The sequence below is a fragment of the Dipteris shenzhenensis genome, chromosome 4 (genome assembly GCF_047967505.1).
Source record: "Dipteris shenzhenensis isolate YYH24624 ecotype China chromosome 4, Dip_SZ_1.0, whole genome shotgun sequence".
Classification (NCBI taxonomy): domain Eukaryota; kingdom Viridiplantae; phylum Streptophyta; class Polypodiopsida; order Gleicheniales; family Dipteridaceae; genus Dipteris; species Dipteris shenzhenensis.
Genome location: NC_141599.1, coordinates 57,743,505 through 58,030,668, shown reverse-complemented (window position 1 = coordinate 58,030,668; position 287,164 = coordinate 57,743,505). Strand labels below are relative to the sequence as shown.

General features: G+C 43.2%; 2 protein-coding genes across 5 annotated transcripts; one reads left to right on the top strand and one right to left on the bottom strand.

Annotated features, from left to right (window-relative positions):
• Nucleotides 1-32,650: 32,650 nt before the first annotated feature.
• On the bottom strand, nt 32,651-36,619 carry LOC147903106 (uncharacterized). The gene is made up of 8 exons (XM_087373361.1): nt 36,290-36,619; nt 35,569-35,796; nt 34,423-35,296; nt 34,091-34,240; nt 33,902-33,970; nt 33,723-33,788; nt 33,542-33,592; nt 32,651-33,431 (listed from the first exon to the last, which is right to left on the bottom strand). The coding sequence occupies exons 1-8, from the start codon at nt 36,373-36,375 to the stop codon at nt 33,246-33,248; spliced, it is 1,710 nt and encodes a 569-aa protein (XP_087229487.1). The 5' UTR covers nt 36,376-36,619; the 3' UTR covers nt 32,651-33,245.
• A 99,376-nt stretch (nt 36,620-135,995) lies between these two features.
• LOC147903105 (S-adenosyl-L-methionine-dependent methyltransferases superfamily protein) lies at nt 135,996-282,407 on the top strand. 4 transcript variants are annotated; one of them, XM_087374189.1, is made up of 13 exons: nt 135,996-136,447; nt 175,194-175,252; nt 205,516-205,566; nt 205,699-205,798; nt 222,412-222,488; nt 246,334-246,435; nt 246,565-246,618; nt 265,038-265,182; nt 265,283-265,344; nt 280,322-280,409; nt 280,594-280,677; nt 281,225-281,386; nt 281,527-282,407. In XM_087374189.1, exons 1-13 carry the CDS (start codon nt 136,111-136,113, stop codon nt 281,754-281,756), a joined length of 1,551 nt encoding a protein of 516 aa, XP_087230315.1. In that variant the 5' UTR covers nt 135,996-136,110; the 3' UTR covers nt 281,757-282,407. The 4 variants fall into 4 exon arrangements, with proteins under 4 accessions (XP_087230315.1, XP_087230316.1, XP_087230312.1 ...); XM_087374190.1 differs by having other exon boundaries at nt 135,998-136,447; nt 246,337-246,435; nt 281,527-282,406; XM_087374186.1 differs by having other exon boundaries at nt 135,998-136,447; nt 205,699-205,834; nt 281,527-282,406.
• Nucleotides 282,408-287,164: the final 4,757 nt, after the last annotated feature.

Here is a 287,164-nt window from a genome sequence, read left to right as displayed (position 1 = left end):
TGAAATAAATCATGCTTCTTGCATGATAATGCCAAAGCTACTAGGCCCATTGACACTTTCAAGGAGATTCAACGAAGTCACTAACTATTGTTCCCTATGATTTTTATCACATTTTGGAATAGAAAAAAATGCAAGTTGTTGGTCTAAACATCAAGTCAAAGGTGTTTTCACCAAACATTGGTATTGAGCACCGTATGATGCCTCAAAAAAGCATGTTTAAGCCATTTATTGTATATGCATAATGAAACCATATTGACTCATGACAAGCCCATGGATGATGATAACCCAAAAAACACTAAGATCTAGCTCTAAAGCCTTCTGAGTAGTCCAAGGATAGTATCAAGTCTAACAAGTGTTGAGAGTTCACACTCAACATCATGTGATCACCTGTGCATAGCACCATCATGTGATCATATGTGCATAGCACTAACCTTATAGAGTGCTATAAAGGAAAGGGTTAGATCCCCTAACCCTAACCCTAAATGGGTTTGTATATATTCTTTTTTTTCAACTAAATCTAGTGTACAGTTAGTCATTTGTGGTGTGCTCTCTAGTTGTGCCCTCTCTCCTCATCTCCACTCTTCTCCTCTCCCCTCTTCATATTTTGTCATGGTATCAGAGCTCCCTTGCCTCCCATCAAGGCATTGCAATTCTTGAGAGTGCGAGAGAGATTGTGAGATTGAGAGTTCTCTCGAGTGTTCTTCATGAGAGTCCACTTCCAGTGAGAGATCTTCATCCATCCTTTGATAAAAAATTTCCATTCATTCCAAGAGAAATTTCCGTTTATGTGTGAGAGAGAGAGAGAGAGAGAGAGAGAGAGAGAGAGAGAGACAGAGAGAGAGAGACAGAGAGAGATTGAAATCCATCTTCTTTCCTTCGAGAGAGTTCTATGTGTGAGAGAGATTGATAGGGAGATCAATCTCTAGGTAGAGAGCCCAATTTAAGTGCGAGTTCATTTCTATTTTTTTGAGAGAGTTTTTTACACTCTCTGAGAGCCTATCTGAAAGAGATGGGTGAGGATGCAGCAAAGGTAACTCCTTTGCTCTTTGCATCAAACCTCTCCAATGGTGATAGCAACAACCTTCATAGGCCTCTTCAACTAGCAACTGTAGACACTCAGCAAAGCAGCTGTGACTCAGAGAAGCCCTGACATCCAAAATAGTAGCCTGGCTGCTACACAAGACATTGAACACCACAGCAATCAAGGCTCCAAAATGCATAGAGCTCATGGCTCCCTCAACACACTTCAGTAGATGGCTACACAGTGAGGTCCAAGCGTGCATACAAGAGAGGCCACCGGGGTTGACAAGCAACTATCACAGCCTACAACAATATCCATACACTATTCGCTCCACAGCAATGGTTTCTCGCAGAGCCTAGCTTCTGCTCACGCCAATGCTCCAATAGCCATGCCTCACCAACAAAGGGCCACCTCCATACGCATCTAAGCCCATAATCTTCAAACGGCACTACGACAACCTATCTATAGCTTGCCTCAATGAGCACACAGGCTCACAACAAGCATGACTACAATAATGGCTCATATCACGATAGCCTCTAGCACACAGTGCTCCTGTAGCAACTGACTCCTCGTTGCCCATGCTCCAATAGTTCCTCTGAACGAAGCTCCTGCTGCACACCTTAGACAGTCGCCATAGTCGTCCATAGTGCCAAGGCCTTCAACCGCCTTCTCTACTGGCTCCATTGGCCAACGATCTACCTTCGACTCCAAAAGCTCTAGTAGCACATATGCTAAGCGCATGCAGCTACAGCCCAGCACCTCCACGAATAGAGCCCTGACACTCCTTGCCTTCATGCAAAGGCCACACTGCTCACGAACACGATCTCCTACCATGATCTCTATGCAACGCCAGCTGCACACAGAGCTCCAAAAGAAGACAAAATCTATAAGATTCCATCAAAATCTTCTTTAGATTTTGGATTCCCAGTAATCGACACATGGCACATCCTATCTACATGCCACATCAGCAGCCTCATGAGGCTGCCACGTCAGCATCAGGCTGGTCATATGCTAAGTCATCTTATTTGCCATGTGGCAGATAAGCCTCTCGATCCTTGACACGTGGCACGATTGCCACATCAGCTTATCCACAAGCCACGTCACCATTGACTGCCATGTCAACAGTCCAATCAATAAGTGCCATGTCATCACCTCATCCCCAATGCCATGTCACCTATGCCACCTTAACCGCCACATCATCATTGCCAGATCAAGTGCCACATCATTAGTACCACATCAGCATTGCCATGTCACCTTTTGTTGACATCATCATCTGCCACATCATTAGTGCCACGTGGCACATTGGACCTCTATAGGCACACAGAGTGCTCCACAGTCACTGCATGTGATCACTCCTACCACCTTAGCATAGGGCTCCACTGGCACACCTCTTGCTAGGCACAATGCCACATCATCACTGCATGTGACCCACAATAACACATCATCATTGAGCACCATTTGCACTCCTTTTGCCCCTCCACCTAGATCAAGCCGTATCTCTTGATCCAAGAAGAATTTGAGGGTGCTCCAAAAAGGAAATTCACTCGATTTTTTGTGCTCTACACGCTCATTATATCATGCACACATTTCAATGCAAGTTACACTCACATTTGAGCCTCATCGACAAAACCACTTTGTTCACGCACATTCACTTTTACATCGATGCATCTGACCCAGCACTTAAAAAGAACAAAAGAAAAGGAATTATTTGCTGTTCTTTCATCGATTGATGGTTGGTATAGATCTAGATCACAGTAGACTAGATCGCCATAGAGGGGACGCTTTGAAGTTCCCCAATCTAAGCCATTCCCAAAATTCTCGACTAGTACCTACTTGGAGTCAGTCCATACGCTCACATAGGGTTTCACATCAGTTCATTACCTGAAACCTTACGTTCATCAGTTCAGTGAGTAGACTTCAGAGAGTAGAGAGGCATTGTAGATTGTTTCAGTGGGCAGATAGCATTTGATTTCACACACACATGCCACCATTGTAAAGCCTATTCGGCTATCTCACGGCATCGTGCACATCATTTTAGCCTTGTAAAGCCTCTTGGCTATTCTCGGCATCATTGCCACAAGCCTTGTAATAGAGATCGGATTTTATATATGGCAGTTCTATCTTCACCGACGGTTCTGCAAGAGAGAAAACAAGATAGTATGGAGAATCAAAAAATTTGATTACTGTAGAACTGATACAATAGATGGCACTGCCTCCCAACCATGTGCTCCTATGAAAGAAGCTTCGATGGCGTGCTGAAAACAGTAGAAGACGGAGGTTGGATGCTAAGGAATCAGGGTTGCTATATCCAGTGATGAAATGGGCTTCACGGGCTTGCTCTTATATAGCCACCAGTCGTAGTCGATCAGGTTCAATTGGGTGACCGACCCAGTCCGCCCAAAATGGTCGACTGGGAGTTGATCCCGAAATAGGCCACCGACCATACGATAGAACCGGTGCGCAAAATAGAGCAATTGACCTATGGTTGCCGTTCGGCCTAGAGCCATTTGGGATTGTCTGAGGCTCCAAACGGGCCCCACAACCCAAGAGTGGGCTGCCCCAGGAAATGCTCTGTCTACCCTCAGTGCAGTCAGTCAAGGGATGCCTTCCTGCACTTGCATGTAGCCTAGTTGGCGGTGTGCCAACTCTATCTGAAGCCGCGTCCAGCCATCAGGCCACACATGGCCCCCATCTAGTGTCCAAACCAGGACCTGCCGGATAACCGAGCTACTCAAATGCCTTCTCCTCATATAGGGGGCTTACAAGTAGAGTTAGCTGGTTCTCGTGTAGTTACACAAGAGTGGAGCATTGATATCTAACACCCCCCCTCAATGTCCACCCACAAGTGAACTTACTTTTTCGGCCCGATGAAGATGCCTCTCCAACAAGTCTCTTCCAAGAGCCTTTGTGAAGATGTCCGCAACATTCTCTATAGTCGAATAGTACACCAAGTTGACCTCTCCATCCATGATGAGCTGGCGTACAAAGTGATATTGAATCTTAATGTGTTTTGTGCGAGCGTGGAACACCGGGTTCTTTGCAATCGCCATGCAACTCTGATTGTCACATGATAACTGTGTAGACTTGCTCTGCACTGCACCCATGTCCCCCAAATCCTCCTCAACCACACTGCCTTGCAAGAAGCAAAGCATGCAGATTTGTACTCGGCCTCGATAGAAGAAAGAGAAACTGCGGGTTGCTTCTTGCTAACCCATGACACAACTCCAGATCCAAGTGAGAAACAGGACCCTGTCACTGATCTCCTGCTGTCCACATCTCTTGCCCCCAATCCGAGTCACAGAATCTGGTCAATATGTTGCCCTTGGTATAGGTGATGCCATAATCAAGTGTGCCTTTGATGTATTTCAACACCCGCATCCCTGCCCTCCAATGGTTCTCCCGGGGCTGATTGGAAAACCTGCTTAGTACACGAGTCGCAAAACTGATGTCTAGCAGTGTGTTGCACAGGTAAATCAAGCTGCCCACAAGCCTTCTATACTTCGCTTCATCCACCAGTGGTGATGAATCCTCGTTTGAGAGCTTCGCGTCAACCTCCATAGGGGTACACCAACTGTCTTGCACTCAGCCATGCCAAATGCCTTCAGTATCTCTCTAGCATACTTCAGCTGTGAAATGAAGATCTGTTTCAGCTCCTGCCAAAATTCAATCCCCAAACAGAAATGCATCAGTCCGAGGTCTGTCATTTCAAACTCTCTTCCTAGCAAATGCTTCGTCTGCAAGATCTTCTCTTCATGGTTTCCTATTATGACAAGGTCATCCACATAAAGGACCATGATCATACACCTACCTCCTTCTCTGAAGATATACAAATTTGCATCAGATGGGCTCCTCCTGAACTCGTTTTCAGAAAGTAGGCATCAATTCGCTTGTACCACGGGTTCAGGAGGAGCCCATCTGATGCAAATTTGTATATCTTCTTTCTGCAAAACGGGTTCACGAGGAGGATTTCACGAGGAGGATCTCCATTTAGAAAGGCGAATTTCACATCCATCTGAAACACGGGCCAACTTCCTTGGGCTGCTAAAGCCAAAACACTACGAATTGTGGTTAGTCGAGCTGTGGGAGCAAAAGTATCTTGATAATCAAAACCATGTACCTGTGCAAATCCTTTTGCCATGAGCCGAGCCTTGTACTTATCCAACGTGTAGTCAGACTTGTACTTGGTCTTGTACACCCACTTGGTTCCGATTACCTTGCGTTTTGGTGGTCGATCCACAAGGTCCCAAGTGTTGTTCTTCATTATGGAGCCATACTCTGACTGCATAGCCTCCATCCAGCTATCATCACCTGTGCCTCTTCAAGACACTTGGGTTCATCAGCACGGATCACTTCTGTCATCAAAGCATAGTTGACCAAGTGTTCCTGCGCCCTTCTTTACTCCTCTAATCTCTCGGACCGACGGTGTTCGGATGGTTCCTCCTCAATGGCTGGAGGTTCTCTGCCATCCAAAAGCTGCTTTACCCACTTTGGGAATGGCCGTTGCCATTGTGGTTCTGTAGGCTCTTCTTCATCTTCTTTGTCTTGAATCCTCCCAAGCACCGTTGGGGGAGTGGCGATACTGGATGGATATCTTGGTCCTGGTTGTCTGGGAAGGAAGCATCCTCCTCCAATTGCTGCGGCTATTCTGAGAAGACCACATCGCGACTTACAATTACCTTCTTGGTAACAGGGTTATAGAGATGGTAACCCTTTGCCTCTTCACTGTAGCCCAAGAAAATACACTTCTGGCTCTTTGGTTCCCATTTGGTCCTAGTAGCATTAGGGACATGCACAAAACAGTCACATCCAAAGACTCTGAAATGTGCAGCTGAAGGTTTCTTACCAAAAAAGGCTTGCAGTGGAGTCATCCTGTTCATAGCCTTCGTGTAGCTACGATTCAGGATGTAAACTGCAGTGTTACATGCTTCAGCCCAAAAAGTCTTTGGCAAATCTTTCCCTTTCATCATCCTCTGGCCCATTTCACAGATGATGCGCATCTTTCATTCTGCTACTCCATTTTGCTATGATGTATGTGGCGGGGGTTTCTGCCTCTTGATTCCCTAACTTTTGCAGTAACTTTCGAATTCAGTTGATGTGAACTCTCCACCTCTGTCTGATCTCAACTTCTTTACCTTCCTTCCCATTTCTTTCTCGATCATTACATGCCATTCCTTGAACCTACTAAAAGCCTCGTCTTTAGTCTTCAGGAAGTATATCCATATCCTTCTATTGTAGTTGTCGATCAGCATCATGAAGTAGTAGGAACCACCTAAAGCTTCTGTCTCCATCTTTTCACAGAGGTCCGTGTGAACAAGCTCTAGAGGAGCCTTTGCCCTGCTGGCCTCTTTAGAGAAGGGCTGCCGATGCTGTTTGCCCATCATGCAAGCTTCACATACATCGGGCAGATCTGAAATTTCTCGTAGGTCTGCAATCATTCCACTTTTATGCATCTCCTTCAAAGAACTAAGGTTTAGATGACCAAACCTCTCATGCCACAGCTTAGTGCTCTTCATATCCACTCGAGCACTGAAGGCTGAGAGTTCGTAAATGTTGTTGCGTTGTGTACCTTTACCAATGACCTTCCCTTGAAGATCCAGAATCTGTGCACCATTCTTATCGAATTGAACTTTGAGGTCCGATCCGTGATCGCGAAAATGGACAACAAGTTCCTCTTGATATCTGGCACATAAAGAACATCGGACAACTGTTTTACAACTCCATCTAACTTGAGAGCAATCGTACCTTTTCCTTTTGCTAGACATTTTGCATCATTGCCGACTACTACCAGGATGTCATTCCCTACTGGCTGTAGAGAGGTATACCAATCCTTCCGACTGGTCATGTGGCGCGATGCACCACTGTTAATGATCCAAGGTTCATCTGCAGGTACATGAACTGCCTCCGTGCAAATCTCCTCAATTGCTACAAATAGCTCTACTGGTACTATCTGCACACTATTGCTGGACTCTTTCTTTACTCCGTTCTTCTCATCTGCAATCTTCTTTCGGCACTCATTCTGCTTGTGCCCTGCCTTGTTGCAATAGAAGCACTTGATCTCCTTCTTTCTCTTTTTATCATTAGAAGAAGATGGGTTACTAGAGTCCTTACCCTTACCTTTCTTTGATCTGGTCCAGAAAGCCGAATCTTCTCCAGTCCTCGTCTTTTGATGCATCTCCTCCTCCAGAAGCATCGTGCTGAAATCCTCAAAGTTAGGCGGATTTCTGTTCTATGTATTCAGCACTGTAACAAGACTGTCGTACTTTGGTGGGAGAATCCGTATGCACATTTGTGCTAGATTCTCGCTGGTGATGGTGATGCCAATCGCAGTCATCTGATCGCGCAGATTCTTCACCCTGGTGATGAACTTCTCTACCGCTTCAGACTCAGACAACTTCTCGTTTGCGAGTTGAGTCTCCAGATTCTGAATCCGCGTCTGATTTGTGGTCTCGTACTGACTTTTCAAGACCATCCATGCCTCCTCCGCTGTAGTGACATGTTGAATTAATGCCATGACGAAATCACTAACACTGCAGACAATAGAACATAGCGCATCTGCATTTCTTCTTGTCCACGCAAGAATCTCATCCGCAGTTGGTACTATCTATTGTCCTGCATTGGCTGGATCCGGTCTCGCAACCAGCCTCACGTCCACCCCAGTAGTAGTGTCCCAAAGCTCGTATGTGCTTAGGATGGTCTTCATCTTAAACTCCCAGAGTGGATAGTTAGAGCCGTCCAACTTTTCGCTTTCGCCGAATGGTGGGATTTGTAGTCTTGTGGGCTAGGCCATCTCTCACAATCTACTCGCAAACAGAAACACACTACTAAATCTTCTTGCTAGAGTCCAAGCTCTGATACCACGTAAGAAAATAATACAACGTCTGTGCTCAACAGATAACAAGATCTCGTATGCAAGAGAGAAAACAACATAGTATGGAGAATCAAAAAATTTGATTACTGTGAAACTGATACAATAGATGGTGCTGCCTCCCAATCGTGTGCTCTTGTGAAAGAAGCTTCGATGGCATGCTAGAAACAGTAGAGGATGGAGGCTGGATGTTAAGGAATCAGGGTTGCTGTAGCCAGTGATGAAATGGGCTTCACGGGCTTGCTCTTATATAGCCACCAGTCATAGTCGGTTAGGCTCAATTGGGTGACCGACCTAGTCTGCCCAAAATAGTCGACTGGGAGTCGGTCCCGAAATAGGCCACTAACCATACGATAGAACTGGTGCGCAAAACAAAGCAACTAACCTACAGTCTCGATTCGGTCCAGAGCCATCCAGGATCATTTGAGGCTCCAAACGGGCCCCACAACTTGAGAGTGGGCTGCCTCGAGAAATGCTCCATGTACCCTCAATGCTGTCAGTCAAGGGATGCCTTCCCGCACTTGCATGTAGCCTAGTTGGCGGTGTGCCAACTCTATCTAAGGCCGTCTAGCCATCAGGCCACACATGGCCCCTATCTAGTGTCCAAACCAGGACCTACCGGATAACCGAGCTACTCAAATGCCTTCTCCTCATATGGGGGGCTTACAAGTAGAGTTAGCTGGTTCCCGCGTAGTTACACAAGAGTGGAGCATTGATATCTAACAATTTTTGAGTATATTTCTTACACCATGTCTACAACTAGCAACCTCAATCTGGAGCCATTTGCTAAGTTAGACAACTCCAATTACGATACATGGAAATAACAAATGGAGACCATTCTTGTACTTTAGGACAAATGGGAGTATGTCGATGGGTCTACACTAGACCATTGGATGATCCAACCACTAGTAGCTCTACTCCACCTATTATCACATCACCAGCAATGGGATCTACAACTACACAAATAGTTTTTGCACATGTAGCAAATCCTGCCATTACCCGAGCCCAGGCAGAATGGGATAAGAAAGACAAGTATGCCTATCATCTGATCAAGCAAAATGTGCAAGATGTCATGCTAGGACAGCTCAACACAGTCAAGACATCGAAAGAAGCATGGGAGTATGGTCGTAGCTCTCTACGAGTCTAAGAACACATCCAAGATTCTCACCCTGAGAAACCAAATCAACCAAAGTTTTCACAATAGCAGTGTAATCGGTCATGCTTATGTACTCCACATAAAAGACTACAATAATTAACTTGCAGCAGCAGGAGAGACTATGAACCCCTCAAAAATGGTTCAAGTCATCCTAAATAGACTAGGAGAGGGATACGAAAATCTAGTCTATACTATTGCCATTCAATGGCAAATTCCGACACTGGAAGGACTTCAGTCAGTCATACTTGGTGGAGAACTCAAGACGCAAGCCATCCAAGCACGTAAAGGTCATTCTAATGATCAGGCATTCACAGCTTTAGACAGAAGCAGAGGTAGAGGTAGAGGTAGAGGTAGAGGTAGAGGTAGAGGTAGATCATACTAGAAAAGTGGTCATCATCAGCAACAACATCATTAACAAAATCAACATTAGCATCAACATCATCCTCAGTAGCATTAGAATCAGCAAAGAGGAAATCATTCCAAGTGAGGAAGATTTCGAGGATGAGGGAATGCATCCACCAACATGTCAAACATCTAGTGCAACTATTGTCACAAGTTTGGACACTATGAAAGAGATTGCCACAAGAAGAGGCGATCAATCCAACAATAATCGAGGGAATTTTCGAGGCAGAGAAAATCATCATGGTGGACATTCTAGTCACTGTCATTTTGCAAATGAACATGGAAATATGTTTCTTGCAAGCGAGGAAATGCATCAGACTGATATAGTGTACCTAGACACTTATTTCGATCCTAAAGAGGATTTTAGCTATCAAGTCGACCAAGTGGAATAGGATCCTTGGTATATTGACAGGAGTGCATCATCTCACATGACAAATCATTAGGAATGGTTCACAGAAATGAAGCCATTAGAAGGACAAAAGAATGTCATCTACACAGTAGACAATACACCGAATCCAGTTCAAGGGACAAGTGTTATCCCTATGAACAATTTCACTAGTACAAAAGGATTGGTGAAAGATGTGCTCTATGTTTTGAAGCTTAGCAATAACCTCTTGTCAGTAGGTCAAATGACGGAACACAATTATTGAGTCATCTTCGATGAAGATGAATGCACTATAAGATACAAATCCAAAAGATGTCAGCTAGTAGCAAAAGGTGTCAAGGAAGGATGCTTATACAGAATGCTAACTACAATACCAGATAAGCATGCCATGTCGTGTTAATTTCAAGTACATGTTAGATCTCAGGAATCAGAATATGGCAATTGGGATTCCAAAGCTACAGTTTCTTGGAAAAGTTTGCAAAGCATGCTGCTTGAGCAAACAAAAGCAAACCAACTTTGTTAAAAGTACCTCTCGTGCATGAGGTATTCTTGATTTAATTCATACAGATGTATGGGGTTATGCCCAGACCCTCAGCATCAATGGTTCACTTTACTACTTGACTTTCATCGATGACTACAGTAGATATTGTTGGGTCTACTTCCCAAAGAGAAATCTGAAGTGTTTTCCAGATTTCAAGAATTCAAAGCCATGGTAGAAAACCAGACATGTAGAAAGATCAAGGTCATGGGATCAGATAGAGGAGATGAATACATCTTTAGCATTCATGAACTTTTGCAGAAGTCACGGCATATGAAGACAATTCACATGTGCAGATACTCCTTACGAGAATGCAAGAGCTAAAAGAAAGAATGGGACTTTAGTAGGCAATGCTAGAGCAATGCTTAGTGAAAAGCATCTTCCGAATCAGTATTGGGTAGAAGCAATAGCTACAGCAAACTACCTGCTTAATCAACTTCCTACCAAACCGATTCAAGGTATGACTCCCTATGAAACATTCACTGGACATAAGCCACACATTGGGCATCTCCGCATATTTGGTTGCATAGCATATGCCCACATACATGATGATCATCACAAGAAATTAGATGCGAAGTCATGCAAATGCATCATGGTTGGCTATAGTGAAGAAAGCAAAGCATACAAATTGTATGATCCCATCAACCACAAGGTCATTATCTCCAGAGATGTAATCTTTGATGAGGAATCAGAATGGAAAACCTCACCTACATAGGAGATAGAAGCATCGACTTCACAATCATCTACAGAACAAGTTGATGAACAAGAGCAAGAATTACCAGCAACACCCCAAGCAGAGCCATAGCAGCTCAGATGGTCTACTAGGGAAAGCAGACCACCAGCCAAATTGACATATGCTCAAAAAGCAAAGCAATTCAGGTGGAAACCACCAACTATGCTCTTATGACTACCATCATGGCTACAAAAGAGCCAGTGTACTTCGAAGACACAGTAGACAAACTAGAATGATAAATTGCTATGAATGAAGAAATGGATGCTTTGTATAAGAATAATACTTGGAAAGAAGGCCATAGCAAACAAATGGGTATACAAAGTTAAGTACAATCCAGATGGAAGTATTCAAAGATACAAAGCCAGACTAGTTGCAAAAGGATTTGCACAGTAATATGGTTAGGACTATGATGAGACTTATGCTCTAGTAGCAAAGATGGATTCCATATGGTTCTTGATATCACTAGTGACTTAGTAGATGGAATGTGTATCAGCTCGATGTCAAGAATGCATTTCTCAATGGTTACCTGGACGAGGAAGTCTACATGCAACAACCAGCAAGTTATGTTGAACCAAAAAAGGAGAATAAGGTTTGCCATCTCAAGAAAAGTCTCTATAGCTTAAAGCAAGCACCCAGAAGTTGGTACAGTAGAATTGATAAGTATTTTGCTAATCTGGGATACATGAAATCCAATGCAGGTCATACTCTCTACTACAAAGTTCAAGGGGAAGACATTACTATTGCACTTTTGTACGTAGATGATTTGATTGTGACAGGAAGCAAGGATAGCTTCATCAAAAATTTGAAACAAGACTTATCTGCAGAGTTTGACATGAAGGATCTTAGACTTATGCACTATTGTCTTGGAATTGAGTTCTAGAGAGATTCAGATAGCACATTCATGAGTCAACTCAAGTATGTTGATAGTCTCCTAAAGAAGTTTCATATGGAAGATTGCAAGATTGTAGCTACTCCCATGGAACAGAGCTTGAAACTTACTAAAGATTCAGAAAAGCCTACAGTCAATGACAGGTACTATAGGCAACTCATCGGATCTCTTATATATTTAACAATCACATGACCAGATATTTGTTATGCAGTAAGCTCACTAGCACAATTTATGGCAAATCCAAAACACTCTCACTAGAATGCAGCCAAAAGAGTCAAGATAATATGGGCCATAGTAGTGCTATCCATTTCCTTACAATATAATCCATCCACATGCTATATAAAGTTCCCTCTAAGTGTGAGTTTATTTGACAAGTATTGTGCATGTGTACATGTTTAGAATGCTCAACATCGAAGACTGCAAAGAACAAGTGTATGGTCATAATGGTTCATTACAGTCACATTTCACAAAGATGTGGTGGTGTGCCAAGTCCAAAGAACCTTTTACTGATTATGGTTTGATACCTCAATAATACATTGCCTATTATGCGCAATTGTTCCTAGTTACCCTTGATTTAGGTGCTATTTTTCTTGATAGGAAAGGACTCTATAGAAAATTGAAAATTTCATACAAGAATAGATGAAAACATAGCTTAAGCATGTCCACTATTATATGGTGAACCTTGATGTAGCCTAGTGTTATGGCAAGTATCAAGAATAATGGTGCATTCATGCACATGCCATATAGAATATATACAACATTAGTCCCTATCCACATATGGTATCCATAGAGAATGGATATAGAATTATCCCCTATGCACGTATGGTATTGCCTTGACAATAAGCTCTAATACCAAGTCCAATTGAAAGCTCCCACCCAACTTCAATCACCCTTGCCTTGCAACAAGTCTCCTAAGCTTCTTGAATTATAGTCTCAAGGCAAGCTAGGCCAATAGCCTCAATGTCTCCCCTAGAAACCGAGAGCTTGCAAAGCCAATTGTTTTGTGGATTGCAAAGACACTTCTCAAATTACTATTTGGGTGACATTTGGAGTGCTAACAAGATGACACTGACACATAAAGTCTCCAATGGCTATGAGATGCCATGTAACCCAAATTTTAGGATACCTACCATGCAAATAATTGATCAATTTGGTAATATGAAGATTGTGTTCTTGTGTCCAAAAAGCGTGAGTGCTTGATAATATAAGATTTATATATCAACGCATCGCCTTTCCTAGAGAAGGGATAGATGTCTGATGGATGTTGTGAACATCATGCATAGAGTTTCATAGAGCTATGAATTCACAAATAGATTTTATAATAGAGTAGAATAGAGTTAAAGTATTGGAGACCAATTCGTGACAACTTTAGAAGTGTAAAATAGTGTATTGTATGAACTTACAATGCAATGAATTCAAAATATCATTGAAGAAAGAATAAAGAATGCCAGGTTATGCATGAGTTTGTATGAGGATTATGTTTGGATGGTGTCTTCCATAGAAATGGTTTTCACCATCAATTCTTGTAATAAAGGCTGTGTTGCTATAAAAGGAAAAGTCGCATTGAAGAATCATTGAAAAAATCAAGAAGAACTTTTTGGTGGCAAAAGAGGGAAAATAAATTCAACCTCTCATATATGCACACTTGCTATTTGCAAGTACAACTTTCAGATTTGTTGCTCATGGATACTTCCTCTTATGTTTACGTAAATGGGGGGGGGGAGAGAGAGAGAGAGAGAGAGAGAGAGAGAGAGAGAGAGAGAGAGAGAGAGAGTGCTGGAGCATCGTGCAAGTTCCCTACTATCTAATATGTGTACATGTACAAAGGGGACTCTAAAATTCACATGCATACATACAAAAGAGGGGTAAATAAACATGTAAAACATGTAAATTATATTAATCTGTTTTAATGGAAGGGGATTTTTAAATTAGGGAAATATAAACATGCAATTTCTTGACAAAGGGGGCTTTTTAACATACTAATTATGTTTTTCTCTCTTAAGGAGAGCTTTGGGTGGGCCCTTAGATTTAATTTAATGAAAATGAGGCATTGGATTGTTGGATTTGACCATCACATCGTTTCATTCCTCCCTCTTCGTGTTGATTCTTCCCCTCCTCTATGCGTTGATTCTTCCACAAATAACTGTCTCTCTTCTTCTCCCCTTTCATCGTGCACCCTCTCTCGTCTAGAACCTTTCCATTCACCTTGACAAAATGTACAAAATGTCTTCCCATCCCTTTCGGTTCTTCTAGCTTAAGCTCCCAAAATGCTCCTATCAAGGGCCTAGAACTATCTTTCCCCTACTCCTCTAGACTAGGAGACGAGATTCAGCATGGTGTATTCGCATGAAGAATGTGAGGAAATTAATTTTCGTCTAGACATAACGAGCATGGGCAGTTTCAAGCCTATCAAAGCATTCGTGGATGCCTACCCAGACCCTATGGCCTTGGCATCTCTGCAGATTTGCTACAATTGTAGCATAGTTCCCTCAACCTCCCCACACTCAACCCCACACCACGAAGTTGCTATGCATTTGAGGATCAAATCAAGCAGCGTTGTCATAAAGTTTGGCCAATGTTTTGAGGTTGAAGAAATTCATACTATCATAGATTCATCGCTCAAAAATAGGTCCCTCACAGATTCATGGGATCACAAATTTGCATATTCTCCTTGAGCATATGAAAGGAATGAACATTGGACCTACTCATATATGCACACTTGCTATTTGCAAGTACAACTTTCAGATTTGTTGCTCATGGATACTTCCTCTTATGTTTACGTAAATGGGGGGGGAGAGAGAGAGAGAGAGAGAGAGAGAGAGAGAGAGAGAGAGAGAGAGAGAGAGAGAGAGAGTGTGTGTGTGCTAGAGCATCGTGCGAGTTCCCTACTATCTAATATATGTACATGTACAGAGGGGACTCTAAAATTCACATGCATACATACAAAAGAGGGGTAATACTATCAAAGCAATGTGGAAATGGTCAATGCCATTTGTGGTCTTTTTCAATAGTTAATAATAATTTCATCTCATTCAAGTCTTCATATGTTGCTTAACCATCGTTGAGGAATATCCCAAGGGATACTAGGTAATGATGTCATACTTCTATGGACGTGGTAGCTAATTGGTGCATAAGTAAGATGTGGCGGAGTGTTGAATCATCAATGGTTGCAAAGCCTTGATTGGTAGCTTGGCTCATATCAAATAGACCCTAAACCCTAAACTATAGACCAAGCACATCTATAGTTGCTTTGTGTTGTTGTCTGTGAATTCAAATATCAAAATAGTGTTTGTGATGAAAGCCCAAACTACAATAGGAGATTTAGAAGAAAAGAGAAAATTTGAGAAGTGAGTTTTTATTTTCCAAAATATTACTAGCTTAATGTAAAATCTCATATTTTCCCATCGGCCTTTCAAAAATCTTACACATGTGCATTGTAATATTGATACATCTTAAACATCTGTTTTTTACCCCAAAAAGTACATTTAAGATTTACTATTTTGCATATGTCTAGTTTGAAATGCAAAGAATTTAGGGACAATATTTTCTCTCTAGAGTCAAATAATTTGCATCTTGCAAAGCCGTGTCCTTGTAGGCCTCAATTCACATGAACTTTAAATGGAAGAAATAATTCAAGCTTTACATAGGCTCATTAATTTAAGAGGGACTTAAATTTACTAGATCCAAATCTAATAACTCCATGAAAAGCCAAGTTGAAGCTTGATGACATATATAATTTACAAGCACATGTAAATTCATATTACATGTTCATAATTTGCAAGTCCATATTACAATGTGCTTGTAGGTTTATTTTAATGGAAGGGGATTTTTAAATTAGGGAAATATAAACATGCAATTTCTTGACAAAGGGGGCTTTTTAACATACTAATTATATTTTTCTCATGATCCATCATCTACCCTTGATTGTGTACCTATGGGAGTACTTGGTGGTACCATTTCTTGCACACTTGGTGCATGGACAGCTTGCTGTCTATCAACATGTGTAGGTGGATTCACATCCTGGAAAGTTATTTTTCTCATTTCCACATCCCTCATGGGTGCCTTATGCATCTTTTTCTCATTGAAGACCACATCATGGCTGCGTATGATCTTCTTTGCTTCTGGATCCTAGAGACGATAGCCCCTCTCTCCACTTTCACCATAACCCAGAAAGATGCATTTCCTAGACTTAGGATCTAGCTTCTTTCGAAGCTCTTTTGGCACATGTGCATATGCCTCACACCCAAATATACGCAAATGAGAGTAAGAGGGCTTCTTGCCGCTCCATGCCTCTTCACGAATACCACCATCCAAACTCTTACTAGGTGATCTATTGATCACATGCACTGCAGTCTTCATTGCCTCAGCCCAAAAACCACCAGAAAGACTTGCATTGGAAAGCATGCATTGTAACCTTTCTTGAATGATACGGTTCATCTTTTCTTCAACTGGATTTTGCTCTGGAGTACGAGGGGATGTAAGCTCCCTCTTAATCCCACGAGTATCACAGAAATGCTGAAAGTCATGAGAGAGATACTCTCCACCATTGTCAGTCCGTAGGCATTTAAGCGTTCTACCTGACTGATTCTCAACCAAGGCCAGCCATTTCTGAAATACCTAGAACACATCACTCTTCCGAGCTATAGCATAAGCCCACACTTTCCTAGTTGCATCATCAATGAATGTCACATAGTATTCAGCCCTGCCTAATGACCGTGTAGGCATGGGACCACATATGTTTGAATGCACCAAATCAAGCATTTCAAACTCTTTCTTTCCCCTTCTTTTATGGGCTGATTTAGTCTGGTTCCCATAGAGACAGTGCTCACAAAATTCAAAATCAGAGAAACTCAAATGTGGTACATAATCCAAATAGCATAAGAGTTTCATTCCATTCTGGCTCATGTGCCCCAACCTGCAATGCCACAAAGAAGTGCTTGGCTACTCGGTTATTGCAACAACATGATCAAATACCCCTAATATATGTAAGGGATACAAAGTCCCACGCTTGGCACCCCTAGCCAAAAGCATAGAGCCCTTTTGAATTTTCCAACTTTGAAAGCCAAAAGTGGTGTGAAAACCAGCATCATCTAGCTGACCCACTGAAATAAGACTCTTGGTCAACTTAGGCACATGTCTCACATGTTTCAAAACAAATGCAGACCCATTTGCAAAAGAAAACTTTATGTCACTTGCTCCCACTATGTCACATGCATAGTCATTTCCAAGATGCACACAACCTATCTTTCCACTATCATAAATGTTTAGGCTTCTCAATGCCATTTTCTGGGGCCTAATAAGAGATTGGCACCAGTGCCATTCTCTACAACATGGAATGAAGCACCAGAATCCAAAATCCAATCCTGGGAATATGCATCATCTGAAGTGGTAAGCAACTCTGCAGATAAACTAGACATGAAGAGAACATCATTGTCACTATCATGTGTGACTGCATTGATCTCCTCGATCTTCACTTTTCCTTTGTCCTCCCTTGGACTCTCTTCCTTTTGATTTGCACCCCAATTTGCATTCTTTTTCTTATCCTTTTACTCTCTTTTCAGCTTGTAGCAATCCTTTTTCATATGGCCCTTCTTGCCACAATGGTAACACTCAATGTTCCGTGCCTTGGATTGGCTACGAGACTTCCCTCTTTCTTGGGACTTCCCCCTGAACTGTGATCCGCCCCTTTGCACATTTAAGGCTGCATCCTGCTTGTTGCCATCCATAGACTTCCGTCTAATCTCCTCGGCCAACAAGCTACCCACAACATCATCAAATTTCAGTACTCCACCAGGTGCAGAGTTACTGACAGCTGTACGGAAGGTATCCCATGAGGATGGCAATGAACATAAGAGAAATATTGCCTTAGTCTCTGCATCAAAATTCATCTTCTGAGCCTGAAGCTGGCTGAAAATAATATTGAATTCATTCAAGTGAGAAGCAATGGAGACCCCTTCCTTCATCTGCAGCTCAAACAACCTCTTCATGAGGTAAACTTTATTAGAGACAGTTTCCTTCTCATAAGTGGCACACAGTTTCTTCCACAAATCTTCCGTAGTCTGCTCATTTACTACTGTGAAATAAACTGACTCTGCAAGATGAAATCTAATAGTAGACTTTGCTAATGCATCTAACTCATTCCAATCATCCTCAGACTATTTGCAGGCTTAGCTTCAATCCCTGCCAAGGGTTTAATCTGCTTCTTTTGAATAAGCACATCCCTTATTTCTTCTTTCCACAAAGAAAAGTTTGTCCCATCAAACTTTTTAATGCTGAAAAACTCCTTTTCAGGCATGGAAGAGGATGCCATGATGCAAATGAAACAAAAATCCCAAATGCTAGTCCCTGCAAGAGAGAATCACACCAAATACCAGGTGCACCCAAATGTGTATGCCACAATAGACTGAAATATCACAAAAGACTCAAAGCTCAAAGCATCAAAAGATGCATCTGACTCATGTGCATATACTATGCATCCATATGAGCAAATCTGGCCCAAAAGAAAATGCCAATAAGTGCCAAATGACTCAAGCATAAACACCGTCCACTGTCATATGCATCAATTATATCTCATCCAAGAGAGCATAGCACTATCAGTGCATCACCAACAATGTGTCAAAGCTATCCCTCAGCATAAAATAGCATCCATATGCAAAGCGTCCATAAAAAATAGCATCCCACAAGACAATTTGAGCCTATCAACGCATCCAACAAGGACCGCAATGCATCCAAATGGCCTATAAATCATCCACTGCAACCCAATGCATACCACGAATGGGCGCACACTGCTCAAACTGCAACCAGAGTGACCTGCATAAGGTATGCTCAAGAAATCATAGTCCCACGGTAATGAGCGCTACTGAAAATAGAACCTGAGATGCCTCAAAACATGGGCACCATTGCATAATCGGACTCAGTAAGAAAATTTGCAAATATCTCTCTTCTGCCAGAACTCCAAAATCCCAACCAATGAGTGAGAAATGAGAGTCAACACTTATCCACTACCATGTGGCATAAATCTAAGGTTTCAAAACCTTAGTATGAAAAATGCATAACAGAGAGACGAAATCGAATACACAGAGATTTATAACTCTGAAAATCCTCCACTGAATCATGCAAGAACTGATAGGTAGGGGTTTTTGGGCGTCCGAAATGCAATGGGACAGACGGTTTTGGAAACCGTGGTCTCAATCACTGGATCCAACACACGGACTGATAAACGTTTTTGGAAACAGAGCTGTTTGTAAACTCCACCGGAGTGCGAATGATGAGCAACATAGAAGTTTTAGGATCCTGAGTCCACCGGAACTGACAGATCTGCAAATGGTCGCTCCAAACTTGAGTTCCAACACCTGGGTAAAAAATGCAGGAACTGACACAGTGAGTCAGAAATCCAATGAAATGATCCCAGATTCAAGAATGAAGGTGTTTCCAAGCTCCTGAAGTGAAGTGGACACTAAAAGCAAGCAATAGTTGCCTCTACAAGTCAATATGGAGTCTCTGTCGTCGAACGGAACAGGGAAAAGCTCAAAAAAAGACTTTTTCTTTGAAACCACTTAACAGGCTCTCAAAACCACTTCGCAAAGCCAAAGTGACTTTTCCAAAGGTTTCTCCAAGGTCTCTGCACACTCGGATGCAAGTGAAGTCACCCATAAAGCTTCCCACAGAGCTTCTCCTTCCTCCCACAGAGCTGCTAAGCTTCCAGCATTCACGCATGCTCAGCTAGATCACTCAGGCTCTGATACCAGTTGAGAGTGCTCTCAACGGAAGCAAGAACGGAAGAAGGAGAGAGAGAGACAGAGAGCCACACAAGTTTGGTGGGTGCAGAACCACCCTAATCTTCTTTTTCATTCATTTATATATGTGTTTGAGTATTGTACATAACTGGGTAAAGGCACAGTGACCTTTAACCCCCACAAACTTATGTAGGTATTTTATGTACATCTAAACTCTTGTTAGGTATTTCCAACCTAGGTAGGTGTAAGATTAAATTTGTGGCATACTATACCATGCATTTATGTGTAGATTATAATACTTTCATTTTAAAACAATTAGTTGAACTTATGTAGGTATGTTATGTACATCTAAACTCATGTTAGGTATTTCCAGCCTAGGTAGGTGTCCTTTACTCTGAAGATTTGAACAAATAGTAATGATAAGTGCACATGTAGGATATTGCTTGCTACTGCACTAGTGTGTGTGAAATACCGACATTCATGTACACAACATGATGTCGTGAACAATGATAGTGTAGATCGATGCTTACTTGAGAAAGAGCAGGACGTGGGAAAAGGCAACTTGCCATCTATGCCTATTTCCAATTATGTTCGGAGGGGGCAAGATGATTGGATGGTTGCTATGTCTTGAGCTCTTAAGTTCCTTTATGAATTCTATTTGAGTCCGGATATTTAAGACTGCTTGTTGTAACATGAAGAAATGTTTCTAAATCTTCCAAATAGTTGTGTCATATGTTTGGGATTGGAAAGTAGTGGGTGTGAGAGAAATAACTCTCATGTACATGTAAGCAGCGCTAGCTACTGCATTAGCGTGTGTGAAATATTGACTTTTGCATATGGAGTATGATGTCGTGAAAGATCATAGTGCAAATAGATGCTTACTCAAGAAAGAGCGGGATGTGGAAAAGGCAATTTGCCATCCAATTCCTAGGTCCATAGACAGATTACTACGTCTATAATCATCCAATTATGTCGAGAGGGGGAAGACGATTGGATGGTTGCTCTGTCTCGGGGTCTAGTACACTTACTAAGTGTTGGCAGAATGAAACTGAGTAAAATGATTGTTTCCATGCAAGACGTGTTGTCAAATAAATTTGATCAAGGCAGGACAAATATTTTTGAGACATATTGAGATAGAAAATTGTGCTTGTGAAACTTTTGCACATTATTGATCCATTAGTATGTGCATACAAACATGAACATGGCTCCAAAGAAAATGTGCAATATATAGACATGAACATGGCTCCAAAGAAACAAGGCCAAAACCCTACAAAAGCACGTGATTATGTTACGTTGGTAACTTCCATAAAGTGGAGATAGAACATTTGCCATGAAGAGTGTACAAGTTCAGGTACTCAGATGCACAAACATTTCCTAGGTGATCCTCAAATAGAGATCATAAAGTCCAAGGGTCCGGGAGTGGAAAAGGTGGTATCCATTTGGGTGGTGAAACATCCGTAAGTGCAGACACGATTGTGGATGACATAATTGCATGCCACCAGTCTCAACTTGTAGTTGAAGAAAGAACCGGCATGCATTAGGGGAGGAATGGGGTCCCTCTAATTAGTGTTTCCTAATTTCAAGGAATTAGAGAGTGATTTGAGGTGTACCAATGAGAGTGCTAGAATGTGTGGGGCAATGGTATGTTGAGGTGGAGGGTGGACAGGCCTACAGAGAGCCCTTGGCTACTCCCCTTACACTAGAGACCAGCCAAACCGACATTCACGTACACAGCATGATGTCATGAACAATGATAGTGTAGATCGATGCTTACTTGAGAAAGAGCAGGACGTGGGAAAAGGCAACTTGCCATCCTACGCCTCTTTCCAATTATGTCCAGAGGGGGCAAGACGATTGTATGGTTGCTTTGTCTTGAGCTCTTGAGTTCCTTTACGAATTCTATTTGAGTCTGGATATTTAAGACTGCTTATTGTAACATGAACAAATGTTTCTAAATCTTCCAAATAGTTGTGTCATATGTTTGGGATTGGAAAGTAGTGGGTGTGAGAGAAATAACTGTCATGTACATGTAAGCAGTGCTAGCTACTGCATTAGCATATGTGAAATACTGACTTTTGCATATAGAGCACGATGTTGTGAAAGATCATAGTGCAAATAGATGCTTACTCGAGAAAGAGCGGGATGTGGAAAAGGCAATTTGCCATCCAATTCCTAAGTCCATAGACATATTACAACGTCTATAATCATCCAATTATGTCGAGAGGGGGAAGACGATTGGATGGTTGCTCTGTCTCTAGGTCTAGCACACTCACTAAGCGTGGGCAGAATGAAACTGAGTAAAATGATTGTTTCCATGCAAGACGTGTTGTCAAATAAATTTGATCAAGGCAGGACAAATTTTTATGAGACATATTGAGATAGAAAATTATGCTTCTGAAACTTTTGCACATTATTGATCCATTAGTATGTGCATACAGACGTGAACATGGCTCCAAAGAAAATGTGCAATATATAGACATGAACATGGCTCCAAAGAAACAAGGCCAAAACCCTACAAAAGCATGTGATTATGTTATGTTGGTAACTTCCATAAAGTGGAGATAGAACATTTGCCATGAAGAGTACACAAGTTCAGGTACTCAGATGCACAAACATTTCCTAGGTGATCCTCAAATAGAGATCAGAAAGTCCAAGGGTCCAGGAGTGGAAAGGGTGGTATCCATTTGGGTGGTGAAACATCTGTAAGTGCAAACACAATTGTGGATGACATAATCACACGCCACCAGTCTCAACTTGTAGTTGAAGAAAGAACCGGCATGCATTAGGGGAGGAATGGGGTCCCTCTAATTAGTGTTTCCTAATTTCAAGGGATTAGAGAGTGATTTGAGGTGTACCAATGAGAGTGCTAAAATGTGTGGGGCAATGGTATGTTGAGGTGGAGGGTGGACAGGCCTACAGAGAGCCCTTGGTTGCTCCCCTTACACTAGGGACCACCCAAACTGGCATTCACGTACATAGCATGATGTCATGAACAATGATAGTGTAGATCGATGCTTACTTGAGAAAGAGCAGGACGTGGGAAAAGGCAACTTGCCATCCTACGCCTCTTTCCAATTATGTCCGGAGGGGGCTAGACGATTGGATGGTTGCTTTGTCTTGAGCTCTTATGTTCCTTTACGAATTCAATTTGAGTCCGGATATTTAAGACTGCTTGTTGTAACATGAACAAATGTTTCTAAATCTTCCAAATAGTTGTGTCATATGTTTGGGATTGGAAAGTAGTGGGTGTGAGAGAAATAACTGTCATGTACATGTAAGCAGTGCTAGCTACCGCATTAGCGTGTGTGAAATACTGACTTTTGCATATAGAGCATGATGTCGTGAAAGATCATAGTGCAAATAGATGCTTACTCAAGAAAGAGTGGGATGTGGAAAAGGCAATTGGCCATCCAATTCCTAGGTCCATAGACATATTACTACGTCTATAATCATCCAATTATGTCGAGAGGGGGAAGACGATTGGATGGTTGCTCTGTCTCAAGGTCTAGCACACTTACTAAGCGACGACATAATGAAACTGAGTAAAATGATTGTTTCCATGCAAGACGTGTTGTCAAATAAATTTGATCAAGGTAGGACACATATTTTTGAGACATATTGAGATAGAAAATTGTGCTTCTGAAACTTTTGCACATCATTGATCCATTAATATGTGCATACAAATGTGAACATGGCTCCAAAGAAAATGTGCAATATATAGACGTGAACATGGCTCCAAAGAAACAAGACTGAAACCCTACAAAAGCACGTGATTATGTTTCGTTGGTAACTTCCACAAAGTGGAGATAGAACATTTGCCATGAAGAGTATACATGTTCAGGTACTCAAATGCACAAACATTTCCTAGGTGATCCTCAAATAGAGATCAGAAAGTCCAAGGGTCCGGGAGTGGAAAGGGTGGTATCCATTTGGGTGGTGAAACATCTGTAAGTGTAGACACGATTGTGGATGACAATCGCATGCCATCAATCTCAACTTGTAGTTGAAGAAAGAACCGGCATGCATTAGGGGAGGAATGGGGCCCCTCTAATTAGTGTTTCCTAATTTCAAGGGATTAGAGTGATTTGAGGTGTACCAATGAGAGTGCTAGAATGTGTGGGGCAATGGTATGCTGAGGTGGAGGGTGGATAGGCCTACAGAAAGCCCTTGGTTGCTCCCCTTACACTAAGGACCACCCAAACCATCCCCCCCTCTTAACCCATGTTTGACCCTCCTACTAGGTGCACCTCCCTCACATGAGCCCCAAAATGCCTTCAATGGGATGGTAGGGCCCTTCTGGTGAATTTTCCTTCTCCCCTTCCTCTTTCTAGGGCCTCTGCCCCCACTGTTTTGGTCCAGCCTGCAAATCACTCCATTTGAACCAAATCCCACACATTTTCCCTCTTCCCCCTCTTTCTCTGCTCCCTCCTGCTCTAGCCTACTTGTTGTAGCTCCTCTCTCTCTCTCTCTCTCTCTCTCTCTCTCTCTCTCTCTCTCTCTCTCTCTCTCTCTCTCTCTCTCTCTCTCTATCTCTCTATCTCTCTCCCACCTCTCCCTCTCTTGTGTCACTGTTAGTGCTACTCTGTCCCTCTCCTTCTCCCTCTCTTGTGCCTCTGTTGCTACTGCTCTGTCCCTCTCCTCCCTCTTTTGTGCCTCTGTCGGAGCTGCACTATCCCTCTCCTTCTCCCTCTCCTTGAGAGTGCTCTCAACGGAAGTAAGAACGGAAGAAGGAGAGAGAGAGACAGAGAGCCACAAGTTTTGGTGGGTGCAGAACCACCCTAATCTTCTTTTTCATTCATTTATATATGTGTTTGAGTATTGTACATAACCGGGGTAAAGGCACAGTGACCTTTAACCCCCACAACCTCCCACTTAAAGGACAATGTGCCTTTAAGGGAGAACAACCAGTGAGCATACTATCCAATGCCCATCAATACATGACAATACTCAAACCGCTGACTAGGTAGACTCTTCGTCAGCATACATGCAGGGTTATCATCTGTATGAACCTTGACAAGCTCTATGCGCTTGTCTTCAAGTACCTCCCTGATGAAATGGTACCTGACCTCAATGTGTTTGGTCTTTGCATGAAAGACCGGATTCCGTGCTAGTTGAATAGCACTCATGGAATCACTCTGCAATGTCGGTACACCTGTATGAATCCCCAAATCTCCCACTAGCCGATCAAGCCATATAGCCTCTTTGCAACCCTCTGTGGCTGCAACATACTCAGCCTCTGTGGTAGACAAAGCAATGCACTTTTGTGCGAGAGACATCCATGACACTGCACCACCTGCAAAGGTGAACACATAACCAGAAGTGGATCTCCTACTATCCACATGCCCTATCCACATGCCCTGCATAGTCTGAATCTGTGTACCCAAGTAGAGGTAGAGGTAGAGGTAGATCATACCAGAAAAGTGGTCATCATCAACAACAACATCATTAACAATATCAACATTAGCATCAACATCATCCTCAGTAGCATTAGAATCAGCAAAGAGGAAATCATTCCAACTGAGGAAGATTTCGAGGATGAGGGAACGCATCCACCAACATGTGAAACATCTAGTGCAACTATTGTCACAAGTTTGGACACTATGAAAGAGATTGTCGCAAGAAGCACTACGACCAAGGCGATCAATCCAGCAATAATCGAGGGAATTTTCGAGGCAGAGAAAATCATCGTGGTGGACATTCTAGTCACTGTCATTTTGCAAATGAACATGGAAATATGTTTCTTGCAAGCGAGGAAATGCATCAGACTGATATAGTGTACCTAGACACTTATTTCGATCCTAAAGAGGATTTTAGCTATCAAGTCGACCAAGTGGAATAGGATCCTTGGTATATCGGCAGGAGTGCATCATCTCACATGACAAATCATCAGGAATGGTTCACAGAAATGGAGCCATTAGAAGGACAAAAGAATGTCATCTACACAGTAGACAATACACCGAATCCAGTTCAAGGGACAAGTGTTATCCCTATGAACAATTTCACTAGTACAAAAGGATTGGTGAAAGATGTGCTTTATGTTTTGTAGCTTAGCAATAACCTCTTGTCAGTAGGTCAAATGACGGAACACAATTATTGAGTCATCTTCGACGAAGATGAATGCACTATCAGAGACAAATCCAAAAGATGTCAGCTAGTAGCAAAAGGTGTCAAGGAAGGATGCTTATAGAAAATGCTAACTACAATACCAGATAAGCATGCCATGTCGTGTTAATTTCAAGTACATGTTAGATCTCAGGAATCAGAATATGGCAATTGGGATTCCAAAGCTACAGTTTCTTGGAAAAGTTTGCAAAGCATGCTGCTTCAGCAAACAAAAGCGAACCAACTTTGTTAGAAGTACCTCTCGTGCATGAGGTATTCTTGATTTAATTCATACAGATGTATGGGGTTATGCCCAGACCCTCAACATCAATGGTTCACTTTACTACTTGACTTTCATCGATGACTACAGTAGATATTGTTGGGTCTACTTCCCAAAAGAGAAATCTGAAGTGTTTTCCAGATTTTAAGAATTCAAAGCCATGGTAGAAAACCAGACGCGTAGAAAGATCAAGGTCATGAGATTAGATAGAGGAGATGAATACATATAGGAGATGAATACATGTCTTTAGCATTCATGAACTTTTGCAGAAGTCACGGCATATGAAGACAATTCACATGTGCAAATACTCCTTACGAGAATGCAAGAGCTAAAAGAAAGAATGGGACTTTAGTAGACAATGCTAGAGCAATGCTTAGTGAAAAGCATCTTCCAAATCAGTATTGGGTAGAAGCAATAGCTACAGCAAACTACCTACTTAATCAACTTCCTATCGAACCGATTCAGGGTATGACTCCCTATGAAACATTCACTGGACATAAGCCACACATTGGGCATCTCCGCATATTTGGTTGCATAGCATATGCCCACATACATGATGATCATCACAAGAAATTGGATGCGAAGTCATGCAAATGCATCATGGTTGGCTATAGTGAAGAAAGCAAAGCATACAAATTGTATGATCCCATCAACCACAAGGTCATTATCTCCAGAGATGTAATCTTTGATGAGGAATCAGAATGGAAAACCTCACCTACACAGGAGATAGAAGCATCGACTTCACAGTCATCTACAGAACAAGTTGATGAACAAGAGCACCAGCAACACCCCAAGCAGAGCCACAGCAGCTCAGACGGTCTACTAGGGAAAGTAGACCACCAGCCAAATTGACATATGCTCAAAAAGCAAAGCAATTTAGGTGGAAACCACCAACTATGCTCTTATCACTACCATCATGGCTACAGAAGAGCCAGTGTACGTCGAAGACATAATAGACAAACTAGAATGATAAATTGCTATGAATAAAGAAATGGATGCTTTGTATAAGAATAATACTTGGAAAGAAGGCCATAGCAAACAAATGGGTATACAAAGTGAAGTACAATCCAGATGGAAGTATTCAAAGATACAAAGCCAGACTAGTTGCAAAAGGATTTGCACAGCAATATGGTCAGGACTATGATGAGACTTATGCTCTAGTAGCAAAGATGGATTCCATATGGTTCTTGATATCACTAGTGACACTTAGTATATGGAATGTGTATTAGCTCGATGTCAAAAATGCATTGCTCAATGGTTACCTGGACGAGGAAGTCTACATGCAACAACCAGCAAGTTATGTTGAACCAAAAAAGGAGAATAAGGTTTGCCATCTCAAGAAAAGTCTCTACAGCTTAAAGCAAGCACCCAAAAGTTGGTACAGTAGAATTGATAAGTATTTTGCTAATCTGGGATACATGAAATCCAATGCAGGTCATACTCTCTACTACAAAGTTCAAGGGGAAGACATTACTATTGCACTTTTGTACGTAGATGATCTGATTGTGCTAGGAAGCAAGGATAGCTTCATCAAAAAATTGAAACAAGACTTATCTGCAGAGTTCGACATGAAACATCTTAGACTTATGTACTATTGTCTTGGAATTGAGTTCTGGAGAGATTCAAATAGCACATTCATGAGTCAACTCAAGTATGTTGATAGTCTCCTAAAGAAGTTTCATATGGAAGATTGCAAGATTGCAGCCACTCCCATGGAGCAGAGTTTGAAACTTACTAAAGATTCAGAAAAGCCTACACTCAATGACAGGTACTACAGGCAACTCATCGAATCTCTTATTTATCTAACAATCACATGACCAGATATTTGTTATGCAGTAAGCTCACTAGCATAATTTATGGCAAATCCAAAATAGTCTCACTGGAATGCGGCCAAAAGAGTCGAGATAATATGGGCCATAAGAGTGCTATCCATTTCCTTACAATATAATCCATCCACATGCTATATAAAGTTCCCTCTAAGTGTGAGTTTATTGGACAAGTATTGTGCATGTGTACATGTTTAGAATGCTCAACATCGAAGATTGCAAAGAACAAGTGTATGGTCATAATGGTTCATTACAGTCACATTTCACAAAGATGTGGTGGTGTGCCAAGTCCAAAGAACCTTTTATTGATTATGGTTTGATACCTCAATAACACACACCTCTACCTCCTTGCTCTTGCCACATTCATCCTCCTCCTCCCTCATACCACAAGCCTCCTCCTCCTCCTCCTTCATCCTTTAACCTATGTTCTCCTTCCTCCTCTCTCAGATGTGTTGCCTCTAGCCTTGACCTCTTGATTGCCTCCTTTCATGACTTTTAAATAAAAATATTTTAATCAAAAGTTAGTTTTAAATCAATTTAAAATTGATTTAATTGATTAAAATCTTCAAAAATACCTACTTTTACTCACAAAACATTGTAATTGGTTGACCAAGAATATACCACTTATATCTCATTTTAGCGCATGATATACCATGACGTATAAGTAATATATATCACATTTTAGGAAGAAAACATGTTTTGATGGGCATTAATAAATTCACCAATCATTAAAGTAAAAAATATTTGATTGACCATTTTCTAAAGATGCTTTTATTTTCAAAAATTGATTAAATAATTTAAATCACCATTTTATATTAAATGATTCAAATCCCTTGGGAAATCCTTGCAAGTATCTTTAACTTACTTGTGAATTGGCTCTTCCAATAGAGATTAGAGTCATATTGAGGGACTAGGATCTTGGAATCAAGGCCATAAAGAATTTGTGGGGATGAGGGGTCCCCACTCCCTCTTCTTCTTGTTGACCTCGTTGGAGAACGAAAATGAAGGTCACTTCTGAGTCCTTATGTTCCCTATATTCCCCAAGCCTATAAGTACATCGATATTAGCCTCTATATAAAAACTCATCTGCAAGATCATTAACAAAACAATCTAGATGAGACTAATCATTGTACAAGAAGCGGAGATCATCTAACAAGACCCATTGCTTTGCACGTTCATTAAGATGCTATGCAAAATCCTTAATAAAATGTTGCATGTACTTGATGAGTTCAACTTCTGAGTTCTTATGTTCCCTACATTCCCCAAGCCTATAAGTACATCGATATTAGCCTCTATATAAAAACTCATCTGCAAGATCATTAACAAAACAATCTAGATGAGACTAATCATTGTACAAGAAGCGGAGATAATCTAACAAGACCCATTGCTTTGAATGTTCATTAAAATGCTATGCAAAATCCTTAATAAAATGTTGCGTGTACTTGATGAGGTCACTGGAAGTCCTTTTTTGCTCCCTGGTACATCTAGGATCTTGCAAATAAACAAAAAATTCTCATTCTTCTTATCAACAAATGAGATCAACTCACAAATATTGCTCATGCAATTCCATTGATAATGTGATGAAGTTAGCAAGGGCACTAACATCAAAGGAGGGACTAGCATGATTAGTGGAATTCCAGCCGAAGAAGAGTGAAAGTGAATAAAAAGTTTCTCTTACACCCTCAAGAGATTTAAACAATTAAGACTTGAACCACACATAAAGATGTTTTAATCAAATACACCCACGTTTTATAGCATTTCAACCTCGTAAGCAAATACAGAAAACCTTTGTCCTTGGGTTGACACTTGAACTACTGTCTTCCATTTTGTAGGAAAGACAAAATTGACATTGGGCATGAACATTTGGTATTTTTGTGTAGCCTTCGGCAATTCAAGTTGGAGTTAAAAGACTTTGACATACCATTCTCCATGACCGACAAGTACTCTCAAACATCCTTTAGAGTGCATTGTGATATGATAGTCACATTCTTGACATCTCCCCCATCAAGCTCCATAGGTAAATATATCATTGTGTTGTCATAGTTGTTTGAGCCAAGGGGAAGCCAATGGAAACCTTGTTTCTTTCACCTCTATTAAAAGGAAAACTAGAATGTCTATCATGAGATGTGGTATCCAATAAGTGCATTTTCCTTACTTGGATGATATTCAAGCACATCACCTTTTTTTCATCCTGCCTACTCCCCAATTTCCCACAAGCAAAGCTTCAAGGGCACTTTCATCTATGTGCTTGCATGACTACATAATCTTTGTTCTATACATTTGGATTTCTTGAAAACAAGGAAAAAAATGAAGTGGCAAGGCCTTTCCCATTTGGAGCCAAATGTGAACTTCATGGCCATGCCCATATCCTTTGAAATCTTATCCTTAGATGATTGTATTGTTCTAGTGTCCACCATGTTAGAGTCCATGTCTTGCCATGGAATATGTAGAAGACAACCATAGTCTCTTCTCCCCCTTGGAACAATGTGGGTTCCTTATACCAATACACATTCTCTTTCATAAAGAGGAAGACTTCTCTCCTGCACCATGCATTTTTTACCCATTCATGAATGCTAGTGAACTTCCATATGAAAGACTCCATTGGCTCCCACTACTCAAAGTCTGAAGGAGATGCATCTGCAATGAAAAAGCACTCTAGCATACCGAAGATAGAATTTTCAAATAGATTCATCGCAATCATGTTGTGAAGATTGTATAGATAGTAGAGGAGCTTACAATGTGATGGTATTGTAGCTTGGTTGATTTATGGAGTGAGTAGATGTCCTTTTCCATATGGACGTGTTTGACCTTTGCAACCTACCCTTTCTTTCTTAAGCCTGGACTTCAAGGTGCTGCCTTCCTCACCATGCTTGAACAACAATGAATTAGCAAATAAGTTAGAGGCCAACGGAGTACTACATCTTGGGGGAGATAGAACAATCAGAATCAAGCTACAACCCAAGAGGAGAGAGTCCAAACAATAGAAATGAATCTCCAACACTTAAAGGAGATTCAGAATGTGTACTGAGGAGAGAGGGGGCAATAGAGTGAGAAGTGGGGCAGATATAGATTGTATTACTAGAGGCAAGGTGTTAGCAAAGAAGAGCACGGCACTACTATAGGTAGAGATCTACCAAGGCATTGATGTAGATTTGGGGCAAGGGCAAGTTATAGGCATGGATTAAGAGTAGGGGGGAAGGGGTGGGGGGGATGGGTTGGGTGGTCCCTATATAGGAGGAGCAATGATGGGAGATTTCCTCAAGAATGCCTATGTGCCACCTCAACCTTGCATTGCCCCATAAAAAGGTGCACTCCCATTGGTCCACCTCAAATCCCTCTCTATCTCATTCCTAAAGATTAGGAAACTCTAATTGGGGCCCTTTGGAGACCCAAATCTCCTCTAATGGTCTTTCATCGGGATTGTTCTCATCTAAGATGGTGATATGCGACCCAACTTGTTACCCAAAGTAAATTGGCTTTTGATGATAGAGATGTGCATAGAGAGTGGAGATCACTACTCATTATCTTCTAGGGAACAATAAATAGAACATCTTCTAGTGCTTCTACAAAATTAGGATGAAGATGTAGGAGAGTTGGGGATAGAGCTACAAATAAGCTTATTCAAAATGATGGACTTGGTTGAAGATGCATTCATCCTTTAAACTCCCTTTAAGTTGTACTTGCAATACATTTCTTAATTCTCTCATGAATATATGAAGGATATGATCAACCTAAACTTATAAAATCTAGAGTCACATTTTTCTCAAAGCCTACAATCAAGCCTCTCCCATGCATTGGAGGACCTATATCACTAACGCCTTGTCTAGATCTTTGTGAATGGCTCCATGTGTACCTTCCCCTTTTGAATTCCAATTTACTTAGCTCCGAAAGTCCTTTGAGGCCCTTATAATATCATGGAGCTACACCTTATTTTAAGTTCGACTTTTCCATGGGTAACCAATTTTTAGGCATTTATTTGCAATGGATTGCTCCATATAATGTTTTCCTTCCATGGTGACACTTCCACACTACAGTGGATGCATGGCAATATTCAATATCCTAGCATATTAATGATGTCTATAGAGAGTCTCACCTATGTGCTTGCAAACCTTTTGCACAAAGCATGTATACATTTACCTTAATGCATCATGCGTGTAACATAATACTCATCCTTACAAATGCATCTGAATGTACTTAGACCATGTCATATGTAAGTGAGTAGAGAGTGAGTAAATGTACATGTTTATTGCATCATGCGTGTAACATCATACTCATCCTTACAAATGAATCTGAATGTACTTAGCCCATGTAGTAAATGTACATGTTTATTACATGAAAACTCTATTGGAGGTCATAGGTAAATAATTGAATTGATGTTTTAAGTGTACAAAAATTATAAATGCATGCATTTCCACAGAGCATACAAGTATACTATGGTTTTGCTATTTATAGGGGCACTTCAATACCAATTTGTCATAAACAAAAGGAGAACAAAAGATACTTTTGGTCATCTGTTTCCACCAAAATCCATGTATAAGAACCTACTATACATTAAAGTGGTATGGCAAATTATTGTGACTTATCAGAAGCATGCATTTGCCTTAAAAAAGACAAATTGATGATAAGAAGCTCTCCATTTGACCACCCATATGATCTACTCCACCAATCACATATAATGAGTCATTACAAACAAAGCATGGGAGACTCTTGACTGAGAGCAATTCCAGCTTTTTTCTTGTAACCCCCACATGCTGAAAAATGAAAGGGGAGCACTCTTCTTCAATCCAAATTATTTTACCAAGGCCTAAGAATAGATGTTACCTTGGAAAACGCTGCATGAACTTACATAGACAGACAACAAAAAATGAACGAATGAAGTGGAAGTTACTTTTCTGATTTGGCAAATTCCCAAGGACTTTAGTGTATTTGGTATATGGTGTTTCGAGTTTTCGGTGCATTTCACAGGCCTATAGTTTGCAGATTATATCCCCATATATATCATATCCGAGAGCCTAGGAAGTCTGTTTCATAGAAACGGTCTATTCTGGTGGACGACAACAATCCAACTCTTCCTGTACGACAGGGGAGAGAAATCAACTCGCACGTTGGTTTGGCTGCCGTGCTGTGGAAGCAATAGAATGGATTGTTGTCGTCCTCCTGCGGCACAGAGTGGTGTTGACTAGCGAGTTTTTGCTTTTTTTGTGTGAAGGCTAGCTGCTTTTTGAAAATAGGGTGGATCTTGAACTGCAGATAATACAATCAATCAATCAGAAGCGAAGAGAACAAGCCTTGCGCTACCAGGGAGTGTTTTATCATCCATAGCCGCTGCCTCCCAGCGACGGATTCCAATAATCCGCGCAGTTGTCATTGACAACCTGTAACGTGCAGGATACAGGAACTAGACACAGCCCACGACTCCTAAGATCTTTTCTAGGCTGATCGCCGGTATCTATTTGAGGGCTTCTATTTGGATTCTTCCAGTTCTGAATTTCTGAATCCTGCAAAACGAAGACGATCGTGTCACTTTGAGCAATCTCAAAAGCAGAGTTCGAATTTCGACAAAGTATTTTTGCTGAGCAATGAGCATGAGAAGCTGTAAATGCCATACGTTGTGGATGGTGGTCGTACTTGTACTTTTCATGTATGGCGCGCTAAGCACCTGCGTTTGGGAATCATGAGAATGTGGCTTAAGGATTAACATGCATTTGCGTTCCAGAATCGTGATTGGCGTTCTAGCATGATGGTCATTTATTCAATCTGCTTCTCAAAGGCAAGAGTCGTACGTATACCTGAACCTGCTCCTGAAGGAACTTGATACATCCGATAGCTTCCAGTAGTACCGACGCTGTATCTGTCTGCAAGCGGGCAGTGAGCATGAGATTTCGTTTCTCACCTTGCAATGGAAACGAAACTGCAAGAAAATCGTAGACCGCCATTCAAACATTTGCAGCCATATTAAGCATTCAACCTTGCCAAAGGGTGAAACCAATTGCTGTAGTGTTGTGATTCGATCTCCAAGCTTCTCCTTTCGAACTTGCTGGCCGAATTGGCAACCAACGAACCATGAGTTTTTATCGGTGGTACAAATCATTCAGAAATTGAAGTTGCTGCTAGTAAAAGAAGATACACTCCTCAGTTGTAAATGCGCTCTAGCAACCTTCAAAGGGACGGTCAGATTCGCGTGCTCAACGCGCGGCCTTTTCAAGTATACATCGGACGAACTCTCCGAAGCGTTCGAGGTGCCAACGATATTCCTCTTCAGCTCTGATCCGATCGGAGGTAAGTCCCTGCCTTCCTCGGGATGCCCCTTTTCAAAAGACAGAAAATGGTACAGTTTTAATGTTTTGTTAAGCCTGCCGTCGCCTGAGAGGGACGACAAGACAAGCCATACCTTCGATTCCGCACGCGGGTACTACGCTGACCTAAATATCTACAGCCTAGATTCTTTCACGGACATGAGCACCACGACACGGGCTGCATGCCACTTACAAAATTCCGTAACTCCAGATGCTGGTTGACGGGACCCGCAGCGGGCTGGTACATATACTGCGGCTGCATCGAGCGATCAACGGCCATCCCCTGCCTCGTCGCATCAGCCCTAAAAGAGGTGCGTCGATGATCCAAGCCAGCCGGCGTACAATTCCCATCGCTGATCAAGGCATCAAACAGTTGAGGCTGAGGTTTGGACAGTAAAGGGAATGAGCTTCCGCCTGAGCTCTGCGCTGGAAACCCCACAGGACTAAATCTGGAAGGGTTAGAAGCAGCCCATCTTCGGACGGGGAACTCATCCTCATCGAAATCTTCCCCAAAACCGCGACGTAGACCAGTTAGTGCCTTTACTTCGATAAGTGACCCGTCCAGCCCTTGAGGCGAAATAGGAATGACATCGCCAAGCTTGTATCCATCGGTACCGGAGCTTTGCTGCTGCCACAAAGGCATGGAGCTTGGGACCGCAGTACCACCGTAAGGATACTCTTGCTTAGTGCGCCACAGGTCAAACCGTTCACTTTGTGCTGATTCCAATGACAATAGACGCATGGTGTTCACAGTCGGAGACAGGATGGGGCCTTGATCTTGGGACGGAGACCAAGCCTCGATTGCAGAAATTTGCGGGCATGTGTTGATGCTTAGTAACCGGTCCTCTAAAATTTGCGGATATTGGAAACCCGAGACCCGGATTGTCTTATCGTCACCTTCGGACGTGAAATCCCTGAGAGTGGAATCCCACGCGGCCATATCGTCAATCCTTTGCAGGTGCTCGGAACGAAAAATTTCTCCCGCTTGTCTTAGCGATCTGCAGTAGTGAAGATCCTGCAAATCTTCCGTAGAGCGAATGCCCAAATTTTCATTGCTCGCACCATCTCTGAGGCGGGGAATCGAGGACCATCAACAATTAAATTCGTAATTGTTATGCTTTGCAAAACCTAGACTAGCACGTCAAAAGTCGTGAGTGTAGAACATGACAATGTTGCCCAACATGCCGAAGAAAACGTGCTAGTTCTAAAGGCATCTTGAAACACAGAATGACCACGGATCAAAGGTAGCCAGCCCAACACACACGAGGGAGTTCTGGTACACACAGATCATAATATGAGTAAAACAATCCTACAGGTTGAAGGCCAGAATTAGGCTTACAGTAAAAGTTGACTCCAAAGGGAGCCGTCTTGAAGAACATCGCCTTGGAAGGAAATTAGATCAGCGACGAATGTTGTGCTGGAGCTGCATGCAGGATCGTGCTGAGTTGAATCCGTTAGTACTGCTGGTGAAGAAGTGGGTGGAGAAGCCGCTGTGTAAATATTGGCCATGAAAGTCGAGAGCCGATCCACCGAGTCGGACGACCAATACTTCAATCGTTCAGGGTCCCTGAAAGCAGCCAACAGCATAGGTTGAGAATGGCGTATGCCCTACCCGCGAGCAATCCAGTTGCTGGCGGCTGATGCTGGAGGAGAACTCCTAGACGGTAGCTCATCGCTAGCGTGGGGCTGATCTTGAATCTCCGGAACATGTTGCTCATTTTGTGGAAAGACCTCATCAGGGTTAATGTAGACAGACATCAGGCGAGATCATGCTCTTTTTAATCTGGAGCGAGGGTTTTGCCTAATTAAGCAAACCTCGGATCCCTCGTCGACGGATGTGAGATCCATTAACAACCTTAAACAGTATCGTTCGGAAATTGCAAAGGTCCCAGAGATGGTCCACTTTGCTCGCAGCGGACGGCAAATTGGATGCGCTGCATGTTGTGTGCAACTTCATTCAGCGTTAGTCAGACTCCTAGACAAATCCTGTTCCCCACAGTTTCAATAAGCGGCTGGAGACTTGCTCTTTTATGATTCAGGCTGCTTTGGCGCCAGCGTACCTGGAAGTACTAGCTCGTGCCCATCGTTCAAGTAGGTCTTTGCCGCGTAAAACCGACGCAAGCAGTGGAGAAAGTACATGGAGCATGTCAATTCGTAGCGGGTTGGGAGAGAGAGAAAGAGTAGAGAATTCGTGACATGCGAGCTGCGAAAGGAGGAAATTTCGGGCTTCAGCCCATATGGAGCGGCGAAAGGGCAGATATCTGATAGATAGATAAGATCGTGAGTGGAGAGTTTCCGTCGTCTCAGATCTGGCGGATTTGAGATCATACTGTGCAGTTCTGGAAATTGATCACATGCCGATAGCAATCCCTAATTCCTGTTCGTTGTACAGCAAAGCTTGAAGAACTAGGAAGATCTTACTCCTTATGATTCGTGCTCGGCGACTGTTTGCAATCACCTCGTCTTGCAGCGTCAAGCAAAAGCAGGCGGTGACCAAGAGCGACAGAAGCGAAAGAGAGCGATAATGATTGTCGTCAGCACGCCCGGGAGGGAGCGACCAGGAGATGAGATGGAATTTTGGAAGCTGCCGATGGGATGGGATGGGATGGGATGGTGGAGGGGGATGGATTTCAGGTGGGCCCTGCTTTGGGCCGGGGGCAACACTTTTTATTATCGTGCCATGCCTTTGTCCAATATCCGGTTTGGCGGAGAGGCCAGGAATGGACGCACGGCGCTGTTGGTAGGCTAGCGACTACGGTATCAAGATTAGTCAACAGCTGCGACTACGACTGTGTGTGACCTGTGTGTGTGCCCAAATTTGGCTAGAAGAAGAAGAATATATTGATTGTCTACTCAGCACATACCCAGGCGCTCCCGTCAGAAAATCTCAACAAGCTCAAGTTTCAACTGCATCCGCCAAAACTTTGCGTTTGGTCGGAGCGTGCATCATCCATTCTAGAATCCATATTGCGCACATACTTTCTCATCAATGACAATGGCAATGACTTTTCCCACATCTGCTCTTGGCCTACCCTCACAGGCGGGAAAAGAAAGGTGTATTTTGCAAAGGCTGATTAGTTGGGAAAGAAGTTCCACAAGCCAGAACTAATTGAGATTCTGCGGAGCGCATATCTGTCGCCTTCTACACTATGATTCGTGCGGTAACCCTACACTCTACAAGCAAAACTCAGTCACGCTCCCCAGTCCCACCAAATTCGGTGTGCCGCCGAGGCTAATCTTACCTAGTCGTTCCGCTCGTATAGTAGTTGCGTGGGTACAGTGAAATCCTGGCATATGTAGGTGCCCACCCTCTCGCCTCGACGTCAAGTTCAGAGCGGCTGAGATTCCTTCACCTACAAGCACCAAGTAGGGTTTGAACTTTGAGGCTGGTTCTCTCACATACCACCTCCAAGTTCCAACCTCACTCCCTGTGGCCAGAACAGATGTACATGTGAATCGCGGTTGCCACAGAAGGTTGACTTGAAACATGCCGTAAATTCGATCTCCTTTTGTTTCAGTTTTGCGCTCTGATGGTGATGATGAAGGTGTTCTGGCTGCTACCCTGGATCTCTCCAGACTCCACTCCCGTGCATCCTCCGCTCCACAGACCACCGATTTGTCTCGGGCCGCACGCACGCGGCATCATAGCAGATATGCCCCTGACTCAAAAGTAAACGTCGGCGACAAGATTCCGTAGCCCGTTCGTTCCCCGAGCCCTCCCAGCTGTTTTAGCCGTGCTTCAGCTACGTCTCTCACGGCCCTGTTGCTCAATGCTCATCATCCGCATCTTCGCGAGTTTCTCGTACAGACTGCGCAGACAGCGCAGCTGCGTGATGAGCCTGGGAACCTCATATAAAGCAATTAACAATGTCCAAAAGTTCAAGCCACCACCGGAATCCGGACCCCGGGTGCTGTGACCATCAATCTCACTGCAGGCAATTCTACCGTATCTCATCATCTCAGTGTGGTGCGGAAAGAAAATAGTGTCTATGTCTAAAATCCGTGAATCTACTTTCTTCCTTTTTATCATTTCATGGGCCTTCGATCCATCATACCTGCCCTTAACGCTTTATGTAACCAAATTAGTCCTTACATGACAGTGGGCATTATTTCTCTCTGCTACCCGTTACTTAACCGAACACGCACAAGACGAGAGAGAGAGAGAGAGAGTAAGGGACCTAATTACGAAAAGGATAAGAACCATCTCATAAATTGGAAAAATAACTTTTATACGACCATTATTTTGAGAGAGACAGAGCCGGAGTCTCTTTCTCTCTCTCTCTCTCTCTCTCTCTCTAACCTTTCAAAACATTGGATTTAACCTCGAGAAACCTGATAGTAATATTGCAAGCAACAGGTAATTAATCATAATTTCATCTCATTCAAGTTGCTCAAACATAGTTGAGGGATATGCCAAGGGATACTATAAGCAATGATGTCATACATCTAGGGACATGGTAGATATTTTAGGTAAGATGTAGCGTAGTGTTGAATTGTTAACTATACTACTCTCAAATATTTGGAAGGATAATTGATATCATGTGTAGTGATGTGTGTAAATTCAAATATCAACACAGTGCATGGTAGATATTTTAGGTAAGATGTAGCGTAGTGTTGAATTGTTAACTTTACTACTCTCAAATATTTGGAAGGATGATTGATATCATGTGTAGTGATGTGTGTGAATTCAAATATCAACACAGTGCATGGTAGATATTTTACGTAAGATGTAGTGTAGTGTTGAATTGTTAACTATACTACTCTCAAATATTTGGAAGGATGATTGATATCATGTGTAGTGATGTGTGTGAATTCAAATATCAACACAGGGCATGGTAGATATTTTACGTAAGATGTAGCATAGTGTTAAATTGTTAACTATACTACTCTCAAATATTTGGAAGGATGATTGATATCATGTGTAGTGATGTGTGTGAATTCAAATATCAACATAGTGTTTGTGATGAAAGCCCAAACTACAATAGGAGATTTAGAAGAAAAGAGAAAATTTGAGGAGTGAGTTTTTATTTCCCAAAATATTACTAGCTTAATGTAAAATCTCATATTTTCCCATCGACCTTTCAAAAATCTTACACATGCATTGTAATATTGCTATATTTCAAACATCTATTTTTTACCCCAAAAAGTACATTTAAGATTTACTATTTTGCATATGTCTAGTTTGAAATGCAAACAATTTAGGGACAACATTTTCTCTCTAGAGTCAAATTTGCATCTTTCACAGCCATGTCCTTGTAGGCCTCAATTCACATGAACTTTAAATGGAAGAAATAATTCAAGCTTTACATAGGCTCATTAATTTAAGAGGGACTTAAATTTACTAGATCCAAATCTAAGAACTCCACGAAAAACCAAGTTGAAGCTTGATGACATATATAATTTACAAGCACATGTAATATGAACTTGCATGTCAACAAGACCATTAGTACATATCACCTAGGGACATAGTAGGTTTGTTTTAATGGAAGGGGATTTTTAAATTAGGGAAATATAAACATGCAATTTCTTGACAAAGGGGGCTTTTTAACATACTAATTATATTTTTCTCTCTTAAGGAGAGCTTTGGGTGGGCCCTTCGATTTAATTTAATGAAAATGAGGCATTTGATCGTTGGATTTGACCATCACATCATTTCATTCCTCCCTCTTCGTGTTGATTCTTCCCCTCCTCTAGTACAGGTTGATTCTTCCACAAATAACTGTCTCTCTTCTTCTCCCCTTTCGTCGTGCACCCTCTCTTCATTTCGTCTAGAACCTTTCCATTCGCCTTGATAAAATGTACAAAATGTCTTCCCATCCCCTTCGGTTCTTCTAGCTTAAGCTCCCAAAATGCTCCTATCAAGGGCCTGGAACTATCTTTCCCCTCCTTCTCTGGACTAGGAGACGAGATTCAACATAGTGTATTCGCATGAAGAATGCGAGGAAATTATTTTTCGTCTAGACATAAAGAGCATGCACAACAAGACAAAGCACCCATAGACACGCACACAGACGCATTTACTGAACTAAATAAAAAACTTATGGGTGCGTCTATTTTCACGTCTGGAGACCCGCGTCTAACAACGCGTCTATATAGCAGACACGCGTGCATATAGATGCACATTTAGATGCTTAAATAGACACTCTTATAAACGTGTTTATAGATGCAAAAATAGATGCTTGTTGAACAGACAAACACGTATATAGATGCACTGATAGACGCGCTTTATAATATATTTTTTTTTAATTTACAGAATGTTGTGTATGTTGTGTATGCTATATAGTTACAAGAATCCCATTTCCACATTGTGTAATTCAATTCTTACAGCCAACCGCATTTTAATTACAATTCCAAATAACACATTATAACTCCAAAATGCAATAAAATTGAAAGCTCAAAAAGTGCTTGTACATATAGCACGAAGCTAAGCCACATCATGTGGCTTCAAGTACAAAAAATAAGGAAGCTAAGCCATGTCATGTGGCTTCAAGTACAAAAAATAAGAGGAGTGTATATACAAGAGGCACGAAGCCAAGCCAGTGGCTTTAAGTATAAAAAAGAGTAGCTAGCACTACTTCTACAACTAATCCTCGCTCCCTTCTGCGCTCCCTTCTGTGCCTCCTTCCTCGTCTTCTTCCTCGTCGTCTTGTACACGGGCCTATAAACAAGAGACAACATATATCAATGTATGAAAAATCAAATCTTTACTTATAATATTGACATTATTTAATTACTTTCAAATACCTTGGGGGCCGCTCCAGTAGCCCAGATATACTGCTCCTCAGTAATCAACCCGTCCTCATAGAAATGCCTCCATGTATCTCCTCTGCGATGGTGGCGGTGGTAGGCTGTCTTGACAAGAGTAGGGTATCTGCCCACGATCTCAAGCTACAAGACGACACAATTTGCAGAGGGATTAGTACAAAGAAACAACCTCCTAATAAACTACATAAGCAATATAATTTGAGATCGATACTTAAAATTGGGCCTCCCATGATTCAACACCCCTTGCTCCAAAATGCACGCTTCCATATTGCTCCATCTAGATCCTTTGTGCCTCCATGTGCTGCAGATTAGGGTCCTCCCTCGCTGACTTCATTGCTTTCTTTCACTCACGCTTGTGAGCGGTGTGGGGTGGGTCCCTTGGTGGTTGACCTCCCTCGAGCGTGGCAAGCTCCGCTAGTGCCTGCCTCTTAAGCGAACACAATAAGACAAAGCACCCATAGACGCGCGCACAGACGCATTTCATGAACTAAATAAAAAACTTACGGGCGCGTCTATTTGCGCATCAGGAGACCCGCGTCTAATTGCGCGTCTATATATCAGAGTTACGCGCATATAGACACACACAGACACGTGTAAATAGACGCGCTTATAAACGCATTTATAGACGCACGTATAGACGCAAGTCGAACAGACAGACGCAAATATAAGTGCATTTTTAAACGCACTGATAGACGCGCCTTTTTTTTTAAAAAAAAATTACAGAATACTGTGTATGTTGTGTATGCTATATAGTTATAAGAATCCCATATCCACATTCTGTAATTCAATTCTTACAGCCAACCGCATTTTAATTACAATTCCAAATAAAATATTACAACTCCAAAACGCAATAAAATTGAAAGCTCAAAAAGTGCTTGTATATACATATAGCACGAAGCTAAGCCACGTCATGTGGCTCCAAGTACAAAAAATAAGGAAGCTAAGCCATGTCATGTGGCTTCAAGTACAAAAAATAAGAGGAGTCTATATACAAGAGGCACGAAGCCAAGCCAATGGCTTTAAGTACAAAAAAGAATAGTAGCACTACTTCTACGACTAATCCTCGCTGCCTTCCACGCTCCCTTCTGCGCTGCCTTCTGTGCTCCCTTCTGCACCTCCTTCCTCGTCTTCCTCGTCGTCTTGTGCAGGGGCGGCCTGTAAACAAGGGACAACATATATCAATGTATGAAAAATCAAATCTTTACTTATAATTTTGGCATTATTTAATTACTTTCAAATACCTGGGGGGCCTGTCCAGTAGCTCGGGTATATTGCTCCTCAGTAATCAACCCGTCATCATAGAAGTGCCTCCATGTATCTCCTATGCGATGGTGGCGGTGGTAGGCTATCTCCACTGGAGTAGGGTATCTGCCCATGATCTCAAGTTGCATGACCGCGATACACTTTGTGAAGGGATTAGTACAAAGAAACAACCAACCTCCTAATAAACTACATAAGCAATATAATTTGAGATCAATACTTACAAATTGGGCCTCCCATGATTCAACACCCCCTGCTCCAAAATGCGCGCTCCCATATTCCTCCATCTGGATCCTCCGTGCCTCCACGTGCTGCAGACTGGGCTCCTCCCTCGCTGACTTCATTGCCTTCTTCCACTCACGCTTCTGAGCGGTGTGGGGCGGCCCCTTGGAGGTTGACCTGCCTCAGGTCTGGCAAGCTCCACTAGTGCCTGCCTCTTAAGGGAAGATCTTTTATTGCTAAGTATCGTAACAATCTTTGACTTCCCCCATTTATCTGTGAACTGGCGATTGGGGGGGTTAGGATACCTAGAGCGAACAGTAGTGAGGGTCTCATTAGCCAACCTCTTTGGGTGGTCTTTATAGTGGATAAAGCAATCTCTGTAATTGTTAGCAATTACAGAGCGCATGAAGGCCATGATGTCCTTCCCCCGCGCATCCATCAAGATGCCTCCTGTCTGAGTGATGTCATAATAAATCGTACCATCACCCAGAGGCACATCTAAATCATCTGAATCATCATCCTCCTCACCGCCACATGGCCCAAAGCACTGTGCCATGCATCCGCCACCGCTCTCCCTGCTACTACGCCTGCCACCCTATCGTGTCGAGCTCGTACGCTGGCCACTCGTAGCTGGGGACTGCACGGGACTACGCTGACCACTCGTAGCTGGAGAACCGAGTCTCGATGGCCGGGGAGTACGTCGACGGCTCACCGAGGCAGAAGGACCTCCTGACGGCATGGGGGAAGGGGCATAAGACGGGATGGCAGAAGGGACATAAGACGGCATGGGGGAAGAGGCATAAGACGGTACAGGGGAAGGGGCATAAGACGGGGCATAAGACGGCTGTGCGGACTCCGCTGGGGTGATCTCAGGCAGTGTGGGGTGGCTCGGAGTCTATAGTGCTGACTCCTGGGGAGTGTTAAGGGTACCGGTCATGTACTCGTATAACTCCGTAGGACTAGGAGGGTGCCCTAAAATGTTATATAAATCCTTCCATATCGATTCCCGCGGATCAGGTGAGCTAGAAGCACTTCCTCCCCACATGTTAAACTGGAAAAAAATAAACAAATCTATTACTTTGGGAGCTGAGAAGAAAGGGGAAAAAAAAAGGGGGGGAAAAAAAAGAGGCTCTATCAGAGCGCATCTATAGACCCGTCTAATTTTCACGTCTATAAACGCATCTAACAGAGCATTTAACAATTCAAGTAAAAGCGCATCTAACAGTACGTTCATCAATCCATCTAACAGTGCATTAAAAAGCACGTCTACCAGCGCATCTAACAGTCCGTCCAAACATCCGTCTAAAAGCGCGTCTAACAATTCGTTTAAAACTCCGTTTAACAGAGCGTCTGTGTGAGCGTCTACATACGCATCTGTGTGTGTCTGTAACAAGCCAGACGTGCATATAGACGCGCCTGTAGATGCGCATTTAGACGTGCCCTCAGACGCTTCTATACACGCGCTTTGACAGTCGAGAATACTAAAAAGTCGAAAAGGACGTTTCGCCCGACAAAAGAACGTGTCGCTCATACCTAGATGCTGCGTTTCGTGGATGCGAGAAAGTACAAAACTGGAAAGAGCAAGCAAGAACAACTTCAAAAGGACTTACTTGGAAAAAGGTATGGAAGGATCTTTCTTTTCCAAACTTGTTTCTTCTCCTTGTTCGTACTCCTCCTCTTCTTTAGGCTTGGAAGCAAGCTGTGTAGGTACGGTCCCTTTGTCTTGAGTGAAAGCTTGGAATTGTGTATGGGAGGCTCTCTCTTAAGCTTCGAATCTATAGAACTGCTAATAAAGAAGGAAGAAAACCGCTCGCGAAGTTTAAATAGTCAAAAGAAAAGCAAAGCGAGCGGCGCGCCGAAAAGCAGGTTTAAAAGTCGCGTCTATAGTCGCGTCTATTAGCATGTCTATAGTCGCATCTGAATACACAGAGTAGATGCGTCTATAGTCGCGTCTATTAGCACGTCTACAGGCGCATTTAAATACACAGAGTAGACGCGCATTTAGATGCGCAATTAGACGCGACATTAGACGCGATGATAGACGCGGCGATAGATGCAACACAGAGTTTTTAAGTTAAGCATTTGAAGAAGAGCAAATTTGGTGGGTTGTTTGTTTGTAGGATGTCTCCATCTTCAACAAGCAGCTCCAGTGAGGATGAATCCCTCCGTATCCACCATCGCGAAATGTGGTTGGAGCAAAAATTCAAATGTCTGTGTGATCGATGTCGAGGAAACATGTATCGTGCACACAGGATTACGCTCAATCATATCTCAAAGTATGGAGAATGGGATGTGACCGTAAACAGGGTAAGGGTTTATAAGTTAAGGTTGATTGAGATACCTATGGGTGTTCATATGTTTGAGTTATAATGATCCCGTTTTAATTTGATACAGGATGCAGTGCCACACCCGCACATGTTACCCTATGCCCGTCGTGAGGAGGCGAAGCGTCAGTGATATGAGGTGGGATCTTCAGGAGGGACCGTTACGGATGCATGGAGTGATGGTGATAGTAGCCCTCCACCATTACCTCATGAAGACGTGGAGGAGGAGGTGTTTGATGATATGGTGCGGGATTTATATGTCCATCAAGGGAGGGATAATAGCATGGAGCAGGATGATCTTTTTACCGCAGCATCGACTCCACTGTTTGAGGGGTGCACATTCTCTGTTCTACGTGCCTCCCTTGAGTTACTAAACTTGCAAACCATCTATGGATGGAGCAATGCAAGTTTGAATGCATTACTCAAGTAAGCTTTAAAGTCGATTTTGCAAACATGGTGAATTATGCTAGTGGGTCAATTACTCGAATGCTTTTCCTCATTTATGGTCTTCACGTGCAAGCTATTGTGTAAAATGCTTCCAAGGGAGAATAAATTACCGATCTCAAGAGATATGGCAAGGCAACATGTGACCTCTCTTGGAGGATTAGATTACAAGCGCATCCATGCATGTGTCAACGATTGCGTTTTGTTTCGTGGACTACATAAGGATGCAAGAGAGTGTCCTACTTGTGGAGAGGCAAGATATAGAGCAGATCTCAAAACCTTGGACGTGCCTCGTAAGGTATTGCGACATTTTCCCATAATCCCTCGCATCCAACATATGTTCAAGTGCAAATCTATTGCAGAGCTCATGTCATGGCATTCCTCCCATCGATCAACCGATGGCAAGTGGAGAACTCCCGCGGACTCTCCTACGTGGAAGCATATTGAAGACACATGGCCAAGCTTCAAGGAAGAACCTAGGAGCTTGAGACTTGGATTGGGTATGGACGGTGTGAACCCATTTGGTCTCAAAAGCACGTCTTACAGTGTATGGCCAGTGGTATTGGTGAATTACAATCTTGCACCCTCTATGGCTATTAAGAAAGGACATGTCATGCTGTCCCTTCTAATTCGAGGGAAACATAAAGTCAAAAACCCTGATGTTTATTCGGAGCCTTTGATTGATGAGCTAGAGATACTTTGGAGAGGTATCGAGGTGCATGATGTGAGCAGGCCTCCCTCGTCACGAGACTTCAACTGCAAAGCAGTCTTGATGTGGATGATGCATGACTTCCCAGGCTATGGCGAGTGTTCAGGTAAGCATTGCATTTTTTAATTATGAATAGGCAAGGACGTGGCACCCTAAACCCACCTTCCACTCTTAATTGCATCTATTGTTTCAGGTCTCACTACATCGGGTTACCATGCATGTCTTGTTTGTGGTCCTTCGCTAGTTGCCTCACGGGCAGACGCATTGAATAAGGTCATCTATGAGAATCACCATCGATTTCTCCCACCTGATCATCCTAGATATGTTGCCCCTTGGAATGAAGTCCTCCCACAATCACTCACCGCGGGAGATTGGATGAGAATTTGGGACAGTTCCACGACTCCTCCACCACTTGGCATGAGCCGGTAAGGATTTGTAACTATTGGCTGGAAGTAAAGATTGGCTATATTGGTTGAAAGTGAAGATTGCACGCTAACACTTTATTTTGTTTAGATACTCCATCTTTTATCGTTTACCATATTGGTCCCACCTCAAGATCAATCACCTGCTCGATCCCATGCATATCTTCAAGAATGTGGCATCTACCCTTTGGGAGCATTTGAATGGGACACGAGATTCGGCAGGCATAAGGGAGGATCTATGTACCACAGGGAGGATGCGTGAAGCTTGGCCTCAAGAGAGACCAAATGGGCGTGTTTTTTTACCTCGTGCACCGTGGATGTTATCAAAGCTAGAGATGGCGACGGTGAAGCGCGCTATTACTACAATTCGTACTCCCACTGGATGCATGAGGTGTTTGAAGGGAGCCTTTACAAAGAGCAAGAAAAGAGGTGTAGAGCAATTATATGGCTTGAAATCTCATGATTGGCACAAGATGCTCCAAGTAAGTATTTTATATGCATAATATCTTTTTCCTTTCAAATTTGTGAGTGAATAGCTATAAGCAACTAATCAACCACCTCCTCGCGGGTTCAGTTCATACTACCTACTAGCATTTCACGTAGTACATCAAAGGACGTGAAAGATTGTATTTACAAGATGGACGAGCTTGTGAGGTATGTGAGCTCAAAGGAAATAGATCCCACCACGCTTGAGAATGCTCGAGTTATGTCAGTGGAGGTGGTTCGTTTAGTGGAGGAGACATTTCCATGTTCTATTCTCACAAGCCAACTACATCTCATAGTACATTTGGTGGATGAGATTGCTATATGCGGTGATATACATGCACGATGGTTGTTCTTCCTCGAGCGCTTCATGAAGACGTTGAAGGGCTTCGTGAGACAAAATGCAAGACCCGAAGGTAGCATGGCTGAGGGTTGGTTGGTACAAGAGTCACTTGTATATATTTCTGAGTTTCTTGTTGATGTGGATAGCTCTCTCCCACGACTATGGAGAGATGATGAAGACCTAAGGATGACCTCTATTGTGCCTCAAGGAAAAGGACGCAACAAAGTAATAGACACGGAGTTGCGTAATAGTATCAACCTCTTTTGCGTGCTTAATAGTGATGTGATGAAAAGATGGGTGACAAGATACGAGGATGCAAAGGCAAGAAGACAAGAAGAAAGGGCCCTCTTTCGTATACACCACGGATCTTGTGTGCCATACCCTTAGCGTCTAAGAGCACTTCCAAAGGATATTCATGTGGATTGGCTACTTGATGAAATGGAGAAAGCAGAGAAAGACGAGGGGATGCATATCACAATGGAAGAATGGGAGTATGCTAGGGGATGCATGAGCAAGGTCAGTATATAGAATGTTATGCATAAGTTAGGAGGTTTTTATAATTTAGATTGCTTATTTAATTGATTTTTTCTTGGTGTAGTGCACTATGTTCAATGCTATATGGTGTGAGGGCAAGCATTTTCGAACACAACGGATTGATGATAAGAGAAACACACAAGACGGTCATCATCACGTCCATGGCCATGATCATCCTCCATACGCTCCATATTAGTAAATGTACTATACATCACTTTGGAACGTGTCATAATAGGTATGACATGCCACCACCTATTATTATCCACCATTGGTTGATAGACAACCTAATTCAAACACAAATACAATCATGTTACTTTTCTTGCATCAAATATTTAAAAGCGAGTATTTTTATGTGTGTGCATAGTATTGTTGCGGTAGTATTAGTGTGTCCTTACTACTTTGCCAAAACTTTGTGGAGTCAATAGTTACAAAGCCACTTGCATGGCGTTTGATTGTTGCATTAGGGCCTCTTTCCACCATGTCCTTAAACCACTTTACATCCAAAACATACACAAAGAAGCGTCGAAAGTCAAGCATAATGATATCTTGGATTATGCCACAATAATCATCCATGGCTCCATTGGCTCCCTCAAAGCTAGCAATGACGCTGATACAAGAGAGGAGGATGATCATGAGATAGGAGATATAGATATTGAGGCCGGCATTACCCGTGAGGACGAGCCTACCATTGGAGATCTTGATTTCGATGAGCACATGAGTGGCACAAGTAGTAGTGGGTTGAATGTATTTGTAGATCTAAACACTTGTTTGGATTTTGAAGTAGATAGTTTGGCAAGGGTTGATCTCATTGAGGATGAGATTGAACCGTAGCCCCACAATTGATATTAGCAAAACTATTTTACATATTGTCTCATTCTCCTCATTTCCCTTAATTCTTGTATATGTGGGCTTGCAAAAAATTATGTGCTTTGGTAATCATGGGCAATGTTTGGAAAGCAATGATGTACACCAAAATCTCACTTTCTGTATTCTCTGGAGCGCGTCTATTTACGCGTCTAAATGCATGTCTGATTCTTAGTGTAAATGCGCAAATAAACGCACAAATACATGCGCAAATAGATGCGCTAATAAACGGGATGTTAGACGGGTCCGTATTTTCTCGAGTCTAATGCGCAAATAAACGCGGTGATTCACACGCAAATAGACGAGCGTTTAGCCGCGCCTATAGACGCGCCCGTAATTCTCTACTAGAGCAACGCCTATAGAGCGCCTGCTATTTTGCGCGTCTACCAAGCGCGTCTATAGTTGCTTTGTGTTGTTGTGGAAGATCTTTTATTGCCAAGTATCGTAACAATCTTTGACGGCCCATTTATCTGTGAACTGGTGATTGGGGGGGTTAGGATACCTAAAGCGAACAACAGCGAGCGTCTCATCAGCCAACCTCTTTGGCTGGTCTTTGAAGTGGATAAAGCAATCTCTGTAATTGTTAGCAATTACAGAGCGCATGAAGGCCATGATGTCCTTCCCCCACGCATCCATCAAGATGCCCTATCTGAGTGATGTCATAGAATATCGTACCATCACCTGCAGGCACGTCTAAATCATCTGAATTATCATCGTCCCCACTGCCACTCCTCCTAAAGCACTATGCCATGCATCCCCCACTACTCTCCCTACTACTACGCCTGCTACCGTGTCGTGTCGAGCTAGTATTTGGCCACTCGTAGCTGGAGACTGCACGGGACTACACTGACCACTCGTAGCTGGAGAACCAAGTCGCGATTACATAGGAGTACGTCGACGGCTCTGCGAGATAGAAGGACCTCCTGACGGCATGGGGGAAGGGGCATAAGATGGCATGGCAGAAGGGGCATAAGACGACATGGGGGAAGGGGCATAAGACGACATGGGAGATGGGCCTACACTGAGCCTACGCTGTGTAGCCGACTGAGCTGTGCTGACTCCGCTGGGGTGATCTCAACTAGTGTGGGGTGGTTTAGAGTCTGTAGTGCCGACTCCTGGGGGGTGTTTAGAGTACCCGTCATATACCCGTATAACTCCGCAGGACTAGGAGGGTGCCCTAAAAGGTTATACAAGTCCCTAAAAATAGAATCTCGGGGATCAGGTGAGCTCGAAGCGCTTCCTGGCCACATGATGAACTAGACAAAAGAAAAAGAACTATTACTAATGAGCTGAGAAGAAAGGGGAAGGAAAAAGAGGATTATTGTCGAAGCGCATCTATTTTCACGTATAACAGCACGTCTATAGACGCGGCTGTCTGTGTCTGCAAATAGGCTAGACGCGCGTTTAGACGTGCCTATAGAAGCGGTTTTAGATGCACTCTGAGACGCACCTATAGACGTGCTCTGACAGACGGACTTTTCTAAAAAGTAGAAAAGGACATTGCGCCCGACACACAAATGTGACACTGATACCCAGATCATGCGTTTTTTGGATACGAGAAAGCTCGCGAGAAAGTACAAATCCAAAGAGAGCAAACTTCCAAAAAAGATCAACTGCAAAAAGACTTACCTTGGATGGAGGTATGAAAGGCTCTTCTCCTTTTTCAAAGTTGCTTCTCCTCCTTATTCGCCCTCCTCTCCTTTAAGCTTGGAAGTAAGTGTGGGTGCCTTCCTCTTAAGTGTAAGCTTGGAAGTAAGAGTGGGTGCCTTCCTCTTAAGCATCGAAACTATGGATCTGCTAATAACGAAGCAAGCAAGCCACATGAAGTATAAGTAATGTGAAGAAAAGTGAAGCGAGTGCGCTAAAAGTAGGTTTAAAAGCTGCATCTATAGGCACATCTAATAGCGTGTCTATAGGTGCGTCTAAATACACAGGGTAGACACGCACCACAGAACAGACAGACGTGCTTTTAGATGTGCACCATAGAACAAATAGACACGCTTTTAGACGCATCTTTAGATGCGCCACAGAGTTTAAAATTAAATATTTGAAGAAGAGCAAATTTTTTTGGGTTGTTTGTTTGTAGGATGTCTTCATCTTCAACAAGTAGCTCCAATGAGGATGAATCCCTCCATATCCACCATTGCGAAATGTGGTTGGAGCAAAAAATCAAATGTATGTGTGATCGATGTCGAGGAAGCATGTATTGTGCATGCAGGATTAGACTCAATCACATCTCAAAATATGGAGGATGGGATGCGACCGTAAACATGGTAAGGGTTTGTAAGTTAAGGTTGATTGAGATACCTATGGCTGTTCATATGTTTGAGTTATGATCCTGTTTTAATTTGATACAGGATGCAGTGCCACACCCGCATATGTTGCCCTATGCTCGCCGTGAGGAGGCGAAGCGTTGGCAATATGAGGTGGGATTTTCAGGAGGGGCCGTTACGGGTGCATGGAGTGATGGTGATAGTAGCCCTCTACCATTACCTCATGAAGCCATGGAGGAGGAGGTGTTTGATGATATGGTGCAGGATTTATATGTCCATCAAGGGAGGGATGATAGCATGGAGCAGGATGATCTTTTTACTACAGCATCGACTCCACTGTTTGAGGGGTGCACATTCTCTGTTCTACATGCCTCTCTTGAGTTACTAAACTTGCAAACCATCTATGGATGGAGCAATGCAAGTTTGAATGCATTACTCAAGTAAGCTTTAAAGTCTATTTTGCAAACATGGTGAATTATGCTAGTGGGTCAATTACTTGACTGCTTTTCCTCATTTATGGTCTTCACGTGCAGGCTATTGTGTAAAATGCTTCCAAGGGAGAATAAATTACCGACCTCAAGAGATATGGCAAGGCAACATGTGACCTCTCTTAGAGGATTAGATTACAAGCACATCCATGCATGTGTCAATGATTGTGTTTTGTTTCGTGGACTACATAAGGATGCAAGAGAGTGCCCTACTTGTGGAGAGGCAAGATATAGAGCAGATCTCAAAACTTTAGACATGCCTCATAAAGTTCTGCGACATTTTCCCATAATCCCTTGCATCCAACATATGTTCAAGTGCAAATCTATTGTAGAGCTCATGTCATGGCATTCCTCCCATCGATCAATCGATGGCAAGTGGAGAACTCCCGTGGACTCTCCTGCGTGGAAGCATATTGAAGACACATGGCCAAGCTTCAAGGAAGAACCTAAGAGCTTGAGACTTGGATTGGGTATGGACGGTGTGAACCCATTTGGTCTCAAAAGCACGTCTTATAGTGTATGGCCAGTGATATTGGTGAATTGTAATCTTCCACCCTCTATGGCTATTAAGAAAGGACATGTTATGCTGTCCCTTCTAATTCTAGGGAAACATAAAGTCAAAAACCCTAATGTTTACTTGGAGCCTTTGATTGACGAGCTACAGATACTTTGGAGAGGTATCGAGGTGCATGATGTGAGCAGGCCTCCCTCGTCACGAGACTTCAACTGCAAAGTAGTCTTGATGTGGACGATGCATGACTTCCCAGGCTATGGCGATTGTTCAGGTAAGCATTGCACTTCTAATTATGAATAGGCAAAGGATGTGGCACCCTAAACCCACCTTCAACTCTTAATTGCATCTATTGTTTAGGTCTCACTACATCGGGTTACCATGCATGTTCTATTTGTGGTCCTTCGCTAGTTGCCTCACGGGTAGATGCATTGAATAAGGTCATCTATGAGAATCACCATCGATTTCTCCCACCTAATCATCCTAGATATGTTGCCCCTTGGAATGAAGTCCTCCCACAATCACTCACTGCGGGAGATTGGATGAGAATTTGGGACAGTTCCATGACTCCTCCACCACTTGGCATGAGCCGGTAAGGGTTTGTAACTATTGTGTGCTATATTGGCTAGAAATAAAGATTGCTCGCTAACACCAACTTTTGTTTAGATTCTCCATGTTTTATCATTTACCATATTGGTCCCACCTCAAGATCAATCACCTGCTGGATCCCATGCATATCTTCAAGAATGTGGCATCTACCATTTGACCAAATGGGCGTGTTTTTTTAGAGGTGTAGAGCAATTATATGGCTTGAAATCTCATGATTAGCACAAGATGCTCCAAGTAAGTATTTTATGTGCATAATATCTTTTTCCTTTCAAATTTGTGAGTGAATAATTATAAGCAACTAATCAACCACCTCCTCGTGGGTTCAGTTCATACTACCTACTAGCATTTCACGTAGTGCATCGAAGGACGTGAAAGATTGTATTTACAAGATGGGCGAGCTTGTGGGGTACTTTATATGATACAAAATATGATGCGTATCAATGCTCCATGCAAGTTTCAATGCATATTGCTAATATGCTATACTTTTTCATTTCTAGGTATGTGAGCTCAAAGGAAATAGATCCCACCACGCTTGACAATGTTCGAGTTACGTCAGTGGAGGTGGTTTGTTTAGTGGAGGAGACATTTCCACGTTCTATTCTCACAAGCCAACTATATCTTATAGTGCATTTGGTGGATGAGATTGCTATATGCGGTACTATACATGCACGATGGTTGTTCTTCCTCGAGCGCTTCATGAAGACCTTGAAGGGCTTCATGAGAGAAAATGCAAGACTCGAAGGTAGCATGGCCGAGGGTTGGTTGGTACAAGAGTCACTTGTATACATTTCTAAGTTTCTTGTTGATGTGGATAGCTCTCTCCCACAACTATGGAGAGATGATAAAGACCTAAGGATGACCTCTATTGTGCCTCAAGGGAAAGGACGCAACAAAGTAATAGACACAGAGTTGCATAATAGTATCAACTTCTATTGCATGCTTAATAGTGATGTGATGAAAAGATGGGAAGATACGAGGATGCAAAGGCAAGAAGACAAGAAGAAAGGGCCCTCTTTCGTACACACCACGGATCTCGTGTGCCATACCCTCAGTATCTAAGAGCACTTCCAAAGGATATTCATGTGGATTGGCTACTTGATGAAATGGAGAAAGCAGAGAAAGATAAGGGGATGCATATCACAATAGAGGAATGGGAGTATGCTAGGGGATGCATGAGCAAGGTTGGTATATAGAATGTTATGCATAAGTTAGGAGCTTTCAATAATTTAGATTGCTTATTTTATTGATTTTTTCTTGGTGTAGTGCACTATGTTCAATGCTATATGGTGTGAGGGCAAGCATTTTTGAACACAACGGATTGATGATAAGAGAAACACACAAGATTGCGGCATCATTGCTAGCTTTGAGGGAGCCAATGGAGCCATGGATGATTATTATGGCATAATCCAAGATATTATCAAGCTTGACTTTCGACGCTTCTTTGTGTATGTTTTGGATGTAAAGTGGTTTAAGGATGTGGTGGAAAGATGCCCTAACACTACTACACACGGATCCTATTGCAACGTTTACATACTGACATTTAGCACCCGCTTAGCGTTAATCGTCGGTATGAAAAGTGGGTTTCCTAAATCGTCGCTATATAGCGACTGTTGCTAATTATAAAAGTCACTATATAGCGACTTTTAAGTGTCGCTATATAGCGACACTGATATACAAATTTATAGCGACGCTTTTCCAGAGAGGTTTTTTTTTTTTTATAGGCCTTAAAAGTTAGTTTTTTTCAATGATAAATTTTTTTTCATTTTCATACATGTTTGAGCTCATAGAGAATAAAAAAATGAGAGCATGTACATCAAGCCTTTGAAGCTCATATATTCATGTCCAAGTTTGAGATGAGAAAAATCAAATAAGAGCATTTACATCAACTGTTTCATCTTGAGCTAAGTCTAAGGCACCAAACAAGTCTATCTCCAACTCTATACCGAGTTGATCTCCTATATCATCATCGTACTCTAGCATCGTACGTTCACCTAAAAGTATTTGATCATCTTCTTCAATAAAGCTTAAGTTTGGTGATTCTTTATGATTGTTATCTTCTTCCTCAATATCGTGATCTCCATCCTCCTCTCGTGCGATGTCATTATGCGCATCTTCCTCTTGGCTCATATGGTGATCTACATCTTCTTCGCTAGATTCATCAATTGGATCCGGCATTGGTAGTGGCATCTCCATATCCACATCTCGATCTTTAAAAATTTTCTTACTTCATGGTGCAACTTGGATCACGTACCACCATCTTGGATCAGAACGATTCGGATGAAAAACCACCTATATTGAAGATGGGTGCCAAATGTCGTCAATTATATATATGAAATTATGCTCAAGTACATGTATCAATGGACTTTAAAAACGAAAGCTTCGACTAATTAAATCATTAGTATGCACCTGCTCACAGTGCTCGGGAAGAACAAAAGTATCACTTTCATCGGTCCAATGTTTGGTGGAGTCTATTGCAAAGAGACTACTACTATCTTTTCTCACTATCACATGGGGACCGTTGTAAGTAGTTCTAAACCATTTTACATCAAGAATGAAAATAGTAAATCGTATGAAATCAATTTCATAGATGTCGCATATGGTTCCACAATAATCCAACTGTGAGGAGAGAAGATTGGTATCTGAAGCACTTGCTCGGCTATCTTGTGTGAAGTTAGCCTGCATGACTCCACAATCATACGTGACTCTCTTTGAATCGATGCGTTCCATGCAAAAATGTCATCCATATGACCATAATGCACTGTACTTTTTGTATGTAAAAGAGCATCATTAAAACAATGAAGATGAATCTATTTTATAGCATATATTGCCACAAATAATTAATTACGTCAAGAGGTAAGAAACTTACATGCACCATACATCCAGATGATAACTCTCGCTCGCGCTCGTTTATTGTCTCTCCATCACGTTCGGCTTTACGTAGAGCCAGTTGTAGCCAATCAAGTGACATGTGAGTAGGGAGAAGAGCCAGATCCCGTGGATATGGTTGTGATTGCCTGTACATTACTCTGAATCTCGTCCTTGCATTTATTCTTTCTGCTTTGGCCACTTCATATCTCTCAATCCACTTCTGCATCTCAGGGCTATTGAGGATACAAAACTTATTGAATTTCTCCATTTGCTCTTCGCTCATCTTTCTTTCAATCCCTTTTCCTTGGGGAACCTCGCCAATGATGCGATCATCATCCTTGTTGTGCCAAGCTTGTGGCATATCAGGATCCGTGGATGCAAGAAACTCTATGATATATACTAATGACTCTTGCACAAGCCATCCCTCTACCAAGCTTGCTTCCGGTCTTGCTCTTTGTCTTACAAACCCCTTTAAAGTTTTCATAAACTGCTTGAGAAAAAACATCCATCGACTATGAATGGTACCTGCTATAGCCACCTCATCAACTATGTGCACAAGCAAGTGGACTTGAGTTGTCATAATGCTCGAGGGAAAGTGCTTCTCAAGCAAGCATACGGCTTCAATGGATTCCACCCTAGCCTTCTCGATGCTCGATATAGAGATCTCTTTTTGAGATATCCACCTATTTCACATGTCCATGCATATGTAAGATATTTGAGATATCCACCTATTTCACATGTCCATGAAGAAAATATATAATGCGATTTGATAGTAAGCATACCTCACAATACCACAGATCTTGAATATAGCATTTCTAACATCTTCTTGTAAGCACCCTTTTATTGTAATTGGGAGGATGAACTATCAAAGCAACAATGAAGTCATGTCAACAATATAACATAATAATAACTACGCTAATGCATCATGATTATCAGTACACTAATTCTACTTAGAATACCTGTAAGACCTTGTGCCAATCATGGGACTTGAGCCCACTAAGCTTATTGTCCTTTGAAAATGCTTCTTTCAAGCAACGCATGTACCCTATCAGTGTTTGAAAAGAGGCAATGTCTGCCTTGACCGCTGCCTCCTCCCTCGTAGAGAGGATCCACATTGCTTTCGAGAGGACAACTTTTCCAGAAGCATGCACTTGGGGCCATAAACGAGACATCCTATTCATAGCACGCAAGTCTTCTCGCACTCCTCTCGAGTCCTTGGAACCAACCAAGTGTGTTCAAATAGTAGCCCCCACATTCTTGAAGATATGCAAGGGATCCAAGAGATGATTGATTTGTAACTGACCCCAATAAGGAAGCTCGTGAGAGATCGATAGCCTCTTCATACTAGGAGGAGGTTCCTCTCCATTCGCCCTCCAAGCTTGAACTTGCCTTCAAATATGATGGTGGTGGATCAAGCTAACCTCCACGTGCGAGATGGTCGAGCGGAAGGTATCGAGCATGACCTTCATAAACATTTTTCCTCATATGTTTGGAGTAGCGTGCAAGCGATTTCAGAGCCGGTCCACAAACAGGTTAAGCATGGTACCCACTTGTAACAAGTCCTGCACACGTGTATGAATGTGTTAGTACAAGACATGCGTGCAAAAGAGAGTCAAAAAAGGCATAATCCCTCATTGTACATGTAAAGACACAACCACGTACCTGTACACTCTTCATATCCTGGGTAGTCATGCATGGTCCACATCAAGATACCCCTGACCAAAATATCATTGGTATGTTTAGGAGCTCTGGAAATATCAAAGACCTGCACTCCTCTCCATAATATCTGTAACTCCTCTATCAAAGGTGCCATGTACACGTCCATGTTTTTTGCCTTGTACTTTCCTGGCACAAGTAGTGCAAGCATGAGGTGTCTCTTTTTTATTGTTAGCCATAGTGGGATATTGTAATTCACCACGACTATGGGCCATGTCGACCAAGATGTCGAGCGTAACCCGAAAGGATTCACGCCGTCCATGGCTAGTCCAAGATGTAAGTTGCGTGGCTCCCTTGCAAAGTCCGGCCACTGATTATCTATGTGCTTCCAAGTTGCACAATCTATGGGAATCCTCAATGTGTCATTAGTGGACCGATGAGATGCATGCCATGTCATCAACTCCGCTATGGATTTGCATCGGAACATGTGTTGTATTCTTGCAATGATGGGAAAGTGTCTCAAGACCTTTACCGGTATCCGCTCACCCTACAAGTCATCTCTATATCGTTGTTCCCCACACTTTAGACAACTAGCCAAATCTCCATGCTCACGACAAAATAGAATACAATCATTACGGTAAGCATGGATGGTATCATAATCCATACCCACCATTGTTAGCATCTTTTTCGCTTCATCTCTTGATGCGGGCATGGTATTTGGTGCAGGCAACATCTTCTGGAGCAACCTATGACAAAGACACTATCCAAATGATGATTCTCAAAACAAACAATATCCAAATAATGAGTCAAATTAATGCAAGAGCTAACCTCATTAAGGCCGAGACACTTGTATTCGACCACCCATACTGTACTTGTAGATTCAAGATTGAGAGACAAGCACGTAGTTTAGACATCCTAGCACCCTCGTACAATTGTGTTGATTGCAACTCTCGCATTTTGACCTCAGACTTTGACATCACGTGTACGTGGGATGTAGTGCCCCTAAAAATGGAATCCATCATGTCGACCATACCCTCGTCATCATCCGGGAGACTATAGTCTTGCTGAAAGTGAGAGGGTATATGTGTACCCTTGTCACCCTCCTCATCCTGTTTTGAGATTTCGTCTAAATATAAGATCTTCTATTTCCTGGTATACAATAAGATTGCGAACTTAAATAGCTTTGACTTACCAATGGTCCATCAACATGTGCAACACCAATGGGGGGTACTGGTTCCGGCTCCTCCCCATACATCTGCAAGTGGCGCATGATAATATGACGTTGATGTCGTACTTCTCGCTTGCAATGAGTGCAATGATAGTATAACCTCTCCGTAAGCCACTTCATGCTCCCGGGCATTGGCGCATCATCGGATGAGCTTCCACTCATCCCTTCCATCTACACTTATAAAATCACAACATAAGCATGAAGAAGAGATATTAACAGTTATAAAATAGCATGTTTGAGCTTCTTTTGATGTTACAACAAAAAGTGACTGTAAGTGTCACTATATAGCGACCTTTTTGCTCTGTTCCATCGCTAATTAAAAACGTCGCTATATAGCAATGGATAAGTGTCGCTATATAGTGACGCTGTGGGTTAAAACCCGAAACTCTAATCGTGCAGCGTTTTCTTCATCCTATTCTCTAATCTCTCAAGTAAGCAAGCCAATATCTCCTCCCATCTATTTTCGACAATCTACCACCTATTTCAAGCAACCTCCCACTCTATTTTCCACTCCTCACCCTTCTCCTAGCTCTTGTACTCCCTCTCTACCATTTTTCCTCTTTGGTTTCTTGAAAGGAAGTTCTTCAAGAGGTGAGTTTGTTTCAACAATGTAGGTTGTTTGTTTGTTAGCTTTAGTTTTGTGAGTGTTTCTTCTTGTATTGCTAAACCTGTAAACTAGTTTTCATGCTTGTTTTGAAAGGATTGAAACAAAAAACGAGATTTCAAGAAAGAAAGAAGACTCACCTCTTTTTTATGTATTTCTCTTCCTTCTCTTTCTCCTTGTCTCCTCAATCTCCTTCTTTCCTTGTCTCCTCAATCTCCTCCCTTCAAGAAGTTGCTTTTGTAATCTCCTCCTTCCACTAACATCTTATTTGAAAAAATGGGTTGTTTTCTCTCTTTTGTAGGGCCAGTCCACTACACCGAGCGGGACATACTATTTCAGGTAAGTGCTTCCTCTTTTTTCCATTTATTATTTTTGTTATTTGCATTGGCCTGCTAGCACCGCTAGCTGCAGTGATGGGTGTAGGAACCCTCTCTTCACCCTCAAACTCTTTCCTTCTTCCCCCTTCTCTTATTCTCTTTTTTCCCCCTTCTCTTTTTTCCCTCTTCTCTTATTCTCTCTTTCCCCCTTCTCTCTTTCCCCCTTCTCTCTTTTCCCTTCTCTCTTTCCTTTGCCTCTTATTCTCTATTTCCGCATAGCATGAGAGCATGAGCATATGCGGAAATAGAGAATGAGAGAAGCTTCTCTCTTTCTCTATTTCCGCATAATCTCATGCATAAGCTTATGAGTATTCTCTATTTCTGCACATATGCAGAAATAGAGAATACTCATAAGCTTATGCATGAGATTATGCGAAAATAGAGAAAGAGAGAAGCTTCTCTCATTCTCTATTTCATGCGGAAATAGAGAATACTCATAAGCTTATGCATGAGATTATGCGGAAATAGAGAAAGAGAGAAGCTTCTCTCATTCTCTATTTCCACATATGCTCATGCTCTCATGCTATGCGGAAATAGAGAATAAGAGGGAAAGGAAAGAGAGAAGAGCTTATGCTCATGCTTATGCTTCTCTCTTTCCCCCTTCTCTATTTCCCCCTTCTCTCATTCTCTATTTTCGCATAAGCTCATGCTTATGCTCATTAAGAATAAGCATAAGCTCATGCTTCTGCTCATGCATGATTAAGCATAAGCATAAGCATAAGCTCATGCTTATGCTCATGCATGAGCATGAGCTTATGCTTAAGTTTCCCCCTTCTCTCATTCTCTATTTCTGCATAAGCATGAGCTTATGCTTATGCATATGCTTAAGAAGAGGGAAAGAGAGAAGCATAAGCATGAGCTTATGCAGAAATAGAGAATGAGAGAAGGGGGAAATAGAGAAGGGGGAAAGAGAGAAGTATAAGCATCTCGGGGGGGTCACTTGTCATATGTAACCCTATCACGTGAGTTCAACAGATGGGTTTTTATTAATTCAATTACTTACATATTTATATATACATAAGGAAGTAATTTAATACCCAAAGGTTAATATACAGAAGGGTGTTTTATATTGAAAATTTTCTAGAAGCTTGCAACATGTGACATGGATATTTACGTAGAGTGGCTTATGTCATGGGACATTTTGAAATGCTATTACTGGCATTTTCCTTTTGAAATGAGTAAGCGCTCCTATTGCATTTTCTTAAGTTCTAGAGAATTCTAAAAACCTTTTCTCTTTATTGCTCTTTTTGGCCTTTGCATTAGGATGAGGTTAGGATACTATGCTTTCTTGAATTCTAGAGAATTCTAAAAACCTTTTCTCTCTTTATTGCTCTTTTTGGCCTTTGCATTAGGATGAGATTATGATGCTATGATTTTCTCTCTTTATTACTCTTTTTTGGCCTTTTCATTAGGATGAGATTAGGATGCTATGAGGATGCTATGCTTTCTTGCATACATTGATCTCTAATCTTGATGAACACCATTAATGTTGAATTTATTTTTTGAAATTTTTTTATCCCGTCACTCTCTTTTTTTTTCTTTCTATCCACAGAGGGATTGCATTGAATCAATGGTGGAGGACTATTTTTGAAGTTGATGCCTCTTATACTTGATTTTCTTTGGTTCTACTCAGTCTATTTAGCACTGCCTTTGTAAAGATCCTTCAGGCTCTCAAACAATTGATCTATTATTTAAAAAAGAATAAATAGTGGAGAGCCACTTCTATAATTAAATCCATCGGATAAAACCTGTGAGAGTAAAGAAGTAAGGTATTTATTTTGAGATAGCCCTATTCAAAAGGATTCTCCCACTTGGGAAAATATAGTATCCATATAGCAACAAGGGATCAAAGCAAAAGGAAAAATTTTCATTGAGTGAGAATCCCATTATGCTTGAGGGTTTCTCACGCACTTGTGCCTAGAGTTGTAGATTAGCAAGTACCATGAGCATCACTACCAGTGACAGTTTGAACTAGAATATGGTAAACATGATCAATTCAAAGTAAATGAAAGAATAAAACTATTTCTAGGTTAGGAGAACATAAGCCCTTGTGTCTGATACATTGAGAGCTAAAGAAGGCTCTTATATATGGTATCTTCAAAGATTAAAGAAGACCCTTTCTAGCTTCTTAGACCATATCTTTTCTCGAGGTATTATATACGCTACACAATGCCTAGAAATGGCATCTTGTTGTTTGCGGCATATGCTACACTCATGCTACACAATGCCTAAAAATGCCTAGAAATGGCATCTTGTTGTTTGCGGCATCTAGTGGTGGATTAGTTATTAGAAGGACAATGCTAAAATCTCCCTGAGTTGTCATGGATGTGGTTGTACATAGGTGTTAGCATGGCGTTGGAGCATAGGTCCCAAATGCACTTATATTGTAGTCATACATGCAGTGATGAAGCAATAATCTATGTGCATATATAATTTATATTATTGTCATGTATTAGATGCTAATTTTGTGATGAAGGGATGTAGAAGACCGGAAGATGTGGCTACTCGATTAATTTCTTTGTTGCAATCTATTATGAGTTGCATTCTTCTTGGCAACTTATTTTTCATTACTTTCGGTCTACATCTTCTTGACATAGGTGGAGTGTATCACAGTGTGGTATGACATTAAGGCTGTTTTTTTTTGTGACTAATATCTTTCCAAGAGCGTCTCATGGTACAACTTATAGAACATATAGATGACTAGAATTCATAACATGCCATGAAGAGAAATCTTTGTTTCCGGATTGCAAAGTTCTAGAAATTTGTTTAATGGGCCTAATTGTAGTTTTGCACTGTTTTGCATAGTGTATCTCGAACATAATGAGTACCGTTTTGTGAGCATTTTGTTGAGAATTTGTAACTCTTGTAATCTAGATGATATGAGAGTGATTCAAGCACCTATATTTTTCATTTTCTAAGTAAAAAATTCACATGCATAAAACCAATTCACATTAAATTTCACAAATTGGCATTAAGGTATTGGCACTTTTGCTTAACAGAAGATGACATAAGCTATTTTGATTAACATAATGTACAGTTTTAATGAAACCTAGCATAATCTAACAAGAAGTAGCTAATCTAATGTACACAGGGTTGAGGGGGGCACAAGGAAACCTATTGAACCACCTCCCTTTCACCATAGCTAGGAATCTTGGCTCAACCTTGGTGGACGGCAGGGCAATCACATGGCTAGGCAAGTTGAAGCAATGGAGGTGTAGGGGGGAGAGCAAATGCTCGCCAAGAGGGCTATTACTACCATGAGGCAAGGGGAGACACAAGGCGTTGCTAGCAGGACTGGAAGAGAGTGGGACAAAGAAGGCCAAGGGGCATCCACCATGGTTATATGCCTATGAAAGGGAAAAATAATTTTCACAAATATTTGGTGTGCGTGGAAACTATGGAAAATATGCATTGGTCCACATGTACGAGACATGTACTTTTGGCCATTAATCAGCTATTGCCTTGTCAAGATTTTTAATTCTTGACATTGATTCCACCCATTACAAGCTATGGATCTTATGGGGTGGAATCTACATTTGCTAAATGCCTATATCTCCATCCTCTTCCGTCTATCATCTATACACCAATGATAATGCGACTCTTGTGTTCATAACCTATCTGCCATCATCGATCACAAAGTTTCATTTCTTTGGCTAGGGCCCTGTCTCACCCTGCCCTACTCCTCCCCCTCCTCCTCTTTTGTAGTGTGCCTCTAGCGTAGAGCAATGATAGGAAACTTGATCTGCTCTTGGCCTAGAGGGGTAGCCATTGTTGCAAGGCTCAATGTCGCCTCATATTGGAGCCTTGGTGCCTCCATGATGAGCATCAGAGCTCTGTCTGCTAGCTCCAATCATTAGTCGTGCCTTCTAATAGAACACCATTGTAACACATAAAATTAAGCATACTAACCAAAACATCCTAAATGACATGCCAAAATCCCTTGTAAAATTCAACAATGAAGCCATCTTGTTTTAGAACATTCTCACAAGTCCTCTCCCATTCACTGTCAACCATAGGGGAAGAATTGTCGATGATGCAATCGCAAAATCAATCCAACCATGATGTCTAGGTTGTGCAATATTGTGAGAATATTCTTGAATATGGAGTAAAATGGTATATGAATAACACGGTTGCAAGCTCTCTACAAGCTATGAAGGTGCAATCTTATCTTGATCTTATCTTGATCTTGCCAAATCTTGCTAAATCTTGCTGCCAAAATTTAATGGCCCTTAATGGGCCGCCGCTTTTGAAATCCCCTCCTAATCTTGTTCCATCTTCCTCGCCATCTCCTTCTCCCCCATCCTCCACGATCCTCTCTTGCTAAAGCAAGACTCTCTCCCCCATTCCGGCGGACCTTGGCAACGCCCTCCGCCACGGAACTCTCAATCTAGCAGACAACCAGCTTACCGGAGCTTTCCCTTCCTCTCTCTCGGAGCTCACTGCAGTCTCCCTCTCTCGCAATCGTTTGACTGCGCTACCACGGTTTAGCACGAACGTGAACAAGCGATCAGAGCTAGCAAGCAGACCGGCAAGCCATTCATTGAGGTACTCGCTCTCTTAGATACGCTGCAGCTCGTGCTTATGATTTCGCACTTGTCTGCCTTCGAGGCCCCGATGTGCATCTAAATTTTCCGAATTCGCCTCCTCAAGTGCCCGCAAATTGTTCTTTCTCCACCAAAGAGATTCAAATTCTTGCAGCTCGAGCAGCCGCTTCTTCACCTACGATTCCTCCTCACTTTGGTAACTTCACTACCCTGCACGCTCTGGATCTCTGCTGTGTGAAGTTTTGCGTGAGTTCATGCTTGTTTTCTGTCATCACTATAGGCAATAACAACACTTTCTTATTAGTGAAGGAAGCTTTCTTATTAGTGAAGCTGTAAAGAACGGTGAAGCCCACATGGCTTCTTATTTCTCACGATCGAATATGCAAGCAGATACAGTACAAACACTCCACCTTATGAATCCCGGGTATGCTAGGTATACAGACGCTTCAAATGTTGAAAACCTGGTGTCTGTCAGTCCTGCAGGTGTCGGATAGAATAATTCAGCTGGAAACAACAATCCACAACAGCAGCAATATATTGGATTTCCTTCGCCTCCTGCGGCAGCACCGAGTCCTTTGGGACAACCGTCCACATTAACGACCATGTACAGCACAGCTTTGGGCCGACAGAGTACTTCAAGTCTCTTCACAAATCGAGCTAACAATCATCCATACAACTGGACTACAGTGAATGAGCTTTCATTCCTACCACAAAATGATGTGGCACAAATTAATCAGTCATTGGCTGCCAGGCTCCTTTCCATGAACTCAGGTCAGCATTCAACCTCTGATATGCTCCAGTCTAACGTGAGACATCAGCCCCTCCATGACGAGCAGGCTTCAATGCTGAATAGAAATGCTGTTTCACAAGCCTCTACTGGGCCTAGCCAGGGTCTCTCTCTTTCTCTTTCACCACAGCAGCACCCAGTGCAATTGCAATACCATAGCATTCAACCTGATGATTCAAGCATGAGTAGCACCCCTGGCTTAAATCATATTACTGCTGAAAGCAACAGTGATAGGGGAGAAAGAGCCCAAAACAAATGGGTAGGGAACTTGAGCCATTTCCGAGCGTCTTCACGAGATGGACTGCTAGGAACGAGTTTTCAGCATTCTATGAATGATGTAAGTAGCAGGAACATGCAGGTAGAATTAAATGTCCCAACGGTGGTCAGATCTGGAGGTTCCCTCACTGGTTCGAAGTACTTAAAACCAGCACAGCAACTCCTCGATGAAGTAGTGAGCGTTGGACGTGGAATCAGAAACAGTCCATCAAAATACAGAAAATCTCAGTCTTGGATGGCACCTAGCTCGCATATGGGTGTGTCAATTGTCCCAAAAAAGAGCTTTTCATTCCCCTTGTCACGTAGGCACATCACTTGCCTGGCTTTTCATAGGAAGTTCTAAGTTATTACAAAGTTTGCTATGAAGAACTCTAGGTTGCCGAGACACTAGCATGGCAACCTTTCTCTAGGTCATTCTTGCTTTGCGCTTGCTACATAACATCAAAATATGGTAGCATTTGAGAAGAGCTGTAGGATAACGTGGTTACAACCATCCCTTTACGGTTTATTGGAGACTTGATATTAGACCACTCTGCTCACGATGTAATTTTTGTGGGCACCCTTCCCTTTAGAAGGTTCTGTTCTTCATGCTCCCAGCTTGGCTTCGCGGTTCTCTCTTTGCTTGCCTGACTCCTGCTGACTCCTTGTCTGGTTGAGCATGCAACTTGGGTTGCTCATCCATAGCTTAGGATTCCTCATTTACCTTACTCCTTTCCCTTTACCTTACATAAGCTCTCTAATAAGTTTGTTCATAAAGCACTGCATCTCGAAAAGGCAGTTTTGGGAATGACTATAATTGAAATAAAGGTATGATAGCTTTTCTTTCTCTGCTCAATAACCCATTCGTTGGCAAATTTTCGATAAGTTGATAAGCTTTTTTTGGGGGGGGGTTTCTTCTTCACGTATGTTCGATGTAGTGTCGTCTTTTCATATAGTATGTCAATGTCATAACTTCTTTATTCTTGATATTACATGACTATTAGATATCGACGTAGTGTCGTATATAGCCTTTCGACATAATACGTCGATCATCTGATTTGTAATGTAATATTTGAGTCAATTACTTGGGCCATGCATTTGCATGGTGCTTATCTTTCCGCATTGGATCGTATTACTCGATTATATGTGCGGTTAAGTAAGTAAGTCTGCATTTCGACATTTGGTTGTAATATTCAACCTTTGATGTCGTTACAAGGACTCCTTCTCATTGTTTTGAAACTAGCTCGACACTTGGTCGTATCATTCGACTGTATGTGTCGTCTCTCAACCTTAGAAGAGTAATAGAATTCAACACTTTGTCGTTTATTCGACTTTTGGTGTTGTTTCTTAGATATATAATTTATAAAATAAGTAGGCTTCAACACTAGGTCGTTTATTCGGCTTTCAGTGTTGTCGTAGCTTATTTCATAAAACAAATGTTTAAACTTCGACACATGGTCATTTATTTGGCTTTCAGTGTCGTTGTAGGTTATCAGTGTTGTATGATAGTTTCGGCTTCAACACTTGGTCGTTTATTCGACTTTTGATGTTGTTGTCCTCTTTGGAAATATTTTGTGTAGAATATAGGGGACCATCGCATAAATGCTAGTGTGTAGAGGTTGTAAACTTTCCAATAAATATACATCTGAGATTCATGCTCATACATCTAAGGTAATAATACTAGAGCCAATGATATTTGTGTCTTTCATTAATGCCTATCCATGGGGTCTTTGAAAGCTGCTTATGTATAAGGATTCTAAGTTGAATCTTATCTTTAATCAATTGTGGGTCATCAACCATTGGATATTATTTGAAATACTCTTCCAATGTTGATTATCTAGTGTCTAACACACACTTCTCCACACACTCAAATGGTAGGCCCATGTAAGCATGATGCAAATTTCATAAGAATGGAGTTCGTTGTGTTCTTTATTGTAATTAACTTTGTGTTCATTGATTATTTAAAATATGAATATATTTTAGATTCTCTCTCAATACTTGGTTTTTTCATGCATGTTTTGCCAGAAATCCTTTTGTGAAAAGATGCAAGCAGAGGAAAGGAAAAATTGGCTCAAAGTCATTAGGCGGCATCTTTGTATAGGGATAAGTAAGATGAGCAAGGAGCAAATAACAGACATAACTAGCAATGCAATACGGATAGAGTGTTTCTACAATGAGGTCATAGCCAACACAATGGGAGAGACGTTGCCCAAGAGTGAAATGAATGAAGGTGGAGTACGTCACATGATCAATAGCATCATAGGAAATATGAAGAAATGTGCAGAAGACTTGCGAGATGATGTGCCTCCTAATATTGACATGGAAAAATTAGGTTTTTGGGATTTGAAGTGGAAAGAGGAGAAGGGTAGAAGCAAGAGGGCAAAAGACATAGATTCACATTTCACTATTTCGAAGAGAGTGCGATATGAGCAATCAAAACATTCATGTGATCCAACTTCTGAGGCATGGTTAGCTATTGACGGTAGTCGCGGGGATGCTTCTCACAAAGCACATTCATTTAGGAATGGTGATTGTTCAATTGTGTTAGGTATCCCCCATGAGGCTATAGAGGAGGGTGAGAATCTTGGTGCTGGCTCATTTGGAGTATGCTTTAAAGTCACTTTTAATGGCATCTCTTTCTTTCCTCGAAGTATTACTTATGCGGCAAAGCGCTACAAAGGGAACATGTCTCACACCTTAAAGTCATTTGACAAAGAATATGGAATGCAAATCTTACATCCAGGTATTGTCAGATGCATAGGATTTACTAGAAGCTTGCCTTGGATCAACATTTTTCCATACTTCAATGGAGGGAGTATTGGAGACATGATGATGCAGCTACCCTTTGAGAAAGGGACTTTCAGAAAGCAAGTGTTATGCTTGAAAGGCAATGGAGTCACTAGGAGAGAACCAGATCCAATACTAAGTGATGTACAGCTTACGAGATTAAAGGCATTTGTGGAAGCTACCCCAGACATCATACACGCATTGGTTGATGCATTAGCAGCTGTACACCAAGAAGGCATTATACATTGTGATCTACACCCTTTCAATGTCATGCTAGATTTTACCAAGAATCATAGTCCACGGGTTGGCATCATTGATTGGGGATTGCTGCTTCGATACAGTGAATCAAGAGAAGCTATTAATTTTGTGAAGCGTACTCCAGATATGGATGATTTGACTTATAAGATCAAGAAGAGTACAGCAATAAGACAAAATCGACTCCGGCCTTGGCAAGCTCCAGAAATAATCGACCCTGAGAACACCAATGCTTACAGTAAAGAATCAGATGTGTTTGCCATGGGATACATGATTAAAGAGGTTATTAATTTTTATAAGGAGTGTAAGGAATACTACTTCAAAGAGGATTACACAAAACAGTCAGCATGGAGTGGCAAGTTGCGGCAGATTTATTTCAATGCAACTAACTATATGTTTGTGGAAAAACAAAATAGAATGACACTGGCCGAGATGAATAATCGACTAGCAAGATTTAACACTCAACCCCATGCATGTTTGCGGCCTGCAGTTGAGATGATGCCTCAGTTTTATTAATCCGATTTTATTATAAAGCTACTCTTGGACAATTATGTTTATAAACTATAATGTTACTCTTTCAATGCATTTTCAAAACTAGTATATGCATCTATACTATTTGAATTCAATAAAGAACTATAATCTATATATTTTTTAAATTCTCAAATTTTTATCTTCGTGCTGTAACTTCTTGCATTTTGAATACTAGTATATGTGTTTATAGTATTTGAATTTAATAAAGTGTAAAGTGTCTTAGAATGTATTTTTATTTTTTTTCAAAATTTTATATTTTTGTATTAGAATTGTGTATTAATTTGGGAAGAGTTTGTGTTTATTATGGTTAAACTCAAACCCATGAGTCATGCATACAAATTTTTATTATAATGATCAAATTTAAACTCACCAGTTATGCACAAATTGGCAATCTAAATTTTGCAGGTCATGCACACACAGGTGGAGGGGGGTTATAATTAAGGTTCTCATTTTATTTTGAAGTACATCGGTCTCCTATCATGGCATCTTTTTTCAAGATTCAAGTGATTGACTATGATAATAAGGAGGAATTAGGTGTTGTTAGGGTGACAAGAGACACAGGTCATCCCACATTCTCTCATGTTCGTGAACAAATTGAAGGTGATGAGCTTCTATTGGAACCCTTTGAGTTTGTTGAGGACGAATATATAATAACCAAACGGCAAGAGGAACGATGGACAATCAATGATCAACTCTTAGTGCACATCAAGAGAAGTCTATGTCGCATAGAGGAAACTCCTTATCCATGTAAAAGACATTGCACTCAACTAGCTGATGACATAAATGTTGATGCCCAAGTGCACATGTCTTCAAAGCTTTCTAGTAGATTACTAAGCCCAACTATTCTTGAATGTTGGCAACGTGAATCTGATAGAGTTAGATCAAAGCTAAAGGAAATGGTAGTGTCAAGGGATGATAAGTTTGAGTTGCATTCTGAGGACTTCAATGGGGTGCCCCATGTGCGAATTTGGTGTCATGAGTGTAATGAACTTTATGGTAAAGGATTGATAGAAGGCAAGCATGCAGCATACAATTGCTTCTCTAACTTCATGAGATTTCACATATTGGAAAGTAAAAAGCATGAGCTCAAGTATATGGTTGCTCGAGGACTACGAAAAGAAGATATGCCCAAAGTAGTGCATCAACCAACAAAGGATGACAAAAGAGAGATAGAAGATGCGATAGAGAAGATGAAATCTTTTATGTCCACAAATGAAGGTATTATTTGTTCCTTTATTCCTCAATCAATATTTGCCATCTTCTTACATTAAGTCTCTTACTCATCTCCTATCGTTTCAATAGGTTGGGATTTTGAGGTTGTTGAAGCTACAATACATGATTTTAAGGACAAAAGCTTGGTGAAGGTGCGATGCAAATATGATGATGCATGGTTGCGTTTATGTCCTCCAAGATCAGATTTGTACACGGTTCTCAATGAACACACAAAGTCAAACTCTCATATCAAGTCGCTCATGAGAAAAGATGAAAATCCAAAGGTAGCACTCACTGGCTTGCGAGGGCGTCCTCGAAAGGATAAGGAGCATGATCCAAAGCAAAGATCTCTTAGCAACTTTTTGGTTTCAACAAAAACTAGAAGCCCAAGTACGAGTGCTTTCTCTGTTGATTCAAGTTTTAATAGAGAAAATGAATCTTCTTTTGTAAATTTTGACTTGCTATGTTGGGGCCTTTGGAGCCATGAGGTCAAAGTAGGTAACAAGTATGTCAAGGTAAAGCCTTTCTTAGATGATCAATGTGGCGGGAAGTATTGGTTTATAGAGCGTCATGTTAAGGCGACATTAAATAATGGATGTACTGATATTCATGTGGATGGATGCTTTCGTCACATAAGTTGCATACGCATTTCACAAGATGGGCAACCGTTTAAAGACTTTACATGCCACCATTGCAAGGGGATAGTTAAACTTGCTGACTTTAGAATGAGATTGTATAGAGAAGAGAAGGTTGAGAATAAGAGAGGAGATAGGGGTACCGGTTGTGGAAGAAGGCTAGATTATCTTACAAAGAGTGAGCTTAGAAATGCAACTCTTTTTGCTAAAAGACGAGTAAGAGACCTTTCTAAGCAACTATGGTGGGCAAAGTCTCAGGTTGCCATTCTTTCAGTAAGAGTCCGCACTTTAAGAGAAGCTAGCATAGAGTCTCTCAATCGAAAGGATGTAAAACGATTTTGCAACAACATAATCGAAGCCCATAGATTGGAAAAGTTTGGTGGTAAAGTTGCCTTATGGGACTTTCTACAAGATGTTGCCACAAACATAATCAAGTCAAGTGCTGGACAAAGATATAGTGAGAACACAAAGGCAATATTTGAGGTTGCAAGGATGTGGGGAGGTCCAAGGTTACATGACTTCTTGAGTTCCAACCTCAATGGACCTTCTTTATCAACGACAAAGCGAGGGCAAAGACTTGCTACTCAGTTTGTACCTGGTATACATGGATATCTTTTTGATGCAATCACTGAAATTTATGAAAAAGAAAAAGAAAAGCATGGAATCATGTCAAGGATTCCCTTCATCATAGTGGAAGATGAAACTGCAATAAAGAAGCGGATAAGGTAACCTCCTTTTTCTCTAAATTATTTTCATAATTTAAATCTTGTTTTTGAATGCAAGAGGATTGCATATGATCTTACAGACTTGTGCTTATTATTGCTTGTAGGTGGAATCCAAAGGATGACATGCTTGTGGGTTTTGATGGATATAAAGTAGATGATCATGAGTGCATGACCACATGCATGATCAAAGTGGGAGAAGGACAAAAAGGATATGATCAGATTATTGATGCATTTCAAAATTGTGTCATTGGTGGACGTGCAAGAGTTTTTCTTGCCAATCCATTGCATGATGCACTCCCACGCTTGGTTCTTGCACTTCATTGCACTTGCGGCCGATTTGATGCAAGTTTTGTCCGCAAGCAATGGGATGCTATTTTAAACTTATGGAATGAGAAGCTAAAGACCACGGTTGGTCCAATTATTGGACATGCATCTGATGGTGATAGTCGACGAAGAACATTGATGATCTCCGATTATCTAGATAAAAGAGGTAGTAGATTTGGGATAAAATGGGATGGATGGCCTCTCTCAGCAAAAGTTTTAGAAAATCAAGTTTTTGGGCTGCATGATCAAGATTTTGTACATAATGGAAAAAAGTTAGTTAATGTTCTTGACAAGCCTAAGCGTCAATTGGCTATTGGCAATGTTTGGATCACCTTAAATCATGTCATTATTGTGTATGATGCTTTTTCTATCGACAAGCATATGCTAAGGGAGGGAGACATTAGGCGAGATGACCGCCAAAATTGGGCTGGAGCTCAAAGAATATGCAGTAGACAAGTGCAATGGTGCTTGGGAGAATTGGCAAACAATGGAATTCATAGAAAAGAGAGGAGCATGCTAGGAACACAAGCTTATCTTGAAATTGCTGGGGACTACATCGACATCTTCTTATCTCCACATTTGAATCTTGTGGATCGAGTCTATCTTGCGGGCAAAGTCTCTTTTTTCTTTCAAATTTGGAGGTCTTGGATTGTTCATCATGCTAACTATACGTTGAATAGAAACTTCATAACTAAGGAAGCTTTCTTAGATGTGCAACTCTCATGCCATTTTGTGGTCCTACTGATCAAGTACTTTAGAGAATTTTGTCCAGGCCTAAGGTGTCCTTTACATCTTACAGGTTCAGATGCAGTTGAAATCTTCTTCAGTAAGATTGGAAGCATGGTGGGACAAGAACGCGCTTATGACTTGATGGATATGCTACATAGTGCAGGTAGTATGAATAGGCTTGCACACTTTGAATGCAAAGAGGATAGTCCTCTATTTACAAGGGCACATAAGAAGCAAGAACATGTATGGAGAGAATTGAATCTCAAAGAGAACATGCGAGAAGCTAATCTAGGGGACTATGAGTGTGTGTCAACTGATGATAAAATCATCGAAGCATTGAAGAAGGGACTAAAAAGTGCTCAAGAAAGGTGTGAAAGTTTGCATATGAAGCCAAAGGGTGAGAATATGAAGTGGTGGATGGAACCTTGGTCAAATGGATTTGCAGATGCATATTCACAAGAATCTGATTCTGAAGAAGAAGATCAATGTCAAGCAGATCATGTGTCAGAAATAGATGATAATGACAACGATGCCTCCATAAGTGAAATCAGACATGTGGTGGATTCTCTCCTAGATGAACAAGAAGCAGTGAGCCCAGTTGTTGCCATTGATGGTAAAACTCTCTTCAAGTCCACATTGGTAAGCCAACTTAATGGAAATCCCACACTCTCTAAAGATAGACTCACAAGGGTTCGCCAAGGAGTATACTACTCTAAGGAAGATATACCTCTTGCTACATCAAATGAGAACCTATTTGGAATAGGTTCCGATTGTGCCGTATTCTTTCATGAAGAACACAAAACAAGGAAAAGCAAAAGGAAATGCAATCCAAGATCTTTGCAAAAAAAGAAAACACAAGCTATATGGTACCTTGGACGAGTTCAAAAAATGAGGAGAAAGGTTGGTGGGGGGTATGTGGAATATAAAAGAGGGTTCAACCTTTCAGATAGACCTTTTGGAGTAGAAGTCCAGCTTGGGTGGTATCAAAAGGCAAAAGGTTCAAGATGCTTCACATATGACCTTACAGACCTTGACATGATAAATATTGAGAGCGTAATTGCATTGGCAAACCTCACCTATGAGTGTAATAGCAATAAGTATACTTTAGATGAGAATGATTGGAATGTATTCAATGACTTTGTAAAGGGGCATTAAACGCACTTGGTAGGGGCTTCTTTGTTATCTTTCTAATATGATAAAAGCTTTATTACGATTATTACTATGCGCTGAGTTTAGTTTGATTTCTCTTGATGGATTTTTTAAATTATTTTTTTGCAGGACCTTGAATCACACAAGTGGATGATTTGCAACCGCCTGGGTACTTTTGTTTATATGAATGCCATTAAGCAAGTTTAAAAATGCTATTTTGGCATCGGGTACAACAAGATGTTGTATGAATGTAGCCTCTATGGTTTTAATACCATGGCTTCATGGTTTGATATGACTTAGTGGATGTTTGTATTTGGCAAGAAATAAATATTATATATCGTCATTGAATGCTTTGTAAAATTGGCTAATCTATCATCCCTTCTCTTAGCTAAAACATCCATACATATGGTTTTGTAAAAAATTGAAAGATATAAAGCATTTATAAAAGCTCCCAATCTTTCATGTAGTATTTTTATAAAGGTTGTTTCTTGAGCTCTTTACGTGTTTCAAGTGGCTTTGCACAATTCTTTGCTCTTGGTGTACGGCACACATGATTTGTCTTGTTTGATATTTGTTCCTCTTAATTTTTACACATATGTCTTTATTCTTTGTTTCTCTTGCCTTATGGCATCATCAGGACACAAACCCATCTTAAACTTATGCATTGCCCATTATTGCAGTCGGTACCTCAATTTTTTGTGTGTAGATTCAAATAATGCAGGTGATGTAGAGATCTTGCAGTTTAAATATCTCATCCTACCTAAAGGGACTCCAAAAGTAGTAGTGTATGACTCACATAAGGACTTTTAAAATTCCTCTAGGAAAATAAATATACTTACAGAAGGGGATTTATAAAATTTCCCAAAATTTACAGAGGGGATACCAGGAAATACTACAAATAGGTTACATAGGGATTTAGAAAAGAACCCTTGCACGCACGTGATATAGACATATTACACTAAGTGACCCCCCCGAGATAAGCATGAGCTTATGCGGAAATAGAGAATGAGCTTATGTGGAAATAGAGCATGAGCATAAGCTCATGCTCTATTTCCACATAAGCTCATTCTCTATTTCCGCATAAGCTCATGCTTATACTTCTCTCTTTCCCCCTTCTCTATTTCCCCCTTCTCTCATTCTCTATTTCTGCATAAGCTCATGCTTATGCTTCTCTCTTTCCCTCTTCTCTATTTCCCCCTTCTCTCATTCTCTATTTCCCCCTTCTCTCATTCTCTATTTCCACATAAGCTCATGCTTATGCTTCTCTCTTTCCCCCTTCTCTATTTCCCCCTTCTCTCATTCTCTATTTTCACATAAGCTTATGCTTATGCATGAACTTATGCAGAAATAGAGAATGAGAGAAGCATAAGGTCATGCTTATGCTTCTCTCATTCTCTATTTCTGCATAAGCTCATTTCTCTATTTCTGCATAAGCTCATGCTTATGCTTCTCTCTTTCCCCTTTCTCTATTTCCCCCTTCTCTCATTCTCTATTTCCGCATAAGTTCATGCTTATGCTTCTCTCTTTCCCTCTTCTCTATTTCCCCCTTCTCTCATTCTCTATTTCCGCACAAGCTTATGCTTATGCTTCTCTTGTTTCCCCCTTCTCTCATTCTCTATTTCTGCATAAGCTCATGCTTATGCTTCTCTCTCTCCCCCTTCTCATTCTCTATTTCCGCATAAGCTCTCATAAGCATAAGCTCATGCTTATGCTTATGCATGAGCTTATGCGGAAATAGAGAATGAGAGAAGCATAAGCATAAGCATAAGCTCATGCTTATGCTCATGCTTATGCTTCTCTCTTTCCCCCTTCTCTATTTCCCCCTTCTCTCATTCTCTATTTCTGCATAAGCTCATGCTTATGCTTCTCTGTTTCCCTCTTCTATATTTCCCTCTTCTCATGCTTATGCTTCTCTCTTTCCCCCTTCTCATTCTCTATTTCCACATAAGCTCTCATAAGCATAAGCATGAGCTTATGCTTATGCTTATGCTTAAGCATAAGCATAAGCATACGCTCATGCTTATGCTTATGCATGAGCTTATGTGGAAATAGAGAATGAGAGAAGCATAAGCATAAGCATAAGCTCATGCTTATGCTCATGCATGAGCATGAGCTTATGCTTCTCTCTTTCCCCCTTTTCTATTTCCCCCTTCTCTCATTCTCTATTTCCGCATAAGCTTATGCTTGTGCATGAGCTTATGCGGAAATAGAGAATGAGAGAAGCATAAGCTCATGCTTATGCTCTCTCATCCTCTATTTCCGCATAAGCTCATTCTCTATTTCCGCATAAGCTCATGCTTATGCTTCTCTCTTTCCCCCTTCTCTATTTCCCCCTTCTCTCATTCTCTATTTCCGCATAAGCTCATGCTTATGCTTCTCTCTTTCCCTCTTCTCTATTTCCCCCTTCTCTCATTCTCTATTTCACCCTTCTTTCATTCTCTATTTCCACATAAGCTTATGCTTATGCATGAGCTTATGCAGAAATAGAGAATGAGAGAAGCATAAGCTCTCATTCTCTATTTCTGCATAAGCTCATGCTTATGCTTCTCTCTTTCCCCCTTCTCTATTTCCCCCTTCTCTCATTCTCTATTTCTGCATAAGCTTATGCTTATGCATGAGCTTATGCGGAAATAGAGAATGAGAGAAGCATAAGCTCATGCTTATGCTTCTCTCATTCTCTATTTCCACATAAGCTCATTCTCTATTTCTGCATAAGCTCATGCTTATGCTTCTCTCATTCTCTATTTCCGCATAAGCTCATTCTCTATTTCTGCATAAGCTCATGCTTATGCTTCTCTCTTTCCCCCTTCTCTATTTCCCCCTTCTCTCATTCTCTATTTCGGCATAAGCTTATGCTTATGCATGAGCTTATGCGGAAATAGAGAATGAGAGAAGCATAATCTCATGCTTATGCTTCTCTCATTCTCTATATCCGCATAAGCTCATTCTCTATTTCCACATAAGCTCATGCTTATGCTTCTCTCTTTCCCCTTTCTCTATTTTCCCCTTCTCTCATTCTCTATTTCTGCATAAGCTTATGCTTATGCATGAGCTTATGTGGAAATAGAGAATGAGAGAAGCATAAGCTCATGCTTATGCTTCTCTCATTCTCTATTTCCGCATAACCTCATTCTCTATTTTCGCGTAAGCTCATGCTTATGCTTCTCTCATTCTCTATTTCCGCATAAGCTCATGCTTATGCTTCTCTCTTTCCCTCTTCTCTATTTCCCCCTTCTCTCATTCTCTATTTCCGCATAAGCTCATGCTTATGCTTCTCTCTTTCCCCCTTCTCTATTTCCCCCTTCTCTCATTCTCTATTTCCGCATAAGCATAAGCATGAGCTTATTCTCTCTTACTCTTATTCTCTATTTCCCTCTTCTTCCTCTTCTCTTTCCTTTCCCTTTTCTTTCCCTCTTTCCTTTCCCTCTTCTTTCCTTTCCCTCTTCTTTCTTCTTGCCTATGCCTATGCTTATGTTTGTTTTTTTGTTTTTTGTTTTCGTGTTTGTGTCTATGTTAGACATGGGATCACATCGCTCATCCGATGAGTACAGACAGCCTCACAGGAGAAGAGCTCATGATCTTTATGCTCTAGAGGACTTTGATTCCTCTCAGGCGACTACCCCGAGGACTACCTCTGGTCCGACTCCTCTCGGACCTAGCACTATGACTACCCCTGGTCTGACTCCTCTTCCACATAGCACTGTGACTACCCCTCAGGGAACTCCTTTGCTACCCGTGCATGGCTTTGTCAGGAGTCCCGACGAGTTTGTAGCACAGATGAGCGATGAGGAGGCAGCGAGACTCTTCTCTCTGCTATCTCAGAGGACCTCAGCAATTCCCTCCCCTACACCAACGGATGGACGTACTGCCCAACCGTCCCCTCGTGCCCCTTCGACTGCAGGGTCATCACCTGTGCATGCCTCTCGCAAGGGAAGGAAGAGTAGGATGGGCGGCTCATGTTGTGCTGACTCGGGAGATGTAGACGAGTCAGTACACTCACACTCCTTTAGGTCTCCACTTGGTCTAGAGACACAGTATCAGTCAGGTCCCTTTCCCTCTCCTACTCCCACTGCTACTCCTCGCTCTGGAAGCACTCGCACAGCTTCCACTTCTTCTGACTCTGCTACCATCAGTCCTCCTTACTCATCAAGGGATCTCTCCTATTAAATCACAGCTGCCAGAGAGATAATAGAAGATAGAAAGGGCAAAGCAGTGATGGCCGCTATGAGGAGGTTGATGAGTCATCACTTCAAGAGCGGCATAAATATCGATTGGCGGTATCAAGATGCCCAAAAGAAGCAGGCGGTCATCGATGAGTTAAAACAAAGATACCCTAATCCGCCAAATGTGGAGTTTAATGACGATTATATGTGAGAGCACATGTGTTTGGTCTTGAAGCATCCTAAATCAACCTTGCGTACTTCCATCACAAAGGGGTTGGCTAAACCTAGCTAGGCAGACAAAGCTGATTGGAAGTACTTCAAGAAACAACATGAGGACCATCCTGATTTGTCGGAGGGTCAGAGGAGGGCTGCAAAGAGACGGCTGGATGTCATAGGTACTTCGCACTTTGGTGCAGGCAGACGGTATGTGTTCGAGGCAACCGTGGTAAGTCTACTTCTTCTCATTTAATGTATTGTTCTATTTGTTTTACTACATATTACATGCACTTTAGCTAACTCTAACTCTCGTAAATTGGATCTACAGCAAGCTGCGATGGGTCGTCTTCCTATAGATGCAGAGATGCGACGCGCATTTCGGATAGGAACAAAGCCGTGGTTCATTGAGCAAGAGGCAATGGGAGCGATGGTCAATTGGGCTGAGGTGGCTGCTCACACGGTATAAGTTTACTCCTACTTGTAATCTCACTTTTTAATTTAAGTTCCAATCTAATTTTTGATTTATATGGTTTACTTTTAGGGTCAAAGCTCAAGCGTCCCATCATCGAAGGCGAGTGATTAACAGGGCCAAGGATCTGACATAGCTGATGAGGACGAGGGAGAAGATGCAGGTGACAAGGACCAAGGAACAGGCCAACAAGACGAGGATGATTCAGATTCGGATGAGTAGTAGTGGTAGTAGTATTTTGTATATCCACTCGTTTGAGAAATTTTGTATCGCTCTTTCGAAAGGGTAATTTTGTTACAAACAATGTTGTATATGTCCGACATATATATGCTTTTGTTGCTCATCATTTCACAAGAGCGATTTTGTATCACCCTTTTCGCAAGGGAAATTTTGTTATAAAAAAACTTTGTTTTGTAATTACCCAAAAAAAAAAGGATTAGTGGGGCTAAACAGGGCCAAAAGGAAGCCCTCTTTAGCCCCATTAAGCCTTTTTTTTAAGTTCTGTTAATCGTCGCTATATAGCGACATTTTTAGTGTCGCTATATAGCGATGATTAATAGTGTCGCTATATAGTGACGTTTGCCAGTGTCGCTATATAGCGACATTTGCCAGTGTCGCTATATAGCGATGCTTTATAGCGACGGTCCTTTTTCGATGCTTTTAGCGACACTTATAGCGACGTTTGCGCCCGTGAAAAAAAAATTAATGTAAAAAGCGTCGGTATTTTCGTCAGAAAATGGCCTATGCCTTGTAGTGTAATGCAACAATCAAACGCCATGCAAGTGGCTTTGTAACTATTGACTCCACAAAGTTTTGGCAAAGTAGGAAGGACACACTAGTACTACCGCAATAATGTGAACAGGTACTGTGCACACATATAAAAATACTTGCTTTTAAATATTTGATGCAAGAAAAATAACATGATTGTATTTGTGTTTGAATTAGGTTGTCTATCAACCAATGGTGGATAATAATAGATGGTGGTATGTCATACCTATTATGCCACGTTCCAAAGTGATGTATAGTACATTTACTAATATGGAGCATATGGAGGATGATCATGGCCATGGACGTGATGATGACCGTGATACGAGAGAGGAGGATGATCATGAGATAGGAGATACAAATATTGAGGCCATTACCTATGAGGACGAGCCTACCATTGGTGATGCTGATTTGGATGAGCACATGAGTAGCACAAGTAGTAGTGGGTTGAATGTATTTGTAGATCTAAACACTTGTTTGGATTTTGAAGTAGATAGTTTGGCAAGGGTTGATCTCATTGAGATTGAGATTGAACCATAGCCCCATCATTGATATTGGCAAAACTATTTTACAGATTGTCTCATTTTCCTCACCTCACTTAATTCTTGTATATGTGGGCTTGCAAAAAAGCATTGATGTTTTTGTTAAAATTATGTGCTTTGGTAATCATGGGCAACGTTTGGAAAGCAATGATGTACACCAAATCTCACTTTCTGTATTCTCTGGTTTGCATCTATCTATGCATCTAAATGCGCATCTAATTCTCAGTGTAAACGCACAAATAAACGCGCTAATACACGCGCAAATAGACACGCTGATAAATGCCATGTTAGATGGGCCACTATTTTCTCAGTTTAGATGCACAAATAGACGTGTTAATACATGCGCAAATAGACGTGCTGATAAATGCAATGTTAGACAGGCCCGTATTTTCTCAGTTTAAACACGCAAATAAACGTGCTGATACATGCGTAAATAGACGAGTTGTTAGATGCACTTTTAGATGCACCCATAATTCCTCTACTCAAGCAACGTGTATAGACGCGCCCGCTATTTTGCATGTCTATCAAGCGTGTCTATAGTTGCTTTGTGTTGTTGTGATGGGTAGTTTCAAGCCTATCAAAGCATTCGTGGATGCCTTCCCAGACCTCAATGGCCTTAGCATCTCTGCAGATTTGCTGCAATTCCAGCATAGTTCCCTCAACATCCCCACACTCAACCCCATGCCACGAAGTTGCTATGCGTTTGACGATCAAATCAAGGAGCGTTGTCATAAAGTTTGGCCAATGTTTTGAAGTTGAAGAAATTCATACTATTACAGATTCATCGCTCAGAAATAGGTCCCTCACAGATTCACGGGATCACAAATTTGCGTATTCTCCTTAAGCATAGGAAAGGAATGAACGTTGGACCTACTCATATATGCACACTTGCTATTTGCAAGTACAACTTTCAGATTTGTTGCTCATTGATACTTCCTCTTATGTTTACATAAATGGGGGGGGAGAGAGAGAAAGAGAGAGAGAGAGAGAGAGAGAGAGAGTGCTGGAGCATCATGCGAGTTCCCTACTATCTAATTTATGTACATGTATAGAGGGGACTCTAAAATTCACATGCATACATACAAAAGAGGGGTAAATAAACATGTAAAACAATAAAAAATTCAAATGCATAAATACAAAAGAGGGGTAAACAAATATGTTCAAAATATATAAAATGTTTAAATATTATAGCAGTATTTCTCTCTCTCTCTCTCTCTCTCTCTCTCTCTCTAAACCTAATAGTAATATTCAAAGCAATGTGGAAATGGTCAATACCATTTGTGGTCTTTTTCAATAGTTAATTATAATTTCATCTCATTCAAGTCTTCATATGTTGCTTAACCATCGTTGATGAATATCCCAAGGGATACTAGGTAATGATGTCATACTTCTATGGACATGGTAGCTAATTGGTGCATAAGTAAGATGTGGTGGAGCGTTGAATCATCAATGGTTGCAAAGCCTTAATTGGTAGCTTGGCTCATATCAAATATTTGAAAGGGTAATTGATATCATCTCTCTATCATCTATTGTGATGTGTATAATTAATATCATCTCCACATAGTGTTTGTGACAAAATCCCAAAGTGTAGGACATGTAAAAGAATAGAGAAACTTTGAGCAATGAGTTTTATCTCTCAAAATATTACTAGCATAATGTAAAATCTCATATTTTCCCATTGACCTTTCATAAAATCTGATGCATGCGCATTATAATATTATTCCATCTTTTTTGCCCAAATTTTACAGCCATAGATTTAAGATTTACTAGTTTTCTTATGTCTAGTTTGAAATGGAAAAATTTTAGGTGAGCCAATTCCTCTCTACTGTCAAGTTTGCATCTTGCATAATCAAGCCCTTGGAGGCCGCCTCGCTTTTCCAATGAAGGTTCAATAAAAGAAACAATTTAAGCTTACATAGCATCAATTTAAGACATCCTTAAGTTTATTAGATCCAAATCTAGTGGTTGCATGAAAAAGCAGGTTGAAGCTTGATGACAGATATCATTTACAAGCACCTAAACTTACACTTCAAAAACAACACTAGCGCGTAGTCCATAAGTAAATTTTGTGCATAGTGTATCACCTTGAGGCACTTACTCTATACCTCCTCTGTACAACCTATTAATTGGAGTGGATTTATAAAATTAGGGGATTTATGGACATTTATGGTCACAAGGGGTCCTTAAAAATACTTATCTAATATTATTTTGATATGTGCATGTATGGAGGAGATCAAAATTATGACATGTATATGGGTCATTGCTTGCTTGGGTGTAGCCATTTTTTGTGAGGTTCACAAAATTTTCTATATATAGGGAGTATATAGGTATCTTGCATGACCTTATACATTGCTCAATGGAATTCAACAAACTTTGTCTTCAAGTTGTAGTACACATTCCAAAATTGAACATGAGACCAAAAAAATATGGAATAACAATGTGTACGAGACTGCTAACGTATTACAAGTGCTATTTTGCATGTGAAGCATGCATCTTGAAGAGTATAGGATATAGCAATTTATACAAAAACATCAAAAATTTTTCTTGTACATACATGCAACCAAGTAATCATTCAAAAGCACACTATGTGAGCTTCTCCTCAACCCAAGGGCACACCTAAATGAGAACATTAGGTATGGGTGAATGGGCCTCCAATGTTGTGCTAAAGTTATGCACAGCCATTTGAGGGCACGCTCCATAGCTTTTTTTTAATTTGTTGAAACCAAAACGGTTTGAAAATTTGGAATCCAAACAAGTGGGACTACTGCATGGTGGTCTTAAAACATTGATAGTCATCGATATTGGTATCTAGAATCTAGATTCACCCTAGAATGGAAGAAGTTGAAAATGTGTAATTTGTGCATGTGCAAAGATCTTTTAATAAATCCAACGCTATTTACAATTTTGAATTGTTTTTTTCCCATCACATCAAACCCGATACCGTGCCCTTTGGTTGTGTTTTGAAGCATTTTTAGGCCACATTACACTTGTTTGGGATATCCAATTCTACTGACATGTATTGCCAGAGGGGGAAAACTGGCGGCTAAATATTTTTCTACTCCCACAAATTTTGAATTTTCACACCAACTCCCATCTTGGAATATTAAGTACCTATAACCAGCCCCCGTCCTACAACCCACATGCACCTTGACATGACCTTGTGTAGGCTTTGGTTTGGCATTGTCGTTTTTTGGATAATTTGTCTTCTATTCTTTGCTCACTGCATAGCTAGCTTCTCTCTGTTTTGGAGGATCTATTCTAGCGGTTCATTGATCATCACCATGGCATCAATGGCAACATGCAGCTCGCCATGGCTTGCAAGAGAAGCTGACAAAGGCTACAAGATAGGAAAGCTGAAAAGCTCGATCAAGGCACAACGAGCACATTGCGAGTCAACGAAAGCTATGGCATGGTATCGAAACGACAACCATAGACAGGTTTACAATGTTTGCGAAGGGAGAAACAACAAGAAGAAAGAAGACTCCTTGTAAAGCAGTAAAGCAGGAAGTGGTTGTAGACAAGGATTTGGGAGGGAATTAAAATGGGTGTTTTAAAGTGGCAAATTAAAACGTTTTAAACATTTTTTAACTCCCTTGGAGCGATTTAAACCAGCCTCATCATGTTTTTTTATCGGGACCGACTATAACCCAACTGTTACTGCATGGTAAAACTGCATGGTAAAACTACATACAATGTGGTAAGAAGATAGATATACCACTCGTTATTTAACTATACCGAGCAGTGATAGATATGCAGCACAGTATAGTTCAAATACCGCACAGGGTTCTTGTACATACCACATGGTACCACAAATATACTGCACAGTACAATATCTTATATTGCATTCTCGAGAATTTAGCTCTGCTTGGAGTCTCAAAAAAAACAAAGAAGAACAAGAAAAAAGGGATAAAGAAAGATTCCAATCTAATTTGAAAGTTTTGAATCCTTTTAAAAAGTGTCCAGTGTTGGTGGTGGGCTCGCTCAAGCTAGCTGATATCTACCCACATTAGTATGCAAAATGGATAAATGCAAAACTCTTAGTTTATGGTTTATTGTTTGTGATTTGAAAGGATTATTTTCGTAAAGAAGAGTACTTTTTTTAAAAAATTGAAGTTACTTTCATGAAAAAATAAAAAAGGAAGTTATTTTTGTAGGCATTAGCTAATTAGCTTTTAAAAATTAGTGAAACCATATAGTTTTTAGTATTTATAAACTTGTAAAGAAAATTACATGTTTAGTAGTCATTAGCTATATAGTTTACAAAAAAATAATAAAAAAGATAGATGATTTTGAAAGCAAGTATCTACGTGCTAGTGGGGAGTCCACGTATGCCGACTTGTAACTACTCACATATGGATACATAATATCATTGAACCATGTGCTAGTGGGTGGTCTGCATATGCCGACCAGTAACTACTCACACATAGATGTGAAATAATAAATGATATATTATAGTTTATATGTACTTATTATGAAAATATAAATACTTGGCTTTTGCTGGTTGTGGCTCGCATTCGCCATCTGATGCAACCTACTAAAAGTCTAGCCAGTTTTGTAGCTTGCAATTGCCAACTTGTATCAATCCACAAATTACATGCTAGAGAATGTTACAGACCATACTTGTCTACTTACATGTAAGATTAAATTTGTGGCATACTATACCATGCATTTATGTGTAGATTGTAATACTTTCATTTCAAAACAATTAGTTGAACTTATGTAGGTATGTTATGTACATCTAAACTCATGTTAGGTATTTCCAACCTAGGTAGGTGTCCTTTACTCTGAAGATTCGAACAAATAGTAATGATAAGTGCACATGTAGGATATTGCTTGCTACTGCACTAGTGTGTGTGAAATACTGACATTCACGTACATAGCATGATGTCGTGAACAATGATAGTGTAGATCGATGCTTACTTGAGAAAGAGCAGGACGTGGGAAAAGGCAACTTGCCATCCTACACCTATTTCCAATTATGTCTGGAGGGGACAAGACAATTGGATGGTTGCTTTGTCTTGAGCTCTAGAGTTCCTTTACGAATTCTATTTGAGTTCGGATATTTAAGACTGCTTGTTGTAACATGAACAAATGCTTCTAAATCTTCCAAATAGTTATGTCATATGTTTGGGATTGGAAAGTAGTGGGTGTGAGAGAAATAATTGTGATGTACATGTAAGCAATGCTAGCTACTGCACTAGCGTGTCTGAAATACTGTCTTTTGCATATAGAGCATGATGTCATGAAAGATCATAGTGCAAATAGATGCTTACTCAAGAAAGAGCGGGATGTGGAAAAGGCAATTTGCCATCCAATTCCTAGGTCCATAGATAGATTACTACGTCTATAATCATCCAATTATGTTGAGAGGGGGAAGACGATTGGATGGTTGCTCTGTCTCGGGGTCTAGCGCACTTACTAAGCATTGGCAGAATGAAATTGAGTAAAATGATTGTTTCCATGCAAGATGTGTTGTCAAATAAATTTGATCAAGGCAGGACAAATATTTTTGAGACATATTGGGATAGAAAATTGTGCTTCTGAAACTTTTGCACATTATTGATCCATTAGTATGTGCATACAGACGTGAACATGGCTCCAAAGAAAATGTGCAATATATAGACATGAACATGGCTCCAAAGAAACAAGGCCAAAACCCTACAAAAGCATGTGATTATGTTATGTTGGTAACTTCCACAAAGTGGAGATAGAACATTTGCAATGAAGAGTATACAAGTTCAGGTACTCAGATGCGCAAACATTTCCTAGGTGATCCTCAAATAGAGATCATAAAGTCCAAGGGTCTGGGAGTGGATTAAAGGGTGGTATCCATTTGGGTGGTGAAACATCTGTAAGTGCAGACACAATTGTGGATGACATAATCGCACACCACCAGTCTCAACTTGTAGTTGAAGAAAGAACCGGCATGCATTAGGGGAGGAATGGGGTCCCTCTAATTAGTGTTTCCTAATTTCAAGGGATTAGAGAGTGATTTAAGGTGTACTAATGAGAGTGCTAGAATGTGTGGGGCAATGGTATGTTGAGGTGGAGGGTGGGCAGGCCTACAGAGAGCCCTTGGTTGCTCCCCTTACACTAGGGACCACCCAAACCATCCCCCCCCTCTTAACCCATGTTTGACCCTCCTACCAGGTGCATCTCCCTCACATGAGCCCAAAAATTCCTTCAATGGGATGGTAGGGCCCTTTTGGCGAATTTTCCTTCTCCCCTTCCTCTTTCTAGGGCCTTTGCCCCCCACTATTTTGGTCTAGCCTGCCAAATCACTCCATTTGAACCAAATCCCACACATTTTCCCTCTTCCCCCTCTTTCTCTGCTCCCTCCTGCTCTGCTGGCTTGCTTGCTATAGCTCCTCTCTCTCTCTCTCTCTCTCTCTCTCTCTCTCTCTCTCTCTCTCTCTTTCTCTCTCTCTCTCTCTCTCTCTCTCTCTCTCTCTCTCTCTCTCTCTCTCTCTCTCCCCCTCTCCCTCTCCTTTGCTGTTGTTGGACCCTCTCCTTCTCCCTTTCTTGTGCCTCTGTTGTTGTTGCTCTGTCCCTCTCCTTCTCCCTCTTTTGTGCCTCTGTTGGAGCTGCTCTATCCCTTTCCTTCTCCCTCTCTTGTGCCTCTATTGCTGCTGCTCTATCCCTCTCCTTCTCCCTCTTTTGTGCCTCTGTAGGAGCTGCATTGCTCTGTGTAGGAGTCCCATTCTTGTTGTTGCAACCTCTGCAAGCATGGTGAGGAGCAAGGCTACAAGACCATGCAATGCTATGACCTCTTATGTCTTCCACAACACCAGAAATGCATTGGATGAGTGGATCCCTTGCACCTACAGCTTAAATGACTGGATAGTGATGAAAGGATTGGCCAAAGGTCCACATAAGCTTCCCAAGAGCAAGAGAGGTGACAACTTGCATGAGTGGAAGGGGCGCATCTTGAAGTTCAAGTTTGGGAAGAAAGGATGGCTCGCAAAAGTGCAACATGTTTACATGGGAAAAGATATGTGGCTTCCTCCATCATTCAATCAATCTAGGATACCATCACACTATGAGCCTTTCTATCTATGTACCTTTTTCACCAGCAAGTGTAATGAGTCCATTTGGAAATTTTGTGTTTGGTTTCTAAGAGGTCTTATTCATGGTGGCAGATGGTTTCCCTTCGGACTTCGAGGAGTGGGAACCACTTGAATCATTCATAGGCAAGTTCACTGTGTATCATGAGGATTTGGGTAAGCAAATGCATGTCGGAGGAAGAAATTGGCCTCCTTGTGAATGAAGAATGTATATTGGTATAATCCAACATACATCACTCCAACGAGATCATCAAGCAATGCCCGTCTGCAAACCATTGCACCACCACAACTTCAAGACATGGATTGTAGCAATGTGGACTTGAGGACATTGAAATCTTACAAGGACCCAAAGGATGTGGGCATGGCCATGAGGTTTACATTTGGATCCAAATGGGCAAGGTTATCTTGATTTATGCCTCTGCACATTTTTGCTTCTTTATTTTAGAATATACATATGCATAGAACAAAAAACTATGTGGTCCTGCAAGCATATAGATAACAATGCTCTTGAAGATTTACTTGGGATGAATTGGGAAACTAGGTCAAGCGACCAAAAGGGTAATGTGTTCAATGTCATGCATGTAAAGACAATGTGGTTATTAGATACCATTTGTCATGCCAAATGTTGTATTTAGCTTTTTAGTATAGGTGCTAGAAACCTACATTGCATGTGAGATGGGAGATGTGACATACGAAGCTCCTTCAATTCTCATAGAAAAACAAATGGCCGGTGGCTTCCCCTAGACTCTAATGATGAAGACAATACGAGGGTAAGTTTGTCTATTGATGTTGAGGAGGTAGATGTCAAGAATGTGAATGTCACATCACAATGGACTCTAAGGGATGTGTGAGAACACCTATTGGTCATGGAGGATGGCATGTCAGAGTCCTTCTACTTTATCTTAAATGGTGGTGAGATTAGCTGCCATGTGTAGAAGTGCATGCATACTGCCAATTTCATTCCTCCTACAACTTTGAAGATTGCTAACAATGTGTTTGACTAGTGCAGCATTTAATTTTTTGTCTATCAAATCCTAATTATTGCTTTAAAAGATGATGGACAATTAAATTAAAATGTTATTTCTTTTAATCTTTTCTCCTTTCAGTTCATGGTAAATGTTTTTCAAAAAATTTGGGGATTTTATGATATATTTTACTTTTTAGAGTTTTGATATATATTAAGGGATAAGAGCCCTTTTTACATCACATTCTCACTTTCATGTTTAGAGAGCCATAGAAACTCGCATCCTCAAAAGTTACTCCCTCCATCAATTGCTATTTGCCATGGATTCAACTAACTGTGTTCCATGAATTCATCTCATGAACTACATTTGTAGATTTCATGAGGAAGAGCTATTTTTAGAGTTTGATAGGACTTTAGATGTCCTAGGCACATATATGCGAGCCAAGGATGACTTCTCAGATCTCATCCTTTACATGCAAGATAATTTCTCAAATTTTGCTTATACACTTGACCACTTTTCAAAGACATGGTTTCCCATAGATTACATAAAGTATCTGTTCATAGAGGAACCCAAGTTTGTAAAGCGCTTGGCCTGCTTTTGTGACAACCTTACAAACAAAGGGTTTAGGACAATTGAAGTTCAAGACATCCTAGACGCAGGGATCACAGGAAATACAGGCACCAAATTCCTTTCATGCGAGATGATATTCATCTTCCTTCTCCACGAAGGAAATTTAGAGGAAGAAGCTTCATCATCTAGCACCCCCTCTAGTAGAACTACTGATCTAGTCGTCCCTAGACTAGACTTGGACATGTGCATGGAAGAGAGTCTTGATGATGCAATAGAGGAGATGGAAGCAGCTCAAGATTGAGCCTACTTCAAGAGCCCCCAGTAGAGCAAAGACTGCTGACCTAGAATCAGAACTATGGTCCTTGTCCCCCCTCATCATCAATGGAGAAGAGTACGTATTCCTCCATGATGTAGAGGTTCTTTTTAGACTATGAGAGGATGAGGCACTCGAAGTCCTATTGGGGTTCGATGTTGACACGTGTCAAAGATCCCAGGGTTTTAGGTTTTGAAGACAAGACAATGGAAGACTTTCTCTTGATGAGGATGCTAGTTTCAATGAGGGATGTAGACATGTTTGTATACGATGCACAACCCTCTCATGCAGAAGCTTCCACCTCCAACACAGGTAAGGAGAAAGCACCCACCTCCCAAATGGAAAATCACACAACACCTGGTCCCATCAACATTGCAAATGAGGAAGGGATAGAAGCCGATGACGCTGTAGTGGTGAGTTTGAACAATATTTTTTATTTTGATGTTCTTTCAGTATAATTTGTGTTGTTGGTCTTCTAATGTTTGTTGAATTGTTGCAGGACGCATTTGAGCTTGATGAATTCTCATCTCGATGGTGTAATGTTTGCAGCACATTTGGGCGAGATCATTCTTTGGCCCAAAACCTTGGCAAAGTCACAAAGCATATCGTGGTCTTTCATAGCAAATTTTCTCCTCGAGGTCCTTCGGAGCTACTGAAGTGTAAGGCATTGTCACTCGCTATCGGATACTCCAACATTACTTAAAATGCCGCCAAAGTTATTTTGGTACACCACGTGGCTGCTATCAATGCCTTTGGATCGAACATTCATGGCAAGGCATTGATGGCATGGGGTAGAATAGGGAGAGCGTTAACACGCTCCCTATTTTGGCCCAAAAGATGACATTTTCACATCCCTGTATCTTTGTAAGTTGTCCAAATGTGGTTGTTTTGGCCCAAAAAATGAGTTTTTGACATCCCTGCATATTTTGATTGTCAAATCAAAATGGCATAATGTTACATATCAAATCAAATGACAAGGCATGATTTACGTGAATATCATGCCTTTTTGCACCATCTAAAAAAGTAACTTGCATTAGAATATGAATTTTATGAATTTTCAGCCAATTTATTGCACCAAATTTGAAGCAAGGTTTCCCATAATAGGGAGCGAGAGACACTATCTAGTATCTAGTTTGGCAAAAAAAAACGTGAAATGTTAACATCATCTACCTTTAAATTGCACTAAGGGGGTCACTCTTTATAAACCCATAAAGCATGTGCGTGCATCTAAAAATTGTGAAAGCCCTTCATAGACCTACATATATAAATTATGTAACTTGCTATTTTATAAATCCCCTCATGCACATAAACAACATGTAAGTCCCCCATTAAAGAAATACCCCTTAGTATGATTAAAGTGCTATGTTACATGTTTATGAGTATCCCCCTAGGTAATTTCCAAACCCAAATGGGGTCACATTAAAATAGTCCTTAACTTTGGACTACTCAATTTCAAGGAATGTGAAACATAATCCCCCTTTTGAATACTTTCTATTTCAAGCACTTATTTTTTGGGACACTTAGATTCTTTCTTTTCTTGCATGATTTTGCTACCCCTTCAACAAATTCTTGCTCACTTTTTTGGGATCCCTTGCTTTTTTCTGCTCACTCTATTAACTGCCTTGGATGGATGTGTTCAAGTGGAGAGGATGAGACACAAATGTCTCAGCCTTGATGAGGTTAGTGCAAATCATGTCTAGATCTGAATTGTTTTAAAGTTTCTCTTTCCTAATTATTTTAATTAGTATCTCATTCTTAAGATTTATCGAATATGCACATTGCAATAGGTGCTTCATAAGATGTTGCTTGCCTCAAATAGCATTCCCAATTCCAAAGACGAAGTGAAGAAGATGTTGAGAATGGTTGGGATGGTTTATGACACCTTCCACACTTGCTCTAATTATTATATTTTGCTTCATCTCATGAGTATGGAGATTTGGTTAATTTTTTGGAGTGTGGGGCACAATGCTATAAACAAGACTTGCTGGGCGAGAAGGTCCTAGCAAAGGTCTTGAGACATTTTCCCATCATCCCTAGAATACAACACAAGTTCAGATGCAAGTCCATTGCACAACTAATGGTGTGGCATGGACACACACCACTTGTATGCTCTTTATGATAGTGTAATGTTTAGCTAGCTCTTATGGCCACACACACACACACACACACACACACACAAAGAAAGCCATCAAGTATAGCATTACAAACACATAAGTGATTGTCTTGATCCATATAGATTAATTTAAATTACTTGCAAGGGTTTCACCCCTAGCAAACTAGAATTGATGTGAAATCGAGTGACTTTTAACAATGAGCAATGCTCAGTCTTTGGCACATCTTTGGGTACAATCACCATTTAAAGAATAGAAATCATACTAGTAGTAAAAGATTAGCTCCATCAGAGTTGAGTTAGCACCCTGAGTCAGCAAATGCAAGACTCAAAATATGCCCCCCCCAACAAGACGAGAGAACTTTGCTGTGAAAATCCTTAGGCCTTCATCAATGTCTCAAGGGAAGCCATAGAGCACATCCATATAGAGGCTAAAAGTGTGCATGCCTTTTTAAGGTGTGATGAGATACAAAGTGCTCACCAGTATAACAAGCAGATAACACTTGTTGTGCATATCACGTACAATCATTTGCTTGATTCTTCTATGACTGATGCCAATCTGCTTGCTAAATCACATGAGTCCAAGCTAGTCTAGGAGTCCAAGTCATCCCAATGTACATACTATTTCTACATTTTGGATGATAGGGAACATGACACCTTATTTGTGTAGCATGCTTTGCTGTTGCATTGGGAATGGAATCCCCATACAAAAGATATAAAACAACATTAGGTGTGGTCAAATGGTGCTATCTCTCAATTTAAATCAGCCTGGGGATTCCACTTTATCTCAAGGTTCAAATCCTTGACCAGTCTAGACATGATGTGGAATTTCTTTAGGTCTAGACATGGCAAGGATGAACATGATGGATGTGGTGCTGTTATTAAGAGAGGTTTGTTTAAACATCAATTAACATGCCCTCAAGAAAAGCTAGATGATGATAACCAACCTCTCCACAGGCATGCATTCAGCACACAATAAACAAAGCCTTAAGAATAGTGTAGCATGCAGAGTGTTCCATGAGTCAAAGTGAATGAAGTGCAAAGGAGAAGCCGGCATGATTGCAGAGTTCATAGTTTGCACAATAAAACAAGAAAACTTTCTTATTTTTGCAGTGTGTGCATCATAGGGAATCATGACAATTGTGAGAATATTACTATTGTGAAGATATGGGAGCGAGTTCAAGTTTTCCCTTTATGTTTAGATGGAGTGACAAACAATGACTCACCATAGTTTGGGGAGAGTTTTGATGACCTCATTACCTATTTGGAAGAGGGGGATAACTTTGGAGTTGTTGCTATCTCTGGGGAGAATGAGGAAGATGACCCTTCCTCCCTCATCCTAAGGTTGCAGATGTTCTCCTTGAGCTCCTCCACTCTTTGCTCACTCCGTGGAACAGCCTCATTTGATTCCCTTATCATCTCTTGAAGTTGTTTAAATTGATCAATAGCATCAAGATGGTCCGTTTCTAAGACTTTGGTTGTAGTTTGGAAATCTCTCATGATCATGGACTACTTTTTAAAACTTTTGAAAGCCACTACAAGCTCGTGCATAACTTTATCATAATCTTCTTGCAGGGTCTTCTGCCTAAGTTTCCAAAATTACAAAAGTGGCTCTACATAACCAGTTCCACTGTGCCTACTACAACGTACTCCACTGTGGTCGCTCTCTGCATCCTTCCTTGCCTGGAGAGCTGCCTCATTGTCTTCTCCATCATGGCTACTCTCTATCCCATCCTTCCTAACGTTGAATCTCTCTTGCAGCTCCTGCATCACTACTTTGGTTTTTGCATCCTCCCTTTATAGCTCCTCTATCATTTGGTCTTTTTCAATGTTCAATGTGCTTTGCATGTTTTGGTGTGAGAGTCCATCCCATGAGAGGGAGAATAGAAAAGAAGCTTCCTGCTTAGGAGCCATCAAGAAATTTGAAAAGAGGGCTAGAGAAAAGAAAAATTCAAAATGCTGCTTTGAAATGAGGGGGAAGGAAGAGGAATGAGAGAGAATGAAAGGAATATGGTAGTTGGATGGGAAGATTTGGTTTCAGGTCAAATGGTACAAGTTTGGTTAAGGAACTAGGTTTCTCAGTTTGGTTACAATTAAAAAACGTGATGGAGAGTTGAGGTAGCAAGTGGGTGCTCCAGATTATTGTTTGGGGGCCATTGAATAAAGAAATAGAGAAGCCATGCCACTTCCAATATTCTATTGCCCTCCACCAACCAATATTCTATTGGGTTTTATTCACCTTATTCTTCCATGCCACCAGCCCAAGGGCTCCCTTACAGGGCCCTTTTTTAGTCTAAATTTTTTGTAATGGACGTGATGTCTCTTTCTAAAGGGCAATGTTCAAGAGATGGTAACCAACTTGAAGAATTTCATGGATGACAAATTCAAATTATCAGCTCAGTCCATTGGAGTTGCAATGCACCTAATGATATCTACCCTCAAAGGGACTTTTAAGCAATACGATAAGAGGATGTCTCAGAAGATGACTTTTCTACAAGAGAAAGCCATCGATGCAGATAAGGCTACTCTACATGAGAAAATGCTCAGGGAGGGTGCATAAGCCAAGGTAGAGGAGGCAAAAGTGAGGGCCTTGTAGGCACAAGAGTAAGCTGAGGCCGCTGAAAAAACTTGTCGACATGGAAAGACATAGAAGAGAAGAAGCGGAGAATCGCATCAAGGGGGTCCGAGATAGGCTTGATGACATCAGAATGAATGGGGACATTGTGAAGTAGGAGCTAGCAAAGATGCAAAAGTATCTTGAAGAAAAGAGAGCAAAAGAGGAGGCTCTTTATTTCCCTCCCATTTCACCCTCATTCTTTCAAAACTTTCAAGATTTTTGAATGAGATTCAACCTACCTTCTCCTTTCTCTATTTTGGGTGCTTCACCTTTAAATCTTGCCACTTCCTCTCTCATCTGAGATCCCCCCACGATCTGAAATCATTTCACTCAGGAAGACAAGGCAATCAATGCTCTGAGTGAACCATGAATAATGCAGGGTGTTTGGAGCTTAGAAGGAGCTATTGGATGAGATTCTTTGAGAAAGGATCAAAGAAGATTGACTTTCAGGCATTGCAGTTGTTGATGCATGAAAATCAATCTTTCTTTTGCCCATCTCTCAATACTAGTCGCTTTCCCTACTGCAATCTCTAAGGGTGCATGATTTTGAATCATTTGTAAAGATTTGGGGTCCATCCAAATAGCTTGTATGGAGGTTCACGTGAGATAATCTTTGGAACAATGCAACACAGTGATTATGATGAGATTCATTTGTTAATAATGTAACTTTGACGAAATAGTTAGTTTGAACAATGCAACACAATGATTATGACGAGATTTCTTTGTTAATAATGTAACCTTGATGAAACAGTTAGTTCGTAGTTCATTTTGTATAGTTGTGTTGTTTTGTTTTATTACATGGTTTGAAAATGTTGAAAGATTTGTTTGTTTTGTAAGAAGTTTCATGAGAAATGAGTCTTTTCTTTTCTACAGAATATTGCTTGAAATAGATTTCGAGATGTTTGGAAGCATATAATTTGTTTTGAAGCAAGAACCAATAACTTCATCATTCTTGAAACACATTTGGGACAACTGGGAGGGACAAGTTTGATCACATTTTTCTTTCAAATAACCTTGCTCCAAGAATCAGGTACTGTTCATTTATGTAGTTTTAGAATGCTTTTAGTTTTCAACTCAAATCAGGGTCTATTAGGGCAACTTGCATGGAGATTCAAGTGAGAAAACCTTTAGAACAATGCAAGACAATGAAAATAACGAGATTTTATGATGCAACTTTGAAGCAGCAGTTAATTTGTGGTTTGTTTTGGTAATTCTATTGTTTTCTTTTAATACATGATTTGAAGAGGAAGAAAGATTTGTTTGTTTTAAAAGATACACTCTTACTATTGAGTTTTTTTATAGAATATGGTTTGAAATAGATTTAAATAAGTATATAATTAGTTTTGGAGAAAAATCCATCAACTTTAGCATCCTAGATTACAAGAGGGACCATTGAGGAGAACAAGTTTAATCGTGTTTTTCCTTCAAAGATCCCTGTGAGCTATTGTTCATTCACATAATTTAATAGTGTTTGATGATAAGTACATGTTTTTTTGAATTTGTAGATTTCAACAATTAGATTTCAAAGTTGTGGAGCATTTCAATGCAACTAGTGCACAGGGAGTTTATGATACTGCAAGGATAAGTACATTGGCTCATATTTAAGAGCTTAAAAATAGCATGTCTTTTTGTGGGAGCAAAAGTTAAAGCCCCGATTCCTAAACTGACTGATGTTGATAAGGCCAGGCATGCACTCAATTTGGGCATACTTGATTTAGTCAGTGAGCCCCAGCATGTATGTAGTACACTAACTTTGAAAACAAAGTCCGGAGAGTCTAAAGAATTGGAATTGACAATCAACAACAGCTTTGTGATGGATGTTCAAAGAATTCTACAAGCCATGGTGAAGTTTTATGATATGCCTATGGAGGAATGCAATGGTACTCTGAAGATTGTACTAAAGCTTGATGAAATTGAGGTGGTCAAAGGTCAAAAATTAGAAAGAGTTAGTTTGACAATGATGAATGGAATACTGGACCTTGAAGTTGAGCTTGATGATGCAAGACAATTCAGTGTGCAATCAAAACAGGAGATCTGGTGGTTGGTTGCCTTTGAGGTATGATGGAAACTTGAATAATAATGCAGTAATGTAAAAAGACTTATAATATTTTAAAATAACATGTGAGTTCTTTTTGCAGGTACTGAAAGAGTCACATTCAATTTTGAAGTGGCTTACCAAACCGATCTCCCAAGTGTGATCAAATGTCATAACAATGGTGAGCTACTTCAAGTTGAGGGCTATGGATCCTACCATGTAGAATGGCATCTAGCTACTAACCTCAAGATTATTAAATATATGTTTAACTTGAGGTTAAATGTATGTTTAATGTGGTACATGGAGAAAATACAAGCCATCCTTCTTTATTGTGCATGCAAACGAGAGTACCTGCAAAGGGTGGTAAAAAGAATCAAAAGCAATGGGCCCCTGAACTTGTAGAGATAGATCAAACTAAGGCACCGAATAGGGATGCTCCAGGGAAAGATCCATCATGGAGCCCAATTCTTAAAATTCCTCTTGAGAGAGTACACATTTGTGCACTTCATGCTATTGTGAGAATAATTAAAAAGTTGGTGCATGTGTACATCACTTATGTATATAACTTGAAGCCCCAACAAGAGAGTCAAAACAATTTTAAACACCACGCTATTTAGGACAAAAACAATTTTAACCCCCGGGATGGTTTAGGACAATCACAATTTCAACCACCTAGCTAGTTTAGGATACAATGGCACTTTGAAACCTTGGGCTGGTTTAGGATAGTCACAATTTCAACTACCGAGCTGGTTTAGCTTGATGGTCACAACTTCACATATTAGACAATAACAAGTATATTGCTTTTCATTTCTAATTTTTACAATTAGAAAATAACAATATATTGGACAATACCAATATAATGCTTTTTATTTCTTTATTTCTATTTAACCACAATTTCAATTAGTAACTACTGTTTTGACTTGAACCAGCATCGAGGTGGTTTAGGACAATCACATTAAGTCCAAGCTATCCCAGTCTAGAAATTAAGTGGTATATGACTCAAATAGTAAAAAATCATATTTAACTAATTTAAGTACTAAGAAACACAATAATTTCAACCACCGGGATGGTTAATACAACTAATGTCTCTTCAACCACGCTGGTTCAGGAAAATCACATAACTGGTGTTTGAGTTGAACCAGCCATGATTGTATGATGTTCCAACCACCAGGCTAGTTTCGTAAAATAACAATATATTACTATTCTATTGCAAAATATATTGCTGTTAATTTCTGTTCAACCACGCTGGTTCAAAACAATCACATAACTGGTGTTTGGGCTGAACCAGCTACTATCGCATGATGTCCCAACCACCGGGCTGGTTTGGTATAATAATAATATATTGTTGTTCTGTTGTAAAATATATTGTTGTTATTTTTTGTTCAAACACATTGGTTCAGGACAATCACATAATTGAAGTTTAAGTAGCTGAACTATCCACAGCTGCATGATGTTCTAACCACCGGGCTGGTTCACCACAATCACATTAAGTCCAACAAGCTAGCCTGGTTTAGAAATGAAACAAGTAAACTATCCCAAAGCTCAATTACAAACAACCACTGGGCTGGTTTAGGTGACCATTGACTTGCATTGTATCAAGCATGTGTATGATGTGCTCATCAAACACCTTGCGTCCCATCCACTTTTTACAAATGTTCTTCCTATTTGGAGAAACTCTCATATTTTCGTGCCAAAACATCATCACTCTAGCAATGATTTATGCACTTAGGCTCTCTCTCCTTTTCTTGTGTTCTATTGGAGCCCATAGACTTCTTGAATTGGGATGATCGTGCATTGATTCTACTCCGCGTTCAACCACCAGTGGAGCCACATTGGTCCTTCTAATTGACAACATCTTCGACATTGTGCACCCAAGTCATTTCTCCTTGTTTCAAGAGACACCAACATAGCTAATGTCACCCTCTTTACAACTAGTTGATCTAAGCCGTGCACCCCTTTCACTTTTTGTAGGCCATTTCTCAAGTTAGAGAGCATCGTCTCTTTAGTGTGCATCTCCTAAGATGTTGGTAGGGTTGTCACTCTACAAAATTTAGGGTGCAGGCTCAAGCTTGTGAAGACTCGAGACTGGTATTCACGTGAATGGCCTGATGTTGTTGCCCTATTGCTACCTCAAAAGCTTCCACCAATCATGACACCACAACTCATGTTCTTCGATCCGATGACTGAATGCGTGCATCTACAACCAAGGTTTTAAAAAGTACATTAAAAATATATATATAATACGTACTTTTTGTTTAGAAAATGTGGCCTAACGCCAAGAAATGTGTTTCTTTACACCGACTGTTGACTGGGGGCATACCGCACGGTTTGTCCTCATACCATGTGGTATGCTCCTACAGACACTGTGCAGTATAGAACCATACCAAGCAGTATGAGAGACCCCGTACGGTCCCACACCAATATCACACAATTTTTTTAGGGTGCCAGGAGACACCGATTGGTGATGCACCCATACCGCATGGTGTTTGTCATATCAACATGTGCATCATCATGGATCGTCCGATTTGAAATGATATGCAATTGTGGCCATTAACACACCATGTGGTCAGGGCAGCTATTGTGTGGTGTCACTGTGAAACCTTATAAAAAGACCCTGCTCTCACCACTACTACACTGTGCATACCTATCACTTTCTCTCGCGTTTCCTCTTTGGGTGAGTTCTTCTTTAGTCTTTAGTGTCGGTCAATTGGGCCAACTTGTTGACCCACCTCAGTTGATCGAATTCACCTTGCCCTAGGTGACTGTAGGCTATTAGAGAGGGAAATAGAGAGACAGAGACACAGAGAGAGAGAGAGAGAGAGAGAGAGAGGGCAAGAGAGAGAGAGAGAGAGAGAGGGAGAGTTTAAAATAGAGAGAGGGAAAGATAGAGAGGGAGAGTAAAGAGAGAGGGGAAGAGAGAGAGGGAGAGATGCTTGTTTATGTATCAGTCAGAGGCCAAGAGATGATCCACTTCAGCTGGTCGGATTTGCCTCACCTCGACTGATGTTTGTAATAGTATAGTAAAGATTGAAGCCGAGTGATGGCTTGCATCTGTGAGTCGGTTTCCCCCCGCTTCGATCTTCTTATATATCATATCTATCTATGTACATAGGTGTTAGTAGAGCTGGGTTTTATCCAAATGATGGCCTGCTTTTGTTGGTCGATTCATCCTGATAAAACCCTTCCCAACCAGATGTGTGATTGGCAAAGCTAATCTAGATCATCTTGGTTATGTGATGTTATATGTTTCCTATTCTAGCCTCCACCAAGTGATAGATTGACACTCGATAGTGGCTTTACAAAATTTGCTCTAAATAGCAAATCATGTAGTGAGCTGCTATAATAGTGGATTATGTCGTGAGCTACGAATTACTTGATGTAATATACCATTGCCTTGGAAAGCAAAATGTATTTAGTAGTGTATTATTCTAAGGATCGAAAGTCGTGTGAAAGTTATTTAGAAACATAAATGATGTTGCATGTTATTTGTGAGGTTTACTTTACACTAGCATTGAAAATTTTCATGTGTATTTCAGGTGTTCTTTATTTTGAAGAAGTTTGAGTGCTTACAAAATGATTGTTGCATGCACTAGATCACTACACACCCATCCTTGATGGCAATACAAGAGTAGTTAAAGACTAAGGTTCAGATGCTTGTCCATAAGACAATGATCGAACACTTGATAGGATTGAATGATGAAGAAATCCGTGCCCATGCGACCTCAAAATTTTTATGCGATCAAATGCTATCCTGAGTATTTGACTTTATGTACATGAGTTGGCCCCAGGCGTGGATGAATGGCACGGTTGGATGTTAAAGTGATAGTTGATCAATTTTTCCCTCAAGTGTTGGGAAATGGGTAGTGCAGCCTTTCTTGTCAATGGAGAGGAGAAGCTTGCACTTTGGATGTCTGAATGGAAGGCGTCACAGATTTCTAATCATAGAAAAAACTCGAAGGAGAAAGGGTCTATCGAAAAGGCAATAGCCAATGCCCTGGTCCATATGACCAAGATGGCTAGTGGGTTACAAGACCATACCAAGCAGAAGGGAGAGAAGGGAGACATTGTAGTCAAGCTCTTGGTTGATTGTGGAAACTTGCTATGTAGGATTGATCCAAGGGAGAGACCTACCATGAGCAATTTTGACAAAAATTCATAGTTTTAATGTAAACGAGGATGTGGCAATGCAAGCCATTGAGGAAATGAAGACATGTTGAACATAAGCTGCATTTTTTTTAGCTTGACCCATATGACCACAATTTTGATTGCCAACTTGCATTGAGGAAATGAAGACATGTTGAACATAAGCTGCATTTTTTTTAGCTTGACCCATATGACCGCAATTTTGATTGCCAAATTTGTAATGTCCTTGTATTGTACACATGGATTTAAAAATTACTATGACATGTATCTTTAGTTTGAATGTAACAATTTGCAAGAGTTTGCCAAACTACAAGAGTATTTGTGCAAATTACAAGATGATCAACACTGTGGTCTCAACCGATGACGTAGCAGCTGTGTGGGATTACGGTGATGGCTCACATGGATGGTGGTCCATAAAAAACTATCGCCACCTGGCTATGACCGAGAATGCATATTGCATGATCAAATCAGATAAGCCTCATAGCAGAGCCATGCCACTCTACTTTGCAAAGATGTTTTATGTGCATGTAGACTTTGCCTCCTCTCCTTGAACACATAGCAAAAACTCATCACAACCAAGGACACTCGTCGCCACCGCTATCCCTATTGTTGCATCACCACTTGCTAACATGGGAAGCTCGGCTTTAGGTGAGTGAAGTACATGCCAATTTGTTCCATCTATGCTCATAGTTGTTATATCATACATAATGTACTCATTAGCCATGTTTTACGACTGTGTAGTTTCTATGACAAGCTCTAAACTATTTATAAATGTGCATGAAACTGTAGGAGATGAAGGTGTAGAGGGAGGTGACGGTGCAAAGGTTTCACAGCCAGTAGCACCGCAAAGTGCAGCAAGGGAAGATCTCATGTTTTCCAAGCATCATAGTGTGTGATGCTATGTCTAAATATCAAAGGGTGATAAGTGAGAACGTGTGGCTCCTTACTGAATTGAATCACTTGAATGCAATGCTCCAACAGTTTGGATAGAGCCTACAAGACCTTGAAAATGCCTACAAGGAGCAATGCCGCATCTCCGTTGCATATTCTCAAAAAGCGCGAGATGCACAAGCCGCACTCCAACATATTGAAGATGGAGGCCATGTTTGTAACTTGGATCCTAATTTTATGGGCCTGGCTATCAGAAAACCCTCCACCTTTCCAATGCGTATTACCTTTGTGGATGATGGGCCTTTATGTCCAATATGCCAAGACTGCTTTAATACAATGACCGGTTACTATGCGCTCTCATCCCACCATCAATTTCGCCTAGTATGCTTGGAAAATACATTTAGGAGAACATGTCCAACCTATAATGCTCCTTAGGCCAAGCAATTGTATGACATTCTTGGCATTGGAGCAACCTTTTCAGTAGATCTTCAGTTGCAAAGACTGTAGTTCCTATATAAGTTAGATGCCGTATATTGTAGTGACATACTTTTTGGTACTTGGCCACATACTATGTAATTATAATTTTTGGAAAATGGGCACCCCTTGTATTTTTTTGACCACGTTAAATGTGACTATAAATTTTGCAAAATGAGTACTCCCTGTACTTTGCTCACATTGAAAGTGGTAGAAAATTGCCCATATTCTATGTGGCTAACAGTTATATACTTTGAACTTATATATTATGGTGACAAGCTAATGTCATGTTGATCCATATTGGCATGGTTACTTAATCTATACTCTAAAAATACAGTCTGTTTATTCTACAATTTTTTTTGTGAAGCTACAAGTTTACCTTTGAAAGGTGCTTTGTGATACATCTTGCATTTTATTCTTATGCTTGGGTGTATGTTGACTACATAGTGGAGCAAAAGTCGTCCCATTTTGCCCCACCAAAAAACATAAATTGTGACCACAACATTGATAGTCAACTGGACTACTAACAAAAAATTTGTTACATAGCATGCACTCAATTACCAACTTTGATGGAAATAGCAACATCAATAGATATGAGTAGTCTTACAAATAGGAAAAGATATCAAATCTTATCAAATTGTGTTGAGTTAGAAATAGTCCAATATCTTATAGTGTTGAGAACATAATATGCATTTGTTAGAGTTTAGAGAGAGAATATTTCATAGAATTACTTTTAAAGAAAGATTTGTCCTTGTATTTGTATTCTTGGATGTTTCTATTAAAAAATCCTTATTGCTCTTTGTGTAAGGTATCTCTGTGTTCCCACTTTGGCATATCATTATCACTGCACACCCCTTTCACTTGTGAACAACTTTCCATAGTCGTCGATTGCTCACCCAAGGATCCAAGACCCATTAGGGGAGAATTGGGGTCTCAAAAGGGCCTCATAAGGAATGGATTAAGAAATGGATTAGTCCTAATGAAAGGGCCAAGGTAGGTCCCAAAAATTCCTAACCCCCCCTCACCTAGGTGGGTTAAGCCCAAAAGTGACCCCACATCTTACACCTCTTACACGACTCTTACTCCTATGTGGGAGCCAAAAATTCAAAATTCAAAATTCAAATTTTGAATTCCCTCACTCCTCTCTCCTCCCTCCCTCCCTCTCCATCCTCACTTCCCCTCCCTCACTCCCCCTCCTCAATCCCTCCTCCCCCTCCCTCCTCGTCCCCCTCCCTCCCTCCCTCCCTCCTCCCCCTCCCCCTCCCCCCTCCTCCCTCCCTCCTACCCCTTCCTCCTCCTCCCCCTCCCTCCCTCCCTCCTCCATGCCTACTCCTCCTTCCCTCCCCCTCCCTCCTCCTCCAATGTTGCTCCTACTCCCCCCTCCCTCCTACTCCTCCCCCTCCCTCCCTCCTCCATGCCTGCTCCTCCTCCCCTCCCCCTCCCTCCTCCTCCACCACTGCTCCTCCTCCCCTCTCTCTCTTGCTCCTCCTTCCTCCTCCCTGCCTACTCCTCCTCACCCTCCACACCTATTGGTCTGCCCCCCTTTCCTCCTCTTCAACTACTTGTCCTCCCTTCCCCATCCCTCCTCCTCGCCCTCCCTCTTCCTGTGTGTTGCTCCTTCAAGCTTGCATCTCCACACCTTCTCCTTCTCTAGACTCCTTTACTCATGGCACCATTCGAGGACGTCTCCAACAAGTACCAGGTTCACTTAGAGTTGGAGGATGAATATGCAAGCACATATAGTTTGGGATTGAGGGGAGCTTCCAAAATCCACAGTCTTCGTTCGCAAGGTAAGAAGCATCTCAACATTTGGGTAGAAGGATCCTTGTATCCTTTAAATCCAACCAACCAAAAGAGCCCTCCTTTCCATACAATGCATGAGCTAGTTTGGTTTGTTGGAAATGGACGTGCGGGGTTGCTTGGTTATTGCAATCGATTAAACAATGCTTAGTCAATGGCTATGCAAGCAAGCGAGATGCACAAAGCCCAAGTAGAGATGCTAGCACATTTAGGAAATAGCACCATTGTTGCAATGCATAAGTCTATGTAGGATCTTCAAAGGAAGAACAAGGATCTTCGTGATAAATCCAAAGCATTGGACTTGGAGCAAAATGCATTGGACTTGGAGCGACATAAATTAGAAGAGTCACTTTGTAAGCTAGCTGAGTCCAAAAAAGGCTTGGAAAGATCTATACACAATCAAGTTTGATGAGCCGTAGAGAAGGAATGAGAGAAGGCAGAAGAATGAGTGCAAAAGATGAAAGAAACACCTTTTTGATTGAAGGAGAGGAAAAGAAGGTACTTACATAACATGGATGCATTGGCACCCACTAGTGGTGGTAGAAAGAGGAGAGTCCAGGCTACAAGGTTGGTTATCAAATGTTCCAATGAAATTACACTCTTTTGTGGGCGTGTCTTCTGCGCCTTGCTTTCTTGCTTACAATCCTTCATCTCTTTGAGACTTTTAAAATGAGAGTTAAGGACGTGAGATGAGATTTAATCTTGTTGGCTGCAAGTTTAATTTAGGGCACTATATCATATGAATTAGCATGTGAACGACAGTTAAAAGAGAGTGTCAATGATAGGATCCATCATCCACAGCACAGAATGCGAGGCAAGGTGCAAGGTGCAATTATATAAGGTTAATAACACACGGCAATTGAGGTGATGCGAGGCCAACCGCTAACCAAAGTGGGGCATCTCCTGGCTTGACTAACACACAAACATGCATCTCTCTCTCTCTCTCTCTCTCTCTCTCTCTCTCTCTCTCTCTCTCTCTCTCTCTCTCTCTCTCTCTCTCTCTCTCTCTCTATTATTCTACAGTCAGCCAGGACAGGGTGCTTCTGACCGACCGAGGCTGACCCAATTGAATGACACCAAAGGAAGGCAATTCACTGATAGATGGACGAATGGAAACTCTATACTTTGCAAAAGTGACAATCACAGGCCATTCATTTGGAAAGAATGTAGGGGCATCACTCTTTTATAGCCTATGGCAAATGATATGGCGCAGTACCTCAATCGACCATAGGGTATCTCAATGGCCATGATTGGAAACCCTAGAAAATCGGATGGTCCTTGATGTGACATGTGGCACCCTAAAAAAAACCACACACCATGCATATGAAGAAAGATACCATAGCAACCGATCAAACCGCGCAGTATTTTATCAATCAACAGGTCACTTGACAATGGAAAAAATGCATTTTTTAATAGAAAAGTATGTATTTTATTTGTGAAAAATGTACTTTCTAAATCCCTGGTTAATTGAACAAGATGAGTAGCTTGAATTTTCAGTTGTTGCAGAGTGCGCATACTAAATTTTCCATTATGAAGGGAGATGCTTGTGCAAGTTGAAGGACTTAAATAAAAAAGACAAACTCTTGCAAATTGTTACAATTGAGCATGCATCAGCTATCTCAATCTGGCAATACTTCCAAGAGTTAAAGATACATGTTATAGGAACTTTAATAATCCATATGTATAATCCAAAGACACTACAAATTTGGCAATCAAAATTGTGGTCTTATGGGTCAAGCTCAAAAAAGATGCAGCCTATGTTCAACAACACGTCTTCATTTCTTAAATGGATTGCATTGCCACGTCCTTGTTTACATTGAAACTATGCATTTTTGTCAAAACTACTTCCATGGTAGCTTGCTCCTTTGGATCAGTCATGCATAGCGAGTTCCTGCAATCTACTAAGAGTTTGATTACAATGTCTCCCTTCACTGAGTTGTCGCCGAGAGCTCGTGCAACATCTATGTAAAAGTTGGCAATTTCTCTAAATAGCCAACCAACAGCAAAGCAATCTGACCCTAGTGCCCACATACCCTTGGGATTTGGATGTGTATTCAAATTGGCATACAATTCTAGCTCAAACCATGGAAATGCCTTTGGAGAAGCATGAGTTGGGTCTTGTGGATACCTACTTTCAGTCTAGTGGAGGCTTCTTCCCCAATCAATAATCCCTACTTGCATGGACTCATCATCCCTTGTGAAATCCAACATGTAGTTGGTTGCCTGTAGATCAGTGTGAGCATATCTGTGTTCATGGGCTACTCTCAAAGAACTAGCAATAGTAGTAGCAGTAGCAATCGACAAAACATGCTAACAAACCATGGAAATGCCTTGGAGGAGCATGAGCTGGATCTTGTGGATACATACTTTCAGTCCAATGGAGGCATCTTCCCTAATCAATAATCCCTACTTGCACGAACTCATCATCCCTTATGAAATCCAACATGTAGTTGGTTGCCTATAGATCGGTGTGAGCATATCTATGTAGTTGCCTATGAAATCCAACATGTAGTTGGTTGCCTATAGATCGGTGTGAGCATATCTATGTTCATGGACTGCTCTCAAAGAGCTAGCAATAGCAGTAGCAGTAGCAATAGACAAAGCATGCTGACAAAACAACCTTGCTTGCAACTTGGTGAGTAGGGAGTTCAAGTCAAAGCAAGGCTTTTCTCTTGGATGTGAGTACTTAAGCCATCTCACATATGTTCCATAGCGCTATGGAAGACACATCAGCATATTATGCACACGTCCTCCATTGAAAAATGGAGTGACAACCCCCAAAGCTCTTAGGTGTGTGAGTACCCTAACCCCGACAAATTGCTCTATGGAACACTGTCATCACTAGCTCATTCTTTAGTGATGCATGGGCATGGGCATTGTCTCTATTACTCCTCTTGCCAATGTAGTACCATGATGTTGGTCTAAGACCTGGGACACCCACAACTTGTATCCAAAAAATCTTTCCTTCTCCTCCCTTGCCCACTGGTTCATGCATGGTTAGCACTTGCAATGGAAAGTGCACTGTTTGAGAGCACATGTCAAAAAATGTTATACATAGTTGTCAAAACTATGAGCTTACCTTCTGATCTTGAATTTTCAAGCTAAGTATGGTTGGTTAGACACAAGTGTGTCAGCCTTAATGAAGTTAGATGATAATTTATATTGATTGATTTTTTTATCTCAATTGTTTTAACAGTTGTTAGTATCTCATTCTTAAAGTTTCCTACATAGGTTAATTGTAATAGGTTGCTCCTGAAGATGTTGTCTGGCCCAAATACCATGCATGCATCAAGAGACGAAGTGAAAAAGATGTCAATGGTTGAGATGGATTATGACACCATCCACACTTATCCTAATGATTGTATTATCTTTCGTTCATAAGTATGGGAATTTGGTTAGTTGTCCAAAGTGTGGGGCACAACATTATAGATAGGATTGCAGGGCAAAAAGATCCCAGTAAAGGTCCTGATACATTTTCTTATCATCATCAAAATACAACACATATCATATGCAAGTCCATAATGGAGTTGATGACATGGCATGCTACACACCGATCCACTGATGTCACTTTAAATTTTCCTCTAGATTGTGCTACTTGGAAGCACTACTTGGAAGCACTCATGTTGCATGTTGTTTGTGAGTGGCTTAATTTACATTAGCATTGCATGTGCAATTTGTGTGCTTTATTTTAAAGTAGTTTTAGTGCTTACTAAATGATTGTCACACCCATCCTTGATGACAACACAAGAGAGTGAGGCAGCTAGTTGAAGGCCGAGGTTTTGATGCTTGTCCATCAGTTAACAATTGAACACTTCCCAATGTCCATACCCTGACACCAACCTCGGTCCCTACAGTTCCAGTACTACTTTAGGAATAGAAACCTTTGACTACGTGTCAGTTCAATTCTACAACAACCCACCTTGCGAGGGGTTCTCAAAATCATCCTCGCCCTCCAAAAGGGCCCTTGTGTGGGTCACCCCCCCGCACCTTCTAGTCCAGCTCGTGCATGTGAAGTTGTGCCTCTAAAAATAGAATCCATCATGTCCACCATACCCTCATCATAATATGGCACAATGAGGAGCCTATCCTCAGTCTCCAAGTGTGCAAGTGCACATGCTATCTCATTGCCTTCCTCATCTTGTATAATTATTTTGTGCAAATACAAGGTTAGTGTGTGTGCAATATGCATGCAACATTGATCACAAACTCAAATACCATTGATTTACCAATGATCCACTAGCACCACCAACAACCGGCAATACTTCTAGTGACTCCCCATATGGTTGCTCGTGGCATATGACAATATGGCCACTGATGTCGAACTTCTTGCTTGCAACATGTGCAAGGACAAGGCAACCTCTCCTTAAGCCACTCCAACCTTCCAGGCATTGTCCACTCATCCAAAGAGCTTCCATTCACCCTTGTCATTTGCACACCTCCAAAGAGCTTCCCTCATCCAAAGAGCTTCCACTCACCCTCGCCATCTACACACCTCCAAAACCACAGCACAAAAACAATTCAAGACCCCAAACCCAAGCATCCATCAATTTTAGGAAAGTGCCTTGTTCCATCAGTATATACCAACTTCAGATTCTATTTCCATTGGTATGTTGCCAAACACCCTATTCATTGGTATATAGCAACATTAAATCACATTTCTATTGGTATATACCATCGGATGAGTGTCAGTATATATTAAGGGTTGCCTGGGAATAATAGCCAAAACTGCTTGCGCTTCTCTCTCATGATGCCTCACACTCTATTTCACTTGTTTTATCCTCCATTTGATGTTTTTTTGCATCCCTATAAACAAAGCTTCCTCCCCACCTTCCACTTCTCCATCCTCTTCACCAATCTCCCTCTCAACCTCTAGGCCTTGTAGCAAACCTCTTGCTCCCTTTCTTTTAAGGTATGTGGTTCTCTCTTCTTTCTTGCTTTTCAAAGTTCATGCTTTCTAGGTATTCTTTTGCTATGTTTTTCTCTACTTTCCACCAAGTTATTCTCTACTTTCCCTCTAGTTTCCCTTTCTTTTTTGTCTGAGAAGAGCCATAAGAGATAGCAAGATGCAGTAAAGAACCATAAGTCTTGCTTTGTTTTTGCTCTAGTTGCTTGCTTGTAGTAGAGCTTTCCCTCAAGGGGTTCACCTCATAGAATTCAAATGTACCACATGCATTCCAAAGGATGGGTATTTTAATTCAATTTTCTAAAAAAAATTAACAGGATTACAATAATAGGATGGGTTTTTTAATTCATCTTTAGAAAAAAATCACTTAGTTTATAAGAAGGGAGGTTTTATTATAGGGGAAATTTTAGTTGAGGGGTTTCTTAGTAGTGTACCCCTTGAGAGCTTGCCTTTGCAAAGTTACTCCATTCCTTGCTTTGTTGCTCCTAGTAATTTTTGCTTTACCCACTGCTAGTTTTTAAAAATTTGTTTGCTTTGTTTTATCTTCTACTTTTCTTTGTTTTTTTTAATTCTTTTATTGCAATCGCTCCAACGTCTTCTTTTATTCTTCTAGTCTATGTACAAAACTTCTACTTTTCTATCTTTTTGTTTTATTTTTATGTTGTGATGGCCAATTGGTAGCACCGTAAGTGTAGGATCCTTATCTTCCTTGACTCTCACTCCCTCTCTTTCACTCTTTCTCTTGCTCTTTCTCTCTTCCTCTCTTTCCTCTTTTTCTCTTTCTCGTTCACTCTTCCTCTCTTTCTCTCACTCGTCATATCTTTTCTCTCTTCCTGTCTCTCTTTCTCTCTTCCTCTGTATTCCTCTCTTTCTTTCTTTGTCTCTTTTCCTCTTTCTCTCTCTTTCTCTTTCTCTCTTTCTCTTTTCCTCTTTCTCTCTCTTCCTCTTTTCCTCTCTTTCTCTCTTTTCCTCTCTTGTTCTTTCTTATATTTCTCTTTCTTTTTCTTTGTCTCTTTTCTCTCTTCCTCTTTCTCTCTTTTCTCTCTTCATTTTTCTCTCTTTCTCTCTTCATCTGTTTTCCTCTCTTTGTTGCTTTCTCCTACTTTCTTTCTTCTTAATTTGTTCCTCTCTCTCTCTCTCTCTCTCTCTCTCTCTCTCTCTCTCTTTTCCTCTCTTCTTCTTTCTTCTATTTCTCTTCTTTCTATCTCTTTCTAACGTTTTCTCTCTTCTCCCCTTTTTCTCTTCCTCTCTTCCTCTCTTTCCTCTTCCTCTCTTTCTCTTTTCCTCTCTTTTCCTCTTTTCCTCTTTTTCTTTTTTCCTCTCTTTTCCTCTTTTTCTCTTTTGCTCTTTTCCTCTCTTTTCCTCTTTTTCTCTTTCTCTCTTTTTCTTCCTTCTTCTTTCTCCTATTTCTCTTCTTTCCATCTTTTCCTCTCTTTTCCTCTCTTTCTCTTTCTCCCTTTTCTCTCTTCATTTTTCTCTCTTTCTCTCTTCCACTCTTTCTTACTTTCTCCTATTTTCTTTCTTCTTAATTTCTTCTTTTCTCTCTCTCACTTTCTATCGTTCTCTTTCCGTCTTTTCCTATTTTTCTTTTTTCTTCTATTTCTCTTCTTTCTGTCTCTTTCTATCTTGTCCTCTGTTTTCCTCTTCCTATCTTTCCCCCTTTTTCTCTTTCTCTCTCTTCCTCTTTTCTTCTTTCTTCTATTTCTCTTCTTTCCATATATTTCTCTCTTTTGTTGTCTTTTCCTCTACAAAAGACGTCATAAGAGGATCTTGTCCCATCAGAGGATTTCACACACAAGAAGACATATGTGGCATGTCCTCCACTTATGTGTATAGGATCCTCTTGTGATGTCTTTTGATAGCCCCTAAAGACAGGGAGACAATTCTTGAAAAACATGATACTCAAGAGCAAAACCCCAGTTCTAAACCTCCCCTAAACCCTCGCCACATTAATGCTATCTCTCCCTTTGCCTGTTGCACTCTTGATAGCTACACCCTCTACATCTTCCCTCCCCATATTAGCACCTTCTTCTCCCAAACCTATACCAAGTGATTGAATGCATTGATCAGATGTCTCAAAGGTTGAAAAACTATCAACAGTTGTGGATTACAAGTGATGCAATTACTGAATATCCTCCTAGTAATTTCTTCTTTCTTCCTTTCTTCCTCTCTTTCTTCTTTCTGCATTCTTTCGCATTCTTCTCTGTATTTCCACACTCTACATTTTCACATTCTTTTCCGCATTTTCGCTTTGTTTTCATACATCTGCATTCTCGCCCTTTATTTAATATATTTGCATTCTTTTTGCATTTTCGCATTCTTTTCCACATTTTTACATTGTTTTTGGTATTTTAGCATTGTTCTACATTTCCACACTCTTTTTTGTATTTTTACATTCTTTTCGCATTTCCAAAATCTTTTCACATTTTTGTCTCTTTTTGTGTTCTTTATCGCATTCTTGCATTGTTTTTTTGCATTTTCGCATTCTTTACCATTCTTTTTTGCATTTTTGCATTCTTTTTCTCTCTTTCTTTCTTGTTCTCTTCTCCTCTCCTCTTTTCTCATCTTTCCTCTCTTCTCTCTTCCTCTCTTCTTATTTTCACATTAATTAGCCTTTTTGCATTTCCACGATTTAATTTATTCAGCTTTTTTTTTTTTGGGTTTGTGTTTTATTTATTCAACATAGATTCACAACATATGTCTCCCAATTTAGTGTAGTCCAGCCATTCTAGTGGAGGCCATGGACTCATGAGCCCCAAGGACTGTAGTGTAGATGAGTCTAACATTCTTGGAAAGATATCAACATCTTATCTAGTTTTAGATGACCTCATCTTGCACCTCTCTTATTGTATTGGGTCTCCTTAGTGCTGAAGGATCAACATTACCTACCTGATAGGCATCGCCTGTCACATTTAGTCAAGCATCATTGCCTGGGGGCTAGTGTCCTACCTCTAGGAAGAGTAAGAAGGGTAGTTATTGGGGTGGAGCTACAGTTGCTGCCGTAGATGTGGATGAGATGGTGCACCTTGCCATTGGCCCCTTGTCCACCCCAAACTTCACCACCCCTTGCTCCACCACCCCTAGCTATACCCCTCACCTTAGTAAGACTAGAGGGGTTCTGGTTGCGGTGGGAGTGTAGATATAGATGAGTCTACATATTCCCGCCTCCCCCACCATCATGAGACATAGCTTGGTACTAGCCCTATGCCTTCTCAGTCTACCACCCCTACCTCCACCCTGATCTGCCACCGTAGGCTCCACTACCACTCCCAACTCATGTGTTCCTTTCATATCAAAGCATATCAACCTTGAGGTCCTTTCATACACTCTCAATAAGGTGGGAGAGATTCTTGAGGATAAGAAGGAAAAAAAGTCATAGCTCATATGAGGCACCTGATGATTTTATAATTTTCTCGGGGTATCTTTGTAGATTGGCACATACAAAATAATGCAACAAAGGATGCTCTAATAGTGGCGCTCAAGGACAAATTTCCAAACCTCCTGAGATACAAGTTTATTGATGATTATATGAAATCTCACATGGGCTTTGTACTCTAATATCATAGGTTAGAGATAAGAGATAGTTTAAAGGCTAGACAGAGTAGGCCTTTGTGGGCACACAAAGAAGATTGGAAACTTGCCAAGAAAGAGCTTGGAGAAACATTGAAGAAGGTTGAGAATCAAGGAGTATGGCAAGGATATGGATGTACACCATAAGTACTTTGCACCTCGAGAGTGGTGGAAGGGCAGGCTATGAGGCATGGATGGTAAGTCTATTTCTCTTATAATTTATGCTCTATTTGTTTAATTACACATATATGGCATTTCATCTAAGACTCTCTTAATTTGGGTCCATAGGAATCTATGATTCATTGCTCTCCTATAGATGTGGAATACAGATATGCATGGAGAGTACGAGTGGGACCATTTTTCTAGGAGCGTGAGCATCAAGGATATAAACATCAATTGCACTGTGGTGGCCACTTAGCATGTAAGTCTACTTCAATCATCATTGTTATCAAGAATGTTTGATCATACCATTGATTTTACAACTAAGATGTAATCTCATTTTTTAAGTTGTTTCATTCTTAGGGTGACCATATGGAAACCCAATGCAACATAGAGGAGGAGGAGCTCATAGCTTGATATGTGTGAGAGAGGGGAGGGTGAGGGATCAGACAGAGGCAAGAATGAGTCCAATAGTTTAGAGGAGGATTAGTAGTAGTTTTTTCATTTTGTAGTTAGAATACCATCGGCAATTTTGCCATTTTGTATCTCATCTTCAAATTTTGTATTACCCTCCTTGAAAGGATAATTTTGTAATAAGACATAAGTCCAACAATTTAGAGGAGGATTAGTAGTAGTTTTTTCATTTTGTAGTTAGAATACCATCGGCAATTTTGCCATTTTGTATCTCATCTTCAAATTTTGTATTACCCTCCTTGAAAGGATAATTTTGTAATAAGACATGATGATTTAAGAGTTCTAGGTAGTTTTTCATGTTCCTACCTTGGATGGCATGTTGTAACTCTTACCTTCTAATAAAACACATGCAAGAGTGAGGCAGAATGGGGCTAAAACAATCCCTATTCTACCCCAGCCCAAAAAAAATAAAAATTGTATTGTGTCAATATATTTCGATGCTTCTTAGTGTCAGTATATACCAACACTAACATTGACACACATTTACTGATCTTACATCAATGATTTACCAATACTTTGCACCTATTTTCAAAAAAAATATGTAATTTCCATTAGTGTTAGTGTTGACAATTGACCAAATACCTTGTAGTAGAAGCTCGGTACATCATAACACTCATGCATGTTTTCTGATGAGAAACAAGAAAAAATGCACACCAAACCATGTAGCTTGGCAAGATATTTTCCATAGGATTTTAAGCAAGTAATGTTAAGTCCCTCATAAAGTATCATACCCATCAAAGACACACACATAGGATAGAAGTATCTTGATGCATGTTTTTCAACACTCATGCATGACCTATGGTGGGAAGCAAGGAAATATGCATGCCCAACCATGCAAATGATAGCTAATGGCTATGATAATTTGCACACTCCTTAAAGTGCATATGATTAATATATGTGAAAAAGTATCATAGCCATCAAACATAAACATGTACACTGGAAGTACACATATGCATTTTTTTTTAACACTCATGCATGATGCCTAATGAGGAATAAGAAAAAATACTTGCCCAATCATACAAATGATATTTGATGGGTATGATACCCTCTAAGGGAACTTGTATTTATTAAGGCTTGTACAAAGTGTCATATCCTCTAAGGCTTGCACATAGGATAGAAGCACCCGGATGTTTATTTTCTACATAGGATAGAAGCACCCCGATGTTTATTTTCTAACATTCATGCATGATGCATAGTGAGAAACAAGGAAATATGCATGCCCAATGATACAATTGGTATCCGACAGCTATAGTAATATTAAAGAACAAGTAAATTATCATACCCATCAGACATAAACACATAAATTAGAAACACATGAATTGTGTTCTTTGCATGATGTGTGGTAAGAAACAAGGAAAAATTGATACTCAATTATGCAAATGATGTCCAATGGATATGATGCTTTGCACTGGCCTTCAAGATAATATTAAGTCTCTTGAAAAGTATCATACCCATTGAAGATGCACACAAAGCATATAAGCACCCTTATGCATATTTTATGACCCTCCTATATGACCATGATGAGAAATAATAAAATTGTAAGAAAATAATACGTTTGTGCTCAACAGATAAGAGGATCTCATATGCAAGAGAGAAAACAAGATAGTATGGAGAATAAAAAATTTGATTACTATAGAAGTGATACAATAGATGGTGCTGCCTCCCAACCGTGCACTCCTGTGAAAGAAGCTTCGATGGCATGCTGGAAACAGTAGAAGATGGAGGTTGGATGCTAAGGAATCAGGTTTGCTATAGCCAGGAATGAAATGGGCTTCATGAGCTTGCTCTTATATAGCCACTAGTCATAGTCGGTTAGGCTCAATTGGGTGACCGACCAAGTCCACCCAAAACGGTCGACTGGGGGCGGTCTCGAAATAGGCCACTGACCATACGATAGAACCGGTGTGCAAAACAGAGCCATCCGGGATCATCTGAGGCTCCAAACGGGCCTCGCAACCCAAGAGTGGGCTGCCTCAAAAAACGCTCCATCTACCCTCAGTGCAATCAGTCAAGGGATGCCTTCTCGTACTTGCATGTAGCCTAGTTGGCGGTGTGCCAACTCTATCTGAAGCCGTCCAACCATCAGGTCACACATGGCCCCCATCTGGTGTCCAAACTAGGACCTACCGGATAATCGAGCTACTCAAATGCCTTCTCCTCATATGGGGGGCTTACAAGTAGAGTTAGCTATTTCCCACGTAGTTACACGAGAGTGGAGCATTGATATCTAACACCCCCCCTCAATGTCCACCTGCAAGTGAACTTAGTTTTTTGGCCCAATGCCAAGTCGATGAAGATGCCTCTCCAACAAGTCTCTTCCAAGAGCCTTCGTGAAGATGTCCGTAGCATTCTCTTTAGTCGAACAGTACACCAAGTTGACCTCTCCATCCATGATGAGCTCGCATACAAAGTGATATTGAATCTCAATATGTTTTGTGCGAGCATGGAACACTGGGTCCTTTGCAATCACTATGCAACTCTGATTGTCACATGATAACTACGTAGGCTTGTTCTACACTGCACCCATGTCCCCCAAAATCCTCCTCAACCACACTGCCTTGCAAGAAGCAAAGCATGCAAATTTGTACTCAGCCTCGGTAGAAGAAAGAGCAACTGTGGGTTGCTTCTTGCTGACCCATGACACAACTCCAAATCCAAGTAAGAAACAGTACCCTATCACTAATCTCCTGTTGTCCACATCTCCTACCCAATCCGAGTCACAGAATCTGATCAAGATGTTGCCCTTGGTATAGGTGATGCCATAATCAAGTGTGCCCTTGATGTATTTCAGCACCCATATCTCTGCACTCCAATGGTTCTCCCGGGGCTTATTGGAAAACTTGCTTAGTACACCAGTCACAAAACTGATGTCCGGTCATGTGTTGCACAGGTAAATCAAGCTGCCCACAAGCCTTCTGTACTTCGCTTCATCCACCAGTGATGATGAATCCTCATTTGAGAGCTTCGCATCAACCTCCGTAGGGGTACCAACTGTCTTGCACTCATCCATGCCAAATGCCTTCAGTATCTCTCTAGCATACTTCAGTTGTGAAATGAAGATCTGTTTCGGCTCCTGCCATTTTTCAATCCCCAAACAGAAATGCATCAGTTCGAGGTCTATCATTTCAAACTCTCTTCCTAGCAAATGCTTCGTCTGCGAGATCTTCTCTTCATGGTTCCCTGTTATGACAAGGTCATCCACATAAAGGACCACGATCATACACCTGCCTCCTTCTCTGAAGATATACAAACTTGCATCAGATGGGCTCCTCTTGAACCTATTTTGCAGAAAGTAGGCATCGATTCACTGGTACCATGCTCGTGGGGCTTGTTTCAGCCCATAAAGTGCCTTCTTCAGTTTGCAGACTTTACCTTCTGAACCAGGGATCTCAAAACCTGGTGCTTGTTCCACGTATACCTCCTCCTTGAGATCTCCATTCAGAAAGGTGGATTTCACATCCATCTGAAACACGGGCCAACTTCCCTTGGCAGCTAAAGCCAAAACACTGCGAATTGTGGTTAGTCGAGTTGTGGGAGCAAATGCATCTTGATAATCAAAACCATGTACCTGTGCAAATCCTTTTGCCATGAGCTAAGCCTTGTATTTATCCAACGTGCCGTCGGACTTGTACTTGGTCTTGTACACCCACTTGGTTCCGATTACCTTGCGTTTTGGTGGTTGATCCACAAGGTCCCAAGTGTTGTTCTTCATTATGGATCCATACTCTGACTGCATAGCCTCCATCCACCTATCATCACCCTGTGCCTCTTCAAGACACTTGGGTTCATCAGCACGGATCACTTCTATCATCAAAGCATAGTTAACCAAATGTTCCTGCACCCTTCTTTACTCCTCTAATCTCTTGGACCGGCGGTGTTCGGATGGTTCCTCCTCAATGGTTGAAGGTTCTCTACCATCCAAAAGCTACTTTACCCACTTCGGGAATGGCCATTGCTATTGTGGTTCTGTAGGCTCTTCTTCATCTTCTTTGTCTTGAATCCTCCCAAGCACCGTTGGGGGAGTTTGGTCTGCTGTTGGTGGCGGTACTGGATGGATATAATGGTCTTGGTTGTCTGGGAAGGAAGCATCCTCCTCCAATTGATGCGGCTATTCTGAGAAGACCACATCGCAACTTATAATTACCTTCTTGGTAATAGGGTTATAGAGACAGTAACCCTTCGCCTCTTCACTGTAGCCCAAGAAAATACACTTCCGGCTCTTTGGTTCCCATTTGGTCCTGGTAGCATCAGGGACATGCACAAAACAGTCACATCCAAAAACTCTGAAATGTGCAGCTGAAGGTTTCTTACTAGAAAAGGCTTGCAGTGGAGTCATCCCATTCACAGCCTTTGTGTAGCTATGATTCAGGATGTAAACTACAATGTTACATGCTTCAGCCCAGAAAGTCTTTGGCAAATCTTTCCCTTTCATCATACTCCGACCCATTTCGCAGATGATGCGCATCTTGCATTCTGCTACTCCATTTTGTCGTGATGTATGTGGCAGGGGTTTCTAGCTCTTGATTCCATGACTTTTGCAGTAACTTTCGAATTCAGTTGATGTGAACTCTCCATCTCTGTCTGATCTCAACTTCTTCACCTTCCTCCCCGTTTCTTTCTCGACCATTACATGCCATTCCTTGAACCTACTAAAAGCCTCGTCTTTAATCTTCAGGAAGTATATCCATATCCTTCTACTGTAGTCGTCGATCAGCGTCATGAAGTAGTAGGAACCACACCCAAAGCTTCCATCTCCATCTTTCCGCAGAGGTCCATGTGAACGAGCTCTAGAGGAGCCTTTGCCCTGTTGGCCTCTTTAGGAAAGGGATGCCGATGCTGCTTGCCCATCATGCAAGCTTCACATACATCGGGCAGATCTGAAATTTCTAGTAGGTCTGCAATCATTCCACTTTTATGCATCTCCTTCAAAGAACTAAGGTTTAGATGACCAAACCTCTCATGCCACAGCTTAGTGTTCTTCACATCCGCTCGAGCACTGAAAGCTGAGTTCGTAAATGTTGTTGCGCTGTGTACCTTTACCAACGACCTTTCCTTGAAGATCTAGAATCTGTGCACCATTCTTATCAAATTGAACTTTGAGGTCCCGATTAGTGATCGTGAAAATGGACAAGAAGTTCCTCTTAATATCTGGCACATAAAGAACATCAAACAACTGTTTTACAACTCCATCTGACTTGAGAGCAATCGTACCTTTTCCTTTTGCTAGACATTTTGCATCATTGCTGACTGCTACCAAGATGTCATTCCCTACCAATTGTAGAGAGGTATACCAAACCTTTCGATTGGTCATGTGGTGCAATGCACCATTGTCAATGATCCATGGTTCATCCGTAGGTACATGAACTACCTCTGTGCAAATCTCTTCAATTGCGATGAACAGCTCTACTGGTACTGCCTGCGTGCTGTTGCTGGACTCTTTCTTTACTCCATTCTTCTCATCTGCAATCTTCTTTCGGCACTCATTCTGCTTGTGCCCTGCCTTGTTGCAATAGAAGCACTTGATCTTCTTCTTTCTCTTTTTATCATCAGAAGAAGATGGGTTACCAGAGTCCTTACCCTTACCTTTCTTTGATCCAGCGTAGAAAGCCGAATCTTCTCCAGTCCTCATCTTTTAATACATCTCCTCCTCCAGAAGCATCGCACTGAAATCCTTAAAGTTGAGGGGCGGATTTCTATTCTGCATATTCAGCATTGTAACAAGACCATCGTACTTTGGTAGGAGAATCTGTATGCACCTTCGTGCTAGATTCTCACTGGTGATGGTGATGCCAATCGTAATCATCTAATCGTGTAGATTCTTCACCCTGGTGATGAACTTCTCTACTGCTTCACACTCAGAAAACTTCTCGTTCGTGAGTTGAGTCTTCAGATTCTGAATCCGCATCTGATTCGTGGCCTCGTACTAATTTTTCAAGACCGCCCATGCCTCCTCCATTGTGGTGACATGTTAAATTAATGCCATGATGGAATCACTAACACTGCAGACAATAGAACACAGTGCATCTGCATTTCTTCTTGTCCACGTGAGAATCTCATTCGTAGTTGGTACTATCTGTTGTCCTGTATTGGTTGGATCCGGTCTCGCAACCGGCCTCACGTCCACCCCAGTAGCAATGTCCCAAAGCTCGTATGCGCTTAGGATGGTCTTTATCTTGAACTTCTAGAGTGGATAGTTAGAGCCGTCCAACTTTTCGCTTTCGCCAAACGGTGGGATTCGCAGTCTTGCGGCCTAGGGCATCTCTCACAATCTGCTCGCAATTAGAAAACACACTACCAAATCTTCTTGCTAGAGTCCAGGCTTTGATACCATGTAAGAAAATAATACAACGTCTATGCTCAATAGATAATAGGATCTCGTACGCAAGAGAGAAAACAAGATAGTATGGAGAATCAAAAATTTGATTACTATAGAACTGATACAATAGATGGCGCTGCCTCCCAACCGTGCGCTCCTGTGAAAGAAGCTTCGATGGCATGCTGGAAATAGCAGAAGACAAAGGCTGGATGCTAAGGAATCAGGGTTGCTGTAGCCAATGATGAAATGGGCTTTACGGGCTTGCTCTTATATAGCCACCAGTCGTAGTCGGTTAGGCTCAATTGGGTGACCGACCCTGTCCGCCCAAAAGGTCGACTGGGAGTTGGTCTCGAAATAGGCCATCGACCATACGATAGAACCGGTGTGCAAAACAGAGCAACTAACCTATGGTTACCATTCGGCCCAGAGCATCCGAGATCATCTGAGGCTCCAAAGGGGCCCCGTAACTCAAGAGTGGGTTGCCTCGGGAAATGCTCTGTCTACCCTCAGTGCAGTCAGTCAAGGATGCCTTCCCGCACTTGCATGTAGCCTAGTTGACGGTGTGCCAACTCTATCTGAAGCCGTCCAGCCATCAGGCCACACATGGCCCCCATCTAGTGTCCAAACCAGGACCTGGATAACCGAGCTACTCAAATGCCTTCTCCTCATATGGGGGGCTTACAAGTAGAGTTAGTTGGTTCCCATGTAGTTACACGAGAGTGGAGCATTGATATCTAACAAAAATATGCATGCCCAATGATGCATTTGATATATGATGGGTATGATACATTTCACAGGCCTTAAAGTCAATAAGATCAAGGCATGTGCAATATGTCATACCCATTGGGGACATGTTCATAGGATAGAAGCATCTTGTAACATATTTTTTGACACTCTGAAATAAGAAAATCTACATGTGCAACCACATAAATGATGTCCGAAGGGTACGATACTTTGCATGGGTTTTAAAGTGGATAATATGAAGGCATGTGCAAAGTATCATATCCACTGGAGATAAGTGTATAGGCTAGAAGCACATTGATGCATATTCTTCAACACTCATGCATGATGTGTGGTGAGAAATGAGAAAAAATGCATGTTGAACCATGAAAATGAAATCAAATGGGTATGATACATTTTGAGGCCTTGAATTGGATGTATTAAGCCCCATTCAAGTATGATTCACTTTAGAGACATGCACAGACGATAGAAGCACTTGGATGCATATTTTAAAGCACTCACACATGATGTGCAAAGAAACAAGGAAATATGCATGCTTGACCATGCAAATGATTTCCAATGGTTACAATACTTTGCATGGCCTTAAATTGGATAATACTAAAGTGTGTGTGTGTGAGATACATTTACTAATCAAAATTATTGTGTGTGTGTGTGTGTGTCTGTGTGTGTGTGTGTGTGTCTCTGTGTGTGTGTGTGTGTGTGTGTGTGTGGATGGGTGGGTGGGTGTGCACGCATGCATGCACTTGCATTCATGTGCATGCATGCATGCATGCATGTGTGTTTATAGTGCTCAGCCTTTGTTCACAAAGGGTGAAGAAAGTAAAAACAAGATTTTGAGTGGGCCCTATTTGGTGGATGCATGGCTAGGTGGCCCAAATAGCATCACTCTCTCTCTCTCTCACACACACACATGCATGCACGTAGATTCTAACTTTGTGTGGGTGATGTTTATTTCAGTGAGTTACTTTGTTGATGTACCCCTACTCAAATTATGGGGAATACTCTAGGTAATCCTTGTTTGGGTCTAATGCTTTGGACTAAGGTTGGAGGGGGGTGGCCATAGAGCAAACATGGGATCTTCCATGCATGGCAACAATGTGGAAAACCAATTATCTATGTGATGTTTTTAGATTTCCATGAAGGAAGGCCACTTGATAAACTCTCTTCTCTCAATCATGTGCATCTATTTTACTTTAGCAAGCATACATGAGAGTTGTCTTTAGTTCATAGTTTTGGTTACCTTCTTGCAGGGTTGGATGAGAAACCCTAGTGGGGTCTTTTGCGAGGAGGTCTACCCATTGTATTTGGCTAGCCAAAATCAAGTTGTGTGTCTCTGGGTGTTTTGTAATTAGAAAAAATATAGTAAGGGTGAGCACCTTTATTATCTTAATAACAAATTTTATGTTGTTAATTGCATAACCTTTTTCATTACAAATCAACAAAGCTAATGAAAGCATTTAAAGGTTCAAATTTTGTTGAATTGCTAATAGTGGTATGAGAGGTAGGTTCTAATTAGAGCCTAAGTGTAGTCTAGGGTTTTTGGTCAAGGCTCTCAAAAGGCTAAGAGATGGGTGGAGTTTTGTGAGTTGTCCCACATAGAGAAGCTATAGATACTTAGTCAAAGGTTGACAAACCTATTGTAGTGGAGTTTTCTATCACAAAATTCAATCAAAATTTTCTCCATCATGGCAATTGTCTGATCAATTGTTTTTCATGGAGAAAGGATTGTGAAGAGTTTTCTCTGGCTCAAAGAAGAAGTCCATCAGCCAAGTCTCTAATAAAATACAAGCTTGAGTATTAAAGAGCATGAAAGCATTAGAATGTGCTTTGGGTGAAGACTATTGTCATATTGTGGATGTTTCAAAGATGACACCACAAAACTAGAGCAATTAGGACCCTTATTTAGGGCAAAGGTAAAGAACTCAAAATTTGTATTGAAGAAGTAACTTTTTGGCTTGCCTATTGCATAAAATGACACTTTGGGTGCCCATTTGAATCACATGTAGTCAATAATGAAGCAAATCCATGCCCTTAAATCACATGTGAAAAATTTATCGTACTTTTGAGTTTGCTTTTGCATGGTATGCCGAGTTGGTTATCATACTCAAGGTGAGCTCAAGTACTCTTCACTTTCATGATATAGTTTTGATGTTGTCAAATGAAGAGCAATGTGCCAAATTGAGCATGGTTGGTGGAGAAGTTGCTTACACAATCAAAGATGAAGACAATGATAAGAGTAGAGATAACAAAAAGGTACTTCTATTGCAACCACTATGGGAAGGATGGACCTATTTAGAAGTTATAATATAAGAAGAATCAAGGCACCTAGTACAAGGAAACTAAGAATAATAAGTCCTTCTTGGATGAGAATTCCATCAATAGAAGAGTCCATGAGCTTGGCTACATAGATGAATATGAGCATGCTTTTATGATTGGGATTTCTAGGAGACTCGCATTCTAGAATCAATCTGGCTCTTTTGTTGTGACTTTTCCCTTCGTGTGTAGTCAAATAGAATTTTATTTCTTGCTCAATCTTGGCTCTTAGTGGGTAGACTAGTAGGGTACTTTATCACTTGTTTGGCTCTTTAGGAGTTGTATGACAAGTGTTTGTTTTATTCTATAGAGCTAACAACTTTGGTTCTTTATGATTAGTTGATGGTTTTCTGATTTTGGCTCTATGTGAGCAACATTAATTTCTCTTTGTTGCTTTGCTTATGTGCCCCTACTCAAATTAAGGGGGGTATGTTTGGGAATCCTTGTTAGAGTCTAACTTTGGACTAAGGTTGAAGGGGGGTTGGCCATGGAGCATACTTGCATCTTCCATGCATGGCAACAATGTCACAAACCAATTATCTTTGTGAGGTCAAGATTTACATGAAGGAAGGTAGTCTGATGAACTCTTTTCTCTGTCCCTACATGTATGTTTTACTTTAGCAAGCATACAAGAGTGTCAGCTTTTGGTAAGCTTTTACTTTGTAATATTGGTCGCCATTTCTTATGGCTAGTTGTTGATAGAGTAAAACATGGTCTTTTGCTAGGAGGTCTGTTGGTTGAATTTGGTTGGCAAAAACTAGATCATCTATGGGTTAGCCACTTTTAGTTTCTTCATAATAAAAGTTATTTTGTCCATTTGATCATGATTATGTTTTGAACTACCACACCTTTTCACTACTAATAAGTACGAGAGGGAGTTAAATCTTTTAAAGGTTTGAATTTTGTTGAAGAGCTAATAGTTGATCCTATCAAGTCACTTGTGATTGAAGTGAATACTAATGGTTTTGCTATAGGTTCTACTCTCATTTTTTATGGAAGTCCTATTGGCTTTGAGAGAAAAGGTCGAATGATGCTCAACTAAAGTGTTACATGCAAGAGAAAGAATTATCTGCGGTAATATGTGCCTTGAAGGTATGGAGACATTATCTTCATAGCTTGACCTTCAAGGTTTTAGTTGATCATGAGACCCTTAAGTATTTTTGTAATCACTGCTACAACCATGATAAAGAGATTTTGCATCCTTATGGCATTCAAATATGGGAAGCAAACCACCCTAAGATGGCAAAACTTGTGCATTGACGATGGAACCGAGGCATGGGTACCATATTTGAGATTATGTAACATTATATTTAGGTCCTTTGAATGGCTCTTTCTTGCATTTTTGAGACCCCAATTTTTATTGGTCTATATTGAAAAAGATGCTTTAATGGGCCTCAAATAGCACCATCCTTAATGCATCACTCAAATCTACCACAATCTTTAGCACTCCAACTAGGAGCTAACCCCACTCTAGATTTGGCCTCCATAATACCTATCTATCTTTAAACTACAAACTACTTAACCAAATTACTATATGGTCCTACAAATAACATGCCCTCAAAGAAATTTTGAGCCCTTTACAAAAATATGTCTCTCGTCTTTATACAATCCCTTCTGCCTAAGTCATGGTTAACATGTCAAACTATGTAGATTAAGGAGTTGTGTGCAATGTGTCTATGCTTACCAAGAATTACTTGTCCTCTTAACTACCAATCTCCCTTCCATGCAGAGAGGTTTTGCATCCTTATGGCATTCGAATATAGGAAGCAAACCACCCTTAGATAGCAAAACTTGTGCACCGATGATGGAACTGAGGCATGGGTACCATATTTGAGATCATGTAACATTATATTTAGGTCCTTTGAATTTCTCTTTCTTGCATTTTGAGACCCTAATTTTTATTGGTCTATATTGAAAAAGATGCTTTAATGGCCCTCAAATAGCACCATCCTTAATGCATCACTCAAATCTACCACAATCTTAAGCACTCCAACTAGGAGCTAACCCCAACTCCAACTAGGAGCTAACCCCACTCTAGATTTGGCCTCCACAACACCTATCTATCTTTAAACTACAAATTACTTTCACCAACTTAATATATGGTTATTTAAATAACATGCCCTCAAAGAAATGTTTGAGCCCTTTACAAAAATATGTCTCTCGTCTTTATACAAACCCTTCTGCCTAAGTCATGGTTAACATGTCAAACTATGTAGATTAAGGAGTTGTGTGTAGTGTGTGTATGCTTACCAAGAATTACTTGTCCTCTTAACTTCCAAAATCCCTTCCATGATCTTGTCTAAAAAACCTTGCATAATCATGCATGATTAAAAGGATAAAAATAGAATTCTTGTAAACCATAAAGAGTTTGTATTAAAAGACTTTCTATAAACACAAGATCACAACCAAGCAACTTGGAAGCAAAATAAAGACTAAATTTATAATTTATATACTCGCTCCCCTTCTCAAGGGTAATATGAGAGGGAGATTGATACACCCATTTATGTTCTACTTCCTTGGATTTACATGTGGTTTTTGCAAGTCAAATCTCCTTTGCACATAAAAGCCATGATATTGAGTCTATTAGCAGTATTTTGTTTATTTTTCATCATATTTGTAGCCTTTCTTATGTCTCCTAAACATCGAATATGATAGTATGGATCAACCTCTAAGTTCTGATCATGCATATTTGAGGTAAAGCCCTAGCATGAGGTAGTTTCATTTACATTAGTGTAGCCTAATCCAATGTTGTACGATCATCGCATTTATGCATGGATCTAACTCTATCTATAGCCACATCAGATTATATATATATATATATATATACCCAAGGTCACTACATGGTTTATGCATTTTCAATTTGTGTATAGACTTAAAGCAAAAGTTTTACTAGAACTTGTCATATCAAGCCTAGGCATAGTAGTACAAAAATGCATGGGAGATCAAGAGTCCCTCCATCAAAGGTTTAACCAACTAGAGAAGCATACAAAGACAATATCAATAGCCTAGCATTCCATGATAGTAGAAAAACAAAGAAGGCATGTTTTGATAGAAACCCCAAGGATAAATAGCTTAATAATTATGGCCTTATTTTGATCTACAATGCTAAGGTCTGCAATGATAAGCTCAAATATCTAGGTCAAGGGCCTTAAAAGTTTTAAAATATGAATCCCATTAGAGCCGTGATGCTAGAAACCCTCAAGAGAGTCCAGTTCACCTCAACAATCAACAAGAGCATACTAAAGCATTACTATATCACCACATAAGTCATCATCTACTACACTAGAGATTTGGGAATCCCAAATCTTCCATAGTTAGCATTACATTATTACATGAGCACTCACTTGCATATGTACAAGTAGGCATGATAGGCAACTAATTGATTATAACCTAGCACCCCACATAAGATTACTAGCTATTCTACGATCTTCCCAACAATAAGCATACAAGAGGAATCCCACTTCACTAGTCATGCATATAGCACTCATATTTTAATCACATTGTTCTTAAAAGTCCAATCATCTCCTTAATGCACTCTTGACCCTCTATGCTCCCACTTCTACTTGAACCATGAGCTCCATTGTACTCCCACCCCTTGTTCACAATATCTCCTTGGAAAACTGTGGATGGGGAGCCCCTTGCAAACATTGGCCCCACTTCAAGCTTGTGTGATGGCCTTTTCTATCTATCATGGGTGGCTTTGGGCTATTCACCATACCCTTGGTTGCCTCCAAGTTGCCATTATTTTTATATGCTCATTCTAGCATCCCCTAATAGAAATGGTGAGCCTACCCACAATTGCTACATTCTATGAGTGTCGTAGGAGAGATAGGTTGTCCTCTCCTTTTGGATTAAATATTTTCCCATCAACAACACCCTCTCTCAATTGTGATGATCTACAAGAGATGGCATAGTCAACCTTCTCCACCATCTTAAAAATTTCACAAACCAATTTCTTTATCATTTCATGTATATTCCTCACTTTGTTTACTACCTCCATCTTCTCTCTTTTCCATCTTGTTTCACCGTCCCCACCTCTCTTTCACGTCTCGACCTCCATCCTTATCTTCTCTTTATTTTGCACTTAAGTTGATAAATTACTTTCTCTTCTTAGGCCTTGCTATTCTCACCTATTACACCTTAAAACACAATATCGTCCACTTTAGCATTTACTTTTTGCCTCCTCATGCTCATGATCCCCTTGTCATCGCATGATGATTATAAAGCATTAAGTTATTCATTTTGTTTTAAAATTATTCAAACACTTTTCCAATACTATTAGACCCACTTCCTATTCTCTTATGTCATTTAGTTCTTCTTCTTTATCATGATAAAGGCATGGATCTTCTTTTCCCTCTTGATTTTTTTGGAGCATAAAAGGGAACCAACCCAGACATGGAACTGAATACACCTTTTGTCCCAGCAAGAGGGTGTAGGGTTCCAACACAAATGAGTTTTGGAAGGCAAAAATTGACACTTGAAACCCACCATCCAAAAATTAGGACTGGAACCCGAAACTAGGACCAAAACTTGAAGACAAAACCTAGAACCCTCTTGCCAAAACATCAATGATTGATCTTTTGGACAAGCTTATGTAGGACATTTTATAAGGACTCATGTACCAACCAACATTCTATCATACTTGCTTTTATATTTATACCTTTTTGATGCATTCCAATATTTTTCTTGAGGTGAAATGCCCATCTACAAATGGTAGGACTTGCAACCTCACACAATAAGCTTTGCACCTACTATCATCAATTGAACTAATTGTACGGTTCTTTGTCACTTGTTTGGCTCTTTAGGAGTTGTATGACAAGTGTTTGTTTTATTCTATAGAGCTAACAACTTTGGTCCTTTATGACCAGCTGATGGTTTTCTAATTTTGGCTCTATATGAGCAACGTCAATTTCTCTTTGTTGCTTTGCTTATGTGCCCCTACTCAAATTAAGGGGGTATGTTTGGGAATCCTTGTTGGAGTCTAACTTTGGACTAAGGTTGAAGGGGGGTTGGCCATGGAGCATACTTGCATCTTCCATGCATGGCAACAATGTCATTAGAAACCTATTAAAAGGTCAAAATATAATGATCATGCTACTATCTCATTAGAAACCTATTTAAGACATTTATAAAAAACCATAACTTGTGCACCTTCCAAAAGTTATTATCAAAGAAAGTCACACCTACTCTACTTATTCCAATGTCCCTTGCATGGCCTTTTGATCAAACTATCTATGTTGCATTTAAAACCCATAATGTTTTCTTCCTTCTATACTTAAAATCCATGTCCTTTCACCTAAGGTCATGAACTTTTCCCTTCATCTTCTACTCTATTCTATAGCTTAAACAATTTGGATCCACAGAGATAGCAAATTATTGATCATGGAAAATGAGATCTTGAACGGACGTCTCTTGGTGCATTCTTGTTTTATTTTCTCTATCTTTAAATGTTTTCAATCAAACATGTTTATAGAATAGTGACGTACTTGAAGAAGTCTTGAAGTAGTGATGCTCTAGCAAGTTGCCAATGAGTCACTTGCAATCAATGGAGGAAAGATTGCATTGTTGTGGCATCATCGGTGGGTGATTTTTGCTATTGACACTCTCATCCTAGTGTAAATCTTCAAAATGTTCTTTATAAGGTCATCTTGATTGTGGAGGTGTTGTATACTTATATGGTGACAAGCAGTTGCAACTCATTCAAAGTGATGTGCATGGTCCCATGGGGACACTATCATTGGGAAGCATCTTTATTTTGTAACCTTCATTGATGATTACTCCAAATTTGCTTGATTGTATCTTCTAAAGAAAAATCTGAGGCATTTATGTGTTTTCAACATTTTGTTGCAAAAGTTAAAGATGAAATAGACTGCAAAATGTAAACCTCTCTATACAAATTGAAGGGGGGAATATGTGTTGCTATGTATTATCTTCTTGTGCTCGTCTTGAGTCATTTTTGATTAACTTGTATGTTATCCACCATAGTATTTGGAATGAAAAACAAGTTATCAATTGATTGTGGGGGTTCAATTTCTATGTTCTTATGGATCCCATAAACATGAAGATAGCATCAGGTACCGTCTTTTTCCCTAATGTTTGATATACTTGGTGGGAACCATGGATCAAAGTGGTTACTAACCTGAATGTTAAAAATGTGAAATGTATTATGTGCGTGAAGGAGAACAAATTGGTGCATAGTAAAAACTTAATATGTTATGATCACTCATAAAAACGGTCTACAAAAAAAATGTATTGAAAATGGTCTACAGAAAACAATCTCCTAAAAAAGGTTTATGATTGACGAAATAGCAGACATACAAGGAAGAAGAAGAACAACAACAATAGGAACAAAGGCAACTACGATACCATGAGAAATAACGTGTAGTCTATAGAAAACAATCTATTGAAAATAATGTACAATTGATGAAGTAGAAAACATTCAACTAATCTATGAAAGGTGAGTCCATCGTGAGTCCCTGGGCACGGGGAATTGTTCTTACCACAACTGGTAGTATGGGGAATTGGTGCCTACAAACTATGTTGCAGTGATTCTTTCCAATTTGTTTGTAGGATTGGGGTCCACATTCTAGAAATTTATTATTTGTAGAGGCGTGCGTGCATTGTGCGTGCATGCCTTCCCACATGTGGATTCTCAAATTCCACTCAAACAATTGCAGGGCTTCCATCCAATGAAGCACCCTTGAACATGGTGTCGGTTCCATTGACAAGGCCATCGGAATCAAGGTTCCTTGCACATGTTTTGACGATCATGCCTTGTTTTAGTTAAAGGGTTTTGTGCAAGCCCCCTATGGGTTTCACATCTTGTGGAAGTCTAATTGTTTTGCTGCTTGTGTTATGCCTAATGTCTTTTGCTTGTATATAGTGAGGAGTTGTTGTTACCTTCATGAAGACCTCATGGCTATGCATGTCCTTTGTTGCATTTGTGTAGAAAAGGTGAGGCACTTCTGTTGCAGTAGGCGGTTGGCAATAGTACATGCGATTCATTTTTTATATGTCTCCAGAAGTATGACTACCAGTGCGGATCTAGTTCAAAAGCTCAAGAAATTTAGTGTTTTGCTATTGCATGGGGGTGTTAAGCTCGTAGCATAAGACGTTGCTTGCCCAAACGAAGGGCAACGTGGCCAGTGCAGAAGGCTTGCATAAGAATATCCAATTATCTTTTGTGAGATAATGTCTAGACTGGCAAAGGGTTGTAGGTGATTTTGCTTGATCTCATGTAAGCGCATGTCCGCTGTAATGAACGTGTTTTGGCCTATCAATGAAATCTCATCAAACACAACTAATTGCACGTCCTTGTAAAGCTAAGATAATGTTTGTAGTTTGTCCATATAGCAAGGCTCCTGTAGGTTGAGGTTAGCAAAGGCAAGTGGAAAGCCGAGTGTATAGTGGTCCCTCCTATATTGTATGCAGCTTTCTGCATGTATGCTAGCAGCAGCAAGACTTTTGGTAGCTCATTACTAGCATTGTGGGCTTTTGAGTAGTATTGTAGCAAGGCTTGCACTAGCAATAGCAATGTAAATGTTTTGCCAGTTGCCAGACAAGAATAAGGCAAGAGGGGTGTTCGCGCCCAATCGTTTTTTGAAGAGAACGTCTTCAACGATCAAACGTTGCATGCTGCTCAATTTCAGAAATGTTCATGGTATAAGGAGTTTGGCATGCACTGAATGTGAATTGACATGCTTTGTCGACTCAACATGATTTAGTAATGCCATCTAGGTCACACTGCAAGTTGAACTCATTGTCGGCACACTGTTGGTTGTTTTGCATGCCTGACGTTAGCGAGAGGGTTGTTGTGTAGAGGCAAAATCTCTTTGCTGAATTTTTTCTTGTTAGTTTCAATTGTTGGTTGATTGTGGTAGTACAAACCGTGTGATGTAGGGTAGGCGATGTCTATGAAAGGCTCCTCACTTCTGAATGGCAAGTATAGCAAGCATAGCTCTTTGTAATGATTCTCAAGGTCTTTGTTTTTTATGTAGTTGTCGAATCTAATAATCTTTGCCCATTTTCGTTTCTTTGTTGTGTGGTTGGCTATTGAGTACATGCCTGCGTATTCGGCCAAACAAAAACTCTCCAATGTGCTTGGCCTGCTTTTGTACTTAGTGATAACATTTGGGAAGAAAATGTCAGTGCTCTCACGACTCAACTTCTCAAGCTAGAAGCGTCATTTCAGGAGCATGGTGCGTTCCTCATAGGGGCTTGTATTAATGTAGCAGAACTCCCTTGTCGCACTTGTCAATGGCAAAGATAGCGTTAAGTACGTTGCTTATTGTTGTGAGTTGATATATTGAGTGTTCAAGATGGCATTTCCAATCTTGTGGATGCATTGGTTTGCAAGCATTTTTGCAAAGCTTGTTTGACTACCTCGGCTTTGTTCTTTGCCATGTACGAGGTGTAGTAGGATGCAACTCTATGGGGGTTAACAAATGAACTGAACATTAGTATTTGCCTTCCATAGTCTACAAATCGTAATGTTAAAATTCTTTGTGTAGATCTCTTTTGGGTCTCTTCAGTGGAAAAGTGTAGGTTGGGTGATGCTGAATTGGAGAGCTAAAATGTAATCTTCTTCTGACATAGACAATGCATCTAAGAACTTGTCAAAGTTGAGGCTTTCCACACAGTCATATTGGATGAAGGAGCCACTTATTTTGTAGTTTGTCTTCTGCACACTCAAATCGTTTAGGCCTTCATGTGGAGTGCAAAGTTTTGTTGCTCTCATGGGGGTATGCAGAAATTGAAACCGGTGTATGTTTCCTCTTTTCTTGCATATTTTTTGGTGCTTGTGATGTTGGATATCTTTTTTTTAAAAGGTAAGATTTGTGATGTCCGTACATATGTGCTTGTTAATGAAAGCCTCAATCTCAACGTTTGAAGACTTGTTGTACACTAGAGCGTTCTCTGCCCATAACAACCCATGGTCTGCTGGCTTCCCCTATTTTGGAACTCTGTCACAAAGGAAAAATTGAGTATTCTACCTAGAATTGTTGTGGCTTGCTTGAGTAAACGTTTCATCGCTTGAAATTTGTGCATGTAATACCTCGCTATCATCACTAGACTAGAATGTATAAGATCACGCATGTTGTCAATCGCAAGCATTGTTGCTTCGACTTTGATCGGGGGGTGCACTATATGGAGGCAAGATAGTAGTGGCTCCCAATTTTTTTCAACAGCGGAGAAGTCAGGAAGAAAGCTGGCGGGCTAGTTGACGCAGCATTGAAAATAAGTTTTTGTAGAGCTTGTGTCTGTAATCAACTGAAATATGAAGGCAAGCAAAGTCATGGAAGCCTATGTGAGATTGCAACAAGCGTTCATTGTTGTGTCTTTTGCAGTATCTTGCACAAGTATTTTTTGACCCCGTAATTGGCCCTTGCACATGCAAACCCATGATGGGAACATGACTTGTGCAACTAGAACTTTCATTGTTTTGAAGAACAAATTTTCTATTGTCAAAGCAAACCGTCTGTCTTCGTTTGAAAGCTCCCAACGAGCGATGTCTTGGTACGAAGTACGAGGAGGCAAACTATAGTTCCTAGGGTGGTCATAGAAAAGTGTTGGGAAGGCTAGCTCCTCACATTGTTTGTCTTTGAAGATGCGCAATGGTGTAAATCCCTTGGATGGAGCGATATTGATCCCCTTGTCTTGGAAATCAATAACTTGTTGTGTCGTGTAAATTCATAGGGAGGTTATCTTCTATGTATTGGGCACAATTCTCTCCCATTTGCAAGCCTCCACTCAAACTTCTAGTTTGAGTGTTGGTCTTGCTGTTATAGGCATTGTGATGGCCGGTTTGTTGGTGATCAAATGTGTTCGGCCCATGCGGTGTTCAATGTCACACTATTTTCTTTGTTTAGTGGAGTTGAAAGAAGTGCGTTGAGTGCTCTCAAAATCAGTGTTGGTCGCACCATCTTGCTCATTGTGAATGAGCTCTAGCTTGCTCTTAAGGGCAACAATGACTCTGGAACTGTCGCTCAAGAAATTTGGCAATACATTTTGTGCCCTATCTACATCAGCGAACATGTTAACAATGGCACCATGGATCCCAAATTGCCCTTCGTAAGACAACTCGTGAATCTGGGCAAATGGTATGCTAATGGCAATTAATCCTGCCTCCAAAGTGTTCAGCATGCTAGCGTAATGAGCCTGTGGCTGCAAAGGCATATTTATAGAAGCGTACTTTGGGATTGTCCCTTTACAAATTTGTGTGTGGCACAATGTGCAGAGAAGACTAGCAAGCTTGTGGTTTGCTGGCAAGAGCCCATTTTCAATCATAAAGGAACTTATTGCAGTAGTGGTTCGATGCATCTTTCTCCTAAATTCAAGGACTCCGTAGCAAACACATGGGTGCCCAGGTGAATCTTCAACGCTCTTCAAGACGCATTTACCGTTAGGCGCTGCATTGTGGCTTGTTTTGTGAGGCAGTTGGTGCTATTGTAAACGTTCTCTGTTCACGTTGCCATGGATGGCAGCTAAGACCGTTGTCGCGGCCTGAATGCTGCTATTATGTGCCATCTCCAATGTTAAATCCTTTCTTTGTCTGTATATTTTCTTTGTGATAGCTTGGAAGGAGTGCTTGGATAGCGGGTGCATGCCTGTGTAGCAAATAGCAATTTCTTTTGTTGTTGCTTGTGGCATGCCTCGTACTAATGCTAGCAAATAAGACTCGTGCTCTGCATCCCAAGTGAAGTACTGATGCTTTCGACTTTCCTTATGAAGAGGAGCTATTTGCGTTCGAGTAACAAGCTCGTCTAGCAACAACGTGTGCATGGCAGCAGTGTTGGTGCCCACTTTCAGTGCAATGCGCGTGCCTGAAGCATCTTGGCAAATGACTTGGAAAGAGATTGCAAGAGGATGCTCACATGCAGCAAACAGCTGTCGATCAAGGAGCGCAAGGTGGAGGCATTTTTCAGCAAGGTGATTATAAGTTCAAGTTCAGGTTTGTTTGGGTGCATCTTTACCATTTCTACAAGTAATTCTCTCCAAGGGGCCTCAGTGCGAGATGGGCTCATTGCAATCGAATGGCACAATGTGTGCGCAAGCACGTTGTACGTGTGTAGAGGTGAAAACAAAAGTAGACATTAAAGCAAATCAGTATTTTTTGGGCATGCTTCCTTGAAGAAAACAAACTTCGTGTTGTCATACAAGTGCATGTCTACTTGCTCACTCATTGCATCACAATATAATTGGGTTGCCACGAAAGCAATAGAATAAACTAAATTTGAAGAAGTAGTTTTACAAAGAAGTACGAGGCAACACTATTTCAACAAAAGCACTAGCTTTGTAAGCAAAAGATTTTACATATTCAGTCGAAAAGCCACCAAGTGTCTAGAACTATTAATGGTGAAGTTAGTGTTTGGTTTGATATTGAGGAGCATGGATGGAACATGCAAAACACTTTCAACATACAAGTCAAGGAAAGGTGCTTTGAACACTAGTAGTGTGTCCATGTATCCACCACAGATTGTGATGTCAACATCTGGGCCCTCACGATGGTACATGTGACCTTTGAGTACAGACACACATGTGTACAGTATGGATGTGATGGATCATGACTGACATGTGCCCTACTACAAGAGCCACATTGGTACTCCACAAGCTGTGTGTTGAGGTTTGTGAAATGCAGCACACCAATGACTTGTAGAAACAAACCACATGGTGTTAGTATTTGTTATGGTGCATTTGAAGGCACAACATAGTGAGATCTTACTCTTTGGCCATAGCCGAGTTTGGACACTTGCACCATAAACACTTGCTGGAGTTCCTCTTTCTTTGTGCCGTTAGGAATATCTGGGAGGATACTGAAGTCGTAGAAGCCCACCACTTTCTTCATTGTCATGTAGGAGATATTCTTGAGGGTGCACATGACAATGCCATCGTCATTGTACTCTTGCACTAAGCAAGTGAGGATGCTTTTGCGCTCCGTGATGAAGGAAAGCTACAATGAATAGCAAGTTAGAAGCTTGGCAATGCGTTCATGCATCCAAAGGTAAAGGAAAGTAGAGGGGCTTACAATTGTATGGTCATCATCTCGCGGCCCACCTGCAATGACTACTTGGTCCACTGTTCCGCCCTCACTGTCTACTTTTATGACAACATCACTAACAATGGCCATCCAAGTGGAGATTGTGCCTTGCTTCGTTCTTATTGCCTACGATGCAAGTGGTCTGAACTCAACTATTGAGGTTTCATGCACAAAGTGGATGTTGCCCTCAAATTCTTATCCTTTCACCACAAGAGTTGTTGCATCAATATGCAAGGAAAAGTAACAACTCCCCGCTCGCCTAGCCCTTTTTTGCATGGCACTACCCCCTCAATCCTTTAGAAGGACTCAATCAACAACATGTCCTTGTACTACTATATGAATGCATGAGGCATGATCGAGGTTATGGTCTCACAGTTGTGACGGTCGATAAATTTTGCGCATAGGCGTGTGGCATATGTGGATTTTTTAAACTTGAAGGTGCCGTACTTGATAATAAGTTTTTCCTCAAAAGGGAATCTATGCATGATAGCATCGGTGACTTGACTAATGGCAAGCATAGGCAATGCATTCCCTTCTCCTATGAATGTACTAGGTGCAAGAGCTAGTGCTTTCTAGCCTACAACAATATCATGGGCTTTGCTTGAAACTTCTTCATTGCAAACCACCTCATTATCAAAGTCTTCGCATGTTGGTTTTTTCAATGACGATGCTTTGCTTGCTACAATAATGGATGGTATGCAACTATGTCAGAGGCATGTCCCATGGAAAAGGCAACGTGTAGATTAAAACCAAGGATTTATGAAACATTATTCATTAAAATGATTTTATTAAGTCGCTGCAATTTTAATGCTTGTGGTTTGCACTTGCAATGCATAATTAAAGCTGCAGTTTCCTTATTAGACAGTCACAACAAAGTGAGGTAGCTCAATACACATTCCTAGCAAAGCTTAGCAAAGCGTATCAAACTTTTTGTACATTAATCTCGAAATAGCTTTTCGGCCAATACAAACGAAAAATGAACATTTGACCACAACTCCAAACACAATAATATTAAGCTATGAACTGTTCAACTATTCCATACCACCGAAGAACAAATCACTTCACAGAAGAAGAGACAAAGACAATCCTCAATTCTGGAATACCGCACAACATCAAATTTTTGGCCAAAGCCACACAATATTGTGTGATATTTAATTGCAAAAACTTAAGAAAACCTATTGCTATTCATAAGGTAGAAAAATGAGTTAAAAAATCTATCATTGTCAGCTACATGCAAAGCTGAGTCCCCAACAAACAAAATGCGAGCCACAACAACCGAATGGCTTTGTAATTGTCTTCAATAGTCTAGTGACTATGATGGTCGGACTTTTTTACTACGTCCACTTGTTAAACCAATTCATGAAATGACAAAACACCGTCTCGACATGTGCTGCAATTGCAACACTAGTAGGAAAGCGTAAAATTCACATAGAAGATACGTGCAAGGTATTTCCAATCGAATGTAAGCACACAGTGTTGGCGAGGAGAAAAATAAAGCACAAAATCAACACCTTCAGCATACGACTATTGAACCACAACTTGGAATGCTTTTTGAGTGAACGTTTCGTATTTTTCCCGATCGCGGATAATTTTTTAGCAACTCGGATTGCTTTGGAGGCTTGCTCTCGCTTGAAAACATAACTGGCGTACTGAACATTGAAGTAGACCCCTTTTGTTCGCACTTATTGTCTGCCATTGCTTCTAAACATGCATGGAGAACAATTACTAGCAAATCGTATCAGAAAAAGATGCATGCAACAATAGTGGTCAGCACACGTTTCACCGTAGACATGGCATTGTTGTTCTCTTGACCACATATTTTCCCGTGACTCGTTTTAGCATTTTCTACAGTAACATTCAAGTGATAAGAAACGAATTTCGCATTGCAAGTGAATTATGAAGGAGGAATCGAACGCTGAATTCAGAAAAAAGAATACAGTAGTAGCCAACCCTTTTGGAAGGTGTTACTTCTGGTGTCCATGGACTCCGGAGAAGCTTCGCCTGCACCAACAGGTCCTCGCATTATTTGGCAATCACCAGTGGACTCTCCTACACCCTCACAATCACCCATATCGAAATCCAACAACAAACAAGAATACTCTCGACAAAATGTTTGATGTTTGTTCCATAACCAATCTATGTTCTTTTATAGGCGACTGTGATGATGACGACCTCCCTAAGAAAAGGCCTACATGCACAAGTGATCTGAACCTCTTGAAGGCAAGATCTCCTCGCCATGGAGAGCCCATCCCACAAGATCACTGAGCTCTCTGGCACAGCGGTGGAACATGCACCGCCCAATGCCATCAAGAACAACTCCAAATCCGTCGACTCCATCATGAATACCCCTCCGAATTCATTGACCCGCCAAAATCTCGGCCATGCACCTTATTTATACTCACAAACTTAGAGACAATCACGTGTAACACGCCGAAATCTTAGCCATGCAGCTTACTTATTCTCACAAACTCAGAGAAAATGACATGGCATTAATATGGCGGAGGACAGTTATTGGGCAACAACATGGACCAATCAGAAAATGCCCAAGAGATGCACCGTGCAAAAATTCAAAAATAAGCAATTTTCCCATCTTTTAAGCACAACCTTCACTAAGGCCTACCCATGGTAGGCCAAAAAGTGTAAGGAGAGCACCTGCAGGATAGTGCTAATAAAGACTCATGGAAAATCTCATCTCAATATTAACAATAATAAGCTGAATGACTTTTGTCATTCATAAGGCCAGCCCAAAAGGAGTTGGAGCAGGGGTGCAGCTTCTAGGCTACATCACGATAATGTGGGCTTGGAGATGGAGAGTGGGGGGGAGACGAGAGAGAGGGATGGAGAGTGGGGGGGAGACGAGAGAGAGAGAGAGAGAGAGAGATGAGAAGAAGTGGGAGAAAATATGAGAATTGCCAAGTACTCTCCTGAAAAATAAAATAAATACAAAAATAAGCAATTTAGCTTTCAAAGGCCATCGTCTCAACTTAAGCCTCCCTGAAGGTAGGCCAAAAAATGCTCCTTTACTAAGACGAGTACTGAACCCGTCCTTTGCACGCCTTCCTCCTGAAGGTTACCTTCTATCTCCTCCTTGCCCCTAAAGCTGCCTCTTGTCTTTCCACCTCCTCCCCCCTCCAAGCCTCCATCCAAGAACTCCTTCTTTGTGACACGTGGCAGGCTCTTCTCCTCCAAGCTGCCACGTGTCCTCTGCTCTTTTTTTTTTTGGTGTCCGTGGTTAATAGGTCAAAGAAGATAGCACATCAAGAACCACAAGAGCATGTTAGATTGACCATGTTCCATAATAACATTCTCGTCCTATGATTTATCCACCAACCTTGTTTCACAGTGCTCTGCTCTGCTGTGCTGGTATGGCCTCCGCTAAAAAACGGACTAAACGAGTGCGTGGAGGAGATTCGATTAGAGCTGTTAAATCGACACCTACTGGAGTCGAAGCTAGTGCAAACATGAAAGCTTCAACACGGGTCAAAAGCAGCCCGTTGCACATAGTCAGACGCCAGGCGGCCAGAATTTTGCAGACAATTCTCCAGGGCGACGCTGAACGGCACGCTATCGGCTCTGTTAAATCCTTAATCTATCAGCCTTCCATTAGGAACAAGAAAGCTACCATGGCTCTTACTTGCCAAACTTTGAGATGTAATGTCTTTTTCTTTTAATAACAACTGCACTCTGATGTTTCTCCTAGAAAAAAACAAAAATCTGGACCTAAAGAAATGTTTACTTTCCCCCCCTCCTTTTTCATGCTAGCTAGCGTTGATGTTGTGTCTGCTGAACGGCCCATAAGTTGACTTCAGCCAACGATTGATCATGTTCCACCCTTGCTTTGCTGAGATGAAATACATTACAGTGGTTTTAGTGCTTCCGAGACGGCGGGTTAGGGACCATGACAGTTATATCAGATGATGGATCACAAAGTGCATACAATATGAAGGGGCATGCGCCTTTTCAATAAATTCATAAAGATTTAAGAACTCAAGTCAGAGGACAATGTGACGATGCCATTGTTGGCTCTGTGACGATGCCATTGCTGGCTCTAAAATGTACATGAGTTTTATGGAGACCGTCTACTGCTGAAAATCACTTGGTCTACTTCTATCAACCTTGCTCCTTCTAGCCTCACATGTCAATTAAACTGATTTCAAGCCCAGCAATGAACCAAGTTTTTAACTTTTTGGACCCCCAACCTCCTCTCTACCCTTTATCAAAGTAACAAGGTGTGCAAGCACTGCGTTCAATGGGCAAGGGCATGTTACGCTAAAAAAGTGAAGACTGGATGGAAGCTAAGGCAAGACGATTGCCCCTACATGCAGGAAATGATCTCTCTGGAATATGTTAAACAAAGTTATTTGCTAGAAGTTACGTGCACATGGACTGGGGTTGGGCCAATTTGGAACTGCTATGAGTCAATGATGTTAGACCAGATTTGGGCCGCAGGTGAATTTGAAACATAGCTTCTACTAAGGATTGCTAACAGTGACTAGGTTTAGGGAAACTTTGAGACTGTTTAGCAGAAATAGAAGAAAAGGTAGAGGGGAAAGGTTAGGTTACTCTTACTTGAAAAGGGCATGGGATCTAGCAGCTTCCATGTGGGTAGGTAGCTTGGAGCTAGGTGCTGTCCTTCTTTGCACGTGTAGCCTATAGAGTGATGCTTAGAAAGTACCAACAATCATAGAATGGAATGCGATTGCATTAATTCTGTAGCCCAATATCTTTTCTGGTATGTACTCTATTTGTCCAGATTCATCCATAGGAGGCAATTCTATTGCAACCGGAATCTCGGATCCCACATGTTTTTAAAGCAAGGATAATGGAATATATCATGGATCTTGGTGGAAGGAGGCAGGTCTAACTGATAGGAACCCTTTTAAAAGGGCCGCAAAATCTGTGGGCCAGCTTGGTATTGGTATTCCCTTTAAGTGAGGCATACCTATGCATGTGCCAGTTTGAGATATACCCACTCTCCCTCCTGAAATTCAACTTACCTTCTTTGTCTAGGAGTGAGGGTACTCTGAGATAAGAAATACCTCAATGACCTATGGTCTATCCTTACTTTAAAGTGGCTACCATACAAGTAGTGATGCTATACCTTGATAGTATGTATGATAGCAAGCATCTCCTTTCATGGGTTGGGAAAATGTACTCCTTATCGCTCAATTTCATGCTCTCATAAGCAATTACTCCATGGCCTTGTTTGAGAACAACTCCTATGCCTTTTCACTTACATCTGCCTCTATTAGAAATGGCCTTGAAAAATCTGTGCATGTCAAGATTGGGGCTGTCATAAGGGCTTTCTTGAGATCATTGAAGGCTGATTGGGCAGAAGGATCCCATAGAAAAGCTATCAGTAAGTGCAGCTGCTCTTTTGGCATAATGTGTGATGAATCTTTTGTAAAATGATGTCAAGCCAAGGAATCCTCTTAACTGAGTGAGTGTAGAAGGGATTGGCTACTGTTTGATTACTTCTACTTTGGAAGGATTCACTAAATACCTTCAGGAGTGATAATGTGGCCTAGGTACTCCACCTTTTGCACCATAAAAGAACACTTGGAGGGCTTGGCATAAAGTTAGTGCATTCTGAGTACCTCCAAAACTTTGGCAACAATGCTACAGATGCTCCTCTTTACTCCTGTTGTATATGAGGACATCATCAAAGAACACCAATGCAAACTTGGACAGGTAAGGCCCAAGAATTAAGCTCATCAAACATTGGAAGGTAGCAGGGGCCTTAGTGAGTCCAAAAGGCATCACTTTGAATTTATAATGTCCTCTTTCTGTTCTTTTATATTCATCACCCTCCCTAATTCTTATTTGGTGGCACCCTAACCTGAGGTCTATCTTAGAGTAGTATTTTCATCCCTTTGCCTGGCCACGTGGCTGTTAGAGATCAACATCTCCTGATGAGAGAGGGCCAGTGTTTGTGGGTGTGCCCGCCCAGTGTGAGGCTAGGGTAGGGGGAGAGAGGGCTTGTGCTGTGGGAGTGCCCGCCCCGTGAGAGTAGATCTAGTCGCCTAGGTAGCCTCCTTGTATGCTGGAGGAGGTGAGCCCTTTATAGGGGAGCAGCAGGCCTGGTCGTCTCATGTAGAGCCTGCTGACTCGGCCCCCTCTAGGCATAGAGGTGTGTGCCTTCTTATAGGGCTGTGTGCCATGAGCAGGGCAGGTGGTCGGCTCTCTAGGAGGTGCAGTAGGGCTGCCAGCCAGCCCTTTATAGAGGGCAGAGAGGGGTCGGTCCTCCTGCATATGAGTCGGCCAGGGAGAGCAGCTGGTCGGCTCCTCTACTTGCTGACCGACCAGGGAGAGGCTAGGCCTATTTATAGGCCCCCCCTCCTTGGTGTTTTATTCATCTTCTGGAGCAACAGATCATCTCTTGGAGGGCCTGGCAGAGGAGCAGAGCCAGCCCTGTTGTGCACTAGACGAGCAGCAGTTCTTCCACTCCCTTGTGCTCCCAGTTCACTTGGCTGTTGAGCTGTGTGTTCTGAGCTCTCGAGCAGCCTGTTGTTTCCATGGTTTCCCCCCCAGTTGTAGCAGGGTTTTCTCCAGAGATCACTTGCAGTTCTCCTGTGCCTCTTTCTCCTTACTCACCTTCTCAGTGTGTGTGAGGCGTGCTCTCTCTCTCTCTCTCTCTCTCTCTCTCTCTCTCTCTCCTTACTCCCAGGTGTGAGGTTACAGATCATCATGTTCTCTCGGCTCATTAGGGCCAAGGCTACGGTTCCGCACGAGATCATGCTAGCAGAGTTTGGAGCTACTCCCCTTTCATTGGATGCAGCGTTTCAGTCGGTCATGTATTTGCACAGGGTTAGGGAGTTTGGAGACTCAGCAGCAGGCAGAGCTCGGTTGCCATGGTTAGCACTTGCATCTTCTATGGAGTTGGCACGAGATCTGGGGCCCGATACTGCTGGTACTTCAGACTCACTAGGTGGCTCACATCTCTTGGACTAGACATGGATAGACTGCCTCCCTTCCGATACAGCATAGATGCCCCTCATCTCGAGTTGACTCGCCACGAGCTTAGCCAGGTCACGAGAGCAGACTTGCTGCAGCTTCATACGTATCGCACTTGGATTTATCCCACGCAGCTTCCGACGAAGATGGCCACATATCGTGACCACTTCCTTTGGATCTCAGAGGATGGATTTGTCATTCCACCAGGCTATACAGGTATCCACATGCCCCACTTACTGAGGATTGCCCTTGGCCAGCTTAGAGTCTCTTCGCATCAGCTCGAGATAGAGGCTGGTAGGATGCGACGCATGGAGGATGGACGGCGACCAGGCCGAGAGACCAGGATCTGCCCTTGTTGCACCATGGGAGAGGTGGAGTCAGAGGAGTACTTCATTTGCAGATGCCCTCTATATTATGAGCTCAGAGGTAGATTCCACTGTCTATCACGGATGGCTTTGGACCTCTCTCACGAGTGATGGACTACGAGGATCAGCATTGCCTAGCTCTTTATGTCAGGGAGGCCACTATGCTTCGACGAGACTACCTCAGAGACCATCAGCACAGACCGGAGCGTGATAGAGCCCAGCCTGATAGAGCTCAGGCACACGCTATACCAGAGGACAGAGACCAGGAGGAGCACGAGGAGGTCAGAGCTCACACAGGACACATGCCTCCACCCTGTGGATGTACATATGAGATGGTTTGTAGACGCCGCAGGATCTTGTTACATAGGGGACGTACTCGTCGCTTCATCTCCAGACGATCCAGGATGATGGCAGCTTTTCGGAGGAGACTTACTCATGGAGATCTCGCCCCACCAGCCGCTCACCTCACCTTTGCTCAGATTTGTACTCTCATAGCAGGAGGCAGAGTCGATGGACAGGATTTCCAGTATTATTTTGGTTCTCAGACTCCGTGACACCTGGACTTGTATCTTTGCATTGGCATATTGTACTCATCCCCCCATTTTGCACCCAGGGGCGGTTTCCTTGCATCTAGTTTACTTTGTATTTAGGCTCAGATTTGACATTATGTACTTTCACTTGCATTGTATTGCGTAGCACTTGGATGATATTCGACGATGCCTCTTCTTTGTGGCACGTTGATTTTGTGCTATCTTGTATGCAGAGTTCTTGATGTCCCATGGGCCCATTTTGGCCTTTAGTGGACAATAATACACTTTCTTTCTTTCTTTCTTTCTCTTCCGTTCATTTCTGCTGCACTTCTCACATGGTATCAGAGCAGCCAATCAGACTGCTGTTCGGAGGTGTCTTTGAGGAGGAGCGTGTTCGAGGAGTGGACTGTTCGGGTGACCAGCAAAGGGGTGACTTTTAAGGGTGTTTTCAGATCATAGAGGAGGTGTTTCCAAGGGACGGAAAGGGAGGTATGAACTTACATCAGGCTGTCAGCCTCTTCATCCTCTTCTTCCGCCTTCTCCTTTCTTCAACCCTTGGTTCCCTTCTATCCCATCCATCTTCTCTTTCAGCTCATCGTCCTCTTCATTCCGACATGATGACTTTGTCCGAGATGGCAGAGAAGAAGACTAGAATTCCAATGTTGTGCACTTTCCCGGTTGACTGGGAGTTGGATGGGCTCAATTACGGTGTTTGGTGGGTGATTATGGAATCTGTGTTTTACAGTCATGCGACATAGCAGATTTCGTCTTGATAGGTGTTGCTTGACTAGATCCCCTGGCAGAGGACCTTGGCATCCTTGCTCAGAAGGAGGCCGAGACTTTGTCCCAGTTGTGGGACCGTGTTAATGCCAACTGATACTGCCACTAGCACTGGGCAGGCCTGCCCAAACTCAACCGTCATACAGGCCCAAATGGCCTCCAAAATCTGCTGTGACTAGGTGCCTCCTGCTCTGCGGATTCCGCCTCCTGCTAGGCTGCCAGCCACTGGAACTGCTCCAAACAGGCCGTACAACAGTCCGTACCCCTTTTTGACGCCAACGCTACCTCATCACCTTGTTTCCTGCCGGCAAACCCTGCGCAGATCTGCCCCCTCCATCTATGGACAGGCTCTGGAATATGTCTGCTAGATCTGCCCTCCATGGTGCCTTTCCTTTGCCAAGAATCTCTTTCCTTGTGCTGTCCACATGGCAGCCTGTTTGCCGTCCATGTGGCAGACCCAAACCTAATTCTATTGTGCTATCGTCCATCCCCCGATGCACTCCTCATTAGAGGGATCAGAGGTGGGGTGGTGACCAACCCTAATCCAACACCTCTCACCGACCCATCTTGGATCCGTCGATGAAGATGCTCCACTAGCTCCCGTGTCGTAGCCCTCTTCTAGCTATATCTAGAGGAACCTTTTTGGAATTCTACATATACTAACTTGGAATACTATTTAACTATGAAATGTATGGCCTAAGTAATGGTCAAATAAATCAAACTTCCAATAAACCCTATATATTACTAAGGATATGTATTTGGTGACCTATCATAAGCTAAAGCTTTCTATTTGATTCCAACACCAGTCTGGTACACAAGTCCATCTTTGGTAGCACTTGATGGCACCACCTTCTTCAATTGCGAATCCGCCTTTGAACTCAGAGCACTCCAGGTTTCAGTATCCTCCAACTGTCCCGGGTGAACGGCCTATAGTCCTCTAGGCACCATGATCTGATGGTCTATTTCAACCCATCCTCCGTCTGGCAAGGTTTGCAACCAAATAGCATACGCGAGACATTATATCCCAAGTGTCACCATCATGTGAATATCCTAAGTCAAAGTACAGTTGACCATTTATTTGGTCATAATTAAAGAGTTTTCATATGTGTTAATTATGGTTAAAGAGTTCTTTTAATGGTCAAAGATACTTGACTTTGGTCAAGTAAGCTTGACTTCAGTCAGGAAGACTTGGTATACTACCAAGAGGGTTAACTACGGTTAATCAGAGAACCACAGAGCTGACTACGGTCAGAGAGTGTTGACTTCGGTCAACGAGACTTGGCATGCGTCAAGAGGGTTAACTACGGTTAACCAAGATGTGCCAACTTCGGTTGGAGAGACTTGACTATAATTAAGGCGCCTCGACCCTTGGTCAAAGCTCCTTAATTATGATCAAGAGCGTTGACTTTGGTCAAGCAGAGAATAAATATATATTTTTATATTTGTTATGTGTGCACATGTGTATAGTGGGGATGCCCACCGTGACTAGAATTAGTCCACAGTGTATTATTTGCATGCAAAGCGCTAACAATTAATGGGTGCCATGGTGGTGCGCTTTAATTAATTGTTGCAGATACTTAGAAAAGTTATTTTCCTAAGCGCTACGGGAGCCTAACAAGAGTCTAGGAGGCGGTTCGCATGACCAAGTGCTTCGCAGACTCCAGAGTTGCCCTTAGTGGCATGTAATTAGGAAAGTAATGTAGAAATTGACAAGTGGCTTGTTGCCAAGAAGGGGAGCCTTAGAGCTCATGTAATGATTTTTATTCACGTTTTTTTTTGGAGATGTATGAACAGCTCTACACTGAACTCTGTACTCCATCTTCTCTCAAGTAATAAAATCCTTCGGGGAGGTCCAGCCGGACTACTGTAGTCCTAGGCCCTAGTGTATCCGTTGAGAGAGGGAGAGAAATGAAAGTGTCTTTGCTGTATTTAACGTGGAAGGTTTTGGCTGTCTTCTACGGGTAGATTTCATTGGTATCAAAGCCTAGGCTCATAGCCTTTTAAGGCTATGACGATTCTAGCCAAGGAGAGGAATTAATTGGTAGGCCTGGGATCTCCAATGCAACAACGAAAGAATGTCGTCATCGACGAGATGCTAACGGATGAGCGACCAAATGTCTAATGCAAAAGGTCGCAGACGTGCGTGCACGGGTGGAGGTTTGCATCGCCAAATTGACGCTCAAAGCTATGTTTGAGAGGCGCCTGTGCTGAACGGGTGTTTTCGTCCTTCGTTGCTGAAAGAAATGAAAGGCTTCATGGGATATTTGCATAGAAGAGCAATTCCATGGAGGACATAGTCGGTGATTTTCTTGCTAATAGGCGCCTTCTTGTGCGTTGAAGCTTTCACGTTGGTGCTTGCTTGAAGTGCGAAGGCAAGTACAGTCCGTGAGGCAACGCAAGAAATGTATAGACGCTCTTGAGGCGGTTTCGTTGCTAAGAACTATCAGAAACGGTTGGGCTGACAGAGACAAATTTCATTGGTAGCGTAAGGCCGTCGGACGGAAGCGTTATACCAAGGGTTGGATTGGCGACGCTGATGGTACTCCGACTCAGATATGTATGTTAGATACAAAGACTCAGTCGGAATTCAAACGCGAAGGGATTCCATCCCGTGAGCAGACAATTTCGTCCGTCATCTAATTTCTTTCTAAGGTTGAAATCTTCACGAAGGCGCGGGCGACAGATACGCTGACACATGGCCCTTATACGTGGCCTTGATGTGGCACATGCTCGACGTTGTGAAGGTTCAAGGAGGCGAGCAGCAGGTAGGTGACGTGGCAAGTATGCACAGAGCTGACGTGGCGCTCACACGTGGCACACAAGTGACGTGGCGGCCACAGATGCGAGCTGACGTGGTGCACACGTGGCAGAGGTCTTGACAGGTCCAGCTGACATGGCAGACAGTTGAGGTGGACACATTTGCTGATGTGGCAGACCATGAGTTCATCTAACCTAACCTTGGTTAGTGAACTGGTTAGAGGTCTAGTTAGCTTGACTCAACTAGACTAGTATGGTCACTGTAACCAGACTATGCCTAGTTCAATTCAGTCAGTGGCCTAGTTACAGACCAACTAGTTTGTCAATCTAACCAGACCAGAACAGGATTGATCTGGTTAGAGTAACCAGTCGGTTACCCATCCAGTTACTGTCAAAAAGAAAAAAAAAGAGTTGCAGAGACTGTTTCTACTAGCAGTTTTCACCTATTTGAGAAAGAGATTTGCCGAAAAGAGAAAATGTATGCCTTTGTGCTCAGGAAAAGGGAGTCAGATGCATTCTGAGTGCTTTTCAGCAGCCAGAAAAAGGGCAATATAGTTGTTGATGCCTTGGCAACCTTGTGGGTATATGTCTTGAACTGGCAGCCCATTATTGGCATAGATTGTGAATGCAAGACACCTCTTGTTGAGGTAAATTTTCTCTTTGAAAAGCAAAGGCAGTGTGCATTAGTTGCATACACAATGTATGTGAGAAACTTGCAGATTTCAGACAAGTTGAAGAAAGAGAGGTGTCATAGGGGACGGTCTCATAGCAGGAAGAGATCAAGGCATCATCACCGATCTCCCAGTCCTTCACCGTTTACCTCAAGCTCGACTTTTGTATCTTCTTCTTTATCAAATAAACCATCCAGGAAAAGAAGGAAACACAAGAAGTCTAGGAAGAGTAAGTCTTCCAGAGAGACCAAGGAATTCAAAGAGGGAGGTAAATTTGTCAAGTTTATGACCTATAATGGGCAATATGGTCATACAGACAAAGCATTGCAATTCATCAGGCAGTTTGATGTTGCATTCGGTACAGAAAAGTTTTCAGAATCCTCCAAGTTAAGAATGGTCAGTTTGCAGTTGACAGCGACAGCTAGTGCATGGTGGAGTGCACAGACCATAGATGGGTCAGCCCCAAAGAGGTGGAAGGACTTTAAGAAAGCCTTCTACCAACAGTTTATGCCTAAATAGTTTAGAGACCATGTTCTTCTACTTTTTGTTCTCCTGTATTGCTAGTACAGAAGAAAGATGGTTCATTTCGTATGTGCATTGATTACTGCGCACTGAACAAAATGACCATCAAGAATAGATTTCCTATTCCGCGCATTGATGATGTGCTGGATCAATTAAATGGAGCTTCAATTTTCAGCAGGATAGACTTAAAGAGTGGCTATCACCAGATACAGCCTCAGGATGTGCACAAGAGAGCGTTCCGCTCTACTTTTGGGTTATATGAATATCTGGTGATGCCTTTTGGATTGACAAATGCCCCAGCTACTTTCAATAGGATGATGGATCGTATCTTCTGACCCTACAGACAGTTCACTGGTACCTTCTTCGATGACATAATTGTCTTTTCTAAGTCCGAAGGAGAGCACAAGGAACATTTTGCTATAGTGTTTCAAGAGCTGAGAAATCATCAGCTCTATGCAAACAGCAAGAAAAGTGAATTCTTCTTGAAAGAGATCCATTACCTGGGGCATATAATATCCAAGAATGGGATACAGATGGATCCAGCAAAGATCCGTGCCATTCAGGAATGGCCAGAGCTAAAAACTGTGCATGAAGTTCGAAGTTTCCTAGGTCTATGTTCTTACTACAGAAGATTTATCAGGCATTTTGCGGATATAGCCGCTCCACTCCACGATCTTACTAAGAAAAATGTAGCTTTTAGATGGGGAATTCCTCAAAAGACAGCCTTCACCACACTCAAGGAGAGGCTGACTACAGAGCCAATCTTAATCGTTCCAGATTTGTATCAGCCATTTGATGTGGATGGTGATGCTTGTGGGGAATGTATTGGGACTGCATTGCATCAGAATGGTCATGTAGTGGCTTATGAGAGTAGGAGACTCCGGGATGCAGAGAGATATCTGGGAATACATGGAAGCATTATCTTCTGGGTGCAGATTTTACTGTCATCTTTTACAATGGTCTTCATCTTTGATTTGCCAAGATCAAAGTCAGGGAATGATGGGATTTGGACTATCATTGATAGATTCAGCAAGCAAGCTCACTTCATTCCGGTTCGTAAAACCATAAAGGCAGATCATATGGCTAAGCTTTTCATGGCACAGATCTTTAAATACCATGGTATGCCTAAGTCCATTGTCAGTGATCGAGATTCCAGAATGACGAGTCTATTCTGGAGAGCTTTATTTGATAATATGGGGACGAATCTGAATTTTTCTTCTTTTTTCCATCCCCAGACAGATGGTCAAAGTGAAGTAGCAAATTCTACAGCATTGGATATGCTGAAATGCTACATGGGTGACCAAGGTTCAGACTGGGAAAAGTATCTACCATTGGTAGAGTTTGCTTACAATAATACAATACACAGCTCTATAGGGAAAGCCCCCTTTGAGGTCACTTATGGTAAGGTGATTCTGCCACCTATCCCGAGGACCAAGGATGAAATATTTGCAGCTGATCAGTTTGTGAGAGACCTCCAGACAGCTTACAGCCAAGTCCAGACAGTAATTGAAAGGTCTCAAGAGAAGCATAAAAGAGCTGCAGATAAGCATAGGAGACAGCTAGATCTCAAGGAAGGGGATTGGGTACTTTTAAAGTTCGAGAAAGCTAGGCTCCAAAGCTAGGCTCCGTAAGTTTAAAGGCAAACAGAAAGTGTATGCAAAGTTATCTCCCAGGTACTATGGCCCTTTCAAGGTTACAGAAAGAATAAATGAGGTTGCATACAAGTTGGCATTGCCAGAGCATCGGAGGATTCACAATGCATTCCATGTGAGTCTTCTAAAGAAATTCTAGGGGCCGGAACCTACAGAGCCAGTATCAGAGGATCCACCAAAAGTGGATGAGCTAGAGGAGGTCCTTCAGCCAGAGCAGATTGTATACCATACTGTACACAAAGGCCCTCAGGGCAAGGAGTTTTACAGGTATCTTGTAAAATTCAAGAATTATATGGCATCAGATGCCAAGTGGATGGATGAAGACATGTTGTCCGATCATCCACATCTTTTGAATGTTTACAAGGAAGCTTTTCAGTTGAGGTCAACTGAATAGAAGCTGAGGGGATGTCACCATCATGTAAATATCCTAAGTCAAAGTACAGTTGACCATTTATTTGATCATAATTAAAGAGTTTTATATGTGTTAATTATGGTCAAAGAGTTCTTTTAATGGTCAAAGATACTTGACTCTGGTCAAGTAAGCCTGACTTGGGTCAGGAAGACTTGGTTTATTACCAAGAGGGTTAACTACGGTTAACCAGAGAACCACAGAGCTGACTATGGTCAGAGAGTGTTGACTTCGGTCAATGAGACTTGGCATGTGCCAAGAGGGTTAACTACGGTTAACCAAGATGTGCTAATTTCGTTGGAGAGTTGTGCCAACTTCGGTTGGAGAGACTTGACTATAATTAAGGCGCCTCGACCCTTGGTCAAAACTCCTATATATTTTTATATTTGTTATGTGTGCACATGTGTATAGTGGGGACGCCCACCGTGACTAGAATTAGTCCACAGTGTATTATTTGCATGCAAAGCGCTAACAATTAATGGGTGCCATGGTGGTGCGCTTTAATTAATTGTTGCAGGTACTTAGAAAAGTTATTTTCCTAAGCGCTACGGGAGCCTAACAAGAGTCTAGGAGGTGGTTCGCGTGACCAAGTGCTTCGAAGACTCCAGAGTTGCCCTTAGTGGCATGTAATTAGGAAAGTAATGTAGAAATTGACAAGTGGCTTGTTGCCAAGAAGGGGAGCCTTAGAGCTCATGTAATAATTTTTATTCACGTTTTTTTTTGAGATGTATGAACAGCTCTACGCTGAACTCTGTACTCCATCTTCTCTCAAGTAATAAAATCCTTCGGGGGGGTCCAACCCGACTGTTGTCCTGGGCCCTAGTGTATCTGTTGAGAGAGGGAGAGAAATGAAAGTGTCTTTGCTGTATTTAACGTGGTTGGTTTTGGCTGTCTATTACGGGTAGATTTCACCAAGCATAAATCGAGATAATTTGGACCGTAAAACTCCATGTGTGGTTCTGTGTTGTCCCCTTCTAAGTCACAGCCTTCATGTGACCTAGAATCTTTAGGTCCTGTCGAAGAGTCCCCCTCTTTATCAACAACACCAGCCAAGAATTGAGATGGCTCTAGGCACTCATCACCGTCCACCTTCACAAAGGTCTCTGACTCCTCTCTTGACCATTCCTCAATGTTAGACATCCTGACAGTAACATCAGGGTCCATATACCTAATTAGCACGGAGATGCCACCAAGAAAAGTTTCTCTTTGACCTCCAACTGAGATGAGTTTGTTTCCTCTCACTTTGAGCTGGCCCCCTTCTTCTGATCAACCTTTTTCTTTCTGCAGTCCTTCGCAACATGCCTTGGCTCATCACAATAGAAGTATTTCTTTTCCTTCTTCCTCTTCTTCTTGTTTTCTTCATTTAAAGAGTCCGCTCCGTCGTCAGATTTCTTGGGCTTGCCTTTGCCAAGCTTACCCTTGCCCTTGTCCTGAGCTATTAGGGCTTTGTCATTTGTTCCATCTTACTTCTTATCTCGAGTTGTTGCAGCAACAGTGGAACTAGCTCCTCAAAAGTCATTGGTGTTGCCCTCTGCCCTGCAATCATCGTAGTAACAAAACCACTATAGCTCCAAGGGAGCATTCCCAGCAATAGCATTGCCATCCTAGTCAAGCTCATCCTTTGACCAACTGTCGACAGTTGTTCCCGCATGATCTTCATCTTGGTGATGTGATCGTGAACTGACTCACCTTCATCATGCTCATGCCATCCAGCTCCGTCTCGAGGTCCAAGATTCTTGCCTTGTTGTTGAATGCATACATATCCCTCAACGTGGTCCATGCTCAAAGGAAGTGTTTGTCGTCTCTATGTGAGGAAGCACCGTATCCGTCGTGGTACCCACAATGATAGCCAAGGCCTCTGCATCTTGAATCTGCCATGCTGTCACTAAGATAGGGTGTGCCGGTGTCGGCACTGCTGCTGTGATTGATAGTCATGGTGGTTTGAGGCATCGGCTCTCTCCCCATCGCAATCTTCCATGACTCCCTCAGCACTAAGTGGCTCCGAAACTTCATCTTCCATAATGGGTAATTGGTCCCACTGATCTTGCCTGTGTCTCCAGAGTTAGGGATTTGATATCTGTTGGCCATGATAATGAACTGAAAGGGGTAAAGTTAGAGTGTCATACACCTGCCTGAACTTGAGCATTCTGCTTGGGTACAATCCTTTAGACACCTGCCTGAACTTGAGCCTCCCGCATGGGTACAATCCTTCAGACGTCGAAGCGGATTCCCTAGAGCAATTAATCAAGGTCTACTGATAAACCCAACCACCCTCTTCCACTTTCAATAACACTCTTTACCCAATCCTATTTGCCAAATATCTTTCAACAAATTATTTAAGCAATGTTTAACACAAGAACTCCACTGAATAAAAGGATACTTTGCTCCAATAATGAACCTATAGCCTTGTTGGTATTTTCACCATTTGAAACAAGCTGCACAGCATTGGATGGGCCCACATATTCCACTGCATCTACCCTCATTTGCACCAAAACATTGGCTGCTTTTTGCTGCACTCCACACTCTATGGAGTGTATGTAGAGTGCAGATCCTCGTGCAGATCCTCTACAATATGCCAAAATGCGCTCAAGTGAGTGACTTCGCACATCACTCCAACCAGCTACAACCAAAGTCACCCCATACTTATACCGTTTCTCCCTCACAGGTTGAATGGCTTCATTAATTGCCTTCACCTCATTCTAGAAGCTTTTTGCTCAATGCATCAAAGTGGGAGGTGCATATGTGGGCCCAAGTGCTGTAATTTCATATACTTCTCCTTGAAATGATCAGATTGTGCAACATTGAAACTAATTCCATTTGAGAGGGCCCAAACGCTGTAATGTCAGATACCCTCTCCTTGAAATAAGCTCTGAAGGAGAGGATTGAAGGAGGGCTGAAGGTGGAGTGGAGAGGGCTAAAGGAGAGGGTTGGAGTGGAAACTAAATGAGTAGGAGGGGTGAAGGAGCGGAGATTTAAGGAGGGCTGAAGGTGAGGCTGAACTTTGAAGGAGGGTTGAAGAAGAGAGCTGAAGGACTGGAGGCTGAAGGAGGGTTAGAAGTGGATGACTGAAGGAAGGTTGTAGAGCCCGAAGGAGTGGAGGAGGCTGAAGGAGAGGAAGGAGGGCTGAAGGAGTGGTTTGCAGGGCTGAAATAGTGAAATGGTGACAAGAGGAGGCACGGCGACAATCCACGGGTTTTGGATTGTAGAACAAGCGGAAATGGCACATTTTCCCCTAGGGAAACGTTTCACGAGGGGTGGGGAAACGTTCCAAACGGCATTTATGTCTGGGGAAACATTTCTAGGTAGAGATGCCATTTCTGTTTGGGAATGTTTTTGAAACACCGTTTCGGGGAAAAAAGGTGGGGGACTGTGAAATATAGTCATTTTTGGCCAATAGTAGAAATTTGTCAGCCCTTTGCTGCTCATACACTATCAACCTCCACACGTTGCTTCTGCTCATCCATTTATGCAAGTGCCTTGCAGTGTGCCTTCATCACAGCCTTCTTTACTGACAAGCTAGCACTACGCCTGTGAGTGCCACGTAAACTAATGAATGGGGGAAAGGTAAAGCAGTTCATGTGGCAGAAGTTTCTACGTAAAATATGTGTGCTGAAATTTCAAGCATCAATTTCTTTACTCCTGACATGGTTTGTGATAGTTGTGATTTGTTTTCCTTGACTTTTGGACCACATGATCCACAGACTCATGCGTGAGGGATGGTTCTCACTGCAGGTCGCAAGCTGACTCAGAAGTCACTATCACACGGGAGGTGTTGGATAGTTGGGACTTCCGCTTTGCAGTATTGCTGTGGAGGGGGGATCGGTCTACTCCTTGCGTGTTGGGTCTCACACTCTTTGCTCTGAGGGGGGATGTTGGAGAAATCATAGTCAAAGAGTGTTTTCTAGTGTGTACTAGGAACTAGTTCATAAGTCTTTGTGTGAGAGAGTGCCATGTGGCATCTTGGGAGTTATCCCATATACATATGGTACTTGAGTGTGTGTGTCCACTCTATATGAGTGTTGTACTTTCACTTGTCACATCAATTGACTCAAGTGGATCTTGTAAGTGATTTCCTTTGGTTCTTGTATTTCTTTCCATTTCCATTTCCTTTCATTTCTATTTCAAGTTATTCTTCCTTCCTTCTAGCTCCCTTACCTTCTTTCCATCTCCTTCTCTTTCCTTCATATCATGAGATTGAAACTGCACTATGTGTTGTGTTTTTAGAGGATGAGTTTGGGCGTGTTCCTAGATTCATCTAGATATATATAATAAATGTCCTTTGCCTTGGATGAATGACATCATAGATTGCTTATATGGTGTGGCCTATTTCGCCAAGCTTGATGTACGTATGGGGTGCCATCAGATCTGACGGGGTTTTGTACAGGGTACAGACAAGGAATGTCACCACAAAAGCAAATGTCAATCGTGGAAAAAGTTGTTATACACGCTATAGAAAGCCGACCAAGATGACCACGTACCAACTGCTAGAGGGTGGTGGCAAATAGAAGGGAAACTAGCGACAAGATCACCAGAAAAGGACCACACAAATCCAAAGAAGTTGAATGAGCGAGGGATTTGCCAGATAGAATCTGGAAAGTCCAAGTTGGGGCGGTGTTGGCTTATAGAAGTGAAACTAGCGACAAGATCACCAGAAAAGGACCACACGAATCCAAAGAAATTGAATGAGCGAGGGATTCGCCAGACGGAATCTGGGAAGTCCAAGTTGGGGCATGCCCAAATGAATCATAGATGGTTGAAATTTAAGAGGGAGAGAAATCCGAGCTCAGCATTCCATTTTAAATGGAAAAGGCTAGTCGGTGTTTCAATTCCTACAGCTTCACTTAAACACAATTTCGTATCAAACCCTTTACCTTCTATTACAAAAGCATTTGGCATTCTTTTTATCAGAGAAGCTATTTTCGTTGAGCCATACTCAGAAGGACGAAGGCCTCTCCCAAAATAGTTGGAATATTTCCACGCAATATCCTTGAGAAACATTTTGTCCCCACTCCAATGCAAAAGATTTATTTAGAAACCTTCAAGTTTGTTAATGTCTTTAACTTGCTTGCTTTGACGAAGTGAAGCATGTCCCAAGTCCAGATTCGTATCCACAATGTCTGCAGCTGCAAGATCAGAAGCATCCACAGAAGGCAATGGTGCACCGCTTGTGTCAGCCAGTTTGTCCTTGAGGAGGTTTTTGTAGGAACAGCGATTGTGTCAGCGAGTTTGTCCTTGAGGAATGTTTTTATAGGAACTAAGCCCTCACCGTGAGCTACCCGCAGCTAGTCCCAGAGATAGATGATTGTGAAATCAGAATTTTTTGACAAAACTTTCATGGAGGCGATCTATGTGGACCAGCCGCTAGGATCACTTTACACAAGGATCAACTTGAAGGTTGACGAAGATGAAACCGGCCTTCAATAAACAAAAGGGCAGTGATCTTCTTCTACTCAGTCATAAACTTCATAAATAGCCACAATGCAAGCTTCAGTCACTTCAACCACTTAACAAAACTTAGAAACAAACTTCAAAACTTAGAAACAAACTTCAACAACAACAAAGGGGAGGCTAGAATGCCCCTGCTCAATGAAAACAGTACACAGTGCACCCGCTGGCCCCAAATGCCTTGGCGCCCCTTACAGTATTTATTTAATGCTTCAGAATGGAAATGCTTTACAACAAGGGTTCACCCTTGCACTGTTCCTCTCTGCAAATCCTCTACTTGTCTTCAGGGCATCCAATCCAAGTGCACCACTAGAATTCCCACTAGCAAGGCATCCAATTCTGATCTGACCCAATTGCGAGGCATTCGGGCATCCAAACCACTTGCAACCTGAGCTCAAGGCAGCCTCAAGGCTATCACATGCATCCACAGTGTCCTCAGGCCTCTAGGAGAGTGAGGAGAGAGAGATGGAAGGTGGGGGAAGGGCATGCATACACATTCATGACAAATGGCACCTCCTCCTTGCCATTTGCCCCTTCATTAAAGTCCTAACCCCCATACCAAGGATAACGCTGGTTGTCCTTGGGTCCAACTTTTAGACCCCTCTTTTAAAGCCTTTGCCTTGCCCCTAGGACCTAGTGGTGCACCTAGACTTTTCCCCTAAGGATTTCTAGGAAGCATGCACTTCCTCTAGCCAGTCCCTGACGGCCAAACCGTTATTACACTTAACCATGGTTAACCCTAGGTTAAGCGTGGGTTGAGTTACAAAGATACTTAACACCACTTTTCACGTTCCCGTGACAGAAGATATCATGCAAATGATCGCTACTATTATGAAATACAAGTATTTGGACCAAATTGAAGGACACCTTCACCATGCTCTTGCAAAAATAGACAAGCATGTTGGACATCATATTCGAAGCTGATGTACGGCTACTGAGCATATGTCACTCAATAGATGTACGACACCTGTGCAGTAGTGTTTGGATGGAGCCAATTTGTGAAATGGATCTCATACGGTCTCTTGGAGCAGGTGACACAAATGAGCAAAGGTGCACTGCTTGATTTTTGCAAAAGATAAAGAGCACGTCATCATGCTTCTGGTGTAGGTTGAAGCAGATGATGCTTGTGTGCTTTTGGTGCAGGTTGAAGTAGATAATACCTGGAGTAGGTCACAATAGTAGAATGACCAACAAATTTCAAGGAGGCAGCCAAAAACAAAAAAAAAAGTAAAGGGAGGAAGGAGAATTTACTTGAGTGACATGGTGGAACTTCTTGTTCCAAAACAAGAGCAATTAAAGTCAGTAGAGACAAATGCCGAGCAGAACACACCTGAAAAAAGCAAGGTGAAATGCTACTTTTTGTGGCGTGCTAGGTCACTAGAAATGGGCAAGGCAGTAAGGATAAGAGGTAGCATAGGCAAATGCAACAGATGCAAGCTACCGTCTGAGATGGGTCAGATAAAGGTGACAAAATGGAAAGCCTAGCCCATGTAAGCCTTGTCCCATGTATACAATATGGTATACCATTTAGTGGGTACCCTTGTCCCATGTATACAATATGGCATGCCATTTAGTGGGTCTTTGAACAACCAATGACCCTATACATACATACTTGCCATCATTGGATTGGACTCTAAATCACATAGAGAAATGTACAATTTGGAAATTCCAAACTTCTCATGAGGCAGGGTCTTCATGAACACATGTGGGTGGCTAACCTTAGAGAAAAAGTAAACTAGCTAGACAATTTCTTCTTCCCCTGGATGTCTTTTGTCAATAGAAGATCACGATGCAATCATCTTGGACTGCTCCCTGCAAAAACTATTGTAGCCAAATAGCCTTGCATGGACACTGGGTAAGAGAGCGATACTCTCCCTCTACTATGTATAGCGCCATAATTGCTTACTTTTTGTAGGACCAAGATGCACAATGTGAATTCAGTATGGATGTGTATCCTAAAACATACTCTCTTGGGACCACCTCCCAAATCTGCATTACAAAACCCAACCAGCCATGGTTCTATGTTCTAATATCCTTGGGGTATGACATATTATGGTTTGCTATGGCACGAAGATAGCTGAATGTTTGCATACCCCAACTGGCTCACATGTCCCACATGATAAGAAATATGTGTCAGTATTGAAGTCATTAAGTGGGTCAACTTACCAACCGCTTATCAATCAAGGGCAAGATCCAAAAAATGAGCTCTCGACTTTTTTCCTAGTCTTTATGGACATATTCATAGTATGGCATCCAACATCAAGAGCTGCTCCAACATTGATTCCTTGTTTGACTTAGAATAGGTGTGTCCATGTTTGTTCAATCTCAATACCCGAAATATAGTGTAGTAAACCAAGATCAAATTGGCTACAAATGTTGACCTTGATCTCCTTGGATCAGCTTGTTGCTGCTCCTAGCTATCATTGTCATCCTCATAGAGTGCAATGATTGTGAGAGCATTTGCATTTTCTTCACATACTCTCCATGATCTAGTGCACTCCATGTGAACCCTTGTTGCTTAAAATAGGTGTCAGTCTTGCTGTACCAAGACCTTGGGCTTGCTTGCAATCGTAGAAATTCCTTCGTCAATCAGCATACCAAGTGTTTAGCTCCCTATCAATTAACTTCTCCAGCTACTTCATATAAACCTCTTCTTTGTTGGAGTATGGTGATCCAATCCTCACTAGGGTAGATGATAACACGTGGTCTCATGCATGAGACACTTGCATGGCATAGATGACTCTACAACTAGATGAGGTACCCGCGCCATTTCTCGCCTCACATTCCTGCACGATTTGTCCAATATTCTCGCCTGGAAGGTCGAACCTGATTTCCTGCTATTCATGCACCATATTTGATGGAAACGTCCATAAAATATCACACTGAAGAGGTTTTGGAGCAGAGCAGTTTTGTGATTTTTCTATCTTGCTGTGTGATGACTTAAAGCATTGTAAGATTCTCCAACAAGCCCTGTAGCAATGAGCAGGATCATTATTGGTGTTCTTCCATAGTTTTCCCACATGCAATAATAAATTAGATGTTTTTTTCACTTGTCTTCTTAATTGTTAACTCAGATTTCAGTTTGCTTTAGTATTTGGAATAAGGTTTGAGTTTTGAGAGGTGATTGAATCATGATATGAAGCACGTAGGTGTAGGTGATAATCGATCTTCTACATTCTTGCAGGTCACCATTTCAGAACACAGGGTTGCAAGTGTAGAGCTGTACCGCATGCAAGAGAGAGAATAAGGTGTAGGAACAAAGTGGAGACAGGTTGTGAACACAAGTGAGCAAGAGTGCACACACAAGAAGCCATGGACTTGTATGCTAGCATCCATGTGTGTCAACATGAGGACTTGTGCTTATGGTCGATCATTGGGAGGTTGTCATTGGGAGAATTGTAGGGAAGATACCTGGCTGTCCTTTCTCTACTGCTCTGATACTTGACTGGAAACAAGTACTTTCTAAGGTCAAATGGGCTCCTGATAATTGCTCGGGGACAAACTCAATGAGGAAAGAGCTCCAATAGAAATGTTCAAATGAAACAATACAAGTACTTGGTATATATAGTACCCAAGTACTACTGGTCAACCATAGGGTTGACTTTATGCCTACAACACCATATCTTTGTAATCTCTTACAAATCCCCCCTCAAAGATATGGCTGAAAGTACCCTGGAAACGTCTCAGGTGTACCTTGCAGTACCTAAAGTACCATGGTTACACAAATTCATCTAGATGGATATGCAACCTATGGGAGTACATGAAAACAATGTCATTGTGAATCACTTCACAACCCCCCTTGACATTGTGAGAATGTCTGTGATCCCCAAGCCATGTCTATGTCGTAAGAAAAGCTCTGTTGACAGGGCTTTGTTGAAGATATCTGTCACATTGTCCTCAGATGGACAATAGATGAGATCACTGAAGCCATAAGAAATACAATCCCATACATAATGATAATGATTTTCAATGTGTTTCATGTGAGCATGAGAGACATGATTGTTGGCTATGGCAATGCAACTCTGGCTATCACAGAAGATAGAGTTTGCTTCGCCATCCCGTGCATGATGCAAGTCATGTAAAAGCTTCCTTAACCACATTAACTCCGTAGTGGCTGAATTTGTAGCTTTGTACTTTGCTTCATTGGAGGAAAGAGAGACTTGCTCTTGCTTCTTACTGAGCCATGAGATACAGGCTGAACCCAATGAGAAGCAATAGCCAGTAGTGGACTGTTTGTCGTCAATGTCCCCTGACCAATCAGAGTCGGTGGAACCACTCAGCTCTAGATCACAATCTGAAGCATAATGCAAGCCAAGAAAGAGAGTACCATGGACATATTTGAGAACCCTCTTTGCTGCATTCCAATGTGTGATCGTGGGACAATGCATGAACTGGCTCAAAAGCCTTGTGGCATAGGCAATATCAGGCCGTGTGGAGCATAGATATATTAAACTACCAACCAACTGCCTGTACAAAGTGCCATCAAACTTTTCAGCAGCATCATGCTTACTCAGCTTGAGTCCCTTTTCCAATCACTGGGAAAAGGACAATAAAAAGAGACCACACCATACTTTCCTCCCTTAGATAAAATCCCATCATCGGTCTGCCAAAACTCAATGCCAAGACAATAATGCAATAGGCCCAAATCTGTCATGTCAAAGTTGTGACATAAAGCGGAATGCACTGCTGTAATTTGCTGCAAATCACTGCCAGTGAGTATGATGTCATCCACATATAGTACCAACATGACCAATTCTGATTTTTGCTGCAAAACATACAGATTCGGCTCTATATGAGTGTTTACGAAGCTGTGTGACATCAAAAACTGATGTATCTTTTGATACCATGCACGAGGTGCTTACTTCAGCCCATATTGTGCTTTTGTCCCTTCACCTCAAAACCTTGGGGCTGATGTACATAGACCTCCTCTTTGAGATCTCCATTGAGGAAAGCGGTCTTGACATCCATCTGGTACACTGACCAACCATAAAACGTAGCAAGAGTGATGACAGAACGAATGGTGGTCATCTTGGCCACTGGAGCAAAAGTCTCCTCATAATCTATCTCCTCCTCTTGTGCATACCCCTTGGCAACCAAACGGGCTTTGTATTTCTCAACTGTGTCATCTGAATGGTATTTCACCTTATAAATCCATTTCGTGCCAACCACATTTTTCCCAATGGGCGCATCAACCAAGTCCCATGTGGCATTCTTCTTAATGGATTTAATCTTAGCTTCCATAGCTTTCTGCCATGCCGGATTATGTTGAGCATCCTTGAAGCTCTGAGGCTCATTTTCAGCTTCCATCACTGAGGTCATCAAAGAAAAATTAACCTTTTTTTGAATTTTTTAAGTGCTGGCCTTGGTTTTCCCAAAGTAGGTTGATCCTTAGCATTTTGAATGGTCAACCTTGCCCAATGTGGAATAGATTTCTCTGCTGTACCACTCAGGGCTGCATCAACATCTTTAGTGGCCTCACGACATTGATAATGTTTCCAAACATGAGGCTGTCCATTCTCAATAATTGGCTGCAAATCTGAAACATTTGAGGGAGAGCCATTCTTAACATGTGGCAAGCCATCTGAACTATGAGAAGTAGAAGGTGAAGCCTCCGATTTTTCCTTCATGAGAAAAAGCCATGTGAACCTGGAGAAGTCATCTATAAAGGTCACAAAGTACCTTGCTCTTCTCTATCATGGGAATAGTCATGGGGCCACATACATCATTGTGCACTATCTGCAACACTCTGGTTGCCTTGAGCCAAATCTTGCCTTGTTTACTGAATGGCAAGCAATGCAATTTGCCAAGTGCACACCCCTCACACACTTCATTTGCTGGTTGCTGCAATTTTGTCATTCCCTGAGTCATATTATTGTTGTACAAGTAGGACAATGCCCTGTGATGGACATTCCAAACCTGGCATGCCATAAATCAGCTTGGGAAGTGTTTGCTACAGCCAATACCTTCTGATCATAAGGCTGAGCATCAAGCTTGTATAAGCCTCTGTCATATGTGCCTGTTGCCAACCTCATACCCTTTCTTTGGATCCTTGATCTTGCATTGGTTACCCTGAAATTCAACCAATATATATTGATCATGGGCAATGTTTGAAACTGAATCAGATTTTGCCTCAAATCTGGAACATACCAAACATCTCGGATATATTCCCATTATCAAGCTGAATGGGAATGTGCCCAACTTCGATGATGTCTTGAGAAGCATCATTGGCACATGTAACCTGTCTGCCATGAACAGGTGTGATACTCTCAAACCACTCCTGGCGAGGAGTTATGTGCTTAGTAGCATCACTGTCGATATACCATGTATCACGTGCAACAAGGGAAGCATCCCTTGATTGATTTTCAGCATTCAAATCCCCCCTGGCATCCATCTTCTCATTAAATGCAGCAAACACAATCTCTCTATCACTTTGGGCAAGATGAGCTTCACCATGTGCATCTGAAGCACGAGTTTCAGTGGGGGCAACAAAATTACTGCTAGAGCTGTCTTTTTGCCTTTTCTTTTCATTGGCAATCCTTTTCTGACACTCTGCGATGTAATGTCTTGGCTTCTTGCAATAGCTGCATTTGCCCTTTTTCTGATTTTTGCTTGAACTGCTTGCATTCCCCTCCTTGGGCTGAGTTGTACGGCTGTGTTTTGGCTCAAACTTTTTTTGAAAATTTCCCTTTCCACCCATGGCAAGCGCTTGCTCACCCTGACAAGAGGCTTGGGCAAAATTTGAGCATATCTCCTCTTCTTGCAACAAAAGCCCAACTAACTCATCGAACGAGAGTGGGGCTGCCCTGAGAACAATGGTCAATGAAGTGACGAATGTGCCATATGAGAGCGCTAAGCTATTGAGAGTAATAGAGATGAGCTTCTTGTCTTCTATTTCCTCATCAATACTTGCGAGCTGATCACGTACATCAGTGATCCTGGCAATATGATTAGTGATGGCCTGGCCTTCCTACATGTTGAGATCCTTGAGCTGATTTGTCAAGGCAATGGCCCTTGCCTCATTCTTAACATGATACATGTTTGCCAATCTTCCCCATGCTGCATCTGCATCCTTGCACGACTTGATAGTCGTCATAATGTGCTTCTTCACATTTGTGGCAATCAAAAACATCGCTTGGGCACTGCGGCAGTCAAACTTCTTCTGCTTCTCTGTCGATGCTATGGGAATAGCAAGAGGGGATGTAGCAGACAACTGTTTGCTTGTAGTCTGATCCGAAGAAGCTGTGCTGGATGTAGATGAGCCTGCTGGCCTCACCTCATCCCCACTAACAATATCCCACAAGCCCTTACCAACCAAGATGTTCTTAAGCATGAATGACCACAAGGCATAGTTTGGTCCATCCAACTTGTCACCCTTGGATAAATTGCCAAAACCGTCTGAAAGAGTCGACATGATGCAAAATGGGATACCCACAAGTTGCAAATGTACCTGCAAAAAGAACCGCAAGTCCCAAAAGTGCAACTGGCTGCAAATGTGCCTGCAAATCCCAAACTAATGCTTGCTGCAAATGCAAAGTACGACTGGCTGCTCTGAAATGCCATTGACTGCACAATGCAATCACTGCAAAAATGGCATAAACCAATCACTGCACTCTATTGCAATCTGAAGTGCAATCCCAAACTGAAAATGCACAACCCAAATATGAAATAGCACACCCATGAGTGCTCAAATGCATCCAACGGAGCTCAAAGGCATCCACAACTATAAAGTAATTGCAAATGCACCCAACAATGCAGAGTGTCTGCAAATGCACCTGAGAGTGCAAGAGTATGGGCTGCAAAAACAGTCCCGAAGCGAAATACACAGCTCAAAACACTCACTGAAAGCGCACCTTGGTCGGAACCACGTGCAAAACAGTCCACTGACTGTGTGGGCAAGCTGGGGATGACAAAGGAATGAAGTGAGCTGCTTGGAGCTGAATGAAGCTGTCGGGAGTACTTCTGAACACAATACAGGTGTAAGGAGGAGTCTGGAGAAGTATGGAGACGCCTGGAGCTACTAAAACACACTTGGGAGAGGCTGGAGCTGAAAAGAGTCCAGATCTGAGCAAAAACGCCGAAAAACAGCCAAAAACTACTCGAAATCACCTTTTGACAAGTCGTACGGACTCCCAGCACTGTCGTGCAACTGTACAAACAGGTCCGTACGTCCGTACAACTGTACGGGAAAAAAAGTCAAAATATTTTTTTCCACCTGAAATGGTGCGGAACAAGTTTGTTTGTATGTGGGTAGCTCAGAAATTTCAAAAAACATAGAAATTAGACCTCAAAGGTCAAAAAACAGGCGCTGAACACAATACACATGTAAGGAAGAGCCTGGAGAAGTGAAGCGAAATACACAGCTCAAAACACTCACTGAAAGCGCACCTTGGTCGGAACCACGTGCAAAACAGTCCACTGACTGTGTGGGCAAGCTGGGGATGACAAAGGAATGAAGTGAGCTGCTTGGAGCTGAATGAAGCTGTCGGGAGTACTTCTGAACACAATACAGGTGTAAGGAGGAGTCTGGAGAAGTATGGAGACGCCTGGAGCTACTAAAACACACTTGGGAGAGGCTGGAGCTGAAAAGAGTCCAGATCTGAGCAAAAACGCCGAAAAACAGCCAAAAACTACTCGAAATCACTTTTTGACAAGTCGTACGGACTCCCAGCACTGTCGTGCAACTGTACAAACAGGTCCGTACGTCCGTACAACTGTACGGGAAAAAAAGTCAAAATATTTTTTTCCACCTGAAATGGTGCGGAACAAGTTTGTTTGTATGTGGGTAGCTCAGAAATTTCAAAAAACATAGAAATTAGACCTCAAAGGTCAAAAAACAGGCGCTGAACACAATACACATGTAAGGAAGAGCCTGGAGAAGTATGGAGACGCCTGGAGCTGCTGGAACACACCTGGGAGAAACTGGAGTTGAAAAGAGTCCATATCTGAGCAAAAACGCCGAAAAACAGTCGAAAACTACTCGAAATCACCTTCTGACAAGTTGTACGGACAGCGCAATTGTACGAACAAATCTGTCCGTACGTCCGTACAACTGTACGAACAAAAAGGTCCCCCCTCCCCCAAAAAAAATTATATATTTTTAAATAAAATAATATACATACATACATACATACATACATACATACATATATATATATATACATATATATATATATATTTTTCGCCTGAAATGGTGTGGGACAGGTTTGTTTGTATGCGGACAGCTTAAAAATTTCAAAAAACGTCGAAATCAGACCTCAAAAGGTCAAAATGGTCCGCCGTTGGATCCTTTTTTTTTTTTTGGGGGTCTAAAACAAGTTTCTGGCGACGAAAGGAGGCACCGGACTGAACTAGAGAAGGAGCGGAATGCTAGAGCTACCTCAAATGAAAGTTGGAGAGCTGAATGTGAGAACTAAGAACGCGCACTGGAGCACCAAGCTTGCGGGTGTCTGGAAGCAAGCGCGGGAATGGGCTCTAGAGGCGGAAGTGCTCTGATACCAAATGTAGGAACAAAGTGGAGACAGGTTGTGAACACAAGTGAGCAAGAGTGCACACACAAGAAAGCTCCAATAGAAATGTTCAAATGAAACAATACAAGTACTTGGTATATATAGTACCTAAGTACTACTGGTCAACCATAGGGTTGACTTTATGCCTACAACACCATATCTTTGTAATCTCTTACATAAGGCAGATGTTCTTTATTGATACAAAGGTTTCTTCAAGATCCATGCTCTCCTGCCAAGGATATTCCTTCAAAATTCTCTATGTATTCCCCCTTGTTTGCAAAATTCTATAAATGCTTTACAGATATATTCTCTCTCATTGTTGCATTGAAGACATTTGATTCGATGACTTGCGTGAGCTTCTGCAAATGTCTTGAATTCTTGAAATGTGTCCAAGTGTTCAAACCTTTCCCTCATTAAATAGACAAACACCTTGAGTGTGTAGTCATCTATGATGGTAACAAAATCATTACTACTTGCAATTAATGGCGTGTTTGTCATGCAAGTTGCTATCTCACCATGTACCAATTCCATGGCTTCTGCTTGAAAGGGAAGATGTCCGAATTTCTAATAGGACAAATTGTGTTCACTCTGTGCTAATATGCGTATCTTCTATATTCCTTGTGCTACAGGCAGTTTGTAGAAGATACCATCTCTTATGCTGTGTCCTATGGCTCTTCTTTGTCAAAAGAGATTTGTTAGCTGTTACGCTCAAGTCGAGGTAACATGACCTCGGAAGGGTCAGTCGACATTTTCCTTTAAAGGATCAATGTTTGTATTATATTTGTTTGGGCTTCATGTAAATGATCAAAAAAGGAATCAAGGTCAAGGTCCTTGGTGAGGGTGACATGGCACTAGACTAGGTGGATCTAAGGCTAAGGGACCTAAATGCATGAAATGTGCCAAGGGGCAAATGGTTTTAATGATATCCCAAGAGAGGGAAAAATGATGCATTAAGGAGGGACCCTAAAATGAAGACATGTGGCATACTAGATCCATCTAGGGAATTTTGGGGCTTGGTGGAATTGTGTAAGCAAGAGCTTCACGTAACGATTCGAAAGAAGAGAAAAAACTGACTACTACCACCGAGGTTGGTTGGGAGGAAAATCTATGCTCGTGATTTGACTTAAGCTAGGAGTAAACTAGTTTTCGCGTAATATTTGGTATCAGAGCCCTGGTCGTGGGATTGCATCGGGCTGTGGGAGTTGGAGCGACGCTTCGCTCAGAGTACGAAGTACGGTTAGGCTTGCCTTGGTTTGTCGTCTGGATGTAGATCATCAGCGAATTGTGTGAACTGGTGGTTTGACTGGAAGAAATGCACACGAAGTCATACGGGATCGGAGTCAAAGATGAAAGCTGTGCGTGGACTGTGTGACGGGAATCTGACGAGCTATTGACGATTTGAAGGCGATGAAGTAGGAGTTCACGACTGCAAGCAGAGGGCTATTCTGTAGCCACGGGACTTGCATGTACTACTTGAAGGGCGCTTGGAGTTCGATACCAAGGTCCATTTGTCTGGTGGAAAGGACTTGCGTTGGATATTTGAGTGGCGCACATGCAGGTTTACGGGTGGTTACTTTCAGGACTCCTTGGCATTGCGGGGGCTAGCTGTTGTCATATTTACGTAGTAACTGGCTGGCGAAGCTTTGGTTAACACCAAAGGCTGGAGCGTAACAAATTTTCAAAACCTCGCACCTTATAACTTGACCTGTGATAGAATCTGTGGCATAAATGGCTATCGCCCTGTGCCCAGCATATGGAGCGTAACAATTGATTTGCAAAGTTCGGGCACTACGATGGTTATAAATGGCTTGCAAGTTGTGGGTTCGGTAGCCAGTAGAGTACGTCCATTGCTGTGGACCGCTATTGGGGAAGCTTGGTTACATTTAGTCGTACCAAAAGATTAACGACTATGCTCATGAAGACCTGCCTGGGACAAGTTGATCTCTTCATGCAGCAGGAATATGACCAGGGAGCTCTCTATGCCTTCTATGTTTTGTTGGAGTATATGCTCGTTTATTTGCCTTGACGTTTGAGTTATTTCAGATTGCAGATATTTCCCTAGTATAGGGAAAAGATTTCGGTTTGGTTCTCAACTAATTTCAGTTGATGGTTACGCCTGTTTAGGCACCTTTTTGTGGTTATGAGATTGAAAAGCAGTTTGTAAATACAGTTCTTGGCGGTGTTTTAATTTATTAAAAAAAAAAAAACCACCCATCGACCTAAATGGAAGTAGAAGAAGAAGCTTCTAGGGTGAATCCCGTAGAGTCGGGAGTCCGGCCGACCCCGTAGGTGTCGCCCCCAGTAGGTCATACACTATTTAGCAGGAATTGCAATGTTAGAGGATGCCTTGCAACAGATTTTAGCGCAGTAGTTACAAGCAAATGTAGGGCAATCTGAGCTCAGGCATCTTCCCAGCTGAAGGGTACACTATAGATCATGTTGTAGGGAATGATCTAGTGGCAGCATCATGGATCATTGTTACAAGTGTATCTGAGGTATGGGTGAGGTTTGCATCATCTCCAAGGGGGGTCGCTAGCCCACGGGACAAGTGGCTCAGGAACATGGTACATAGTATGTCTGCTAGACCATCTCGTGAAGAGAAAGGAAAATCTCCAATGGAACCGGAGTCCAGTGTTCATACAGTCGAGCCTAGGAGGGCTAAGGTGCCTGATATTGCCAATTATAGGCCTGAAAAGTATTCTGGTCGGATGTTTGACCGTAGTTCCGATATCATTGAGACCTGGTTACACAAATGGGACGAGGCATTTGCCATTTGTGAAATCAAGAATGATATGAAGAAAATCTACGAGGCCACCCATATGTTTAATGAGGCAGCGGATAGGTGGTGGATAAAACAACAGAAAGATGGAGTGGCATTCACTACTTGGGAAGGGTTTAAAAAGGAATTTAGAAACACTTCCTACCTCCTGACGAAGCATCCCGAGCTTGGAATCAGTATCGAAACCTTCGTCAGAGAAATTTATCAGTGGCGGAATACACTGATAAGTTCAAAGAAAGTGTAATGAAGGTTGATGAACCCCTACCTCAGTCAATCCAAGTAAAAGATTTTATCTTTGGATTGAATGATCGAATCAAGATGGAAGTTTGGGCTAAGTATGCGAACACGCTAGATGAAGCAATTGCGATAGCCCTGAACTATGAGGATGCAAAAGGGAACAGACCAAGTGGGTTTGTGCAGGTTGGGACTCAGTATATGTTGATAGCCAGCAAGCTGTCCATGCACCAAATGTGCAAGAAATGGCACCACCAAGTACTCCCACAGCAAGGTGCATATGTTGATAGACAGCAAGCTGTCCATGCACCAAATGTGCAAGAAATGGTACCACCAAGTACTTCCACAGAAGAAAACTGGGTTTAAGAAGAAGTGGATTAGCGAAGGGAGTGCCTCACAGCCTAGTGGTCAAGGTGACCTTCATCTTGTAGACCCATTTACAGGGCAATGCTTTCTTTCCATGTGGCAAAGAAACCAAGTCCCAAGTCTTGTTCTTCATAAGTGAACTCATCTCTGATTGCATAGCATACTCCCACTTGCGTTGATCCTCACGCATCATAGCCTCTCTGTAGCAAGAAGGCTCCCTGCAATCAGTAAGCATCACATAGTCTACTCCTGGAACAAACCTATCAGGCGGTCTAGACACTCTAGATGATTTTCTCAAGAGCATTTCAGCTTGCTGTCCCACCTACATATCAGCCACATTTGGCTCATCATTTCCACCAACAGATGATCCATCATCTACCCTTGATTGTATATACAACTCCAATTCATGAGTTGGCCAATTTCGCTGAGAGGGAGAAAGCTTCTTGCTTTCAAAGGCCACTGGCCTTCCCTCTTGAAGGAGAATTGCTCCTACCGCAATGCCACTTGCATTGGTTTTCAGGAACAACGGTTTCTGGGGATCAACTATTTTTAACACCGGTCCTGTGACCACAGTTTGTTTTATGGTGTTAAAACTTTCGTGTTGATTCCGTCCCCATATAAAAGGTACTTTATCTGAGGTCAGATCAGTCAATGGCGATACTATTTCGGAATATCCTTTGATATGTCTTCGATAAAATTGGACAAATCCCAAGAATGATCGCAAAGTGGTCAGACTCTGAGGGATTGGCCAAGTTAGTATCGCAGCCACTTTCTTTGGATCCATTTCTACCCCCTCTGGAGTAATTATGAATCCTAAGTATTCAAGTCTAACCATACACAATATAGTTTTCTTTTTATTTACATAAAGACTGGCTTTCCTCAAAGTACCAAACACTATTCTTAAGTGTTCCCGATGCTCAGTAATACTTTTACTGAACACTAGAATATCGTCAATAAAATGTACTACAAACTTTCCGATATACGGACGTAGTAAATCGTTCATAAGCATGACGAATGTAGTTGGAGCATTGGTAAGTCCGAAGGGCATTACCAAAAACTCATAATGACCAAACCTACTTCTGAAAGCGGTTTTATGCACATCCTCGGCTCTAATCCGAATTTGATGGTAGCCACACTTAAGATCTATCTTGCTGAAAATCATGGCTCCATGTAATGCATCTAGCAAATCATCAATCCGAGCCATCGGATACCTGTGCTTAACAGTGATATTATTCAATGCTCTGTAATCTATACAGAGAATCTATACAGAGGCGAAAGGTATCATCCTTTTTCTTCTTTAATATCACTAGCGAAGCAAAAGGTGAGAAACTTGGTTGAATTCGCCCCAACTTGAGGTATTCTTCCAGTTGTCTACGCACCTCTGCCTCTTCAGTAAAACTCATTCTATAGGGAGGTCTATTTACAGGTTCTGCCCCCGGGATCAGTTCAATCTTATGCTGAACATTCCGCTCTGGAGGTAATTCATAAGGTAACTCATCCTTGAAACATTCAGAGAACTCCTCTGCTATTAGATTAGCCAACTTGGCATCTCACCACTTTGAACAACATCAGTGCTAGCCGAAGAATCATCAACCGGCTCTACCGATGCCGTACAAAGGAATAAAAACTCTTCTTGAGCTTTTCGGATTTCCATCACGAAACCAACAGTCCCTGAGGTATATCTTTTTCACCTCGTAAGACATAAAACACATCATTCATCTTGAATTGATATACGTGCTTTTTCCAATCAATGGCTGGATTCTTCCTAGAATGCCACGCCATACCCAGGGCTATATCTACATGAGCAAGCTTAGTCATTTCAAAATCAGGCTTCTCAGCATAGTCCTGAATACGAAGCTCCAACTGGGTAACCCTTCGGTCCCATACTTCAGTGGAACTTCCATCTGCCATCGTGACTATACGCATAGTCAGATGGGCTAGTCTTTAACTTTAGCCTCTTCACGAGCTTGGAATTAATCACATTGTGCGTTGACGCCGAGTCAAACAACACAATGACATCATGATTGGTCACTTGCCCTTTCATCTTAATTAACTCCATATCATTAAAGGCTGTATACCCCGTTGCTGCGGGCCTAGATAGGATGTTATCAGGTGCACTCGTTACTAGCTTAGCAACAGACACACATAACAAACAAGGTACTGACCTCTGAGAAGATCCCGCTAGCTGAATCTACATTTGTTCCGCTCTGGGACTTCCCTCCATTTCCACGTCGCATTTTGAGACTACCATCTCAGCCATCCGACGATCCTTATTTCGTGGACAATCCTTCCACTGATGAGGCTGAAGGCAACCAAAACACATGCCTTCTCTCCTCGCTTTTTCTCTTTGCTCTGGGTTTAAGGGAGACTTTGACCAAGCCCGGGCTGCCATTGGTGTTACTTTTCTCTTCACTCGAATGGTGGTACTTGATTTAGGAGTTTCAGCTGGTTTCGCCTGCTTGGCTTGACCACTCGGCTGAGAACCACTCCCTTTACTAATCCACTTCTTCTTAAACCCAGATTTCTTCTGGTACCCATACTGGGTTCCGACTTGCGCAAACCCACTTGGCCTGCTGCCCTTGGCATCTTTATAGTTCAGGGCTATGGCTGTTGCATCATCCAACGTGTTCGCATACTTAGCCCGAACTTCCATTTTAATCCGATCATTCAATCCAAATATGAAATCTTTCACTTGGATTGATTGAGGTAGGTTCATCAACCTTCATTACGCTCTCTCGAAACTTATCAGTGTATTCTGCCACTGACAAATTTCTCTGACGAAGGTTTCTATACTGATCCCAAGCTCGGGATGCTTCGTCAGGAGGTAAGAAGTGTTTTCTGAATTCTCTTTTAAACCCCTCCCAGATAGTGGATGCTATACCATCTTTATGTTTCTTAATCCACCACCTATCCGCTGCCTCACTAAACATGTGGGTGGCCTCGCGGATTTTCTTGATATCATTTCTGATTTCACAAATGGCGAACGCCTTGTCCCATTTGTGTAACCAGGTCTCAATGACATCAGAATTATGGTCATTCATCCGATCAGAATACTTTTTTGGTCTATAATTGGCAATATTAGGTTCCATTGGAGCCTTTCCTTTCTCATCTCAAGAAGGTCTGGCAGACATACTGTGTATCACTCTTCTAAATTCAGACTGCCCTGCATTTGCCTGTAACTGTTGCGCTAATAACTGCTGCAAGGCATCCTCAAGTAATGCAATCTTGCCAGATGAGGTGTGAACTACTGGGCGCGACACCTGCTGGGTCGGCCGGACTCCTGACTCTACAGGGTCCATCCTGGAAGCTCCTTCTTCTGCTTCCATTCAGGTCAATGGGTGTTTTGCTCTTTTTTTTAATAATAAATAAACACCGCTAGAACACTGTATTTACAAACCGACACAATTCCCTATACTAGGGAATACCTGCAATCTGACAACTATATTGACTAGGTAATTGACACAGGCATATATCCAAATACCGCCTTTCCCTAGACTAGGGAAATTCTTGCAAACAAACTGACTTTATCACAAAGGCATATGCACAAGCATAATCTCCCAAATCGCCCACAGGAATTTGAAGAAGTCAAAAAAATCCCAAGTCTGCTATGTACCCTGCTATGGCATCGAATCTTCATGCAGACTAAATATTCACGAGAACCTCTTCATGCAAGCGGAGCATCAACAAAGACTAAGGTCGGGAAAAAAAACACAGAATTGATGAAAGCCAAAGAAAGCTCCCTGGTTGTTCACTCCTGCCACCCGATTTGATACTGTGCCAGATCACGACATATCAACACTCGCAAAATCTGCAACCCCTGGAGTCTTCATGTAGCGCAGATATACCGCGCTTGGAACAGTAAGCGGAGATCTTTGCTTGTCTGTAGCTCTCTTCGTTCACATCCTTGCAACGAGACCTCAAAACGACAGCTTCACCAGTGCCCAATACGCCTTTGGCCTTCGCTCTTGTGTGTGATCCAGCCCATTACTGCTCATCAGCCCACCCAACCTTCAGGCTCGTTAGCCCGCGTAACGATCTTTTTCTAATTCACACTTGTGAATTAGCCAGCGGAAGAACAGAGCGTCCAATATGTAGCCACGTCTCTAACGACGACACCATGCTCACGGGTTATTATCGCACTTCCCAGATCACCCAGGCAGACTCAGTTTCACCTTTGGCTCTGATACCAAATGACACGATTTTTCTACTTACTACAGCAGATCACGGGAGTAGCACCACAGAATATCATCCTAGCCAAATCCTTGCTAGAGCGTGAGAGCTCTCAGAGAAATCGAAATCAAAAATCACGTGAAGGTCCATTCTCCTTCTCTCACTAACTCCATGAAGCCCCATCTCCCTAGATGGATCTTGATGCCACATGTCATCATCATAGGGCCTTTCCTAATGCATCTTTTCACCCCTCTGATGGGATACTTTAATTTCCTTTGCCCCTAGGCACATTGCTTGCATTAGGCCCTTGGCCTTAGATCCACCTAGTCTGGTGCTATCAGTCCTCACCTAGGACCTTGACATTAATTCCCTCCCGATCATTTACATGAAGCGCAAACAAATATATTACAAACGTAGATCCTTAAGGGAAATGTCGAGTGATTCTTCCGAGGTCATGCTACCTCGGCTAGAGCGTAACAGATACGGAGTTAATTAAGATGAAAGGGCAAGTAGCTAATCATGATGTCATTGTGTTGTTTGACTCAGCGTCAACGCACAATGTAATTAACTCCAAGCTTGTAAAGAGACTGAAACTAAAGACTAGCCCATCTGACTATGCATATACAGTCAGAATGGCAGATGGAAGTTTAACTGAAGTATGGGACCAAAGGGTTACCCAGTTGGAGCTTCGAATTCAGGACTATGCTGAGAAGCTTGATTATGAAATTACTAAGCTTGCTCATGCAGACATTGCCCTAGGTAAGGCTTGGCATTCTAGGAAGAATCCAGCCATAGATTGGAAAAAGCACATTTATCAATTCAAGATGAATGATGTGCTGTATGTCTTACGAGGTGAAAGGGATATACCTCAAGGACCGTTGGTTTCCATGATGGAAATTCGAAAAGCTCAAGAAGAGTTTTTGTTTCTTTGTACAGCATCGGTAGGGCCGATTGATGATTCTTCGACTAGCACTGATGTTGCTCAAAATGGAGAGATGGCCAAGCTGGCTGATCAAATAGCAGAGGAGTTCTCTCATTGTTTTAGGGATGAGCTACCTTATGGGTTACCTCCAGAGCAGAATGTTCAGCATAAGATTGAACTAATCCCGGGGGCAGAATGAAGAGGCGGAGGTGCGAAGACAACTAGAAGAATACCTCAAGTTGGGGTAGATTCAACCAAGTTTCTCACCTTTTGCTTCGCCAATGATATTAAGGAAGAAGAAGGATCGGATCGATGATTTGCTGGATGCATTACATGGGGCCGTAATTTTTAGTAAGATAGATCTTAAATGTGGCTACCATCAGATCCGTATTAGAGCCGAGGATGTGCATAAAACCGCTTTTAGAAGCAGGTTTGGACATTATGAGTTTTTGGTAATGCCCTTTGGACTTACCAATGCTCCAGCTACATTCGTCATGCTTATGAACGATTTACTACGTCCGTATATTGAAAAGTTTGTAGTACACTTTATTGACGATATTTTGCTATTCAATAAAAGTATTCTTGAGCATTACGAACACTTAAGAATAGTATTCAGTACTTTGAGGAAAGCCAGTCTTTATGTAAATAAAAAGAAAACTATATTGTGTATGGGAAGACTTGAATATTTAGGATTCATAATTACTGCTGAGGGGGTAGAAATGGATCCAAAGAAAGTGGCCAATCCCTCAGAGTTTGACCGCTTTGCGATCATTCTTGGGATTTGTCCAATTTTATTGAAGGCATATCAAAGGATATTCCGAAATAGTATCGCCATTGACTGATCTGACCTCAGATAAAGTACCTTTTATATGGGGACAGAATCAACAGGAAAGTTTTAACACCATAAAACAAGTTGTGGTCTTAGGACCGGTGTTAAAAATAGTTGATCCCCAGAAAGCGTTTTTCCTTGAAACCGATGCAAGTGGCATTGCGGTAGGAGCAGTTCCCTCCAAGAGAGAAGGCCAGTAGCCTTTGAAAGCAAGAAGCTTTCTCCCTCTCAACGAAATTGGCCAACTCATGAGTTAGAGTTGTATGCTGTTGTCCATGCTCTAAAAACATGGAGACATTATTTGTATGGGTCAGAGTTTTATGTTGATGTTGATCACGATACTCTGAAACATTTTTGTAAACAACCTGACTTGAGAGGCCACCAAGGTAGGTGGGCAGAACTCATGCAGGAGTTTAACTTGACGATTCGGTACCGAAGAGGGAAGGATAATAAAGTTACTGATGCGTTGTCACGCATTATGCATAATATGAGTTTCACGGTATTAGAGAGTGCTCTAATGACCAAGATTAGAGAAACTCAAAAGGTACACGAGTTCGTCCAGAGCCTTTGGCCTAAGGCTCACATATTCAAACCCGGGGAAAAGGATGACGTGGCATCCAGAAAAGGTCAAACTTATGCAAGATATGCCATAAGGGATGGTATGCTGAAAAGAAATGGCAAGGTAGTAGTACCTTATCAGAATGATCTCAGGCAGAGAGTCATTCAACAATGCCATGATAGCCCATGTGTGGGACATCTAGGAGTCGAGAAGACATATGATCTGAAGCGAGATTTCTTTTGGCCAAAGATGAAAAAGCATATTCATGAATATGTGACACGTTGTTTTTCGTGTCAGGTAAGTAAGGCAGAGTGGGTGAAGCCACCCGGACTTTTATAACCTTTGGAAATACCACTAGGTAGGTGGGAGAGCATTTCCATGGACTTTATTGTAGGTTTGCCTACGACACAAGGGGGATATGATTCTATCCTTGTGGTGGTTGATCATCTTACCAAGATGGCTCACTTCATTCCAACTAGAGAGTCTGTTAGTGCCCCGCAAGTGGCGGATTAGTTTATTAGACATATATTTCGTTTGCATGGATTACCCAAATCCATAGTGTCAGACAGAGATGTAAAATTTACCGGTCATTTTTGGACTGCGGTGTTTGAGACACTAAGGATTGAGTTGGGAATGAGTAGTGGGGATCGTCTAGAAACGGATGGTCAGACGGAAAGAACCAACTAAATTTTAGAGGATATGCTTAGAGCATATGTGTCATTGAGGCAACATACATGGGACAAGTGGTTGCCATTGTTAGAATTTGCCTACAATGATAGAAAACATTCCTCTACAGGGTTCAGTCCGTTTGAGCTGAACTATGGTTATAGACCAGTGAATCCAACTATAGTTGGAATACCTCAGAAAGTGCCTAGTGCCGCGAACTTTGTGGTTCAGATGCGAGATGCTAGCACTTGCGAGAGCTAACATCCGCCAAGCTATGGATAGAGCTAAGGCGTATGCGGATGAAAACTGATCCGCTAGAGAATTTAAGGAAGGAGAAAAAGTTTTTCTCAGAGTTCCTTCGTACTCTAAGTCTTTGACTACAGGAGAGTGTGCTAAGTTATCACCTCGATATTGTGGGCCATGGTTAATTCTAAAAAGAATAGGCAAGGTAGCCTATAAATTAGAATTGCCACAGGGTTGTAAGGTGCACCCAGTGTTTCATGTTTCTCGTTTAAAGAAATTTTTGCATACAGGTGACTCACTAATCGAGGGTGTTGTTTTGTTTCGGGAGATAGAGGATACTGCAAGACGCAAACCAACAGGAATCCTGGACCGAGGAACAATGCAAGTACACAATCGGAAGATACCCACGGTGTTGGTTGCATGGCATGGTTTACCTCTATCTGAAGCTACCTGGGAATCCGTATACCAGTTACAGAGAGTGTTCCCAGACTTTATCATCGAGGAAAGAATGTTATGCTCAAGTCGAGGTAATATGACCTCAGAAGGGTCAGTCGATATTTTCCTTTAAAGTATCAATGTTTGTATTATATTTGTTTGGTCTTCATGTAAATGATCAAAAAAGGAATCAAGGTCAAGGTCCTTGGTGAGGGTGACATGGCACTAGACTAGGTGGATCTAAGGCTAAGGGACCTAATTGGATGAAATGTGCCAAGGGGCAAATGGTTTTAATGATATCCCAAGAGAGGGAAAAATGATGCATTAAGGAGGGACCCTAAAATGAAGACATGTGGCATACTAGATCCATCTAGGGAATTTTGGGGCTTGGTGGAATTGTGTAAGCCTCACATAACGATTCGAAAGAAGACAAAAAGCTGACTACTACCACCGAGGTTGGCTGGGAGGAAAATCCTTGTGCCTGTTCCCGTGATTCGACGTAAGCTAGGAGTAAACTAGTTTTCGCGTAATATTAGCTTATAGTTGCAGAGCTGAGAGTAGGCTCATGGCTAATCAGGGTACATACAACACATCAGAGTCACCAGCTCCCTCGATCGGAAGTGGATGATTGTCCCATGGATGTTCATTGAAGTGCCTTGGATTGTATCAAGTGTCTTGAACCAATCTTTTTTGCAACACATGTATGGTATGCACAATCTGATGAACTTGGGATGTGCCAGGTCTTTGCACGGCCTATCTGACACAATTGGTAGAAAGCTCTAAAGGGAACCAAGTAAGAGTGTGTCTTTATGGACGTAGGGCAACCCACACTTAGGGTTGAGTATATGTTGCATCATGTTCTTTGTGAATAGCAGAGTGAGAGTGTAAATTTTGTATAGCTACTAAGGTGTCATGCTTGTGTGAGTTGCTGCATTGCTCATTTTTGGAACGCATTCAAGTGTTAGTATGGCAATACGTACATCTCTCTGTCCTTGTGAGCTACATAAGTGATTATTTTATGCTGTGTGTTGTCTTCTAGTATATTGTATCAATCAGCTAGATGCCATTTTTACAACAAGAAACTTTCTGCAATAGTTTTTGATCTGATGTCTAACCCATTCCTGATATCCTTGCCTGAAGAACTGCTGTTGGTAGTGGAATAAAAGCTAAAAGTGATACTAGAGCCTTGTGCTGGTTTTGTGACAAAAAGACTGCCACTGCAATATCTGATGGATTAGATCTTGTGTGAGTTTACAATTAAGTAATCCTGGCTGTTGTATCTGGAGGATTAGTCTTGTCTGAGTTTCAAGTTTATCTTGACTTCCTCTCTCTGAGTTCCACCCATATGCGGCAATCACAAAGGCTTACGGGACCTTGTATTTGGGTGGAGGGTGCTTCGATTTACATTGCCTTTTGGCAGAGCAGCTTGGAGTGGAAATGGTTTGCAGCTGGTTCTTTTCTGCTCAAATTTAATTGCCTTTGGCATTTTTTGAACTTTTGGTGTGGAGAAGTCTATGATTAGGTTGGAAAGACAGAACATTTTCTAATATTCATCAACATGTAGCTGGAATATGCCTTTCCTAAAGTTCTTTACACTCGGCAGATCTTCCAGTCATCAAGGAAGTGTTGAAAAATGCTGATGTACTGAAGACAAAGAGCAAGGTAGTTCCTGTCCTCAAGGCTTGTGAAAGACAACTTCTGTTCAGGAAAAGAGTTTTATAGCATCGCTGGTCACAACCAAATAGTTGCATGATTTTGAGCTAGCCTCTGAGTTACCTCTTTTGGTCTTTCCATCTAGAAGATTATGGCCGAAACAAAGGTTTTTAATCATTATATGTTTTAATTTATTTCATTGCTTCATGATCACCGATTTTTGTTAAGTTTGGTCTGTATTGTTGGTGCAACCATCAGGAACAGAAAGTCCATGGCTTCCATTGGATCACTCTCCGAGCACTGCCTTTGACCAGAAAATTTAAGCTCAGAGGGTTAAAAAGAATTCTGTAGCACAATTAACAATTGGAAATGCTTGCAGAAATCTAAAGCTGTAATATCTTGTAAAAGAATCCCAATGGTTACTTTTCTGGCTATTGAATAGGATACACTGCTGCATGATAAGTTGGTTTAACGATCCTTACCTCTAGCTCTTGTTTGCCATCTATGTTGGGCCACGTAGCTGCTGCCATTTGTCCCGGAAATCACGCCGGGTACAGGGGTCCACAAGCCCTGCCCCAAAGCCACGTGGTGCTCCACAGTGCCCCAAAAAGTCCTGGGAGGGGATGACTGTGGAGAGTTCAATTGAGCTCTTATATTCAAGGGTCTTTAAATACCACCAATGCATATGGGATTTTTCCCTCCTTCAAATGTACATGTGTCTTGCAGCCGGAGCCTCCATCAAATAAACCATGCTTCACTAGGCCCAAACGAGGGCCACCACCTCCAACACCCCCTGTGGCCAAACCCCGAGGCAAACAAACTTGGGGCTGACCAAACCTGACCACGGTCAAACACAAGGTCAGGTCAATCAACAAGGACCAGCCACTAACAAATGCCATGAGTAGCAGCACATGTGCCAAAGACCACAAGGGAGCCCCCACGTGAGAACAAACAAGCCGCCTGCCGCAGTAAACCTGTCTAGTTGCACTTACTGCTGCCGTGGATCGTGACACCTCCGCCGCCCAAAGAGCACGCAACCGCCACATGTCACCCATGTGAGGGCCGCGCCCAAATCTTGCACAGTCCGCAGTCGATCAAACTGCTCTGATATGATGTTGGGCCACGTAGTTGTTGCCACGTGTCCTGAAAATCACGTTGGGTACAGGGGTCCTCAAGCCCTACCCCATAGCCACATGGTGCTCCACAGTCCCCCAAAAAGTTCCGGGAGGGGATGACTGTGGGGGGTTCAATTGAGCTCTTATATTCAAGGGTCTCCAAATACCACCGATGCATATGGGATTTTTCCCTCCTTCAAATGTACACGTGTCCTGCAACCGAAGCCTCTACCAAATAAACCATGCTTCACTAGGCCCAAACGAGGGGTGAGGCCACCACCTCCAACAATCTAGTGATTGTGTCAATTGTCTCTTGCTGCAGACAACCGGTCCACCAGGCTATGTTTGACCTACCTTTGCAACCTGTTGTCACTGTTTCTCCCAAGTGCAGGTTCCGAGGGTGTTGGTCACGTACAGTCGTGTCGTTGCTCGTTGTAGCATAGGCCTCGGGTCTTATTTCGGTGAGAAGTGTAGGCTAAAACGTGGGTGAGAAAGAGGGCTTGATCATAACGATTGATGGAGGCTCTCGCCTCCACGGGAGTTCAAGGGTTTAGAAAGGGATTTCAGGGTTTGAAAAGGGGACAAGGTTGAGAGAACTATCTACGAGTTCTAGGGTTCAAAGAGGGTTGCAGGGTCTAGGAGGAGTCCAAGGTTGAGGAGTGGAAAGCTAGTCTCCTTCGTGGATGCGAGGGGTGAGGGTTGAGGAGGAGGGATAAGGGAGGAGGGAGGAGGAGGAGGAGGAGGGAGGTTTATTTTGTCCATGTCAGTTGCAATTCCATGGCGAGAGACTATGTGTCCCAAGACTACTCTGTGTGTGACCAAGAATTGGCACTATAGAGGATTCAATACTCCCTGCATTTTTTTAGTACTTCTTCAAGGTATTTCAAGTGATCCTTTTTTCTTGAGTGTACGCACAAGTCATCCAGGAAGACTTGTAGGAACTTGTTGAGAAATTCCTTGAAGGCGGTGTATATGACTCTTAGAAAAGTAGATGGGACATTGCATAAGTTGAATGGCATGACTTTGTATGAAAAAATGCCCCATTCTATGGCAAATGCTGTCTTTGCCTGATCTTGAGGTGCAATTTGTACTTGGTTGTATTCGCTGAACCCATCCAAGAAGTTATACACTTCAAACCTCGCTACCCTTTCTAAAACTGTTTCAGTCAATGGTAGGGGATAGTGATCTCTGATTGTTGCTGCATTGACATTCTTGAGATTTACACATATTTTGAGCTTCTTGTTTTTCTTAGGAACAACCACAATTGGTGACACCCAATCGGTATGTCCGATCTCATAAATGAAACCAGCATCCAATAATTTTTCTAGTTCTTCATGGACATGGGTGCCATACTTGGGATTTGTCCTGTAGGGTCCGCATACCTTCGGTTTGGATCCTTCCCTTATTGGTATGGTATGTACTGCAACTTCAGGGAAAATCCCTTTTATTTCTTTGTAGGACCAAGCCATGCAATCTTTGTATTCCATCAGCAATGCTTTCAATTCTTTTTCTTCTTCTAGAGTGAGCTGCTCGCCGATGTATGCATGCTTTTCTTCTTCTCCATCCAAGGCAAGATTCAGTTTCCTTGTCTTGGCTGGTCCTTCATAAACTGGGGTATCCTCAATATTCTCTGTTTCTTTGAGCTCCGATTCCTGGATTGACCTAGGCATTGCTATTGTTGCTTCTCTCCTAGTGTATTTTTTGAAGTAATCAGGAACTTTGCTTAGGCCTTCATGGCACTTTGAGGTGCTTGCTTGGCTGCTAGCTCCACTGGATGTGGTGGAAGATGTTTGGTCCAATTCAGTTGTGTTCCCTTGCTCTTCTTTTTTGTTACTATTCACCATTTCTCTCTTCATTCTCACATTGGATTTGAACTTTCTAAGTTTTTTGCTTTGTGAGACTAGTGATGGATTTTCAATAGGAGTCTCACTCCCAAGGAGCGGTTCATCGGCCATACATGCATCTTCCAATCCTTTAGGATCCCATTCAATATTTGGAGACTCAGGTGCTTTTGTGGGCTTAGTCAAATACAATTCCACCACTCTGGTCTGCATTCTTTCGAATTCATTGAAGTGCTCTATCTTGGCCTTTTGGTGTTGCACACCCTCCTTTTTCTTGGACTGATTGCTATTGGCTAGTGCTGGAGGATCTATCTTGGGGTATTCTATGGCCATGAGTGTCTGCAGGATTACAAAGTCATTGTCGAATACTTGGCCTTCCAAGGTGGCATTATCAGATTATGTTTCTAGATCCCAATTAAAGTCTTTACCGTAATCTTCTATTATGGCCTCTTCAGGGTCATTGTCCCACTCGACGCTTGCCATGAAGACTGGCATTTCCACCTCTTCTAATTCGTCATCATAGATTGATGCTTCTAGTTGGATCATTTGAGCATCCACATCTGGCAACATTGGATGTGTTGTTTTACAGTTATCTATTGTAGCCAATGCCTGTATCCAATTATTGATGTCACTTTGTGTATTCCCTTCTATGGGTTTTAATACATTTGTAGGAACAGGAGATGCATGACTGGTAGCTGTAGTGGAGGAAGTGTCTTTAACATTTCTAGGAATAGTGGGTTTGATTTCCCTATTCCAAAATTTATCTTTACAACAGTTTCTCTATTTTGAATTGTGATTGTATCAGTGCCCCAATCATGAAGTACCAAAGCTTCCCGAAGCCATGGTCTTCCCAACAATATCTGGTATGCTGTGGCTCCCTTGGGAAGATCCAAGATAGTAAGCTGGAGAGTGAACGCGGCTCCAGCAATTTTTGTTGGCACATTATCAACGATACCCAATGGCTTCATTTTAGTGTGGTCGGCTAGGCGGATGTTGAATGTGGCCTTCTGCATCGGAGGTAGACCCCATTCTTCATATAGATTTCTTGCTAAAATGTCTACTCTGGCTCTGCCGTCCACTATTGCTGGGTATTGGCCAAAGGCTTTATGCTCCAACGGGATGGTTACATTTTTTATGTCATCCCTAGCACCGAATTTTACTGAAGTAACCTTGTCTACATCTTCAGGTGGGGGAAAGTATTGTGAAGATTCTATCCATCCCTTGAAACTCTCCCACATTGTAGGGTAATTTCTTAGTAAGGTCCCAATTGGCATCGTGACGGGGCAGCTTATCAAGCTTGCTAGTGCGGTACCGTCCAATTAGGGATGTTATGCGTGTTACTCCATTACTCTTTGGAAGTTGTTGGGATCAGACAGGATTCCAGCTATTCTTGATACATTCATTTCCTAATTACTACAGCAGATCACGGGAGTAGCACCACCGAATATCCTCCCAGCCAACTTTGCTGAAGCGTGAGAGCTCACAGAGAAATTGAAATCCAATCACGTGAAAAGTCCATTCTCCATCTCTCACTAACTCCAACAAGCCCCATCTCCCTAGATGGATCTAGATGCCACATGTCATCATCATAGGGCCTTTCCTAATGCATCTTTTTGTCCCTCTCTCAGGATACTTTAATTTCCTTTGCCCCTAGGCACATTTCTTGCATTAGGCCCTTAGCCTTAGATCCACCTAGTGTGGTGCTATCAGCCCTCACCTAGGACCTTGACATTAATTCCCTCTCGATCATTTACATGAAGCGCAAACAAATATATTACAAACATAGATCATTAAGGGAAATGTCGACTGATTCTTCCGAGGTCATGCTACCTCGGCTAGAGTGTAACATTCCTTCCCTCTTCAGACATCAGCGTCCTCGATGATAAAGTCTGGGAACACCCTCCGCAACTGGTTTACGGATTCCCAGGTAGCTTTTGATAGAGGCAGACCATGCCATGCAACCAACACCGTGGGTATCTTCCGATTGCGCACTTGCATTGTTCCTCGGTCGAGGATTCTTGTTGGTTTGCGCCTTACATTGTCCTCTATCTTCTGAAACAAAACCACACCTTCGATTAGTGAGTCACCTGTATGTAAAAATTTCTTTAAGCGCGAAACATGAAAAACTGGGTGCACCTTGCAACCCTGTGGCAATTCTAATTTATAGGCTACCTTGCCTATTCTCTTTAGAATTAACCACGGCCCACAGTATCGAGGTGATAACTTAGCACACTCTCCTGAAGTTAACGACTTCGAGTGCGAAGGAACTCTGAGAAAAACTTTTTCTCCTTCCTTAAATTCTCTTATAGACTGGTTTTCATCCGCATACGCCTTGGCTCTATCCATAGCCTGGCGGATATTAGCTCTCGCAAGTGCTAGCATCTCCCGCATCTGAACCACAAAGTTTGCGGCACTAGGCACTCTCTGAGGTATTCCAACTGTAGTTGGATTTGCTGGTCTATAGCCATAGTTCAGTTCAAACAGACTGAACCGTGTAGAGGAATGTTTTCTATCATTGTAGTCAAACTCCAACAATGGCAACCACTTGTCCCATGTATGTTGCCTCAATTTTACATACGCCCTGAGCATATCCTCTAAAATCTGGTTAACTCTCTCCATCTGACCATCCGTTTCAGGATGATTCCACTACTCATTCCCAACTCCGTCCTTAGTGTCTCAAATACCGCTGTCCAAAAATGACCGGTAAATCTGACATCTCTGTCTGACACTATGGATTTAGGCAATCCATGCAGACGAAATATATGTCTAATAAACAAATAAGATAAGGACGAAGAGTTTAGAGCTCTTGCGAGCTTCCCCCTCCCCCTCCGTACCTCTACCTCCCCTAGCCCTCCTTCTCGCCTCGACCCTCCCGCCCCTACCTCTCCGCCCTCACCCCCCCTCACCCGCCGCTGCCGCCACGCCCTCCCTCGCCATCCCCGCCTCACCTCCGCCTCACCCCCGCCCCCCGATCTCACCCCCCCCTCGCACCTCCGCTCACCCCCCTCGCAACCCCGTCTCACCCCTCCCCTCACCGCAGCCCCTTCACCCTCACCCTCACACCCCGCCTCACCCCCGCCTCGCTCCGCCCCCCCTCGCTTCGCTCACCCCTCCCCGCTCCGTCCCCTCTCCCCTTGCCATTCCGCTCCACCCCACCCCGCTACCACTCCGCTCACCCCCCGCCTCCCGTTCCGCCCCCTCACCCCTCGCCTCCCGCCCCCGCCCCCTCTCGCCTCTCCGCCCCTCCGCTCCACCCCCGCCTCCCCCTCCCGCCCTCCGCCCCCGCCCCCCCCGCCCCTTCGCTCCACCCCGCCCCTCCGTCCCACCCCTTCCCCCCGCCCCCCGCCCGTCCTCTCGCCCCACTCCGCCTCTCCCCCGCCCCCGCTTCCATTCCCGCCTCCCCACCTCACCCGCTCCCCGCCCCACTCCTCCACCCCGCGCCACCTCCGCTTCCTGCCTTCCCATCCCGCTTCCTCCGCCCTCCGCCCTCCATCCTTCCCGCCACACCCAGGCTCCACCCTCGCGCATCTACCCCCCCTTTTTGGGTGGCAGCCTCTTCCTCATCGGAAGCCTCGCAGTTTGTCTTGGCGGTATGGCAGCTTCATGCCCGGAACCGGAGGCCCAGACGGACCCTCCCTCTCCAGATGCCTACCGCGTCATCCTGATAGAGCAACAATCATCTTGGGTTCAGGAGGTTGCCAATGACTTTGCCCTTACCTCTGTTTATGGCAGAGTCATTGGACATTCCCCCTCCAAATCAGCCATCAGGGACTAGCTCCAGTCCACTCTCATGCTAGAGGACGGCCATATTGAGGAGATAGCCCTTATGGGAAGGGGCATCTTCTGGCTCAAACTCTCCACTGTGAAAGTTGCGAGCAACCTGATTGCTGGCTCCCCCACGTCAGTGGATGGAAAGATTATCATGATAGTCCCGTGGTACCGTGGATTCAGCGCAGCAGATTTTGATGCTCGGTTCCGTATACCTCGCCATCCAGTGACGCTAGTTTTTCCAGGTCTTGCTGCTGAGCTGCGGCCGATTGTCAGGGACCTGGGCTCCCACTTTGACTGGGTTATGCACGATACTTTCGCCGATGCGGTGACTACGGCAGGAGCCCCCCGAGTCTGTGTGGCTGTGGCGGATCCTGCAACTCTCCCGGCAGTGATTGAGATCGTGACAGATGCCGGCAGCATCACCCAGAGCATGGTAGTCATCGGACAGCCAGGACAGTGTCTGAGGTGTCACAGCTTTGGGCACCTGGCGGCTGTTTGTCCACGCTTCGCCAGCTCTTCTCGGCCTCCCCCGTCCTCCCCCTCTCCGCCCCCTCCCCCCCCCTCCAGGCAGCCACGCCAGGAGGAGCAGAGGCAGCCGGAGCCCGGACTAGAGTTAGCTGGCGGCTGGACTGAGGTTAGAAGGAAAAGAGGAAAGAACAAGAAGATTTCTGATAAAGGCAAAGAGGCAGAGGTTACCCAACCTGCAGCTGCACCTCAGAGACCCGACAGGCAGCCGCCCCAGGGACCTGGGAGAGCATCTTCTTCGACGGTAGCCCGCCCTCCACAGCCTCAGGTCCCCCTCTCCTCCTCTCCCCAGCCTCTTCCCATTCAGCCCCAGTCCATCCCCCATTTGCACCCCATATCTCCCGACCCGCAGCTTCAGCCCCCTCCTCGTCCTCCTCAGTCTTCTCCCCCTCCTTCTCAGCCCCAGTTCCAGATGCATCCCCATCCCCCCCCCCCCTCGCCTCTTTCAGCTCTCCCGCAGAGCTAGCTGCACCGATGGTTCCTCAGCCGAGGGCAGCCCCGGCTCCCCCTCCTCCTCCTCCTCCTCCTCCTCCTCCGCTAGTCGCCCCTGAGGACTCTGAGTTGCCTATTCCCCAGCCTCCTCCCCCTCCCCCTCCGCTGGCAGGACACCCTGAGTCTACACCGTCACCAGAGCAGGCTTCTCTGTCCACTAGCCCCTCAGTGGCAGACTCTGACGGGCCTCAGCTTCAGGAGAGAGAGCTCCCCCGCGACTTTTACAGATCTGGCCCCTGGGACTACTTGGATGTGGCCGACCTCGGGACTTTCCCTGCTTGCCTCGACATCAGTATCTTCCTGCTCCGCAAAGGGGCGGATGGGAAGATAACCGCCTTGGCCCCCAGGGATGGCCCTAGCTTTGCTTTCACGTTCCTTAGCGACGGCACTGAGACCTGGACAGATGACTCGGTCTGGGAGGCTCTCAGGGAGCAGACACATGCTCAGGTTTGCTCCTGGATAGGCCCGTCCGGTGGGCAGCTTCTCAAGACTCAGTGGTCTGAGGGTGACGTGCGTCTGGGGTGGCGTTGCGCCGCCAAACGCTTCAGACTGATTGTGATCCTCAGGCCCCCCCTGTCTTGGCCCCTCCCCCAAGATGTCAGAGCCTGGACTCCTCAGAAACTCCGTGCCTTCTACGGTATGTCCACCTCAGAGATCTCGAGCTGGCTCGAGAAAGCTTTCGTTCATGGTACCAAAGGTCTCTTGCCTTTGCTGAAGGTATTGAAGGACGGGCAGGACGACCCCGCTTCCCCCTCCAAACCTTCCCATAAGCGTCAGCGCCTCCACTCCGAAATGTCAGCTTCTTCTTTGACTTCGACCGCGAGCAGACAGTTGTTCGCAGCCTCCCAGTCCTCACCATGAGCCTACACCTCGTATCCTGGAATGTGAACGGGTTTCACTCTTCTGGCACCCGTGGTCCTAGAAAGCTCATTTTGAGACAGGAACTTCAGCCAGCAGTGATTGGTCGTTTGGACGTACTTCTGCTCCAGGAGCACAAGCTTTCTGCGGCTCACTCCCGTAGATGCGGGAAGATTCTCCCTGGACGCTCTCACACTTATTGAGAGCCCTCGATCGGCGCACTGGGGAGGAGTGGTGGTGTCTGTACCTCTGTGGGCGAGCAGCTAGCCCAGGGAGTTTTCGGTCATGGCACGCTGATACCAGGCCGTGCCCTTTAGGTAGGCCTGGAACTGGAGGGCTCCAGAGTTGGAGTCCTCAACATTTATGCTCCCACAGATCTCCGTTGTAGAGCCACCTTCTGGAGGACACTTACAGGGATTCTCCCAGACATGGATTCCTGGATTGTTGGAGGTGACTTCAACAATCTGGAGACCTTGGAGGACCAACAGGGCAGAGGACCGGAGTTTACAGGTATGTCTCAGGCAGAGCAGTCCGCTTGGGACTCTTTTATCTTTGCGACAAGAGGAAGGGACAGTTGGCGAGACCCATCCTTCCGACGTTGGCAGGGGAGTTTGGACTTCTCGTGGGGCTTCTGCAGGGAAGGAGGTAGACTTCTGGAGAGGCTGGATAGATTTTATGTTAGTGATTGGGCCATCGGCAGAGGCGGTCAGGCGGGTATAGTTCCAGGGACGACACTTTCCGACCATGCGCCTGTGCTCTTATCATTAGACTCGGCAGCTCAGGCCCTTCCCCCCCGCTCATGCCGGATTCCCGACTCCATTTTCTCGAGGGAGGACGTGCGCAGCAGTATATGCAGTCTTTGGGACAGAGACTGGGGCGAGTGCGTGGATCTGGTTGGTTCGGTGGCGCAGGCTTTGCAGGAGTCCAGCCAGATCTGCCAGCTTGCAGCCCTACAGGTTCGATAGGATTGGTGGGGCAGAGAGAGAGCTCTTCGGAGGGACCTCGCCTCCATTCAGCGACTCCAGCAGGCATCCCCGGGCTCGGAGGAGCTTCGGATCCAGGCCCTTCGAGCCAGAGCCCTTCTTGAGGAGACACTCCAGCGTCGCTCAGAGTTTTCCTATCACGCCTCTCTCTCCTTCTGGGCCCGAAAGGGTGACCGGATGTGCAGGGAGTTCTTCAGGACGCATGGCCAGAGATCTGCAGTGATCAGCTTCGGAGTCTCAGGACGGCGGAGGGACGCATCGTTACGGATCAGGGAGAGGTCTTGGGGTTGGTCCCAGCTAGATACCTTGGTTTTCAGGTCGGCCTGGACATCACGCCAGCTCAGCAGTTTCTCCCGGTGCTAGATTCCATCCGACGGAAGTTGACTTTCTGGAGCACTGCTAAGCTTTCCCTTGCAGGTCATGCCCTGGTAGTCAACCAGGTCCTCCTAGCCACGGCTTGGTATGTGGCTTCCTGTTGGTGTTTCTCGAGATCCAGCGTGGCACAGCTCAGGAGGCTGGTTCGGAACTTCCTTTGGTCCGGGGAGGATGGCCTCAGAGATACCAGAGCCAGGGTTGCTTGGCAGACAGTCATTCTTTCGCAGGCTGAGGGTGGCCTGGGGGTCATCGATCCAGAGCTTCAGAGTCGGGCCTTGTTAGGCAAGCTAGTCATCCGCGGTTTGACCCCGGGGGGGCAGACATGGAAGATGCTACTTCAGTGGAGGGTCGGTTCTTGTGTCCCGCGTCGAGGTGGAGAGTGGCTACCGTCCCTCAGATGGATCTTCACTTCCGCCCCGCTCACTCAGCCCCGTTTCCCACTCGTTCGTAGCCTCCTCTTGGTTTGGAGGCGGCTCCGCCTCAGTCTCATTCAGTCCCCTCCTAGCTGTCAGGAGGAGATCGATCGCCAGCCGCTTATCTGGAACGGTTAGGTCAGAGATGCCGAGGGCCTTCAGTTGGGGGAGAGATCACATATCAGGTGGGATGGCTGGATGAGGGGGCCAGCCCGGTCCCTTCGAGTTTGGAGGGACACATACAGACATCTGGAGACGGCTGATCTCGCAGACGCAACTGGAGGTGCACGGGGAGCCCAGGTGAGACGCACGGAGATCGACGGCGCGATCTCAGCTGATTGGTTGGTTCCACCTGAGCCTCAGATCCTCATGCCTGGTGACGACAGTTCACCCCCCGTGGCATCCCACTGGTGGTCGCAGGACGTATGGATGACTCCTCTATTTCCTTCTTCGCGGTTATGGGGGATGGAGGACTCAGGAGAGAGGATGCGCTCATCGACCCCCTACTCCCATGGCAGAGGGTTCGGGTCGTAGGCCTTTTGGGGAAGGTTTGGCGTACCGATCCTAGCATTGAGCAGGATCAGATGCAGCTTTGGCGACTCTGGCTCTGGGAGGGGCGGGCCTTGTTAGAGCTTGATTGGGACCCAGGAGAGTGGAGTTGGCCAGAGATTGTGACAGGGCAGGGGCCGACCTCCTTCTTTGCCTACAGCACGACTCTGGGCAGGCGAGTTCTTGGGAGGATGGAGAGCCGCCCCCCCACCCAGCGGCCCAGCTGGTATGCACAGGGTATTTCCAGGTTCTTTTTGCAGGCCTTCTGGAAGGCCTTGTGGGAGAGCTGGCGGCCGCGGAAGATCTCCTACTTCCTGTGGCTTCTTGCCCACAAAGGTCTTCCAGTGGGGAGCTGGTTGCGGCAGATAGGCCAGGACGGATGCTGTCAGATCTGCCATGAGGATGAGGAGTCACCAAAACACTGCCTGTGGAGCTGCACTCGCGCCCAGGAAGTGTGGAGGTGGACTTTCGGGATTCTTACTCGCGCAGCATCGGAGCTAGGTTTGATCACTTGGGGCGCGTTCTGTTGGTGCAGCACCGCACCTAGTCTTCATCACTTATTCGAGGCATGCCAGCAGGACCCCACTTTCCTTATCACACAGGGGACGTGGGGGCCGCTCGAGGGTATCCCGCAGCATCTAGCAGAGGCTGATACAGGAGTTCAGGAGAGGCAGCCAGTCTGGGAGATTATTAGCAGCATCGCAGGGTGGCACATTTGGACCTCGCGTTGCGCGCAGATCCTCGGCGGCACCTCCTTATCGACTGCCCAGATCATGACGGATATTTGGAGCGAGATTATTCATACCCTCAGAGGCCAGTGGGACCAGATTCAGGGAGATTCCCAGGCCGGCCGGGAGAAGCGGAGACGCTTCCTCCGGGCTTGGGACACACAAGGCCTCTTCTTCGAGCAGACTTCGCAGGGCCTTCGGTGGCGCTACTCACCACCCCGATGGCTGTTCATTCACACTCGCCTTATCCCTCCGTGAGAGAGTGATTTATTTTTGTACCTTTTAGGGCTGTGTCCGATTTGTGAACGCAGCCTGTCAGCTACAAGGACCTTTGTATCTTGCTCTCGAAGTAATATAATTAACTGTTTTTTCGGCAAAAAAAAATGTCTAATAAACAAATCTGCCACTTGCGGGGCACTAACAGACTCTCTAGTCGGAATGAAGTGAGCCATCTTGGTTAGACGATCAACCACCACAAGGATAGAATCATATCCCCTTGTGTCGTAGGCAGCCCTACAATAAAGTCCATGGAAATGCTCTCCCACTTACTTAGTGGTATCTCCAAGGGCTGTAAAAGTCCGGGTGGCTTCACCTGCTCGGCCTTGCTTACCTGACACAAAAAACACCGTGTCACATATTCATGAATATGCTTTTTCATCTTTGGCCAAAAGAAATCTCGCTTCACGAGATCATATGTCTTTTCGACTCCTGGATGTCCCGCACATGGGCTATCATGGCACTGTCGAATGACTCTCTGCCTGAGATCATTCTGACTAGGTACTACAACCTTGCCATTTCTTTTCAGCATACCATCCCTTATGGCATATCTTGCATACGTTTGGCCTTTTCTGGATGCCAGGTCATCCTTTTTGTTTTCCCCGGGTTTTAACATATGAGCCTTAGGCCAAAGACTCTGGACAAACTCGTCCACCTTTTGAGTTTCTCTAATCTCGGTCATTAGAGCACTCTCTAATACCATAAAACTCATATTGTACATAATGCGAGAACGCATCAGACACCTTATTATCCTTCCCTCTTCGGTACCGAATCGTCAAACTAAACTCCTGTATGAGTTCTGCCCACCTAGCTTGGCGGCCCCTCAAGTCAGGCTGTTTACAAAAATGTTTCAGAGTATCATGATCGACATCCACATAAAACTCTGAACCATACAAATAATGCCTCCATGTTTTCAAAGCATGGATAACAGCATACAACTCCAATTCATGAGTTGGCCAATTCCTTTGAGAGGGAGAAAGCTTCTTACTTTCAAAGGCTACTGGCCTTCCCTCTTGAAGGAGAACTACTTCTACCGCAATGCCACTTGCATCAGTTTCCAGGAACAACGGTTTCTGGGGATCAACTATTTTTAACACCGGTCCTGTGACCACAGCTTGTTTTATGGTGTTAAAACTTTCTTGTTGATTCTGTCTCCATATAAAAGGTACTTTATCTAAGGTCAGATCAGTCAAGGGCGATACTATTTCGGAATATCCTTTGATATGCCTTCTATAAAATTGGACAAATCCCAAGAATGATCGCAAAAAGCGGTCAGACTCTGAGGGATTGGCCAAGTTAGTATTGCAGCCACTTTCTTTGGATCCATTTCTACTCCCTCTGGAGTAATTATGAATCCTAAGTATTCAAGTCTAACCATACACAGTATAGTTTTCTTTTTATTTACATAAAGACTGGCTTTCCTCAAAGTACTGAACACTATTCTTAAGTGTTCACGATGCTCAGTAATACTTTTACTGAACACTAGAATATTGTCAATAAAATGTACTACAAACTTTCCAATATACGGACGTAGTAAATCGTTCATAAGCATGATGAATGTAGCTGGAGCATTGGTAAGTCCGAAGAGCATTACCAAAAACTCATAATGACCAAACCTGCTTCTGAAAGCGGTTTTATGCACATCCTCGGCTCTAATCCGGATCTGATGGTAGCCACACTTAAGATCTATCTTGCTGAAAATCACGGCTCCATGTAATGCATCTAGCAAATCATCAATCCAAGCCATCGGATACCTGTGCTTAATAGTGATATTATTCAATGCTCTGTAATCTATACAGAGGCGAAACGTATCATCCTTTTTCTTCTTTAATATCACTGGCGAAGCAAAAGGTGAGAAACTTGGTTGAATCTGCCCCAACTTGAGGTATTCTTCCAGTTACTGGGCGCGACACCTACTAGGTCGGCCGGACTCTTGACTCACCAGGGTCCCTCTTGGAAGCTCCTTCTTCTGCTTCCATTCAGGTCAATGGGTGTTTTGCTTTTTTCTTTTTTTTTAATAAAAAGCACCACTAAAACACTGCACGTACAAACTGAAAAAATTCAGTATACGGACATTCTGACACGATTCCCTATACTAGGGAATACCTGCAATCCCAGATTCACACTAACTAGGCATTTGACACAAGCATATATCACAATATACCCCAAACCACTCTCCCTGTACTAGGGAAATTCCCGCATCAAACTGACTTTATCACAAAGGCATATGCACAAGTATAATCTGACCCTGCTTTGAACCACAAGCCTACATACGGGCTGGCTATTCCTTCATGCAAGCTGAATATTCTACACAAGCTAATGTTCAGGGAAAAAAAAAACAAAATGACGAAAACAGGAGCAAATGATGTCGAAAGCCCCCTAGTCTGTTCGCTCCTGCCACCCAATGCTATCAGTCATGGAGCGGCTGAGTCATCCAAAATCAGAGCAGGGTTCCCATAAGCAAGACGGACGTTCCTTCGTCGATGAAGTTTCGTAGATGAAACAAATTCGAAACTCCCACTACTGTCATGAACCTCGTGTGTCGCCCATCGCCACGTATAGCCTCAATTTCGTAGATCTTTTAATTCCATGCTATTTGCGTAGGCCAGCGCCGATCAGACCTCTCCGTTAAGCCCATGAACGGTCACACATCCCATGCCTGCGCTCAAGTCTGCTGTCCGATACCAAACATTACGTTCTTCAAAGTCTTCCTTCACAAGGGATACACAGCAGTCCATGAACGGCTCAGCCTCACGAACAGGGCCACCTAACAGACCTGTCGTTCGCCTTCATTCGTCGTAACTCAATTCGGTCAGGTCCAGCATGCGCAGTAAATTCAAATCGTTGTCTGCATTACAAAAAGCCGATCGCTGACTGAAATCCTTCTTTTTGCCAGCTCGCTCTCCTCCTACGCAATCCCCTCGTTCAACCTGGCTCTGATACCAACTGATACGTTCATTTCATAATTACTACAGCAGATCACGGGAGTAGCACCACCGAATATCCTCCTAGCCAACCTTGCTGAAGCGTGAGAGCTCACAGAGAAATCGAATCAGGCAATGCTCCAGACCTACGCTCTGCTGAGCCTGAAGGAGCTACAACCGAAGGCAGCTCAAAGCACAACAACTGAGTGGACTACACCACTCTGAGTGAAATCTGCTAGTTAACTCGCCTCCAATGATTTGAACCACACACACAGCACAATAATGGATCCTAGGAACATAGATGCCGGTACTCGATATCCTTACAGACTTGCATCACCGCAAGCTGAATCGGTTCAGCCCATCTATGCTAGACTTGGACCGTTGCCTCATGGTTCAAATCAAAAACCAACTAGCATGTACTAAATGGATTTACTGCTCGAGCCATGCCGGGCAACAAGAGCATCCAAAACAGGCATGTGATACATGGATGTGCTGCTCTAGCCATGCCGGGCAACAAGAGCAATCCAACAGTAACAAGGACTACTTATTCTGCAATTTACCATTCAGCCTAGAAGAGGAGACTCTCCATCTTCTGACTGATACAAAAATCAACAAAACTAGCAGGGAAGATGTAGGAATATAAAAGGAAGAACTAGAAACTAGAAAACTAGAAGTAAAATAAGAACAAGATTGAAAGACAGACAAAGAGTTACCTTGTAGATGAGTGTAGACAAGACACAAGCTAGATAGATTGCAATGATGTGACCCATGAATATATGGGCCAAAGTACAAGACATAAAGCAAGACTGCTTATGGGATAATTGTAGAGGTGCCACATGGCACATACTCAAGACACAAAGACTAGACTAGACTAGACAAATGTAGACTAGGGAAATAGTACACTTAGTGTGCACTTATCTCCAACACCCTCCTTAAGTTGACACTAGGAGTAAAACAGAAAGACAAGACTAGAAGACAGACATAAAGACTGATAGACTAAGAGACAAGACAGAAGACACGACAGACAAAGATCCTGAGACACCCCTTCTCAAGTGATATCCTCATATGGGTCCACAAGGGTAGGGACAAGATGGATCTAAAACAAAACACAGTCAGATTGATAGACAAATAGACAGATAGACAAGACTAGATAGACAAAAGACTGACTGTAGACAAACAGAAAGACCAAGACACTAGAACCCCTTGACCTACATCATCGGTGGTCAAAGTGGTATGAAGTAATCAGAAAGCCCACTTCTCATCATATGAGGAAGGAACAACAGGATCTGCTGATGGAGATGTTGCAGCAACATGGGCTGAGGTAGATGCAGGGGCTGATGTAGAGGGTTTGGAGTAGCAGTCCCTCTCCCAGTGATTATCACGGCCACAAATGGTGCATGGATGAGCCTTGAAACAGTCCTTCTCCATATGATTAGTTTTGCCATAATGGGTGCAAGGCTTTCTTACCTTAGAACTTCCTTTCTTTGCTAAAAATGCAGTGTCAGTTACCTTTCGTTGTTGAGTTCTTTCTTCCTCTTGGAGAGCATTGATGATACCTTCAAGAGAAGGATTATTGTGATACTTGAAGGTAGTGACAAGAGTAGCATAGGTGTCAGGTAAGCTTTTGAGAAGCACAGCAATAGCAATATCTTCGGAGATGGGAGACTTTACTATGCAAGCTGAACCATAATACTGCGAAGATAATTGACATGAGAGGCTATAGTAGCTCCTTCCTGCATATGTAGGTCAAAGAATGAGATCATAAGTGCAATCTTAGAGTTTTTAGATCGGGGTCCAAAAAGGGTATCCAAAGTGATCCATGCTTGAGGAGCAGACTGTATGTCGGAGATGTGATGAATGTAATCATCTCCAAGACCGAGCAAGATGATAGCATAGGCTTTGTCATTCTTGGCGGTGACAACTTGCTCAATGTCGGGATCTTCGGGAGCAGCTCGGTGAACAATGTCCCAACGACCTTCTTTCATAAGATGGCACTTAATTTTGATTTGCCAAGTATGAAAGTTGGACCCATTAAATTTGTCTCAATAGACATGAGAGAATGAGTAGAAGAGGCCATGTGGGAAGGTCTTATCTCTTGCTAAGATGCAAGGGCAGTGTCTATTCCCTTACAAGATTGCAGAAATAAATGAAGGAAGAGATCCAAGAAGCCGGCTCGTTCACCACTTGTTAAGGCCATAGCATGTGACAGCCCATCGAAGCATGAGGAACCAGCGAAAAAGGACTGCTCAGCAAACTGAAAGAGGCAATGCACAGTACCTTAATCCCAGGCAGAGGCAGAGGCGCAGAACGGGGCGCGGTCCAGGAGGTGCAGGCAGCACGAGCTCCAAAGCAATGCCGTAGGGAAGACATGGGCAGCTCTTAGGCGATCTCCGTGCAGTCACGAACAGATGGCGCAGATCACGAACAGCAGCTGGAGAGGTCCAGCTTGTTGAAAGAGGTACGGGCGAATTGCCAGCAGAGGGTACAATGTCGAAGCGATGGTACGTGTAGGTACACATTCCGCACAGTCGTACGGACTGTACGGACAGTCTTGGCTGTACTTTGAGTTGTACGTACGTTGATGCAGGTGCAAGAGCGACAGCAGGAGCGGGAGCTACAGCAGGGCCAAGAACTGATGGGCATGCAGATCTGGCAGAGAGCGGAACTGTGCAGCAATGGCGCACAGATCTGGCGCGCAGATCTAGCAGAGATGGTGCGCAGCAGATCTGGCAGCGCCAGCTTCACATTCTGCTCCAAAGGAACTGAAATAGGCTTACAGCTTGTCATCCCATATTTGGACAGCATGTCCAATCCATATTGCCTCTGCAAGAGCCATATCCCACTTGTGGATCTAATCACCTCAATGCCCAAGAAGTAACGCAGGTCTCCCAAATCCTTCATCTCAAACTTTTGCTTCAATAGCATTTTCACATGAAGGATATCTTCATCACTATCACCTGTGATGATTAAATCATCAACATAAATGACAAGCAACATAATACCTTTCTCTGTTTTTCTCACATAAAGTGAGAAATCTGCCGTGGAAATCTGACGCTCCATCGCCTTAACTGTAACATCAATACCTCGATGTCCTGCATACGGTGGATCATGACATTCTCTCATGACCTTCTGCCTTAGCTGCTTAGTTACACACAACTTGCCATGCATCATCATAAACCCATCCTTAAGCACATAATGCTCGTGCCTCTGTCCATTATTAAGCTGGTCATAAATTTCAGCAAATTGCTCATCTTCCGCATAGTAATCCTTCATTACATCCAACTCATTGTGATAAGCAATTGTCACAGCTGAAACTTGAGGCTTCTTGGACAAAGCATCTGCTACCACATTCTTCTTGCCCTCAACAAGTACAATCTGAAAATGAAACATTGACAAGAAGTTTGCCCACCTCATGTGCTTCTCAGACAGCTTAGATTGGGTCAAGAAGTAGAGCAAAGGCGGATGATCCATATGTACTGTAAAATCAGCTCCCACTAAATAATGCTTCCAAGTGGATAAAGCATGAAGTACAGCCAACACCTCCTTCTCATAAATCTGTAAATGCAACTCGGCTGGCTATAAAATGCGACTCTCATAAGCTACAAGATGCCCATCCTGTGTAAGAACAGCTCCAATACCATTTCTACCGCAAGCTTCCGATGCACGTGAAAAGACTTCCTCAAGTCAGGTAAAATCAGCACCTGTAAGCTTGCGCTTCAACTCCTCAAAATAGTCATTCTCCGCTTGTGTCCACTGGAAAGGTCTTTCCTTCTTGGAAAGTGCATGCATGGGGGCTGCAATTTCTGCAAAGTGACGGATAAAACGACAGTAGTAGGAACACAAACCCAAGAAACTACGAACCTCGTGCAAATTCTTTGGTTGTGGCCAACTCCGTATTGCTTCCAGTTTAGCTGGATCCATACAAACCCCATCCTTGGAAACAATATGCCCCAGAAAATGAATCTTAGCCATGAAAAACTCACTCTTCTTGGGGTTTATGAGCAACCTCAGCTTCCTAAGCTCAGCGAACACAATCGCGAGATGCTCTCGATGCTCCTTCTCATCTTTCGAAATACAATCATGTCATCAAAGAATGTACCCACAAAGGCTCTGTGGTCTCGAAAGATCTTGTCCAGCATAGGATTGAAGGTGGTAGGAGCATTATTGAGTTCGAAAGGCATAACCAAAAACTCATACAACCCAAAAGAAGTCCTGAACGCCGTCTTATGCACATCCTGTGGACGTATGCAAACCTAATGGTACCCACTCTTTAAATCAATGCGGTTGAAAACAGCTCCCTCCTTCAACCTATCGAGAATATCATCTATCCTAGGTATAGGGAAGCGATTCTTAATGGCAATCTTATTCAAGGCGGGGTAATCAATACACATACGCCAAGAACCTTTCTTCTTCTGAACCAACAGAACTGGAGAGCAATAAGGCGATGAACTGGGCTGAATCAGCCCCTTCTCCAAAAGTTCATTTACTTGACTCATGATCTCCTGCTGCTGCGACGCACTAACTCTATAAGGTGGTCTATTGGGTGGACTACTTCCAGGTATGATGTCAGTCCCATGGTCCTCTGGCCTTTCTGCCGAAAGCTCACTAGGCAACTCATTAGAAAAGCAATCTGAAAATTCAGTTAGAAAAACAACCCTTTGCTTTTCCAAACGGGAAACAATATGCTCTTCATTTACAGGGGGCATCTCTCTAGCAAAAACCATGTACGCAGAAATATGACTTTTCATTACATAATTAATGGCAGAAGCCGTTACAACTGGGACAAACTCCCCTTTTAATTTTGTGTCAATTACATGGGTCTTCCCCTTATGCAAAACTGTAATTTTGCTCTGCTTGGCTTCGATCACCGCATCCCAACGATGCATCCATGGCATACCCAACAAAACATCAAAACCTGCAAGTGGCAGAATATAAAAGTCTTCGCTGTCCACGAAAGACTGAATATGCAAGCGCAACTTCCCTATAATAGGTGTGACAAGAGTAGTGAACTCTGGGTTAGCCATGCCAGCTTCACAGAGTTGTGAACTCGGGAGAAATAAAATTGGCCTTTGCACCTGGATCATACTGTTTGATCCCGAACCTTACCCCAAGCTATGCATAACTCAGTTTCCTCACCCTAGGGCTGCTCTCTGATCACATCAGGCATCAAACCAGACATGGTCTTTTGTTTCTTCCCCTTCTGATCTCCTTTGCTTGCCTCAGCCTTCTCCTCATTCCACTTTGGGAAATCCCAAGACACATGACCTGATTGTTGCTGCATTAGGCATACCTGTTTGCATCCCTGGGGCTGCTCCAACATTTGCATACATCATATTCTGTCCCATGGGCTGTAAACTAGGCTGAAATCCAACTGTTTGACTAGCAAGCATACCCAAAAATTGGGCTTGTGGGCTGACTACAGCCTGAAACACTGAACCACCACCCAAATAACCTGGGTGCATCCGGTTTGCCAAAACTCCTTGCTGTCCGGAAACCATGGACTGAAAATTATTACCTTGAGTCGGCCCTGGAATCGTATTACACTGCTGCTGACCATAGGGGATTTGAGAGGGCTGATCCTGAAAGCTGACATGTGGTCTCTTGTTAGCGTCAACGTCCCTATCCCCATCATCAGGCTTCCTTTTCTTTGGCTGCACATCTCAGTTCATCACCTTTTGGAAGTGAGGATCCTGTGTGAACTGCGTGAAAGCACTGATGACACTCTGCATCTGAGCCTTAGGCATACCTGTTTAGGCATTAGGCATACCCGTTTGCATCCCTGGGGCTGCTCCAACATTTGCATACATCATATTCTGTCCCATGGGCTGTAAACTAGGCTGAAACCCAACATTAGGCATACCTGTTTGCATCCCTGGGGCTGCTCCAACATTTGTATACATCATATTCTGTCCCATGGGCTGTAAACTAGGCTGAAACCCAACTGTTTGACTAGCAAGCATACCCAAAAATTGGGCTTGTGGGCTGACTACAGCCTGAAACACTGAACCACCACCCAAATAACCTGGGTGCATCCGGTTTGCCAAAACTCCTTGCTGTCCGGAAACCATGGACTGAAAATTATTACCTTGAGTCGGCCCTGGAATCGTATTACACTGCTGCTGACCATAGGGGATTTGAGAGGGCTGATCGTGAAAGCTGACATGTGGTCTCTTGTTAGCTTCAACGTCCCTATCCCCATCATCAGGCTTCCTTTTCTTCGGCTGCACATCTCAGTTCATCACCTTTTGGAAGTGAGGATCGTGTGTGAACTGCGTGAAAGCACTGATGACACTCTGCATCTGAGCCTTAAATAGTTCCACATCCTCCTCATCCGTCCGATCATTCTGATGCTCTGCAACATGCCGAGTCTCCTCTCTTGCACCCTGGTCACCACTAAAAGACTAAGACATATGCTCTTCCTCCTCCCCAGTAAGGCTCATAGATCTCTCCCTGCGTGACATATTTACTGAATAGTATGTTGTCTTCTTCACCTAGTCTGCTGGACTTGCACCAAGCCAACCACATGCTCCCCTCTTGAAGAAGTTAGGTGGATCCCGGCAATGGAACCACTGAAACCAGCCTCAACAACGTAAAGGGTGGTAGGATCCACTTAATTACAGCATATACAGTAAATTGACAAGTAAATATGCACCACAGAACAAATCACAGGGGAGCTAGAGCGCTCCTACTCAGAAACAAGACACCGATTGGCCCCAAACGTTGGTGCCCCTTGCGGTATTTATTTAACATTCATTTGAAGCCAAGCGGCTGATTACAAAAGTCTCTGGGAAGCTGCACCACAGGCAAACCAATGTCCACAAACTCCCCGTCTAGCCCACCTTGTAGTTCCCTACTCCACTTCAAACAGTGAACAGCATCCAATCACTAGACAATCATGTATCTTCAGCCAACCAAAGCATGCTACAGAGACCCCAATAGCATCCATTGTCTGAGCCACTCCTGCAATCGCACAACCAAGTGCCCAACCAGCCAAACATGGCTGAACAACTGCAAGACAAAGCCCTCAGTAGCTGAACTCTAATGCAATCAATCAGCCAAACACTTCCCAACGGGTTGCCTCAATTTATAGCCTCCCTGGCCACTGCCCAACAGTATAAATCAACCCTTCTTCGCGAGGAAGGAAACCCAAACGCAATAACTAGCCAGAAACCAATTAGGGAACGGCAAAAGCAAGCAAAGACAAGCCTTCTTCTACCCGGAATCCACAAAAGAAAGGTCACCCTGGCTGGAAAACCCTGGATCCTGCGGAGATAAGCTGATTCTGCTCTGGCACAGCCCCAAAAGCAGCTTAAAAGCGAACACCCACGCCTGGAAAGTTACCAAAATCAGCAACAGCACCCGGAAGTCTCCACAAAACATATCGCAATCTTCCCTGCACAGCCTGGACAGCCTGAAAACAAATCGCAATTTCCTGTAGCAGCCTGGAAACATCGGGAAACAGACCCAAAACACGATGCGGCACAGCCCGGAGAACCTGGAAATAGAATCGCAATCTACAGAAGACACCCTGGTAGAAATCGCAATCTGCAACAGGCTTTGGATCAGGTGCAATTTCCTTTGGCAGGCCCTGAATGCATTGGTACTGACCCTGGCTGATGACCATTTTCCTTGGCAGGCCCTCAAAGCTCCTGGTAAAATGCAATTTTGCTCTAGCAGCACCTGGCAGGCTCTGGCACCTCACAACTGATGATCTGGCTCCTTCTGAAACTGATTTGGCCTTCTAAGTCCAAAAGAAGAGCTCTCCCCCTCTTTTTAGAACCCTGGCTAAAAATAGCAATTTTTAATTGCACCACTCTTTTGGCCCCCCTGTTGCACACTTTGGCCCTAGGAATTAATTGCCTAGTAATTGGGCGCACATTCACTATTTCCAAGGGCCCATTAGGAATTTTAATTTCCCAAGCCCCGCCCCACGGCCGGACCCTCGCGCCTCAGAGGCTCAAGGCAGTCATGCACAAATTACGGGATTCGCAAATCAAAAGTCCCATAATTTCACATCCTCGTGACATCGGGTGCCTTTGCGGATGGTGCCACCATTGCCTGAAAAATTGATCCCCCTCTGAAATATCTTGGATGCATCATGGGCTGAGGAAGGGCTTGCTGTCCTTGATTGATTGAATGAAAGTTATTGGCATTACCCACTACAGGGGGTGATCGAGGGCATCTCTAACAGCTGTCCACTAAAAGAAACATGCCTAGGAGTCTTCCTATTTCTTCTGGGCTGACTTTTTGCTTCCAGGGGAAGCAACCATATGGGGAGGAGCTTGCATAATCTCCGTGACAGCATGTTGCAACTGCGATAGGGCTCCCGCTACACTTTGCATTCGTAGCTGAAAAAGTGCATTGGGATCAAGCTCCTCTGCCTCATCTACCTCATCCTGTGAGTCCTCCGTGGCATGCTGAGAAGAAACTGGATGTGCCCCACTATCCTGCTGGTCATCACCCCCGCTGATATTGTGCTCCTATTCAAAGCTCTCTGATGCTCTGTCTTCGTCCTACTCCTCCTGCTCAGAGATGGTCAATGACCTCTCTGTAGATGGTGACGATCCTTGCAATGGAACCACTGAAACCGACCTTCGATAAACAAAAGGGCAGTGATCTTCTTCTACTCCGTCATAAACTTCATAAATGGCCACAATGCAAGCTTCAGTCACTTCAATCACTTAGCACAACTTAGAAACAAACTTCAACAACAACAAAGGTGAGGCTAGAATGCCCCTACTCAATGAAAATAGTACACAGTGCACCCGCTGGCCCCAAATGCCTTGGTGCCCCTTACGGTAATTATTTAATGCTTCTGAATGGAAATGCTTTACAACAGGGGTTCAACCCTGCACTGTTCCTCTCTGCAAATCCTCTGCATGTCTTCAAGGCATCTAATCCAAGTCTACAAATTCCACTAGCAAGGCATACTCAAGCATTCACTTATGATCTGACCCAATTGAGAGGCATTCAGGCATTCAAACCACTGGCAAACTGAGCTCCAAGCAGCCTCAAGGGTATCACATGCATCCACACTATCCTTAGGCCTACCATAGGAACACCCTCGCCTCTGGGTGCTTGCTAGAACTTGTAGGAGTCCTGAAAGGACTGCAAACAACATGTCTGCAGTGCAAAAAGCTGCAAAACAAGAAAGAACAAAGAAAGATAGAACTTGGAACCGATTCCTGTTGTTTGTGGCAGAGGGGTGAGCTCCTTCCTCGCACCTATCCTCTATCCAGGCTCCCCGCAGGGTGCAGGTATCTTCAAACAATCAGGATAAGAGAGAAATGAAGGTAGAGAGTGGAGGGTGAACAAGAAAGAGCGATGGTCCACAGATCTGCCCCAAAATGACTGCTGCCTCGGGATCTATGCTTGAGTCCTCCTAAGAGAGGATGCCAAAACCAGCAGGGAAAGTTCCTCCTGCAGCCTGCACTAGTCCAGAACAGCTCCAGAAGACACCACGCAGCCAGAAACACGTGCAGAAAGGTCCAGCACAGCAAAAGAGCACCCCAAGCACCTACTGGAGGCAGTTGTACACGTCGGTACGGATTCCGTACAGTTTGTACGAAAATTTTCAAAAAGTTAAAAAAATGACTTCTGGCAGTTCCTAGAAGTGTGAACTAGCCTTGGAACAACCAAAACAGATTTAAAACGGCTGAAAACAGGCTTGAAACAGCTCAAACAGCTCAAAAACTGCACAAGAACAACTAAAAACGTCCAACACCTCTAGGAGAGTGAGGGGAGAGAGATGGAAGGTGGGGGAAGGGCATGTATACACATGCATGACAAATGGCACCTTCTCCTTGTGATTTGCCCCTTCCAGTCCTAACCCCCATATCAAGGACAACGTTGGTTGTCCTTGGGCCCAACTCTTAGACCCCTCTTTTAAAGCCTTTGCCTTGCCCTAGGACCTATTGGTGCACCTAGACTTTGCCCCTAGGAACTTCTAGGAAGTGTGCACTTCCTGTATCCAGTCCCTCACGGCCAAACCTGGTAAACCCAGGGTTGAGCGTAGGTTGAGTTACGAAGATACTTTACATCACTTTTCACGTCCCCGTGAGGGTGACAGTAACCATTGCTTACCACAGTGAGTTGGATGCAATGAAGGACATGTATGCTCAGGATGAGGATTTCTCCAAGACTTATGACCAGCTGTCTAATAATCAGGGGCATGACCATTATACTCTCAAAGATGGCTTGATGCATGGGCGCCTTTGTATCACAAAGCAATTAAGGTCAAAGGTTATGATAGAAAGTCATGTTGCACTGTATGCAGGGCATAGAGGCAGTGATGCCATAGTGAAAGCAATGGAGCACTTTTTCTATTGGCCAGCTTTGAGACAAGATGTGGATGCCTTTGTCAGAACATGCATCATCTGCAAGAAGGTCAAGTTTGACCAGCAAAAGACACGTAGATTGTTGCAGCCATTGCCAATCCCATATACACCGTGGGAGAGCATTGCGATGGATTTCATATTCGATCTTCCTAGGACACCTACGGGGAATGATGGCCTCTAGACTATTGAATGCCGATTTAGCAAGCAAGCACACTTCATTCCAGCGAGAAAAACAATAACAGCAGATCACCTGGCAAGGTTGTTCATGCAGAATATTTTCAAATATCATGGTATGCCTCTGTGTATCATGAGTGACAGAGATCCACGTATGACGAGTCTTTTTTGAAGAGGGCTCTTTGAGAATATGGGCACTACATTGAGATTTTCATCTTCTTTTCATCCTCAGCCAGATGGGCAGTCTGTGAAGAGGCTGATTCCACTATTTCTGATTTGCTGAAATGTTATGTGTCTCAGCATAAGACACAATGGGAGCAGTACTTGCCCTTAGTGGAATTTGCTCACAACAATACTGTGCATACTTCCACTGGGAAAGCTCCTTTTGAAATAGTAGTCAGAGGCAGGAAAGTCCCGCCTATCTTGCATACTAAGGATAAGATTTTTGAGGCTGGTAAGTATGTTGAAAGGATGGATGAGGCATTTAAAAAGGTGAAACAAGCTCTCAAGAACACTCAAGCAAAGCAGAAGAAGGCAGCTGATTGTCACCATAGTGAATTAATATTTAATGAAGGTGATTGAGTTCTTTTGCGTTTTTGAAAAGGCAAGGCTGAAAAAGAAGAGGGGCAAAGACCGGTTGCTCCCCAAACTCAGCATGAGATATTATGGACCTTTTCAAGTTTTAGAGAAGTTAAGCGATGTAGGTTACAGATGTGTCTATTCAATGGGTCTACTTAATTCAAAAATTCATTATCTCTTGACTCAGAAGTCCGATTCATCTCAGATTTTTTGCGGGAGTTGGTTCCAGGTTCGGTTTTTCCTTGTTCTTTCTTGCTTTGCAGCTTTTTGCAGTGCATGCGTGTTGTGTGCAGTCCTTTCAGGACTCCAACAGGTTCTAGGAAGCACCCAGAGGCAAGGGTGATCCTGTGGAAGGCCTAAGGACAGTGTGGATGCATGTGATAGCCTTGAGGCTGCCTTGAGCTCAGTTTGCCAGTGGTTTGGATGCCTGAATGCCTCTTAGTTGTGTCAGATCAGAAGTGAATGCCTGAGTATGCCTTGCCAGTGGAAATTCTAGTGGTGCACTGGGATTAGATGCCTTGAAGACAAGTAGAGGATTTGCAGAGAGGAACAGTGCAAGGTTGAACCCTTGTTGTAAAGCATTTCCATTCGGAAGCATTAAATAATTACCGTAAGGGGTGCCAAGGCATTTGGGGCCAGTGGGTGCACTGTGTATCATTTTCATTGAGCAGGGGCACTCTAGCCTCCATCCAGTTATTTCTCAAGTTGTTTCTAAGTGGTATTGTTTAAAGTTAAGTGGTTGGAAATGAGGCAATGTGGCTGTGAATAATGAATATGCAATGCAAGTTCTAGTCTACTGCCCTTTAGGTAACTGAAGGCCGGTTACAAAAGCGGGGAGCAGCGGCAGCGTTTCACACCATATCTGAGAGAACCTCAATTCCTGAGTTTACTTAAAGGATTCCATAACTTAATTTTTCAAGGAGAGAGTGATCAAAAAAGTTATGGTGTGGCACTGTTGGTGAGAGATTAATTGTGAATGGGCCTTGCTTGCTAGGCCAATTCCAAACAACAGAATGCAGAGGAAATGCCGTTATGATCCTACACCATGTATGTGCACAAGCATATATGATAAAACAACGATCATATCTAAAGATGGGCAGCGGGATATGGAAACCAGCACTTCAATAGAAATGTCCAAATATGGGATGACTCACATGCTGCTCCACTGGTGCTAGGTCTGAGGCTACAAGGTATTGCCTGACCTTCTACTCTCCTCCTCTTCTGCTGCATGCCTCCAAAGTGAGGTTTTCAGTGGCTAAGGGAGGATCCCCAAAAAGGAGTCTTCTCAGTTACCATTCTGCTCTAGGTCTTATGCTCCAACATTGAGCTCTATACTGATGGTTAGGGCCTGCTGGGATCCTTGGCTGTTTGATGCTGGTGCCTGCTGCACTCTGCAGCTGCTCACCTCCACCTTGCTAGTGCCTGGAGTGCACCCTGCAAGTGGCTGCAGTAAACTGGTCTGACAAATGTGCTTGCAGCCACTGTTTGTGGCTTGTTTGAACCCCACAATGGCTGCCAGAAGTCTGCAACTGAATTGTTTCTCTCCCCTTCCAATGGGGGCTTTATATAGGGCATGAAGTTCCAGATGGACAACCAGATCTGGGTCAGTCAACCTGCTTGGTTGGCTGGCGGACCAGAACATGACACTTGCCCCAGCCTTGCTGCCCATCAGCCTTCCCATATACAGGCCTGGAAGCTTAGCCAACCGATTCCAGCCTATATGCTCCATCAAAGGAGACAAGTGCTGGCTACTGTCCAGCCCTATGCAAGGGCCCATGTGTGGCCGAAATGAATGGCAACAATCACCATGGCTGTCTGCAGACAGATATGCCCTAGAGGGAGGATCTGTAATTAAATCAAGGAGGACAAGTCCAAGAAGGGTCCAAACATACTGCCCAAGTGCTGCCCATGTGGCAGCTTCTCTTTCCTTCATCACACCCCTATCTTCCTATAGCTGTCGCTCCTTGGTGCTCTCCTTGTATGGGATCTTACATGTGAGGAGTTCTCCAATACCCTCTCTTAACGACCAATGTGAGCTGCAGCCCATTCCTCAATGAATGTGCTCCATTTGGTCCCTGAGAAGAAAGCTTAGGAGCACGTTGAGGATGTGCTTCAAACCTGGTCCAAACCCCTTTATCGGTGTACTCCAGGTTCTACTATCTGATGGCATACTAGGTAACTGGTCAATGATGTGGCCCTCCAAGTGGTAGTGACCATTTTCTTGATATCTTTGTGATTGCCACGCTGATCCTTGTGCACAGAGACTGTATTGGTGGGCCTGCATAGATCCCTTCCACCAAGGTTCTGAAACTCTGACTCTGGTGTGTAGCATTCAAAGCGTGTTAGATGCTAGCTTTGGAAGGATTTTAGTTCTGAAAATTAGTTGAAAAAAAGGGGGAAGGGGAGGGAAACTATTCACATGACATGTAGAGAAGCAAATGAAACACATAAATTATCTAAAACATCATATGTAATCCTAAACAGCATGAAATAGTGATTGAGACGCCAAGAGAGGAAAGAAACTAAGAGAAGGCTGATAAATACATCATGAAGTGTGTGGGCTCAGAGGAAAGAAACTAAGCGAAGTCTTATAAATACATCATAAAGTGTGTGGGCTGAGAGAGCGCAGGCTGCAGGCTGAGATGGCTGATAGAGGGGTGCAGGAGAGAGGGGCTCAGAGGTGTTTGCCAGGTGCGGTGCGACGCGTCTAATTAAGATAAAAAACAGTTCACAGATGCACCTAACGTTTTGAAGCATTCCAGAACTCTTCGTACGATTTGATTCAAATCCTGCCGTTAGGTGCGCGCACCGAATCAACCATGCTCTCTAGAAAACTACTTTCTCTGAGCTAGCCTTGGTTCGGACCCTGAGTCTTCCAAGTTACCAATCGTACTAGTCTTTGACTCAGTCTATAATGAGAATCTCCACCATCTTGCAATTAGAAATTATCGGGGTAACCTCATTGACATCTGACTTTCAGTTTCATGGCCTTCAAGAAGTTTACCACTCTTACAATCATCAAGCAGGAGGCATCGCATGCCTTGCAAAGGGCTGTTCCCGCTAGCTGTCTGATGGGTCTTTAAATTTCATTCTTTCTGTTGAGAACAAATATTCCAAAGCACTCTGTTGAATTCATAAATAAATAATGAGAATACTTACCACGTGTATATATACAGATGTTGCCTGCCATCCCAGCAAACTAGTCACATCTCCTGAAGGCCATCCTCCTCTGATTCTGGACCATGCAAGGTCTTGATTAAATTGCTCTTGAAGCTTCCACTCAATTGATCCTGAGCTACCTTAGTGTTGAAGAACTCACTACTGACGCGATGTGGACAGCATGCTGCTCCACTAGTGCTAGATCTAGGCAAGTCTTGTACCGTACTCTCTACTCCTGCTGCATGCACCTAAGTTAAGGTCTTCAGTGGCTTAGGGACAAGGCCGTGTAATTGCAGGCCCAGTAATGTGGTTTGTAGCCTCATAGACCATTAGTCTAGCCAGCCTGTAATGGCCAACCAGATTCACACCTGGGGGTCTATTAAAACCCTGCAGTACCTGGCCTTTTCTGCTGGCCCTTATGCAGGTGCTGATGCAGCTCCATCTGCCCCACCAAAGGGTCCTTATGCAGGCTGCCTTGCAGCCACATGATAGGGCCCATTTTTGAGTACCTCTTTATCTGCAAGAAGTTCCAGAGCAAAGATATCAAGTTAGTCGATTGCATCACCTAGGAGAAATGTGTCAACATCTTCATAGAGACATGTGAATGACATTGGGTTTTGCTCTACAAGTAAGTTTTGAGGTTGTTAAGCATAGTACGTCTTTAATATCAATAATGACGTCAGTGGGGATGTCATAGTAGCTAGTCCCTGCTATGCGTGATGGAGTTTATGGTTTTCAATCGTATGAGTGACTATCGTGAGATTGAAACTGCACACTGTGTTGTAATTTTAGAGGATGAGTTTGAGCATGTTCCTGGATTCATCTAGATATGTTTACTCAGTAAAAGCAATCTCTGAGAGGTTTCAATCTGCAAGTGTTGGCACTGTCACAATTGTGATAGATATATCATAGTGTATCATAGTGTACACGAATGTTGTGAGTTTTTGGTGAATTGAGAACTTTCTGGTTCTGTTCATTTTCTCGTTTTGATAACTCATACTCTCATTGGTCTTGGTATTCCTGTTGTTTTTTGACATCAGAGACAATTTGCCAGAATTGAAATAGGCTTGTTTTTTGTGTGTGGTCATTCTTTTCCTGGAAGGTGTCGTCTAGTTTGATCAAGGCTGTGCGCTTGTAAGCTCTGTCCTAACTGATTGACGTTATTATGAGCAGGTGCACAAAGAAGTACTCTATATTTTTACTTTTGAGCTGCTGTTTGGCAAGGTATACAGTCTGCTACATATACTTCTACAAATAGATGAAATAGGTTCTTACGTGGACACTTTATGAAGAAATCATTGTTTAGTTCATGAAAATCAAGCTACATCAATAATTTAACAGAGACTTGGCTGCCAGGAGCCGGTGTCTTCTGGGGGAATCGAAGATTATGTCCTCTCTCGAAAGAGCTCATTACGGGCTGCTTTGGCTCGGATGCTAATGAAGAAGAATGCTACAGGTGTGGAAGAGCTGCTGCCTGCTCAAAGAGTTGTTGGTATGTGCAATGTTATTTAATCTATTTCTTAATGCCATATTAGGGGACAGTGTAATGGTTCTATGTGACAATATATTTTGAAATAGTCACTTGTCAGTCTTGATTCTGCTGTGAAGTATGAAGGCAGGCTTGTCCACATTATTGGGGACATTTCTTGCACATTCAACTGAGAAAAGACTTCCTTAGAAAATGGTGCTTATTTGAAATGAGATATTCAGAATTCCTTTTTCATAGGTTAAGAAGGTGATTGTCTTAAAATTATCAGATTCAAGAAGCAATCAGCTTGGATGCAATACAGGTGACTTTAATGGGATAGGAGAGATGAATTTCACAGAATATCTGCATATTCGTTCTACATTATAGGCAGAGTAAATGGTCAGTGCATGGGAATTTGCATGCGCATGACACATTTCCTACTCTAGCTAGAACGTTTCAGGATATGCATATCTTTTGGCAGTAGCATCTTGTGGCAGAACAACTATTCACAGCAGTGCAGTATGCATGTACACCACCACAGTCAACAAAATGGAAGGAGTAGCCCAGTCAGCACGTGTGAAAGTGAGAAGGAATGCAAACGCATTGTTCTGTTGACTCAGTGAACTGCACCTAGCAGTCCAGCACCTCAAGGGTAGCACTTAGGTAAGGTCATATGTTGTGAAAAGCTTCATCATGTCTATGAAGAGAAAGCCTTTCTACTGAAGAAAAAGAATGACCACAAAATAGGGAGGGGAAGATAAGTAGCGGTGACCTGGAAAATGGAGCAGTTCTCCTCTCAGGGGACTTCTGCCAGAAGTCTTTGGAGTTGTTACTAAACAAAATGTTTATTAATTTCTTGTTCCGACAGACGAAAGCTTGCTTCTTCCTACAAACAAGATGCCTTTGTATAAGTTGTCTATGCATTGCATTTATATGACTACTGTACCAGTGCATGTGGCATCTAACATATATGACAGTGGTATGAGATGCCAATCTCATATGCATTCAATGCAGGCTCTGTCTACATGACATCTTCAAGGGATGAAATGCGAATCTGACGGAGCATCTATCATAAACATGATGTCAGAAAGTCACTGCTCCACCCTTTGGACAGCCGGCTAGATCTAGATGATTAACATGTAAGGCCCCCATGTGTCGAGAACTGAGAGAGGATTAGGGTAGATGAAGAACTCAGCCATCCATGCCTGTGTTGTGGACATGGCACATGGCCATGCAATGTTCAGATTTGCCAATCATTGGTGGGTTCTGTACAGGCCCAGCATATGCATCATGGTTTGACTCTTAATCAACATCCACATGGCAGTGTTAAGATGACAGGTTTGCCGATGACATGGCATTCATATTTGCAGATGACATGTCATATGCAGTCGGCTGATGAGGTGCCAGATTGGCTGTCAGTGCTGATGTGGCCAATGCCAATGTGGTAATAGTGTGGCTGTCAATGTGTCCTGTTAGGTGTCACATGGCACTCGGTTGTCTGCATTCAGACATCCACACAGCAGTTGGCCTGTTGTGGGTTTCATTCACTTCCAGGACCCTCGGACCAAGGCTCTTCTCTTCGACTTCTTGGTCCGACCAGCCGGTATGTATGGCAGCCCTTGTTGGGGGCCTGACATGTCAGAGATAGAGTGGACACGGGTGGAGCGCTTGCAGATCCTCATGCTCTCACGGATGATCCGGGGAACCGTCTGTACCACATCACATCATTTAGGCCGAGTTTGGTGCTTCTCCACTCCAGCTCGATGCAGCCTTTCAGACCATCACATATCTACACCGGGTTAGATCATATGGGGACTGCACATCAGGGAGACAGAGGTTGCCGTGGTTGGCTCCCGATTCCTCCATGAGGTTGGCAGCAGAGGGAGATGAGCGAGGCTGGTATGCATGGACTCACAGATGGTTTGTGAGACTAGGGTTCCACATCGATAGGATACCTCCTTTTCAGTACAGTTTAGATGCCCCTCCGGTACTCCCACTTACCATCCCGATTGGGCCACATACCAACCATGTCATTCGAGAGGATCTCCTGCAGCTACACACCTTTAGGACCTGGTTGGAGCCGAGGGAGCTTCCAGTGAAGCTGAGTTTCTACAGAGACTACTGTCTTTGCATTTCAGAGGAGGGATTCATCACACCACCGGGGTACACAGAGCTTCATATGCCTCACTCACTACGGATCTCCATCGGACAGTTTCGGGTATCATCACACCGCCTCCGCATAGAGAGTGGCAGAGCAGAGGAGATTCCTAGGGAGCATCGCTTATGCATACTGTGCGACTGTCAGGAGGTTGAGTCGGAGGAGCATTTTATTTTCAGGTGCCCAGTGTACTACGAGATCCGAGGTCGCTACCACTGCCTCTTCAAAGACGGCTCCGGGCTCCTTTCGAGATTCCTCGCCTACCCAGATCAGAGATGCCTCGCGGCCTTCATTCACGAGGGTATCCGATATAGAGAGTACTTACTTAGGCGACGGGGCTTGGTCACATCATCAGACACCTCTCAGAGCAAGATCACAGAGTTCTTCCCATCGAGTGACATTGATCGTCCAGTCTCTAGTTGCCGACGTGACAAAGACCCCGACCCGACGATCGCAGCACGACACACGAGACATCGAGGGGACACAGATCACTCTGGGGGACCTCCCGTCATTGTTTAGACCCGGTATACGTCCCACGGGAGTCACAGTGGCTCTGGTCTTGCGTCGAGCCTCGTCCAGGAGACTGAGATGCACTCCTGGACTGAGATGCACGGCACCCCTTGACGGGCACCAGCGTCCCATCACCAGCTATGCACCAGCCAGGGGGACATGACATACGGAGGATTCTGCTCCGCTCCACCAGTCCTTTTCTTTTCATTGTTACATCCAGATGTATTTGATTATGTATGATCAGACTTAGGATTCAGCATGGGTGATGATGCTCGTTTCAGTAGCTCCACCCTTACTGTGATTTGTGTCAGGTTTTCTTTCAGTCTCATAGACCCATCGGTCTTCCGAAGACTCTAATAAAATTTCTTTCTTTCTTTCTTTCTCTCCCCCCCCTCTGAAAAGTGCGTTCTATCAATGCTCAAGGGAAAACCAACCATTCAAATCAGCTATCCATGTGAGCTGACCATGCAAGAAAGTTATATAAAAGTGCTTGTTGTTGTCTAGCGTGCTTCTGGAGAACCTACTGCCTAGGGAATCTTAGAAAGAGGGTCCAACAACCAAGGTAGGGGGCTATACAACGATTGGATGCCTCGATCCATGAATGCGTAGAATATACCTACAGGCTAAGCCTTGCAGATATACACACATCTTTTGGCTGAGAACCTATCGAGGCACCTGTTGGCCTCCAATCACCAGATTGCAATGGGCGATCCAAATGTTCCACGCAGTAATGCTGGACATCATCTCTTGAACAGTGTATAGGCCGCTGACGAGATTGAGGAATAGAGTTCTTCACCTTGGTTGGAAAGACCCTTTGTCTAGCAATACCGTATGCTGACAAACCCTCTCGATTGAATAGGCATGAATCCCCTCTGTCAACCAGGCTGCCATGCCCCAAGTGAAGTCTTGCTACATCTTTTAAGTCCGAATATGAAGAGCCCTGTGCCAGATCTTTTGTGCTGCCACAAACAGTGCGGTTTTGTATCGATCTCCCTCTATGAGCGCCTCCAAGGGCTCCTCATATGTGAAAGAGGAATCACCCCCTACCTACTCATGCATGAGGTGACCACTGAAGGAATGTGCGCGGAAACTATATCCCAGGTTGCAAGAACTTGAAGGGAATGCCGATTGGCATGGGCTTGGAGTAAATGTGAGTAGATGGGAGGTGCCATTGCTTGCCCTTCTGCCGCAGAAGACGGCATGATACCATCTTTCTTAGGTGCTTTGGGAGGTCATTCATGCTTCTTTAGGTGCTTTTGGGAGGTCATTCATACTCCGTTACGGTTGACCTCCATGAGATCTTCGACTCAGGTTGCTTCCTAGTCGATCAAGGGGGAGACTGTGTAGATATCCAACAATGGCTTGTGATCACCCTTCTGGACACTGACTACAAGATCTTTGCGATAGCAAGGCCCTACTTTGCATCTCTAGATCAATGATGCCAAGTCTTTCCTTCTCCTAGTACTAAATCATCGTCTGCCAATCGAACGTGGCTCTAGTGTTTTAAGTGCCATCGAGTCCTGTCCACAAGAAGTTGCGCACCAAACACTTGAGCTGTCCAATGCATCCTCTATGAAATGCAAAGACCAAGAGGCTATGTGCTAGGCTATTGCTAGGAGGACCTGGTTGGCCACAAGGGCCAGCCATGCTGAAGAGAGTTTGGAAGAGCTCCAATAAATTAGCTTACGTCGCACACTCAAACTCTTTGTCTATGAGCAAGTGGGATGCAACTTTGTGAAAGAAAACCAATCTCCCATTGTGTTGGCCACAGCCAGAGCAAAACCTTTGCTCTCCCTTAGGAGAGGTTTGATCTATGCTCGATGGTGTGTCCAATGATAAGGCCATTGAAAAGGAGGGTGAAACTGGCCTTCAGTTTCCTAAAGGGCAGTAGACTATAACTTGCATTGCATATTCATTACTCACAGCCACATTGCATCATTTCCAACCACTTAACTTTAAACAATACCACTTAGAAACAACTGGAGAAATAACTGGATGGAGGCTAGAGTGCCCCTGCTCAATGAAATCAAGTACAAGACACCACACTGGCCCCAAACACTTGGCGCCCCTTCCGGTATTTATTTATTTCTTTAGGAATGAAATTGGTACATACAACAAGGGCTCACCCTTGTGCTCTGCCCCACGGGCAAGTCCATTGTCCAAGCTAAACCTTGGCTATAACCTGCATTCTATCCTAGTGCACACACTAGCACCCAAGTGCCAAGGCAAAGCTAAGGCATTCACCATTTGTCCATGACCAACTGTAAAGGTATCCAAGCATTCCACAAAGACTGTAACCAACTGTTAATGACCAAGCATCCAGACACTTCTGAAAAATCTCCAAATGCAATCACATGAAAAGGATAGCGACAAGAGAACTCAAACCAGCTTCAATTGACTTCAATCCAGCTCCGAAACACCTCCAGAAGCAACACATCCAGTGTAGTGGCTAGCGGGAGGAACTGGCAGCTAGGAGAAGGGAAGGAAGAGAGAGATAACGGGCTGGAATCAGAGAGAAAGAAAGAGCAGGAGGATCACGGGTAGAAGAGAGAAGGTGAGCAGCTAGCCATGAGCGTTGGGGAGTCTAAATGGGCTGTACAAACAGCCAAAACAGCCTTGGGCTGTGTGATTACAGTCCGTACAGCAATAACCACACCTTGGGATGCGTAATAACTGATCCGTACAGCAGGCCTGTTCCGTACAGCAGCGATGAATGTTCCGTACAATCAGCCTTGGGATGTGTACCTCTTCCGTACAGCCAGCAATTAAGACCAGTCAGCCGACCCTACTTGCCCTCGATGCCTCTCACACACATTGGCTAGTATCTGGACAGACACCGTACATACTTTGATGGCCGTATGGACGGGTATGCAGGCCTCAGCTAGGAGGGCTTCTTTCTTCAGGTAATGGAAGGATTCTCCTTTCTTCTCTGAGACTACTACAGGGTTGAGGTGGCACTTTCAGCCTCAGCCTTGGTTGTTTTCCACCTCACTCTGAGGGGATTTTTTATTTATCCTTATGATTTCATGATGTATTCCGCTTTGAGCTTGCTCTTGCGGGTTTTTTCTCTTACTTAATAGAAGTCTTTTTCTTGGAAAAAAAAAAAAAACGTACGTTGGCCTTGGAAGGAAAGAAAGAGGGTAGGTATGCATGAGGGAATGCCGCGTGGCCCCCTCATTAAAGCTCTAACCCTTGCAAACCAATGGCGCTTCATGCAAATTATCGTGGACTATTAAAGGGCCGTAGATCACCTAAGGATCGAGGCAGCTAAATGTTATAAAAATGCTTCTTGGCTGCAATTGTGAACATATGTAAACCAAAATGTCAGTAAAGTGGCAAGAGGGCAGATCAGGGCTCAGACGGCCACAGGATACCCAACTGATGCAATCTACCCACTAAAAACTGTTCCACTAATATCCACTTATGCAGCCCACATGATATCCACTTATGCATCCCACTGATACTCGTTAAATAGTGAATGGTCGAGATGGTCGGGTTTATTACAAGGTGCTTCATATGACAATAAATGTAAAAAATAGCATAGAAGGCTTTACAAGGTTTTTTATGACAATAAAGGAGCTTAAATATTTATACAAATGCAATAAAAATAACCAATAATCATCAAGCTCCAATATGTCCCATGACATGTAATCTGTCCACTGATATATGTAATCTGTCCACTGATATCTGCTCATGCAATCTGCCCATTGATAAACTTCTTGGTAAATGGTAAATGTAGGTTTGGGTTGCGACATCTGCAGCTGTCTAGCAGGATAGGTCAGCTGAGGTAAATCATCTTGGGTGACTAGAACAGGCGCCCAGCTAGCAGATCAGGTCAAGGACAGAATGCAGGGCCTGCAGCTCCACCTTATGGCAGTCAGCAGTCAATATCAATAGTCAACTAGTAGGTTGATTGACACTTGGTAGTTGGCCAGCAGTCGACCATGCGTCATGTTGTTAGGTCACCCAGCAAGAAAGAATGAAAAAACAAAGAAAGAAATCTCTAGTAATGACTCTGGTCATAGGAGGGACTTGAGGAGAGATAGCGGAGTGCGAGGCTTTGGGTGGGTAGTTGTCCTCTTCAAATCACACCTGAGGCCACTCATATCTATGGTTCGGCGAGAGGAGCATGCACGACACATGTGGAAACGAGTTCAGCTCCTAGATGCCCGATCTATCTTTATGGCAATATTTCTCCATACACGTCCTCCTATGCACAAGAGGTCACCGCAGAGAGACACATTCCATATGAGACGATCCATGATCACATCACAGAGTTCTCTAGACAAGGAGACATCCTCCTGCTAGGAGACTTCGATGCACGGACATGAGACAGACGGGTGGGTCTGCTTGACTTCACAGATGACAGAGATCCCCACATAGTCCCGGAGCTAGATGTAGTTGAGCTAGGAATATTAAGACACTCCGCAGATGCTCCACAAGTGATAGGATATGGGCGACATCTACTTGATTTGGGGGTACTCCATGACTTGATCATCTATAATGGTCTTCAAAGATTGGCCATTGTCTGGAGGACTCACTTGTTTTCCACATGGCAGTGGGTCAAGTACAGTGGACTACCTACTAGACCCACTAGCCCTTGTATCGCGGATACTCGATTTCATTGTACCCCTGCCCCCACTTGAAGCTGATCACTCATACCTGGCGTTCCATGTCTTTGCCACTATGCCACCCACAAGGAGAGCCCTCATCACACCTACACGTGTCCAGATCCACTTTGACCGTGCCCTCAACCCACTGTACGTGAGTCAGTTAGCCAAAGCATTCCCAGCCCTACTTGAGGATGACATAGACCTCGCACGCACCTCGAATGCCCTTGTCTTAGTGGTACAAGAGGCTGCCACCAGATCCTTTCCCACGACCCGATCCACGCAAGTCCGAGATGAGAAGACGCCTCAAAACCCTTGGTTTGATACTAAGTGCAGAGAGGCGAGAGCCTACCTCATACGAGAGCAAACCTTAGGCCATCTGAGGCACATAGGATTTTTTAACGATTGACACGCCGCAAGAGGCGGGCCTTTCTCACACACAGGATGGACGAGATTGTTAGATCTTTTCGAGCAAGAGACCCAACCACCACTGGATGGGGTTTCCTAAGGGAAGGGAAGTCATTTATCCCCATCACTGACCCAGATGTCTGGCATACATATGCATGTTCCCTCTATGATGTCCAGATGCAGACACCACCGGACATGTCCTCTATGCCCAGGGCCACCACTTGTCACTTGTTTACCAATCAGAACGTGCAGGCTGCACTTCGTCGGCTACACAACCGGAAAGCATAGGATCATGAGGGTCTTCCCTCTATGATGTCCAGATGCAGACACCACCGGGCATGCCCTCTATGCCCAGGCTCACCACTTGTCAATTGTTTACCACTCAGAATGTGCAGGCTGCACTTCGTCGGCTACACAACCGGAAAGCATAGGATCATAAGGATCTCTAGTGACTGAGACAGAGGAGCATTTCTTATGTGTCTGCCCAGCCTATTATGAGATCAGGGGATGATACCATTGCCCCTATCAGGAGGGGAGTGGCTTCACCACACTCTCACTTCTAGGACCAGGTCTGCATTGGGCTATATCTACTTGAGATGCGCCGACACAGGGAGACCCCACTACGACAGATTAGTCTCCGGGTTATATCTGATTTTGCTCGAGCTATTGAGCTCTGCAGAGTTATCAGTTTAACATCTTATCCGTTTTTCAGTTTATCAGTTTATCAGTTTAGCAGTCTTAGCACTCAGCAAGGGCCTTAGTACGCCCTTTGCTCCAGCCCACTGAGGCTTGTATGAGATCATCCTTTTGGTATACTTTGTACCTTGTCCCATAGGCTTGCGAGGCCTTCCACGAACGTTAATACTTTTTTATTTCTTTCTTTCTCTGTTACACTTGGGGACATTCCCTCTAGGGGTGAGTCGCCCTTGTTAGGCGTAGAGTCGTGACCAGGAGACAGCATAGGATTGCATCCACAGGGCACCGACAACATTTTATATCTGATTTCATGCTTTCGCTCCCTCGCTCTTGACGAGGGAGGAAACCACATTGACCTTGGAGCACATTTCACTTTGTATTATGATGACAGTCGCTCTGAGTGAGCCCCGTTGATAGCCAAAACTTTGTGCCTTTCAATCTGTGTTTGTTTAAGAATCTTCATCTTTGCTGCCTTGTTTTTGCAGAAAAACTAGCATGTGGCCCCTGTTGAAGAACCTCAAATATGTCTTCATTATGCCACCCCAAATTAGGTATCTTTTCTACGAGGCTATTGAACTTATCTTCCTCCCTCTACATTATACCGTCCTTTTGCCGATACCCCAATTCGTAGAGACAAAGCATTATAAGATCTTCTTTATCTTCTATGAAGCTCCACTTTGTTAACTTTGTTATAAACTTTTGCCGCGATCATTTCCATGGACTTCATTTGAGTGTTGATCATGTGCTGAATGATAGAACCACCAGCTGTGGTGCAGGAGGAGACATATTATATTGTTGTATTACCTCTTCAATAACTGATTGCTTGTCCTTGTTTTGTATTTATTGTAGTTTCCTTTCCATTGTCGCCAAGTTAAAAATTCGAGCCTCATATCTTGCGTTGTATATTGAATATTTGTTTCTTGGGGTTCCAAAATACTTATGTGCTCGTGAGATCATCTCTCGTAAGGTTCTCTAAGGGAACAAGGATAAGAGGGGTTATAGACGAGTACAAACGTCTGCTTGTTGGATTCATATTACCAAATTTATTTGGCTTGGAATGTTCCATTTGATGCCCTTGTTTTTTGGGTTGATCCTCCAATTGCACGTTAACCTTTGAGTTGGGCAAGAGGGCTCAGCCTAGCTTAGAGTAAGGAAAAGAAAAGAGCCCCCTCACCCCCCTTTCTCTCCCTCCCCCCTACCCTTCTCCTCTATGCGAGACTTGACGTTGATGGACTAACTAAACAACCTAACAACTAACTTGCGAACTGCCGAAACTAAAGATCTTACCAACTAAACAACTGACCTGGTGACTAAATGATTGAAAAACAAGCAACAAAACCTGATAACGACAGACAAACTAGACTGACTAATCTAATAGCTAACGATAGACTGACAACTAACCTACAAACAGACAACCTGACTGACGAGTAAAGAGTGACGACAAATGATGGACTAACAATTGACTGATTGACAACTTATGATAGATTAATATGGAGAGAGAGAGAGAGAAGAAAGAAAGAAAGAAAGTGTATTATTGTCCACTAAAGGCCAAAATGGGCCCATGGGACATCAAGAACTCTGCATACAAGATAGCACAAAATCAACGTGCCACAAAGAAGAGGCATCGTCGAATATCATCTTAGTGCTACGCAATACAATGCAAGTGAAAGTACATAATGTCAAATCTGAGCCTAAATACAAAGTAAACTAGATGCAAGGAAACCGCCCCGGGTGCAAAATGGGGGGATGAGTACAATATGCCAATGCAAAGATACAAGTCCAGGTGTCATGGAGTCTGAGAACCAAAATAATACTGGAAATCCTGTCCATCGACTCTGCCTCCTGCTATGAGAGTACAAATTTGAGCAAAGGTGAGGTGAGCGGCTGGTGGGGCGAGATCTCCATGAGTAAGTCTCCTCCGAAAAGCTGCCATCATCCTGGATCGTCTGGAGATGAAGCGACGAGTACGTCCCCTATGTAACAAGATCCTGCGGCGTCTACAAACCATCTCATATGTACATCCACAGGGTGGAGGCATGTGTCCTGTGTGAGCTCTGACCTCCTCGTGCTCCTCCTGGTCTCTGTCCTCTGGTATAGCGTGTGCCTGAGCTCTATCAGGCTGGGCTCTATCACGCTCTGGTCTGTGCTGATGGTCTCTGAGGTAGTCTCGTCGAAGCATAGTGGCCTCCCTGACATAAAGAGCTAGGCAATGCTGATCCTCGTAGTCCATCACTCGTGAGAGAGGTCCAAAGCCATCCGTGAAGAGACAGTGGAATCTACCTCTGAGCTCATAATATAGCGGGCATCTGCAAATGAAGTGCTCCTCTGACTCCACCTCTCCCATGGTGCAACAAGGGCAGATCCTGGTCTCTCGGCCTTGGTCGCCGTCCATCCTCCATGCGTCGCATCCTACCAGCCTCTATCTCGAGCTGATGCGAAGAGACTCTAAGCTGGCCAAGGGCAATCCTCAGTGAGTGGGACATGTGGATACCTGTATAGCCTGGTGGAATGACAAATCCATCCTCTGAGATCCGAAGGAAGTGGTCACGATATGTGGCCATCTTCGTCGGAAGCTGCGTGGGATAAATCCAAGTGCGATACGTATGAAGCTGCAGCAAGTCTGCTCTCGTGACCTGGCTAAGCTCGTGGCGAGTCAACTCGAGATGAGGGGCATCTATGCTGTATCGGAAGGGAGGCAGTCTATCCATGTCTAGTCCAAGAGATGTGAGCCACCTAGTGAGTCTGAAGTACCAGCAGTATCGGGGCCTAGATCGTGCCAACTCCATAGAAGATGCAAGTGCTAACCATGGCAACCGAGCTCTGCCTGCTGCTGAGTCTCCAAACTCCCTAACCCTATGCAAATACATGACCGACTGAAACGCTGCATCCAATGCAAGGGGAGTAGCTCCAAACTCTGCTAGCATGATCTCGTGCGGAACTGTAGCCTTGGCCCTAATGAGCCGAGAGAACATGATGATCTGTAACCTCTCTACTCGTCTCCAATCTGCAGCGCCGAGGTCTCCTGCCCAGAAAGGAGCTGCATACATCGCAGCTGGTCTCACCAATGTATCAAAAAGCAAGGATTTCGTATTGGGATGCTGAAAATGGGACTGAAAACACTGACGCTCAAGATGAGCCAACGAAGCATACCCTTTACTAATCCTATCTCGTGCTACATATGTCATGGTGAAAACCGGTCCCCTGAAAACTGCCCCCAAATAAGTGTACTCTCTAACAAGCTCAATGGGCTGTCCGTCATATGTGAAGCAAAACTCATCCGTGCTGTAAATACGATCAGAGGTGTTGAAAACCATAACCTTGGTCTTGCCAAGGTTTACGGTCAACCCCCTGTCCTGGCAAAACCTGTGGAGTGCCTCAATATGTGCCTGGAGGCCCTGAGCAGTAGAGGAAATGAGAACCATATCGTCCGCATACAGGAGGATAGGGATGGAGGATCCTAAGAGAGTAGAGCCCACACCGCCTGTCATCTGTATAAACATCTCTAGCTCATCAATATATAATGCAAAGAGAGTAGGAGAGAGCGGGCAACCCTGCTTCACCCCAATCGTGCTGCATACCTCCTCTGAGAGCCCCTCACGTGTCCGAACCCGACCAGTGACCCTCTCATACAAAGCCATGATAGCCCACTGTATCTCTCCACTAAAGCCCATCTGGCGAATCCTCTGAAACAATCTGAATCGCAGAACTGTGTCAAATGCCTTCCTGAAGTCCACGAAGCAACAATAAAGCCGTTGCCTTCGTGACTTCGCCTCCTCTACCAGTGCCCTGAGTGTGAGGATGTGGTCAAGTGTCGAATGATCCCTGCGAAATCCAACCTGCCCTCTGGCTCTGAGTCCTGTCATCTCGGCATGGTCATTTATACAGCTTTTCAAAACTGATGCATAGATCTTGGCCATAACGTGGCCAATCATGATGGTCCTGTGATTCGACGGCTCCATAGGGTCCCCCGACTTGTGGATAGGTACTATGGTATTGCCTAACCAGGACTGTGGTAGGCCTGTACAAACAGACTCATTGAAGAGACGGGAAAGAACAAAATCTAAGGCATCAATCCCATGGATTACATACTCCGCTTGCAATCCATCATGAGTCATTTATAACGGCTTGTCCAGGTGGCCACAGTCTTCCATGCCTACATTCTCTTCTGCTTCTGGGCGTGGTACTAGCGTGATCGACTACATCATAGGTCCCCCGACTCTAGTCCCTTCCATCCATAGCCTTACTGTTAGCCCCTTCATGCCCTCTGCCGACCATGCACTCATCCACTTTACTTTGACTAATGTCTCCCATGACCCACCCCCCCCTCGTTATCATGACCGCCAACCCTATTACGAGGTTCATTTCGACCACCAGTTCGATGATGTATATAGCCAGAACCTCAGCCGCCTACTCCGTCCTCATCTATTAGATGCTCTACCATCCACGCAAGACCGGTGGGAACTTGTACATACTTCACTCGTTTCTGCCGCTCACATGTCGTTCCCTGCCACATGTCATTCGTTTAGTCCCCCACCGGTTGGTCTTGTTCCTTGCAACGGTTGGTATGACGAGGAGTGTAAGGAACTCCGCAGGAAACTTCACCTTGAGACCAAGGAGAAGTCTCCCCTCCTTGCCGAAACCAAGAGAGACTACAAGTGGTTGGTTAGGCACAAGAAACGCCAATTTCTAGCCCGGAATGAGGAGGAGCTGAGAAGCTTGCTTTTCAGCTGTGACTCCAAGGAATTCTGGAGAAAATTCCTCCGCTCGAAGTCTCAGAGCCCCCTCACAGATCCACGTGTCTGGTCTGCATACACTTCAGCTCTATACGATGTTCCAGATCAGCCAGCCATCGATTTATCCCATTCCCCTAGGCCAGCTTCATCTAGTCTCTTCACACCAGAGAGTGTCCGTGCAGCAGTCCACCGATTGAAGAACGGGAGAGCTGTGCGAGGTGAGGAGCTCCAGTCCCTGATCTGTGGGCTGTACTGTGCAGTCTGATGAAGTCCGACAGAGGCTATCATCGTGAAATGCTGGGAGTATGACCGGTTCCTCCATGAAGTCATAAGTGAGGGCCTGTCTGTTTGAGGTCCTCGCGTTGAAGTCTCCTAAAAGGATGACTTCTCCGCGATGTGAAAAATCTGCAATGTCCGCTGAGAGATCCTCAAATATGGACTGGCCTGGTCCAGTGGAAGAATAGATCGACTACGCCGGGGGGAAGTAGCAAACTGCAATAAAAAGATCTCGCTGAGGGGCTCTGCGGCAGATGCGTATACACAAGAATCGGGCATGTGAATCCGCTCTCTCCACTGTGATGATCCGATCGAGATGCTCTCTGTACAAAATGGCCACTCCTCCAGATCCTCTCACTCCAAATGTTCGAGTGTGCTGCCTGAAGGCAGATCTCCATGTATACCCTGTCACTCGTGGCAAAGGTCTCTCTGGACTCTCGTGTGTCTCCGTGAAAAAGATGATATCTCTCCCAAAGAATGCCCCCCGTAGATTGCCTGGCTGTGCTGTAAAAGAACCATTGCAGTTCCATACAACGATGCGTAGACTATCTGACGGGTGGTGTGTCCCATGGGCCCTGTCCCATCAAGCGGTCGTAGCAGGAGGTGGAGGTGGGGCTATATCTGCTGGTCTGTCATCTCTAAGCACTGTGGGAGCACGCCTCAAAGTGCCTGTGATGAGTCTGCCATCCCTGATCACTGCCCACTTGCCCTGAGCTCGGGCTGCATCTCTCTGAGGGATGAGCGCCTTGCGCTCCTCAACCTGTATCTGAGTCAGATCCTCGTCCATGGAAATCTGTGGGTGGTCTCTGAGTGTCCCTCTCCTCCTGAGGGCAGCTAGACGTGCCTGGGCATCTCTGAATCTGATAATGAGGGGCTGCTCTCTAGTTCGATCCCTCCCGACTCTATATGAGAGAGAGAGAGAGAGAGAGAGAGAGAGAGAGAGAGAGAGATGATATGATTGTATTAAAGTCCTCTTGAGACCTTTAAGGATCTATGGGACTAGTTCGGACATGTGAGGCTTGCTCGAATGAGAATTTGTATGCTTTGCTTTCTTCACTGTAGCCAACCATGATGCATTTGCATGACTTCGCATCCAATTTCCTGCGATGATCATCATGTATGTGGGCATATGCTATGCAACCAAATATGCAGAGATGCCCAATGCATGGCTTGTGTCCAGTGAATGCTTCATAAGGATTCATACCTTGTATCGGTTCGGTAGGAAGCCGATTAAGCAAGTAGTTAGCTGTTCTGCTGAGGAGTATCTGCACATGTGAATTGTCTTCGAATGCCATGATTTTTGCAAGTTCATGAATGCTAAAGACATGTATTCACCTCCTCTATCTGATCTCATGACCTTGATCTTTCTGCCTGTTTGGTTTTCTACCATGGCTTTGAATTCTTGAAATCTGGAAAACACTTCAGATTTCTCTTTCAGAAAGTAGACGCCTAGACAAACGTTGCCACACTCTGTGAAGGCTCCTAATCAGGGGGGAGCTCTTTCCTGTGATGGAATCTTCTGGGAAAATAAACCTGTGAGATTGCCCCTCCTGTACAGGGGTTGGGGGGGTGGGTGTGTTCCTGACCCTCGTCGGAGCAAGAGATTCCAGGGCTCAGAGCCTGGGGTGAAACCATGTACTACTAACTATAGGGTGCGGGGAGCAATGGAATGCAAGATGAATGTGAGGAAGCAAACAACAGTCGAGGAAACATAGTATACTTGCAAATGGATAAAGAAGAAGGTACAAGTGCTAACAAACCACCCTCCATGATATGGTTGAAGTATCCTGGATACATCTTAGGTAATCACTTGGAAACTAGATCATGGTTGTACATGTTCGTGCAAGATGGATATAGCAACCTATGATAGTACAGGGAGGTCAATATAACGAATAAATGGTAAGGCAAGCTGAAAAGCCTCAAACTTGGGTCGTGGTAGAGCCTTTGTGAAGAATTCTGCCAAGTTATCCTATTTGAAAACGTAGGACAACTGTATATCTCCAGAGCTGATAGTTGCTCTTGAACATAATGATAGTGTAACTCAATGTGCTTCGTATGCGCATGAAACAAAGGATCACACGCAATAGCCAAAGCACACTGGTTGTCAATGTAGATGATAGTAGAAGCGTTTTGGCTGACATGAAGATCTGAAAGTAACTTGCGTAGTCAAACAAATTCTACGGTGGCTGTGAATGCTGCCCTATACTCAGCGTCACAACTGCAAGTAGCAACTGTAGGCTGCTTCTTGCTGAACCAAAAGATGCATGAAGATCCAAGCATGAAATATTTGCCAGTATGCAACATATAGGTGTCATAACAACCTGCAAAATCACTGTCTGTGAATGCATGCAAACAAGTGAAGACTGATCACCATAGTACAGGCCCAAATTCTGTGTGGCCTTCAAGTAATGGAAGACCGGGGCCAGGATTGGATCTGTCTGTGTGGGGGAGGGATGACACATGCCCGCTTGTTTTAATGGCTTGTTAAGTGACTTGCATTTCAATTGTTGTTTTGTGCTTACAATGACATGGTACTTGGTAAGGAGGTGGAAACTGGGAAGGGGGGGAGCAGCAAGGTGGAGCTATTGGTAGACATGACGCAACGGCAGAGAGCAAGAAGGGACAGGGTGACAGGCAGGGTAAAGCTGCTGGGAAGGATGGTGCAACAGCAGGAAGGGGGCGGGGGACAGCAACAAGGCATGGACAAAATAAATTCCAGCTTGATAATAGAATTGCTGCATTGGCATTCATAGTTTGCATGAATAGATTTACCAGAAAGGTTTATTTTAATGACAGAGTCATATTTGGTATGCTTGTTTGCACAGAATCTTAGGACAAATATTCCATTTAGAGGTTGCTATGATTTCTAGTACATCATAGTTTCTGTGGGAGTAAATTTTTTTCCAGTCAAGCTTCTACGAAATCATAGTTTCTGCGGAAGAAAAGGTTTGCAGATAACATTCTTTGCTCTTCAAAAGTCTAAGGATTCATTGTTTTGTGTCTTATCTGTAAACTGAGAATGCTGAAGGTCACCAAAGCTTGGTTGTTTGTATGCACAAGACAATAGACTTGGGGTAATGCAAAGTTTTAGATTCGTGAATGCAAATGAACAGATGTTTCTCAAAGCATCAACTTGGAAGTGTTATTTCGTTTTGCTAATGGTCTTTCATCCATCCATGTCTAACTTGCTTCTTTCAAATGGCTTTGTAGGAGCGCGTTACGTTCGTGTGAATACCTTGAAGATGGAAGTAGATGCAGCTTTAGAAGCACTTAAAAAGTCGCTAGAGGTAAGATACGAGATTTTAACGTCTTTTGATATTTGTAATGCAATATTTTGCAAAATATTCCCTAGTTGAAGGCTTCATGACAAGTTTGTACCAGTAAGGAGTAGTTGGATGATGTTAAGATGATCAGTGTGAGGTCACAGTACATGGCCTCCATTTTCAAATGTGAATCCCGATTAAAAAATTTGCAAGCAACGAAATCTCTCATTAATCAGGGGAAGTGTCATTGGATCTGGCTTTTTCCTTTGCAATGTGAATTCTGATATAAAATATTTTTGAACAACTAGATCTCTCATTGAGCCAAGGGAAGTGTCTTGACATTATGATAAAACTGCAAACTACTAAAAAGTACTCACCAAGGAGGTAAGTGCTGAATGGTACTGTGTATCATATATTAATGTCCATGACAGTTTGTTTTAGGCAGTCGGTCTCACCTGTTAGAAACATGGTGGAGAGAGAGAGAGAGAGAGAGAGAGAGAGAGAGAGAGAGAAGGTTAGGGTGTGAGGAAATGATTCACAAATGAAGACATAATATTAGAAAGGCTCTTCATATATTCAAGTGTGACAAGATAAGTGAAGTACAAGCCTTATATAGGCTACTCACTCACACACTAGCACATGACTCACACACATGAACTAGTACTAGATCACCTGGTACTACACACCAACACATCACACACCAACACACTCTTTGGCTATGATATCTCCAACACCCCCCTTCAGAGCAAAGAGTGTGAGACCCAACACGCAAAGAGTAGACCGATCCTCCCTCCACCGCAATATTGCAAAGAGCAAGTCCAACTATCCAACACCTCCTGTGTGATAGTGTCTTCTCAGTCAGCTTGCGACCGGCAAGGGCAAACCATCACTCGTCACCCCCCTTACTCTGAACTGGGTGGTCAATACCATCAAACCAAAGTAAAAAACCCAGGGCAGAGTACCTCTTATTGACTCCAAATACTTTCAGTTTGAATGGACTACTCAAGGCTGAGAACCTTTGTTGACTCAACATAAACACATAGAACTAATCATCATCTATGTCTTTAGAGAGGAATAGATCATGCAACATAGCAATTGAAGCTTCTTGCTCAGGTTCAGTAGATGTAGCATAAATATTATTGAGCTTGTCTAGGTTCTCCTTAGCTGAAGTAGTGAGGTCAAGTTGATGAAGCAATTTGCTGACCAACCTCACACCAAGATGCGCCAATGCTTTGTCATGCTGCTCATCCCTAGATGCAAGTGGTGCTGATGAATCTTCACCACGAGGACGAGGCTCCATAGTGTCAAACTGAGGTAGCAAAGGCAGCAAGCTGAAATAGATAGCCAGCCAGTAAAGGAGCTTGCCTAGGGATCTGAAATAAACCAACAGCTTGAGAAATGCTTGAATAAATGTGTCCAGCAGCCTGAAGTGTAAGATGAGCTAATAGAAGCTGGAGCAAGTCCAAAATCCTCAAGAAGGTAGCTGGAGGAGCGCCAAATGCAGCAATATATCTCGAAATGTGAGAATCGCTTCAATAGACCAGCTCCAAAATGATCAGGTGGCTCTCTAGAGGGTTCCGAAATGTTGCAGCAGGTCAGTAGTTCCAAAAACGGCTGTTCTGCAAGAGCTGAAACCTAGAAACAGCCCCGAAAATGAGTCTGGAAAGGCGGTTCTGCAGCTCCAAAAACGGCTGTTCTGCAAAAGCTGAAAGCTAGAAACAGCCCCGAAAATGCGTCTAGAAGAGGCACTTGCAAACCCATAAACGGGGATGAAACAACTCCGAATCAGCTTGTATGCAGTCGCCTTTTGCAAACGGGCCAGCCAGCAGGCTGTGGAGAGGCTAGACGGGCAGAAATGGGCACAGGAAGCTACAAAACAGAGGTGAAATGGAGGGAACAGTGAAGGTGGCTGAGCAAAAACCCTAAAAGGGTAGAAAGCAGCTGAAAGGAGGTGAAAAAGGGCTGAATCTGAGGCGGAATTGGGTAGGGCTGAGGCGGCTGCAAGAAGAAGGGCTGAAGCAGAATTAGGGTTTTGGATTAGGGTTAGGACTGGGATGATGACGTGGTAGGGCAGCTATGGGGTCGGGATTGACCTGCTCTGATACTATGTTAGAAACATGGTGGAGAGAGAGAGAGAGAGAGAAGGTTAGGTTGTGAGGAAATGATGCACAAATGAAGACATAATGAAAGGCTCTTCAAGTGTGACAAGATAAGTGAAGTAGAAGCCTTATATAGGCTACTCACTCACACACTAGTACCTGATAAGTCCCATAATGACGGCACTAACACATGACTCACACACATGAAGTAGTACTAGATCACCTAGTACTACACACCAACACATCACACTAGCACACTCTTTGGCTATGATATCTCCAACACCACCAGGGTGTTAAAAAGCCAACCCTTCGTTGGAGGGGCCTCGAAGAAGCACTGCCTCTCTAGTCGGGCTAGAGCACCCCGCCCTCATGTGAGTTGTGCTGTAGCCGCATGGGCCATCGTGAAACCTGGCCCGGTGAACACTACTCCCGAATAGGTGTAAGATTGCACTATCTCCACTGGCTCATCTCGGTACGTGAAGCTATGGCGACGGGACACTGCTCACGAGGTGTTGAAGGTCATAACCTTGGTCTTTTCAAGGTTAATTGTTAAGTCTCTCTCTTTACAGAACATCTCCAGAGTCTCTAGATATTTATGCAATCCCTCTGCTGTGAATGATATGAGGACTATGTCATCCATATATCTTAGCCAGAGTGTGGCCATGTGAGGGTTAAAGACCACTGTGCTTTAACCCCGGTTATGTACAATACTCAAAACACATATATATATGGATGACATAGAAGAGTAGAGTGTTCTGCACGCACCAAAACTTGTGTAGCTCTCTCTTCTGGCTCTCCCTCTCTCTCACCTTCTTCCATTTCGTTTCGGTTGTTGAGATCTCTCAACTGGTATCAGAGCGTGGGTGTTCTAGCTAAAGCTCGGACATGAGCTTTGAGCCTGAAGGCTGATGATGCAACTCTGTGGGAGAAAGGAGAAGCTCCATTGGGTGGTGTGCACAGACCTTACAGAAACCTTTGGAAAGTTCTCTGAGTGGTTTTGGAGGAAAAAAAAGGCGTTTTTTAACGATTCCCCTGTTCCTTTCGACGACTGACAGTCCGGAAGGACCTGCAGAGGCAACCATTGCTTGCTTTTGGTGTCCATTGCACTTCATGAGTTCGAAAACCTCTTCATTCTTGAATTTGGGATCATTTCGTTGGATTTTCGACTCATTGTCTCTGCTTCAACGATTTTCTGCCAGTGTGTTGGAACTAAAGTTTGAAGCAACCATTCGCAGATTTGTCAGTTCCGATGGACTCAGGAGGTCCTAAAATTTCTGTGTTGCTCATAATTCGCACTCCGGTGGTGTTTACAACCAGGTTTGTTTGCAAAAAAACGTTTTTTGGTCCGTGAGTTGGACCCGGCGATTGGGACCACGGTTTTCAAAACCGTTTGTTCCATTGCGTTCCGGAGGTTCAAAAATCCCTGCCTGTCAGCTCTTGCGTGATTTCGTGGAGATTTGAAGAAGTTCCGTCTCTCTGAGATGTGGAATCATCTCTTTCTCTGTCAAAAATCCATTCAAAGGTTCAAATGTCAAGCAATGGTTTTTATCACATGTCAATTGCAAGGGTTAACTCTCCGTTTCCCATTCATCGGTTGGGATTTTGGAGTTCCAGTAGAAGAGAGATATTTGCAGATTTTTTTATTGAGTCCGATTATGTAGCGACGTCCATGTTTTGTGGCATCTCAGGTTCTATTTTCAGTAGTGGTCATTGCCGTGGGATCGTGATTTTTGTGACATACCTTATGCAGATCACTCTGGTTGCAGTCTGAGCCGTGTGCTCTCATTTGTGGTTTGTATTGGGTTGCAGTGGATGCTTTACAGGCCATTTGGATGCATTGTGATCCTTGTTGGATGCGCTAATAGGCCCAGATTGCCTTATGGGATGCTTTATTGATGGACGTTTAGCACGCAGATGCTATTTTATACTAAGGGACAACTTCAATACATTGCAGTTGATGCACTCATAGTGCTATGCTCTCTTAGATGAGATATTATTGATGCATATGTCATTGGACGGTGTTTATGCTTGATGCATTTAGCTCTTATTGGCATTGGGTTTGCCATTGTTTTGTCATTGCGGGTTGACATTTTCTTTTGTGCCAGATATGCTCATATGGATGCATAGCATATGCACATGAGTCAGATGCATGTTGATGCTTTGAGTGTTGAGTGTTTGGTGATATTACCCTTCATGTGGCATACATATTTGGGTATACCTAGTATTTAGTGTGATTCTTTTTTGCAGGCACTAGCATTTGGGATTTTGCTTTATTTGCATCATGGCATCCTCTTCCATGTCTAAAAAAGAGTTTTTCAGCATTAAAAAGTTTTCACACGATTAGACTCTCTCCATCAGCCGCCTCTGTTTTTGACCTAGTTGGGAGTTCCTATTGCATTTTCGTGTCATTTTAGGTCTACTTTTGTAGAGCCGCCTATATCAAAAGTATTTTCGGGACTTCTTCTTATTGAATGCAGGCTATTCCAGTCGACTTGATCATTTTATGTCCTGCTGCTGTTCTGTGAAGCCATTTACAGCACCGACTTTGCTGTCTTGGTTCTGGTGTGTGCATTTCGGTGCACCCCAGTGTAGGCCATCTTCTCCCGATCGTATTGATGCCCTCTGGGCCCTGGTATGTGCCATGTAGCTTTAGCTATTGGCACTTAGGTCACCTAGTACTTTTAGTGTCTTATGACACCTAGTACTAGTGGTACCACTAGGACACTAGGTCCTAGGGTTCTCTTTTATAGTACTTTGTACTTTCATTTTCATACTAGTTGATGTGACGACTTCCACTTCTCGCTCCACTCTTGTGCATCCTTTTGCTTTTGTGAGCCTACAGTGGTATCAGAGCACTTCCTTCCCAAACCTGCTCCCTACTCCTAGCTTCCTGCTTCCAGCTCTAGCTCCCACACTTCAACTCCATCATCAAGCTCAGCTATCGGACGTCTCGCATAGCTCCGACGCGACCCTGTGACCTGCTATCCGTACGATTCCGTGAAATCATATGGATTTTTGTACGACGCGTCAACTATTAAATTTTTTTCTTTGTCCGTACGATTTCGTACCGTCGTTCGTACAACGTGTCAAAATGTGTCTGTATAATTGTACGGATTTCCGTATTCTTTTCATTTCATACAATTTTCGATTGTCGTACATTTTCGTACTTCGGCGTCCGTACAGTTCTGTACCAGTTGTACCATTCCGTACCGTCTAGAGCAAACATTTCAACAGATCTGCAATTTTTTAATGAAATTTGGGGCTTTTGCATTCGGGCTACGATTTTGCAGATTTGCAGACAATTTGGGGCTTTCCTGAATTTGCCCCATTTTTGGCTCAGTTTTGCTCTACAAATTGGGGCTTTTGGGTCTATTGTAGGCAGATTGCACAATACTTTCAGATTTGGAGTGAATTTGGCAAGAAATTGTAGGCCATTTATTCACATTTGCAAATTACAGCTTATTTTGGGGCTTTTTCAGATTTGGAAAGTAAGTCCTATTTTTTGCAGTTGCAAGCCTTGAGGCTATCTTTTGGGTCACTTTGTCAGTGCTTTTTGACTTGTCCCATTTGCATTGGCTGGCAACAATCATGATTTATTTGGCATTCTTCGTGAAGATGATAAGTTGGATGGCACCAACTATCCAATGTGGTCTTATCTCATGAAACATATTCTTGTCGCAAGACATTTTTGGAACATTGTTTCTGGGGTTATTAATCTGAGACCAGCCAATGCTACAGTGGCTGCCCCTACTACTGGTCCCTCTGCAGAGGGTACTCCTCTTGATGTTTTATCCTCTAGCACCCCTGTTGCTGCTTCTCCAACTCAAGAACAAACAAGATGGGATGCAAGAGATGCAAATGCACATTCCTGCATTGCTTTATCATGCAAGAGAATCATTATTCCACACATCCAGTCATGTAGGACAGCAAAGGATGCTTGGGACAAATTGGCTTCTCTTTATCAGATTCGCAATGAGGCATGTGTTGCATATTTAAGAAGGCAATTGTAGGAAGTCAGCATGAATAAAGGTGACTCTATGGATGCATGCTTGACAAAGGTCAAGGACCTCATGGAACAACTTGCCAATATTGATGAGGTGGTGCCAAATTCTCAGCTTGTCAGTACCACATTGAATGGGCTGCCAGATACATATCAAGGGTTTGCTACAACCCTTCGACTAGTGGCCACGGGTAATCCAGACTACTACTCCTTTGATCAGTTAGTCACTTTGCTTTTGCAGGAAGAGAAAGTCATGCTAATAGGCAAGCTACTATTCCTGATCATGCATTTGCTTCACAGCAGACAGGAAAAGGCACGGCTTCCAAGCCTATGGGCAAGCCTAAATATGCGCCTAACAGTGGCAATTCCTCCAATGCATCTCAAAATATAGCAGATAAGTCAAAGAAGAAAAGATGCAACTATTGTCGCAAGCCAGGGCATGAAATTTCAGAATGCAGGAAGCGCATTGCTTTGGAGAAAAAGAAAGCAGGATTGACAGTCAATGCCTCACATGCAATTGAATCCCTTGAGCCGGCAGATGCCTCACATGCACATGCTCTCCAGGATGATTGGGCATGGGCTGTCCATTGCTCTTTTGATCCCTCCAAAGTTGATGCATTCTTTACTGCTAATGATGCTCAGTCTTGGTATTTTGATAGTGGTGCTTCCAAGCACGTCACTTCTTGCAGACAGTTGTTTCATTCCTTAGCTAATGCACCTCGAGGGGGGACTGTCACATGTGCTAATAATGCTTCCTATGCTGTAAAAGGAATTGGAGATGTGCAGGTCACATCCATTTCAAGCCATCCTGCCACTTTGACAAATGTTCTTTTTGTGCCTGGAATTGAAGCCAACTTGATTTCAATTTCAGCAATTGCCACTTCAGGTTTCAGAGTAATATTTGATGGATACAGATGCTTAGTATATGATCTTTCTGATGGCAATGCCATAGTTCTCACTGGCACTTTTCAAAAGGGCCTTTATCACCTTGAGCATCACTCAGCTGCACTCTCTATTGAAGCATTTGCTATTTTAGATTCACAGCTTGTTGAAACTCATCTTTGGCATGAGAGACTGGGTCATCTCAATTATAGAGCTCTTGCCAAGTTACATTCACAGGGCATGGCAAATGATGTACCTCAAACTCACACAGTTTCCAAACATGTGTGTGAGGGTTGTGTTTTGGGTAAGATGCATCGGTTTCCTTTTCAAAAGAATTGTCCAAAATTCTCACAAAGGAAATTGCAGCTAGTGCACAGTGATGTTTGTGGCCCAAAAAGAACAAATGCCATTGGAGGGTACACATATTTTATGACTCTAATTGATGACTTCACAAGATATTGCTGGGTATATGCTTTAAAAGCCCAATCTGAAGTGTTCTCATGCTTTCAAAGGTGGCTGAATATGGTTGAGAATGAATCAGGATGCAAGCTTGTCACCCTCAACACAGATAGGGGGGAGAGTATATGTCAAAGGAGTTTGATGCATTTTTTGTCTTCACGGGGCATTGTTCACTCATGCTGTTCACTCATGCACTACTCCTTACACTCCTCAGCATAATCCTGTTCCTGAAAGGAAGAACAGGTCCACTATGGAGATGGCCAAGTCCTTGCCCAATAAATTTTGGCTTGATGCAATGATGTGTGCCAACTATGTTGACACGATATTTTACTAATTTCTGTTTCGCTACGTCGAATCACATTCAGTCACAGGCACTGGCATCGTGTTTTTCCTCCCAGCCTCTCTCATGGATCGCATGCATACACAAAGATACGTAATTTCATTCCTTTATGCTTATCCACAAGCCCACAATTCCCTAGATGGTTCCCTCCTGCCACATGTCATCATTTTAGACCTTTAGCTTCGTACACCATTTACCCCTCTCTTGGGGCACAATTAAAACATTTGCCCCTTGGCATTCTTACACATTTAGGTGCACCTAGGCCTGAGCACTCAGAACCACCTAGTCAATGCCAATACACCCTCACCTAGGACCTTGGCAGTTACTTCCCTTGACCATTTTATTTACGCACATAAAATATAACAAAAGTTGGTCATTTAAGGGAAAATGCCCACCGATCTTTCCGAGGTCATGCTATCTTGGCTAGAGCATAACATTCCTTCCCTCTTCAAGCATCAGCGTCCTCGATGATGAAATCTGGGAACACTCTCCGTAACTGGTATACGGATTCCCAGGTAGCTTCTGATAGAGATAGAGCATGCCATGCAACCAACACCATGGGTATCTTCCGATTGCGCACTTGCATTGTTCCTCGGTCCAGGATTCCTGTTGGTTTGCGTCTTGCATTATCCTCTATCTCCTGAAACAAAACAACGCCTTCGATTAGTGAGTCACCTGTATGCAAAAGTTTCTTTAAACGAGAAACATGAAACACTGGGTGCACCTTACACCCCGGTGGCAATTCTAATTTTTAGGCTACCTTGCCTATTCTTTTTAGAATCAACCATGGCTCACAATATCGAGGTGATAACTTAGCACACTCTCCTGCAGTCAAAGACTTAGAGTGTGAAGGAACTCTGAGAAAAAATTTTTCTCCTTCCTTAAATTCTCTAGCGGAGCGGCTTTCATCCGCATACGCCTTAGCTCTATCCATAGCTTGGCGGATGTTAGCTCTCGCAAGTGCTAGCATCTCCCGCATCTGAACCACAAAGTTTGTGGCACTAGACACTTTCTGAGGTATTCCAACTATAGTTGGATTCACTGGCCTATAACCATAGTTCAGTTCAAACGGACTGAACCCTGTAGAGGAATGTTTTCTATCATTGTAGGCAAACTCTAACAATGGCAACCACTTGTCCCATGTATGTTGTCTCAATGACACATATGCTCTAAGCATATCCTCTAAAATTTGGTTGATTCTTTTTGTCTGACCATCCGTTCTGGATGATCCCCACTACTCATTCCCAACTCAATCCTTAGTGTCTCAAATACCGCAGTCCAAAAATGACCGGTAAATTTGACATCTCTGTCTGACACTATGGATTTGGGTAATCCATGCAGACGAAATATATGTCTAATAAACAAATCCGCCACTTGCGGGGCACTAACAGACTCTCTAGTTGGAATGAAGTGAGCCATCTTGGTAAGACGATCAACCACCACAACGATAGAATCATATCCACCTTGTGTCGTAGGGAGCCCTACAATAAAGTCCATGGAAATGCTCTCCCACTTACTTAGTGGTATCTCCAAGGGCTGTAAAAGTCCGGGTGGCTTCACCCGTTCTGCCTTACTTACCTGACACGAAAAACAACGTGTCACATATTCATGAATATGCTTTTTCATCTTTGGCCAAAAGAAATCTCGCTTCACGAGATCATATGTCTTCTCGACTCCTAGATGTCCCGCACCCGGGCTATCATGGCATTGTCGAATGACTCTCTGCCTGAGATCATTCTGATTAGGTACTACTACCTTGCCATTTCTTTTCAGCATACCATCCCTTATGGCATATCTTGCATAAGTTTGGTCTTTTCTGGATGCCATGTCATCCTTTTCCCCGGGTTTTAACACATGAGCCTTAGGCCAAAGGCTCTGGACGAACTCGTCCACCTTTTGAGTTTCTCTAATCTCGGTCATTAGAGCACTCTCTAACACCGTGAAACTCATGTTATGCATAATGCATGACAACGCATCAGCAACTTTATTATCCTTCCCTCTTCGGTACCGAATCGTCAAATTAAACTCCTGCATGAGTTCTGCCCACCTAGCTTGGCGGCCTCTCAAGTCAGGTTGTTTACAAAAATGTTTCAGAGTATCATGATCAACATCCACATAAAACTCTGATCGATACAAATAATGTCTTCATGTTAAAGCATGGACAATAGCATACAACTCTAATTCATGAGTTGGCCAATTTCGTTGAGAGGGAGAAAGCTTCTTGCTTTCAAAGCTACTGGCCTTCCCTCTTGGAGGAGAACTGCTCCTACCGTAATGCCACTTGCATCGGTTTCCAGGAACAACGGTTTCTGGGGATCAACTATTTTTAACACCGGTCCTGTGATCACAACTTGTTTTATGGTGTTAAAACTTTCTTGTTGATTCTGTCCCCATATAAAAGGTACTTTATCTGAGGTCAGATCAGTCAATGGCGATACAATTTCGGAATATCCTTTGATATGCCTTCGATAAAATTGGACAAATCCCAAGAATGATCGCAAAGCGGTCAAAAAACTCTGAGGGATTGGCCAAGTCAGTATCGCAGCCACTTTCTTTGGATCCATTTCTACCACCTCTAGAGTAATTATGAATCCTAAATATTCAAGTCTAACCATACATAGTATAGTTTTCTTCTTATTTACAAACAGACTGGCTTTCCTCAAAGTACTGAACACTATTCGTAAGTGTTCGTGATGCTCAGCAATACTTTTACTGAATACCAGAATATCGTCAATAAAATGTACTACAAACTTTCTGATATACGGACGTAGTAAGTCGTTCATAAGCATGACGAATGTAGCTGGAGCATTGGTAAGTCCAAAGGGCATTACCAAAAACTCATAATGACGAAACGTGCTTCTAAAAGCGGTCTTATGCACATCCTCGGCTCTAATACGGATCTGATGGTAGCCACATTTAAGATCTATCTTACTGAAAATCACGGCCCCATGTAATGCATCTAGCAAATCATCGATCCGAGCGATCGGATACCTGTGCTTAATAGTGATATTATTCAATGCTCTGTAATGTATACAGAGGCGAAAAGTATCATCTTTCTTCCTCTTTAATATCACTGGGGAAGCAAAAGGTGAAAAACTGGGTTGAATTTGCCCCAGCTTGAGGTATTCGTCCAGTTTTCTTCGCCCCTCAGCTTCTTCTGTAAAGCTTAATCAATAGGGAGGTCTATTTACAGGTTCTGCCTCCGGGATAAGCTCAATTTTATGCTGAACATTCCGCTCTGGAGGTAACCCATAAGTAACTCATCCCTAAAACAATCAGAGAACTTCTCCGATATCTCTTTAGCCAACTCGGCCATTTTCCCATCTTGGGTAGTCTCAGCCGATGCATCATCAATCGACTCTACCGATGCTATACACAGACACAGAAACCCTTTCGGAGTCTTCCGAATTTCCATGGCTGAAATCAATGGTCCTCGAGGTAAATCCTTTTCACCTTGCAAAACATATTCTACCCCGTTCATCTTGAACTGCTAAATATGCTTTTTCCAATCAATGGCTGGATTTTTCCAAAAATGCCAAGCCATGCCTAGGGCTATATCTGCGTGAGCTAGCCTGGTCAATTCAAAGTCCATCTTCTCAACATAGTCCTGTATTCGAAGTTCCAACTGGGTAACCCTTTGGTCCCATACTTCAGTTGAACTTCCGTCCGCCATCCTGACCGTATAAGCATAGTCAGACGGACTAGTTTTCAACTTGAGCCTCCTAATAAGCTTCGAGTTAATTACATTGTGGTTGACGCAGAGTCAAACAACACAATCACATCATGATTGGCTACTTGCCCTTTCATTTTAATCAACTCAGGCTCATCGAAAACCGTATACCCCATTGCTGTGGTTTTTGAAAGGATGTTATCAAGCGCACCGCTTACTAACTTAGTAACAGACACACTTAACAACACAGGTGCTAACCTCTGAGAAGGTCCCGCCAATTGCATTTACATATGTTCCGCATTGGGACTCTCCTCCATTTCTGCGTCGCATTCAGATATTATCATATTGGCCGTGCGACGGTCTTTGTTTAGTGGACAATCTTTCCACTGATGTCGCTGAAGGTAGCCGAAGCACAATCCTTCTTTTCTAGCTTTTTCTTTTTGCTCAGGGGTCAACGAGGACTTTGACCAAGCCCGGGCTGCCATTGGAGTTACTTTTCTTTTCACCCCAACGGTGGTACTTGTCTTTGTTTGTCCCTCAACCGGCTTCACCTGCTTGGTTTGGCTACTTGGCTGCGAGACACTTGTCTTGAAGTCCATTTCCTCTGAAATCCCTCTTTTCTCGGGTACTCATGCTGAGTCCCTGCCTGCACAAATCCACTAGATTTGCCTCTGGCATCCTCATAGTTCAGGGCTACTGCAATAGATTCATCTAATGTAGTCACATATTTAGTCCGAACTTCCATTTTAATCTTGTCGTTCAGTCCATATATATAGTCTTTCAATTGAACCGACATAGGGAGAGGGTCTGTTATTTTCATAACACATTCCCTGAACTTGTCAGTGTACTCTGCCACCGACAAATTCCTCTGGCAAAGGTTTGTGTAAGCATCTCAAGCTCAGGACTCTTCGTCAGGTGGAAGAAAGTGCTTCTTAAATTCAGGCTTAAACCCTTCCCAGGTGGTAGGGGCAACTTGATCTTTCTGTTGCTTTATCCACCACCTATCCGCTGCCTCAATAAACAGGTGAGTGGTCTCGCGGATTTTCTTTAGATCAGATCTGATTTCACAAATGGCGAAGGCTTCTTCCCACTTGTGTAACCAAACCTCGATCACATCAGAACTGCGCTCGGTCATCCGACCAGCGTACTTTTCCGGTCTATAATTAGCAATATTAGGTACCTTGACCTTCGCACGTTCCGACGAGTGTATACTGGGCTCTGGCTCTGCTGGAGCTTTGCCCTTTTCATTTCTAGATGGTCTAGCCGACAAGGCTTGCACCATCTCTCTAATTTCATTTTGACCAGCGTTCACTTGAAGCTGCTGGTTCATGATCTGTTGTAAGGCATCTTCTAATACGGAAATCCTACCCACCAGAGTAGGCATTGTGTGATGGGACACTTCTTGTGTAGATCGCGCTCTAGATTCACCAGGATTTACCCTTGAATCTTGTCCCTCTGTCTCCATTCTTTCAAAAGGGAAAATAGTTTTTTTTTTTTTTTCACTTCGAATTTCCCTCTGCTGTACAGGAATAAATCGACTGCAAACTGGAAACTAAAATTTTATACAGAAGGAAAAATTACCCCCTGGAAGCTCCACGTAATTCGAGTTCCTTCAGCCAGCCCGAGTTAATAAATATGCATTTGATTGCCTTATCATCAAGCTTATGTCTCAGCTGAGATGGTACATGAACATATGCAAGAGACCCAAAGACTCTCATGTGTGAAAGTGAAGGCTTCCTGCCTTTCCATGCTTCGTAAGGTGTAACAGTCCTCAATGCCCTTGTAGGTGATCTATTCAGTTCTAGGGATCATAGATATAAATCTAGTTGCTAGGAAGCTATCTGCCACTTGGGTCATTAAAGCTATTCTTCATCCTCTAGGGGAAGCAAATCGATTCTCATGCTGCACCAGACAACATCCCCAGTCCTCTGACTAGCAGCAGGTCTAAGATTAGCCCTCTGACGCTACTGCTCCAGTGAACGATAACTTTTAGACCTTCGCTGCCTCACATGATTCTACCCTGGATTCGCGAGCGATCGTTTTGGACTGCATCAGAGGTCTGCCCCAAGTTCAATTGCCCCTGGCTATTGCTTTCCAAAATCATTGCCTCGGAGCTCGGAGTATATGCCGCACGATGAAGCACCCCACTGCTTGGACGACACCAAATCTTTTCTCGCCTTCCTACCACCGCTATTCGAACTTTCAATGGGAAATGTGCAGCCCCTGCGATGGAAAGCCAAGATCCAAAAAGGCAACTAGCTATTCGCTTCTCTCTTTCGGAATCAGCCTCAGTCCACATCGTTCGTCGTCACACGCCCTTCGCCATTTTTGCAAGCTTTGTACCTTGGAGGTCTACCCTTTCAGCTCTGTGATCATCGCTTGAAGGATGACGATGGGCTCGAAGAATTGCGCTCATTAGATCAGCCGCCAATGCATTCCGCTCGCCTTGCTCGCCTGTCACCCGTCACCTCAGGTTGTGTAGAGGCAGACCTTACGAGACTCTATTCGTCACTTCTCAGCATACCCGCTCTGATACCAAATGAGATTTTACTTATTTCTCTTTCGCTACGTCGAATCACATTCAGTCACAGGCGCTGGCATCGTGTTTTTCCTCCCAGCCTCTCTCATGGATTGCATGCATACACAAAGATACGTAATTTCATTCCTTTATGCTTATCCACAAGCCCACAATTCCCTAGATGGTTCCCTCCTGCCACATGTCATCATTTTAGACCTTTAGCTTGGTACACCATTTACCCCTCTCTTGGGGCACAATTAAAACATTTCCCCCTTGGCATTCTTACACATTTAGGTGCACCTAGGCCTGAGCACTCAGAACCACCTAGTCGATGCCAATACACCCTCACCTAGGACCTTGGCAGTTACTTCCCTTGACCATTTTATTTACGCACATAAACTATTACAAAAGTCGGTCATCTAAGGGAAAATGCCCACCGATCTTTTCGAGGTCATGCTATCTCGGCTAGAGCATAACATATGTGCTGAATAGATCGCCTACAAGGGCATTGAGGATTGCTACACCTTATGAAGCATGGAAAGGCAAGAAGTCTTCACTTTCACACATGAGAGTTTTTGGGTCTCTTGCATATGATAAGCTTGATGGCAAGGCAATCAAATGCATATTTATTGGTTACAGCCAGGAGAGCATAGGGTATCGGTTGTATCAACCAAATACTGGGAAGATTATTGTCAGTAGAGATGTAATCTTTGCTGAAGATTCAGCTTCTCCTCCTGTGGATTGCAAAGCCAAGCGAGAAGTTGACATGTTTAATGCCTTTGACTCTTGGTTACCTCTGCTACCCTTAGAGGGGGACTTTGACCAGCAACATGAGCCTCCTGCAGGCCCTCCAACAAGCAATGATTAGCCAGCACCCCATGCTGATTTGCAGGTTCCTCTTCTAGTACAAAATGATCCCACTATTCATGATGCAGTGATTGAAGACAGAGCTGTCAATAGACAGCAAATGCAAGTTCCCAGATGGCTTCTTGACACATTGAGGGACATCAAGCACGATCAACCTCTTGCTGCCTGGACAAGATCAGGGAATAGACAGATGCATGGTCAATTTTCTTGAGTTTGCACTCCTTGCTACAGGTTGCAATGAAGAGCCTTTGTGCCATAAAGATGCTTTTGACAGCAAAGAGTGGATGGATGCAATGAGAGCTGAGCTACAATCTATTGCCAATGACACATGGGAATTAGTAGATCTCCCTCCCGGCAAGCATGCCATTGGTACTCGGTGGGACTACAAATTCAAAAGGAAATCTGATGGCAGCATCGATCGAAAGCCCGTCTTGTTGGAAAAGGGTATGCCCAACAACAAGGCATTGAGTTTGAGGAGACCTTTGCTCCCACATCAAGGATTACTACTATTAGATGTGTCATTGCCATTGCAGCCCATCACCATTGGCAAGTGCACCAGCTTGACATCAAGAATGCCTTTCCTCATGGGGATCTGCAGGAAGAAGTTTATGTGACTCAACCTCTTGGCTTTGAGGTTGAGAAAAGCCCTTTATGGTTTGAAGTAGGCACCCAAGGCATGGTATGCTAAAATTCATGCACACTTACTGTCCCTTGGTTTTCAGAATAGCCCCACAGAGCCCACTTTTTATGTCTGTGGGAATGGATCTGATTTTTTAGTGCTGATTTTATATGTGGATGACATGCTGATCATGAGCCCTGATACTCAACATATTGCAGCTTTCAAGGCTGATTTGCAGCAAGCTTTTGAAATGTCAGACATGGGACAGCTGCACTATTATTTGGGCATTCCGGTCTTTCGACAGGCTTTACACTTGGTTCCCTTTGTTACATGATCTGACATACCTTGTATATTCATAGGTGGCTATATCCTTTTGGATGAACATGTGCCACTATGACAAAAAAATGCCAGGTATTCTGAGACGTTTCCAGAATACTTCAGCTCATACCATGGAGGGGTTTTTGTAGGCCATCTTCTCCCGGTCGTATTGATGCCCTCTGGGCCCTGGTATGTGCCATGTAGCTTTAGCTATTGGCACTTAGGTCACCTAGTACTTTTAGTGTCTTATGACACCTAGTACTAGTGGTACCACTAGGACACTAGGTCCTAGGGTTCTCTTTTATAGTACTTTGTACTTTCATTTTCATATATACTAGTTGATGTGAGGGCTTCCACTTCTTGCTCCACTCTTCTGCATCCTTTTGCTTTTGTGAGCCTATCTTCTCCTGGTCGTATTGATGCCCTCTGGGCCCTGGTATGTGCCATGTAGCTTTAGTTATTGGCATTTAGGTCACCTAGTACTTTTAGTGTCTTATGGCACCTAGTACTAGTGGTACCACGAGGACACTAGGTCCTAGGGTTCTCTTTTATAGTACTTTGTACTTTCATTTTAATACTAGTTGATGTGACGGCTTCCACTTCTTGCTCCACTCTTGTGCATCCTTTTGCTTCTGTGAGCCTACACCTAGGCCATCGATTGCTTGCTGCAAACGTCTACAAGTGCCTCAGATCAGCTGACTTTTGGTTTGGTGACCTGCAACAGTAATACGTAGCTGTGCTACTTCGTTGCCTTCAATATCTCGAGCCTGCTGCTGTGTTTTCAAGACCTAGACCAGCCGACTTTTACAGCGGTGACCTGCTGCTTTGCTTTGGAGTGCCTTGCTAAGCCACTTTGTAGATTTTGAGACCCGCCTTTGCATTTGGAGCACTTGCAGCTATTGCCTAGCCATCCACATCAACCGCCTTGCACATTTCGGACCTACGTGTGTATTTTGGAGTCCTTCAGGCCTTTGAGCAACTGCTGCATTTATCTACAGGAGTACCTCTTTAGCTGTCTTGCACATGTGGAGGCTGGTATTGCATTTTGGAGCCTCCGAGTTCATTCACAAGTTGTTGGTCACATTTATTTAAGCATTTCTCAGGCTGCTACCCACCTTCACGAAGTCCTCTTCAATCATGACTTCCTTGTCTTCAAGTTCCCTCATGGAGAAGCTCAAGGGGGAAGGCTTTCCCACGTGGCAAACCAAGATGCAATTGCTGCTTATGCGTGAAGGAGTTTGGGATGTTGTTGAGGATGACCAGGTTGAGCTACTTGATCAACAACACCAAAGGATTTGGAAGCAGCAGAATGCTAAGGCCATTGCCCTCATTGGTCTTTGCTTAGACGACTCTCTCATCCATCATGTGGATTTCAAGTCAATAACTAAGCAAATCTGGAGTCCGCCTCAAGATCTTCTTTGGTAATAAAATCACCAACTCTAAAGTCTTTTTGAAGCTTAAATTTTATGATATGAAAATGGAAGAGAGTGATGAGTTGAGTAATTATCTAGCCTGGTTTCAATCTCTTTATTCAACAACTCTCAAGTTTGAAAAGTGTACCTGATGATGAAGATAAGATGGTTGTCCTTATGAAGAGTATGCATGGAATTTCTCGCTTTGAGCACACTCTTGAAGTCCTTCGTCTTGCCACTACCACGTTTGATGATATGGTGGCACTCCTCATTAAGAAGGACCGTTGCAATAAGGAAGCCTCTTTTGCCTCTCCTGGTGATCATGCATTTGCTTCCACAAGCAAATGGAAGACCAACAAGAACATTATTTGCAGGTTTTGCAAGAGGAAAGGACACATTGAAGCCCATTGCTTCAAGAAGAAGGAACAGGAACAAGAGAAGTCTGGATAAGACCAAGCTGAACCTGAAAAGCTCCTAGAGGAGATACATGCAGCTACAGCAGAGGTTTACGGCCTCTCTCTTGATGACGAGGACCCATTTGAACAGGGTTGGGCTCGTTAGGTCCCTATGCTATGTGTGCTTGTGTTGAGTCACATAAAAGTTCTCAGCCTTGAGTTGTCCCTTTAAATTGAATCTATTTGGAGTCAATAAGAGGTACTCTGTCTTGGGTTGTCTCCCAAAAATGATTGCATGGTTTTCTTAAACTTTGGTTTGATGGTATTGACCACCGAGTTCAGACTAAGGGGGGATGACGAGTGATGATGGTTTACCCTTGCCGGTCACAAGCTGACTGAGAAGTCACTATCACACGGGAGGTGTTGGGTAGTTGGACTTGCTCTTTGCAGTATTGTGGTGGAGGGGGGATCGGTCTACTCTTTGCGTGTTGGGTCGCATACTCTTTGCTCTGAAGGGAGGTGTTGGAGATATCATAGCCAAAGAGTGTGTTAGTGTGAAGTGTTGGTGTGTAGTATTAGGTAATCTAGTACTAGTCTATGTATGTGAGTCTTGTGTGAGTGGCACGTGTCATCATGGGACTTATCCTATATGTACTAGGTGCTATTGTGTGAGTGAGTAGCGTATATAAGGCTTGTACTTCACTTATCTTGATATACTTGATGAATGAATGGAAGTCTTCTTCATGTCTTCATTGGAGCATTATTTCCTCACATCCTAACTTTCCCTCTCTCTTCATCATGTTTTTAACAGTGGAGTACTGATGGTTGATGATGTTGTGGGTAGCTTGTTGGCCAAGGAGATTAGATAAAAGTCTATGGATGGCAACAAGCAGGATGCAGTCTTAAATGTGCAAAGGGACAGATCACAATTCAGGGGGAAGTTCGAAGGAAGAGGAAAGTCTTGTAGCAAATCGAGGGCACGGAACGTTGAGTGTTACCACTGTGGCAAGAAGGCCACATGAAAAAGGATTGCTTCAAGTTGGAAAGAGAGCAAAAGGGTAAGAAAAAGAATGCAAATTGGGATGCAAATAAGAAGGAAGAGAGTCTCAGGGAGGACAAAGGAAAAATAACGATCGAGAAGATAATTGGAGTCACTGATAATAGTGACAATGACATTCTCTTCATGTCTAGTCTACTTGCAGACTTGCTTACCACTTCAAATGATGCATATTCTCAAGATTAGATTTTGGATTTCGGTGCTTCATTCCATGTTACTCCCCATAGGGAATGGTTCTCCACTTATGACAGTGGAAAGACAGGTTGTGTGCATCTTGGAAATAACTATGCATGTGACATAGTGGGAGGATGTAACATAAAGTTTTCTTTTGCAAATGGGTCAGCTTTTGTTTTGAAAAATGTGAGACATGTGCCTAAGCTGACCAAGAGTATCTATGAAAGCTCATGAAAGTTTGTTCATCATTGTCTTGCTTACTTCTTTTTTCTGAAGAAACTTGAGAAAACCAATACATATGCTATCCATGAGGCGCGGACCAAGAGAAAGTGGTTACTATTATGCTGCCTATCTCTTGGAATCCTAGCTCACTGCCTATTTCCTGCAAGTAGGTGTCAACAACTAGGTGGAGGGCTATACAATTAGCGGATTCGTCAATCCATAAAAGTAAAAGGCACTTGTAGGCCATGCCTTGCAAAAGCACTCTCACCTTTCAACGATCTTTTTGGACCCATCTATATCTTGCTCCCAAATAGCTTGCAAGGTATAGATGATATCTTGGTGGGGTAGTTACAGGCCATACTTTTTAACACCGACCCACAGATGCCATCCCCCCACCCGGCATCCCATTCCCCCAATCACTAAACACATGCTACCTAGATGTTTAGGTAGTGATGCTAGCAACCATCTTCTAGATGCTGTGCTTTGGCAAAAGCTTGGGCTGCTCTCAGGATGGTGGGATAGAGACCTAAATGTCCTGGTTGATAGCCGATCTATTCTTCTATAGGGTAGAGAGAACATCTCAATGGGAAAAGTGTGTTGCCCTGGGTAAAAGTCCGTTGAAATCTTCTCAACTTGGCCACAAGTTCAGAGAGCACGACAGCTCCACAGGTAGTGAGTGATCATCTTGAGGCCTCGTGTTGCGCAATAATGGCAAGTCTCATCGATCTTCGTCTACACCAACCATGGCCTATGGACCACAAGTTAGAAGGAGTACGAAATCTTTCTCAGGCAAAGGCCAGCAAGACCAAAACTCATAAGGACCTTACATCTTACCTATTGTGATGAAACTCTGTCGATAAACGGAGCCTTTGGGAAGAGCCACCAGTGGGATTGTTGCCACTGCCTTCCTATGCGAGGTGTTTTCCTCAGGAGCCCTTGTTGAAGCAAGAGTTATCGATGCTTGGTGCCTAGGGCAAGACCTAGCTTGCCAAGATGGCTTCGCTATTCCATGTGCCATTAAAACCTGCCCACAAAAGATTATGCATTAACTGTATGAGCTATCCCATGCATCCATGATGAAAGTACCAACAATATGCGATGAACCACACAATATCCAAAAGGACTTGATTGACCACCAAAGCTCTCTTTGCTATGGACAGTATGGCCGAGCTCTAGTATAAAAGCTTATGGTAAATGCTCTCTTGCACATGAGCAATCTACTACTTAGCTGAGATGCCCAGCCTTGCATGATAGCCCAAGTATCTCATCATGTGTCCTCGAGGAATTCATTTGAAATAGCTCCCTAACCTTGGATCTTTTTTGTATCTCTGAGAAGGCCCATTGATTTATTCTAGTTGAGCTTGGCTCCTGATGTCAGACAATATAGAGAATATCGCCTGTCCATATATAGGGTCGTTTCATCTACAAACTCAGAATCCAACAACCCTTATTGCCGTATCGAGAGGCACATCCCTACTTGGCCGATGGGAGTTAGTATCCTGCTCCTTGAGCTACTCAATGGGTTAGATCTCATCTTAAAACATACATACACTCTATCTAGAAATATTTTTTTGTCCATCTTGCAGCTTGCTGAGATTGCAACAAATTCTAGCTTAAGTGGTGCGTTGCCCTATCAACCAGGTTATCTAAGCCTTTTGTGCTTAGAAATTCTCTTTTGGGAGAGACTAATTGAAATGGTATAGTCTTTGCAAGCAGTTATATCTTGAATGAGAGAATTGTGGACTACTTTTTTATTATCCTTCTCATTTAGTGATAGCCTTTGTCACACTGCTCAAGCTTCCCTTCACCTTCAAAGTGCTGATAGACTCCGTATGAAGACCTTTGATGGATGCTCAAATATGTGTGGATGTGTGGATTTGTATGTGTACCATGGTCTACACCCACTGTTGGGTGCTGATGACATCGGTATCATCCATTGTGAAACAATGGTACTTGAGATGGGGAAACCAGGTGTGCTGGGTGAAGGTGGCCTTGAGGTCCCAAGGAGCTCACAAGCCAGCCGATGCATGATTTGAATTGAGGTTGAAGGCCTCGGGTGGAAAAGGGTATAGCGGGGAACAAACAGCATGGAAATGGGCTTGGGAAGCCCAAAAAATGGGCAAAGGCGACTCAAGGCAGAAAGGCAGGAGGGAAGGGAAGATGGTGGATAGAAAGAAAGAAAGAAAGAAAGTTTATTAAAGTCTTCGGAAGACCGATGGGTCTATGAGATTGTGAAAATCTTGGTACAAACGAATTGTGAGGGTGGAGCTACTAAACGAGCATCCACACTAATGCAGAATGCAAAAAATGCAAAATGATAGTATTAAGTACAACATAGTCATGTCATTGGTCGACTACATATCAATCTCATCATCATCGACTAAGTACTAATATGAAAGAGATGCGGGGGAAGTAGAAACGGCAACAGGCAGTGGCAGAAGGAAGTGGAGCTAGTAGGGGTGCGGGACCAGGTGGGCGGATCCTACTCTCTTGCTTGCTTCTGCTCTTGGAAACTTGCAGTTGCCTCGTCATGGTCTTTTGTCCATGCTCTTTCACGTTCCCTCACAAAGCAAAGAGGCTTGAGAGATCATACTCTTCTAGTGTTTGGCAGTCTTCTTGCACATTGTCTTTCTACATCTTTTCACCATGCTTTCTACCTGTCCATATTTTTCTCCATGCTTGTAATCGCTCGTGCATACTTGAGCAACGATGCTGACATGGCTTGACCATTCTAGTGGGACACTACCATAGTATGTTTCATGCCTATTGCCTAAGTTTTATCACCGAACTTTCATTGATTGACACCATTTCAGACTTGCCTTTGTTCTTCCTTTGGAAAAGCCATCTCTTTTGTTATCCAATGCTACTCATTATTGTGTTTGACTTATCAATACTGTCATTCATGTTACTATAATGCGCTATCCTAAGCTTGACACCTAACAGTCGTAAAATAATAGATCAAAGCTTCAAACAAGCTTTATTGCAAGCTTGATTGCATCATGTGCTAGTACTAGGCATAAATTCAGATTCTTTTTAATAATGATACTAGGAGGGTCACTTAGATCTAGCGTGTGGCTTTAGATTTGAGCTTAGCCTGAGCCCAAAGCCCTATCATACAAATTGTAAATCATTTGTTTTGTGTTGGGTTGTCTTCATACACGACATGACATCTTGCACTATTATGGGTTGCCTGAAGGACTAGATTTTAAAGACCTTTGCACAATTCGTGGGTCTTTTGAACAAAAGTCATGGAGTTTGCACCGTTTCTTAGTCTCTATTCTACTGTGCAAGACTAACGATCTTGATGTAGTGTAGACATGGTGAACTACTCCTCTCATAAAGTCAACCATGTTAGAAAAATTGAGACATGCTCGACAGATTAGACATGAGTTTGGGAATGTTCTTGGATTTATCTAAGTATATGCTTCTGCCGTATTAGCGGACATGCAAATTTCACCTTGTGAAGTTTTCATCCAAGTTGTGGCTTGCTGGTATTGCTATAATTCTTCCTATCTTAAATGGTGCGTTGCCCTATCAGCTAGATTTAGATGCTCGTTTGGGAGAGACTAAAATGAAATCGTTTAGACCTAACAAGCAGTTGTAGCTTGAATGAAGAGATTTTGGACTACTTTTTTATTAGCCTTCTCCTTTAGTGCTAGCCTTCATCCGGCATCTACCCTTCACCTCCGGAGTGCCGACAGAAACTCAGTACGAAGATTTTGTGTAAATGGATGCTCAAGTATGTGTGGGTGTGTGGATTGTATGTGTGAGAGCATATTTTTATACTATGGTCTACCCCCACTGTTGGGTGCTGATGACATCAGTGGGGATGTCATAGTAGCTAGTCCCTACTATGCATGATGGAGTTTATGGTTTTCAATCTTATGAGTGACTATTGTGAGATTGAAACTGCACTATGTTGTGTTTTTAGAGGATGAGTTTGGGAATGTTCCTGGATTCATCTAGGTATATGCTGACAGATTAGGAGAGTGACTTTTTTTAAATCTTAATGAGTAAGTCATAGATAGTATGAATCTAGAGTAACCTGACTTTGAGAAAACCAATTCAGAAGTGGAAAAAGGTAGTTAAATCAACTTTGTACTAATATCATAATTGCTTTATTAGGAAAAGAGACTAAGCTCTCTCTTGGCCGTTGATCTTGTTTTTTTTTCCTTGCCAAAAGCTCTTGCTGTTCAGACCTTCATTGTTCCATTTGCTTGTGTTTCTCCTCACTAAATTCTCTTGCTACCTCCACATACCGTCAAATATACGCGTTCACCCAGCACACCTAAATGTATGACTCATGTTTCACTCCCTTCCCTCTCCATTATCAGGTGTACTTTTATTCCCTTCCAACTCGTCTTTGCAAGGACAGGGGAGACAGTATATGTAGTCGCAAGGGAGACCAATGGGAGACCTGGGTGGGTAACTTCCACTTCCAGTGATGAGAGAGAGGATGAGCTTATGCCTCATTAAGGAAGAAGAGCTGGAGCTAGCCCCTGACTCATGTAGGGCTGCAGTTTGAGGAGGGAAGAGGATAACCAGGGAAAGGGTAGCAGTAGTTCAAAAAGCCTCAGGTAAATTAGCACATACTTTTTTTGGGGAATTGGATGCAATTGCATATCCTTGATAATAACCTAAACTGTGTTCTTGATATATTGGGATATATCCCAGGCTTATGAAGGTACATAAAAAAATGAAATAGATCAATAAATTAATATGTTTTGCTGCTACTTAGCTCCTTTTGTAATGATACTGTGCGTTTTGTTTCCTTTTTTATGCAAGAATTCTATGCTTCTACTAATGTGGAAGCTTTTTTTTGTGACCTCATGATTAGCAGGCAAAGGAAGATGATATGATTCCTGGATTGATTAAAGTGGCTGCAGGAATTGATTTCCACAAACATCCACTCATATCCAACGGGGCATTGATTCTGCAAGTACGGAATTTTAAGAGTGCGCAGATTATTTTCATGGCATCGTATATTAATTTTGTACGTGCTCTCTTTATGAAAGCCTCGAAAAAATGCTCGCACTGTGTGTCTTACTGACATTGTGTCAACTTGCAGGGGAAAGCAAGTTGCATACCTGCTTTGGCTCTAGCCCCAGATGCAGATTGGGAGGTATACTCCAAGCGTTACTTAAACTAGATGAGGGGGGAGGAATAGAGCATAGTCACATGGGAGCTGGAATGAGGAATAAATCAAGAGCCACCACCCATGAATCAAGTGCTACAAGCAAAAAATGCACTTGTATTGCACATCAGAATCGCTGTCGACTGTTAATGTGCTTGTGAAATTTGGATTGAAAAAAATGCACAGTTTTTCAAATAAATGGGACCACACCTTTTTCTACTAACTTTTTCCAAGTGTCATTCCCTTTTTTTTTCTCCCATGTCTATGAATCCTTCAAGCAGAGAGGCGGATCATTGGCATTATTTATGAAAAGATGGACCAGGTCAAGCCTTGCATACTGAGGTTGCATCCCAAAGTCACCCAAACAAATCATGCAACTTTCACTGTCACTGACACGGCTCCTTCTCTACACCACAGACCTCCAAGGTCCCTCACGGGAGGCTCTCCAACGTTCTTGTAACTAAGCGCACAGTAGCAGCCCGTGGCTCCAGTGAACAACTCTTCCATGCACAAGTGAATACGCTGCTCCTGCAACACAGTCTAGCAATGACCTCTATTGCCACACCCACAACTCAAGCTCACGGGCCTGGCTTCAAGATGCCTATGAAAGTCGACCGGCTTTTCTCACTGAGCTCCGGCACTCCAACGCCCATGCAAAGTAGCTGCCTCTTCTAAACAACATGCTACCTCCAATCGGTGGTAGTACTGAGCTCATACGCTCCCAATGAGACTGAAAAAGGATTGGTGGTAAACCATCCTCTACTAGACACTTGCCTTTCGGCAAAGCTATAAGCGCTCTCTCGAGCTCATTGATAGTGAGATGCCTCATAAGACCAGTACTCATCTCCTCCGTAAGCACTCTGCTCTACTCCTCCAAACCTCTTCCATGGCTGCCAAGTATCCGTGAAGTTGTGAGCAGTGCCAAGCAGCGATTTATCAAAGTCCATGGCTACATGTCCCACACTTGTAGGCTAGCCGCAATGGTGCCATGTGGCCTCGTCAATCTCCTAATGCCCTCCCTTGATTGTCTCGGACCTATAGCATGAAAGAAGTCTCTGGTAACTTGCTCTCCTTTGTGAGTCCAGAGTGCAGCCCTAGCCTGAAATCTGTACTCTGATCTAGCCTTCTACATGGACTGAATCTCTGCTCTAGCAATTTGCATCCTCTCTGCCATCGAAGAAGTCCCTGAAGCCCTCTCCTCCACCTTTGAAGAGCTACCGAGCGATCAGCTTGAGACTTGCACCTTTCTTACTAGACATTATTCAACAAGCTTTCTATGTGACCGGAACATTTTCGATAACATCTGTTCTCTTTGGGAGGCCATAGCATTGGCACGGTTATGCCAGGAGGATTTATTGGTTTTGCTTCTTGATTTGAGAAGGCCTATGGTAGTGTCATGGGGGCGTGAAAAGTGATGTAAAGTATCTTTGTAACTCAACCCACGCTTAACCTAGTTTTAACCATGGTTAAGTGTAGTCATGGTTTGGCCATGAGGGACTGGCTAGAGGAAGTGCACACTTCCTAGAAGTTCCTAGGGGCAAAGTCTAGCACTAGGTCCTAGAGGCAAGGCATAGGCACTAGAGAGGGGTCTAAAAGTTGGGCCCAAGTACAATCAACGTTGTCCTTCGTCAGGTGGGTTAGAGCTTTAATGAAGGGCCAAGTGTCATGCATGCAGATGCATGCCCTTCTACCACCTACCATCTCTTTGTCCTCACACCCTTGGAGGATTGCAGAGTCTAGCAAAAGCCTTCTACATAGCTTTTGTTGCTCTTCTTGGCTCTCCTTGATGCATTTGCTGCTTGTACCCTGCATTTTGCTGATGTTCTGACTTTTTCCCCAGCAGCACAAACCCGGAAGCTGTTGTACGACTGTGGCACGATTCTCGAGGCGATTCGTGGCGCTGAAAGCAGGCCGTATAGCCGTACGGTCTGTACGGCCTTACATGGATAGGGACACGGTTCCCAAGGAGGCTGTTGAGGCTGGTTGAAGCGAGGATTCAAGGCCCAGATTCGGTGTCAAGGCTTTGGGGAAGATCTGCAAGCCTGTGGTCCTCTCCAGCCTTTTCTTGCCCCTCTTTTGCTCTCTTTCTTCACTTTTTCTCTTCTCCTAGTAGTTGGAAACCTCCTGCACCCTGTGGGGAGCCTGGACGAAGGATAGGCGCAAGGAAAGAGCTCACCCCTTTGCCACAGACAGCAGGATTTGGTTCCAGGTTCTGTTTTTCATTGTTCTTTCTTGCTTTGGAGCATTTTGCAGTGCATGTGTGGTGTTTTGCAATCCTTTCTGATCTCTCTCAGGTTCTAGCAAGCACCCAGAGGCTAGTGTTTTCCTGGAAAAGGCCTAAGGATAGTGTGGATGCATGTGATACCCTTGAGGGTGCTTTGGGCAACAGTTTGCTAGAGGATTGGATGCTTGAATGCCTCTCAGTTGGGCCAGGTCAGAAATGGATGCCTAAGATTGCCTTGCGAGTTGGTATTCTAGTGGTGCACTCGGATTAGATGCCCAGAAGAAAGATAGAGGATTTGCAGAGAAGAACAGTGCAGGGGTGAACCCGTGGTGTAAAGCATTTACATTCAGAAGCATTAAATAAATACCGAAAGGGGCGCCAAGGCATTTGGGGCTAGTGGTCTAGAGGATTGGATGCCTGAATGCCTCTCAGTTGGGCCAGGTCAAAAATGGATGCCTAAGATTGCCTTGCCAGTTGATATTCTAGTAGTGCACTTGGATTAGATGCCCAGAAGACAGATAGAGGATTTGCAAAGAGGAACAGTGCAGGGGTGAACCCCTGGCGTAAAGCAGCATCAAATAAATACCGAAAGGGTCGCCAAGGCATTTGGGACCAGTGGGTGCATTGTGTACTGTTTTCACTGAGCAGCGGCATCTCAGCCTTCCCATTGTTGTTATTGAAGTTTGTTTCTGAGTATTGTTAAGTGGTTGAAGTGACTGAACCATGCATTGTGGCTATTTATGAGGTTTATGATTGATTGGGAGTTTTCAGGGGACTTTGGATTGGATGAACTTACCAAAACAATGGATAGTAGGGGTGTGTCAGCACATAGCCAAGGTTTAGTCAGTGTAGCCGAGGAAAGAGATTTCATATAACATTATGATGTGAGAAGTGCAGCGAAAATGAATAGAAGAGAGAGAGAGGGAGAGCACACCTCACACACACCACACTGAGAAGGATAGAAAGGCACAAGAGAACCGCAAGTGATCTCTGGAAAAGCCCCGCTACAACTAGGGGAAAACCTCTGCGCAAACAGGCTGCTCAAGAACTCCATGAGACTGGCAGCACTACCCTGCCCTAGAAGTGCTCCACAAGGCTGGCTTTGCTGCTCCACAAGGCACCAACTGAGATGCCCAAAACACAAGTGGGGGGGACCTATATATAGCCCCAGCCCCCTGGTCGGCCAGCATGAGGCAGGGCGGATCAACCTACTCTTGTGGGCCGACCCCTACAGCTCTACAAAAGGGGCTGAATTGGCCCTATAGGGAGGGATGTCCCCTCTGCCCTCTAGCCGACTAGCAAGGGGCCTAGGGCCGACCCCCCCTGCCCTATATATACAGGGCTGGCAGTCAGCCCTACTGTAGATCTAGGAGCCGACTCCCTCTGCCCAAGAATGTGCCACATAGGAGGCTGCCTACGCAGGCATCATGAGGCTGCCAAGTGACCGACCAGTAGGTCGGACCTCCTCAACAGGAACAACATTTGTTGGGACCTACAAAACTAGCAGACAAAGGGCGTCCCCACAACCAGCCACTATGGCATAAGTATGGGCGAACACGGGGCAAATACATATCCTCATGAGGGGCGGGCACACCCACAACACAGGCCCTCTGGATTGCCACACTGGCAATCTGCTGACCCATCCGGATCTCCAGCAGCTCATCAAACAATAGCTGCAGCAGAATACTAGGAGACCCCCTCTGGATCTGCCAGGTAATAACATCCAAACATAAGACATACGGGTAACATACTGCCACCTGAGTCAGTGGGAACAACTCCTTGTGTCTTGAGGTCCTGCGTGAAAGCCTGCCTCAATAAATGACTCCCTTCCCACTGCACCTGATTGGCAGGTCCCACTGCCACCACAAGCAAGCAATCCTCCATCTGGATCCGAAAACCCTGCTGGCAGCGCCTGCCCTGTGCTACTAGAAGGCTAGAGTATAAGTTGTTTCGGCAATTACACTATTGGCCAACTGGTTTCTGGACCCATCAACTGGTTTCTGAGTTGCTGACCCATCCGGATCTCCAGCAGCTCATCAGACAATAGCTGCAGCAAAATACTAGGAGACCCCCTCTGGATCTGCCAGGTAATAAGGTTCAAACAAAAGACATACGGGTAACATACTGCCACCTTAGTCAGTGGGAACAGCTCCTCGTGGCATGAGGTCCTGCCTGAAAGCCTGCCTCGATAAATGACTCCCTTCCCATTGCACTTGATCGGCAGGTCCCGATGCTACAAACAAGCAAGCAATCCTTCATCTGGATTCGAAAATCCTGCTGGCAGCGCCTGCCGCGTGCTACTAGAAGGCTGGAGTATAAGTCGTTTCTGGCCAACTGGTTTCTGAGCTGCTGACCCATCCGAATCTCTAGCAGCTCATCAGACAATAGCTGCAGCAGAATACTAGGAGATCCCCTCTGGATCTGCCAAATAACGTCCAAACAAAAGACATACGGGTAACATATTGCCACCTTAGTCAGCGGGAACAACTCCTCGTGGCTCGAGGTCTTGCTTGAAAGCCTGCCTCAATAAATGACTCCCTTCCCACTGCACCTGATCGACAGGTCCGGCTGCCACAAACAAGCAAGCAATCCTCCATCTGGATCCAGAAACCCTACTGGCAATGCCTGCCCCGTGCTACTAGAAGGCTGGAGTATAAGTCCCTTTGGAGGTAACACTTGGTTTCTCGACCCATCAGTCCCTTTGGAGGTAACACTTGGTTTCTCGACCCATCAAAATTCCTTTGGGGACACTGCCACCATTAATGACCTTTCTGGCCACATCGGTTACATTACACGTACGGGATGCCTTGAGAGCTTCTGGTTCCTCAGCTATCAATTGCTTTATGCCTTTCAGCTGTGCTGTCAAAGCCTCAGTCTGACTCATAGCAGTCGTCATGGTCAAGCACCATTGGGACCAATTCCTTCCAAATCAACTCATTCATTGTAACACTGGTGATCAAGAACAAATAGAAGGCCCCATATTGAGAGGATAACTGGGACAATAGAGTTATGGCCATGTCCTCGGACGATATCTGCTTCCCCGCTTGGAGGATCTCCTGCTGAAGTTCCTATAACTTGTTGATGTGGTCCCGCATCGAGGAGGAATTCTTGGGATCCAACAACCGCATCAGGACTTCTAGGGAAACCCTCTTCATGGGAGAGGTTTGATTATACATGGACGCCAAATGCTCCCATATGCTCTTGGCCACTGTCATGTGCTTCACATGATTAATCATCTGAGGAGTACAATCAAGGAAAATGAATGATCTTACCCTTGCATTGACACGGTCCCAACTGAGACAGAGTCTCGGCTTCCTTCTGTGCCAGGATGCCAAGGTCATGTGCAAGGGGATCTGGTCGGGCATCATCGATCAGGATAAAATCTGCCAAATCATATGTGACTGTAACACAGACTCCATCATTATCCGCCAGACACTGTAATAGAACCCGAACATCCAACTGTTGGTCAACCGGGAACGTGAGCAACATTGGGATTTTTGTCTTTTTTTGTTTCTCTACCATCTCGGACAAAGTCACCATGTCGGAGTGAAGAGGAAGCTGAACTGAAAGAGAAGATGGATGGGATAGAAGGGAACAGAAGGTTGAAGAAAGGAGAGGGCTGGAGAAGAGGATGAAGGGGTTGACAGCCCAATGTACCTTCACTTCTCTCTATCCGTCCCTCGGGAACACCTCCTTTCTGATCTGAAAACACCCTTCAAAGTCACCCTTTGCTGAGCACCCGAACAGTCCACTCCTCGCATACGCTCTTCCTCAAAGACACCTTTGAACAGCACCCTAAACCTCATCTGTGTGTGCTGGCTCAACCCTCCCTCCGCTCCTCGGGTCTCAAGCCAACCTTGGCTCTGATACCATGTGAGAAGTGCAGCGGAAATGAACAGAAGAAAGAGAGAGAAAGAGAGAAAGAAAGATGTATTAACGTTTGCAAGAGGCCTCGTGGGCCTATGAGACAAAGTACAAGCCAAAAAGTAACTCATACAAGCCATAGAGGGCTGAAGCAAAGGGTTCACTAGGACCCTTGTTGAAAGCTAAAGTGCTAAACTAGTGAATCAAGTGTCCAAATACTAGAGTAGCAAAAACAAAATAAAAGAAAAGTATCAAGTGCTCAGAGCTAGCTCTCCTAGTACATGCTTAGGTTCCGTGTATTCAGGTAACCTAGTGGCTCTCTGATGAGATATGAGGAGCTCTCGTATATGTGTATGTCGAGCTGTCTCTTGACGTGGGGGAGGGCGTGGTCTCCTCGATCTCGGGATCCGGTGGGCTACATCAAGGGTGATGCCTCGTCTCTGGCGGTCACCTCTGAGGAGGGCTGAGATAGACCAAACCTCAATCGTGCATGCTCTGGTCCCTCTCCGTGTCACGCACGTGGAGAGTGTGTCCCTCGTCTGGCAGCATCGTGGTTGACACTCCTACTGCTAATTCATGATGCTCTCATCTCATCAAGCTCCTCTCCCTCAATCTCACCGGCAGCTAACTCAGATGCATAGAAGTCTGTAACAAAAGTCTGTGATCTGTCGATCTCGGTGACCTGCGGCATCAGCCCCTGTTGCTCTCTGGTCTGTCGCATCAATGTGTCTCTCTGTCGTCGCATCTCAATCATGTAGAGCCCAACACAAACCTAATCGTGAAAATGGATTAGCCGTGTAAGTGGACCAAAGCCATGCCCCTCCTAAAAGAGGCAGTGATGTCATACTCAGATCTCATAATAGATTGGGGGACACATAGAAAATGCTCCTCTGTCTCGATCTCCTCCATCTGGCATAGTGTGCAAGTCCTTTGCTCTCTGGATATGCGTGCAGCTCTCCCTGCCTCAATCCAGAGTTGATGTGATGACACTCACAAACTGACCGATGGCGACCCTCAGTGCATGTGAGACTCTCTTGTCCTCGAGATATTGAGGTATGATGACAAGACCGTGCTCTAAGACTCTCAGGAAGTCGTCATGGTAGAACTGGATCTTGGTGGAGAACTCCTCTCCCCCCCAAGCCCTACATGTATGGAGTTGGAGGAGGTCCAACCATATGATATGATTGATCTCATCTCGTGGGATCATCTCGGGTGGTGCATCCAGACTGTACTGAAAAGGGGGAAGTCTGTCCATCTGAATGCCGTGACTACCAAACCACGTGGATATCTGTGCATACCATGCCGTATCAACACCGCTCTCTGCTTGTCGCCTGGAGGACTCTAACACTAACCTCGGTAATCTCCTTTGGGGTAAGGCCCAGACTTCGTGGAGGAACGTCACTATCTGAAAGATGGCATCAACTTGGAGAGGGGTCATGGCGAACTCTGGTTGTATAATATGATGGGGGACTGAGGGTGTACTCCGAATCATCTTGGATCCCATAGTCACCTGTAGCCTCTTAAATCTCCGCCACTTTGTCGCTGAAATATCACTCCTCCAGAAAGGTGCTGCATACATGGCAGGCAGTTTCACCAGTGTGTTAAAAATCCAACCCTTTGTCGGAGGGTCCTAAAAGTGTGCCTAGAAGCATCACCTCTCTAGTCGGGCCAGAGCACCCCATCCTCGTGTGGGTCATGTCGTACTCGCATGGATCATCGTGAAACTTGGTCCGGTGAACACTATCCCCAAATATGTGTAAGATTGTACTATCTCCACAGGCTCGTCACGGTATGTGAAGCTCTGGCGACGGGTCATTGCTCGCGAGATATGGAAGATCATAACCTTGGTTTTCCCAAGGTTAATTGTCAAATCTCTCTCTACAGAACATCTCTAGAGTCTCTAGATGTTTGTGCAGTCCCTCTACTGAGGATGATATGAGGACTATGTTATCGGCATATAGCAATATCTGCACCATCAGGTCAGCCAGAAGTGAACCCTCCCCGCGTGGGCGATCAACAAAAGAAGTGATCTCATTGATATAGAGCTCGAAAAGAGGCAGTGATAGGAGGCAACCTTGTTTTACTCTGATAGTTCTCTCAACCCAGTCTGATAGGCCTCGAAGGGCACGTACCCTTCCTTTGACGGAGTCATACAGACTCATGACCCCCCAAATCATGATCTCTGGGAGCTACAACTTGTGTAACCTCCTGATCAGGCGAGAGCGTGGGATAGTATCAAATGCCTTACGAAATTCTACGAAGCAAGTGTAGACTTTCGGATGCCTCGACTTCGCCTCCTCAATAATAGCCCTCAAGGTGAAAATGTGGTCCAGGGTGGAGTGCTGTCTCCGAAAACCTACTTGCCCAAGTGCCTACTGCCCATGACCCTCTGTATAGCTGCTGATCTCCCTCTCTAGTACCGACCCATATATCTTAGCTAAAGTGTGGCCAATCATAAGAGTGCCGTAGTTCCCAGTGTCCATGGGTTCACTTGTGTGTCGGTACTATGATGGTGGTGCTCCAAGTAGGTGGGAAGCCATGGCATACGGCATGGTTGAATAGTTGTTGGTGCCTGACCTGGGACATCATATAGAGAGCATGCATATGCATGCCAGATTGCTGGATCTGTGATGGGGATGGGCGACTTCCCCTCCGACAAGAGTCCCCATCCCCTAGCAGGGTCTCCTCCGCGAAAGGAGCTGATTACCTCATCCATTTTGTGCATGAGGAAAGCCCGCTTTTTACGTCGTGTCACTCGGCATGAGATTTGTTGTGCCTCTAGTGAAGTCAAGTGTCCCAATGCTAGCTCACGTGTAAGGTGGGCTCTCATCTCTCTGCACTCATCATCGAACTAGGGGTTTTTGGGCATCTTCCCATGTGGAACACGTGCAGATTGTGTCGTGGGAAAGGATCGGGTGTCAACATCCTGTATCACAGAAAGAAAGAAAGAATGTCCACGGGAGGCCTCGCGGGCCTATGGGACAAAGTACACAGAAAAGCGACCTCATACAAGCCTCAATGGGCTGAAGCAAAGGGCACGCTAGGGCCCTTGCTGAGTACTAATCTATGCTAACAAAACCACAATCATGAATAGAAATAGTCAACTGCAACTGCATAGTGGACCAAATCAATCTATCCAGTATGAGGTACAAACTGAAAAACAAGTTAGTCTCGGAGCTGGGACTCATAAACAAAATAAAAAACGGAAGCCTGGTACAGTGATGGCTCTCTGGTGGGCTGCAAAGATATCTCGTATCTGTGTGTGTCGAGCTGTCTTGCGCTGCGGTGCGGGACGCGATCTCCTCGCTCTCTGAACTCTCTGAGCTGTGTCCAGAGCAGTGTCACAAGAAACGTTTCGAGAAACATTTCTAGGTTTTGCCAGGCGTTTCGTCTAGAAAGGGGTTTAAAGTTTGTATTTTATATTAATTATATATCAAACATAAATAATTATCTCCAGATTCTCTCTCTCTCTCTGAAAAGAGCTCTTAGATACACACTAGGGCGTTTCGCCTAGAAATGTTTCTACATGTTTCGCCTTTGCGAAATGCGTTTTCTAGTTACACTGGTCCAAGGTGACCCCTTGTCTCTGTCGGTCCCCCTTGAGGAAAGCTGTGATATGTCGGACCTCAATATAGTGTACTCTAGGGACTCTCATGTTGGCTAGCTCCTCCTCCTCCACTCCACTGTGTCCTAGGGCTGACTTAAATGTATAGAAGTTTGTGACGCGTCTTCGTGCCCGATCATCCTCTATGTCTTGTGGTAGTCTAACCATCCCCTGCTGCTCTTTGATCTATCGCAGCAGTGTCTCCCTGTGCGGACGCATTTCCATCAAATAGAGCCCGATACAAACCTGGTCATGGAAATGGTTCAGTCGTGATAGAGGGCCGAAGCCACTCCCCTCCAGGTAGAGGCAGTGGTAATGCCCCCGGATCTCATAGTAGACTGGGCAAACACAAAGAAAATGCTCCTCTATCTCAACCTCCCCTAGCATACATAGCATGCGTACCCGCTGCTCTCTGGGTATACTTGCTGCTCTCCCTGCCTCGATTCTCAACTGGTGGGACAAAACCCGCATCTAACCAATGGCAACCCTTAGTGCATGGGAGACTCCTCTGTCCTTGAGATACTAGGGTCTGATGATGAATCCCTCCTCTGATACTATCAAGAAGATGGTCGCAGTAGAATTGGGTTTTTGTGGGGCGCTACTGGTCCCCTCCCCCAAGTTCAGGATGTATGAAATTGTAAGTGTCGCCATATAGTGACACTGAGATACTTTTTTTATAGCAACGTTTTACAAAGAGTTTTTTTTCTCATATCGACCTTAAAAGTTAGTTTTCTCCAATGGCAATTTTTTTAAAATTTTTATACATGTTTGATCTTTTGAGAGAATAAAAGTATGAGAGCATGTACGTCAAGCCTTTGAAGCTCATATATTCATGTCCAAGTTTGAGATGAAAAAAATCAATGAAGAGCATTTACATCAACGGTTTCATCTTGAGCCAAGTCTAACGCGCCAAACAAGTCTATCTCTAACTCTATACCGAGTTGATCTCCTATATCATCATCGTACTCTAGCATCGTACGTTCACCTAAAAGTACTTGATCATCTTCTTCAATAAAGTGTGGTGATTCTTGATGATCGTTGTCTTCTTCCTCAATATCATGATCTCATCTACCTTATAATACCTGTAAGACCTTGTGCCAATCATGGGACTTGAGCCCACTAAGCTTATTGTCCTTTTAAAATGCTCTTTGTTTGAACGTCTAATCGTATGATATGGTTGATCTCATCTCGTGGGATCGACTCAGGAGGTGCATCCATCTTGTACTGAAAGGGGGGAAGCCTATCCATTTGGATACCGTGCTTGGCAAGCCATGTAGATATGCGTGCAAACCATGTGTCTGTCCCACTCTTTGCTGGCTGTCTGGATTGAATCTAGGGCCAACCTCAGAAGTCTCCAGTGGGATAAGTCCTAGACTCTGTGGATGAAAGTCACTGTCTAAAAGATGGCATCAACCTGGAGAGGTGTCATGGTGAACTCTGCCTGTACTATCTCTTGTGGGACTAAGGACTTACATTGGATCATCTTGGACCCCATCGTCACTTGTAGCTGCTCGAAGCTCCTCCAGTGTGTCCTCGGGAGATCGCATCCCCAGAAGGGTGCTGCACACATGGCAGTCGGTCGCACCAATGTGTCAAAACTCTAGCCCTTTGTCGGTGTATCCTAAAAGTGCGCCTAGAAGCACTGTTGCTCTAGATTAGCCAAAGCACTACGCCTCATGTGAGCCGTGCCTGGGCTACATGGGTCATTGTGAAGATGGGTCTTGTGAAAACTACTCCCAAATGTGTATGACTGCACTATCTCCACTAGCTCGCCATGATAAGTGAAAAAGTCTACGAATCAATGCTCGTGAGGTGTTGAAGATCATAACCTTAGTTTTCCCAAGGTTGACTATCAGGTCTCTCTCTCATGGTGCAAGACTTATCCCCGAAGGTCTTGCTTCACCAAGACAAGGTGAATCATAGGCACTTCACGCTCTATTGCATGTTGGTCTCTGCAATGCACCATGCACTATCAGATATTTGTCTCAGGCATTAGAAGGTAATGGTGACCATACATAGGAGGACGGGAAAAACCATCCCGTCACCATAGGGAGAGTGGTCACCAATGTTACGGGTAGGTGGGTGACCATTGAACAGGCTGGTGACACCAATGCCGATGATACCAAGGGAGTGAAGTGAGTGAATGCTGACCACCGAGTGATTGGTGGGTTACAAGACATCCATAGCACAAGGGAATGGGATGAGTACCAATTGAGCCAAATGATGGTTGAGATTGATGATTAAGATGAAGAAATTGACATGCAATAGGCCAGCAGTAGTAATACATATTTGAATAGTTGTGACCGACCCTCCATGGGATGTGAACGCTTGGATGCAAAAGACCTTGAGGATTGCTTGAGCTCTGTTTATCAGAGATGTTGATGCCATCATGGCAAAAGGCCTTTCCGGAGTGACCTATGATGTGGAGGGATTATCCTATAGAGGTATGCTAAAACAAGCCCACAAGAGCAAGAAAAGAGCTACTTCAAATGATGGCATTGTATCTCCACTCTTCAAAAAGACATAGAAGGGATTTCCCATTTTGGATAAGGGAAGTTGAGGGTGATATTCGCGTCAAAGATAGTTGTGCACATGTAGGATTTGAGGCAATGGGAGCAAACAGCTCAAGCATTCCCAAGTGGATTACGCACGAGATTGGCGGTATCTCAACATAAGAACTGAGGGAAATCTAACCATTTGAAGGTGGCTATGCCTTTTTGGGAGCATGGTTACCTTCTTGCTGTGTTAATTGAGTTCTTTCAAGAAATGTAGATGTCTTATGGTCCTACAAAGACCTGAAAGGCATCCTAGTTGAGTGATTGAGCATGGCATTGACTTGCACCCGGGTGTAAACTCAGCGACCAAAGGGCGATACCGAATGAACCCTAAGTATGACAGGTATCTAGACATTGAGGAAATGGAGCAAGTACCCTTAATTAATGTGAGCAACAAAGGGATATAAGAGAGCATCCTTGCTAACACAGGGATGCAAGAGAACCCTTTGTCACACATTTGGTAGTTGTGGGCTAGGACACTTCTGCAATCACTAGATGGATGGAGATGTCTGGGACGTTAGTCACACATTCCATGATGGGGCGACAAGGACACTTTTGGTCAAGGGAGAGACAAGAAGACTTATTGTCAAATAGTTGACCAGAGGACCTCGGAAAAATACTCTTGTTCACACATCTCGTGATGGTGACAAAGATATCTGTGGTCACAAAAATGTGAAAATATGTGTCTATAAAGGTTTCAGTCATAGTTTTGGTCACATAAATTGGGTGGACAAGTATTGTAGTCCCAAAATGTGACAATAGGTGTTCTGGTCACAAAGATGTGATAGTAGATGTTTTGGTCACATAAAAGTGTGACACTAGAGGTTTTTGTCATGGGACAACCGAGGTTTTGGTCACAAGAATGTGACTATGAGTGTTTTGGTCACATAAATGTGGCAACATGGCTTGCAGTCACAAAAATGTGACATTTGCTCTTCTGTCATAAAGGTGTGACAATAGGTGTCTTGGTTGCAAAAATGTGATAGTAGAGGTTCCGTTTACAAAAACATGACAATAGAGGTTTCGGCCACAAAAATGTGACAACATATGTTTTAGGTGTTTGGTGTGAAAATGTGAAAACAGGTGTTGGTCTCAAAATATGACAAGTTTCGGTCACAAAAATGTGACAAAAGAGGTTTTGGTCACAAAAACGTGACAATAGAAGTTCCGGCGACAACTGGGGTTCTAGTCACAAAATAGACGTGTGTTACGGTCACCTAACTGTGATAAAAGGTTTTGGTCACAAAAAGGTGATAAGGGGGTTTTGATTACAAAATGTGACAAAACTTGTTTTGGTCAAAAAATGTGATAATAGGAATTCTCGTCACAAGGATTTGACAACATGAGTTTTGGTCACATGGGTGTGATAAAAAGGATCTCAGTCACCAAGGGTGTGACAAAAAAGCTTAAGATTGCAAGGGTGTGACAATGAAGGTTTTGGGCACATGAGTGTGAGAAGGGGATTTCATTAGGGTCACAAGACTGAGACAAAGGTCACTTGCACTCAATCATTACCACAATTGTCCTATTGATGGATACGATAAATGATAGCGGCAAGGGGGATGGGAGATGCTATAGGGAATGTAGAGGGTCACTCGCTCGTATGAGGGATGACTAGAAGACCTCTTGACGAAAAGAGGCCTTGTACAAGGGACGACCGACAACCCTCTTATACAAGGTGACCATAGGAGGTCTTGTATAAAGATGACCAAAAGACCTCTTGTACGGGGTGACCAAAAAGAGTCCTTGTATAAGGAACACCAAGAAGACCTTTTGTATAGGTGACTAGAAGAGGCCTCGTACAAGGGATGACTATTTGACCTACGATGCAAAGATGACCAAATGACTACTTGTACATGTCAAGTGATGACATAATCTCTAGTACAAGGTCAGTGACCCTATGAGGGCTTCTAGGACGGGCCAACTGGCCTGATAACATCTCGAGTGACCAGGCATCTTCTCAACTTGACCAAGAAGCCATGTGGTGACTAAGGTAGCTAAAGGTGATGACTCCTGACAAAGGTCGTTGACATTCAATGTTATTTGACTTGGAGCTCACTTGGTCCACCTCAACACAAGTCAAAACGACCAGGTTAGAGTATGCATACAGAGAGGCGCACATGGAGGGGTCATGATGCTACCAAAGAGCTGGGAACATCATTGAAGGATGATGGGACCGCGACGCAGTCAAGATATCTGAAGTAATCAAGAGATGGAGTGGTAGAATAGTTGAGGGAGAAAGTAAAGACAGAAGGAAAGTTTATTAGAGTCTTCAAAAGACCGATGGGTCTATGAGACTATGGGGAACCTGATATAAAGCAATATGAAGGGTGTACCTACTAAGCGAGCATCAACACTCATACTAAATGCTAAATGCTACATAGTTAGAATAACATAAGTGATAACATCATATCAATATCAATATGGCCATCTCCATCATCATTACCACTACATATCATTAGAGTACAAAAAGCCAACCATAGCCCCTCCCGCCACCCTCCCTCTCAAGGATGGTGAGGAAGTGGTAACATGAAGCTAGAGAGAGACTATTGTTGACTGCCTGGGGTCGTGGGCATACCCGATCTCCTAATTGTGGCCTTGCGTCTGACAAGGGCTATGGTTACCCCCATCAGTCGTGCTCCAACCCTGAACATGGAAGGAATGTCTCCAAGAGTAGTCTATGCATTTGTCCTCTGTTGGGTATGTCGTGTCACTAGCTTTGGGTCACGTCCGTGTCGGAACCCCGCGGGGCAAGAGCTTGTGTGGTCTAGCTGAAAAAACTCAGTGATCATACTCTGAGAGGAGTCTGCCAGTATATCCCGTCCCTACTTCCGTGATCTAAGTAGGCGCTCTCGGTGTTTGACCGTCTCATGGATGGAGGCGGCGAAGCATCTTTGATCTGGAAAAGATAGAAAGCGGGATAGTAGCTTGGAACTGTCTTTGAAGAGACAGAAGTGGTGCCCTTGAATCTCATCGTATACCGGCCTTTGAAAATGAAGTGCTTTACTAACTCGATCTCCTATAGATCACATAAGGTGCATATGTGCCTCTCCTTGGGTACTCCCTCAGCTCGACCACTTTCAATGTGGAGTCAATGTGAAGAGACCCGGAACTGCCCAATAGCGATCCTCATTGAATGTGGAGGATCAACAAAGCCCCCGTTAGAAATGTGTAGGCAGTGTCTCTGTAGAAGCTAAGCTTCACTGGGAGCTGAAACCGGCCTTCGGGAACACCAAAGGGCAGTGAACGGATAATATAACCAGCAAATACCACAATTTCAGCCATTTAGAACTTTCCACAACAAACCAAAATAACTTAGAACACAACACCCAAGAGCTAGATTGTCCTCGTCTTGCACCAGACACCAGATTGGCCCTAACCTTAGCGCCCCTTTCGGTATTTCTTTATCTTTTATTCGAAAGGCATCCAATTACAAGAAAAGCATTGTCGTGCGTCAGTCCAAAAACAGCCAACTGAATAATCCGTTCACAGGCACTTCCGTCCTGCTATGCAATCACAGAAACGCATCCCAATCCAATAAATACCATGATTACAGCTTAGAGATTCACGTCCTCGTGACATGGAGCTCACTTGGTTCCAACCAGATCTAGAAAACATGTAACTGCAGGAGGTCCCCACTCTCTCGAACCACTTGTCTGTGTGTGCATACCAACATCTCTGATTACCCACCATACATTAGGATAGAACTAGCCATGGTAGTCTACGACGTCTGGAAGTACAATCACCGTACCCTCTTGACATGCCATAAATAAGTGATGACCTAAAATGATGTGTCAAGCTATAGTGGGGATGGTCCAAACTCGGCTTGGATGATCTAGTGGGGAACCAATGGCTTATGAAGAATCATCTGTGATAGCATGAGAACCTATAGATCCCCAACAAGGGCTGCCGTACATCCCAACTGTCCTGACCAATGAATCAAATAAAAGGCCCTTGGTCCGAGGGTCCTAGAAGGCGAGTGGAAACACTGCCTCTCTAACCTGGCTAGCGTCTCATATCCTTTGCTCAGATGGGTCTGCATCGCTGGTCTCATCGTAAAAACAGGGACCGAAAAGAGAACCCTTTAGTATGTGTAGGATGAGACAATCTAAACCAGCGCTTCATCTTACCAAGGTTGATCTTCAAATCATGTGACTCGCAAAAGGAATGTAATGCATCTAGATGTCTCTAGGGGCCCTCCATACAGGATGATAAGAGTACCACATCATCTGCGTATAGTAAAATCTGAATCATAGTGCGAGCAAGGGAGCATCCAAGCCCCCTCTCCCGAGTCTACATAAAAGTCTTGAGCTCATCTATGTAGAGGCCAAACAGGGTTGGTGAGAGGGGATACCCTTGTTTGACCCCAATAGTACTCATGACCTCATATAACCATCCAGCCCCAATCCGGACTCTGCCCGAAACCCTCTCATAAAGTGCCATGACAACCCCAATGATCTCCTGTTCATAGCCTTACTCCTGCAATTGCTGAATGAGGCGGGCTCTGGGTACCATATCAATGGCCAATAGGAGAGAAGCAAGTAGTCATTGTCAATGGATATTGCCAGCTAGGATGAAGGCAAAGGTGGAGGCAAAAAGGAGAAGCATTGGGTAGAGGATAGGAAAAAAGGCTTGAGCTATGAGGTCACACATGTAGCATTGTAGCTGGAGTTCATATGAATGGGATTGAGATCACTTGTTGGCTTATCACTGTTGGAGAACTAGCCTTTTGTACTTGCACACATGAATGTGTGTGTTCTCCTCTTTGTGTATGTCTTCTCTATCCCTGCACTCATCAAACTTTCAATCATCTTCATGTATGATATCATTAGCAAGAGGAAGGCCTGTCCAACCAACTTGGCCTGCTTGACAAATGTCAACGCATTCTTAAAAATGATATAAAGAGAGCCTTGATCCTCCCGACCCCTTTTTGGTGGTTCAGGTCACATTGTGGAGAGTGTGATACGTTCTTGGATTTTCATTATCAACTTCGACTCACCTTCAATGCCATTGTGGGGGTCCAACATAAAGCCTCTCCTTTTGGGACCTCCACTTAATGTTCGTTTGTACTGAAAAGTTTTGTAAGAAGGAAAATTGATAAACAACACACCAAACCTCTTGTACCCTTGTTTTCCTAGAGTGCCTTCTGTGCATTAGTAGCACAACATTCCTCACACCACATTGCTTTCCACCTCCTTTCCACACCCTTGCATCCCTTGTACGCTTGCACTGCAGTGATTTTTGTCCTTTTGTATCATGAGATAGGAAGCAAGTCTCCTCGCATCAGGCCGCTGATAATACTTCCAGAAGAGAATGAGCCCTCACCTCAGACATTTCTAGTGATGAGGATGGGGACTCTTCTGGTGCTAGGAGTATTAAGGGGAGTGATATTTGAGGATCTTAGGAGTTGAAGGGAGGGAGACTTATGCCTAACAGTTTTGATGATATTAAGGAAGTGAGTGCGAGAACTAGAAGGTACTTGAGGAGATTGGAGATTAGGCTTCCTGCTGATTTAATAGAGTATAAGAAGCTTATGAAAGATGGAAGCTCGGGAAGTCTCTAGTAGATCACAAAGTGAACCAATCCGAGCAGGGGCTAGAGCCACCAATTTCATTGAGTGCCTGGTGGACTTGGACCAACAAGAGCAATGGTGGTCAGTCAGAGGAAGAGGTATAGAGAGGAGAACAAGTCAAAGAGGAAGGCAAGGATGAAAAAACTTCATTTAATGCTTTGCAAAGGTCAAGAGTACATCCCCTCCTCTTTTGCAGTCATGTCTTCAGCAGGAGCCACTTCGTCAGGGGTGGCAACAACTTCAGCACCTGACAGCACAGTCCCAACCAGTGCTGCTGCTACTTCGTCCGTGACCTATATCCCAGCTTCTTTTTTATCACCCTCTCAATACTGACAATAGCTTTGGGTTCAGGGTCTACGGTTGATTCACGATGTCCTTTAAATATATTTTTTACGACTATCATTTTTAAGATTACTGTTTTTGCCTTCTATGGTCTGCCACTTTCAGCCCCTTGTGCCTGTGAATGTGTTTGTGAAAATCTTAATGTCTGTGTCCATAATTTCAGCGTGAAGGAAGATAGTCGATTTTGTAATGGATTTTTGTTGTTTATGAAATGTTTAACTAATCAGGATTCTTTCTGTAATGCAGGTGTTGGATGCATGCGCTGCTCCTGGGAACAAAACTGTCCAACTGGCTTCTTTGATGAAAGGACAAGGAAAGGTTATTGCATGTGAAATAAACAACAATAGGATACAGAGGCTCTACGAGATGGTGGATCTTGCTGGAGCTTCTAGTATCCTTGTGGAAATCAATTGGGGGTCTTCTGAAAACTAATAGTGCTAGAACACACTGCAATATTGTTCTTTGTCAAGCACTTCCTTAATATTGTGCAGATGTGGAGGTTTTGCATCAGGATTTTTTGAAGCTTCATCCTGAAAGTTTGCCATGGTCTAAGGTAATCTTTGACAACAGTTAAAAGTTGACATTATACCATAATATTGTTGCCAAAAGCAGCGTGTCTAAATATTTCTGCCTCCCCTTCCACAAACACATTTTGGGCACTTAGGCATTCAGCTGCATGGTATCACATTTAGGTGGAAAGAGTGTTCTACTATTGTGTGATCACATACCTGCTTATCACGTTGAATGAAACTAAATCTTAAAACTGAGATAGGACAAGGACAGTCACAGGATTAAGAGTGAGCTTAAAACATAATGTTACTGGTTTGACCAATAAAAATGCAGCTGGCTGCTATACAACCTGCTTCTCAGGATCCCAGCTTGCTGCCTAGAGTTTCTCGTGCCAGAAATCAATGGGGAGGGGCTATATACAACCAGCGGATTCCTTGATCCATAATTGTGTAAAAGATGCATGAAGGCCATGCCTTGCAGAAAGTGCTCTGCCTTTTGGCAGTCTTTCTAGACCTCTCCACGCCCTGCCTCCAATTGACTCGCAAGGTATAGATGATATCATGCTAGATGTCGAAGGAGGTGGCTGTAGGCCGAGTCTATCGCCCCTCCTATCACTAAACTGCAATGTGCTACCATCTCCCATACACCGTCCGCTGGAGATAACTCCCATACACTATCTCCCATAACTGTCCTCTAGAGAACTCCGATCTTTGGTGGGAGGAAGGGACCAAGTCTTGAATATCCAAGTAGTGACAGTCAATCCGTCTATCCTTTAGGTTCGATGGGGAAATTATGATGTCTTTGATCCCATTGCACCTCACGCAAGGGTCTATCATCACATAAATGAGAGTCACCACCTAGAGGGATCCTGCCCATATTGAGAAGTTCTAGGGTCAATGGTCCAACTCTACCCGAGTCTCCATCTCCTTTGGAGCTCTGGCACTCTATTGAGTCTAACACCCGATCATCCTCTTGGTCTCTATCCACTTGCTTTGATCCCAATTGCACTTAGTGAGAGGCTATGCCTTGTAATGAAGGGGGAAAGGGGCTAATTTAATGGTATTCTAGTGGGAGGTAGAGGGAAATGTGGAGGGACTATCAGGCCCCATCCACAACTCATGTAGGTACCTTTTGATATGACATCTAATCTTGTCCTACTCTCCCTCCTTCCTTCTACTTGTCTACACTCTCTCCTACACCTTCTCTATCATTGGTTTTCTGCACTACATCAGCCTCACATGACGCCTTGCCTTGGAGTATTGATGCCATTATAGTGATGTCTATGGTTATGATCATGATTATGAGTTTTTCTTTTTGTGCTCATCATGGTGTTGATGCCTACCTAGCGGCTCCATCCCTCAGATCATTGTATCAAGTTTCTTATAGTCTCATAGACCCTTTGGTCTTCCGAATGCTTTCAATTAAGTCTCTCTCTCTCTCTTTCTCTCTCTCTCTCTCGGAGTTATCTAAAAGAAGTCTTGGAACACCGCATTTCAGGGTATCACATTTGCTTGCAGTACATTGAGTCAGATTTGCAGGACATTGAGTCATTTTACAGAACATTGAGTCACTTTTGCAGGACATTGAGTTAGATTGCAATAAATTGGGTCACATTTGCAAAATCTCAGCAAAATTTGGGGCTTTTCTGCATTTGCCGTCTTTTTGGCCTATTTGCCCTCAATAAATTTGGGGCTTTTGCCAAATTTGCTGTTTTTTGCAGTGAACATTGCCTGTCACAGTCACATTTGATTCAGATCTGCATTTGCCCTTTGATTTGGGTCTGAAATTTGCAGATATTTGCTGTTATTTTTGGGACAGCCAGCTTTTTGCAGTGATAGCCTTGAGGCTTTTGGGTTTTCAGGTCTTTTTCAGGGTATCACATTTGCTATGGCTGGGAACAATCAAGATTTATTTGGAGTTCTTCGTGAAGATGATAAGTTGGATGGCACCAACTATCCGATGTGGTCTTATCTCATGAAACATATTCTTGTTGCAAAGCATTTGTGGAATATTGTTTCTGGGGCTGATCTGAGGCCAGCCAATGCTACAGTGGTTGCCTCTACTGCTGGTCCTTCTGCAGGGGGTACTCCTCTTGATGCCTCTTCCTCTAGCACTCCTGCTGCTGCTCTTCCAACTCAAGAACAGTCAAGATGGGATGCAAGAGATGCAAATGCACATTCATGCATTGCTTTATCATGCAAAATAATCATCATTCCACACATCCGTTCTTGCAGGACAGCAAAGGATGCTTGGGATAAATTGGCTTCTCTATATCAGATTCGCAATGAAGCTCGTGTTACAAATTTGAGAAGGCAATTACAGGAAGTGAATATGAATGAAGGTGAGTCAATGGATGCATATTTGACAAAGGTCAAGGACCTCATGGAACAACTTGCCAACATTGATGAGGTGGTGCCAAATTCACAGCTTGTCAGTACTACATTGAATGGACTACCAGATACATATCAAGGGTTTGCTACAACCCTTCGATTAGTGGCCATGGGTAATCCAGACCACTATTCTTTTGATCAGCTAGTTACTTTGCTTTTGCAGGAAGAGCAAAGTAGAGCTAACAGACAAGCCATTATTCCTAATCATGCATTTGCTTCACAGCAGATAGGAAGAGGCAAGGCTTCCAAGCCTATGGGCAAGCCAAAATCTGCGCACAGCAGCTGCAATTCCTCTACGCATAGCAGCTGCAATTCCTCCCATGCATCTAAAAATACAGCAGATAAGGGAAAGAAGAAAAGATGCAACTATTGTCGCAAGCCTGGACATGACATTTCAGAATGCAGGAAGCGCATTGCTTCGGAGAAAAAGAAAGCAGGATTGACAGTTAATGCCTCACATGCCATTGAATCCCATGAGCCAGCAAATGCTTCACATGCACATGCTTTTCAGGATGATTGGGCATGGGCTGTCCATTGCTCATTTGATCCCTCCAAAGCTGATGCACTCTTTACTGCTAATGATGCTCAGTCCTGGTACTTTGATAGTGGTGCTTCCAAGCATGTCACATCTTGCAGATAGTTGTTTCATTCTCTAGCTGATGCACCTCGAGGGGGGGCTGTTACATGTGCCAATAATGCTTCATATGCTGTAAAAGGAGTTGGAGATGTGCAGCTCACATCCATTTCCAGCATCCTGTCACTCTGACAAATGTTCTTTTTGTGCCTGGAATTGAAGTCAACTTGATTTCAATTTCAGCAATTGTTACTTCAGGTTTCAGAGTAATTTTTGATGGCTACAGATGCCTAGTATATGATCTTCGTGATGACAATGCCATAGTTCTCACTGGCACTTTGCAAAAAGGGCTTTATCACCTTGATCATCATTCAGCTGCACTTTCTACTGAAGCATTGGCTATTTCAGATTCACAGCTTGCTGAAACTCATCTTTGGCATGAGAGAATGGGCCATCTCAATTATAGAGCTCTTGCAAAGCTACATTCACAGCAGATGGCAAATGATGTACCTCAGACTCACACAGTTTCTAAACATGTGTGTGAGGGTTGTCTTTTGGGTCAGATGCATCGATTTCCTTTTCAAAAGAATTGTCCAAAACTCTCACAAAGGAAATTGCAGCTAGTACACAGTGATGTCTGTGGCCCAATGAGGACAAATGCCATTGGAGGATACAAATATTTCATGACTCTCATTGATGATTTTACAAGGTATTGCTGGGTATATTCTTTAAAGACCAAATCTGAAGTTTTCTTATGCTTTCAGAGATGGCTGAATATGGTTGAGAATGAATCAGGATGCAAGCTTGTCACCCTCAACACAGATGGGGGGGTGAGTATATGTCAAAGGAGTTTGATGCATTTCTATCCTCACGGGGCATTATTCACTCATGCACTACTCCTTACACTCCTCAGCAGAATCCTGTTTCTGAAATAAAAAACAGGTCCACAATGGAGATGGCCAGATGCATACTTAAGGCCAAGTCTTTGCCCAATAAATTTTGGCTTGATGCAGTAATGTGTGCCAACTATGTGCTGAATAGATCACCTACACGGGCATTAAAGACTATTATACCTTATGAAGCATGGAAAGGCAGGAAGCCTTTACTTTTGAAGCAGGCACCCAGGGCATGGTATGCCCAAATTCATGCACACTTACTATCCCTTGGTTTTCTGAATAGTCCCACAGAACCCACTTTTTATTTCCGTGGGAGTGGATCTGATTTTTTAGTGCTGATTTTATATGTGGATGATATGCTTATCACGGGCCCAGATACTCAGCAAATTGCAGCTTTCAAGGCTGATTTGCAGCAGATTTTTGACATGTCAGACATGGGACAGCTTCATTATTATTTAAGCATTCAATTTGCTCATGTTGAGGGGGGTATCATGATGTCTCAATCCAAGTATATTGGACAGCTCCTTGATCGTTTTCAGTTTGAGGATCGCAAGCCAATCTCTACTCCAGTGGACCCTGGCTTCAAATTCTCAGCTCATGATGGGAGCCCACCATGTGATATCACTCTTTATGAGCAGGCTGTTGGATGCCTTATTTATTTATGTCACACCAGACCTGACTTGCAGTATGCAGTGTCTCAGCTCAGCAGATTCATGGACATGCCCAGTTCACAGCATTGGCAGGCAGTGAAGAGAGTCTTGAGATATCTCAGAGGCACTCAGGATTTAGCCCTCTTCTATGGTGATCAGGGTTCACTTACCATGCATGCTTACACGGATAGTGACTGGGCAGGATGTTCGGACACCAGAGTGTCACATACTGGCAATTGTTTTTTGCTTGGCAATTCATGTATTTCTTGGCTCAGCAAGAAGCAACCGACAGTTGCCACGTCTAGTTGTGAGGCTGAGTACAGGGCAGCCTTCACCGCTACAGTAGAGTGTGTTTGGCTTCGACAGCTACTTACATATCTTGGTATTTCCAGACATCCTCCACTATTGTCTACACTGACAGCCAGAGTGCTTTGGCCATTGCGCGTAACCCAGTGTTTCATGCGCGTACCAAGCATATTGAAGTTCACTATCATTATGTTCGGGAGCGGTTGTCAGCAGGAGACATAGAGTTGTCCTATCTTCCCACAGAGGACAACATCACTGATATGTTTACAAAGGCACTTCCTCGTCCCAAGTTCAAAGTCTTCCGACAGGCTTTACACTTGGTTCCCTTTGTTACATGATCTGACATTCCTTGTACATTCATAGGTGGCTATATCCTTTTGGATGAACATGTGCCACCATGACCAGAAACTACCAGGTATTCTGAGACGTTTCCAGAGTACTTCAGCCCATCCCATGGAGGGGCGTTTGTAGGCCATCTTTTGGTGGTTCTAGTGATGCCCTATAGGCCATGGTATGTGCCTTGTAGGCATAAGTGTAGGCACTTATAGTGTTAGTGCCTTCTATGCCACATAGGACACTTAGTCCTATGTGACACCTAGGACACTTAGTCCTAGGCCTAGATACAAGTACTTTGTACTTGTGTTTTGCAACCTTATCAATCTAAGTTTGACGTGACTTCTCTTCGACTCGTCCTGTACCTGCACTCTCACTCTCTCTCTTCATTTCGCATCTACAATACAAAGCCCGTCTTGTTGCAAAAGGGTATGCCCAACAACAAGGCATTGACTTTGAGGAGACATTTGCTCCCACGTCCAGGATTACTACCATTCGATGTGTCATTTTCATTGCAGCCCATCATCATTGGCAAGTGCACCAACTTGACATCAAGACCGCTTTTCTTCATGGGGATCTGCAGGAAGAAGTCTATGTCACACAACCTCCTGGCTTTGAGGTTGTTAATTCTGAAAATAAGGTATGCCGGCTTAGAAAAGCCCTTTATGGTTTGAAGCAGGCACCCAGGGCATGGTATGCCAAAATTCATGCACACTTACTATCCCTTGGTTTTCTGAATAGTCCCACAGAACCCACTCTTTATGTCCGTGGGAGTGGATCTGATTTTTTAGTGCTGATTTTATATGTGGATGATATGCTCATCATGGGCCCAGATACTCAGCAAATTGCAGCTTTCAAGGCTGATTTGCAGCAGATTTTTGACATGTTAGGCATGGGACGGCTTGGGCATTCAGTTTGCTCATGTTGAGGGGGGTATCATGATGTCTCAGTCCAAGTATATTGGACAGCTCCTTGATCGTTTTCAGTTTGAGGATTGCAAGCCAATCTCTACTCCAGTGGACCCTGGCTTCTTATTCTCAGCTCATGATGGGAGCCCACCATGTGATATCACTCTTTATCAGCAGTTTATCAGCAGGCTGTTGGATGCCTTATTTATTTATGTCACACCAGACCTGACTTGCAGTATGCAGTATCTCAGCTCAGCAGATTCATGCACATGCCCAGAGTTCACAGCATTGGCAGGCAGTGAAGAGAGTCTTGAGATATCTCAAAGGCACTCAGGATTTAGCCCTCTTCTATGGTGATCAGGGTTCACTTACCATGCATGCTTACACGGATAGTGACTGGGCAGGATGTTCCGACACCAGAGTGTCACATACTGGCAATTGTTTTTTGCTTGGCAATTCATGTATTTCTTGGCTCAGCAAGAAGCAACCGACAGTTACCATGTCTAGCTGTGAGGCTGAGTACAAGGCAGCTTTCACCACTACAGTAGAGTGTGTTTGGCTTCGACAGTTACTTACAGATCTTGGTATTTGCCAGACGTCCTCCACTATTGTCTACACTGACAGCCAGAGTGCTTTGGCCATTGCGCGTAACCCAGTGTTTCATGCGCGTACCAAGCATATTGAAGTTCACTATCATTATGTTCGGGAGTGGTTGTCAGCGGTTCCCTTTGTTACATGATCTGACATTCCTTGTACATTCATAGGTGGCTATATCCTTTTGGATGAACATGTGCCACCATGACTAGAAACTACCGGGTATTCTAAGACGTTTCCAGAGTACTTCAGCCCATCCCATGGAGGGGGGTTTGTAGGCCATCTTCTGGTGGTTCTGGTGATGCCCTATAGGCCATGGTATGTGCCTTGTAGGCATAAATGTAGGCACTTATAGTGTTAGTGCCTTTTAGGCCACATAGGACACTTAGTCCTATGTGACACCTAGGACACTTAGTCCTAGGTCTAGGTACAAGTACTTTGTACTTGTGTGTTTTTTATCTATCTAAGACTTTGACGTGACGGCTGTTCTACAACGTATCTTTTGTACCTGCACTCTCTTCTCTCCGAGCCTTCAAATCGAGGGTCTTTAGGAGACAATTTTGGGGCAAAATGATGTCGAGCAGAAACATTCTTCCGTCGGGTAGATTATAGCTGAGAATGGCGAGTAGATATAGCTGAATCATAGGCTTCCTCAGCTAGAGAAAGACACGGCCTGAGTTGGTGCAACCATTGCAGAGATCATTTAGGAAAGGGGTGGTTACTTTAGGGGCAGCAGCTGAGATTCATCTCCTAGTTTGCCTGGTCTAAAAAATGCGCCATTCTAGTACTGAAACTCCATCCAGCAGCAAGGCAGGCTGGAACTCAGAAGGGCAGCTATATTATTCAGCAGGTGAGCAGAATCAGGCACAGCATCAGGACAGAAATCAGGGCAGATTTGTCATGGCTGGAGAAGATGCTTTGTCCCCACATGTGGCATGGATACAGCACGAGCATGATGCCTCAGCTGGTTCAGGTCAGTATCGATCCAAAAATCAGGCAGCGCAATGTTTGAATAGGGGCGATAAGAGCAGCAGCAATTGCGCCTAACTTTGCTGGCCTTCTTGGAGAGAAAATGCCAGCGATTTCTCTCTAGACAGATGCACATACAGCAGCAGATAATGGTGGCCAGCTACCAAGAGATGACCAATCCAAAAGTTGGCGACGTTATTCCTTGTTGAAGATGGCGGTGGCCAAGAAGGGATACCCACAATGGGTTTGTGCAGAAATCAAACTTGAAGAGGTAAAATTGAAAGCTAGGCTGTGATTCCATGATAGAATGCATGGTGAGAGGGAGATAGAGGCAAGCAATCACATGATGGACACAAGTGTTGAGGCACAACTGATCTGATCGATTGATTGTTGTGGCACAAGTACAGTGCCTCTTTATAGGCTGAGAGAAACACACATCTGCATCATTGATGATGTCAGTGAGGGGATTCTCACTGACACATACTTAATTGTAGGCTATCTCATGGGCTATCCATAGATGCCTTTTATACCTTGGTATGAGCCTTGTAGGCCTAGATATAGTCAGTTAGGACTATTGGTACAGTTAGTTTATGTACCATCTAGGTCAGTTAGGACACTTAGTCCAATTAAGGCAGTTAGTCCTAGGGTTTTGTTATGTTGGCTCTCCCTTGAGCCTCCACACTTCAGTTTTGCAACAATCTATTACAGCATCTCGTTTTTCTCCATTGTGCTTCCATTGCTTCCAACACCCAACAGTGGTATCAGAGCAGCTCGGGAATCCATTCCCTCAGCCATTGACAGCTTTCCCAAGCTGTTTGGCAGCCTCTGGAGCTCTCATTCTTGCTGGTCTTGCTGGTTTTCACACTCCCACGAGTGTTTGAGACCTTTCCAAGCACTTCTGTTGCGAAAAACCTCATTTCCCGAGAAGACCGCACTTTGGAGCAACTCTCACGAAGGGAACTATTTACCACACGCAAGCATTTACAGCATCTGCACGGAATTATGAACCTGTCAAAAAAAAAAAACCATACATCTGTCAGAAATTGTACGGAAATCCGTACATTTGTCAGAAAATTCCGTACTTATGTCCGGTTTGTCAAAATTTGAGTACATTCACTGCAGTACGGGCTGCCTCTAGGTGCACGCCAGTCATTTCTCAGATTTACCAGCATTTCGGAGTTGCCTCGAGCTGTGTGCCAGCATATCGGAGCTGCCTCGAGCTGCGTGCCAGCATTTCGGAGCTGCCTTGAGCTGTGTTCCAGCATTTCGGAGCTGCCTCGAGTTGTGCGCCAGCATTTCGAAGCTGCCTCGAGCTGCATGCCGGCATTTGGAGCCATTTGGAGTTGTTGAATTGATCCGGAGACTTCTCTTTGAGCCCTTCCCTCCTCATTTGGCATCCCTTTGCCTCCGACTGTGAGCTTCTCTCCATTGGATAACTTTCTCTCCATTTCTACATGCTCTCCTCCTCATGGGAGCACTTCTTTTGCTGTAATTTTCATTTCCAGCCCTCATTTGCTCGCTTTCAGAGCCTGTCACTAGTGTTCATCATTGGGTAAGCCGTTGTTGCATTGGCTTTTTCCAATATCTGCTTCATTTGCATTTTGGGAAGGCCTCGTGTTGCCTTTGGGGATTTTTCTTGCAACAGGTACACCTTGGGACAACAGAGTCTTTTGCAGACATAAGCTTTGAAGCTTGGGCAGTTTTTTGGCACTTGATTCTAAGAGGTTGCCTTTGTCTTATTTGCTTTGCCAATTGGTGCATTTGCCTTGTATTTCAACACCATATTTGGTGGCAAAGATGATTTGTTTGGGCTGATTGGGGACACTGACAAGCTTGATGGCACCAATTACCCCATGTGGTTATACATGATGGGACATGTTTTGGTTGCCAAGAATCTATGGCATATTGTTTGAGGTTCTGAGGCCAGGCCTACACGCACTGTTACTGGTGCTACACCTGCAGCCTCTGCTTCTTCAGGTGATGGTTCTACTACTACAGCCAGAACTTCTGCACCTTCTGCTCCAGGTACTTTGCCTCCTTCACAGGAGCAAATTCAGTGGGATGGTCATGATGCCAAAGCACATGCCTTGATTGCTCTTTTAGTGAAACGGGTTATTATCGCTCATATTCAATCTTGCAAGACAGCTAAGCAAGCATGGGATCAGCTTGCATCTTTGTATCAGGTGCGGAATGAGGCGAGGGTTGCCTATCTCTGCAGGCAATTGAAAGATTTAAAGCTTTATGAGGGTGGTAACATGGATGTCTATCTCACTAATGTGAAGGATTTGAAAGAGCAGTTGACCAACATTAATGAGATTATGCCCGATTCTCACCTGGTTTCTAATACCCTTGATGGGTTGCCTGATTCATATCAAGGCTTTGCTACTACATTGAGATTGGTTGCAGGGGGTGAGGCCAATCATTTCTCATTTGACCAGCTTGTTGCTCTTCTTCTTCAAGAGGAGCAAAGCCGTGTGAATCGCAATGCTACTATGGCCAGTGATTAAGTATTTGCTGCCCATCATAAACACAAAGGTAAAGGCAAGGTTTCAACTGGAAAGCCCTCTCATTCACATGCTGATCATTCACATGGTGCCTCTTCTTCAGGGGATCACAAAAAGAAGAAGAGATGTAACTTTTGCAGGAAACCTGAGCATGCCATGCTGATCATTCACATGGTGCCTCTTCTTCAGGGGATCACAAAAAGAAGAAGAGATGTAACTATTGCAGGAAACCTGGGCATGATATTTATGAATGCAGGAAGCGCATAGCATCTGAAAAGAAAAAGAAAGAGTTTGGTCTTGCAGTATCTGGTTCTTCTAGTGTAGAAGATCGACATGAGTCCGCTAATTTCGCACAAGACCACCATTGGGCTTTCTTGGTTACATGTCAGTATAATCCTGATGTTCATGATGCTTGTATGGCAGTTTCAGATGTTCGTGATGCTTGGTTCTTTGATAGTGGTGCTAGCAAGCACATCACTTCTTGCAGGAAGTTATTCAGCTCATTGGAGCTTACATCTAAGGGGGGCAGTGTCACATGTGCCAATAATGCATCATATACCGTGAAAGATATTGGGCAAGTTGCTCTTACTTCTGTCTCTGGTGGTGTTGCAATTCCCAAGGATGGGAGAGTTGGTGCTTCACGTAAGCTTTATCTGGTTCATAGTGATGTTTGTGGACCCATGAGGGTTGTAGCTCTTGGGGGGTTCTACTATTTTGTTACTTTTATTGATGATTTCACCAGGTACACTTGGATTTTCGCATTGAAATCCAAGTCTGATGCTTCTTCATGCTTAAAGCACTTTATTACCTTGGCTGGGAATGAGAGTGGACTGCACATTGCTCACATTAATACAGACAGGGGGGGTGAATACATGTTGAAGAAGTTTGCTATTTTTTTTGGCTTCCCGTGGCATTAATTATCGATGCACGGTGCCTTATACTCCTCAACAGAATCTCGTGGCTGAGTGAAAGAATAGATCAACAATGGAAATGGCCAGATGCATGTTAAAAGGCAAACATTTGCCTAATAAGATATGGTTGGATGCGGTCATGTGTGCAACTTACATCTTGAATAGATGTCCTACAAAGGCATTGCAGACTATCACACCTTATGAGGCTTGGACGGGTTGTAAGCCTCGCATTTCCCACTTGAGGACTTTTGGATGCTTAGCTTATGCTCGTGTGCCTTCACAGAGATGCACTAATTTGGATGATAAAGCTGTTAAATGCATTTTTCTTGGGTATAGTTAAGAGAGGAGGGGCTATAAGCTATATCAGCCCCGCACGGGCAAGTGTTTTGTCAGGCTAAATGTTGTGTGTGATGAATCTTCCACTATGTCTTTGCTGGACTGTCAAAAACAGCCCGTTATTGATGCCCCAAACATATTTGACAGCTTGATGCCTTTGTTTCCATCCGATGCTCGGGATGATGTTCCATCTGAGGTTGTTCCTCCATCTGTTGGTCATTTACAGCCCCATGTGCATGCAGAAATTCAGCCTGATATGCCTATCATTGATCAAGATCATTTGCACCGGGCTCTTGACCAAGAGCAGAAATTCAGGAGCCTAAAAAGGTACCCGTTGGCTCCTTGACACATTAAAAGAGGAGCCCGTACGAGAGAAGCTGTCCAGAAAGAGCATGCTAGTTTTGTTGCTTATTCTTTGGTTGCTACAGCATGCAATGAAGAGCCATTATGTCATCAAGATGCCTTTCAGAGTGATTGTTGGATAAAGGCCATGCAAGCTGAATTGGATTCTATCCATCAGAATGACACTTGAGAGTTGTGTGATTTGCCTTATGGCAAGAATGCCATTGAAACTAAGTGGGTTTACAAGATCAAACGGAAAGCTGATGGTTCAATGGACCGTTACAAAGCCTGTCTTGTTGCTAAGGGCTATGCTCAGCAGCATGGCATTGACTTTGAGGAGACTTTTGCTCCCACTTCCAGGATCACTACCATTCGCATTGTTCTTGCGTTTGTTGCCCACTTTCATTGGCAGATACATCAGCTTGATATTAAGACAGCTTTCCTTCATGGGCATTTGCAAGAAGAGGTCTATGTTTCCCAACCTCCTGGCTTTGAGGTTGACGGTTCTGAAAGCAAGGTATGCCGCTTGAAAAAGGCCCTCTATGGATTGAAGCAGGCACCTCGGGCTTGGTATTCGAGAATTCATTCTCATTTGCTCACACTTACAGAGGCTGCCCTTTACATCCGCAAGTGTGGAACAGATTTGCTGACTTTAGTCCTTTATGTGGATGACATGCTTGTAACTGGGACACATGCTCAGCAAATTGCAGATTTTAAAGTTGATTTGCAGCAGATATTTGCTATGTCTGATCTTGGTCTTCTGCACTACTATCTGGGCATTCAATTTGCTAGCAGTGAGGGGGGCATTTTAATGTCACAATCCAAGTACATTGGACAGCTTTTGCAGCGTTTTCAGTTTGAGGATTGCAAGCCAGAATCCACACCATTAGAGACTGGTTTTCACTTCTCTTCTAAGGATGGCAGTGGTACATGTGATGTCTCTCTTTATCAGCAGGCAGTTGGTTGTTTGATTTACCTATGCCATACGAGACCTGATCTACAGTATGCTGTCTCACAATTGAGCAGATATATGCACAGCCCATCTATGCACCATTAGCATGCCGTGAAGTGTGTTTTCAAATATCTTAAAGGCACTCAGCATTTAGGCCTTCTTTATGGGGCTGATACTTCACTTGTCATGCATGGGTTCACTGATAGTGATTGGGCTGGTTGTTCTGACACTTGTGTGTCACATAGTGGCAACTGTTTTATGCTTGGTACTTCATGTGTTTCTTGGCTCAGCAAGAAGCAGAGTACTGTTGCTACTTCTAGTTGTGAAGGTGAGTACAGAGCGCCTTTTACAACTACAGTGGAGTGTGTTTGGCTTCGGAAGCTACTTGCAGATCTTTGTGCATGTCAGACTACTCCTATCGTCATCTTCACTGATAGTCAGAGTGCTTTGGCTGTCGCACAGAATCCGGTTTTCCACGCTTGCACAAAGCACATTGAGGTTCACTATCACTATGTTACAGAGCGATTATCAGCAGGTGATATTGAGTTGCCTTATGTTCCCACTGAAGACAACTTGGCAGATCTTTTTACGAAGGTTCTACCTTGACCTAAGTTTGAGGCTTTTCGGCAAGCTTTAAACTTAGTACCTTTTGTAACTTGATGTGTTGTACTCTGTATAGTCATAGGTTGCTATATCCTACGGGACGAACATGTGCAACCATGACACTAGATATTTAGGTATCCTGAGCCATGTTGAGGATACTTCAGCCCATACCATGGAGGGGGGTTTGTAGGCTATCTCATGGGCTATCCATAGACGCCACTTATACCTTGGTATGAGCCTGGTAGGCCTAGTTATAGTCAGTCAGGACTATTGGTACAATTAGTTTATGTACCATCTAGGTTAATTAGGACACTTAGTCCAGTTAGGGCAGTTAGCCCTAGGGTTTTGTTATGTTGGCTGTCCCTTGAGCCTCCACACTTCAGTTTTGCAGCAATCTATTACAGCATCTCGTTTTTCTCCATTGTGCTTCCATTTTTGAGCTTCCATTGCTTCCAACACCCAACATTAATGTCATGCAAAGGTATCAAATCTAATCTAGACTAGGTCCACTCACTCAAGTGGCGTAAGGACTCTTCACACCTACACAACTCTAGGCCAGTCTCACTAGGACTCCGATTTCCAATATCTGTCCTTTCTTAATCTTCCATATCACACGTGCATACACCTGCCTCATTGAATCTAGGACTCGGCATGCAGGACGCCGCTATCATACTATGAGAACTGCTTCAAAGAGAATTCTGACCCACATGAGAATGCAAACAACTTAACATATCTGATTGATCTGAATTTGCCTTCCTTTGTTCAAGCAAAGGCCTTCCTCTTGAGTTGTTGGAGTAGATCTCAGATTAGATGATCTTTTATTGGCCATGGTGCTCCACAAGCCACTGAGATTTCCTAAAAATCTATGTGTCATCTCTTACAGCCATCATGGCTTATCTTAGGTTGACCTATCTTTGGTTGACCTATCATGGCTTATCTTCATTGAAAAACATACTGCATATACCCATCAATCATTAGGAACATACCATATAGAGAAGTATAATACGCCTTTTTCCACTCTCTTTTTGTTTACTAAATGGAGAAAATATGTAAGGTAAGGTGATCCATGAATCAAATCTTTTACTGGAAGATTTAACATAATCTGGAACTCTGTTGATGTATCTAATGCGATTGAAAAAGGTTGACAATTTGAAGTTAAGTGGCATCCAAAACAAACAAGAATTAGTTAAACTGTCGAATTCTCTTGTGTCCAAAGTGGAATTAGTGAACCTCTCAGTTTCTTTGTGTCTATTCCTCAAAAATAGAAATAAAAATAAATCTTATGTTCTATTCTCTTGTGTGTATTCTTGTTTCAGGATATGTTCTTCATCTATATGTGTATCCTAATGAGGAGAGGCTTTTGAAGAGTGCCATTACTAACCTTATTTGTATTTGGGGACAAAAATCTATTATAATTGGAATGTTTCTAGAAGCCCATTCTTGTTTATAATATTGGAAATCCTGAAGCTCAGTTTGAATGAGGCATACCTCAGGGGCATGTCAAATATGTTAACTTTGAAGTGATTGGTTCAGTGGCATAAATCATTTATCTTGCATTGATATGATGTTCTCATGTATTGAACGTCCAGACCTTAAAGGAGGGAAAACTATTTAAAGAAATTAAGTGCAAATGTGGTAAAGTGCTTGAAGAAGACTTCCAAAATTATTCCTATGGTTTCGGTGTGCTTTTTGAACAAATGCACTTGAAGGCTGTCAGAGGTTTTGATGAATGCTTAAATCTGATGGAATCAGGTAAAAGCAATTCTTCTGGATCCATCTTGCTCGGGCTCTGGAACAGCCAACCGACGTTTAGATCACCTTCTCCCTTCATCTGAAAATGGTAATTAAAGCTGGCCAGTTTTACGTATGGCTAAATAGTTGGTTTTGATTTTATGTTGTGGTTATGCATATGTGCAGTGCAAGATATACAAAAATGTATCCTGGAAAGTTGCTATATATTGTTTATGTAATCTTGACTCTGCAGTCGCCATCTAATACAAAGAGAGGCTGTAATGTGTCTTTAGGCCAGAACCTTGACACAGTGGAGATGCAAAGACTGGAGAAGTTGGCATGCTTCCAGGAAAAGGCCCTTCGACTTGCTTTATCTTGTAAGCTCATTTATTGTGTGCTACTTTTCAGTAAGGCTCGGCGGTTATGCGGAGGTTGCTTGGAGCCCCTTGCAAGTTTATTGTTGGCTGTTTTTTTGTGATTCCTTCTGCATTCCCCCAGTTTCTGATGTCTTCCAAATATCTTAAGCATTTCAATGAACTAGCTGAAAGGATTATTTAGCATTTCCTTAGGTCTGGTTCATTGTGGCCTTTGGTTAGTCTGTTTCAGCTGAGTAGTCTCTTCACCTTCAAAAAGTTGGTAGAAGGTAGACATGCCAATGCAGGTTTGCAGCATCTTCAAATTTCTTAAGCATCTCAGGTCTTGCTCATTATATAAAGTAGATGCACCAAACTTTGAATTTAAACATACTCTGGCTGACCTTCATTTATCTGTGCTTGGAAGTGGGAAAACTTCCTTGTGGGGCTCTTGTGATATATTCAAAATGTCTAGCTTTTCTGTTCATGCATTCTATTTCAGTCTCTATTTAGTCTGATCTTTTTAAGGCCTTACAAACAATGTTAACATATAATTGCTTCTGTGCTATAGTCCCTGCTGTAGAGCGTGTCGTGTATAGCACTTGTTCTATTCATCAACGCGAGAATGAAGATGTCGTAAAATCCGTTCTTGATTTTGCATCGAGCAACAAATTTCAGTTAGGATTTCCTTTTCCCAAGTGGCATCAGAGAGGTCTTCCAGTTTTTGAAGGAGGTACTGCACATCATCTTTAGTCCATTCATGCTTATTTCTTCTTCTTATTATGTTGGAGAGTTTGATTTGGAACATTTCATATGCACATGGGGTCAATGTTCCTGATGTGTCATTTATGATAGAGTGGCATTGGATTGCAGCTGATTGTCTTCTGCGTGTAGCACCCTCTGAAGACATGGATGGATTCTTCGTTGCCCTTTTTGAACGCAAACTCCATAATGCTCAGGTAGACACTGTATGCAGTGCTTCCTCTGTACCACTTCCAAACTTTAAAAGCAGAAAAGGAGGGACATTGCGATGTTTTGGAAAGCAGGATAAACACTGGAGAAAAGGAAAGCTTGGCAATAAACAGCCTAAGCTGTCTGAATAGCAAATATTTATCAGTTTCAGGCTAGACTTTGATATTATTAGACTATTGGCATGAGTTTGTGTCAGTTGAATGTGTAATGAAATTCATTTTATGAGCTGGCATTCCAGAAGGTAGCGATATGGAGACCTGGGAGTGAACTCGTGGTTGAGTTTTTTTTAAAGTTCTTTAAGGATGTGTATGTGTTGTTGAGGGAATGATGTAGCAGCATGGGCTTCATTACATATGAGGACTTCTAAGGAACACAGTACTTGGTGTTAGTGTTCAATGCTAGTAGGAAATCCATATCCTCCTTGATGGCAGGGTGCATGATGACACCTCTAATGCTTATGTGCATCGGAATAGCATAGTAACCAAACTCTTTGTCCAAACACCTGGGATAGATGTACAAGCTTTGAAACACCGGGGATACAGTTTTGAGAGAGATGTATAGTTAAATAGAGAGTCTTATAGAAAACACAGGCAGTTGTTTTGCAGGTTTCTGTAGTTGCAAAGCCATCCTCTTTATTTATCTCAAGATTCTTGTTCCTTATTTGCTTTAGAGGTTTTGTATTAATAAAGTGCCTGTTGAAATGACCTCTAGGGTCAACAAAGGGAACAAGGAGATCTCATGAAATGAGAGGTTTAACAATTTGAAAGTATTATATGTGCTAGAATTCAATTCAGATTTTGGCATCTATGCTTTGTATCATAAACTCTGCAAATGGTACATTTAAGGGTCATCTTTGGAGGCTTTTCTCTTTTCTTTTCAGCCTGGTTTATAGTCAAGCCGCAGCTCTACTTGTATTGGATAGCAAATTCTTTTATTACATACAGGGAAAAGAGGCTTAAATGGGTCTCTTTGCTGGTGCTTGTTTTGAATGCCAAAAAATTGGGCACATGGTCTCATAATGTCTCTTGGCTCGGCACAAAATGCCTCCACAAGCAATGCCTGCCTTAGTAAGGCGCCCTTGGGCTCTTTGGGCTTAAAAATGAAATCAATAAACCAACTATTGCTGTCTAGGACAAAAGGAGAGGCCAAGACCACTCCTAGTAGTAATGGTAATGGCCCAATACCTTCTACAACTCAAGCAAAAGCTAATAAATTTTTTTCCAATGGAAGTTGGCAAACTCCGAGAAAAATAGTCTTAGTTAGGAGGACCGTTATACCTCATACATGGATTCGTGCATCCCCTAATTGACATACCCTGTTGAGAATTTTGCCATTGGCATTACTTCTGCAATGACTGTGAGTTGTACTCTTTTCCCAGAAGACGAAGTCACAATTTTACTGCGTGGTCAATAGAATGTGGTGTCTCATCAAGATCATGTTTTAAATCTTGAGGTTGACTTGTGGTATTAATTTGTTTTTTTTTGTGATAGAGTGTGTATATATCTATAAATATGCTAACACAAATAGAACGTTTGACTTACAATGTACAAGGGTCATGTGACCTGTGAAAATGGAAAATTGTATAGGTGTATGTCAATAGATTGCAGCCTGATATAGTGGCTTACTGGAGCATAATCTGCATGGTTTTGCTGGTAGGACATGGCATTTTTCAGGATATGATGCGGATGACAACTCATTTTCTAATGTGATAGTACTTGTGAAACATGTCCTTCAGCCTGTTGTGACATTCAATAAGGTTGATGGATTGTCTTGCAATGTCTTCTCCAAGGAGAGATAGTTGAGTTTGCCTCGATCTATGCCCCACAATCATCGCATTGTGGAGCATTAATCTAGCAGAGTATCCTTGGAGGTGAAATGCTTTTCTTTGTGTGGATTTCACTATGTAGTATGTATTCCGTAAGTATGGCAAGAACTACATGCATACTCTTAGAGAGGATGTTGCCAAGGCTAAAAGCACTTGTTAAGGAGTTTATGTCATGTTGAGTCTGTATGCCTATGTTAGGCTAGACATTTCCTACAATGTAATGACTGTAGGAAGGTTGAGAATTGGGAAACTAGGGTTAGGAAGAGGGCTTTCCTACAATGTAATGACTATAGGAAGGTTGAGAATTGGGAAACTAGGGAGAGGATGTTGCCAAGGCTAAAAGCACTTGTTAAGGAGTTTATGTCATGTTGAGTCTGTATGCCTATGTTAGGCTAGACATTTCCTACAATGTAATGACTGTAGGAAGGTTGAGAATTGGGAAACTAGGGTTAGGAAGAGGGCTTTCCTACAATGTAATGACTATAGGAAGGTTGAGAATTGGGAAACTAGGGCTAGGGAGAGGTCTTTCATTGATAAGAACGGCTGCTCCAAGGATTTCTTTAAAGGTTTGCACTATAGTGCAAGTGGTAGTATTTGTCGAGTAAAAAATGAGGATGGTAGCTAGATCAATCCACTGGCACAACTATGTTAGTTAGTATGCTAAATAGTTTGTGCACTTGTTTCTCTATCACATGCTGCAATGTCTGCATGACAGAAATTTCTTCAACATGTCAGTCCAATTCTGTCTCCTATACAATGACACTTGTGGAAGTTTTTCAGGTATCAAGAAGAATCTGATTTGTGTTTCAACAATCTCCCCAAATGGCTTCGGCTGTACCACCTTGGTATTTTCGAAAAACACGTTGCTATAGAAGCTAATGCCACTGTTGAATCTGTGATTTATGACATGAGAGATTGAGGCATCTAAACTTTAACAGTTTGATGAAGATGCATTCAAAGGACATGGTGGTAGATCTTTCATCCATGCATGCAATTACAAAACATGTATGCGAGGGCTGCTTATTGGGAAGAATGCATCAGTTTCCATTTCCAAAAGACGAGATCCTTGGTGCATCTAGGAAGTTGCACCTTGTACATAGTGAAGTATGCGGGCTGATGAGAATAGCATCACTTGGAGGCTACTACTACGTTGTTACTTTTGTGGGTGACTTCACCAGGTTTACTTGGATTTATCCCATGAAATTGAAGTCAAATATCTTCTCTAGCTTCAAACATTTTCTTGCCTTAGTATGGAATGAGATTGGGGAAACAATCTTAACCCTCTGCATTGACTAGGGGGGGGGGGAGGGGGTTGGGTACTTATCTCGATAATTTCTTGAATTTTTAGCAGCCCTTGGTACTATATATCAGTTCACAGTGCCATACACTCTGCAATAAATGGACTAGCAAAGCGAAATAGAACAGACATGAAAATGGGCACGTGCATGCTTAAGGGAAGTCTTTGCTCAATAAATTTTTGTTGGATGATATTATGTATGCCAACCATGTGCTCAATCGAGAGCACCCACTCGAGCATTGAAGACCATGACCCCTTAAGCATGGACAGGCTGCAAGCTTGTAATTTCTCACATGCGAGTGTTTGGATCTCTTACATATGCACATGTATCCTCTTAGTTGAGGCATAAGTTTGATGATAAGGCCATCAAATGTATTTTCATTGACTATAGCTCACAAAGCAAAGGATACAGGTTATTCAACCTAGCACAAGCAAGGTAATTCTTAGTAGAGATAGGGCTTTTCATGAGCACGCCCCTTTACCTTGGATGGACTGTAAAAAACACCCCCCAGTGGAGCCTCTATATGTTTTTTATTCTATATTGCCCTTCACAGATTCAGATGACACTTTGTAGGATACAACTCTAAATGCTTCTAGCACAGAACCTCCTCTTGTTGCCTATTTTTAGCCTAATTTGCAACCACTTGATGATCATGCAATTTATCAAGCAGTTGATGAGGAGCAAGCTATCATGACATGGCAGAAAAGAGTTCCAAGGTGGCTCTTGGATACTTTACGGGACAGTAAGCAAGATGAGCCCTTGGTTGCTCGTACCAAAGGTGCACAAAAACAAATGCAGGACAATTTGCTTCATGTTGCTTTGATTGCTACTACTTATAATGAGGAACCTCCCTGTCATAAGAATGCATTTGATAACAGAGAATGGATGGATGCAGAATACAAATTGATGTGGAAAGATGATGGCAGTGTTGACCGCCAACAATGCCCTTCTTGTTGTAAAAGGCTATGCCCAACATGGCATTGACTTGGAGGAGGCATTCTCTCCCACTTCACACATTACGATCATTTGTTGTGTTATTGCTCTTGCACATTCGAAGGTCCATTAGTTGGACATTAAGATTGCTTTCCTTCACAGGGATTCAATGGAAGAGGTCTAAGTCACTCAACCTCTAGGATTTAAATATGCAGGTTCTGAAACTAAGGTATTTCAATTGAAAAATGCGCTCTATGGCTTGAAGCAAGCACTACAAGCATGTATGCCGAGATACATTCTTTTTTGCTATGCCTTAGGTTTTGAAACAACCTATAGAGGCGACTCTTTATGTCCAAAATCTTTTCATTCTTTACGTGGATGAAACTGTCCTTCGGTAAATTAAAGGGAAGTAAACTGAAACTACCCCAGCATCCACGTCATTTATAGCCACATTGCATCTCTTTCAACCACTTCCTTCAACACAAACCCACTTAGAAACAACTTTGAAAAAGAAACTAGATGGAGGCTAGAGTGCCCCTGCTCAATGAACCAAACATGAAACATCACATTGGCCCCAAATACCGTGGTGCCCCTTTCGGTATTTATTTAATTCTTCAAAAGTAGAATTTTGCTTTACAACAAGGGCGCACCCTTATAATGTTTTGCTTGCATTTTCCACTACCAGAGCCAACACTTGGCCTCTGCTTGCATGCAATTCCAGTGCACCACTAGTACCCAAGTGCTCGGGCAAGGCTAAGGCATTTCCCCACTGTTTGTGTTCACTGTTTGTGTCCACTGCAAAGCTGTCTAGGCATTCCCCAAGGCATCCACCTTGCTACACAGGGTTTGGCAGTCCCACAAGCCAATGTCCAGCCTCTCAGGGCAACATTGCAACAACACAGATCCTCCACCTACATGACCATTGATGAGGCCGAGTCCTTGGAACTTGTGTGGCCACCTCCATTGACTTATGCACTTTCCAGTCATGCAAAATCTTTCCATTGACTTATGCACTTTCCAGTCATGAACTTGATGAGGCCGTGTCCTTGGAACTTGTGTGGCCACCTCCATTGACTTATGAGGCCGAGTCCTTGGAACTGCACACGTGTCCTCAAAGCATGAAGAAATTGCCCTTCTTGCATAGAACAACACTGATCTCAAACACACACGTGTCCACACATTGCCCTTCTTGCATAGAACTAGGCACACCCTATGTAACTGGGTGTTTGTCCACGGCTTGAATGGCCAAAGGGGACGACTTCTAACAACAAAATGCACAACAAGCTTTCAAAAATGACAATTTGGAAATTAAAGTGATGGTTAGAACGACCGAACACCTCTGTCCTTGGAAGAGGGGTGAGATCTACTCTCGCACCTATCCCGTGTCCAGGCTTCTAGCGGTGCACAATGACCCTCAGCCACGAACTAGAGTAGCAAATGAAGAAGGATTCACCTCTTGAGGGCAGCAGATCCCAAAGCACAG

Bases quoted from the DNA above. Each gene is read 5' to 3' on its own strand.
- LOC147903105 (XM_087374186.1), top strand. From the start codon at position 136,111: ATGATTTATCCACCAACCTTGTTTCACAGTGCTCTGCTCTGCTGTGCT. The intron at 175,253-205,515 runs GTAGTTCCTGTC...TATTATGAGCAG, and splicing joins TACTGAAGACAAAGAGCAAG to GTGCACAAAGAAGTACTCTA. The intron at 246,619-265,037 runs GTATACTCCAAG...TCTGTAATGCAG, and splicing joins CCCCAGATGCAGATTGGGAG to GTGTTGGATGCATGCGCTGC.
- LOC147903106 (XM_087373361.1), bottom strand. From the start codon at position 36,375: ATGCTCCATGTACTTTCTCCACTGCTTGCGTCGGTTTTACGCGGCAAA. The intron at 35,297-35,568 runs GTAAGCCTAATT...TCCCCGCCTCAG, and splicing joins CTTTGGAGTCAACTTTTACT to AGATGGTGCGAGCAATGAAA. The intron at 33,789-33,901 runs GTTGAATGCTTA...GCCCGCTTGCAG, and splicing joins TGGTTTCACCCTTTGGCAAG to ACAGATACAGCGTCGGTACT.